This window comes from Sarcophilus harrisii, chromosome 3, assembly GCF_902635505.1.
Source record: "Sarcophilus harrisii chromosome 3, mSarHar1.11, whole genome shotgun sequence".
NCBI lineage: Eukaryota > Metazoa > Chordata > Mammalia > Dasyuromorphia > Dasyuridae > Sarcophilus > Sarcophilus harrisii.
This window is the reverse complement of record NC_045428.1, coordinates 53201638-53450537: the sequence shown is the minus strand read 5'-3', so window position 1 is coordinate 53450537 and position 248900 is coordinate 53201638. Positions and strand designations below refer to the sequence as shown.

General features: G+C 34.7%; 2 protein-coding genes and 1 pseudogene across 5 annotated transcripts; 1 reads left to right on the top strand and 2 right to left on the bottom strand.

Moving 5' to 3' along the window:
• Window positions 1-25634: 25634 nt before the first annotated feature.
• On the bottom strand, window positions 25635-26548 carry MBLAC1 (metallo-beta-lactamase domain containing 1). The gene has a single exon (XM_031957892.1). The coding sequence runs from the start codon at window positions 26466-26468 to the stop codon at window positions 25716-25718; it is 753 nt and encodes a 250-aa protein (XP_031813752.1). The 5' UTR covers window positions 26469-26548; the 3' UTR covers window positions 25635-25715.
• Window positions 26549-30803: 4255 nt separating this feature from the next.
• On the bottom strand, window positions 30804-188508 carry SPHKAP (SPHK1 interactor, AKAP domain containing). 4 transcript variants are annotated; one of them, XM_031957887.1, is made up of 12 exons: window positions 188243-188507; window positions 139176-139278; window positions 109687-109794; window positions 65141-65200; window positions 61596-61730; window positions 55608-55863; window positions 50970-54768; window positions 43952-44137; window positions 41555-41641; window positions 39136-39188; window positions 38862-39046; window positions 30804-32889 (listed from the first exon to the last, which is right to left on the bottom strand). In XM_031957887.1, exons 1-12 carry the CDS (start codon window positions 188272-188274, stop codon window positions 32746-32748), a joined length of 5148 nt encoding a protein of 1715 aa, XP_031813747.1. In that variant the 5' UTR covers window positions 188275-188507; the 3' UTR covers window positions 30804-32745. The 4 variants fall into 4 exon arrangements, with proteins under 4 accessions (XP_031813747.1, XP_031813749.1, XP_031813750.1 ...); XM_031957889.1 differs by lacking the exon at window positions 41555-41641; XM_031957890.1 differs by lacking the exons at window positions 41555-41641; window positions 43952-44137 and having other exon boundaries at window positions 188243-188508.
• A 56771-nt stretch (window positions 188509-245279) lies between these two features.
• On the top strand, window positions 245280-246280 carry LOC100914983 (annotated as a pseudogene).
• The last annotated feature ends 2620 nt before the right edge of the window (window positions 246281-248900 follow it).

Below are 248900 nucleotides of genomic sequence, written 5' to 3'. Positions count from 1 at the left end.
CACTAGGTGGCACTGTTTATCTACTGGCATATGTTCTTAAGAACTGTGTCTGCACATTACTTGGGATTAACATGATAAAAACTTTTAGTTCTTTTCTTTATGAGGAAATGTATAAAATGTTAGTGTTATAATTGACTAATGAATTCTTGACTTGCAGAAATTAATGTGATAACTTATTAATGTAGAGAACCTATAGAAAAATTTTTATCTATTGGTATGGACAGAATTCATCAGGCAAGTAGGTGCAGAAAGGGGAAAAGATTGATCTGCTTGTGCTTTTAGAACTTACTTTTACAACTCACAGTGATTGATAACCATGATATCATTTATTTCATGTCACTAGCCTATCCAATGCATCTAATATTAGATGCAAATATGTATATAATTATTCATATAATATATATACATACATACTTATATATGTATATATTAATATATCTATAATACATCTGATATAGATGTAAAATGATTTCAAGGTTTTAATTTGTATTTTTCTAATTAATAATTTAGAACATTTTTCATATGGCTATATATGAAACTACTTACCAGATTTATGGATAAGTGAACAATTTATGAATAAAAAGAGGTAAGGAACACAGAGTGTAAATATTAATGATTAATAATATATTAATATATATTATATATGTATGTATGTATATATGTGTATGAATAAAATCATTCTATACATTCTTCTCTTTATCAGATTATCTTTATTATGTCTTCTCTTTTTCTGGTTGCAGATACTGTCTTCTTTCATATGTCCTTGGTAGTTAATTTGGGTATTTATAATAGAATGATTTATGCTCAAAGTTCTTCTTAAAGCATTATTGTTACTGTAATACAACATTACTTTGGTTCTGTTGATTATATTCAGTATTTCTAGGAAGTCTTATGCTTTTCTAAGATCATTAAGCTCATCATTTCCTAGAGTACAGTACTATTCCATCACAATTATTTGCCGTAACTTGTTCAGCCATTCCCTGATAGGCTTTTCTGCAATTTTCAGTTCTTTGCCACCACAGAGAACACATAAAGATATTCTTTTCCTTTTTCTCTAATCTTCTTTGGAAATAGGCCTAACAGTAGTATTGCTGTGTCAAAGAGTATAGGCACTCATTGGGCATAATTCCAAATGACTCTCCAAAATGGTTGGATCAGTCCAAGAATAAACTAGTGTTCCAATTTTTCCATATTCCCTCCAACATTTGTAGTTTTCCTTTTCAACCATTTTAGTCAATTTGATAGATGTAAAATGATCTCAAGGTTGTTTTAATTTGCATTTTTCTAATTAATAATTTAGAACATTTTTCATATGACTATAAATGAAACTACTTACCAGATTTATGGATAAGTGAACAATTTATGAATAAAAAGAGGTAAGGAACAGAGTAGAGTGTAAAAAAATGGATAATTTTGATTACATTAAATTTTTAAAAATTTGTACAAATAAATGTTATCCAATATCATAAAGAAAGCAGGAAATGGGGGAAAATTATAGAAAGTTTCTCAGATAAGGGTCTCATATCTTAAATGTATAAAGAACCTTATAAAATCTATAAGAATTTGCGTCATTCCACAATTGATAAGTAGCCAAAGAGCAGGAACAGGCAGTTTTCAGATGAAGAAATCAAAACAATTCATAGTCAATTATAGTCACTTAGAGTCTAATACACAACTATTGATACACTTTTTGTAGTTATAACTTTTCTTTTTATATAACTAACATTTCCCAACGTATTCCTTTCCCTTTTACCAGGGATCCGTTCCTTATAAAAAGGAATATAAGGGAGGAAAACAGTAAAGCAAAACAACTATCGTGCAAGTTTGATATTCTATGCAGTGTTCCATATCAGGGTTGGTAGATAGTGCCAAAAGAGAACCTTAAAAGACAGACTTGAGGCAAATTATTTAACCTTTCAGTGTTCTAAGAAACTAAGACTATGAATTGCAGAGAAAGTGCCAGACTAGTCTGGCATTGATGGAGGAAGTTTCTTTGCCTGTGATTTTTCTTTTTTAACTCAGTCAATTTCTCTGTTTCCTGTGGGGATTGTTTCTTCAATTAGTGTTATTCTTTTAAATGGTGGGTTTCTAGTTTTTTTTTTTATGATAATGTTTTTTATTTCTGTTATTTTGTCAGAAGTCTCCCTACTTAATCTTCATAAATCAATTCAAAGGGTTATCTTTTAAATTATATGTGCCCGATCCCATCATCAGCACTCATTAAATACTTTGTCACGTATTTGTGTTACTGTATCTTCTAATTATCCTTTTTTACATTTTCTCTGTCAAAGTTGAGCTCAACAAGAACAAGGAGAATTATATCATATTTAACTTTCCTCTATGCCCTGGGCTCATTGGGGGTATTTAGTATTTTTGTTAAATTAAAGTAAACTGAATTTAATAGAATTTCCTGATCAGAGGACTGGGGGGTGGGGAGGATTACTCTGATTTCTATAGTTTTTTTCCCTTGAACTAGACAGAATAAATAAGACAGACAACTTTTTGGGAAAGTGACTAAGGGGTATCCCTCTTTCCTTCCTGCACTCTGTTCTGTGCTTTTCTGGATTTGGTAATATAGTGTAATTCACACATCATGGTTAAAGTCAGAGTGGGAGTGACCCAAAATCTTGATGGTCATTAGTAGAATCTGGTGATTTTTCAGTAACTACTGTTAGCCTCAACCATTGTGTTGGGCAATTGTGTGTGTGTGTGTGTATGTGTGTGTGTGTGTGTGTGTGTGTGTGTGTGTGAGAGAGAGAGAGAGAATTAAGTCACCTGCCCACGGTCATACAGCTAATAAGTATTTGAAGTGGTATTTGAATTCAGTGGGGAGGCAACTGTAGTTCACATACAAAGTTTGCTGATAATTAGAACTATCCCACAGGGGATGAATTGCCTTGGGAAGGTAATGAGTTCCTTATTCCCATCACTATAATTGTTCAAGCAGGAGTTGAATGATGACAAATGAGACATCTTGGAGAAAGAGTTGATTCTTTCATTAGAGGTTGGATTAGATGGTATGTAATATCCATTCTCAGATCCTGCTTTCAGAAGATATTATTCGGAAAAGAACTATTAGAGGCTTTGAAGAAACCTCTTAATCTATAAAAATTAGTAAGGAAAATCCCAGAAAATGAGTTATTTGATGAGTTTATTCAGGTTTGAAAGACTCAAAAAATTTGAATTGATACCTATCAAATTATTTCTCAGCATATACCATGTATAATGTATTAATGAATTAACTGCATATGATTGGTTTAATGAATCAACATTTACTAAACACCTTCTATGTGCAAGTCCTAACTTACTGATTATCCCAAGATATAGGTATATATCAAACATATACATTTGCATATACACATGTTCATATGTGCACACATATATTTAAGTGTATATACATATAAGTGTATATATATATATATACACATATACTTTTTATTTTTATTTTTTTTTCACACACACACACACACACACACACACATATATATATATATATATATATATATATATATATATGCTGAGGGATACTGAGTCCTGGAACCTCTTTATCTAACTATATGTTCCAATTTAGAGAATACATCATTGCTTTTGGATGGCTAGGCCAAATGCTTTTTAAGCCTCTTTTATGTCTTAATTGATATGAAGGCTATTGATGTTATTACATCTTTAAAGGAATCTTAAATAATTTTGACATATAGATGGGAAATGCTGCATTGGAAGAGAATTTTTTTGGAGGTATTTTGTACTACCAAACTAAATGTTTAAAAATATAACAGTAAACAATTTTTTTTTTTTAAAAAGCTTGTATTCAAGTTTTATAGACATTATGCTAGGTGCTTTTTAGAAATATTATTTCATCTGATCTTCATAAGAACCCTGGAAGAAGGTAGATACTATTATTATTACCATTTTACAGTTGAGGAAATTGAAGCAAATGGAAAACTAAGTGACATATCTAGAGTCAACACAGATAGTGTCTGAGTCAGATTTTCATTTGGGAATTCCTCACTCTAGGCCCCGTTTATGATATCCATCTGGACAACAGGATTTTAAAAGTTTTTATGTCTTTTTATAAATTGTATAATGTTTTCTACTATGAGAATAGGCTGGATTTCCCGTGATCCCTGATTTTTCCAGACAGCCAAGTCTAATTCAAACCAAGAAGCAGGCTAGACTTCTAACATCTCAACTCCTTCCTTCAACCCCTCCCCTCTTTCAATTTTATTTTATTTGTTGACTTCCCCCATTAGAATATAGGTTCCTTCAAATCAGGGACTTAAAAAAAATGTATTGGTAATATATATGTGTATACACACATCTATGCACAATAAGTACTTATTGACTACTTGAATAATAAGTTTGAACTATGTTAAAGGTATTAGATTAGCTATGTTTTAAAATTGTATATACAATAATCATAATTACATTTTAAAAGCAAATATTTAGCTTGTATCAAGAGAATTAAGAAAATAATATATGTTCAAGCTGATTCAGTCAATTTACTTAAAGAGTTTAATTTTCCCCTCCTATGCATGGCAGGAATATATGAAGACAAAATTCACATAGATGATTAATTCTTTATTATATTGACAATATTCATACTTTATTACTTAGAACATTTGCAAATCTCTTTGGGGAATATAATTTAATTACCTAAGATGTAAAATAGACTTAATAGCAAGGTACAGTGTCTCTTTTTTTTTTTCCTCTCATGAAGGAGAAGGGAACTTTTCTTTACAAATATGTCATTCTTTTACTTGATTGTTGTCAAATAAAACAGGAGAATCATTTCCCAGACTGGACTTTTTTTTTAAATTAAAGCTTTTTATTTACAAAGCATATGCATGGGTAATTTTTCCAACATTGACCCTTGCATAACTTTTTGTTGCAAATTTTCCCCTTCTTCCCCTTACCCTCTCCCCTATCTGGCAGGTAATCCAATACATGTTAAATATGTTGAAATACATCTTAGATCCAATATGTGTGTACATATTTATACAGTTATCTTGTTGCTCAAGAAAAATCAGATCAAGAAGGAAGAAAAAGAAAAACTGAGAAAAAATGCAAGCAAATAACAAAGTGATAATGCTATGTTGTGTTCCACGCTCTGTTCCCACAGTTCTCTCTCTGGGTATAGATGGTTCTCTTCATCACTTCACAAGTGGAACTGGTCTGAATCATCTCAATGTTGAAAATAGCCACATCCATCAGAATTGATCATCATATAGTTTTGTTGTTACCATGTATAATGATCTCTTGGTTCTGCTCATTTCACTTAGCATCAGTTCTTGTAAGTCTCTCCAGGCCTCTTTGAAATCATCCTGTTTGTTGTTCTGCTAATAGTTTCTTATAGAACAATAATATTCAATAACATTCATATACTATAATTTATTCAGCCATTCTCCAATTGAGGGGCATCCACTCAGTTTCTAGTTTCTTGCTACTATAAAAAGGGCTGCCACAAACATTTTTACACTTTTATGATTTCTTTGGGATATAATAGCAGTAGAAACACTGCTGGACCAAAGGGTATGCATAGTTTGATAACTTTTAAAGCATAGTTCCAAACTGCTTTCCAGAATGGTTGGATCCATTTACAACTCCACCAACAATGTATCAGTGTCCCAGTTTTCCTACATTCTCCCCAACATTGGTCATTATGGTTTCCTGTCATCTTAGCCAACCTGACAGGTGTGTAGTGGTATCTCAGAGATGTCTTAATTTGCATTTCTCCAATAGTAATTTGGAGCATCTTTTCATGTGGCTACAAATAATTTCAATTTCTTCATCTGAAAATTGTCTGTTCATATCTTTTGACCATTTATCAGTTGGAGAATGGCTTGAACTATTACAAATTTGAGTAAATTCTCTCTATATATTAGAAATGAGGGCTTTATCAGATCCTTTGGATGTAAAAATATTTTCCCAGGTGTTTTCCTTATAATCTTGTCTACATTAGTTTTGTTTGTACCAAAACTTTTTAACTTGATATAATCAAAATTATTTTATGATCAATAATGTAGTTGTTCTTTGGTTACAAATTCATTCCTCCTCCACAAACTAGATTGGACTTTTAGTAAGTAAAATGTTGGTGTCAAGTTCAGATAAAATCTCAAATGAGACTCATTTATGAGTCTAGTTGTTTCATGTGTGTGGTGGTCAAGACATTTTCTTTTCTACTCCACCCTGGATAAACCTGTGCTATACATGTCCCTCCTCCTTTATAGGGTATGAAATGTCCCTCCCTCCCCGCCATTACCATTTCATTTTAGGCTGGTAGGTACTCCTTTGCCTCAAGGATAAAATTTAAAATTTATATCTATCTATCTATATCTGTCTCTGTTTTCTATCTGTCTATCTTTCTATCCCTCTTTCTGCTCTGTCTTTATTTCTGTTTCTCAGAAAACCCTGTCTGTCTCTATCTGAAAATGTCAACCTCTTAGGAGGATTTATATGATGTCATGAACAGAATTAAAGGCTCAAGATAGATCACAATCTATACTAATGAAAGAAGTAACACAATAAGATCACAGACTCATCCAAACACTGAAGTATACCTAGGAAATGTGCAGGTAAATAACTGGCTCTCAGGAAAAAAAAAAAAAACATTCTCTTGCACTTTTAAGTTTAATATGTATTATGAATATATTGCATATTATCCACTTTCTGAAGCTTAGATAATTAAAAAATGAAGCCCTGATTTGCAGTTTTTGCTGATGTCTAAGGTACAAATGCAAACACAGAAAATTTAACAATAGGAGCCTGTGGAGTTGCTGTCAGCACACCACTGTGGTATACATACTCAGCTCTGGTTATATTGCTTATCTCACTGTGTTACCTTGGCAAATCGCTTCATTTTTTTTTAAGTCCTACATTTTCTCCTCTATAAAATGTGTGTGTGAATACTCTCCTAAAATCTCTTCCAATATGTTTTTCTCATCTGCAATTGAGCTCAGTTCTCTAAGGATGGAAAATGGAGAATAAGCTCAGTAAAAGTCAGAGGCAGCTGCAGATTGGATTTGACCATAGATTTCACTATTGCTTACTTGCTTAATTCTGGTACATGGTGAATGTGAATTCTGGAGCTTTAGTATAAACATTCATGAACATCCCCGATGAACTTCTCCCACCTACCCATTACTGGGAGAATAAAAGGGGAAAAAATAGAGAAAAATACCAAGGGCAACAAATCTTGTTAATGTTGCAGTGACTAAATCAGGCTCTCCCATTCACCAAGGCCATGTTTTCCCTATAATTCTTTCTATCACTACCTGTAATATCTGGGCTAGTTTTCTCAAGGATCTCTCTGGAGTCTGAGATTGAGCTTGAGCACACACTTACTTGAGTCTCTCTCGAGTCTGCTTATTTCAAGTCCTCGCAGCCCTTATATACCTTAGTATAATTATATCACTACAGCATACTGAGCATGTGCCAACTGTAGAACCATTACATCACTATACTCTGTACTAAGTATATGTGAACTAGAGAACCATCTCACCAATCACACTGAGTTATCACCCTGCTGTAAGTATCTTGCTTCAAGTATACTGTTCTCAGAGTTCCCCAATATGGTCCTCTACAACCACCCTAGGTCAGTTTGATTAGACATCAGATTGCTTCCCATTATTTAATATCTATAAGTCTTCAGAAATAGTGATGTGATTGTAGTGTCCCAGGAGAATCTTTGATTCTTAGAGTAAAATGCCAGTCAAACTCTTCCAGTTTTGTGGTCTAAAGTACCCCAAACTCATATCAGATTGGCACTCAAACTGATTCTATTTCCTCTCTGAGTTGTGAAACAAGTCAAAGGGTTGAATAGCTGTATATATAAATACTACAGACATTTTTTCAAGAATTCTACTTTGGGGACAAGTGGTTTTCCCAATGGAGGGATATACTTAAAAACATTGTTGCTTGATTCTAATGTGCTAGTGTCACAGAATCTCAGAAATGGGTCTTCTGAGTAGAGTCATAGGTAGGATTGAGTGACTAATGCTTTGATTGGGGAGGGCATAAAATTTAGAAGTTGCCAACAGAGACTTAAAAATAGTCATAAGTAACTACAGGGCATGGTTCCTTCCTCTGTGAAGCTGTACCCAAGGTAAACATACTCTAGTATTTTCTTCCCTTTATTCCTTTTATCCCTTACTCCAGAAACAAAATTTCTAGTTATAGCTCTGTCTGAGAGAGAATCTAGTCCTACTCCATATCTGAAGAAGAATCTCCTTAAGTGGTTATCCAGTTTTTGCTTAATTATTAGATCTCAAAGGACTAAGCCAAATGTTTTCCTTATCAAATGACACCCCTGGCCCTTCCAGTATTTAAAATTCTCTTTTGATAGTGATTTCACTATTTACTTTGGGTCTGGAGTCAAGAAAACCTGAGTTCAAATCTACCCTCAGGAACATAGGTACTAACTCTGTAATTCTGAGACAAATAGAATGATCAATTTGCTAAATGACAGCCCTGCTGATAATTAAAGATATCACATTACATATCACATTACCCGCAAATTTTCTTGAGAATAAATTTCATTTCCTTAAATTTATCCTTACATAGCTTGAACCCCAAAAGCTTTTTTAACAATCTTGGCAATTGCATTCTTTGAATGATCCAAACATCTCCATCGACTTACTAAAATAAGTTCCCAGAGTTAAGCCTGATAATTCACATATGATCCGATTAAGGCAGAGAACAGAAGCACCATTGCTCCCTTTGTACTGGACATTATACATTTTTAAAAAGATGGCCTCTTTTGATAATGTATTTTGTCTCTTGGACTGCCATATCGAATTGCTAACTTATATTGAGTTTGCAGTCCACTAAAAAATAACAGGTCTGTTTGAGGCAGACTGCTGCTATTCATCCCCAATCTCAGATTTATCAAATTGAGTTTTTAATCTAAGTATAAGGTTAAATTTACATTTATTTCTATTAAAGAAAAACAATTTTGTCTAAATTTGGATCATGAGTCCTTTGCAGATCTTGACTATCAATATGTTAGCTCTACCTTTTAGTTTTATGTCATCAGCAAATTTGATAAACATATTCTACCATCTCTCTGTGGTTTATTGGTCAATGCAGGTTATCTCAAAAGTTTTAATGCAAATTTAAGCTTTAATCAATTAATATAATAGCTTTAAATAATAAACTTTAATAATCTAAAATTTCCCTAAAATTTTTGGAACACTATATGTGTAGAATTTTCTTCTTTTCTATTTAAATATCCTTTGATTATACTTGCGGATCCAGGTAAATTTCTTTTTACCTTACTTTACTAGTAAGGTTTTATTAACCTTATTAGTTACACTCCATTCCTGACACTAGGGCATGTCTACTCAACCAGAGAGATCCAACCAAATCCTACGCTTGGTCATATTCAGAGGATAGAGAACATAGAGCCCAGAATCATTCTGTAGCTTCTTAAGCCTTTGGTTCTGCTGTGTATCAGACAGAGGGACCTTAGAATGAATGTGAACTGTGAACTCTGACCTAGAAGGTCCCTGAATGCCAGACAGTGCTTTAAATAAATCATTCTAGAACGAGAGATCATTTTGAGTCTGAAGTCAGGCTAGACCCAAGTCTAGGTGATGAACGGTGTTATTTTTAAAATTTCCATTTTTTCCTGAATTGAGGAGCTATTCTCTAGGAAATTAAGATACTCATTTCATTTTTTCTTATGATTTATTCATTTTTGTCATGATGAGCTTGAGACTGCACTTTATCCCTATTAGGCATTGGATCATTTTGACCAAATGAATAGCACAGCAGTTTTGGACTGAAATGCTTTTTTAAAGTAAGGGATAAAAAACAAAAACTTCAAGTGGAAAACTCAACAAAAAACTAGTCAATAGTCAAAAGTTTGCTCCAAATCCCTCAAACTTAGAATGAAATTGATAACTTGGCCTTTTCCCAAGCTGAGGACATCACAAATTCTATAGACTTTTGGAAATATTTTCCTTGTGCGAACAGATATTAATGTTACCTGAAGATGACTTGTCTCCTCTCTGCACTGGATGATCTCTTTAATAATTTAAAATAGCCTCATCAATCTGGGGAACCTCACCATATAAATCAGAAGGTCTTGTGTTATGGTCTACTTTGGCAGTCTGGTGAAGTTCCTGGACTATGCAGAGAATAGTGGTTTTCATTGCAAAAAAATAATATTCATAGAAATACAAAGGAAACTAATTATACTGAAATACAATTATCCAAATATATTTAAAAAAATATCCTTTTACTAACTGATAATTCTATCACCAATCAATCCTCATGTTGTTCTAGTGGTTTTCTAAAGGCTATGAGGTCATCTAGATATATGAGTACTTGTATGTCTCCCAGTTATGTCTACTTTCAGCTAATGAAAGGTGGCAGGCGCCTACAACATCCTCAAGTTGATAAAATCCAAGTGAGTGTATGAACGGTTTATCTCTTTCCCTTCCTCAGCCAGAGGAATATGATTCTGTCATATATCTATGGATTCTTCCATATTATAAATCCAAGACTAAGATGCACTAATGGCTTAGAAAGTTGGTCCAAGGAATCAGGAACCTGTAGCATATTACTGACTCACATTAGTTTTCTCAGTCTTGTAGTCTACATACATTCGCCTCTTGATATTCCTCTGGTATCACTAGCATAGATAATGCAAAGGGGCTTTTTTACTCTACAAAGATACTGTGACCAACAGTTGTAGATAGTTTCTGAGCTCTTCTATCAAAGAATAAGGAGTCTTCTTACATTGTACGTGGAATAAATTGGTGGATTCTATGGATTGCCGCTTGGACACTTCTGAGCTCTTCTATCACAGAATAAGGAGTCTTCTTACATTGTATGTGGAATAAATTGGTGGATTCTATGGATTGCCGCTTGGACACTTCTAACATCCCAACTACACCATAGAAAAACAGTTTTCCTCTTGCTGAATTTCTGCTACAATCTCCATTCTTTTCTTATAAGGGGATCACCAGATTTAAATACTTAATCTATTTCCAAGTTTGCAAAGCCAGTTTTCTCATGATGTATATCACCACCATTTAAAATTATTCTCATGAAGGTCCATGCACAGGATATATAATCAAAGTGTGCTGGTATTGGGGTCCCAGCTTGTTGTTTGCAGTATATTGATAATATTTTAAATAGAATAGAACAGGCTTTAATCAATGTTTATGTTACATTGAGAGACAATAGAACAGTATATGTCTGAGCCAGGGTGTAGACCTTTCTGTGAACAGCTTCCTTGATAATGAATGGTCTTTGTTAGCTCTGCTAAGGTTAAACCTCTTTATAGAAGATTAAAGTACTTTCCTCAAATATCTCTCATAGAATGATTGAAGCATGATAGTAGTTTGACAACGAGAACAGCATTGTAGCCCACTTTTTGATGTTTTTATCAACCTTGAATGTTGTGTGAATCCAGGTGTAATAAACCCTTATAGAATCAGTGTTCAGGTCATTGTTGTTATCCTCTGAAATGGTAGTAGCTCACACTCATCATTCCATGGGAAATACCCTAGCCAAAACACATGTCATTGGAACAGATCAGGGCCCAGGCCTACCAGGGAAATATTCACTTGTCATACTTAAATTTGTGGAGAGATTTTGTGTGTACATTATAGTTGTTTCCAAATATATTCCTTTCTTCTCTCCTACTCAATGAGTCATCCTTTATGATAAAGAGTAAAAATGAAAAAGAAAAAAAAAAAACAGATCAGCAGACCTAACAAGCACATGGATCATGTTTGAGAATATATGTATATTTCATATTTGCAGGTCCCTATCTCTTCAAAGAGAGATGAATTTTCTATACTGTTTGTCTTTTTACCTGTAAAATAATCCAATTCACATACATATATCCCTTAATATATTGTTGGTTTTAGGTCTGGGGTTGTATCTTATACTGCTTCATTTCCCTTTGCAAAATATTGAGCATATAGTAGGCACTCTATAAATTTTTGATCAGCAGTGTGTGGGTATAGAAAAATCTCAACTTTGTGTCTGTGTCCAATGCTTAGTAGCCATGTGAGCAAATCACTTCAGTTTCCCATTTTGTAAAATGTGAATTATAGTACTTGTATTAGTTATTTAACAAAAGTTGTTGTTAGGAAAATCTTAGTAAGCCTTAATGTGCCATAGAAATGTGAACAGTTGTTAAATAATTGTGTGTGTGCGTGTGTATATGTGTGTAAGTTTATGTATTCACAAACAGAATTTTAAAAAACAGTAACAGTTTTTTATTTTTCAAAACACATGTAAAGATATTTTCAACATTCACCTTTGCAAAATCTTGCATTCCAAATTTTTTCCCTCTCTCCTCCTTTCCCCCCCTTAGACAGCAAGTCTAAGGTTTATATTATATATATATATATATTATATATATATATGCAAACAAACAACAAGGGTGAAAATACTATGCTGTGATCCATATTTAGTCTCCATAATCCTCTCTCTGGATGCAGATGGCTCCATCACAAGTCTAATGGAATTGCCTTGGCTCATCTTTGTTGAAAAAAGCCAAGGTCCATCAGTTTATCATCACATAATCTTCTTGTTGCTGTGTACAATGTTCTCTTGGTTTTGCTCAATTCACTCAGCATCAGTCCACATAAGTCTTTCCAGGCTTTTCTGACATCATACTGTTGATCGTTTCTTACAGAACAATAATATTCTATAACATTCATACACCATAATTTATTCAGCCATTCTCCAACTGATGGGCATCCACTCATTTTCCAGTTCCTTGCCACTACAAAAAGAGCGGCTACAAACATTTTTGCACAAGTGGATCTCTTCCCCTTTTTTAATGTTTTTTTTTTTTGGGATACAGACCCAATAGAGATACTACTGGATCAAAGATATGCACAGTTTGATAGCCCTTTGGGCATAGTTCCAAATTGGTCTCCAGAATGGTTGGATAAGTTCACAACTCCACCAACAATGACTTTCAATTAATGACTTTTCTATGGCCATAGAGATAATAAGTATCAGAGATGGGATTTGAACCCAGAAGTCTGTACAACTCTAGAACTCTATCCATTCACTATTCCATGCTCCCAGATGAATATAAATTAATATTATTCTGACTGTGAATAGACTTGTGGTTTAGGGGACTCACTGCCTAGGCTAACTAACCTTAGATAATAACTTCAAGGTGTCCATACTCAAATCTTGTACATGAGACCTTTTCTCTCCAAAGTGATCTTGTTCATTGTTCATGCACATTGTATATACAGACAAGTCCCAATTAATGCCAATAATTAATCTCATTGAAGTGGCTGTAATATTCAAATTCATTCTGCATATTTCCAGTGGGCTAGAACCCATTGGCCATTTTAAAAAAAAAAACAAAATTATAATTTTGAATAATGCAAATGCAAATACTTGGCAACCAGTTCAGGGGATTGGTTACTCACACTAATTGAAATGTAACTGTACTTCCAGGTGTAGATGTTATCTCCTGATAGCATATAATCTCTTGAGGATAGGGAATGTTTCATTTTTTTTGGTAACCTCTGGTTTCAGTAACTGTTAAACCTCCCCTCCCTTGATATATCTTTATTTATGTCAGACAAGTAGTCTATAAACATTTCTAAAAACCCTCTGTACTTTCAAGAAACTTGCAATCTAATGGGTGAAGACAATACATCAAAAGGGTGACAATTGCAGGTTTTATATTCTATCCCTTTTCTCCTATTAGAATGTAAACTCCATGAAACCAGGGATTATTTAATTTTTGTCTTCATGTTCTGAGAGTTTAGAGTAGCATATAGTAGTAAAAGTTGGCTTAATAAATGCTTATTGATTGTCAGAATTTTTCTGCATAGTATTGAGAGAAAGAGACAAAGAGAGAGAAGAGAGAGAAACAGAGACAAGGGGAGAGAGAGAAATAGAGAGGGAGAAAGACAGAGAGGGAGGAGAAGAGGGAAAGGGAGAGGTATTTTAATTTTTATAGTTTTTGTATTAATTCAGCATGAGTTTCTGATTGTTACAGCATTTTTCTTGACATTCTGAAAGAAGAAATTCCATGAGTCAGGATAATAGTCTGCCTGGGTAGTCACAGAGTCCTGAGCTGGCAGATTTTGGAAAACAAATTGAGCTGGAATTGCTTGGACTTAATGACCTTAAAAAACTTCTCCAAGGAGTAAAATGGGAACTGAAGTTCAAAAAGCTGGAGGGGGGAATGGGTGGCTGCAAGAATTAGGTGCTCAGTTGAAGTTGAGGTAGAAGCTTTCCTTAAAATTCAGTTTCTGAGAGCTGGGTTAATAAGGTATAACAAATGCATGCAGCCTTTTTTGTTCTTCTGTTTTCCCAACCAGACTTAGCCTTGATCTCTTCTTGACTCTAAAAGTAGGGAGTATGCCAGAGAATCATATATCTAGAACATCAAGGGACCTTATGGAATAGAAAGTCTTAACTCCCTCAACTGACATATAGAGAAACAGACCCAGGGAGGATCAATGACTTGTCTATATTGTTCTGTGTGTATCCAAGGTCTAATTTGATAGTTAATACAAAAACCAATTAGAGAATAGATCAAGATATAAGAAATAATTACATTGCCTAGGATTATAATCTTCAAAACAAGGTAGAGGAATTTGGGCAGAATTGATGAATGTAGAAGCGGAAAGGACCTTAGGAGTTATTTAGTTGAAATCAGTCTCAAGAGTTGTCAGGGACTTGGAACATCATCCAGTAAAATGCGTACTATCCGCTCTACAACATTCAATACATGGTTGTTCAACCTTCAGGTGAAGATTTTCAGTAATGGGGAACTCAATACCTCTTAAGGGAGCTCATGAAATAGTATTTGCAGAGCATTTAGCATAGCTAAGGCACACAGTAGGCACTTAATAAATGTGTCTCCCTTTCCACTTTCTTTTCTCTTCTACAAGTGTTAACCACCCTTCTACTTGGAGCCTTTCAAAACACTTGAAGATTAGTACATATCATGTCAGCTCATGGAATTTCCACTTCATGTTAAAAATCCATCTTTCCCATCCTCATTATTAGTACTCTTGAAGTCACTTTTTATATTTTATTATGTTAGGTATGCTTTGTATTTACTACTCAGTGTATTTGTATTCCCTCCCACTGTTATGTAAATGTTAGGTTGAAATGAATCTATATGGAGACAATTCTTGAAATAAAAATGATTATTAAAAAGAAAACTTGAAGTCTACACCTGGGATCAAATCTTGCTTTTGACCTTGTTTTATCTGTATAAACATGACAAGATATTTCTTGAGTTTTTGAAATAATCAGATACAAAGAGACCACTGGGGGAAATTAAGTTTGATGTTGCTTTAAATGAGGGGACAAGTCTTAATCTAACCTTTCTGGGGTCTGCATATGGAATTTTAATGGATTTCTGGATCCAGACATTTAAAATTTTATATCCCTGCTTTGTTTTGATAAAATCTTTGTCACATCTACAGACACCAGACACAAAATACAATTGTAATCAGTAGAGATCTTAGAGGACATCTGTTCAAACATGTCACTATATAAGTGTATCAACTGAAGTTCTGAGATTAAGCAAATCTTATGAGGTCACACAGTTGTAAAAAAAAAAAAAAAATAGAACCTGGGCTTCTTGTTTGCCATCTGATTCTCCTTTCACGAAATTACAAGTTTTTCATATTTTTTTCTTTTTTAAAAGACAGGCAGAGATAAGAAAGAAATGAAGAAATATACCATGTTTTAATCAGGAATTCCATTGGTTTCATAAAGGTCACAATGTGGAGGGCTGATTTTTTCTCTCCCTCAAATGTGGCCCGGGTCCTTAGAAACGGCTGAGATATTTGACAGTGCATCAATGTCACTCATGTCTGGGAAGATGAATTCTATTCATTTTATATAAAACTTCACCTGGGATTCCTTAGAACCATACTATTTCAGAAATACTAATATTGGTCGTCTTTTCAAGGAGCATGAAAGGTTGAAACCCCTCAGTCTTTAATTTGGGCATGAGATGGAAGGACACTAAGATTAATGAGGTATACAAAAGATTTTATTCTAGGTTTTTAGAAAATGAAACCTGAAAATTGCTTAACAAGTCTTCCTCCTGGATTAGTGATTTCCTTGCATAATTCATTCAGATCTTTGAGTCTAAGTGGAGTTCAGAGTTGTAAGAAAGAAGCTGGAAGAGGAGTGGGCTGAGCCTGAGGCGCTGACATAATTTTGTGAGGGGAGGCACATAATTATGGAAGGGCTGAACTCTCACTTTGCATCAACCACCATCCCTGAGCTTTACTAGACAGTGCTAAACCCTGAGCACAGCAACTTCCCTCTTAATCCTTATAACACCTGACTCTCAGGGATATTGAGGAGAGCAAAGAGATGATAACTTTTGTTTAGCACTGGGTGTGGTACACAGCAGATGCTTAATAAATGTTGTTTTCTCCCTTTCCTCTTTCTATAGGACAAAGACCAAAGTATTTTTCTCTCTTGGCTCAACTGCATAGTGTCGGATCTTTGGAATTGTTCTCTCCACACCCAGTCCTTGCCACTGGGTATCCCACTTTTGTCATGGTCTGAAACAAATGGGGAGAGAAGAAAAAACAAAATAAGATCAAATACACTCACTAGGCAGGGACAGGGTTGAAGTGGGGGGGGGGGGTGTGGGAGAGGCAAGCTTTAGAATAGTTAATGAGAAATATTCCCAAAGAAAAGATCAGTGAAAGTGAAAGAGATTCAGTTCATTTCAATGGCTTGGAAGACCTCACCAAGAACTGCCAGGAGTAGAAAACTGGGAAAATGTGCATTTGACTATTTCAAAGGGGGTCTATGATATTTTATTTTCATAAAGGAAAGTAATTTTTCTTATTCATTAGCAGTAACATCTGTTGGAATAAGAGAGCCTCAGGTTTGTGACTGACAGTTTTCTCTCAAAATAATATAAAAAATCAGAAAGATTAATAGCTGTGCCTTACTCTGTGCCAGAGATGTGTTAGGCACTGGAGATACAAAGATAAAAACAAAAACTATCATTGTGAAAAGATCCCGTATTTTAAAATCAGTCGGAGTCAGGAATTCAGGTTAGGGGAAAATTGTCAGTCTTTATTCTTAGAGAAGAAGGATCGGAGGTGGAAGAGAATTGGCGATAGCAATGTGTGCAGCTGAGTCAAGAAGCTAGCTCGACCAGCAGCCACACAACCAGCAGCTCGGAGTTTCGAACCCAGGCCCAATCTCTCCCAGCTTCTCTTCCTGTCTCTCTCTCTGCCTCCACCCACCAAAATCGTCATTTCCTATACAACACATCAGACTTGCACAGAGAGTGGGGACCATTCTTTATCCAATCATGTATATTAATAGAGTATAGCCCAATTACTATTTAGCCTCACATACTTGGGACCTCAGTGCATCAACTCAAACCTCAGCCCATTACATCTCCCCCTTTCTTTTATTTTAGAACACAGGTGGTCATGCGTCCCTGACTCCTCAGGGAGGTCAGAGCCTCAAGGGAGGTGATCACAGCCTTCCTAACTTCTCAGAGAAGGAGGTGAAAGCAACCGGAAAGGAGGTGATCACAGCCTCCTGACTTCTCTAGAAAGGCGTGAAAGCGCTTAAAAGGAGATGATCACGCCTACCTGACATCTCAGGAAGGGAGATGAAAAGCACCAAAGGAAATGGAGTTGCTAGTGGGTTTCTGGGCTGAAGGGTCTTATTATGCACAAACCCATCAGCATGGAGGTATTAAGCTACATAGCAATAACGCAGAGGCTATTAGGGATGACCTCCCTCAGTCAGTGCAGGCTCGATGTGGTGTAACAAACATGAATTTTACACACAAGTAGCGAATAGCAAACAATATAAATCAACATGGTGTTGGAAAAGATCACCAGAAGTCCTAGAAAGAGGTATAAACAACAGTCACATATACACTTCTTCAGCAGCCAAGAGATAGTCCAAAACCAATCTATTGTCCATTGTTTCACATGTCAGGGAACCTAATGATCCCTAAGTTTTTGAAGTCCTGCAAAAGTCTTTTAATGTGTTAGGGAATCCAATGATTCCAGAGATTTTGAAGTGTTGTAACAGTCTTATCATTTCAGAGAATCCAATGATTCCTGAGAGTTTTCGAAGTCCTATGGCTCTAGAGAATCCAATGATTCCTGGAGGGTTTTGAAGTCCTACAATTTTGATGTCCATGAGTCAAACGCAGAATGCCACGCTTTTTCAATGGTGAGTACAATCAGCAACAGAACTACCCGATATTTCTTGGTTCTTCCTTTGTTTCAAGGGTCTGTCTGCTCTCTGCAATGGACAAGGCAATATGGCTTGGCACCATCTGATTCTTTCTCCACCTGTAGAGATAGAAGCAAACCTTTCCCAAAGCAGTTAGCCTATCTGGTCCTTTCTCATTCACCACTTTCTGGGTCTTCCATCACCTGGCGTATTATCTAAAGATAGTGGAGTTGTCGATTGGACACTGACCTTCCGTGGGTTATAAACCTGTCTGCGGAGCTAGTGTATCTTTTGTCAAAATCAAGAAGTATAGTAGAAAGAGCTAGATTTAGAAGTTTCTAGGTTGCCTGTGGTTCTCTTTCTTTTGTTTTTGGAGGAGGTTTAATATTCTGATTCTCCTCTCACTATTGTCTGTCCTTGAGGATTAAAAGGTATGCCTGTGGTATGTAAAATCTTATACTGTGTACAAAAGTGTGCAAATGGAAGTATAAGTAGGACCATTGTTCTGTTTTATTGCTTGTGGTACACCTATAATGGCAAATGCTTGTATGAGGAATTAGTGACTACTGGCTTGTCTTTTGCTGCTGGTATTGCAAAAGGAATCCTTAAAAGGTGTCTACTACAAATGGATGAAAGACAGACGTACTCAAATGATTTATAATGGGTCACATCCATTTGCCAGGTTTCATTGGGTCTCAAACCACGTAGGGTTCTTCCCTGAGGCAGTGTAGGAGCGTGGAAAGGAAGGCAAGTGACAGGCTTTACTATGCTCTAGCTTCCTCTCTTGTTATTCCAAATTGTAAACGAAGCCTGAGCAGCCTGATGATATTTAGAATGAGATGCCTGAGCTTTGGAACAAAGGGGTATTGACTAATATAGTTAGAAGGCTATCTGCCTTTGAATTGCTATCAAATATGGGACCTGGAAGTCTCACTATGAGAATGGACATGTAATATATAGATCTTACCTGGATGCTTTTCACTTGTTTTGAAGTTTCTCAAAGAGCTGATATATATTAGAGGTTGCAAATTTTATTTGCTGTGGCAATTTTTGTACCACACCTACTGAATAGGCCGAATCAGATATTATATTTATGTCTCCTGGATAATAAGTAAGAGCTAGAATGATCAAGTAGTAATTCATTCTGCTGAGTGGATTGAAAAGGAGTTCTGACTACTTCTTTATAGTTAGATCATGAGAGTACAGCATAAATATTATGTTTGGATGCATCTGTGAAGATAGTTGGTCCTTGAAGAGGAACATTAGAAACTTTTCTTCAAGAGTCCATTGCCAATTATGTAATAGTCTAGTTATCTTTAATGGAGACCATGTAAAAATTTGGAGCCACGGCTAATAAAATTTGCACTTGATGGTCTTCACAACACAATTAATTTGTGTATTGGTATAAAAGGTGTGTATCTTGTCAGGTCTTGTCCTAGATAATTGTATTGCTCGCTTAGTGGCCTTTTATTAAAATTCTAGCACAAGCTAATTGGATAGGTAGTAAGGCTTTGTTCTGCTGACGGAGGTTCACCACTTATCACACTGTGTCCTGATGAAGGACTGCTGTGGGTGCCTCTTGTGTGGCAAAACTGATATCTAAGGGTTTTTGAGTGACTTTCAACCACATTGATAAAGCCAGTTCAACTTCTCTCAAAGCCTCTTGAGCTTTTTTGTGTTGGCGGTGAATTTAAAGCACTGTCTCCCTTAAAATGTCATATAATGGTTGTAACTGATAGGTAGTCAAACTCTAACACTGGTCGATCCATTGATATCTCCTATCAATTTCTGAAAATCATTCAATTTGTTTAGCTTTTCTGTTCTTATGAGAGTTTTTGAACTGTAAGCACTTTTAGGTATACTTCATATCCTAAATATTGAAAAGGAGCATGTCTTTGAATTTTTTCTGGTGCTATGTATAATTTGTAATCTTAGTGTTTCTATGGTCTTTGTAGACATGCTTCTAAATTTGTTCTTAGGTGCATATCCTAAAATGTCATCCATGTAATGTAATAGCATAACTTTTGGGAATGCTTTTCTTACTGGAGTAAGAGCAGCAGCAATATTCATTTGACACATATAGTAGGGCTGTTTTCATTCCCTGTGGCAAAACTGTCCATTCATATCTTTTATAAGGCTCATATGTTAACTTGGCAATTGAAAAGGCAAATCTTTTCATTGATAGAATAGAAACAATCTATATCTATGACCCAAAGAGGCTATTTCTAGGCAACTGAATAGAGATGGAAGTCCAGGCTGAAGAGTTCTATAGTTTCCATCTGTTCATTCACTTTTCTTAAATCCATAATATCCTCCATTTTCCAGATTTCTTTCACAACAAATACTGGAGAATTCCAAGGACTTAAGAGAAGGTTTTAAGTGTCCTTGTCAGCTGCTCCTGTACTTATATTTAATAAGGCCTGAATTTATCTTTACTTAAGGGCTACTGCTCTATCCACACTGGTGTATCAGTTTCATTGATAGGAACAGGTGAAAGTGTTGGAGGCTTCAACAGCAGCCCTGCTTAAAAACCAAGTACTCATTTTTAACCCTAATTGCTGAAAACGCTCCTTCCCTACAGATTGATGGGGATTTTTTCAACTATAAAAGGAGTAAAACTCCTGTTTTGCCTTCAAAAGTCCATCTCATAGGGGCAGTACTAACTTCAGCTGCTATTGATTCCTACACCAGACATGTAGGTGTCTGCTTTAATTTTTGCACAGTGATCAGCTATGGCATTTAATGACCTGACTGCACTAGTGTTCACTAATCTTCCAATGGAAGGCCATTATATAGATTGTGAGTATAGGTCGGTTGGTTGTTACAGCTGCTGTCCAGTAAATTGCTGATTTTGTGATCTGAATCAGAATTAGTGGACTATCACCAGGCTGCTTATTAGGGATTCTGTATGAGTAAACCTGATGCTACTTATTCTGGTGATAAGTCACATTGTTGCCTGTATTGGTGACTGGATGTTATCACATTTTCAGTTTCAGATGTATGTGGATGGACACTGTTTTGCATGTATTTGGAGGTAAATGGTAAGTTTACTGTGCTTGGAGGCAAGGGATCTATAGGCTGAGAGGAACAGATTTCATTCTCCAGGGGTATTTAGTTGTTCTAGCTGTATACAAATTTCTATTTCCTACTTGTAATCTTTTCTCTATCAGGTTGTTCCTGCTGATTGATTGTGTAATCCCTTTTCTGCATCATATGGCTTCTGGCATTGGTCATGTCGGGGTATTGACTTCAGGCACTTCTGGTGTACCATTGTGCTCATGCCTCAGTGTTTTGTTTGCCGGTCTGGGGTTGGGCCTCTGCCCTGCTTCCTGAACTTGTCTACATTCTGAGGCCCAATGGAAGCTCTGTTGCATTTTGGACATGGGTATGGGTCTTGTTCTCCATCCTGTTTTCACTCTGCTCTATATCAACATTGAGCTAGATGCCTACTTTTACCACACTGAAAGCATTGACATGTCTCTCTAGAAGTCCATTGCTGAAGGGACCTTATCTACTCATGTTGGGATCTTTGGGAAGTCTGTATATAGTCTGCTTAAAGGCATTTGTGCCTACTGTGGATAAGGCCTTATGAATCCTCTAAAGGAGCATCCTTGGGCAGTCCTAGTATAATCCTTCTGCACACTTCATTAGTATTTTCCTTAGCGTTGCCTTATTAAAACATCTGTTGTTGATTTTCCTATTAGTTCTTGTGATAGTAGTCTGCAAACGCCCTATAAAGTCAGTAAAGGGCTATCTGCCTTGTATTATTTTTTGTGAAGGCTTCTCACTTTGTGCTTTTTATTGTGAATCAAGCCTACACTTTGATAGTATTAGTAGCAATTTGCTGCTATTGAATAATTAACTATGCTGTGACGTTTGCATATGGACCTATACTCTTGTAGTAGGTCAAGGTGATCGTAGTATGAATAGCATTTTGACTATTTTGTTGCTTGTATCTACAGAACTACTTATATTCAGAAAGCCAATGTAATTTTTGTTCCAGGTTCTAGGTATACTTTGCTATAGATTTCAGTCATCAGAGTCAAGATTTAAAAGCTAAATTTGTAATAGCATCTAATATAAGTTGATGTAGCCCATAAATAGTGCAAGCCTTTTTAAGATCTTTAATGATTTTATGCTAAAGGCGATTTTGTTGACTGGAGGTATTAGACTGGGAAATTATAGGAAATATAAGTGGCTGAAGCTCTGGATGTCCACACTTTTCTTTGGCTTCATTAAGTCCTCTTGCAGCCTACTCAAGATTGGTCCTGTCACTGCCCCTACTGCTCCTCCTCCTCCATCTCCGGAGGGTGGAGTTGGTGGAGGAGAGTCAATCACTTGCCTGGGGTGGGGCTGAAGCTGCCTCTGAGGGGAAGGTCATCACACCCTTGCTCACTTAAGTTCCCATGCCCTGTGGGATATGGTCATTAATCTCTTCATTGTCTTCTCCTTAATATCATGGCTAATTTGAGAAGTAGAAGAAGGAGCTATGGTTTTTCTTCTTCTAGGGATAGGGATTCTTTATGCTAACTGAAATATATTGTATAAATAAATGCCTGGATGGAAATTGAATGAGGACTACATTCTCTGAAATGCATGGACATTCTTGTCCAACCGACCAGTTATCTCGAGATCTGCTCCTCCTCTACGATCCGAGGAGATGCAGTTTAATATACCCACAATCTCACTATCTGTTCCCAAGTTATAAGTAACCCATGTATTTCTATCAGCTTATGCATGCTTTCTATAGCACCACTCTTGGGTGGGGCTGGGGGCGGGGATGGAAAGTCTTTAGCTAGCATTTGTCCCATTTTAGCCAAAAAAAGATTACTGGTTTAGTTTTTAAGAAAATAAGTTCCTTATTTGTTTATTAACAATACTCACCCAAGTTCCTGGTCACCCGAGACTTCTTCAGTCTTTGGTTGCCCCACATTGGGCGCCAAATGTGAAGATCGCGTATTTTAAAATCAGTTGGAGTCAGGAATTCAGGTTAGGGGAAAACCGTCAGTCTTTATTCTCAGTGAAGAAGGATCGGAGGTGGATGAGAATTGGATAAACAATGTGTGCAGCTGAGTCAAGAAGCTTGCCTCACTAGCAGCCACACAACCAGCAGCTCGGAGTCTCGAACCCAGGCCCAATCTCTCCCAGCTTCTCTTCTCTCTCTGCCTCCACCCACCAAAATCGCATATTTCCTATACAACACATCAGGATTGCACGGAGAGTGGGCAGGGACCATTCTTTATCCAATCATGTATATTAATAGAGTATAGCCCAATTACTATTTAGCCTCATGTACTTGGGACCTCAGTGCATCAACTCAAGCCTCAGCCCATTACATATCATGAACTGAATTTGAAAGGCAGATATTTGGAAAGAACAGAGAGAATATTCTGGGCTGGAGAAAACAGCCTAAAGGAAAAAGTAGAACAAGAATGTGCTGTTTGCATGTCCTCACTGTTTTTCCTTTTTACTCCCTATTCCTGAAGATCATCTGTCAGCATGCAATCTCCTAGGCAGTCCCAGTGATGGAACTGGAGGTGCCAAAGATGTCAGTGGTTGGCCTGGTCCATACTTGCATGGCTTAATTGGACTTTGAAGCTCTGAGTACAGTGGAATTGGCAAGGATACAAGCTCCATGGGGTTACTTGGCCTGGATCCCTATTTCATCATCTCTTCTCTTAACACCTTTTCACATTCTGCTTGGAAGGAAACTGTGAAGTTATGGTGAGGTTAGCCCATACTCTCCCCACACTCATGGTGGTGATTAAGATGGTTCACATTGATTATAGGTAAATGTATGGCAGCCCACTTTTTAACTCCATATTGCATTTGTCTGCTGCCCTACCTTGGATTACTAAGCCAGCCATAGTTGACATCCATCCAGATGTTTGCACTAAGGCAAGTCTGTTTCTTTTGTTTGCCCCCATTAAGCACATTAAGGACCAGAACAGTTAAATTTGGAATCCATACATTCCATTTGTTAAAAAGTTGATTAAAGTAACATATATTCTTTAGTTGTGACTGAAGTTGGAACAGGGAGAAGCACCATCAACTATCCTTGAGCTCATTAATATATTTTCAAAACTAGTTTATCCTTGCTCTCATGTATTTATTTTGCTCTTGGGGCAGATGCTGGGATATTATTCAGATTGGATGTATGATTAAACAGGAACTAATATACTAAAAGCAGATGAAATATTTAGGATCCAGGAACTGCTATTTCCTCAGATGAACCTCTTTACAGAAAAATACAAGGAACTTAGATCTGAGATGTTTGAGCTTTTTTTTTTTTTTTAGAAAGACAATTGAAGTTGAAGCCTAGGAGAGTGGGCAACAATAGTATCTGGAAGGAAAGTGGCTAAAATATTCACAATGTTGAGGGATTCCACTCATAAGCATATAATCTAAGAATGTCATGTACCAAAACAGGGAAGCAAAGAATTGTAAATAAAGTATTTAAATAGATATCAAGTGGGGAAAGGATAAGTTAATTATGGTAAACTTTATAATGAAATATTACTTTTAGATTGTTAAAAAACACAATACAGAGAAGCATTGAAAAATTTACATGAATGGATGCAGTGATGTAGAGAACTAAGAATATATACAACAATACGAATAAAAAAAAATTAAGAGGCACAATTACAAAGCAGAATTTCGGTTTCATTAAAGAAATGACACTTTTCCTCAAAATCCTTTAGAGAGGGTTTTTTTTTGGGGGGGGGAGGGGAGAACTCCACTGATATCTTGTATCATGATATCAGTGATACATATTTACTGTATCACTGTAAATATTGTTTACAAATTTAAATTTGTAAATTTACATTTTTTAAATTTACAATTTTAAAATTTAAAATTAAATTTAATTAAATTTAAATTTAAAATTTAATTAAATTTAAAATTTTTAAAAAAAGTTAAATTTAAAATTAAATTTAATTCAAAATTTTTAAAAAAATTAAATTTAAGTTTAAAATCTAAAAATTTTAATTAAAAAAATTTAACTTTAATTTAAAAAAAATTTAATGTTGAATTTAAAATTCAAATTAAAAAAAGAGTCAGTTTTACTTTTTTCGTAAAAAAAACATCTTTGTTCCGCGAGGGGCTCTTTTTAAGAGGTTTGGTAAGAAATACAGGAAGGCATTTAATATTAAACAAAAAAAAAAAACACGAATACATATTTATTAGAAAAAGTAGTAGCCAGATGTTGAGGATGACGTAGGCACCCTGAATCTGGGTAGGTGCAAAAAAAAAAAAAAAAAAAAGGCTGGGATTTCCCCGTCACTTACGAATGCCACATCTGCATCCTGTTTGTATTTTCAGCTCGCATCTCTCTGGTTTTTTATCTGATCCGCGTGGGGGTGGCGGCAGCTCGGATAAGCATTCCTGATCTCTCCGAAGGGAGGAAGAGGAGACTCGGGGACCCAAGCCGGGACTTTCGCCGGGCCCCGAGGGCCCCGAGTTGCAGCGCGCCCCCTAGGGGCGCTTCTTGGGCCAGGCAGGGCCTGTGCTTGCAGCGGCCCGCCCCCGGGTTAGGACGCCGAGGGGTCTCCGGGCCCTCGGAAGACCCGGAAAGGTCCGCCGTGACCCGGCACGATCACGTCGGCGGCCGCCAGCACCCGCTGCCGGCTGCGCTCCTGCGCCTCGGGGTCCTCGCTGAGCTGCCGCCAGGTGTCGCCGTCGTGCTCGCGCTCGAACACATCTCCGGCCACCACGACTGTGCCCACGGAGGTGCCCGCCAGCACCACGCTGACGTCCCCGAGGCCCGCGTGCCCCGGCGTGGCCCAGATCTCGAGGCCCGGGCCCAGGCGCAAAGGGCGCGCCTCGCTCAGCCCGTGCGGCAGGTAGAGGCCCCCTGGGAGGCAGAAGTCGTGGGAGACGAGGAGCGCGGCGCGCGGGAACGCGCCCAGGCTGCCCACGTGGTCCGAGTGGCCGTGGGTGCCCACCACGAGGGTCACGGCGTCCGGGGTCACGCCGTGCGCAGCCAGCGCGGCCAGCAGGGCGTCCCTGGCCCAGGGACCCCCTGTGTCCACTAGCACGGGGCCCGAGGCCGCCTGCTCCAGGGCGCGCTGTGTGTCCGGGCCAGCGGGCGCCTCCCCGCGTGCTCCCTGAGACTTCCACGTAGTGGGCAGCAACAGGGTCACGGAGCCGTCCGCCCTTTGCGCGCCCTCCGTGCCCTGCGGCTCCGAGTAGCCCTGCAGTAGCACGACCACGGAGTAAGAGTCCCCCGGGATCGACAGTGGAAAGTCCCCGAGCAGGGGTTCGGTCCGCACCCGTGAGTTCATGACTAGGAGCCGGCTGGGAGGCGTGCACGCTGGAAAAGCTTCAGAGATTTTTGACCTCTCTCGGGACCTGTACCGCGGGAGTGAGGTACCAAAATGGCGCCGCCCGTGTTGACTACTTCCGGCTCTGCCAGCCGTACGGAATCGGTAGTGGAACATCATTTCCGGCTGCCCCCAAAAGAAAAACCACACATAGCCCTTCCTCCTCCAAAAAAAACGGGCGCAAGGCGCAGGCGCAGACGGGCCGGTGACATAGCGGCGGAAGTCCTTCCGATAGAACGGAAAAGACTTTGATTGAAAAGGGTCCTGAGCGGGTTTGCCTTCTTACTCGCCCGCGTTCCGCTCAGGCTGTCCGTGCTTATCTTTGGGGTTTTCCCCAAACTCTTTCTCTCGCTTGCCCCTTTCACCCTCCACCTTCTTTTCTAACGTCACAGCATCCCCCGCCCCTCCCCCCCTTTTCTCCGGAACCCGCGTCTGTCCCCCACACAGGCCCCCCTCTCGCCGCTTGAAGCTCTTGCCACGGAAGCCAACTCAGCGGGGCCTGGAGAGAAGTGGATTTGTGCCCGCATTCAGCAAACGTTCATTAAGCTCCTACTATGTGTCAAGCCTTGCGCCACTTACGAGAATGCCTTTCTTTAAATCTTTGGGCTTATTAAGCTCGCAGACACTATCACCGCTCCTTTATATGTACCGGGCCCCGTGTATACGATAGGCCCGAGTTCTTCGCCCATCAGACCCTTAGTTAGATGACGTAATCTCTGTGCTTTATTATCCTTGTCCATCAAACGGGGAAGAGGGATGATGAGTTCCTCGACCTCTAAATGTTCCTTCCCGGGCCGGGATGCTTTTGGGAGAACAAAGTAAAAATTAAAGCATTCCTAAGGAGGAGCTTACCTTCTAAAGGAGTTAGAATAAAGTTACACTGTGTCTATCGAGTCATTGAGGGGTGGGGATACCCTAACAGCAATGGGGGTCCCCAGGCCGGTGTCGCAGGTTTTGCGAAAGAATTCACAGTCCCATTCTCCAAGCCAGGTTTTGGCAGAAATGGGTTTATTTTCATTGAACAGCTCTCCCTCAGGGGGACAGTTCCAGATTAGAAATTAGCAAAGGTGGGGATACAGAGCGTTGGTTATATTTAGGTTTCCAAGGCCCGATCTCCAGGTCAATAATGGGTGATAATTATGCCCCAGGCCAAGATCTCCAAATGTATCCGAGGATTATTATGGGAGCTTCCCCTGGGAATCAAATAGGATGGTGGGGATGCTCCCAAAGGTGGGGAGGGGTTGAGATTCAGGGTTTTTCCAACCCAGATCCATTCCCCCAAAGATCGGGGGACACAGTCCTATTACGTCATAGTTACATTGTACTTGGATAGTTTCCCCCTTAGAATATGAACTCCTCTAGTCAAGCAATGTGTCTTTGACTATTGTTGTTGTGCCACAGTTCTCTTATCATCCTGACTCAGTTTCCCTAAATTGTTCTGCCTTGGTTTCCCTGAATTGTGACCTAATTGTTCTGGTCAATCCTGCAATATCACCCCTCCCTCCTAATCATGATGATCCAGATAAGGAGAAAGACTTTCTATCTTAGGCATCATCAGAATGTTGGGTGCCTCTCCCCATTCTATAATTTATTAGATGTCCCCCATGTCTCCCCCCATCCTGTCAGAACCAGATCCATAGTCCTGTTCCCACTCTCAGCACCCTGACTCTGCCCCTCCCTCAGCTACCCCTCTATCTGGGCCACATATCTATCTATCTATCTATCTATCTATCTATCTATCTATCTAGATATCTATATCATCTATCTATCTATCTAGATATCTATCTATATCTATCTAGATATCTATATCATCTATCTATCTATATCATCTATCTATCTATCTAGATATCTATCTATATCTATCTAGATATCTATATCATCTATCTATCTATCTATATCATCTATCTATCTATATCATCTATCTATCTATCTATCTAGATATCTATCTATATCTATCTAGATATCTATATCATCTATCTAGATATCTATATCATCTATCTATCTATCTAGATATCTATCTATATCTATCTAGATATCTATATCATCTATATCTAGATATCTATCTATATCTATCTAGATATCTATATCATCTATCTATCTAGATATCTATCTATATCTATCTAGATATCTATATCATCTATCTATCTATCTAGATATCTATCTATATCTATCTAGATATCTATATCATCTATCTATATCTATCTAGATATCTATCTATATCTATCTAGATATCTATATCATCTATCTATATCTAGATATCTATATCATCTATCTATCTATCTATCTATATGTCATGGAGAACTCGCATTGTTTGCTGGATTCTTGGAGACGATAGTGTCATTCAGCCCTGGGACCAAACCATGGATCCATTTGGTCCCAGTAAATCTCTCCCTTTCAAATAAAATATTAAACACTCCCTAATCTCTATCTTGCCTCAGTTTCTCTGACATTACATTTTAAGTGCTTAGCACATACATACCTGATTAATAAAAGCTGTTGACTGACAGAAATCAGAGTTTTATGACATTAATGATATTCTTTAAGATGAACCCAGACTAGGTGGAAGTTTGAAGAAGTCATTTTGTTAGATTTACATGTTTGTGTCAGAGTAGCATTTTCCCCAATGTCTATGAGCTTGCAAATGCTTTTGCAACACTGCCTCTTACTCCAAGAAAAGTAAAATCTGTTTTATAGAAGTAGGATTTAGTATGCTTACAAAATTGACTGGTTTCTTGTTGAGAGATCTGAGAGTTGGCTGGGAAAAAGTGAGTCCTGAAAACCCTTTCCAGGACTGTGCTTAGACCAGATGGTGGGAAATGTTGGCATAAAAATGTAAAAAGATTTGTTTACTGGTAACAATAGTGTGACCCGTAGAGAGAATATTGAAAGTCGGGGAATTTGTACCATTTATTCAACAGATAAATTGGAAGCATCCTGAAGAAAGGCTTTATTCTTGGTTTTGTATCTTCATATGTTGTTGCTCAGTTTCAGATTTGTATTGTACCTATATTGGAGTGATTTGCCAATCACTAGCTCTTTTTTTATAAATGAAAAAACTGAGACAAATAGGGTAAAGTGTCTTGTCCAGGGTCACAGTAAGTGTCCGAGTTTGGATTTGAACTCTGATCTTTCTGAGTTCAGGTCCAATGTTCTGTGCATTATGGTGCCACCTAGCTGTCCCTTCCTCCCAACATAATGACTTAATAAGTGTCTGTTAATTGATTGATTTTTAATGCGGGTTAAAGAAATGCTTTGTTGTCCTTAGGGAAGATAACCACAAGATGTTAGATTTTGGGTTATTGTAATCTGAGTAGTATTGTTATAGTTGATTGGAAAAAAAACAAATTGCAAATATTTATTAAGCACTTACTGTATGTCATGGGTACCATGACTGGGAGATAACAAAATTTAGTTTTTACATTAGTTTCTAGAATCGATAGAGAGGAGTAGTTTGAGTTAATCAGAAAAGCTCTATTGACTGTCAGTGGGAAAATGTTGGGCCATATATTCTTTCTTCTCTACTTAATCAAATTTTAATGAACTGTTTCTTTTAAATATAACCAAAATATAACCAAGAAGAAAGGGGTTATATTTTACTTGACTATTTCTTTCAGGGGAGATGCAATAAATCTTCCAAAGTCACAGTGGGCTTATCTTGTCAGATCCAGGAAAGATCCTGGGTATCCAGAATTCCAGCCCACAAAATCCTGGCTGACAACCACCTAGCAGCAGCATTGGGATTTGATCTGATCTGACTCCATCTCTCTTGTTTTTTTCTTCTCTCCCAAATACCTTGAACTCTTAGAAATGTCCATGAGAGAAGAAAGCCCCAAAAATGGGTATAGGAGAACATCAGAAGGCACTGAAGGACAATTAAGAGCCCTTCAGTACCCAACAAAACATGAAACAAAAAGCCCACCTGAATGCTCTTAACAACGGATCAAATCTAAAGGTCCTACTGAAGAATGTTAGTACAGAAACATTTATGTATTATCAACAAATTGTTTTCCCTAGAGCAGTAGGGAAAGATGCTAAAGCTTTTCAGTATGAGCTATTCATCAACCCATGAATTTTTAGAAATAGGATCCTTAGCACTCATTTGGTCCATGAGCAAACTGAACCTCAGAAAAATAGTCATTTGCCCAAGAATTTAGAGTAAGTGATAAAGAAATGTAGGGGTGGGGGATAAGAGGAGTCAAACCTATAATTAACTCTTGAGTCTTCTGGCTAGTGTTCTCCCCTCCCCACACCACATATGTGTTATTTTTTGGGAGAAAAATACCCGTCAAAGATGCCAAATTCTGTAACTTAAATTTATTTCTGATTAATTTGCAACATTAAGTACAACATATTTAACAGCATCACACTTTTACAGTCCAGTCATGTAATTTGTGCTTTGTAAGATAAGTAAACATTTATTCTATCACAATAAAGGCTACATACAATTATTAAGAATTAGTCTGAAAAATAAAAAACTCCCGTTTGTGTTTCACATGACAAAATACTTTTGATTTGGACAAAATATGTTTGGTTTAATTTTGAGTTGAACTTTGGACATAATGTGAATTCCATGATCTAAATCATTGGGGACCATTGGATGGGCCTTCAATGCTTGTTTAGCCAAGGAGAAGATGCTTTGGAGAAAGAATGGCAGGCAGGGAATCTTTTTTGACCATTTCAAAATGGGCTTGGATAGAAATAGATCTTGGGGTGATAATTTTGATTATATGGCCCTTTTTTCATCCTTTATTTTAAATTTTGATATCAGCAAATTCAGAAATTTCAGACTCTGCAAAGCATATTTAGTATAAAGGAGAATATTTTAAGAATTTTTTGAGAAACTTTGAGCATGAAAATAAAATATAGGGAATATTTTGCTTTATATTGATGGAGCAGAGGCAGTTGTCTTGTTGTGTAATAACATTACTGAGGGAAGATCATCACTGTTGCTTTCCATGATAGCAAATCTGTTTTCTAAATTTTGTAAAGATGACAAGAACTTTTTTTTTTAAATCTCAAATTCATTGCTAGTCTTTTTGGCAAAGTCAGATGAATGAATGAGTGTGTGCTATGATTTGGTCATGTCATTGTTAACATATGATGTTACTCCAGTCACATAAATATCTTGGAAGCAATATAATATAGCATAGTTTCCCAAATCATTCATATTCAAAATGAGTCACTAAGTTCAGAGGTCAAAATAAAATGAAGCTCTGAGGTGATTTCCTTAAAACATTTTTTCTAGTAAGTTCTTCAGATTATTCAATTAGAATGTCAAATTATTTAGAAGAGTCAATATTTTACCCTGAAAGATTAGTATTTTTATAATTAGAGAAGTAATAATTTCATAATTATATTGCTTTAGAGGAAGGGCATCAATCGTTGGTAGATTACACTAAAGAAACAGAAGTATTTCAGTGTAAGTATTGGAAATATTTTGGGTCAGGTCCACTGAGATAGGTCTGAAAGACAATATTTTGGGCCTAATTTTCTTATTCATTGTTTCAGGCATATTTGACTTTGTATAACTCCATTTGGGGCTTTCTTGGCAAAGATTCTTGTCATTTCATTTTCCAGATGAAGAAACTGAAGTAAACATCTGAAGTGATTTGCCCAGATTTGAATTCAGGAAGATGAGTCTTCCTGATTCTACGCCTAATGCTCTACCCACCATGGTACCTAGCTGCCTTTTGAATCTAATTGGAACCTAGAATTTTTGCCATCATTCCTTAAGCATTCATTCCTGTGATTTGGTTATTTTTTGAATAGCTACCATCTAAAGGTTACATGAAATTGATAACATTGTTTACAGAATTTTTTTGACCAATATTAATTTTCAGTTGATTCATGTAAATATATTCCACATGATATTTTATTATAAAAATATGTAGCCACAGCAATCTTCATTTGGTTCAAGCCTATTCACAAGCTTACATATAGATATATGCATAAAGATATATGCATATATATACATATATCAGAGCAAAGAAGAGATTCCCTTTTGATACAGTATGTTCTAAAGCACAATATATCAAAACTCACCCACAGGTTCTAATGATGAATAAAAACTTTTAAATTTTATTTCTTTATTCTTTTGAGCATATCTGTGTGTAACAAACTTTAGGAACATATTTTTTAAATAATTCTGCTAATATTATGGAAAAACTTATAGCATTGCACAAACCACTGTAACTTAAGCTAGAATAAAAGATGAAAAGACTTTATAGGGACAGCTGCTTTATCCCAACTCCAGGAGCCAATCAAAGAGGCTTGGTTTCAGCTCCTTTCTCTCCTCATGCAGCTTGCAATATTGGACCACTGCATGAAATATGTCACCCACCTTCCAGGCTTTCTGATGAACTAGCTGCACAACATCCAGGAACTGCAATGAAACAGAACATTAGGTTCAACTACTTATTGGATCTTCTTCGATCTATGAAAGCATTCCATGAGAACAGATATAGCTATCAGTTTGGTCTTCTCTATTTTTTGAGTTATTTCTCTTTTCCATATGTAAAAATCAGTTTCAAAAGATTGTTCCGGATGGCTATAGTTACAAAGAGAAAGTTGTGGAAATCACCTAAATTCTTTATTTGATTTGGTTTCTAAATGTCCCTGTAATTCACGTTTGCTGTTGCAAAGACAGACAGACAGATGGGGGGAGCAGAGAGAAAGAGAAAGAGAGGGAGGGGAGGGGGAAGGAAAGAATATTCTGGAATTTAATGCAACCTAAAGAGAATAATTTGTCCCAATCTGCCTTGGTGACATGTGACATGTGACATGTCTTAGTATGCCAGTAGGATTATAGCATGAGTATTTGTGTATATGTATATGGGTGTATATATATATATATATATATATATATATATATATATATATACACATACATACATACAAATAGATGATATATATATATATATATATATATATATATATGTATATCTGTATTTGTCTCTTTTTTTTCCTTAGGGAAGGGGGAAATTAAATGAAGATTAATTCACTGATTTATGACACATATGTGTTTATAAAAACTAAAGCTTTCCCCCCCATAATAGTCTAATCCATTGTCTGTAGTTTTAGCTGTGCCTTAAGCACGTCCCTTAATAAAAGCATAAATATCAGTTATTTAATCAACAAATATCTATTATATAACCAGCATTATATCTATTTGTTTATCCATCCATTTATTTATTCATTCATCTATTTAAATATTCATTTATCTATTCATTAATTTATCTACCTTTACCTATCTATCTATGTCAACCATTTAGTATCTCAAAGAAATCAACTCTTTCCTATGGATCATTACTTGTAAGCAGTGGGAAGTGTAGAGGAAGAGTTTAGAAAGGGAAAAACATCAGCGCTGGAGAACTTTCCCCAACTTGTGTTGTGTTGCATTCTGATGGCTTGCTATGAAAACAGGATGGTACTGGTAGCCTAGAACCATGGAAATGTCATTGCACCATTTGCTATTAGATTTCATTTCTCCAAATGACTTCAGTGTAATAGAACACTGAATCTGGGGTCAGAAAGCTTGTATTAAAGTCTTTGTCTTGCCATTTGTTGAGTAAATACGTGTAAATTATTTACATTTCTCAGCTTCATTCAGTTTCCTCATCTGTAACATGGGGATGATAATATATCACAAATTCTTATATAGAAAACATATCTAAGGGTAAAAGAGATACTAAAGTGACCTAAGACTGAGGTTAAGAGTGAAACACAGAGGAAATCAGCAGTTATCTGCTTCACCTGTCACAACTCCAAAGCCAGCCCCCAAACCCAAGGAAGTGAGAGAGTTTATCTGAAGAGGAAAAAAAAAGTAGGGCAGACACCAGTGTGGATTGGAAAAACATTGCAGAAAATGGAGATACCAATTTAGATGAAGCATAGAAAGTTGAGCATGACTGAGATGCCAAGTAAATGGTGCAACTTTTTGATAACTACGTAATTTTGATGACTAAATGGTTTGAAATACTATTTTTTATCGAAATTTATAAAATCTAAGTATTTAAAAGAAAGTCTTTGCTTGTGTCGGGGTTATGTGGAATGCCTTTTGTAAACTTTTGAATACTTTGTGAACTTGAAATATGTTGCTCTCATTCTGCTATATTACAGAGGCTTTTAGAGTGATAGGCTTGGCCTTTGATTTCCTCCCAAGGTCCCTGAATCCAAGCTGATTTCCTGACATGGCAGATTTCAAGACTGTGCCAGCACACAACTCAAAATAATGCGCTTAGTAGACTATAGTGATTAATCTTGCACAGCTCTCACCTTGAAACACCTGAAAACTGATAAACAGGAAGGTTTCCTGATTTCTTTTGTAAAAATGAAGATAACATAAGTGATTGTGAAGAGTCAGGATATGAAGGTCAAGGACACTTTGTGCTTATTCTTATAGCCAATGATCTTGTTGCTCTATTGTGCTCTTATCTTCAAATCTTTCATGATATCTGCCCATTACCATGCTCTGGCATTTCTAATAATTTGCTTGGCAGGCACCTGCCCTTATCTTTTCTCTATCAAAAAAATGAAAATCATGGTTTTTCCTGCCCTCCAGTGTCACAATCAATAACTAACTAATCAGGTATCTGCATGTGTAGCAGCATCTGAATACTTAAGAGCAAATATTTTGTCAAATAACCATGGAGAACTACATGCTATTTGCATGCCCAATTCTAACCCTTAATAAATATTTTATTGGCATATAATTTATACTTGCAATTGAAGTATGGTATTGTATATAGGATAAGCTCTATTTTTTTGAAAGCTTTTTTATTAATGGGATGCACTGTTTGCAGAATCCAAAACTGATAGCTGCTCTTTTAGTATATTGCCATTTGAAAACATGACTGAATATAATCTAAATTATGTTTGTGATTTTCAGATAATATACATGGAAAGAGTAGGGAAGTATATCTTTTTTTTTAGAAGCGCATACAAAATAATCTTCCCATAAACATCTCAAATAAATCATGTTTAGTAAAATGTTGATTGAAGCAAATCTTTTCTTATTAATTAAAATCCCACTATTCACCATTTGTTAATTTGATTTACTTATATTCAAAATAGTCATAATCAGTCACATTTTGCATTCTCCGTTCCACTGACCTCTTTCTATTTCCTATCCAGTATTAGAGAGATAGGACTCTTTGCCCTGTGAGGAAAGTCAGCCTGGAAGCTGAAGGTGCAAAAAGAAACAATTTATAAAGAGAAAGAAAAAGGGGCTTTCTTTCTCTAGTGATTAAGGAAGATTTAAAGGGGAACTCATTGACAATCTTAAATGGTTAGATGGGAGATATAAAAGACAGAAGCAAGAGAAGACACTAGAGAATTAATAGAAAAAATAACATTCTTCTATTAAAAGAATATTCAAGGCTAATAAGGCATGATAAAAAACCCCAACAATAAAGGAGAGAGTTTTTTCTTTATAATTTTAAAGCAATTTGGAGCAGAAAGAACTAAGACTAATACTCATTCTGGATGCCATGATGGTAATAGACAGTGATGGAAAGAGTGAACTATATTTGTAGTAAGAGGACCTTGATCCATCACTTACATATATCACCTTTGGGATCAGAGTTCAGATCCAACTTCTAAAAATTCCTACCCAGGTAATCTAAGGCAAGTCATTTAACCCCTTTGGACTAGATGGTCTCTGAGACCTTTTCTAACTCTAAATCAAAAGGACTCTATTCTTTACTCAACTATTATTTTACTTCTGTTTTTCTTGCCAAGTAGAACAGTGCTTAGATTGGAAAAGACAGTTTGACAGGGAGTTAAAAGCCAAGATGAAAAAGACAGTGAGAAGAATACCCAAAGGGAATTAGTTACATGAAAATGACCTTTCTGACTTTGGCTTAGAAATTTCTGCCACCTTATCAGAGCTGATGAGGAACTAATGAGGAGCTGTTGCCCTTCTGTAACACATCTGTGGTAGCAAGTGATAATGTTCTCCTTTCCCTCCCTTGGTACCTGACAATGGCCATTTAATAACTCACATAATTAAAAAACAATCAGAATTAATGAGGTCCTAAAATGCACTGCTGAATAATGAAGGATGCCAAGAATTCTCTTATTTGGGCATTTTGATTAACTTAGTTATTACAACACTTGCAACACAAGCAATAGCTGATGATTTTTTGAGCTACTATATGCAGTTCATTGTGCAATGGAAAGAATGATGAGTTTGGGTCACAATCCTAGCTAAGACACTTACTACCTGTATTACCTTAGGCAAATGACTTCATCTTTCTGATCCCAAAGATTCTTTCTTAGGAATTTTGCCATGATAGGCTTTGGGGAACTCTTTAAAAATGACAGTCTCAACCCCTAACATGTTTGAGAATAAAATACTTTGGAGAGATAGTCCTAAGTGAATAAATGATGTTGTTTATCTGCTTGCTAAAGGGAAAGTTGCTTTTGTGGGGTTGATGCAGAAGTTTATGAGACATAGCCTCAATTAGAATTTTCCATTTCATCATTAAAAAATTGTCATGATTAAAACTGTGCTTTCTTAAAAAAAGGTGATGAATTTTATATTTCTTTTTTGCTATTGCAGGTTTGCTCATGGGCTAATTGGGAACTTAGGGCTTTAAAGAAACAACAATCCAGCTTGTTCATATTTATTCTTCAGACAAATGATCCTGGGGGAGGAATGAGCACACATTCTTACTGTACATGTCTTCAGTTCCCTCAACTTGGTTCTTAGACTAGGCATAGATGGCATAATTGGATTGCTCTTCTACACTGGACTATACTTCTCCAGGAAGATAGACAGATGCTTGAATAGTGGAGTTTTGAAGAAAATTCACTAACCAATGTATCTATCATTGTAAAATCAGGTTACAGCCCAAGGAGATTGGAAACCAGAAGATATAAGTTGATAGGAGAAAGAGAACATAAAAAGTATAGAGCATGCAGGACAAGAAAAAGGGGATTAAGGAAATCATGAGAGCATTGTGGGAACACAGGGTACTGGAGGAGATCAATGAATCATGGGATTGAGGAGATACTACACATCAATAAGAAAACTCTTAATTTGTCTAGTGTTAGTCTTAAAATCCTCTGTTATTTTTCCCATCTGGAGCTAGTAAGTAGTATGGAAAAGGTTAAACCATTAAGAGTTAAGACAGATGGTGGGGAAGAATAGGGAATAGAGGTGGGAGAAAAATAATGTTAATTTTTTGTATTGTGTATTTTAACGTTAGCAATTAACTACTAAAGTATTTTTTTTCTTTTTGAGCTATCTTGGAAGTTAAGCCAAATTAATTGCAAGTTATTTTTCTGTAAAATAATATCAACAATCTCTTAATGTGTTTTCAAAAACTAGGATCTTGTGATGCACATTATTGGCTCTATATTATAATATTGCCTTAACAATGAAAATCCTGTAGAACCTGATATTAGATTACAACATGAGGAATTACACAGTTTTAGATTCCTCTGGCTAAAGATGTATTTCTCAGCTTTGTGGCCCTCTGTCTACCAAGACAGAAACAACTCATCTGAGATCCTGCAAAAGTCTTCTCATATATAACAATTTTCTGCTTGTGAATTTAAAAATTCTTTTTATCTTTCAGAAGTAGGCACATTTGAGTGTTCTGAATGTTGTTCTTGATAAGCACATTTATAACAAGAGATTCTCAAACTTCTCATTTAGTGGAAAATTGAATCATGTCCTTTAAAAATATCATGAGAAGTTGTGATCTCTTGTAAGTTTTATATGTCCCATGATGAAAGAGATTAAGATATTTTTCATGATGTAATGGGGAATGTAACACTTTGGAGTAGGAGAATTCAATTCAATTCAACAACTATTTATTAATTACTGCACTATGTCAGACACTAAACTGACAGAGACAAAAAAGATTTTTCAGAATTGGCCAATTTTGGGGTGAAGGGATAAAATGAACTGTAGTCCTATCTAAACATATAAAGTTTCTCACATGAATGAATTAGGATGGCATGTTGGAAATCACATTGGCCTGGGTTTAGATGACCTGGGTTTAGATATGGTTTTGCTGCTAATTACTGTGTGATCTCATAAAGACCTATTCAATTTATTAAATCTAGCTATATATGGGCCTCTATATGAGATCCTGGGGAGTGAAAAAAATAAAGATGATATGGTCTTTGTCATCCTTCACCTCTTGGAAACCTCATATTCCTCCTTCATAAAGTAAGTAGATTAGCTAAAAAAAATCTGTAAGTACTATTTTGGTTCCACATTCTGATGGATGATTAAAATATCCAAGACTAAGATAATATATTTACTTAGCTTTCCCTATATTTTTGGTATTATTGAGACACATTTTTGGGGGAACCTTATACAAAAACATGGGGGGAAAATACCTTTTCAATTCTGTTTTCCTGAGATTTCTTAAAGTAGATGGTAGAAATTCCAAGTTCTGAGGCTGCTATCCATTGCAGTGTGGCACGGAGTTCTGTATCAGGACACTCAGGTTCCAGATCAAAGTTTATCACCAAGAGATTCCTTTGGCAGCTGGCTGTTCCCATAGACAGTTTAGAAGTACACTCTGAGTAAAGACACAAGCACAGATTTATCAGGTTTTCAGTTACAAAAATACAGCTAATTTTTTTGTCAAATTTTGACCCATTGTCTTACCCTCTATGTTTTCTGATGGTTCTTTAAGGCATTCCTTTTCTTCTACTAGTTCACTTTAGGGAAAAAAACAATAACATGTTGTTGGTAATATATAGGAATAATAAGATAGCCAATGGAAGACAAAATGATGAATTTCCTTTCTCCTATTTTTGGTGTTGTTGTTGTTGTTGTGTTGTTGTTGAGGCCCTTCCAACTCTAAATTCTGTCATTTTGTGAGAGGCAGAATGGTTTAATGAAAAGAGACTAAGTCTTAGAAACTGACTTTGACACTTCCTAGCTTTGTGATCACAGCTTTCTCACTTCTCCCTTCTTTGTCTCAGCTGTAAAGTGGTGATGATGAAATTCACCCTGTTTCCTAGGGTTGCATTGAAGAAAGTGTTTTGAAAAACTTAAGCAACTATAGAAATATGAATTGATATTATTATTATTACATAACAGTTATCACTGGGAAGAATGAGAAGGAGCCTCTGAATCTCATTTGGTCAAGGAAAGCTGACCTAGAAAGCAAAGGATAAAATACTGTATTATTAGCAAACATTTTACCACATGGGGAAGATGAAATGGGAAAAAACTATGACTTTAGGATATGATATTGTAAGAAATGCTTTCCCCTCTTTTCTATCTGCTTTCTACAAATGTTCTTTGGAAAAGGGAATTTTTAATTTGTATTTTTATAGTTATTTTTCCCTTTTCCTGTGACGGGCTTTTTATTTGTGTAACTCATTTTTGCTGACCAAATACCCAAAGGTACATATGTTCCCTTGGCATAATCGGCTTCTTCCATTGCATGGAAGAAAGAAGGAAGAATTACGTTGCAATTTGGAAAACATTTCTTTCTTCATTCTACACTGCTTTTATCTAAAAACGGAAAAAGAACATCAAAGGACTGCAGAGTCTAAATTGCAAAAATCAGTGGCATTTATCAGGCTAAAATTCCATTACAATGGTTGACATATAATAAGGGCTTTTAAAATGCTTATTGATTGACTAATGCCAATAAGGCTCAGCTCAAGATTTGAGTGAGTGTGTAGGGCTTGTTTATCCTTTGTCTTTCTTGGCTAGAACCCGTGAAGGCCAAAGGCTCATGGGAAAATGTAATTCTTATTGATTACAGAACATTTCCCTGTCTTTTCTATAACTAATAGACTTCAGCTGATAACCTGAAACTGAACAGATACTTTGTCCTTTGATTAATGCTTAATTGTTTAAAGAAGAATGATGTTCCCTAACATCAATACCTCTTTGCAAATGATATTTAGGAAAAGAATATAATGCAGTTTTTGTTGTGGAGCCAGGAGATTCCAAGTCCCTTGGTGATCTCTAAATTCCCAGAATCCAAGGATTTAGGTTTCCGGGCCCACTGAGCTAAGCTACAAGAGGAAAGGTAGGTAAAGAAATGTTTGCTCAGAAAAGAATTAAATTGAGGTCAAGGGAATTTTCCTAACTTCTCCTTTCTGATAAAAGATGAAACATGATTAGGTGTCTGCCCATATTCCAACTTAATGTCTGGGAGGAAGCAGGAAGAAGTTTAAATGACAAGTTTGAGTTGCTAACAACTTAAGATTGATCCTCCAAGTAAAACTATAGTCCAAAGATCTGATCACCTGATTCTTCAAAAATGTTTTAGGAGAAATAGGTCATAAAGCAATGATATTTTTAGTCTACTCTTTATTATTTCTGGAGCTCTAGCTGTCCATGAATAGTAAGTGGACACATGGCCATATCACAATAGATGACATTTATTTCAGTTGATGGGAGGACCAGCTGCAGGTTTGGGAAATCATTCTGACCCATGTTGCTCTGGTATTACTTGGATTTTTCCCCCCAAATTTCTTGCATCATGTTTCTAAATGTTCTTTTATTCTACTGTATCATGCTGCATATAGGTTTAGGTATTCTCATGTTTTAAGGTAGCAGAATCATTGGGCAGGTACTCATACATCTCCTTTGGTGGCAACAGACTGATATCTGAAGGCAAACTAGGGAGGGATATGCCAGAACCAAGTAAAGGGAAAACCAGATTCTAGTGGAGAACACTGTGATTTGGCTTGTCCCAACTTAAATGGACTTATGCTTCTCTGTGTGTGATATTAGAGAGAATAAAGAGGAACTTCTGATTGTATGGATTACATTCATCCAAAACATTTATATTATAAGCTGGAGATATGAAACCTCTTTTAAGTTATGTTGCCAGAAAGCAGGTGGTGATGAAGGAGGACCCAATTCTAACCTTATACTCTTGCTCCCCAAATGGAAGTTTAAATGCATTTTCCCATTAGAAAGAGTGGGGTTAGAATAAGTGTGGACATGGCTAAATCCGTGATTGGGTGCATCTTGGATGACACAAATGGGTTTTCAGAAGAAATTACAATAGTTTTTTTTTTTTTTTTAACATCAGTTCAGTTTTGAAGCTACTTACTTAATCATGGGAGAAGAGGGCATGTTTTCCTGATAAATTTCCAGATCCATAATGCCAAGACTGCTAGTGGTACTACTGTTGCCATTGCTGACAAAGCAAAAATTTAAATATTAATGCCAATCTCCACCATTTGGCCACATTGCCAACATTTTAATTCGGTACCTTCTGAGTATGTTTCCCTGGGGATAAGAGAGGGATTACTGCTCTGACCTTGGTTTCTCTCAATTAGGTATGTCCACAATGAAAAAAACCAAAAACCAAGCTAGTAAGCTTTCATCTCTAAGCACAGGAAAATAGATAAATACAGGTATTAAGGTGTGTGTGTGTATGTGTGTGTGTTTTAGAAGCTGTCATCAACAAACAGACATGTTCTAGGTACACTTGCAGAGATTTAGATACCTCTGAACATGATGCAGGAAGGAAATATTGGACACTTGCAGTGGCAGTGACCTTCTGGGGATATAGGGAATTTATCTAAATTTTCACAAAAGAAAGTGTATCAAATATTCACCCTCAGCAATTTGCTGGGGATTTTCCCATGGGGAGTTACAAAGGATGACTCTAGTCCACTGTTTTCATGAGAAATAACACTGAAGGAGAAACTGGTAAGATCAATGTTGTATAGCTTTATCATAGGTGTCTTAGAATATACCTGTGCCCTTTTTATGCCTTGGAAAAGGAGGTAGCAGATATTGCATAATCCACAGAGGTTACACAATCACCATATGGTGTATCTATGAGCCCAGCATATACTTATTGAAAAACAGTATATTTGAGCCAAACTTTTAACGCTCTGTCTGTACTTGTGAAATGGAACCAATCCAGTTTCATTAAACCCACTTAGCTTTCTCATACCTTCTGTATTTTCTAAAGGTTTTCTAAGGTCGCAAATAAGGTTTTCAAAGGGTAATTGCCAAGTGGGATAAAATATTCCCTGATGGGCACTAAGATACCAACTATGGAAATTGTGCCTCTCCAGTATTATGGTGCTACTTAGATATGAACTTCATGGATTGGGATCAGGTTGGAAACACAGCTGTCATCTTTGTATCTGGCCCATTACCTCAACTGCTTAGCCATTCTTGCCAACTTCACACATAATAATTTTATTTCAAGATTTTGAAGTTTAGGCACAATGTACATAATATTTGGGTAGTTTGTATTATCTGCGTGATCCAGATTAGATATCTTTGAGTTACAATCTAGTTAATCTTCTATGAAAGCCTGTGTTTTGTCTGTAGGGTAGCCAAGAAATCTGGAGGCAGATTGTGAAGTTGTGGGTGACTGCTTCAATTAGAAAACTTGCTCATTTTCTTTTTTTCTACCTTGCAGAGTAATGTACTGTAAAGCTTTGGATAATCCAAGAATCTATTCCCTTTAAAGCTTTATCTTTAACACCTTCTCTAGTTTTTCTGTCCCAATGATACTCAAAGGAAGAGGGGAGGGAAACTAGGTCAAACAATATACAGTATAGTTAAGAAGCACTTGCCTCGTGTAAACCCAGTCTGTGTTCCCTCTGAAATGTAAAGGATTAAAAGAGAAAGTATTAAAACTAGAAGTGTCCTCTGTGTCTCTATCTTTTTTCTGTGTCTATATCTCTGTCTGTTTCTCTCTCTTTCTCTCTCCCCTGCTTTGTGTCTCTCTCTTTCTTCCCCTCCCTCCCTCTCTCTCTCTTTCTGTTTCTAGATGTGCCATATTCATATATATATATAAATAATATATACATATATACAAAGAGAATTATGGCTAGTTATCTGGTTACCTAGTTACTTGTGAATTGTGTCTTGATGGATATTCTTGTTATTCATTTATTTCAGAAATATCTGACTCTTTGTGATCTCATTTCTTTTTTTTTGGGGGGGCAAAATACTAAAGTGGCTTGCCATTTCCTTTTCCAGCTCAGCTTACAGATGAGGAAACTGAGGCAGAGTGAAGTGACTTATCCAGGCTTACACAACTAGTAAGTGTCTGAGACTGGATTTGAACTCAAAAAGATGAGCCTTCCTGATTCCTGGCCCAGTGCTCTATTTATTTGTTCTACCTAGCCTAATGAATGATTGGGACATAATTCAGTGTTTGGCATCCAGCAAACTAGTTATAACCCTTCACAGAAAACAAAGGCAGCCCTTGTACTTGGAATAGTCTCTGAGGTCATGGCAAGATATATGGTACTTTAGAAGATATAACAAAAGCTAAACTCTTCTTCATTGTATAGATACTGGAGGAAACTTATTCTTGGTGTTTGTTTTAGATTTTCATCAAAATTAGTCTTATATGTACACACATACACACACACACACACACACACACACACACACACACACAGAGGCTACATCTTGATTGTGGATCTTGCCATAAGTCCATGTTTCCCAAGGAACTGAAACCAAAAGCAGATACCTCATGGATCTCTCACTGAGCTGCAAATAGCTACTTGTGTCATCAGGATTATCCTCGTCATTGACCAGCTGTGACCAGCTGCCTGTGCTCTCATCACTGCTGCTGTGAGGGTTCAGGGATTCCTCTGGGGCTCGGACTTCCACTGGCATTTCAAGGTCAGGAGCATTTTCAGTATTAAGGTCAGCACTGTGAAACACAAGATGTTACTGAGACAACCGCCACCAAGTTGAAATTTCCATGAAGCCCAAGGGGACTGTTGGGGTTGACACATTACAAATTGGCACTACTTTATGTAATTGGAAGAAACATACTCTGAGCCTTTCATATTAATTATAAAATTCAAACTCAACATTTAAAGTTGATAACTCTGACCAAAAAGATGATCTATCAGTCTGGGCGTACTTCAGAATTTTTTTTTCTAAATAATTAAAAAGAGTAATAACTTTCAAAGCATTGGACATCTCAAAACAAATGAGTAATTTTGTTAATTTCTTTGTGAAAAATGATATTTTAGTGGGCTTATTAGCACATAAAGGTGAATTTTTTCCACCAGTTAGGTGCCACAGTAGACTGAATGCCCTCATGTAAAACCAGTCGGTATTCCCTCTAAACTTGGACTCAGAAAGATTTGAGTTCAAATCTAGCCCCAATCTATGTGAGCTTGGGCAAGTCACTTGAACTCTGTCTGCCTCAGTTCTTTATTTGTAAAATAGGGGTAATAATAGCATTCATCTCTTGAGGATGTTGTAAGAATAAAATGAAATAGTATTTATAAAATACTTTGAAACCTTCAACTGTAATGTAAATGCTAGTAATTATTATTATTCTCTCCATTAATGCAGATTACAAATTATCAGTGTTTTTCCTATGGATCCTTGTGGTGAGGATCTGTCTGTAATCCATACTTTACCATCTCAGTGCTTTATAATGCTTTCCTCTGTATTAGTCTTGCTTTTCTAAGTAGTGACCTCCATGAGGGCAGGGAGCCTATTTTATAAATTGTATCTGTAGTATCCCCGTGTTGGGCACAAAGATGTTCCATGAATATTTACTGATGGATTCATAGCTCCTGGTATTTCTAAAGAGTTCATAAGTTATGGTAAGAAAAGAATTGGCACTAGGTTTTATCAGCCCATTTACTTCATCTGAACTTCTCTATAAGAATTCATGGGCTAAATAAAGAATAAACAAGTCCTCCATCTTATTAAAGATGAGGTGTGTTTCACAGAATCTGGTGGGTCTTTTAAACAAACAACTATAACTGAAATTTTGGTGCCTGGGGCAAGGAGCAAAAAAAGATCTTCAAGACTTTGTGTATCCCTCTGGGGAAGAGGAAAGGCTCTCAGATCATTGCTGGGTGGGCAGAAGAAAGGGAACAGAATGGAGCTAGACTAAGGAGGAGCTCTTCTGGGTTACACCATCTGTAATTTCTTATTTTAACTCATTATTCTTGAGCTAATTTAGGTGCTAAATTAAATTCTGTCAAATACCTTCTAAATTTTGATGCTTGGGGCAAAGCCCTCAGCCCTCTATTCTGTCTAGAGATTTGTTCTAAGCCTGGGGTGAATGATAAATCTCAGCAACCTGCTCTTATTCTAGAAAGTGAACTATATTGCTATATGTTCTGATTTCATTCTGCAGTTTTCATTACGAATAAGGTAAATTTCAAATACATTTATCCACAGAAAAGTAAAGAGATCTCTCCATTTTATGAAAAACTCTGCAATGCAGATTTAGCTAAGTGCCAACTTACTTATTTTCCTGTCTGACTCAAGTGAAATTGATTTTATATTGAATTGTATTTTGTAGTTAACTTCGAATTTGACATTCAAATTTCTGTCCTGACAACCTTGTCTCCCAGTCTCTCTCCTGAGTTCCAGTCTGGCATTCCATGTTGCAATTTGGTAATGTCCAAAAGAATGTTCTGTAGGGATTTCAAACTCAATGTCGAAACCAGAACTTACTGTCTCCTTAAATCTGTTCTTCCTCATTTCTCTATTATTATTGTGGGGATCATCCTTCCAATCACCCAGGCTCACAACCTCAGCATCATTTTCAACACTCTCATTCTGCATATTGAGGCTATTACCAAAATTTATCATTTCTCCCTTCTTTACAACATTTCCTGTATAGGTCTCCCCCCTCCCCCCCTACATAGCCATCAAATTGGTTCAGGTTCTCATCATCTCTTGCCTAGACTATTTAAAAAAATAATAGTTTTTTTTTAATTTTCAAAATGCAAAGATAGTTTTCAACATTCATCCTTCCAAATCCTTGTGTTCCAAATTTTTTCTCCCTCCCCTCTATCCAATATAGGCTAAGTAATTCAATTCTTTAAAAAATATTTTTACATTTATCATGTTGCAGAAGAAAAATCAGATAAAAAATGAGAAAGAAAACAAAAACAAGCAAACAACAAAAAAAATGAAATACTGTGTTGTGATCCACACTCAGTCCCTCCGCCCCATCCCACTCCAGTCCTTTTTCTGGATGTAGAATTGCCTAGGTTATTGCAAGAGTCTTTTAATCCATCCTCCTGTCTCAAGTAACTTCCATTTAAATCTATTTTTAATCAGTTGTCAAAGTTAGTTGCCTAAAACATAGGACCTGCCATCCTCCCCCCCAAACAAAACAAAACAAAATAAAATGACAAACTTTAATGACTTTCTATAAACTTCAGGATAAAAATAAAGTTCTGTGTTTAGCATTTAAGGATATTTACATTCTGACTTCATACTCCCTTCTTCATACTCTGCAATCCAACTGCACTGGATTAATTGAATATGATACCCTGTCTACCATTTCTGTACCTTTTCAATGTATGACCTGCATTCCTGGAATACTTTGCCCCTTCCTCTGTACCTCTTAGATTCCCTGGCATCATTCAAGCCTCATCTCAAGTTCTGCCTTCTTCAGGAGGCCTGTCCTGGTTACTTTACTAGTTCCTTCCTCTCTAAGATAATTTTCCATTTAACTCTGTACATGTCTTGTTTGTACCTAGTTATTTACATATTGTATCCCCTAGGACAGTAGTTCTCATACTTTTGTTTTCAGTATCTTTATCCTATTAAAAATTATTGAGGATCTCTCCAAAGCGTTTTTGTTTATCTGGATTATATTTATAGACATTTGCATATTGGAAATAAAAAATATTTTTGAATTTGTAGACCCTCTAAAAGGGTTTCAGAGATCCCCAAGATTCTCTAGACCATACTTTGAGAACCACTGCCCTAGGAGTTGGTGATTTTTCTTGTAGGCATAGGTTGTTTTTGCCTCTCAGTACTTATTACAGACTTTGTGGTCTGACACTTAGTAAGCTCTTACTAAATGCTTATTGACTGACTATTATGTACATCTAAAACTTCATTTCATTCTATTCTAATTTAATATGATCTAATTCAACTGAGTTCAATATATATTGTGGCTGCAATTTCCATGTTCCTTCTATTTCTGATTTTGCCATATGTACCTATCGATTTTTAATCAGTGTGAATGCTTTTTATACAATTATATAATATACCTAGAATAGCATTTAAAATAATTTTTATAAAGGCAAATTCTCCCATAGTTAGAATTATGCAGCTGAAAGCATTATAGAAAAGTTCTCTAGTCTCTTCTCCATCTCAGCATTTTATTTTAACATAACCTACATTTCTCAAGAAATTAGTATCCCTCTTCCTTTCCAGAATAAATACTTTATAGTAGATATTCCAAGCTGCTCCTTGAATCATAAAACCTCTTTTTAATACCAGTATTATTCTTGTGGTACTATAAAATAAAAAAAAAAACATGAGGGGTCCAGAAAAAGTGGACAGCTCCAAGATGGACATACATAGGCTAGTAGTGCATGATGGTGTCTTGCATGAAGAGGAAATGTATATTCAAAAATATATGATCAAAAAAGAAGATGGGATGGTCATGTGACAAGAATGAAGGAAAACAGAAGCCTGAGTATTATACTGGTACATAGAAAATGTTAAATGCTCTAGAGGAAACCCTCTAGCATCGTTGGTAGATATTCTTAGATATATTTATGTAATAGGAACTATGGAACAGTCACACCAAATAAAAAGGCATTGGTAAGTTGTCATGTGCACTGAGTACCAATATTGATAAGATTCATGGAAATATTGGAGCACTTATCCCGAACCCTACTTTTTTCTGACTTTTCTGGAACCTTACTATCCCTGTTAGATTTCATAGGCTTTAGAACTTGTTTAATGTAGCGAATAGGACCCTGGACTTGGAATCTTGAATATCTTACTTCAGCTAAGTTCTAGTGATATGATCATAGGCAAATGACTTCTTTTCTATGTACCTTAGTTTTCATAATGAAAGGGATCTGACATGAAAATTTCTAAGCTTCAAACCAATGATCCTATGGTCTAATTCAACTCTTCAGTTTAAGTATAATGAAAATTAAACCCATAGTTGAAGATCATAGAGCTAGTATTTAGTAAAGCCAACATTTGAACTCTGGTCCTTTGAAACCTGAGAAAATTCACTTTCCAAAACACTACACTCCACCACACTGTTACTTTTCCATCTTAATTTTCCAATTGATTACATGGTTTCTGGTCCCATTAGCCTACTGAAAATGATCTGTAGAAGGCCACTACTGATCTCCATTTTACCAAATCCAGCATCTTTCTTTCTGTCTTCATCCTTTTCTATCTCTGAAGGGTTTTGAGAAAGTTTACCAGTCTTTTACAATTAAACAAACTCAAAACACCCCATCTTTACCTTACTTGCCATTTTATTTTTTAGATTTTTATGATTCTATCAGTTGTTTTTCTTATTTCCTAGCTTCTCTCTCTCTTCCCCACCTTTAACCTTCATCTTTCCTTTGTGGCTCCCTCCCCATTCCAGTACTATGTAAACTTCTAGAGTCTAGTATACTGTCTCTCACAGTCATCGAATATTTATTTAATAATTGTAATTGACTGAAATATTTACAGATTATTCCAGAATCAGAGAATGTAAGAGCTGGAAGGAAAAAGATATTTATTCCAAAACAATGATTTTTACTGATAAATAAATTGGACGACATCAGAGTGGTTTGCCCAGAGCTGCACATTTATTAATGACTGGGGGTTTCTCACTGGGAATTCAATATTCTTTCTGCTGCCTTCAGCAGCTGCAGTCTCTCAAGGTCCATTGTCATGACCTCATTTATTACCTTCAGTGAATAACTCTCAAAATGGTCTTAATTTTTCACTTGGGCTCTGGCCTTATATCTCTGGTTGATATTTTCACTTGGATATCATACTATCATTTTAATATTCAAAAGTCTAAATTTAAGTTCCCATCTCCCCTCATATCTCCAGCCTCATCTTGAATTTAGTCATCTTTCCAAATGTTGTCTCTATGTTGGGTTCTGTTAATCTTTCTTTCCCTCAGGCTAGTAACTTTAAAGTTTTCTTTGACTTTTCCATTCATTTTTTCCTTCAAAAATATCTCCTGAATTTCCCCCTTCTTTTTTTTAATCTTGTTGATACCACACTAGACATATCTACCCTACTTTGCTGTAAGTTCTTCCCTCTTTTGATAAGAGAATATTTATTCTCTATCTTGTTAAAGAAATCTTTTTATAAGTCCAAAACCATGTCCATCACTCAAAATATTCTAAGTTTTTTAAAGAATTCCAAACCCTTAAGTCACAGATTTAGAAACACGTAGTTCTGTTTCAGAAGAACCCTTTAGTTATGCCTTTCCCAAATTGAGAAGTAACATGAGATAACAGTTAATATTGATGGACTTGAAACTAGGAAGTCTTGGGTTCAGAGTCTACCTTTCCATACTAGCTTTATATCCTTGGGCACTCCAGTTTACTTATATGTAAAAGAAGAATAAAATTTTTCTTATATGAAACAAAAAGAAACCAAATCTAGAAGAAATCTGGTTTTAAGGACACAAGAAGAATTAAAAAAATAGAAAGTCTTCCATTTCCTCCTTTTCTCCCCCACTTACAAAGGAATATTTTCAAGAATGGTAATATTTGATTCAGGATGTTTTTCAACCTGTCTATTGTGATGTATGATTTGAAAGTCATTTCTGCAATACGCAAGAGAGTACAAAAGTATTCTCTTATTTTTTAGAAGTGAACTATCCATAACCATAAAAAGACTAAATTAGATTGCTAATTTTCTCTTAGCCTATATTAATAGAATAAGTGAGTCCTAGTATTCTTTTTTTGGTCAAACCTCACCTGCATTATTATGTTTAATTCTGGGCATGAGATTTTAGAGGGACCTTGACTGACTGGTACATTGAAAAGAGGGATGAGAAGAGTACTTGAAACCAAGTTCCATGAAGAACAAGAATAATTGTGGATTTTTATTCTGAGAGATTTAAGGAGCTAGTCCCAGTATTGGAGGATCTGAAGGATAGCCATGTTAGTCTTAGTTTGATATAGAAGGCAGGAAGTAGGAGCAGTTTATGGAAATTACAAAGAGTCCAATTTTAGTGCAATGAAAAGAAAATGTTTATGTTCAGAGCTGCCACATGACATAGGGAGTTTACTGTCCTTGAAAATATTCAGGAAATGATGTTAGAAGGATAACCTTTTTTCTTAAGTAAGATTTTGGACTAGATGACTTTTGAATTATTGCATTCTAAAGTCTTTCTATTAGAAGAACTCTATGATTATTTAACTTGAAGTTGTCTTTCCAATTCTTATATGCTTTTAAAAGGACATTTTTGTCATTTCTTACTTTCAAAGACTTCAGTCATGGGGAAAAAAGGAATATTGAAATGGACTAATATTTAATACTTTTCTGGATGTGTGATAAATCTCTAAAGAAAGCTATGGTAGGAATTGACAAGCAATCCTCCAGGGTTTCAGTTGTTTGATTTATGGGATGGGGAAAAGAAGGCATTCCCTGTCTTAAGGCAAGGACTCTAGACCAGATAATTCTTTGAATCCTCTCTTATCTCTAACATCTACTATGATGAAATGATCTTTACTATAAAGGCTAGTCTATGTACATGATATGTACACAGAGCATTCTTCACTCACCTGTTGTTTGTGATGGAGCTTGCAGCTGTGTTTCTGCCACTGTCCATTTCAGGGTCTTTTTCTTTGTTCACGTTGTCGTCTTTTGCTTCCCCGGTGTCGATATTTTGGGAAAGAATGGCTTCTGATTCTTCAATGAGATCATCCCTTTGATCACTTTCAATCTGAATCAAAGGTACTTCCCTCAAACAAGGGGATGTATCTGTGTGACTCCCTAGTCCCGAATCATGGCTGGAGATATGCTCTTTTTTAAAGTCTATGTGTGTTTGTTCCGAGGGAGGAGCTGCTTGGTCTGGAGCTAGAGTGGGAAGGTGTCTGTTTTCTGTTACTGAGTCTTTATTTGTGCAAGCAGAAGGATCCTGACGAACCACAAGCAGAATGTTTCCATTCTCCTCAGTGCTTGCACCTAATCTGCTACCATACCCTTTTATGTGATAGGAAGAACCCCTAGAAACAGGATCAGCATCTGTCCCTTCTGTCTCATCTGCTATGATTTTATTTTTTTGCATAAGGGCTTGAATTGAGTTCGTCCACGTCTCATGAATTAACATGCTTGTGATCTGGTCTGTCCGCCCTCTCTGATATAAACAAGAGTCAGACTTGCAAAGGCCTGATGAAGACACGTTGCTGACTGGTTGAACGCTTAAGAAGTCTTGCTGGCCATTCTGAGCAAAGCCATCCAGAGAGTTTGCCTTGACTGGAGCACTCACTGTTAGCTTGGCACAAGAGGACTTATTCTCTGGCACAGAGAACTGTCTGTAACAAAATGGGGACCGTGGAGAAGGTGGGAGCAAACTGGTGCCCCAGTCTTGGCTGCTTCTATTGGAGGATATACTATCTTTGCTCTCTCTGTCGAGGTCCCTTAGCATGTACCTATAGAACTCTTCAGTTATGCTCTCTGTGCTGGATTGCTTTGAGGGACAGCTGGGCTTCACGCTAAGGTGGCCATTCTTTCGAGACACCTGCTGAAGTGCTGAGGTCAGGATGGTACTCGCATTCCTGCCAGCATAGTAATCCAGCAGTAAATCGAATCCCCTCCCTTCATTTTCCATTTGATTCACCATGAACCTGGAGAACTCATCTGTAATGCTCTCACAGCTGGACTGTTTGGAGACAGAGCTGGCTCTGCTAACTGGCTGACTCAAGGTATTCATTAAACCCAGGCTGTTTACAAATCCTCGGGAATCCGAATCCTCTTCTGGGATGCTTTCGCAGCTAGATGCTTTCACACGATTCAACCTTTCCCCTAGTAACCTGTTTCGAGGATGATTCTGAGCTTGCCAGATTCCATCTACCATGGAAAACTCTGTCAGGTTCATAATTTTGGCAGCTACTTCATTCGCAAAGATGTTGACGGAGTCTGGGACGTCGTCGAGATTTACAGACTCATCCACGACCCTGTTCATTAGCCTCTCTTTGAGTTCAGGGTGCTCATCAGTTTTCCTTTTTATCTCACTCAGTCGAGGGGGTTTATGCTTCCTGACAATGGATCCGCTGGCCTGGGTTTCCTTCTTTCTTTTCAGGGTTCGGCAGGACAAGCTTGGTGCCATCAGACATTCATTTCCCCTTTTCCAGGCACAAAACCAGGGTTGCTTTCCACTGGAATTATCCAGGCAGATTGCAGCTATTTCTGTTGCCATGGAGACAACAGTTTCTGCTAATTCTTCAGCAAAGTCTATCACACAGTAGTTATCTGTTGAATGTTTAACTTGTAGCATAGGCTGGGATGGGAGCAAATTGTTGCTCGCCAATGGAATCAGATTAGCTTGAACTTCACTACTGAGAAAACTGTCATGCTTGCATCTTTCTCGGGTGTCTGCGTTGATGGTGGATTCAGCACACATCAATTCTTGCATCCCACTGCCTGGTAACGGATCTGAAAGGGATCTGAGTCCATTCCTATTGTGACTGAGCCTCTGATTAGAATAATCTCCAGTGATTTGTTTTGGATATCTTTTCTTAGGAGATGTTTTTGTAGCCAATGAATTATGGACATTGTTATTAAAAGGCAATTCTGATTGACGCATGGGGCTTTCAAAAATGTTTGGCATTCTTCTGCTATTATTATCCATCTTTGGATATGTGACATCTACAAGCTCTTTGACAGCACCAGCATTGTACAGATTATTAATTGTGCTGCTGTTAGAGTAGTCAGGAGCTCTTGGGGCTGTTTGACTAGCTGCTGTCTCTGTTAGCTGATGGTCTATTTCTGTTCCTCTCCATCTGTTGTTCTCCTTAGAAAAGATGGGGGGATGCTCACTGAACTGTGTGATGTTGCTCATCTTCTTAAAAGTGAAGTACATTGCATTGAAAAGCAGCTCATTTACAGTCTCCACAAGGATGTCCTGGGTATCCTTGTCCAGATCCCCAGGGGCCTCAGGGTCGATCATGTTCTTTTTTCGGTTAGCTTCTTCAAGTGAGTGTTTCAGGATAACATTGGATAAATCCTCTGCTAGTTTATCTTCAAGGATTTTGTCTGAGCAAGAGATTTGAGGCCTGGCCACAGTTTCAATAATCCTTCTGTTCATGGACTCCATGAAATTTCCAGTGCTGCTGTAGGCATTAGGCTTAGTCAGAACCATGGACACTTCCTTGAGAAGGGCCTCTGCAATGCTTTTATTCAAGGTCTCCATGTTACTGCCCATGGCTATGCTACCATGGAGGGTGACAGCTGCTGAGGCTTCTGCTGCAGACAAGAGGCCACTTGATGCCACAGGATACTTATCTTCTTGTGTTTCTCCAAGGCCACAGACAGCAACGGCACTGGCCACCTGTGTCATCCCACACAATGCTGATGGAAATGAATATTCCATGCTTGTGGTGTCCTGAAATACTTGGGAGGCTTGTCTTTGAAGCTCCTCATTCCCTAGCATCTGACCATTAGACATTGTGGTTTCTTGCTCTAATCTGAATCTTTCAGTGGCCTGAGGACTGGAAATAGTTCCAATGACAGTAGCAGCACAAGCTAGAGCTACTTCTAGAGCACTCTGGGGAGGTTTGGTGAACTTCTCTTCCTGAAGGTCACCTGAAATTTCAGCTGAGGGATCAGATTGTGTCCAGTGGTTGAGATTTGGAGAATTGGTCCCAGACCATTCAGATACAGCTTCACCACTGTCTGGACTCTGAACAATGACTATTTTTGGAAGTTCCTGCCATGACCTGGGAAGCTCTAGGTCTTCTGCAGTGCAGCCTTCTGAAACCAAAGCCTTTTCAGTAGGGATATTTGCCACAGCTTTCATAGGACATGTTGGTTGAGACTGGGACAGCCTAATAAATGCATCTTGCAGGACAGATTCTGCCAGGTTTGTTGCATATTCGCCAGTTGTTTTGCCTTCATCTTGTACATGAGGATGAGATTGTTCTTTTTTCTTCAGATTCTCTTCAGGATCTGGGTTTCCATTTTGTTTTAAGATGGTATCACATACAGATATTAGTTCTTCCTTAACCATTCTATCCAAATGTCTCTTATCCAGAGCCTGCAAGGCATGAAAACTTTCCACCGAACCTTTAGAGTTTTCTGCAAAATTGCTAGTGACTGGTCCCTCTTCCCCAGAAATGTCACCTTTCTGTTTCAGTTGCTGAGTCAATTGGTCTGTACTTGGAAAAATAATTTCTGCTGCTTTCCTCAATGTTCCTTCCAGATACCTTGGAGATTTATGTGAAATGGCATTATCTTTGCAAATATAATTTTCTTCAAAAGCATAACGTAATTTGCCCTTTTTACAATTCAGATCTCCTTGTATTGCAACTTTGGACTTTTTACTTTCTGAAACATTGACTGAGATATTTGCATTTTCGTAACCTAAAGAAAAGAAAATAGTCATCCTTTAAAAAAAGTCATCCTTATTTTGAATATCAAGTTGTCATTTTTTCATGGATATGAACAAAAATAATGCCTATGAGGCAGTAGACTTTAACGATATCAGTGCCCCAACGGCCTCTGGGGCTTCCTTCAATGAATAGCAGGAAATAGTAGGATTTATTATTTGTAGTTACAGAAACTACTGAGAAATCAATAGTCAAGAATGTGCCTCCTTTCTTATCAGGCCCTCAGGAACCTTCCCTTATTTTAGTATTTCCTTCTACACATAGAAGGGAGGCCCAGAAGCTGTTGCTAATATTCTTAAATTTCATTCCATGAAAGATTCAGGGCTAATCTCTGTCATGAGTTAGAAATTGAGGGGACTCCCAAACTTCTTGACACTAACATTTATAGCCATTGTGGGTAGTCACGGGTGGGAAGATTGAGAAAAGGGGAATACAGGACCATAATGATTTCTCTGGTGACTTTTTAAAAAATGAAGCTTGTGGTTCCAGACAACATACCATTTTATAGTTGCTGCCATAAACAATACTAACTCATACTTAACCGATTTCCCTTAACTCCAATAAAAGAGAATTATGGGGGTATAACTCATTCTATTATGTTAATTTCAATACTTCCTCTCATCAGCAACATCCTTTCTATGAAGAGAAAATCAAAGTAATATGCTCAGAATTTCTAAGATTTAAGGGAGATTCTTTTCCTGCTCAGTTTATAACTCCATCCTTATAGGAGTCCCTTGGAATCAAGATCTTCATCGTTTATGTAAAATATGTTAGTTCAGTTGGGTGAATATGGTACTGTTGGGTGACTTTTACCATTTTTGTATTCATCCACCTCACTTTCATCCTCTAAGTGCTCTGATGCTGTGAGGAAGTCCTCTTCTATTGATGATACAGAGCAGTTGGTGTCATCTTCCAGCTTGAAAACATTGGTTTCCAGATGTAGTTGCCTCTCCTGTACCAGCTCAAGACCGATTAGAAATTTGTTGATTTCAAAGATGATACAATTGGTACTGTTTTGTCTGTTCCCCCTTGCACACTGAACCAAACATATGTCTGGCAGCCAAGGATACTAGGGAGAAAAAAAGAGAATATATTAAAGAAAAAACAAAACCTTACTTGATTTTTTACATATCTATTCACGGATCTCCATGACAAATCCTGGAAGGGAGAATAGAACTTTAGTTTGGATATTTACAGTATCCATTATGATGATGCTAGTGAGCTAATTGATCCAGAGGGAACCTAGGGAAGTCAAAGTACTAAGGAGATAATTTAGTATAAGGAAAATAGACATTTGTATGTCAATTTGTTTTCTTATTTAATTCCTTCTTTCACTTTAACATTTTATATATCTACTTTGGTGACACTAAAGAAAGCTATTGATTTATTTTAAGTCAAACATTGTTTTTCTGCCAACAATAATATCCTTTCATTTTATAAAGAGGAGATTCTTGTAAGAGTACCCTTGTATAAGTCATCCATCTTTGAAAGACCATCACTATTTATCTGAAGTAGGTTAGTTCAGTTGGGTAGAATGGTACTCATGAAGCTGAAGTCATGAGTTTGATAGGTGGGTATTCAATTCCATGGGCAAAGATTGTGGTTGATGACCTTTATTAATATTCCTTTAAAACAAGGACAAGTGGTATCTAATGATAGTCAGATAATGAACACTTTTCATCTTCAAAACACTTGGTAGACAGAGATCCATCCCTTTACCACCCATGTGCAGAAACATAGAAACAAAAAGAAAGTGAAATGGCTACAAAAATGTGGGTCCAGAATCACAGCAATGTGCTTGAGGTCAAAGGTGAAATAATTCCATAATAATCTTCCTCCAACTTCTATTCTTATGTTTTAATGATTTTATGAGAATACTAATTTCTGCATTTATATTCTGTTGCCATCTGTGGTAAGAACAAACCTTACAATGGCTGGGTATTGAACCCTGAGATTAGTAAGAGGCCATACAAATGGTAACAACTTCATCATCTTTAGTAGGGAGCACAAAGACTTTGTTGAGGAAAACTCCTTGTGTTTGGGACTAATAAGTATCACTTTTTCTTTCTTCCTTTTCTCTCCTCTCCAATTTGTCTCTTATTTGTGCCACTGTATAATTAATGAGGGTTCATAAAAACAAATTTAGCCTACTCTCTAATAAGGAACATATTCATCTCTTTTAACTCCAAATGAAGTGTTCTTTCTTCTGGAGAGTTTTAAGAAAGACATCAATAAACTGCACTATCTATAAAAGTCATATTCGTAAATGTATATAAGGTGAGATGTAGAGGGCTGAAACTCTTGAGTCGAAGCACTGAGGTTGGTTTGAGCACTTAAATTAAGGCTAATTACCAATTGGACAATACTGTATGGGCATGTGCTTGGGGAATGGCCCTTCCCACTATCCTGTGCAGGCTTGATAATTGGTATATACAGAGGATTGTAGGAGGGACTAGATGAGCCAGAGTCACTTTGGCAGTAGATGAGGAAGAAGGAGGTCACGGAGATTCTGCTTCCATCTAATTCAATCTTACCTTTAAAGACCAAGAATAAAGACTAAGGACTTTTGCTTATCCTGACTTGGGTTGATTCTAAGGTATCCAGGGTGCTAACTTGGTCTTCACAGTGAACAATGAGCTTTAAAGGGAATGTTGGCTTGGTTAAAGCATGATGTGAAATGTAGAAGATAATGAGAATCTTTTAGGAGTAGGAGAATGGAACAAGGTGTATTAGCAGCTAATTAATGGTTCTTTATCAGGATCCTATGCCAAACATGGTGTTGTGCCCAGAATTTTGAATGAGTTATTGGAAAGTACTTAACTTTAAAAAGTTCTTAACTTTTTACTAACTTTTTATTTTTCAATCAAACTCTCCTTGCCCAAGTGTGATTAATTAATGATAGGCACAAACATTTGTGGAGTCGGGCCTTTTCAATGTTAAATCTTAGAGGTCATCTAGTGCAATCCTCTCTTTTTGCCAGCAAGGAAACAGCTCAACAAAGTACAGTGACATGCTCAGTTGTTGCAGCCGGCTTTTAAGAGCTCATGGCATATGAGCCCTTTGCTCTCATAGGTGAGAGATGAATGAGGTGGGAGACTCATAGGATGTGAAAAGAGCTCCAGTTTATTATGCCATGCAGCTTTGTTGATATACATTTTTTCAAGTGTGATCAACGTGTGAACAGTAGACAATCCCCAACCACCCCATTCAGAGAAGCAGCTCATGGGCTTTGTGCATGCATGGCATCTACCAAGGGAGGAGAGCAGACCCAGCAATTCAGCAGCTCGCTCATAGGCAAGAGGCCTTATTCAGGCATCTCTGTTCACAAGCCACTGGCTGTGACCCTCACCTTACACTCATTCCCATGATCACAAATCACTGCTCCTCACTCAACAAGGGCGTTTCTGCAATATGGCAGAAAACTTATTGTGCATCAAGGTCAAGGTGGCCTCGGTACTCCCTCTTAGCAGAATCCCATAACCTTGCACTAGTCTCACAGTTAGCTAAAACCAGAGCTGGGATTTGAACACATTTTTTCTATGTGCAGGAAGATAGCTATTTTGGATTAAGGAACTAGAGCTACTTTTGCAGGTATGACACATATTCTATGCGTGGAACAAATCTTTCCTTGCACAATCTCTGCCATATACAGAAGAAGGTAAGTGGCACAGTATGTAGCATGTTGCACTTGAGGTCAGAAAAGACCTAAATTCAAATCCTGCCTCAGACATTGATTGCACAAGTTAGTTAAGCTCTCTGTCTCAGTTTCCTTATTTGTAAATCTCACAGGATTGTTGTGAGGATCAAACAGGAAAGCATCTATAATGTGATTTGTAGCAAAGTGTTTCATAAATGCTATTATCATTATTATTATTATCGTTTTCATTATTCTTCCCAGTAAGTGGAAATCCAGGATTTGTTCGAAGAGTTTATGTGAAGAGGCATCCATTACCCACCTAGATAGTCCATCCTACTTTTCCACTTGTGGATAGCTATAATTATTAGAAAGCTCTCCTTATCTCAAGTCTGTTTTTATATCTCTGAACCATGTACCCATTATTCCTTGTTCTGTGACATGATGTCAAGCAGAAAAACAAAAATAAAACACCCCACTACAAACACTACAAACAATGTGTCTTTCACGGGATAGTTCTTCAAATGCTCCAAAATACTTTTCATGTCTCTTCTCTAGGCAAAAACTTTTCCCTATTCCTTCAAATGATATGGAATTATTTCAAGTCCCTTAACATTTGTAGTTGTACTTTTATAGATAGTGCAGTTTATTGATGTCTTTCTTAAAACATGATAGGCAGAATAGAATGTAGTACTCCTAATTGTGTCTGGGATTCCCCAAACAATATCACTTTTTACTAAATTTGTAACTATATTGTAATCAGACCTGATTGTCCCAAGAATGTAAGTTCTTAGATTTAGAGGTGAAATTTTAGATATTATCTATTCTTCTCTGCTCTGACCCCCTCCTGCTTCCCATTTTACAGATGAGGAATGGAGATACAAAGAGTTTGTTACCTGCCTGTGCTTGTAAATAGACTGATATGAATGAGGATTTGAAATGAGATTTTCTAAACGTTCTGGTTTCAACCCTAGCTCATTGTCTATCACACTGTATTGCTTCTTTATTTTTTCTTAACTGTATCATTATTTTCCCTAACATGATGTTTTCTTGGTGCCCATTCATGATATCAAAAATGCTATTCTTATTAATATGGAAAGGAGTAAAAGAAGTGTAGAATTTAAACATTCAACTTCAATATAGTGCAGCTACAGGGAGCCCTAAGCCTTAAGAGGATTGAAACATGCAAAAATTGAGAATATGGTAGAAGAAATGGAGTTTAGAAAGAAGAGGGAATAATGCTCCAAAAAAGAGACAAAAACCAAACCAAACCACAACAACAACAAAGAGTAGGAAGTTATCAAAGTAGACAATTTTTGCCTAGTGCATAATTTTGCTTGGGGTTGGCCCTACCAATCTACTTATTTTTTCCCACTTAAGTGAGTGGGAAATTAAAAATATAGAAGAAAACAATTCAAAACCTTACTGGAGGTACAGATGTGCTATGTGTCTTTTGGGGGGACATTTTTTCAATTTTGGTTTGTTCAAATGGCAGTAGAGGGGTTTTGAAACACCTATTAATGTAAGCTTGGCTTTGTCAGTTCTATACTAAGCTCCATCATTACCACTCTGGGTTGCATGACATCTTAAAATTTTGGAGAATTTCCAAAATTTTAAAGATTTTAAAGAAGTCTGTTCATTTCATCTGACACTGGAAGTAATAGCATAGCACCAGAAATCTTATTGTTAAATTGAATAACATTCTCTGGTTAATACAATGTGCTGGAGAGTTAGATGTTTATAATTATTTTTTGAATTACTTCATTGTGGGGATGAGGCAGGGATGGTGATGGTGGTAAGGGGAGTGAAAGTACAAGTGAGAATTCAATTCTGGGCCTGAGGCTCAAAGATCTTGAGCAAATAAAGTGACTGAGAGATCAAAGATGCCATTTCAGTATCACTTTCCTTTACATTCCACTAGTGCTACTTTCTATTCTGACCTGAGATTACTCTTTATCTGATGATAAATACTCCAATTGTTCCTATCAGACTTGGAATCACTATATTTTATAACAACTTTATTAAATGAACAGACTTCATTAAATACCTACAATGTGGTACACATTTTATTAGAGTCCAGGGATACAAAGATTTTTGTTGTTGCAGTTGTTTTTCAGTTGTGTTTGACTTTTAGTGATCCCATTTGGGCTTTTCTTGCAAAAGATACTGGAGTAATTTGACATTTTCTTCTCCAGCCCATTTTATAGCTGAGGAAATTGAGGTGAATACAACTAGGAAGTATCTGAGGCTAGATTTGAACTTAGGAAGAGGAATCTTTCTGACTCCAGACTTGGCACTCTATTTATTTTACCACCTATCTGTCCAATACCTGTAAAAACAGAAGACAAAAAATGGCAATTGTTGCCCTAAAGAAGTTAACATTCTGCTGGAAGTAGGGGAAGAAACAACATATATGCTAAAAAGAAATATAAAATATTTTGTTGTTGCAGTTGTTTTTCAGTTGTGTTTGACTCTTAGTGATCCTATTTGGGCTTTTCTTACAAAAGCTACTGGAGTAGTTTGACATTTTCTTCTCCTAGTAACTAATTAATTTTTCTTTAATGTCTTAGAGTACCAAGACTCAGAAAACATTTCTATTATTGCAAATTACCTAGAATTATGACCTAATTCTCATTCTTTCTTTCTGTTTCTTTTTATGCTCTTCATCCTTTTCTTCCTCCCTCCTCTTTTCCTCCTCTTCATCCTCTTCGGAGTAATTAACTTCAGAAAACTAGAGATTACTGGAGTGTAATCAAAAATTCTGCACGAACTCAAGTAAATTATGTTACATTTAGGTTTTGTTTAAAGATCTTCCTCTAAAAAATGAAGGACATTCATAGTGTTTGATAGCACAATCAGACCCTGGCAGAGATATGCAGTGTGAATACAAATGAACATTATTCTGTAAGGCAGATAAAACTTCTTTGATCTGAACACCTGAAGAGAGTTCACTTGTGATCTGCTTATGTGTTTAAGCCTGTTAAATCTTCAAAAGTTAACTACAGTATTTTTGGCACTTCTCACAAATGTCATTTCCAGCTCATGTTGGAAGAATTGGGATAAGGTAAAATCTGATTTAAAATTTAATCTGCAAAAAGCATCATTGTCTCTGAAGAAGACTCTATCTCCCTCATTTCTCTCCACCAAGATGATTTTATCAGTCTTACCTTAGAAACTTCTAAGTCAGTATGGAGGTTTCCTGAAGATAATCCACTAAGAAGAACAATTTCATTTTCCTTTGGTTGTTGGACATTCATAGAATTGATAAGCTTTGGGAGATCTGGTGACACGTTGACCAACTTCTGTAGAGAAAGAATCTTAATTTAGTTCAGATTTATTTCAGTTATTGAAATGAGGTAATTCATGAAATGATTTATCCAGCCAAAATACTTTCAGTAAAGTTGTCTCCCTTCCTCCCACCCCAATATTCAAAAGCTGCTTTATTTCTAAAAGTCACTTATCTACTAACAAGCATAAGAACATTTTTTTTAATCTATTGAGATTAGAAGAAGTAGATATATTATTGAATTGAAGCCTAAGCATTCCAGTTAGACTTAAGGAAAAACTTCTAACTGTGAAACTGGAGAAATTAGAACATATTGCTGTAATAATTTCCTTTAAAACCATTTCCCAGTTCAAATATTATTTGATGTCCAGGTTATATGGAGCTTATTTTTTTAGTTTTATTTTTTCATATAGTTTTTTTGATTTTTTATTATTATTATAGCAGGGGTAATTTTACAGCATTGACAATTGCCAAACCTTTTGTTCCAATTTTTCCCCTCCTTCCCCCCATCCCTTCCCCCAGAAGGCAGTTTGACCAATACATGTTAAATATGTTAAAGTATAAAATTAAATACAATATGAGTATACATGTCCAAGCAGTTATTTTGCTGCGCAAAAAGAATTGGACTTTGAAATAGTGTACTATTAGCCTGTGAAGGAAATTAAAAATGCAGACAGACAAAAAAAGAGGGATTGGGAATTCTATGTAGTGGTTCATAGTCATCTCCCAGAGTTCTTTTTCTGGGTGTAGCTGGTTCTGTTCATTACTGCTGATTTGGTTCATCTCATTGCTGGAGATGGCCATATCCATCAGAACTGATCATCATATAGTATGGTTGTTGAAGTATATAATGATCTCCTAGTCCTGCTCATTTCACTCAGCATCAGTTCATGTAAGTCTCTTATGGAGCTTATTTTTACATAATGATAATAGTTTGAAATAGATAGCATTTATACAAGATTTTTAAGACTTGCAAACATATATATGTGATCTCATTTTATCCCACAATAAGTCTGTTGGATATGTGCTATTATTATCCCCATTTAATAGATGAGAAAACTGAGATGAGAGATTAAATGACTTGCTGAGAGTCACATAGGTAGAAAGTATCTGAGATTTGATTTGAATTCAGGTCTTTCTGATTCCATGTGTAGTGTTCTTATAGTACTTAGCTGGCTAACTGTTAGTTTGTATCTGATTTCTAAAGCAATTTGTGTCTCATTCTTTATATAAAACTAATATCTAGAAATGGATAATGGATATTTTTCTCTAAGAGAATAATCAATATCATACTCATGTTGGGAGAAATGGCAAGTTTTGTTTCTCATCATGATGCCATTGAGATCAAAGTCTTTGGGTTTTTTCAATCAACTACGAAATCAACAAAATCCTTATTTATTAAATGACTGTTATGTTCAAAGAGTCATGCTAGCTGCTGGGGATCCAAAGACAAAACTGGAATCTTCTACTCTTCAAAGGTCTTACATTATAAAAGATAGGAATACACACACACACACACACACACACACACACACACACACACCAATCAGAGAAGGTGAAAGCATGAGTATTTCAGAGGAATGAGGAACGTAGTCATGCAGAAATTAGCCCTTGAGATGAATTCCAAAATAAATGAGGAATTTCAAGAGCTGAAAATGAGAAGGAGAATGAATGTATTATGAGAATGATGGATAGATGTGAAGGCATGAGAATAAGAGACAAGATGTCATATGTAAAAAGACAGCAATGAGACCAATGGGATGAAACTACAGCTTGGGTGAAGGAGCATAATAAGAATGGAAAGATGGATTAGCATAAGATTATGAAACGCTTCAAATGAGAAATTGAGAACTTCAGATTTGAACTTAGGAGTCAGAAGAGTTTATTGAAAATCACTAACTGCTCCGCAATGGATGGATTGGCAAAACTAGAGGCAGAAAGACCAACTGAAAAGCAGCTGCAGGAGTACAAGTGAGAAGTGATAAAGGCTTAAAACATGGTGGTAGTTCTGAAAAAAGAAGATGGAGGCAAAAGATATTGTAGCTAGAAAGGACAAGATAACTAATATGTAAGGTGAGTTAAAGGGAAGAATCAGTGATGCTCACAGAATTGTGAACTTGGTTGACTGGGAGAATCGTGATGCCCTGGACAGATATAGGGCCTTTCTCTATTGAAAAATATATAAACCCTGGAAATCAGAAAAATCAAATTAACGGTGTATATTTGATGTATATTTAATATTTAATGATTTCTAATAGCGTAAGGCAAGTGGTAAATAGATCAACTTAAACAGGAGAGAAAAGTTCCTGCTAGTCAAAAACAGTCGGAGAAAGTTTTTGATGACAAGTTGACTTGAGGTTCCAGAGGTTGAGATATAAAATAATAATTCAAAATAACATCCTTTTCTTTTAGTATCTGCATAAAATTTCTCCCTATCCATTGCATGTGTTTCCATTGATTGTCCCTGAGCTCTTAGTGGATTGGAATCTTGTGTGTTGCATTATCCTTTGTTAATTTGTACGATGCTACATGAAAATGGGCTTTATTATTGCCATGTAAATGATTAACATTGTGCTAGAAGAAAGAGATTATAAGGCAATAAGCTATCCCCATTCAGTGGAAATTCTCTAGGGGCTGATCATCTAGTCCTCTTGCTGCCTTCATTTTGCTCATGATAGTAGGCATTTTAACTAATATTTTGACTAGGCGGCACATAGAAGAAAACAAAGTGAAATGAGTTTGCTAATTCGAATTGTGTTTTGCCAAAGCCTTAGTGAGAGAGCATTGATGTGATTAGTTAAAATATCACCATATTTTCTCTGTGGCAACTTTGGAGAACTGATTATTTCTTGGTTACTTTTTTGATCTACATATAGATCATATTAAAAAATTCCAGCTCTGAATATAAGTTAGTGCGAGTAAGTGAGAGTTCTCTCTCTCTCTCTCTCTCTCTCTCTCTCTCTCTCTCTCTCTTGCTTTCTCTCTCTCTCTCTCTCTCTCTCTCTCTCTCTCTCTCTCTGTGTGTGTGTGTGTATGTATATTCTTTCTCCTTTAAAGAAGTCTCACTTTTGGGGTATATCATGATCAACAAATAAGTTTATCCCCAGTAAATATATCAAAAGGCAGGTGAAAGATCAGTTTTTCTGGAGTGCCAAATTTAGTCTGTCAGGGACTGCAAGAAATAGAAGGACAGATTTGGGAACTGGAGAAACCTTATAGCTCTACTTGCTCAAAGTGAAATGAACATATCTCAGCCTGATAGGAAAAGAGGAATTTTGAGAGTGCTTGGAAAGGAAGAAAGTCAGGAAAATGAATTGTGATGTGGTCATCATTTCACTCAAGAGTCTTCTGGAATCTGCAAATAATGGTAGAATGCTTCTGTGCCAGGAGAGTTTATGAAACGAAGTGGTAGTTCCGGCTTATTACCTGTCGTAGGTGCTCATTACTGCAGTCTTCTTTGGTGACATCTAAGTTCACAAAGCAAACCTACAATGAAAGAGAAAAGAAATTTAGAAGATGTGCATGTAGATAGAAATAGATTGTCAGACTCTTTAAAAATCTGATGACACACATTTCTCTAGAATACTGAGGTTTTCAAATCACACTCATTTTATTTTGATCCCAATTGCATCTTTGTGAGGTTAGACGTCCAGTTATTGTTGTTCCCATTTTGGAGATGAAAAAAAACCATAGTCTCAGAGGCTGGTGCTGTTTCTACAGAAATTTCTTGGGCATTCTTAATAAGTGAATGAACTAAATAGAGTTTCTTTATTAGGGAAGATGTGGGATCATTGGCCAAACATATAATTTTGGGAAGGTTTTACATGGAGAAGAGCCATTACCAGTTTAATGGCCTTATATTCAGAGGCAGAAAGAAAAGCTTCCTAGTTGCATGCTCTTGAGTCCAGTGCTCACAGGAAAACACTCTTTCATAGACTCTCAATATCAAAAAGGCTAATGGGAGAATAAACTTCAATACTATAGGAAAGAGACCCTGAAAGGCCATGTAGCCTCCTTACTCCTTTCTGCTGAGCTCCAGAGATTCCATATCTGCCATTCAAATTTGCAAAGAGATTTTAGAAGCCCACAACATGTCAGGAAAAAAAGAAGTCTTATTAGTGATTTCTGGCAGACTATACTCCCTTTGCCTCTAACATTTCTTTTATTGCATTTTATATGTTAATGTGAGTTTAATATACAGGTTTGACTTCTCAGAACTGAGATTTGGTCAGTTGTGTATCAGATTAGGGATGCATGTGAGTCAGTCTATATAGAACTACATATAGATATAAATATCAATCTCTCTCTCTATATATATCTATATGATTATATATGCATATTAGAAAAAGAAAAGAGAAAAGAGAGAAAGAACAGACAAGCATGGATGATTGATGAAGTTGACTGAAGGTCTGTCAATTCTTGAGACTAGGTGATTGAAGGCTTGTTGGTCCTTATTTCTTGCCCAGAAGCTCATGTCAACTCAGTAAGTCAGTAGTCACCCTCATACTATTTAAAGTAATTGATAAGATGTCAGCCAAAGAGAAACTTCAGATTAAGTGTGAAAAGTCCTTTGATGAATTTAAATGGTTTTATAGGTAGAATTTTCAGATTGGTTGAAGAAACTTAATCCCATGATACGATGTCAGAGCAGTGAAAAATTGTAAAATAGAGATTTGGAGTAGAGAAATTATAAGGATCTGGCAGTGGAGAGGGAGTACGGGAATTCAGAAATGAACTATAGGGAACACAGTCGAGTCATCTGCACAGTTCATTCAGAAATGAACTATGTGGGGAGATGGAGCAGCTCCAGAGTCACCCAGTAAATGGAGAGAAAGTAAAGGTGATCTGAGGAAAGTAAGGGAAACATTGAGGTGGCCATGGCCCTGTGGGTCCCTGAGATCAGAAAACTTGGGTTGAAATCACTATTTGAACTTACCTCCTCAAGAATGGAGAAAAGTTCCAAAGAAAAGTCTGGTTCTTTACCCAGTTTCCCCTCCCAGTGTGTGTTTTTATCAACAGACATGCTAACAATATACGATACTGCATTGTTATGCAGTTCTTTTCAGTAATTACTTTTGCCACCAGGAGGTGTGGGGTTAACCAGAGTTGGATATAAAAGCAAGGACAGAGAGCAAAACCTGCCTAAATGGTCGAATTTCTTTAACTGAACATTCAGAATGGTCCTGCTTATCTAAATTCTCAAAAGCAGCAGAGAAGAGAATCATGGGACCTAGACCCAATGTCTTGCTCCTTGCCATAAAAAGATCTGGTTGTCATAACCAGGGGTTAAAACAGGATCAGAGAAGTAGCGTTTGATAGACTTTAGAATTCATCATTATTATAATTCATCATCATTAGTATGACCCTCCTCATTTTTATAGTAAATGAAGCCTAAATAGGAAAAGAAACTTTCCTAAGATCTTGTGGTAGTAAGAAAGAGAACTGGGAATTTGAACCTAGACCTACTGATACTAAATCTGGTACTGTTCTCACTGCTCCCTGAGGTTGTAATCCTGTTTTCATGACCATATGTTACAGTGATTCAGGAATTCATGACATAGGAAGACTTAAAGCTGTGCGGATGACTCGACTGTGTGATTACTGAGAATCAGGCTTGTGACTGAGGAATGTCTTGGGCTCATTTATGTTAATCTGACCCCATGGTTATCTCATTAGAAATGATTATTCTGTATTTATTTCATATATCCTTTAAGGCAAATTAATTAGCACCCCATGTCCCCACTCTCTATCCACTTACTCCCTTTGTGTCTCCCTTTCAGTCTCTCTGTAGTCTAAATGAAAGTGGGAAATAGGAGGTGGAGAAGGGGTAGGGTACCCTTATTTCTCATAGTAAGTTACTCATCCTTTTAATATGGTATTGGATGTTTTGAACAGAATGCATTTTAATCCCTTGAGTATTGTGATGGGGAGGGGAAAGGTTCTTTTTGGGCCTTGAGGAAACTGGATGCATTTTCTGCAACAGAGTAGAAATTGTGGGGAGATGGAGCAAGTCTCACACTTTTTGATCTCAGTATCCCCTGGATAGGCTTAAAAATCAGTGAGAACTTTAAAGAGCTTATATTTATGTGAATTTGATCTATTGATTTCTACTATGTCAAAACTGATAATTAAAAAATTCATACATTTATTTAACAATAAAGCCAATAACAATAAACACAATCATATGACCACATAAATAAAATTTATATGAAAAATAAAGTATATTTTCAGAAATGAAAATTTAGTGAGGATAGTGGCATTGTTTTACATTTTTGCAAATTTCTTTAATATCTGGCTTAACAGAAGACAGTTGGATTTTCATATCTACTTCTTTTTTTAAAAATTTTAATAGCTTTTTATTTACAAGTTATACATATTGGTAATTTTACAGCATTGACAATTGCCAAACCTTTTGTTCCAATTTTTCCCCTCCTTCCCCTCACCCCCTTCCCTAGATAGCAGGATGACCAATACATGTTAAATATGTTAGAATATAAATTAAATAAAAAATCATATCTACTTCTACACTCCACCTATCATGGTATGTCGTTTTGATTGAAATATATAAAAAAATTAGCCTCACATAGATATATAGTTGGAAAGGGGAAGGGTATTTTGATAGAAAAGTAATGTCTTAGTATTGCTATGAAAATAATAATGATGATGATAACTAACATTTACAAAGTGCTTATTCTGTGCCAAGTACTGTATCAAGTACTTTGTAGTTTTCATCTCATTTGATCTTCATGACAATATCTGAGAGTAGGTGCTATTATTTCTATTTTACAGATGAGGAAACTGAGACAAATGGTGATTGAGTGACTTTCTCAGGATCACACAGCTAGAAGTGTCTGAGGTTGGATTTGAGTTGGTCCTTCTGGTTCCAGGCCCTGCATTATATCCACAGCATTAACTGCTCCAGAGAGTTTTGACTCTAAGGACTCTGTGTGAAGGTTTTCTGGAGGCAGCCTTAGTTTCAGTTACAATCAATAATTACTCCAAAATGCAGCCAGCTGGTAAAAAATGCAAACGTTTATTTCTCCTTCCAAAATAGCCGGTTAGTTGAGGCCTAACTCTCTGCTTGGTTTCCAGAGATCTTGCAGCTTTGTCCTTGGCTGCTGCCTCTGCTTTCTTCAGCCTCCTGCCAGCACCAAGTTGGAAGATGCAATGAATCTCTTGTCTCGAAGATAGGGCTTGTGGGTTCCAAGAGCTCTCTCCAACTCCAAGTAAAACTCTCTCTAGCTCCCAAGAAAAACTCTTTCAAGTAACTCCTCAAATAACTAACTCAAGTAAGTCTCCAAACTCCAAGAGCTCCCTCTATATATGTGATCTCCCAAAGGTTAACTCCGCCTTCTGGAGGGAGAGGGATTCTGGGTTATCTCCCAGAGTGCTCTCTGGCCCTAAGGGAGGTGTGAATTCGTTGTTTTTTTCTAAACCCTGAACTCTCCCAAACGTGTGAACTCCATTGAGTACTTAGATACTTATGAGCTCTCTAAAGGTATGAACACAAGTATTGTTTCCATCAGTATTAGCAACTTATCACCTTGTAAGGATTCGCTCTAAGGTGTGAACCAATAAGCACTGTATCAATTCTATTGAGTTAACACCAGGATTCTGACATCGCCCTTGAGTTTTCACCTTGTTTCAAGTTGAGTTGACCCTAGGATTCCAACAACTCTGGACCCCCAGACTTCTTGGACATTGAGGACTACTGGACCAAATTCTTAAACTTGCCTTGGACTTCAACCTATTACCCATCTGTGACTGATATGTTTTCATGATGGCTGAGATTGCATAATTGGCATTTTCCCACTTTCTTTGCCCTTAGAATGTTGTCTAAGACTAATGCACTGACCAAAAATTGGCCTCCTTATGCAAGTCTCTTGGATAGCAGAGCTAATCCAGCAAGGCACCAGGAAAAAAAAGAATGGGTCCAGAGTCAGGAGACCTCAGATTAAGTCAGCCCTACCTGTGGAGCAGAGCAATTGCCTTAACTCTTTTTACTTCAAAGTCCTTATTTGTAAAATGGAGACAATAACAATAGAAATTTTTCAGTGTTTTTATGGGGAAAATTTTGTTTAGCTTTAAGGTGATATATAAAAGCACAAATAATTTGATTTAATTCTGAACTCACAAAGTGGTTGATTGTTAGTAGTGAGTTTTTGGACCATTTGAAGTCCATGGACTTTGTTTTCTCCCTTTCCTCTTAGCTACTTTATATTCCTTTTGCTAAGTCCCATCAGTGATTCATTGTGCATGTGAAAATGCCTTCTTGTAATCTCTTGTAATCACTACTAGTTGTATTTCAAGCTCTAAAAGGTCCTATGAAGATGGAAGGGCTTTGGAAATTAGCCTACTCTGTGGCTTATGATGTGAGAAGGACCAGTCTATCCCAGGGCAGAGAAGATTATCAACTCATTGTTAACAGGTAACACATTTTATATTATTCTTTTAGCTAGAGTAGCTAACGAAGGCTTTTAATTGGGACTTGAAGGGTTTTGATACCCTTTGATGGAGGTTCTGATAAAATAATGGAACCTTGAGGTTCCATAGAGAGGTCTAATTTTATTCAAAGAAATGTAAGTGCTCTGTTGGAGGCGATCATTGTGTCATCAGAGATAATGCTAGACAGAGAGAATGTTGGATAATTGCTTCCTTTTGCTAGCTAGTGAATCACATCAGTGTCTCGGCCCTATTACTATTCCATTAAGGACTTAAGAGAATATATAGGAATTAAAGATAATCATGTGAGAAAATCTTTTCAGTTACTAAGTACTTAGCGACTGGTTAGAGCTAAAATGGTACTGGTCACATGGATCATAGATTCATTGGGAAGTATCAAAAAGAAATGAAATTTAATCAAATTAGAATGGAAGTGTCAGCATTCAGTTGAGGCCTTATTCATCCACACATGTTGAATTGCATTTTGTATTCACATATGTGTATTCATTTCTGTCATCTTCAGAAACAGCCAGCCCAAGCAGTTGAAAACATTCGTGTGTGTGTGTGTGTACTCAACATAACTTATTTTTGTTGAGGAATAGGATGTATTGTGGATAGAGAAATATCCTCAGAGTCAGGAATACATGGATTCAAATTTTATCTCTGAGTCATACTTGTGTGATCCTGAAAAAGTTATTGGGATTTCATTATAGCATTGAAAGATTAAGTCTGGATCTTTCCTCCACTCATAAGGAAAAATAAAAGAAAAACTATTCTAAACTTCATCTACCCAAACTTAGATTCAGAGATTTTTGCTATTATTACCTATTTAAGAAAGAAATTCAATAGAATTAATATCACAAAAGAAAAATAGACATTATGATTTGTGTGGATATATACTACAATAATAATATGCTCTTTAATAAGTTAATCCCATGCAAATAGATCCACACTCTGATAAGCCCCATAAGCAATCCTATATTTACATAATATCTTAAGTCTGGCATTTATGATTTGAGATCATATTCTTTGAATTGTTTTTCTTTCATTGGATAAATGGCTTAAATTGGCAAAAATATATTTTTGCTTCCCATAAAATATTACTGACCAGCGTAAAGCAAATGTTTGCTGTTTGGTTTGAAAAGACAAATAGCGAAATTGATTAAGTAAAGAAAGGCTATTTTATATTTACAAACACAAATATCAAGAAAATTCTCCTCCAGAACTTATTTAATCATAACAATATTTCAGCTAAATATTGTGCTTTACACTTTTTATAAAGTATTTTTCCCAACAACACTGTCTTCATGACTCTACATCTCAAAAACTTTTATTGAATTGAATTGGATTGAAGTTATAGTAGGAATTCTTTTTCTGTTTGTGCTTGTTGGGCTTATTTGTTTTATTTTCTTCTAATATCCCCTTCTACTTCTCCAAAGGATGAATCATGAATGGGCAGAACTCAGGCCTCAGGAGGGAGCTCTAGAATTTCTGGTAGAATAGAGGAAGTCATGATACTGGTTTTGTAGGGTTCAGAGAAAGGAAAGGTAGACATATTCTCTAAGAGACATTAGCTCAGTAAAGATAAGAAACTCAAGAATGTTCTAAAAGCATAAAGAAAAACAATTTGGGTGAAGAAAAGGAGGAGTTGTAAAATTTGTCTAAGGAAACTGATAAGGAATAAAAGCAAAAATCAAGGTCTCAATTAAATGAAAAAATATGGGGAAAAGGACAGATAAAAAATGATAAAGAGTAGAATTTACAAATTCTGGAGTAGTGACCTCGACTTTGATTCCTGGCAAAATTATAAACTATATTATTAAAGGGATGGTAGAGGAGTATCTAGAAAAGGAAACAGTAACCATAAAAAGCCAGTATGATGGGAACAATGTAGATATACAGTAACATAATGATAGTTTAGAACTTAGAAGGGAACTAGAGATCATTCAGTACAATCCTTTTATTTTACAGTTAAAACAACAACAAGCAACTGGAGGTCCAAGGATGAAGTAACTTATTTCTTCAGGGTCACATGACTAGAAAGTATCAAAACTAGACGTTAAACTTAGATCTTTTAATTCCAAAACCAAGGTTCTTTCCCACTGTACAAGTTTATTTAGATTTTTTAAACAAAACATAAGAAAAAAATAGTCTTGGAGAGTTGAAGAGATATGTATTAGAATTTTAAAAAGTACAGTAAGATTGATTGAGAGCTGATTAACTTAAACTAGGGCAGCTAGGTCATGAAGTAGATAGCATGCTGGACCTGGAGTCAGGAAGATGCCTCTTGTTAAATTCAAGTCTGGCCTCAGATACTTACTAGCTGCACGACTCTGGGCAAATCACTTAACCCTGTTTGCCTCAGTTTCCTTATCTGTAAAATGAGTTGGAGAAGGAAATGGCAAGAAAACTTCAAATGAGATCCCAAAGAGTTAGATGTGACTGAAACAGACAACCATAACAAATGACTAAGCCCTCAAAGTATTCTTTGACATCAAGTTGAAGGGAGGAAAGTTACCCAGAGATCTTTGATAGGATATATCCTGTTGAACATTCTGAATAAATGATTTTAATGTCATTCTTATGAAATTTGCAATTAACAAGTAGTGCTAATGTGTTAGATGGACTCAGTATAGGGGGGTAAAGACTATTATTATTAGGGTGGATTTAATAAGATACAATTTAATAAGCATTACCATTAATCTAAAAAATTAACTTCCTAAGGTGAAAATTGAGGAAATATGGATAAATAACAGTTCATATGAAAACGATCTGAGGGATTTAGTACACTGCCCAGTATGAATTAATGTTACATGATGTAGCCAAAAGTAAATGAATTTAACTAGTGTTAGATATTATATAGATGATACTGATGTCACAGATATTTCATATATAACATGCTTTATAAATCTTAAAATACCATTTGAATGTCAGCTATTATCATTTTCGTTATCATCATCATCATCATCAAATTCATTAAGAAAGGACTAATATCTAAGACTAAGGAGGTAATAATATACATTTCCCTAGTGAGAGTATATTTAAAGTATGATATTCAGTTTGAGTGATGTATTTTAGAGAAAAAAGAAACCAAAGCAAAACAAAATATTGAACAGCTAGAAAATTCCAGAGCAAGGCAGCAGTGAAGGTGAAAAGACTTGATATAATGCTCTTTGAGGACTGAAAGAGCTAGAGAGAGATGCTTTACTTGGCGAAGTAAAGGCTTTGAGGGAATATGAGAGCATCCTCTAAGTGTTTGTTGGGCTGTCATAAAGATGGAAAATCATACTAACTCTGACTGACTTGACAGGGTAGAGCAAGAAGCAATGGAAATTGCACAGAGGTAGGTTTTTTGTATTTATATAAGGAAAAATTTACTGATTTTTAGGAAATAGTTAGCAATATTTTAGCAATTGTTAGAGTTATCCAAATAGAGAATGGGTTGCATTGGGAAGTAGTGAATTTCCCTTCAATGAACTTCAAGCAGAGACTAGGTGACCACTTATCCAATTTGCTGTGGAGAGAACATTCTTCTTCAGGAGTGGGTTAGATTAAATGATCTATGAGGTGTCTTTCAACTCTGTGAGCCTGTGAGTGTCTGCTTCTCAATCTGCTGATTAAACTATTGTTTAAAAGAATATTGTTATTAACACATTTTAATGAAATGCTATCACAGGGAAGTGAAACCTTACTCTTTATATTTTTCACAATTACCCAAATTACATTGGATTTTTGGTGATAATCCAAATTAATCTCAATCCTTCCTGATAAATATCAGCTTGGTATTCCCAGTTTTCCACTTTACTTCATCCTTATTTGAAGAAATGGAGTAGATATTTTCTGGCTGAAATTATCCTGACCAAAAACAATCAAAAGTAAGATTTGTCCCAATTATCCCCTTAAAATGAGTAGTTAGTATAATTTAGTTGTTCTGTTATATGTGGGGAAATGGGAAAATCCTCGCTTCCTCTTTCTATTTTTTTGCTTTTCAATATTATCTTTTATTCTTTTCTCCTTTTCTTCCCTTGCCTTTCTCCTTTCTCTCTTCCTTCCTCATTTATTTTCCCTTCTTTTCCTTTTCTCATCTGTAAAATGATGATTATTGGGCTAAAATTACCTCTAACTTTAACTCTGTGATCTCATATATCTAAGAAATTGGTTTTTAAAGATTGCTCTAATTATAATCTACTTAGATGGTTAAAGTTTTGCTTTAGTTCAGTTATTTCAATAAAGAAATTTGTCTTTGATAAGACATTGGAAATGTATCCATATAAATCTTGGAAGTGATCTTGAGTACAAAGCCAACATTTTGAATTGCAAAGGATGGATTTGCTGTTTAGATGCCATCCCTTTGTCTCATTACCAATTAGTTGGTACCAGTCTGTACAGAGTGGTCAGGAATAAGGGGAAAAAATCCAACCCTCAGAATGCAAAAATCAGTCAATGAGGTACTATTCTTGGAATGCAGTGGATACTTTATAAATATTTGTTGATTGATTAGAGCTCATCCTAGAAAAAATGACTTATTTAAATTTGATGAATGCTGACCTGTTTGGCATATGTATATCATTAGCATTGGTATAAAAGAATAAGAATTGACTCCTTATTCACAGTGAAACTGTACTATTCATCTTTTTTTTCCTGAAATCTATTAAAATCTACTATGAAAATGTATTCTTTTGAACATTGTGCATTGGCAAGAAATCAAACTAACCCTAGGGAGATTTTTTTTTTAAAGAAAAAAAAGCAAAATGCTAAGTTGCTTTAAGAAATGTTAGGCTTTTGGGTTTTCAAAATGACTGAAGTGCAGAATTGTGCTTTATTATAGAAGAAAAGCAAGCAAATGCCTTTTTCAGCAGCTTCTAGTAATGTAGATATCTGGTTATATAAGCATAAAGGCAGGATTATTTGTTTTGATGGATATCAAGCTGTTGATCCTTGAAGGCTTAAAAGAAAGAGCTTATTTTTTCCAACCAAATCTAGATTCTATGCAGTCAATTGGTCAATCACCTTTAAAAATATATTAGATGTGCTTATAATGATACCAATTGGGAATATCAATTGAGAATTTATGTAAATATATACATGCATTAACTTTGTCATGTCACAAGGTTGTCCTATGTTCTTGAGCAGAATTGCTTCTCAGTGAATTAGTTCTCTTCATTTTCTTCCTCTTCCTTACTCTTCTCCCAATTTTACTACTTTGTAATTAGTATCCTAAAATTGAAAACAAAGCATGGCTACAGAAACATACAAAAGAAAGCTGAAAGCTTCAAATGCATTTTTTTTTTTTTGCATCCTAAGCATTGATATCACTATTTCCAAAGATTTCTTTGGAGATAGGAGACAAAAAATGGTAATATAACTCATATTTATATAATGCTTAAATATTTGAAAAACACTTTTCTCCCAACAACCTTATGGAATAGTTTGTACAAAGTACACATTTGTATATGTTTAAAGGAACTGTGTTGGAAGACTAAATACACCTTTATACACTTAATAGCCACACAGCTGGGCAAGATGCATAACCTCTTCCTGCATCAATTTCCTCATTTGTAAAATGGGGCAAAAAATATCACCCATTTTCTAGGGTGATTGTCAGGATTAAATGAGAGAATAATTAGAAAGCTCTTCATAAACATTAAAATATTGTATAAGTGCTAGCTATCATCATCTTCGTCATCATCATCATTATCATTCAATCAATAGGAAACTCCTGATTAAGAAACTTTCTTTATTAATACATATCAAAACTTGCTCCCTCACTTACTATATTTTCCAAGTTGCCTGATGTATTGGGAGATTTAACAATTTGCCCAGGGTCATATAGACAGTTTATTAGAGACATGATTTATATCATATTCCCTGATTCCATTTCCAATACTCTTTCTGCTACATTATAAATACTAGAGAAAAAAATGCATTCTTTCTTATCTCACTCTTATTTTCACAAGTGCTTAGCTAACTGCATATTATGACAATACCAAAACTTGATTTGGGGAAAATGTTGTGGTTTTTCAGTCATGACTAATATATCCACTGTGCCATTTAGTTGTGGTTGATTTTAATAACCAGTGTTGTTTAACAAAGTTCTCTGTTTTTAGATCTTTCAAGGAAATTTGTTAATATTGATATATTTGTAGGAGAGGGAAACAAATTTAGTTGTTAATACCCTAATTAATGGGATCTTGTCTGGTGAAAAATGAATTAATGTATTGCAGAAAGAACAGAACCATATCCTGACTTTCTCTCTAAAAATGAAAATAGAACACAAAAATAAGGTATCTCTATATAGCAGGATACTATTCTCTGGATTGTTTGGAAAGTCAAATAAAAAATTGGCAAAATTGGCCTTATCATATATCTGATAACAATAAGAAACATTGTTCCATCTGGTTTGTTTCTGAGATAGTTTGCATTCTGTATTCCTGATAAGCATGTATTAAGGTAATTGTAGTTTTTTCATTACCATCTGTTGCAAAAGATGGACAAAAATTCTGTGAAGAGTTTGATAAACTCCTCTAAATTAAGTTAATGTATTCTTTAGCACTTACTATATAAGTATGTATGCAAAACAGTAATGTAGTAATTATGTTTAAAATATAATGATGTAACCTATTTATTTTTAATGATTTCTAATTATTCAATATCTAGAAAGTGGCTCAGCATTAAGTTGCTGGCATTTTGCCAGTGCAGCTCAGATTGATCTTTATTTGTTGAAAAGCACCAAATATTTATTGAAATATTTTATATTAGATATGGCTCCCATTTAGCTAAAATATTATCTTTTCAAATTAATTGCCGGCCATATATTCAAATTTTCATATTAAATTCAATAAGACTCAAATCTCACATTTCACATCGAAAACTAGTCACTGTTTTGACTAGTAAAGACTTAAAGTCAGGTACTGTCTTCAAATATTTGAAAAAGTGTCATATGTAAAAAGGATTGAATTTTTTTTCTGCTCACAGAAGAGATAGAGAACTAGTATTATGACAAATAATGAGGAATTTGTGAGGTAGAAATAATGGGCATCTTAGGAGGAAATTTTCATGTTGAGGATAAAAAATCTGGGCATATTCTGACACATACTCTAGAGTTGAGAAAGTTTATTTTAAAAACTCAGACAAAGGACAAGAAAGAATCCATGACATCAAGTAGAGCATGTTGGTTTCCCTTCCTCTCTCCTTTCTCTCTCCCTCTTTTCCTGCCTCTCTTCCTCCTTTCCTCATTCTCTCTCCCACCCTCCTCTCCCCTTTCTTTCTCTCTCTCCTCTGTCTCTACCCGTCTGTCACTCTCTCAGATAAGTGAGGAGACAATAAGAGTATATGATAAATCATTTTTCAATAAATTCAAGTCATTGGGCTCATTTTAATTGTACCTCAGTGTACTCAACACAAATTCTTATGATTTGCTGGACTGTTTGCTATTGGTGATTTTTGAAAATTTGCACAGTGAATAAATGACATATAGCTAGAAATAGTCAAATGGTCTGTTTTTTTTTTAAATAGAAGAGAGCAGATTTTTTAAACTATTGGTTACTGAACTTGATTTATGATTTCTGCAAAAATTTCAGAACTTATTTTTACATGGATAGTTTGTTAATATTTAGAAATGAAAGTGGTATCCAGCATGTGTCCACCAAAAGCAAGTTATGCCAGTCTAAGCTCATTTATTTATTTAATAGGATTCATTCACTGATAGATCAAGGGGATATCATAGATAGAGCTCACTTGAATTTCTCTTCAGAAAGGAATTTGAAAAGTCTTTCAAGATATCACAGTGGGCAAGATAAAGTGTAAGTTACATAATATAGCCATATGGCTTCATTACTGCTTCAGTGATCAGACACAAAGAATAGTTTTTCATGTATTAATGTTAGCTTAAAGAGAAGTGTTCAGTAGGAATACTCCAGCTATTTTTAAATTTATTCTAATCAATATTTTTTAATCATCATTTTGTGTTTTGTGTAGCCAACATGATGATTTCCAGATGAAACAAACTGAAAGGGGATAGTTAATATTTTTGGTGATAGAATCTGGATCTCAAATGATTTCAATATAAAACCATGGCCAGAATAGCTAAGATCCATCAATTGAATTCAATTGACTTGACAGCTGAATCCAATTATTTGACAAATCTTGAACTTACCCTCTTATATATTTATCTTGTCCACATCTTTGCCTCTTGTCCATGAGGGTACCATGAAAGATTTTTGACAAATGCTAGGCATGCTATGATTGTAAAATCCCTTCATCAACCAGTCTAATGGTGTCATCAAAAAAGAAGGGAAGAAAGAAAGGAGAAAGAAAGAAAGGAAAAAAGAAAAAAGGAAGGAAAAAAGAAGGAAAGAAGGAAGAAAGATGGAAATGAGGTCATTCTAGTTTGACCTGTTTGTGGTGAATCCATTCTGGATCTTAGTGATCAACAATTTCTTGAGTACATAAACACCATCTACATAAGTAATATGATAGAAAATCTTTCTAGTAATGTTATTGGAACAATTAGGAATTATCTGTTGAAATCAGCCACACCTGGAGAATAATGAAATAGGTGGGACTGAATTCTGCTTTACTAATAATGTATTATTTTACCAAGATTATGCTGTATTTTTAATACTCAAATAGCTGATTCATAAATCTTCTTTCCTGACTTGTCAAGTCATTTCAGGTATGGTCTATGAAGACAAAGTAAATTGGAAAGTTAAGCAATTTTCCAGACAATTGAAGCAATACATCTGGTCAATTTAGAGTATCTAAACTACCACCATAACAAAAATCTCCTTTTTCTTCAAATAACAAGGTTTGGGGCTTCATTAGGTTTCCCTGTCACTTTTCATTATTAGGTATAGCTTCAGAAGACTAAACAATTTACCATCAATGTCTAATAGAGCTATATTCAAGGTGAACAAAATTGGAATAATTGTCCTTCATATCATATTTTGTGAGATCTTTGAGTTGCTAAAACAGGGCAGTGAATCAATGAAGTATCCCAATAAATGTGAGGCTGTAGTTTTTGCCAAAGCTGCAATAAAATACCATAGGCCATTATAAATTCACTTAAAGTTTCATCCTGCCCCTAAATAATTTTTCTTTGACTTTAGAATATGGTTTTTTATTTTAATAAGGGATTTTGGATACATGTACAGGCTGTGATTTACCTTGAACCATATAAATGAAGTGATTTTTATATTCAATTATGTCAAAGCTTTTTAAACTTTTTCTACTCACCATCTGAGTGGTGGTACCCGAAAAATTTTTAGGTAACCCCAGATATCTAGATTTATAAAATATGTCTACAAATTAAACATTTATTGATAATGAATCTTAATTTTATGATTCTCCCACATTTACTTATGTAATCCCATGTGGGGTCGTGAACCACATTTAAGAAGCCTTGAATTATATTATATAGGAAATTGAACTTTGAGGAATAGTAACAAAGCCTCCTTTCCAAATAAGTAAAAATAACTCTTCTGTTCTCCATATATGGTGCTTAGAAAGCAATAATATGTCTGATGATGGATGCTATGGATTGAAATTTATACTAGGGGAAAATACTATTGCAGAAATATTAATTTAGTCAAGGTCATTGGCTGCAATGACATAAGGGATAACAAGGACGGGTTGCTTGATCATTAGTTCTATATTGTACCAATAAATAGCCATCTTCATAAAAAGTGCTGTGAGGACAAGGTTTCCAGGTTAGGAATGGCTGAGTTCAAATTTTGTTCTGGTTCTTTTTGGCTGTACAAACTTTGGCAAGTTACCACTTGTCCTCAGCACTTCATATAACTCTAAGACTCCTAATTTGCAGAGCTTTTCTCATTTGTGCTGGTAGAAGTAATTCTCTCACCCTGAGTTCCCCATTCCAATTAAATCAGAGGTTCAGACAAAATAAAAAATATTTTCCTAAGTAAGTCATATCTATCTGAATTTAATTGATCTCTGAGTCAATTACATATTATATTTAATTATTTCATTGAATCTTTGGTGTTCCTTTAAAGAGTATAAATGATACCCTTTTATCCTTTCTTAGGGACCATGGTAGTCCATAGAACCATAAAATCTTGAAGGTGAAAGGAACCTCAGAGGTCATCTGTTTGAACTAGAGCTAATGTGCTACTTTGGTATTATCCTGCTTATCAGTTTAAAAAACACTGGACTTCCTTCATGCTAGTTTTACATGGATTATGTAACTATAAGAAATCTAATGGAATAGAATTTGGCATAATGAGTTCTGTAGCTATCAAATGGTATTAGATGTTCCCTAAGTAATGATCACCAGATATAATATTAGTACATATATATTCTATATATCTCCCCTGCAAATCATAACATTAGGTAAATATACTTGTTAAAAATTCCTCGGTCACTTTGGTTCATTATTATCTTCATAAAAATAATTTATTAAATAGATCACTGCATAAATTGTTCTAAAGGGAGCTACTTAAAATAGCACAGTTACCTGATTGGTTTAAAAATTGTATTAGAAGGTAGGGAAAAAATCTAATTCATACTTTACATGGTTTTAGCACAATTCATGAAAGTGATTTGTGTTTATTTAGGAGTTGTTATTTTATCTTCTGTGAAGAAGAGATTATACAATATGATTTATAAAATCATAGAATCAAAAATTAAAAACTGGAAGGTCCCATAGAGGTCATCTAGGCCAATTCTTTCATTTTATAGATCAAGAATTTGATCTCCAGGGAGGTCAAAGGTCATTATTATTATTAGAGCCAAGTCATTAAATGTAGTATCCTCATTGAGGCTCAGAAATCTTATATAGTTTGCCTATAGTTATACAGATAGAAAGTGATAAAACAAATATTTGAATCATGGTCCTTTGAATTCTAAATTAATTCCTCCATTCAATATACTATACTGCCTAGAAGATGCTTGCTATCACTATTACTGATGAGCTTAAACCAAGGCTGGATGAAGTCTTCTAAAAGATATTTGCGTGTTTTGTAGGAGGTTCGATGAAATTTACTGACTTTACCCAAGAATTACACAGGTAGTAAGAAGGAGATCTGGGATTTGAACCCAAGGTATTTGTTTCCAAAATGTACTGCCATGCCTTAGCATTTTTCGTCATCTATGACAATAAATTCATTCTAATAATGTGGAATGAACTCTAATTAGGAAATTGTGGGGCATCAAACACTGGGGACAAATAATTAAAAACTGACAACATCCAGGTTTTTAAACTGAACATTGAAGTTTTTTGATATTTATATTATTCATAAATTTCTGGCAAAAATTTAAGCTAAAGTGGGCAGCTGTTATTGTAAACACTTGTGAAAAAGGAATAACTAAGAAAAATTGAGGTTTATTTCCCCAGTCTAGGAGATATAATCATTTCACAATACATGAGGAACAATTTGAGCATATGGCGTGCAAGTCATTTAACTAAGCTATGTTTTATAAATGTATCTCCTGCTTTTGTCAGGACATAATGGTAAGTTCAACTGTGACTCTCATTGGTATCTCAAGGGAACATGAGCAAAGAGCTTCCCAGGAACTTTGTGCTTTGAGGTCCTTTTAATATTCTAACAGTATGTAAACATTATTAGGAGAAGCATCATTTCCTTTAAGTCTTTGTATTCCCAGGATCTTTCCTGGTACCTTTTGTGCAATAAAAGTTCACTGACTCATTGAATTCAGGCAAAATTCTACCCTCAGAGCTAGAACAGACCCAGGGAGACATTTAGTCCAATCCACATCTGAACATATGTCTCTTCTATGAGATCCCTAACAAATGTTCATTAAACCTCTTCTTGAAGACTTCCACTAATGGGGAATTTACCACTTCATTAGGTCATTCATTTCACTCTGGGCAATTCTTTACATCAAATTAAATTTTGCCTCTTTATTTTCCACCTATTCTTCGATTTCTCTCACCTTGGCTTTTATCTCTCTCCCCCAATACTGACTGGTGCACTTAAAAGATTTTGTGTAAGCATACTGAATTCACAATAACTCCAGCTATACATACTGTTAAATCCCACCCAAGGACTACAGGTAGATTAGCTTGGTGGATAGCGTGCTGGCCATGAAGTAAGGAAGACAGATCTTCCTGAGTTTAAATCTGGCCTCAGATACTTATTAGCTGTGTATCCCTGGGTAAGTTACTTAATTCTGTTTTTCTCAGTTTCCTCATCTGTCAAATGAGCTGGAGGACCCTCTAGTGTCTTTACCAAGAAAATTTCATCATGACCGAACAACAACTGAACAAAAATTCCATTCAGTGTTTCATCTTTGTGATAGAACTTGTTGATTACATGGTAGGGAGGCAGGTGAGAAAATGTGCATTATTCTGTGCCACCTGTTCCCATTGCTGGAAACACAACTGACAGTATAGGATTTGCTGCTGGGAAACAAAGATATTTAACCCCATGGTTGGATTGCTGGGATATAGCATTAAATTAAGCATGTATTTCATTAATTCCCTAAACTCCATCATTTGTTTTTAAATAGTTTTGAGGCTTGTCATTTTCTTTCTCTTTAAAAGAACAAAACTTTTAAAAAGTAGAATGAAAATTTGGGGAATCGGTGTTTGTAGTAAAAGTAGGAGTTTTCAGGTTTCACTTTCATTATGCATTTTTCCCTACCTGCACCTGTTCTTCCCCTGCCCAAACACACTAAAATTTAAGCTACATCCTAAGGCTTGCATGAGGGCTTTGTGATGTATGACAAGTCTGAGAGATATAATTTTTGGGAAATTGATAATCATCTTATTAATTATGGTTAGTGAATAATTAATAAAATGGCAGTCTTTTGGTTTTCTCTCATAAACCAAAGATCAATCACAGAGGCTGATCAATGTGAGTGGAAGAGTGAGGGTTCCTGACTGATAGAAATCAACTCTTATTGGTTAACAATCAATGAGAGAATGAATATTATGAAATGTGGGCTTATTTTAATGGGGGACTTTAATTATGTCAATCCTGGACAAAGAGAGGTTCATTTCATGTCAGACCATTCCCACCTTGGACAATCTATACAAAAGAATCACCCAATTAATGAATAGTAAACAATAGTGGGGTCAGAATCCCACCTACATAAAATGGCCTGGGGGGGCTAATTTTTTTCTTGTTTCATTTTTATTTATTTAATATTTTCCCCCAGTTACATTCAAAATAAAAATTATTTTTAACATTTTTTTCCTAAAATTTTTGAGTTCTAGATTCTCTTCCTTATCCCCACCCACAATTATGTTGAAAGACATTTCCACAAAAGTCAAGTTGTGGGAAAAAACCAACAGATTTCCCACCCTAATGAAAACAAAAACCCTCAAGAAAAATTAAGTTAAAGAGAGAGAGAGAGAAACAGAGACAGAGACAGATAGAGAGAGAGAGAGAGAGACACAGAGAGAGAGAGAGAGAGAGAGAGAGAAAGAGAGAGAGAGAGAGAGAGAGAGAGGGAGGGAGGGAGGGAGGGAGAGAGAGAGGGAGAGAACGCTTCAGTCTGTATTCAGACACAATCAGTAACTTCTTTGGGTATGGATAGAATTTTTCGGCCTTCAGGGTAGTCATGTAGTCATGGATGATTGTACTATTGAGAATAGTAAAGTCATTCACAGCTGGTCATCCTGGAACATTGGTATTGCTTTGTATACAGTGCATTTCACTTTGCTTAAGTTTATGGAGGATTTTCTAGGTTGTTTTTCTTACTGAGAGAGCATCCTGCTCATCTTTTCCCCCAGAATAGCAATATGCCATAATAAACACACACTATAGTTTCTTGAGCCATTCTCCAATTGATGGGCATCCCCTCAATTTCCAATTCTTCTGCCTTGAGAAGAGAAACTGCTGTGAATATTTTTTGTATATATAGATCATTTTTTCTTTTTTTTTTTTAATTCTATTTTGGTGTTCATGCCAAGTAGTGGTGTTATTAGGTCAAAGGACATGCATGAATTTAGAGTCCTTTGGGCACAGATCATATCTTTTACTCAGTCATCATTTGAGACATGGCTCTTATTTCTTATAAATTTGACTCAGTTCCCTCTATGTTGGGAAATGAGGCCCTACCAGAGAAATTTGCTTTGAAACTCTTCCATTGCTAACTGTATTTCCCTTCATTTGTTGTCTCCTTTTATCCTGTCCTCTCCAAAAGTATTTTGGTACTGACCACTCCCTCCTTTAATATGCCTTCTTCTCTATTACTCCATACCCCATATCCCATTTCCCTCCCATTTTCCTGTAGAATAGGATAAACCTCCATATCCTCATTAAGTATGTATGTATGTTACCTCCTCTTTGAGGTGGGCTGTTTTTGGGCAAGGTCAGAAATGTCCTTAAGAAGCTTGGCTTTGAATAAGGAAATACAAAAGGAAAACCTTAATCCTCATTTAATAATTGGTTATTAATATAAGCAAAATAATCATTTCTCTTAATTTCCAGTCATCAAAATGAAACCCTATCTAAACTTTATTTCTGGTTTGACAGGGTATTTTGTGATATCCTCTGGCATAAGGGCATCCTTCTTGAGAGACTGTAAGGTCCTTGCTTTCTACAACTAGGCTGATAAAGCCATGCTCCCCCAGTGTAGAAGCAGCTATCAAGAGATTAAGTCCTTGTCCCACTTTATATCTAAGGAGTGGCCCAGGGGCCAGCCAGAGACATCAGGGAAAACAACTCTTTAATGAGTTCAGATGCTGACACTAACATGTGAAAAAATGAAAATTTGTTCAATGGAAAAAATTACTGCAAGCAATTGGGAAGGGAGGAGGAGTAGGAGAGAGGAAAAGGAGGACTTGATATACAACTTAGATACACACACAAGCAGAGTATAACTCACATAAGAACATGTAAATCTATGCTGCATTAGGGAGCACAGAATCATGAGTCCAGTCAGGAGTAGGAGTGCTTCAGCAGGAAAGTGCTGAAACCCTCCCTTTGGAGGAGATGCTAAATTCCAAGGGGCCCTTCTGAGAGTGAGGGTCTTACACATTATATTTACATATCAAGGGTCAGGATGAAATACTATTTAGGGAACTCTTTTCAGGGAGAAAATCAAGGTGGTGGTAGACTCAATATCAACACTGTGTTTACAAGCACATGTTGCCTTTTTTGTGTTTATAATTTCTTTAGGTTAGATGAATGAATATTCCGAATTGGATCGTAAAAATGACCAGGAGACCCATCTGATCCATCAAGGGTCCCAATGGCATCTCACAATTGGTATCAGTGGCAGCAGAGACCGTCATTTTATGTACACAGGGAAAGTGTGCCTTGGCTTGACGTCAGGGAGAGTATTATTCCTGACTGGACTCATGAATCTGTGCTCCCTAATGCAGCATAGAGTTACATGTTCTTATGTGAATTATACTCTGCGAATGTGTGTATCTAAGTGGTATATCAAAACCTCCTTTTCCTCTTTCCTACTCCTCCTCCCTTCCCATTGCTTGCAATAATTTTTTCCATTGAACAAATTTTCATTTTTTCACATGTTACTGTCAGCATCTGAACTCATTAAAGAGTTGTTTTCCCTGATGTCTCTGGCTGGCCCCTGGGCCACTCCTTAGATAGAAAGTAACTTTATATTTGTAACTTGTTATTGTTATACTTTTTTGTTTATTTTCATTTCTAAAAACTAAGTGAATTCCATTGGTTGATTGCTAATGGGAAATATGGGATGGGAGCTTTTAAGTGTAAGGATTAGAAATTCCGACTCCTCAGGGTTACTAGAAGGAAGCTATAGTCATCCCTCTGGGGATTCAGCCTGTCAGTGCTGTCAGTTTTCATCACAGTTTTCCAGTATGTGAAAAAAAATAAAACAAATTAAGGAAGAATTGTAATATATCTCAAAGGCAATGCTATGATATTAAAAATAACTATTTAAGATAGCAATGTTTATCATTTTGGTCTTAAAACTTTGCTATTTATGGGGGGAAGGGGAGAGTTTTTAATTTCCCTTTGGATGAAACTATTAATTGAATATCTCTACTTGTTGAACTATTCTTGAACTTGGATGTGTTTAATCCTTTACCAGGTCTGTGGTGGCACAGTCTGGCCTGTATTAAGTCATATGCAGATTTTTCTTTTAAATAACACCTAATTCTGCAATACTTCAGTTTTGGTCTGAGAGGGCTTGAGAATATGAATTAAACTACACAAACCTATCACCTACTACAAAGTTTATAAAACAATGTTGAATCATTGCTGATACTGATGATTCACTGTAGGCACTTAGAAAATAAACTTTCCCCAATATTTGTTTCTATTCACTTGAAAGTTCTTTGAATTCATTTGCTTGCATAATCAATCCCTATACGAATGTAATTGGGAACCTACTGGTAACCAAAGTAAAACTGAAGTTCAAGTCAAAAGCTTTGGTTTATAAAATGACTTTGCAGATTGTTAAGGGAAAAAGTCACTTCTCTTAGGTCTCAGTTTCTTAACCAGTAAAATAAAGGATTTAGGGAGTATATAGTGTCTAAAGTCTGTTTTAGATAAAAATTCTGTGATCCTATGGGACCTCCATGCCTCAAGAGATTGTATAATGAGTTCCCCAGTCTAAGATAATTCGCCACCTCTTAAGCTAACTCTCTAATGTTGAAGCTATCTAAACATGCCTGGATTGGTTCCCCAAAGGATAGATGTGCTATCCATCATGGTCCTATTCTTGGAATATTTCCATATGGAAAACCTGCCACAACTTATGCTCCCTTGGTATAGCAAGACATCAGAAGAAGACTTTATTGGAAGTATTTTCTGGACACAAAACTCCAAGAGAAAAGAAAAAAATTAGCATGAAGATTATGAATGATTATACTCTAATTTTTTATGCTCTACAGTGGTACCTGAATTCAATTATCATTGGTTCAAAGTACTTCTTGTTTTTTGTTCACTTTCTATCCACTTGAGGAAGGGGCTCCATAGCTAGAGCCTCCCTGAGTTTTGATAGGCCAATTTGGTCTATCTTGCTTAGTTCCAGGTCTCTACTGTACTTTGTGAATACTTTCAATCATATACCCCAATTTCCTTTGATCAGTGTTTTATCTATATTTATTCTGTTATATTTTATTCAAATTTTTTGTCATTGCTAATAAAAACCGATTTATTTCCTGATTTCTGTGATCCCACCACGAAGTGAAGCAATTATCTTTGTGACAAAAGATGAAATTCAATTTACTTGCACAATTTTAAGTAACCTTGGCAGACATTTCACTCTACTTTTGTTCCAGTTGTAGCCAAATATTAAAAGCATGTTTTTTAATCTAAGTGACCCAAAGTCCTTGAAATATTTTATATCCCTCAACCTTCTTAGGAAGTCACTAAAAATAATCAGACTGGTTTTATTTTTAAGCAAGCTCTGTTCTACACTCTCCAAGCATTAAATATGGCTTCTCATCCTCATTACTTTTGGTAGTGCTTACTAAAGAAGGGTAGGGGGAAGGATCACATCATCTTTTCTTGCCTGGGATTCTTAATTCCCTCTTCCACAGTATGATGTGAAATGTTCATTTTCTATCTTTAGAAAAAGCTCCAATTCACTAGTGTGCAGTTGGGGCTCAGAAAGAATGATTATTATATATGCAGAGTCAAATGAGCCAGGCTTTGCATGCTCTTATAGAGCCTAGAGCTCTTTATGTTTAATTTTATTTCTCTTTCCAACTATCATATTCCAAATTTAAAAGCTAACAAAGTAAAATGTGCAGTTGTGTGCCAAGTAGTTTTGGTAAAATAATTTTTAAAAAATGTATCTGGTTAAAATGGTTTTTAAAAAAATCAAAAGCCACAAAAAAGGAATTATATGTTCCTATAACATAATCAGGGACACATTTTTCCAATATGTTTGAATATTTCTGAGTTAAGAGTGTCTGATACAATTAAAATGAAAGTTTAGACATTTTTGATAATAGGAAGAACCTCATGATTATGTGGGAAGGTGAAATATTTTATTCTTTGCTTAAAATGTTTCTTAATAGGATAATAGTCTATAAACATTTTTGATCATGTATTATATCAATGGAGTCCAGCAATGGGAAAATTGGGATGAGGAAATATTGAGTGATAATGGATGAAAGGGGTAGGTAATATAGTTGCACTGGAGTTGAGCTCTTGATTGGCTGTCATAGGAAGATATGTGATCTGTTTTCCTACTTTTCTCCCCCATTGATGGATCTTTTTGGAGTGAAGCTATGGTTGCTCTGGGGGGGACATGGCCCTTACTTTGAAGATCACTGCTTTAAGAAATTTTAGCTAAGCTCATTTACCAGTTGATCAGAGTTTAGAATTTCTTTTGAATCTTAGAATACTGACTGCCATCAGAGAACCTGGAATCAAATTACATCTCTGATACTTATTCCTTATACAGATCATGTAGCCTCCCTTGGCCTAATTTTCCTGCTCTGTAAAATGAGGGGTTTGGACTAGATGGTCTCTGAGATTCATTTTAGTTTTAGATTTATAAATCTATGACAAACAGACCCTTGTGGAAGGATAACCCAATTTAAAGTAACAAATAGAAAGCTAGACAACCAAAAAATTACCATCCCAAACTGAAAGTAGAAAACAGATTCTTTTCTTTGTAATCCATAGAACACTAAGTGACTAATAGAGAGACCACAGCCACATCTACCTCTCTTCATTTGTAGTCTTCATTTTTCCCCCAAAAGAAGGAACTGAGGTGGGTTCTTTAATGATCCCATTCAAGACTATAGTAAGCATGGATACAAAACTGAATCAACTCTACCTGCTTGGGGAACCTGACCCTCCCGGGAACCTCTACTTAATGCCTTGATTTAAGGAAGATTGAGTGGAAGTGAATTAAATTAGAAGCAGGGTACATGCTTTTGCCCTCTGATGGTATGTAGATGTATAGGAGAATGTACTCTAGTTTTACACATAAAATGTTCTTTTGAAAAAATATTCCTCTCTTATTTCATTAAAATGTCTTTAATACATATGCAAGATCCAGGAAAAAAAACTGTCTTTCTGATATGGCAGTATTCTACATTGGCCAGCACATTTATATCCAATTATCAGATATCTCTAAGCAATGATGAGATAGTATAACACTAGCATTCCCTATTCCTTTTACTGGAGTTATGGCTCTTTTATATAGTCTATATTTATGTTGTGATACACTTTAATCCTGGACATTTAAGCAGAATCTGAGAACAGTCTGAATATCTATTTCTTTAGTTAGTAAAGAACTCATGATGTTCATTTGTCTCATTTATTGGCACAGGAAGGATGAATCAAATAGGTTCATTTGACAACTTAAAGATGTGCTTTCAAAGATCTAAATGCCACTGCACGATTAGGAAGGGAGGCATGGCTGAACTTTGAAATTAATGTTTATCTTCCATCTTGTCTTAGGGTTACTCTTATACTATACTGCAAGAAGTTTAGAAATGTCATTTAGACTTCTTTAAAAAAAAAGTATACTATTAAGTTACCAAAACCTTTGACTAGTAATCCTTTGCAGGTAAAGTTATGAAATTATTATGAGAAGTTCCTACATTATAAAGTTACTTTTATACTATAGTGAAAGAAGTTTAGAAATGTCACATAGAATTTTTTTAAAAGTAAAAGGATTCTATATACCAAAACCTATGATTAGTAATCCATTGCAGGTAAAGTTATGAAGTTATTATGAGAAGTTCCTAAATAATAAAGTTAACTAAAAGTTCAGGAAGAACTCATGGCTAATAGAAATGATGAGCACCCTAGGAGAAAATGACCATCCTATTTTAGAATTTGAGATGGAGTAAAAGAGAAAAGCTGGAAACAGTCTAATATGACTTGATTTTAGGAGACCAGATACCTAGATCTACCTTACTTAAATACTACATGTCTTCCCAGTCAAGGAGAATTGGGAATTTCTTAAGAATGAAATTCTGAAGACCCCTAGAAGATCCATTCTGATGAGGAAGAAGAGAGGGAATTGACTTGAGTCCTATGTATCTACACAGGAAACTTAACCAATTTAGCTGGAAGTAAGGGCAGATAATAGAAGATGAATATACAAGAATGGAATTGTTCTACAGGAGTAAGATCAAGCTAAAACTTGGAATAAGCTGAAATCAGCAAGAAATACTAAGGATAACAAAAAAAGGATTTAAAAAAATAATTCTGGAAGAAATGAGAGCCACATGGCATAGTGGATAGAAAGTTGATTTTGTTTTCAGAAAGACCTGGATTCAAGTTCCATTTCTGATATAAATGGTGTCATCCTGGGCAAATCACTTAACCTTTTATTTATCCCAGACAAAATCCTAAGACTTAAAGGTTGTAGGGCAAGTGTTGAACTACATTGGCAGGGGAAGTTCCCCACTGAGAGCTCCCTTCATAAATGTAATCATCAATTTAGCACAAAAAAAATCATGTTGATTGATGAAAGTAAAAAAAGTGAGGGTTCCTGAATTTGGTTCAGCTAAACAAACATTTATTAGATGCCTTCTATATGCAAAGCATTTTGCTAGGTGCTAGGATTTTCTCTGACAAGAAGAAAGATCTTTAGACTGTACAGATATATCTAATAGGATCTTCAAATAGAAGATAAGGAGAAATAAAAAGAAATAGATGTCCTTGTATGTCACCAGTCCCATATTACATCCTAGAATACTGAAAAGTCTGGAAGATATGATTGTATTATGTCAGCGATCTTTGGAAGTTTCAGAAACTGATGGAATGTTGAAGGAATTCAAGAAGGGCAAATTAATTTTGTTTTTATAAGAGAAAAGAATAGAGTCTGCCAATTTTTTTGTTTCCTGGCAAAAATTTGCTTCAAAAGAGATAATGGCTTCTGAACATATAGGAAAAAAAGTGAACAAAGAAAACCAACATAGTAGTTTCAGAAAGAATAGGACCTCCTAGGCTAATCTTATTTTCTTTTCTGAGAGAGTTTAGAGGCATTCTATAGATATAGTTTAGATTTAAATAAAACTTTGATAAGCAAAGAATTGAAGTTAGCTTTGTGGACAAGATGGGGAGATGTTAGTGAGATAATATTTCTTTTCAATGGATTTAAAATGGGCTGAATTATTGGACTGAAAGAGAATTCATAAATGGAACTCTGTCAAAGTGGAAGGAGATCCCTAGTGAAATGAATAGACATCTGTCCTTAGCTTTGTGTTGCTTAATTTTTTTTAAATCAGTGGCTTGAATGAAATCATCGACAGAAAAATTATCAAATTTGCAGTTCACACAAGCTTGGGCGAAATAAACTCTTTAGATGACAGTGTTAGCAGAGTATATAAAAAACAATAGGTGAGATTGCTAAGGCAAATCTAATAAAAAATATTTATATAGGGATAAATTTACAACTTGTGTTCGACTTCAAAACAATATCCCAAATGCCTAGATTGGAAAATCATGGTTAGATATAGTAGTTATTCTGAGAAAAGGTCTGGGAATTTTAGTAGACCTCTAGAATCCACTATCAATCAATGTAATCTGTTCTACCTTTTAATATTTCTAATTGTTTATATTTGTTTTTCTTTAAATGAAACTTAAATCTACTGCTCTGGTTCTGCCCTCTAAGACCAAGTAGAACAATTATAATCATTCTTATACATAACTGTTCTTCAAATACTTGAAATCTGAGATCATACCCTTCCTCCTATGCCCAAAACTTCCCTTCTCCAGGCTCAGCATCAACAGTTTCCCCTCATATGGCAAGACCTTAAAGTCCTTTACCATACTCCTTTGGACCTTCTGGTGTGATTTGCCTAGGGATGAGTACAACAGCACTCTTACTTCCCCTGTCTTAGGCCCTATACCACTTTCTCAAAATGGCATTTGTTTTTTATCTCCTAGTAAGCTTGTTCTTCTTCTGATGAAGTAAGCTCATTTCAGGGCTCTGAAAGACATTTTCTAAAATCTCAAAGACATTACAGCTTGTCCAATAAGACTTTTCTCAGTCAAAAATATAAGGGCATGCAAACCAAAAGGTAGATATGCAGAGAAAACTTCTGAGGGGAAGAGACTGCCTAGAACCTCTTCTCTTTTTCTTTTCAACAAAATCTTCTTTTTATCCACATTATAAAGGCCACTTTTGAACACTAGTCTTAGAGGCCCAATGCTCTCTGCTTTGATATCTGTTTTTTTTCAGGCAACTGCAGGGTGGGAAAGAAGCTGGCATCAATGGCGGCAGCTACTCAGCCTATTTGATTATGGTAACAGAAGGATGTACACAATTTTTTTTTCCCTATTTTTTAAGCAGTTGTGGTTCAAGGATTAGGAATACCCAAGTTCAAATCTATCTAACCTTTATTTACTCACCATAAATGGGACAGTAGTACCACTTAACTCACAAGGTTGCTGTGAGGATTAAATGAGTTTTTATAAAAGTTTTTGTCATAGAGAAGATATCATATAAATGCTTATTTCTCTTTCTCTACCTTCATGACTGAAGGAGTTATTGGTTAGTTGGAAAAATTCCCTAAGGCCCAAATTAATACTTACCAATCATGACAAAGAGTTGTGAAAATCACTTAATCTCTTTCTGTCTACCATCAATTTTCCCCTGTAATTCCTGTTACAAAAAGTGATAAATTTGTGTTGGTGACAGAACAGATTTCTAGTAGCTACAAATGATTAGAATGAAGGAAATTATACTTTAAGTGCAGTTTAATAAAAACAATTTGCTTTCTGTTGGCATGTGAATCAATTTTTTTTTCAAGAGATTTGAGTTTGATGCCTGCAAATGTTTGTCAAATCAGAAATAAAGGAACCTCTCTTATAATTGGATGGTTCTCCCCTGCCTCCTTTTTATCTTTTTCCAAGGAAAAAGTAATAAGAGAAAACTCAGATGGAAAGGTCATTTTCTTCTTGTGTGGGAGATCAATAACTAGGTGACAGTGGAAAGAGAATTGGACCCCAGGTCAAGGAGAGGAATTCAAAGGTGATGTCAGACATTTACTAGATGTGTGACCCGTCCCTGGACTAATCTCCATCTGCCTCAATTCCTTATCTATAATGTGGGAATACTAATGGTATTTACTTTCTGTGATTAAATTCTGTGATTTCACAGATTACATCTGTGAAAATAAAATAAAACAATGTTTGTGAAGTTTTCTGTGCACTTTAAAGGCTGGCTATTATGATAAATGTGAATTTAAAAAAAAATCATAACACTTTTTTGTTAATAGTACATTACTGCAATTGGATATTATATGTGCCTTTAAAAAGAAAAATACCAGTTTATCTGAAAACATATCTTCCAGATTAAAATAAATTAAAATTTATTTCCAATTTAGCTATTGATATGGAACATATTTTTTGCTAGTTAGGTGATGCATAATTGTTCCTGAAGCTGTAATATATGTGTCTGTCTTAATATAAATTATAAATGTGTCAAACCATATTAACATTTATACTAAGTTTAACTTTTCTGGTAACCAATATTGATTTAAAAACCATATAAACATGCATATAAATTTGTTCATATATGTGTATATGTGCTATTATACACATTATATATTTATATACATTATATATATGTATGCACACATTTCCATATTTCCATACATATCATATTTTATCCTCAGTTGGTAAATGTGGCAGTGTAGGCACTAAGGAAAATAATGAATTACAAATGGAATAAGTGATTTGCCTAAGGTAAAACAAGTTTGATCTTAGGATCTCTGATACCAGCACTATTATTTTTTCCACTACCATAATGTCTTCCAAACCAAGGATGTCATTTCTCTGATCTCTCTGTTTCACCTTTGGGCCCCAGTAATGAAAGAGAAATTTCACATGAAATGTTTTGATGTTGTTGTTTGAAGTATAAAAGAGTTGAATAGGACACTGCTTTGAAATGATTCATATTGGCTGATTTGTATATATTAAACATTTCATCAAGAGGCCTATGATGGAACATTTTTGATTTTTAACCTGATAAATTGTCATTGTGCCTTAGTATGTTCTGATAAAGCTCATAAAATGCTGATAAAGCATGACTCAATGATACTTTAATTTTTTTTTTTTTTTTAAAGAAGTAGATAGTAGCCCTGTGTAGGACTTTGGAATTTCAAATCCTTTCCAAGATAGTTGTTAACTGTGTTTTCCTGGGCAAGTCACTTAACTTCTCTCAGTCTACTCATCTGTAAAATATAGCACAATAATAATACCCATATACTGTAATTATTTTGATAAAACAGTAAGATAATATTTATAAGTCACTTTGCAGGCTATATATTGTCTAACTATTATTTGTAACCTAAATAAATTTAAGTAGTTAGAAAATGAAAAAAAAATTTTTTTTTGTGGCGTATTTCTCCCTATCCCTGATTTTCATCTTTCTTTAGTGTGATATCTTCCTTCATTAGATTGAAAGTTTCTTGAGGACAGAGAATGACTTTTGCCTTTCTTTGAATCCCCAGCTCTTAGTGCTTTTTCTGGCATGTAGCAAATGCCTGATAAATGTTTTTGGACTGACTTTTTAATTTGAAAATTGTGGTGTGTACTATGTTTGAAGACTTTGGGTTCCGTGGCCATTAAAGGGATTCTTTGAGCCACTCTTCCCTTCCAGTTGATGAAGGGTTTAAAAGGGAGAAAGGCCTTGTTTGTAGTCAGTCTACTACTTGCATCTTCTGTTGTCAGAAAATTTTATGTGTTTGCAAAGAACACCAATAATACTCCCATTAAACTCTGTCTCAGAGTCCTGATTCAAGTAATGGTAAAAAACAGATAACTTACAACATATGTGTAACTGAGCTCTTATTTGTAGCATTTGCCAATTGCCAAAGTGTAAAATGCTCACACTAAAGATTTAACAGTTGTTTCTCAAATCAGTAGGAGCTAGCTTCAGCACATCCCTGGATCAAGGCAGTTACTGGAAATAGATAATTCTGAATACATTATCGATATGGGAATGGATAAACAAATTCTGGTACATGAATGTATTGTAATAGTACTGTGCTTTAAAAAATGGTGAAGAAGCATGAAAATACTTACATGAACTTATGCAAAGTGAAACAAGCAGAGCCAAGAAAAAACAATATATACTACAGCTATGTATATGGAAAGAACAAGAACCACTAAGCAATAAAAAAAAATATTGGAAAATTATAAAGAATGACCTATTTTAAAGAAGAAAAATGAGAATATGCCTTCCTCTTTGCTGGAAAGGATATATTGATATTTGATCATTGATTCATTGATATATGAATAGATTTTACTCATTAAAATTTTTCTTCCTCTTTGTCTGAAAAAGAAAAAAAAAACTTCTTTTATCCAAAGGAGAAGCTCTCTGGAAGGGAGCAGAGGGAAAGAGAATAAATGGGAAAGTCAGTTCATGGAAAAACAACTATATCAATAAAAAGCTGAATTTATACAAATCTTGAGAATGACTCAATAGGTGAGTGCTAAGAAATTTTATGCACTTTGTAGTTATCTTAATGGAATTTCTTTTGTTTCCTCTTTTTTTTGGGGGAGGGGGCGGGGTTAGGATTGTTTAGAAATGATAATGATTTTGTGGATTTATTTTGTATCCTCATACTTAAAATATTCATCATCTTAGTTTCTTTACTGATTATCTGAGGTTTTCTAAATATATCATTATATCATCTGTGATTAAATCAAGAACAATTTTGACCCCTCCTGATGTTTATGCCTTTAATTTCACTCTCTTATTTCTCTGCTATGATTTTTGAAAAAATATATTAAATAATAGCGATAGTCTTGCTCTATTCCTATTTATACTGAGAAAGTTTCTAAAGTTTTTCTGTTGCAGATTATTCTATATTTTGTTGTTAGGCATAGATATCCATTTATGTATATTAAAGAAGGGTCTTCCATGCTTATTCTCTTAAAGTTTTTGATATAAATGAATACTGTTTTTGATAGAGCCTTTTTCCATTTCTATTGAAATAACCACTTTTTTGCTGTTGTTTATATGATTAATTATTCTTATTGATTTTAACTTACCTTTCTTGAAGTATCCATTTTTCAGCTCTCCCTCCCTATATCCTTTGAAGATGAATATCTTTTGCTTTAGGTTTATGTGTATATCTTGTTAATGCAATGCAAATATTTCTATTATCACAATACTGAAACTTTCTTGAGTGATAGTAAATTAAATTGATAAATGTTTATAAGCATTGTTAATGAATAATTGGTCACTGAATGAGGGATTCCAACGGAACTCACAAGTTTCTTCTTTGAATTAAGTATGTCATGTTATTTTATTCTCCCATTTAACCCTTTTGGAAAACACATCACTGGCTTTTTCTTTCTGAGGAGTCAATAAATACAAAGACATAGTTGAACAAGTGGGGTTAGAAACCATTTGCCAAAACTGTGATTACCATTATAGCTTTACTGTCTTCTGCCAGGTTGTAATTAAGAGGATACAGTAAAAACTGGATGGCAAATTAGGGTTTACTGGACTAAAAATACCTTTACTAATTACAATGTGGAAGAAAAACAAAGAATGGATTTTATGCAGGAAACAATATTGTTCTTGAGAGATGCTTGATAATGCTTCAGTAAAAAAAAGAAAGGAAATTCAGTTGACTAATTTTTAGATGCAAATTAATGAAAAAGCAAGTTCAAAGTATAGTTATTTAAGATATGTTGGATAGCCAGTTTAGACGAAAGTAAAAGGTAATAGGAATTTGGCTTAAGTGAAATTGAACAGCTCTTTCTATGGAAGGTGATTATGACAAAACAGTTTGGTGAGAAATACTAAAATCTAAAATATGTTGAGTATATTGAATGAAAGCAAAGATATTAACTACCATGATGCTAAAATAAATTGCATGTGTAATACAAAGATGCCATACTTTCTGCTGGGGCCCCATGTTGGGAAATAATCTGATACAATTATAATTGTTTTAGTTTCATCCATGTTGAATTAATTTATGTGGAAACAGTGAATACTTATCCTTTAGGGCATTAAATAATTAACTGCTTTATTAAAATGTAGTTATCAAAACATAGTAAAGCTATTTGTCCAATTAAAATCTTTAGAAGGTCATGGAAACTTTCAGGAAAAGCACCTGGGAAGGTAATGATAAAAATTGCTCAAGTTTGTAAAATCATTGACCAGCCGGTTAAATTTTAAAAATAGGCTTACACACACACACAAAAAAAAATTTCCTGTAGCTACCATAATAGGAAAGAAATACGCAGGGTATTCAGATTTTCCATAAGTACTTAGAACCATAAATAATTATAATATAATATAATATGTAATCTTTCATAAAATCATAAGAATTGGAAGGTACTTTTGAGGTCATCCATTTCAAGTAACAATTATTAAACATTTTTTTATATACTATGTTAGGCCCAGGGAAATATAGTATAAGAAGACAGATAGTTCTTGATTTTACAAAGTTTATTAAGTGGTAGTGATATCTCTTATAGTTAGGGAAAAGTCAAGTGCAGGGAGCCCCCAGAAAAATGTAAACTTCTTGTAAGAAAGGACTATATTATTACTTTTAAACACTTTGTAGGACTAATCCACTATGCCTTGCAACTGAGATAATTAATAAATGTTTTTTAAATAGGTCATGTCCCATAGCTTAACAAGAGTTATTGGAAGCAGAAACTAGAAATCCTGAAGGACAAGAATCCACTAAGCTGACTGAAATGATAATAAAAGAAATTTGAGTATGCTAAGAAAAACAGGGACAGGAAAGTCTAGGATGATCCACTGTTGAAAAAGTCAAAGAAGTTATCTGGAAAGGAGATCTCAGGGATAAGAGGGAAACAAAATTTTCTGTACTGAGTGAGTGAGTATTCTCAGAAGCTGGGTGAGTTAAATTGGGTAAGCCTCTTTCTTCAAGGGTTAGCCCTGACAAAAGCCAATGTCAGTGTGATATAGTCCATTCTCCTATCCATTGCAGGGTTCTCTTTTACAGCATCCCTGGAAGGTGATCAACAGACCTGAGCTTGATCTAGGGACATGGGAGCCCATTAACTCACAAAGATGCTCATTTCATTTTAATAATACTTTAATTGTTAAAATAATTTTTCTTAGAATGATAGAAAATTCATCTTTTTAACTTTAACCCAATGGTCCTTTGGATATATAAGAATAAAACTAATTAGTTTTCTACATAAAACACTTTAAATATTTAAAAATTGTTATTGTATAACAGCTAACTAATTTCTCTTTCAGGGTAGATATCCTAGTTTCTTCCATTAATTTTATCTGGCATATTTCCCAGAATCTTCTTCTCCCCATTATCCTTCGCTGAGTGTGTTCTAGTCACTTTTCCTCTTAAAATATAATGCTCAAAACTAAACATAAGACTTTATATGTGGTTTGAGCAGTACAAAAGGAGGTCCTCTCCCCGTTCAAATTGTAATTCTTTTTTTGGAGCTGTATTTTTTAATCAATTGATTCTTCCACACTTCCTCCAAAGAGGGTCTAGTCACCACACTTGAAACCTCTCTTTCTTTCCTTTAAATATATTGAGAATACCAATTTATAAACTAAAGTTGTCTGCTGTCTTTCACTTTTACCTAATCAGTTAAAATTCCTTTATTAAGTATTCATTATGTGCCAGCCTTATGCTAAGACATAATTGCTCTCCTCAAGAAGCTTCTCTTCTAATGGGAGTGACAACATGAAAACAATCATATATATATATATATATATATATATATATATATATATATCTGATAAATGCACTGAGAATAGGAAGCAACGACCAACCAATCCCTCTTCACATCATACACATTCTCAGTTATGCCTTCTATGACAGAATCGAATGCAAACAATTCCAATTAGAATATAATCTCTTTTTTGAGAGGTATCTCTGTAGTTGGGCGCTAGACTTCTCTTATTCTCCCTCCCCCTTCCTTCCACACTACCAGATCCTCCTACTTCTTCCTCTCCCACTTTCACTCTTCTTTTTAGAAAAGAGGTGGTCTTGTTTGGACTTTGGGCATTTGCATCCTCTCCCTGCTCAGCTTCCTCTGCTTCTCTGCCCAGATCTACTGTCTCTTTTTACACATAAAAAAGTGAACAAGAATACATTAGCAACTTCCAAACCATATATATGCTTTTAAATTTCTGTAAAAGCTTTATGAGAATGAGCTATGCATATTCTGAAGATACTCCTGATTAAAATGAGTAGTGAACAGACAGGATCTTTATAGACAAATGTTTATACCAAACCATATCTCAACAGTGTACATAATATAAGAACCCATTGTGTGCATAATTTATTGATTTTTAAAAATCATTTGACTTCCAGGTGGAAATAATAGGTCTTTCCTACTGGTTTTATATGGTAGGTGAGAAAGGATAATACTTAGGTTATAGACCCAAGTAACTGAGAAGATAATGGTAAGAATAATAGAAAAGTTCAGCAGTGTAGAGATTTGGTATTCTGGGTCATCTAGTTTGAAAATCTGTGTAGAAACATTTTTTCAAAACAATTCTGTTAGATCACTTTGAGATATTATGAAAAGTGATCCCTGAATGCTTGTAAAATTATGTTTCAAACAGAATGTTTTTTCAATGAAATACTTATATGTAAGTTGCCTCCCTACTTTATTATTGAGAGTACCATTATCACTTCCACAATACCCATAATACACTGGGCATTGAGATGATATAGTCCAAATATCTTCATTATAAAAATACTGGCACATCTGTTGAATTTCTCATCTATATATCTTTTTTTTTTTTTTTTTTTTTTTTTTTTTTTTTTTTTTTTTTTTTTTTTTTTTTTGCTTAAAGAGGGAACAATAGAGGAAAGAAAGAAAATGAATATTTATCAAGTGCTTATAATGTTCAAGGGACTGTGATAAGAGCCAGAGTTATAAAGAACAATAGTTCTTGCCTGCATGGAGCATATATTTTAATAGAAGATAGCACAACAAAGGGAACTAAAAGTAGGGCATGACTTTGAAGTTCAGAAGGACAGAAATAAAATAAAAAAAGAAATATTTCCTTCTCTAGCTCATTTTACAGATGAAGAAACTAAGACAAAAAGGGCTAAATGACTTAGATATCATACAATGTCTGAGCTAGATTTCAATTTAAGAAGTCTGCCTTTCTCTAGGACTAGCTCTCCATTTGCTATATCATCTGGTATCCCCCATATATATCATCATTTTTCAAATGTATGGATATGTTATAATAATATATGAAGATGTTTGTCAATAATTGTCAAACTCATTTGAAAGTTTAACAAAATTTAAACTTCATTTTTACATTATGGAAGTTTTGGATCAGTGGATATGAGTGAGATAACTACCAGAAGAGGAGTCTGAGAAATCTTTTGCCATATTAAGTAGTTCTCATATAATTTCATTTCTACCCTCTTTTGGACTTCTCTCACATGCCCCTATGTAGGTACCTTCTTGCCCTTCTCTCTGCTTTTCTACATTGTGATGGTTCAAAAAGCATTGAAATGGTAATCAAGAGATCTGGATTCTGTTTCTAGACTCTCCTACTGATTAGCTGAGCGATCTTAGACAAAGTCCTTCACCTTTCTCTGAGCTCCCATTATTTCCTCATTTATAAAACAAAGTACATCCCTAGAACTTTTTGTTTCCGGGACCATTCATCAACTTTGACTTTTTCCTCTGCAAATAGTGTCATTAGTTCCATGGTTTTCTTACAAATACAGGAAATTGAGCTTAAAAAGACCACAAATTTTCATAATTACTGACAGTTTCCCTGCAAGGCTAGTGAAAAGTCTATTCCTGCAATCACTCTACAGTTCAGAGGTAGTGTGCCATGAAGTTCATGAAGCACTCCTCTACTTCAGCTAGTCAACAATGACTTAGCCAGTACACTATCCATTTCAAGCTTAAGACTTTTATTTTGAGAGCACTTAATTGAACAGAATCTTGAGTTTATTGATATCCTTCTGCCTATTCCTTAGTATTACATGCTAATAATAGCACATACTAACATTGGAATAGATACCCAGAGTGCCAGAGGTCATTTTCCAAAGCTTGCAGGGCCTTCAAGCTCCCGTGCAAATCAATAAGTAGTCTCATATCAAATGGTATGCAAACATGATAGGCCCTGGTGTTTCTATTATAACAAAGCAGAGTGTGTAAGTTTTCCTTTTCATTGGTAAGATTTTCCCATTGGTTTATGATCACAACAGTAACAAACATATCATTACTATAAACAATAGTATTGTGTCTAAGACACATTTGCTTAATTATATGGTTATATTCATTTGAGAAATATGATATTCACTATATTCAGCAAACCATTTACAAATGCCCTTACTATTTAGCTTTGCAATTACTGCAAATAGAATCTGGATTCCTGAAAGATAAGTGAATTGTTCTCATTTCACCTGTTAGCAAGCCAGGTATACAAATATCATTAATTCAAGTAAAATGGAGGTAAAAGAAGTCTAGTCCAAATTTTTAGGAGTGATGTGGTCTACTTGCTGATTTTCTTTTCAAATGGCAATGAAAGATGAGCACTTGCCCAATTGTGGAGGATTTCTATTTCCTTCCTTTGACAGACCTTTGTAATGAGAAGACTATTCTGAGAGTCTGAATCAACTTTTCAAGAAATGGAAATCTGTTTTCTAGTCTTCAATGGAAAGAAATTTCAAAATAATTACTTACTTTTAAATATTTCCAACTAGGAAATATATTTTATCAAGGGAAATATAACTATGTTATAAAACCAAACAGGGCACACCCAATCATCAACCAGTTGACTGAAGTAACCAAAATCATTGAGGTGGAATGGAATAGCCAACTTCCAATAGAGAGGTGAGTTCTGTACATACTAGCCATAGCCATAATCTACTGACTTCACTTTCCATAGATAACTTATAGAAGTATCAGGAGCTGAAGTAGAGATAGCTTACAAAAATAGAGACAATACTTATGATTTCTCTCTAATTTATCCTTCTATCAGATGAAGACAATTTTTTTCACTAAGATTTCCCCAAACAGGCTTCCATACTATTCTTCAAAGCTCTTGCTCACAGATTTCTTACCACAACAGACACAATTCTCTCCACATGTGTACAGTAAGTGATAAGATAACTAGAGTATATTTTACAGTCAGACATCTGACTTCTAAATCCCAGCTTCTTTTTATCTCTTGACAGTATTCTAAGTCCTCTTGCTGTCTTCCTTTTCAGACCTCTTTTTTCTCTGTTGCATAGCAGTTATAACTGAATCAGTGTGCCCTAGAATGGGATAAAGATATTTTCTGGAATGTTGGAATATTCTCTGTGAAGCAAAGATGCAAGAAAGCTTCTTAATGGCTTCATTTAATCTGCTAGGTGGGCTATAAAAACACTTTGTCCTTGGACCTAGTCAAGTTCTGTCTAGGCTTTCTTGCCAATATAATGGCTTGGTTACCATGATTAAAACAGATTTCAAAGGATGATGATTTTTACCAAAAAAACTTTGATGTAATCTGAGTCCCAGGTAGTATTAATTATGAATATCTTGGAGTGGCTCCATTATTTGAATTCACACTGCATATGTCCATTAGACTGGAACCAAATATCTTATTTTGCATAATTAGAACCCCTAACAGTGTGAATTTAAGTCCATGAGTCATATCAGGGAATTAGTTATTTGTACTAATCAGGACTTGAAGTAAATACAGATAAAATAATTTCTAATCAAATTCAAGCTCACAGGAGGTTAAATTGTCCATTACAAATTTCTGGAAGGTTGGCCAGTAAGACCCCTTCCCATTCTGATACCTTATGATTCCAACTGTTTAAACTATTTTTTACTGAAGTTTTTTATTTTCATAACATATACAAGGATATTTTTTTCAATATTGACTCTCCTTTTTTCCTCCGTTTCCCCTACCGCCTCTCCTAGATGGCATGTAATCCAATATATGTTAATCATGGTAAAAATATATGTTAAATCCAAAATAGGCATACATATTTATACAATTATTTTGCTGCACAAGAAAAATCTGATCAAAAAGTAAAAAAAAAAAAAATGAGAAAGAAAATAAAATTCAAGCAACCCACAACAAAAAGAGTGAAATGCTATGTTGTAATCCACCCTCAGTTCCCAGAAGTGTTCAAGATCAATGATCCCAAGATCATTGGAACAAGACTTTATCATCTCATCATGTTTCAATTATTTTTTAAAGGATGAAATAAGAACATATTTTAAGGATTTGGAAATTTAATTGAGAAAAGTATTATTTGATTGATTTCTGTATAATGACAAACAACCTCTTTTGTAATGCTGATCAGTAACATCCTTATGCTTGATCTGTTAAAGTAAAATTCAGGTTCAGATTTGGGCAAAAAGAAAGTTGAAATGGAGAGTGTGAATTTATATTCATAACAATTAAAAAGGATTCATCTATCATTGCCATATCTCTCCTATTCTTCCTGTAAACACCAAAATGCATTAAGACCATTAGTCTTCTTTCAGTGAATTGAAATAAGATATCTTTCTCCCATCCATTGTAATTCTCAAGACACCATAGTTCTTTATTAATGTAGCGATTCCAGTACTTCACTGAGGTGTTTGAAAGAGGAGATGCAGGGAATGAGAACTAAGTTGAGCACATACAAATGATGATGAAGGAGTAATTACTTTTTATCAAAAGTGCATTTTTGTTTTCAGTTCCTAAAGGCACTCTCCTCAATTACCATTGGATTTTTCTGAGCCTTCTAAAACAAAATTTTCCTGGATTATTAAAGTATGATATGAAAGAGTAAATTCCTGTGGTGTATGAGGATAAACACCACTTGCAATTATGTTTATTGAGAATTAGCTAGAAAGCAACTCAGAATAGTTTATAGCAATGAATGTCAGCTACTGAAAATATTACTGAAAACTACAAGTGGTTGGAAAGGGCATTTTCATGATTTCTGGCTATTAGCATGGAAAAAATGACCCATATGTCCAAATTGCTACATTTCATCTAAATCTATGGCTTTAAAAATATACTGCTACTTGTACTTAAGCCTTACTTAACCTTTCAGCTTTCACTACAATTTTAGTTCTTTTCGTCACTTTTTTGGAGGGGTAATTAACAATAGGCCTCAGTAACAATTTGTGATTGTTGATGTTTTCTGCCATTATTGATAATAGTTAAATTTGTACAAAGCATGATCTCTAAAAGAAAATGAATTCTTCCTAATAGCTACCATAAAGTTTTACCTCTTTTAGAATAACACAAGTTCAAGAGTTTGCTATTCACATGAGTTTTCTTTTGACAGATCAGATGAGAAACTGATTTTCTATGCAACTATATTTTAATAAAAGTAAATGTTGAATACAAACTCATTAGTTATTTCAAAATTTTAATGTTAAGGAAATGCTATTTAATGGAAGATTTTAAAAAAACAACACATGCTCATATTGCTACCTGTCATCTAATTCAATGTCCAGCTGATAAATATCAGCTTTTTATTCCAATCCTACCTTTATTTCTCTAACCAGTATGACATAGATAACTTCTGTATCCACACATTAAAATTTTGAAATAATTTTATATGCATTATATTCTTCAATCCTGACTATAGCAGTTTGAGTTAGATCAGAAGAATTACTGTTTCTAATTCATAGATGATGAAATGGAAGATCAGAGAGGTTAAGTGACTTAGATTTAATCATAAAGCTAGTATGTGACAAGGATGTTGTTTAGTCTTTTCTGACTCTTTGTGATGCTTGGTAAAAATACTGGCGTCATTTGACCTTTCCTTTTTCAGCTCATTATTCAGCTAAGGAATTGAGGTAGTCTTGCCCAGGGTCACACAAAGTGTCTGAGGCTATATTTGAACTCATAAGGATGAGTCTTTTTGACATAAGGCCTGGCACTCAATCCACTGTGTCACCTAACTGCCCCATATAAATGTTGGCTCTTATTATAATTAGGTCATGGAGTTATTTGAAACAGGTCACAGGGATTGACATTTCAAGCCCCTACCAATCAACAAGTATCTATTAAGTCTCTTTTATATGCCAGAAACTGTAATAAATACAGGACATACAAAAAAGGGGAAACATTGTCTAATTAGTAATCAAGCTACAGTCAATATATGGAAAGGATATTCTGAGCTGCCTTTCTCCACCTCTGGACTTTTTTTTTTTTTAGATCATTACTTTCTTTTTTTTCTTGGTTTTTATGATTTCTCAGACAATCATCAATCAAAAAAAACATTCATTAATCATGCTCTAAATGCTAGGTCCTAGTCATTTGAGAATTCAGACAGAAATGAAACATCTGATGAAAAGAGAAAATAAGACTGCAGAATCACCAATGATCTTTTAACCGTGGACCAACCAAAAAGATATATTGCTAATGTTTGTTTCTTTGTGCATGGAGACATAAAGTGAGTTAAGTGGTCATGGAATACTTATAACTTTGGGTTATCTAGTAAACCTATGGAATTGAACCTATGTTGATTAGTCCTGAATGCTTTTTCCTTTTACCTCTAAACTGTCTTATTTGATAGTCATTAGATCATATACATTCAATTATTATGTTTTTGCTGAAGATTATCAGATCTTTTTATCTAACACTTACGTATCAGATGACCTCTAACTTCTCATCTCCAACTGTCTATTGGACATCTCAAACTGGATGTCCTACAACCTCAAACTCAAAACTGAGCTTAGTGGCACTCATTGCTAGTTGTTTCCTCTGATATTACTTTTCATTTATACTGTTCATATCATATGTGTGTGTGTACGTGAATGCATGCACTTAGTAAATGCTTATTGACTGATATTGTTGGTTCAGACTGATTGAATATTATCTATGTAGGTAACTTGAGATGGCAGGAATGAGTTTGCAAGAGGTAAAATCATACATGAAGTAGCAATTAAATAACAAAATGCTTTTCCCCCCTTCTTTCATTAATTAGTTAATTAATTAATTAATTAATCAAGAATGGTCATTGCAGATAAGGCAGCTAATCTGCTTATGACATCTTTTCATTTCTTAATAAGTGTCCACTAGTTTGTATAAGAATGTGACTGGGGAAGTGTATCTCATTATTATTCAAGAGCAATAAAATTCCAGGGACATAAGAATGTAAAGCAGTGTCCACAGTAAGTTCTCAGAAAGTCTGAAACCTGGTTTTATCTCCAGGTTTCAGAATTGTAAAACAGAAGTTACCAATCTTTTAATTCCTTAGGAATGCTACAAAGGAGAAATAATTAAAGATGCAAAATACCCTAACATATTAAATAAAAAAGAATAATTCTGCTGATAGGAAAAAAGAAATTATGAATTCAATCCCTCTGAAGTCTAATGATATCTTAATGAGAAACACTGTTTTTATTTGATTGATAAGCTTTTCATTTAGCAGAGAATGAGGCCATGTATAATAGTAGGCATTTATGAAATATGTATCTCAAAGTTGTTCCATGATATTTTAATACCATATGTCATTTTGTCAAAATAGCTAAAGAATTTCCCTAAATTATAACTGAGGAATTGCATAAATGCTGCAGGTTTTTCCCCCTCCAACGCACACAAAAATATTATTCAGGCTGACTTTTCATTGCTAAAAGAGGCTTATCCAGGGTTATACACTAATAAGTGATTAAGGCTGACTTTAAGCTTAAGCTAAGTCTTCCTGACTGCAAGATCAGTGCTCTATCTACTGTGCCATCGTGCTGTCTCTTGCACTAATTTTTTGTAGTAGCAAAAATTGGAAACACAGTAGGTTCCCATAGAGTGGGATATGGCTACATTAGCTGGGAATGGAATGAATATAATTGGATCATATGAAAGATGACTATAAAGAATACAGAGAAATATGAAAACACATACATGGATGCAGTGAAGCAAGCAAAAGCAGGAAGACAATATCCATAATGACGTCAACAATTTCATTGTGTGGAACAAAAGCAAAACAACAATACCTTAATGCTGGTAAGAGTGATTTAGAGGTCCCAGTGTTGTTTTTTCATTTTATAAAGTAGTGTGTTATAAAGCAAAGATATCAAACTGGCATCCATGAGTACTGAGTTCCAATCCCTAATATGCTATTAAGCAGTTGGGTGACTATAGGGTCATTTCTTCTCTCTAACCCACAGTTCCTTCACTTGGATGAGCTCAAAGTACCTTTTCTGGCTTAATAGTCCATCATCCCATGATTACAAAATGTAGGGAAAACACACAAATAAGTGTGTGAGATTATAGGGAAAAAAAGAAATGTGATAGAAGAAGAAAAGGGAGACAGTCAGTAGGGGAGGACATAGTTGAAATATTGATTTTTTTTAAAGGCCAAAAGATATTATCTATGGTTTTAAGTCTCTTTTGTTTATTGTAGTTTTTACTTTTCTCTAGGATACTTTTGAGAAATCTTGTCTGGCTTCTTTCATGTACTGTGAGATTTCTTTGAGCTTTTGGGGGTCAAAGAACAACAGATATTTCTTTTCTTAGTCACTCAGTCGTAGTTACAGTAGGTAGAAAATAGTGAAGAGAAATAAATTTCCCATATACCAGGACTTTTCCTTTGAGTGAATTTCTCCAGTTTTCTGTGAAGAACTGGAAGGATCAACTGGCAAGTGTGAAACATCTATATACCTTACTTGGAAATACCTCACTTGGCAAATCTCTCTAAAAATATGAAAGATTCTTGGAGTTGTGTACTTTGAATCCCAATTTGAGATTCTTTAAAAAAATGAACATGAATGGAAAAGTTCAACTATTTTGTCATCTTGTCTCACCTGGTATGACCAGCTATTTATATTATCTGACTTTCAAATCATAACTACCCAAGTTCCCTGGGAGAGTTATTTATTCATTCTTCAAACTCTGCCCTCAAGATGAGCTGTCCTGAATGGTGAATGCTAGCTCACTCATCCCTCTATCTCACTGGCCTAGCTCATATATCTTACCCATTCCAGCAAAAATCTTCTAGGAAATCTGGGGTCTACCTAGGAATTTTCCCATCAGCTCTGCCCCTCTGATGTGAGATGAGGGTCAGTGTGTAGATATATTAGAAACAAGTTTAACAATTGGTAACTGAAGGGAGAATGACATGTATAATCTATATTTTCAACTTCTTGTTGATGGATTATATACCACTTGAGACCAGACTATAATTTTGGAGACTTTTATACTCATTCTCAGGAGATATGTGAGTTCAAATCTTACTTATGAAGCTCACTTGATGTGTAACCATGGACAAATAATTTTTGCTCTTTTAGTTTTCTGGGAATATGTAGCAGTTATTAGGAGGCTCAAATGACTGCATGTAAACTTCCGGTAGTTCTTAAACCATTATGTAAATATTGGCTATTCTTAATTTATTTCAAAATGCTTAAGGGAGAGGGATCTTCTTATTTCAGCTCCCTTATAATGCAATGGCTTTTTGGGTGATACTTAGTGCCACCATGTATCTACCTCCAGATATTATTAACTTCACATTACTTATTAGATAAAACTAAAAACTATATCAAAAGTGATCCATCAGAAGAATTTAAGTTATACAATTTCTTTCCCTGTTGCATTTTTAAAACACTGTGTGGCCTGTACCTAAAAAGATAAAATAAAATAAGATAAATTCTCCATTCCTTCTTAGCTAGACATTACTTTTCCAAACAAAACACCAAAGTTATAAAGCTATCTAGTCCTAACCTTGACCATATTCCTAAGGAAAGACTGAAGTATGTCAAATGGGTTGTGTATTTATCATCAGTTTGCTCTGAAATTCTCCAGTGTTGGAATGAGAAACTGATAAAGTGTCTGTCTCTTGTCTTCTCAACCTCTTTACAGATAAAAACCCCAACTCATTCCATTTTCAGCTTTCACTGTGTTTCTCACTCTTGACAGAAATTCTGGTGAGCAACTTATAAACGGAAATAGCACAAAGCCGATTTTCTCAATTCAAGCAAGAAAATTTAATTTCTCTTTGCTCTGGAAAGAAGCCCTGGCCCCTCCTTACCAGGTGCAATGATGATCCCACCAGACCTGGGAACTGACAGCTCAATTAAAATAACCATATGGAACACAGAGCCTATTTCATTTAAATAATTTCTTATTTCCATATTTGAAAACTTTGTAATATAATTTATGCAGAGTAGTTCCTTTGTTAAGTGAAAACAGCTTCATAGATAAAACTCTTAAGACATGAGAGGTTTCATTTAACTTAAGCTTAGTTTTTTTAAGCTTAGTAATAATTCTATCACATTATCACAGCCATAATCTGAAAGAAATGTAGCATTTTGTATTGACTCAAAGTCCATTCATACTCACTTCACATAAGAATTATATCCACCCACACAGTGACTTTTCTACATTTTCAAATTCATATTATAGCCTTTTAAATAGTCAACTATTCTTGATTGTTACCATGCAGATTATTTTCTGTTTTCTTCTGGGGACCTGAAAAAAGTCTTCCTTTTTAAAATTCCAGAACAGAATTCCTATGCTGAAATAAACACAATTATACTTGAAAAACTGTAAGCAGAAATATTTTCTTTTTCATCTCTACCGTATCAATAAATGTTCCAGAACCACCCTAAGCCCTGTTAGAGAGTTAAAAATAAAATCTCCCAAAGGCAAATGGTTAGCAAATTAAAAACAATGTTTCCTAAAAGGTAGCTCTGGTTATTCATTGTCTTTTGTTTACAGGGATACATAACCCACATGTTTTGTGTACTCACGGATGCACAATTTTCAGACTTGTCTTCCACAAATCCGATTTGGCACGGGGTCCTCTGGTTCTGAAGCCAGTAGTCTGTTGATTCCAATAGACTATTACTGCAAAGGACCTGTTAGAATAGAGAAAGCTTTCTTTAATGCTTTTATCCCAAGCTTTGCCTTTTAACAAGCATCCAGAACTGACAGTAGCTCTCTTCTCAAGGACCTATAAGTGTTTTTCTTCTCCTAGAGCATCAGCAGGTTTCCTGGATATTAGCAAAAATCTGCAGCAGCTTATCGTTACTCGTTACCAGCATGAGCAAAATAATCAGGCGTACTCTTTTATTTGGGGGCATACTACTGGGGATGTTCTTTCTCATAAACTCCAATACTTCTACTGATGATCTGAGATGGAGGGGATGTACCATGTGGAGGGTAGCTTGACTGACAACTCAGAGAAACCTTTATTTCATGATCTCCTCTTTCATGTTTTTCATCACAAATGAAGTTTCATTATTGCAAACTATATCACAGTAAAGACCAATTGACAGTCATTCATTCAACAAGTATTTATTAAATGCCTTCTCTGTGTCAGGCACTGTGCAAAGTGTTGGCAATACAAAGACAAAAAACCTTTAAAGAGGCGAATTTCTATCAAGGAACACATGAAATACAAATATAAACATATGCAACATAAATACATACATAAAATATAATTTTAGGGAAAGTCACTAACAATAAGTGGGAGTTCTTAACCTGGAGTCAGTAAACTTATAAAAAATATTTTATAGCTGTATGTCAATATAATTGATTTGTAATACCATGCATTTTATTTTATAAATTTAAAATTGTTATTCTGAGAAGCAATTCATAGGCTTTACTAGTTGACTGCCAAAGGGATCCACATCATATAGAAGGCTAAGAATCTCTATGGAAGGTGGAATCAGAAAAGGCCTCTTGGAGACAGTGACACAAGCAGAGTTTTGGAGACAACTAAATGGATTTTCTAAGAGGGTAAAGTGAGAAGGCAGAACATGCTGCATGAAGGGGACTTCTGTGCAAAGACATATAGAAAGGAAAGGAACTGTGGGAGAGGAACAGCAAGAAGACCAATGTGCATCCAAGTCAAACGATATTTAATAAAAATGAAAAGGCCGTGTGAACTTAAAACTGGGAAAGGTTTTTAAGTGCCAAACAGAGGTGTCTGGCTTTGACCCTGGAGGTAATAAGGAAACAGTGGAGTTTACTGAGTACAAAGGCTGAGGGGAAATAGTTTTTTAGGTATAGTTTTGCTGAAGTGCCCTAGATACTATATCCAGTAAAGGTCAAATTTGTCAAAAAATGAATAAAAACAAAAAATAACTACTATTCCCATGTAAAAACTAGGTATAAATTTTTCAGGGGTATGTCTTTTCTAGCCAGTTACTTTCCAATGAATGTATATAGTTGGTGTAGTATATCCACAATGCCAGGCCTAAAGTCAGGAAGTCTTGATTTTCCTGAATTCAAATCTGGCCTCAAATACAAGCTGTGTGATCCTGGACAAGTCACTTGCCTCAGTTTCCTCATCTATAAAAAGATCTGAAGAAGGAAATGACAAACACTTTAGTATCTTTGCCAAGAAAACCTCAAATGGGGTGAGAAAGAGTTAGACATGATTGAAAAATGACTGAATAAAAGAATTAGTAAATTTAAATTAACATAGTTTTCAAATTTTTTGTTATAAGAGGCCTTAATTACTAAATCTTACAACTGGAAGGATGCAAGAGATCACCTAGTGCAGTGTTCTCATTTTTTTTTTAAATAAAGAAACAGAGGAAAACAGAAGATTTTATTTCTGGGCTAAAAATATGCTTTGATTATGCTGCTGCCTTGTAGGCAACATGAAGATGCTTCTATTGTCTTATCTAGCACATTATTAGCCAAATATTATACCAGATTTGTATTGCTGCTAAAATGGCTTAATGTTTGGCTTCAATTTATAAGCATGACTAATTCAGTCAATTTCTCTAATGTACCTGAAAAAATGTCTGTGCAGCTAGAGAGATTTCTACTTTTTTTTTTTAAAGCCAAAACAAATTCATTTTCACTTTAGTCCTATTAGTTACATGTATACATTGTATACTGGCTGAACACTTGCTAGGGTCTAAGTTAAAATAAACACTCTCTGATTTTACTGAGTAATAGTTTTATTTTTAAACCCTCTCCCACAGAGTTTATGTTTATCATTACCAGAGACGACAAATCTTTCTGATTTTTCATTGGACAGCAGAAACAGATATTTTATTTGCTACAAAGCACAGGAAATGAGGTACTAAATCATTTGTTTTCTTTGATCTAGGCCCATGAGTATAAAACAGTGGGATAAAGGACTGGACTTGAAGTCTGGAAAGCATGCAAAATTCTTTACAAACTTTAAAGCATTATATGAATTCAGTTATTGTTAATAGTAATTGTACAGGGATATCCTGGTATAGAAATTTCTCACAGGTGCAGATCAGCAATTCATTTTAATTTATAGTTTTTTTCCAATCTAAGGTTAGCATGGGTCACCCCAAATTCCAGAATACAGAGGGAACCATATTAAAGTGTAATTGGAAAATTTTAATAAAACAAATAAAAATAAAAAATATAGATAATGTTTATATGTGATTTTCTAAATAAAAATATGGCCCATAGGCATCCATTTTTATTTGAGTTTGATACAGTGGGTTAAAAGGTGACCTGGGATTCTGGAAGATTAACTAAATTTTCCTTGGTAACACAGTTAAGTGAGTGTCTTAGCTAGGACTTCGATAGCAGGCAGGTCTTCCCAATTCCAAGAATAACTTATTGTCCATTGACTATATTATCTCTTTTATAAAGTCATTACCAGAAATTCCTATAGGGTACAGGCAAGGTGTACTAGCATCATCAAAAGTAGTCATTGTCACTGGTCCTCTTGCTTTTGGGCCCCAACATTCTCTGTATACTTATAAAACAGCATGACATTTGTCCTGAAATAATTTTTTTTAAAACATGTACCACATTTTTTAAATGAGGAAGGCTTTAAAATTTTCCTCTTCCAATTTAATTATATTTCAGTTTGAACATGAAGGTAGTTAGAAGCAAAGATGAAGACAGCCACAGGTTCATAGATTTAGGGCTGGAAGGGGCCTGAAAGGTCTTTTATTTTAAACCCCTCATTTTATAAATGAGGAAAATGACTCTTTCCCCACTTTGCAAGGTTACCATTTGCCCAAAGATACAGAAATTTATTGAGCATCCCAGACAAGATAGGAAGTCAGATTCTCTGACTTCAGAATCAACATTCTTTTTTTATTTTTAAAGTTATAGCTTTTTATTGATAAAATATATGCATGGGTAATTTTTAAAACATTGTCCCTTGCACTCACTTCTGTTCCAACTTTTCCCTTCTCTCCTCCCACCCCCTTCCCTAGATGGCAGGCAGTCTTATACATGTTAAACATGTTAAAGTATATCTTAGATACAGTATACGTGTTCAGATCCGTACAGTTCTCTTGTTGCACAAGAAAAAAAAATTGGATTCAGAAAATAAAAATAACCTGGGAAGAAAAACAAAAATGCAAGTAGTCCATATTCATTTCCCAGTGTTCCTTCTCTGGGTGTAGCTGAGAATCATTATTCTCTATACTGTACCACTCTGTCTATTAATTAGTTAAAGCAAAAATGATCTTTTTTTTTAACAGAAAGGTTTTTGCTTCCTATTAATATGATAGCTATCTATACAAAATTGAAAATCCCTGTTGTTTTTAGATTGCGTCAATTCTATGAATGAAATTACTATAGTGACGCTTTTAAATTAACAGTCACATAAAGGCATCGTATAACATGTGACTGTTCAGTTATTTTCAGTTATGTCCAACTCTTAGTGATCACATTTGGGGTTTTCTTGATGAAGATACTAGAGTGGTTTGCCATTTTCTTCTTCAGCTCTTTTTACAGATAAAGAAACTGAGGGAAACATGGTTAAGTGATTTGCCCAGATTCATACAGGTGGTAAATGCTAAGGCTAGAATTGAACTCAGGAAGATGTGTTTTCCTGATTGGCTCATCATTCTCTCCATTGTGCCATCTAGCTGCCCTTGTACAAAATGCTGGAATACATAAAGCTTCAGCTATGGAAAAATTTGCATCACAATTTTGTAACATGTTTCATAAACAGAATGATGGAGAGCCACTGGGGTGTGTTTAAAAAGGCAATGAATTGAGAGTTAGGAGGCTATGTCTCTTCACTTCCTTTGAACTTTCTGTTTTTATAGTTTTGGAAAATGACTTAAACTCACTAAACCAGTTTTCTCATTTGAAAAATGGGAATAGTAACCTGACAAGGTTATTGTGAAGAAGTATTTGGTAAACTATTTGTGCTATTACTTTTAAAAATAAAAAAAATAAATTTAAGTTAAAATAAATTTTAATTTAAAAAAATTATCAAGAATTTATTTTTTTCTACTTCATACCTCCCACTGCCCACTCAGTGAAAAAAGAAAGAAATAAAAAGAAGCAAAGAAGCATAGAACTTGTGTACTCAATAAGCATAGTAAAACAACAACAACAAAATTGCCGTGTTGGCCTGTCCGTTTCTTTTTTGCATATTATTCCATTAGCACTCTCTAATGAAGTAAATAGGGTTCCTCATTTTTCTTTGAAATCCTAGTTGATTGTGCATTGATCAAACTTTTAAAGTCTTTCATAATTTTATTCATTCATATATCATACTTATTAACCATTCCTCAATTGATGAGTACCATAGTTTTCAGTTCTTTGTCACTACAAAAAGAACTGTTATAACAATTTTGAACATATAGGAGCTTTTCCTCTTTCTTAGTTCTAATTTGGGCTATCGACTTAGTAGTGATATCACTGGGCTAAAGAGCATAATTCCAAATTGCTTTTCATAATCATTGGATCAATTCCAACAGTGAACCAGTGTCCCCATTTTCCTGTAGGCATTTATAATTTATCATCTCATTTATTTAATGATTTTGCCAAGTAGAACTTCAGAATTGTTTTAATTTTCATTTCTATAATTATTAATGATCTGAAGCATTTTTTATGTGACAATAAATAGTTTGGGTTTCTTTCCTTGAGAACTGCCTGTTCTATACTTAGAATAGCAATTAATGAATGGCAATTATTCTGTAGATTTGAATCAGTTCCATGTATATCTTAGAAATGAGACATTTAGCAAAGAAACTTGCTGCAAAGATAGCTCCTCTTTCCCCCCTTGACTATTTTCCTCATAATATTCACTATTTTTTATTATATTCATCAGGGGTACCATTAATACTTCATTTCAAGATTACCTTAGTATGTGGTATTTCATACACATATATGTATATATACAATTATATTACTACTAACAATAATCTTAATGACAAAATGCTATTTTAGAAAGATGTAAAATTATTCAAATAACATAATGGTTCTTCCAAAAAAATTGCACCAAGAAAAACATCAATAACTACATGCCTCCTTTTCCAAGTCTATGAAATATTTGGGAAAATAACCTATACAGGTACTGAGGGTATCCTTGATGAATATAATAAAACAGGTTGAGTTTTAGAAATTATTTTCTATAACATATCACATCTTTACTGTCAGGCACTTTACATGGAGATTCAGAGAATGCATCGTTCTAATGTACTTAGAATTTGGCAACTATAAAAATAGCTTTCATTTTAGTAGAACAAAATTTCTATGAGGTGTCTCTCTTGAGTATATCAAAATCATACAAAATCCCTGGAAGTAGGTAGAAACATAAGTAATTTTGTGCAATAACTTTCTGATCATTCATGTCAAATGAGGCATAAAATAGCTTGAAAATGGGTTTGTCACTGTTCAAATAAGAAAGATATTCCCCACTGATAGTGAGTTCCTTCTTTAAGATGCTTCTGTTTGTGGATAATATTATGGTGATTGAATCAAGCCATTAAATGTTGCAATGGCTTCTCATAAAATCTATAGTATTTTGTTGTTCAGTTATTTCAGTTATGCCTGACTTTTTTGTGACTCCATTTGGGGTTTTCTTGGAAAAGATACTGGAGTGGCTAATATTTCTTTTTCAATTTCATTTTTTTCATTTAAGGAAAGTGAGGCAAGCAGAATGATGTGACCTACTCAGGGTAAGTGTAAGTATTTGAGGCTGGATTTGAACTCAGTTAGATGAATCTTCCAGACTCCAGGCCCTATTCATTCCAAAGAGCTTGGTCTATTTGTAGAGAAAAAAACAACAAAGAAATGGCTGAAGAATGTCTACTGTGTGATGGAATGAGAGTTGTGTAGTAAGCACATGTATCTTAGACAGACACTACCTATGGAGAATGACCCGAGGCCCAGAAATGCAAAGGCAGAAGGCAGTGGCCTGGACTTTGAGAAATTCTGCAGTGCTTTTAATTGAGCCAAACTCCTCCTGGAAATAAAAAAGTCTGTCTTTTAGTGTCAGTAGTCTTCTGGTAGTGATGCACAAACTAATATGTCTCTGAGGTGTGCTAGGTGGATTGTTGATTAGAGCACTAGATTTCAAAGCAGGAAAACTTGAGTTGGAGTTTTGCCTCACATACTATCTCTTTGTCACTGGGAAAGTCACTTAATCTCTTGTGACCGCCCTCAATTTTCTCATCTGTATAATGGGGGTGAGTTGGACTAAGCACCTTTTGAGCTCTAAATCTGTGATCTGATGAACTTCAGACTTGTACCTTCCTAAAGCAACCTTCTCCTAAACTTGTAGTGCACCACAGATATAGATGTATCTTGCTTTGGATACTAGGTTTGCCAGTAATCTAGCAAAAATCTAGAAAAAATTTTTTCTAATTATTTTTTTCATAAATAAGATTGCCTTTTCTCATTACTTTTCCCTATGATTTCAGATAGGTTCATTTCACATTTTTATTGATTTTTAATTTGATTTATATTTATTATTACATGTTGTATTCAGCTATATTTTATTTATTGATTTTTAATTGATTTTTTCAATGGGTTGTGGCCCCCTGTACTTTGGCTGTATCCCTACCAGGACAAAAAATTTCTAAATAAATTCCAGAAGTGCAATAAAGTATCCTTATTGAGACAAAGACTTTGGAAAATATTTGTTTAATAATTTTTCAGTCATATTTGAATCTTTGTGATCCCATTTGGGTTTTTTTTTTAGCAAAGAAACTGGAATACTTTGGTGTTTCCTTCTCCAGCTCATAATATAGATGAAGAAATTGAGGCAAGTGGTTGGAAGTGCCCAACATCACACAGCTGGTAAGTGTCAGAGGCCATAATTGAACTCAGAAAGACAATCAGGCTTATTTCTTTTTTTTCCTAAATGGTGTCACAAAGAGTCAAACATGACTAAACATTGGTTTTCTCAAAGCCAGGCACACCAGCACATCCCTTACAGCAATCATTCAGACAACACAGACATAGTTGTCACATCTTATCCCATTTTCTCTATTATATTTTCAACATCCAGAAAACAGTGATTCACTAACATTTCCTTATGCAGATAACTAATTATGTGCAGTGCAATCATTAAACCACTACAAACTTGAACAATGAGGCTATGATTTTACATAATTTTTAACAGCCAGATCTTCCTTTGCTCCCCTTCCTCACATCTCCATTCCTCTAAATAAGGTTCTTGAATTCATTTATATTTTAATAAAAGCAGTCTGATAACTGTCTTTAAAATAAAAAATACATCAAGCAATGGTGATACTGTGTTATAATTAATATCAGTAGGAATAGCAATTGTCTCTCTTGAAAGCAGATTGATTATTCATGATTTAACTTTGGCTTTCAGAGGATGATAGAGGGGCTGTCAGTCAGAACTTCACTTGCCCCTGACTGAAAAAAAATCAAGGTTGATTGGTAGAATTTCTGGGAATGAAGAGAGACCCAAGAGTATATTCAAAGAAAAGCAGGTGTCAGTAGGTGTTATTAGCTTGATAGCTCCAGCAGAGAAATTCCTATCCCTTCAGAAAAAGACTCAAAAAAGTAGATGGATTCAAAGGAAAAGTTTGTTTTCTTGTCAAGATCTCTCTCTGTTCTTTCTTGCATTTGGCTTCCCTTGTGAAATGAACAAAATCAAGTTTGTGTGGCAGGGGCCACACAATGATTTTCCAAATGAATGATTTTCTTTTGACCCTTCCCTTTAAGAATAGTGGTTCAAAATAAGGCAAAGGATTGATGGCATGTTAGAATTCTTCACTCAAATGAATTTTGGTATTGGCTCTTCCCTTTGAATATTTGAAGTGTTAGAAAAGATCCTTGTAAGAAATATATACTTTATATTTAGCATATCAAACTATTTCATCTCAAGTGTGATGCTAAATAAGAGAAGGAAATAAAACTTGGCAAAGGTAACACTTCTAGATTTAAGCAAATCGAATACTTCTTTCAGACTGGTAAGCTGTTTTTGCACTTAGAGATTTTATGAAAAGGATAGATTTTCAAAGAATGTCCTTATTGCAATTCTGTTTAAAGTAAAAAACCTATTAAACATAGCAATTTTGGGGTGATAAATTTAAGCATGGGAGATTGCATCATGTACTGGAAAGAGTAATTGACTGTGTGCTTTCTACAGTATCTTACCTATAATAGGCATTTAATAAATGCTTGTGTAATTTAATTGATCTAGAGTTGAGTCATTAGTTTTGGTTCCAACCCTGTCACTAACTGGGGCATTAGAGTCCAAATAGCTTAATCTCTTTGCTTTTCAGTTTCTTCATCATCCAAATGAGGATGGAGAGAAACATTTATTAAGTCTCTACTATGTGCCATATAATATGCTAAGTACTTTACAAATAATACCTAATTTTATCTTTACAATAATCCTGAATGTAGATATAATTATCATCATTTTTTATTTGAGGAAACTGAGGCAAACAGATCAAGTGATTTGTTAAAGGTCACACATTTGTTGTCTTCCTGATTCTAGACCCTGTTCTCATTCCATAGCACCCTCAGCTGCCAAGATAACTTCCAGTTCTGCTATTCCATGATTTCTCCATTAGGCTCTTGTAACCATTCCTTCTCAGTGAAATTATACCCCAGGGAAAAAAATAACAAAAAAAAAGAAAAAGAAAAAGAAAAAAAAAAGCTGTGTTCTTACCAGATTCTACTAAATTTAAATTCTGAACTTGGCTTTCGATGAATGAAATGATTTTTCAGACTAGTAGTCAAATTATAAACAATACGATTTTCCTCCTAATGAGGAGTGGAAGACTGTGTGGCAGAGTGTAGAGGGGCCTCTGTTGGAAGCAGGAAGATCTGGCTCAAGTTTTAGCTTTGACTTATATTAGCTCTGTGACTGTGGATAATTAGCATCCCTGTGTCTCAGGTAACTCTAACACTTAAAATTATAGGTGGAGCGGAGAAGTTTTAAAATCAGACGTTCTAAGCCAGTCAACATTTATGAAGCATCTACTATGTGGCAGGTACTATACAGCCATTATCTCATTTGATCCTCATGACAACTCTATGAGGTGGATGCTTTAATTTTCTCTATTTTATATTTGAGAAAATTGAAGCAAACAGTTTAAGTGGCTTGCCCAGGATCACATAAGTAGTAAATGACTTAAGCTGCTTTGAACTCAGGTATTCCTGATTTCAAACCCAGAACTGCATCTATTGTTTGTCTTTCATTCTCAAATAGGACTGTGATGCTATGAAATGCAAGCTCATTGGATTGAAGTGAGGGAGGGTTGTGCAAGGTCCCCTGCCTCATTTTTTCTTCCAGAGCCATCTGGGTCCAATGGCAAGATACAGGTCAGGATGACTAGAGATGGCCCTGGATACAATGAGAGACCTTGACCTTTTTAAGATAAGGTCTTAAACAGGTCTCAGTTGGATTGAAATCACATTCATTTAATGATTAAAACTAGCATATGAGGATACTTCATACTTCAGGAGAATTGTTCCTGCCTAAACTCTACCTATATTATTTACCTATCTTTCCACATCATCCGCCTTTCTCTATATAAATATACATATTTCTGTCTGCCCAGAAAAATGATTAAAGTGCAGACTTCAAAATAAAGGTACCATTGATCATGGTGCCAATTAAATGTTATGTAGATAGAGCTCTTTGTTGAACAAATCATTATGATGAGTTGTTCTTGCAATAAGACCATGCTATGCTTTCAAATCCCTTCATTTCCATTCAATCCACTTTACAAATTTATCTACTATATTAGGTACTTAGTATTTGCAAAATACTTGCACTGGGAATTCCTTTGTTTCATGAAACTTATAGTCTATTTTCTGTGTGATATAAGATAAAGTATGATAAAGGAAAAAGGAAATGAAAAAATTTCAGCAAGAAGTCACTTTAGTTTGGTGGGATTATGGAAAGTTCCATGAAAAAGTACCATTTGTGCTAGATCTTGAAGGGTAGATAATATGAGAAGGCTGTGTGTTCCAGATATGGGAGCTGGTTTATGAAAATACATGATAAGTATTGTCAAAACTGAAAAGTCCAATTTGATGAGAAGATAAAGGAGAGTGAAATAAAGATGCAAAAGTTAAGTAGGAGCCACGCTGTGGAGGACATGGAGTTTCTGTTTGTTTTTAAAGAACATGTTAAACTGATAATTTTTTTTATTGCTTTACTTAGGCTCCTTTTGATTAAGAAAACTGAAATAAAAGTTAGCAACTACTATTAACTGGCAGTCGGCAGTGGAATCTTTCGTTTGTCAAGAGCCAAGGTATTAGAGATAGACCTTTTTGTACATCAATCATGTTTGATGGAATTAATCATGGAACATTTCCATTGGTTGTGTCCTCCTCTCACCATTTTCTTTGTAAATTCTTCAGCATCCTCACAGAAAATTTCATGTTTTGTAGAGTATTTCTTCTTTAGGTGGGTCAGCTGGCAGGAGATGTTCAGTTTGGTAATCATGCATTAATATTTTTAAAGAGTGGATTTCTGGTTGAGAGACTGGAAGACAGTTTTCATAGATAACTTCTAATTTTCATCTCTGATTACTGGTGGAAATATTTGCCCTTTTCCCTTGATTTTTAAGATGGTAGAGTTTCATTTTCAATGTAAAGTTAGATAATTTGAATGGATGCTCTTCTGGGAAACTGATTTTGCTTCTGAAGGATCCCATGTCAAAGTAGCTTGCTTATCTTGGATATTATGGAAATTCTCATCCTACATTGATAGATTTCTTCCAGTCTCTGTGGGTCATTACTTGGGTCTGATGCTGCTTCTGCTCATATGAGTATATGTTTTATTCTGTGGGCAACATGGAACCAGTGAAGATCTTTGATCAGGGGAGTGATACATTTGTACCTTGGGATATGTATCTTGGAAAGATCTTTTTGTTTTGGCAAATGAAATCCCAGCTAACATTGTTCACTCCCTCCTAAAATATTCCTTGGACACTTTGTCTGATCTCATCTTTGCTCCCATAATTCTCTGTGTTGTATTATACTCATAAATTCAACAGGATTTATCCAGCACCTTCAATGTATAACATCTAAGGCTAGCTTAGCCAGCCTGTGGATACAAAATAAAAAGCAATCCATACCATAAAGTTTCTTATATTCTACTGAATAGCACACACATATATTTGTAAATAAACACATACTGTATGTAAACACTAATTGTTGGAAGGCTCAGGAAATGTCTTCTAAAAAGTACTCAATGCTTAGCGCAATGCCTGGCACATAGTAGACACTTCATTAGTTTTTATTGATTGATAAGCTGGAAGATAAGGATTTTGTAAGCAGGAGGTTAGGAACATATGTATTTCAGATATAGAAGACACCCTGCACAAAAGCACAGGGGCTGGAGAGGAGGGAAACAACCATTTATTACATATTACATATACATTTGTTAGATACTGTGATAAGCACTTTATAAATCCTATCTTATTTGATCCTCACAACAACCATGGGAAATAGGTATTATTATCTTATTAATTTTATGCTTAAGAAAACTGAGGCTGGCAGAGCAAGGTCACACAGCTAATCAGTGTCTAAGGTTGGATTTGAATTTAGATCTTTTTTTGCAAAAAGATCTAGGGCTTTAACCACTGTTCCACCTAATTGCCTGGAGGGTACCACTAACACCCAGCAGAACAGTCGGAATATAAAATTCATGGAGGGGAGTGATATGAAGTGAGTAGAAGAATGCCATAGTATTGAAGAAAACATTTGGAATCCTTGAAGGAGTCTAAATGTGTTCTTACTATTTCCTTAATTGTCTTGGGTTTCAACTCATTTTTGTTCTCTCCTTCCCAATCAAAACAGTATTCGCCTAGGAAGACAAAACAGAAACATAAGCAGAGTTCAGTAATTCATCTTCAACTTCATCCATTATGAATATCGCTTCTTTCCCAATCAGTGGGCTTTCATCCTCCTCTTGTCCTCAGCATAGCTTTTTATTTTCACTCTCAATCATACATGGAAATCGAGTCTGTGTGGGTCAGACTTATGATTTCATGTATAAAGAACACTTTTCTATTAATTGAAATTTGTTATTCAGCTTAGATGCTTAGCATTACCTGGATCTGCTGAAAAGACTGAAATGGCCAGTATATATCAAAGGCAGAACCTTGAACCTAAGAATAACTAACTCTTTAGCTTGGTTTTCTATTTATGACAAATCTTTAAAGAATATGACTTAGGAAAAAACTCTGGAAATAGAAGAAATGTCTATCAATTGGGGAATAAGTTGTGGTATATGAACATAATGGAATTGTATTGTGCAAAAAGAGATGAGTAGTAGGTCAGATTGCAAAAAAGCCCTAAAAGACTTACATGATCTGATCCTAAGTGTAATGAGCAAAATTAGAGAACATTGTATAAATAGTAACAACAACATTGTATGCTGATCAACTATGAAGGACTCAGCTCTTCTCAGCACATTAACCACATTTAATTATAAAAACAAAAGCCAAATCATTTGGAAACTTGATTTCATCAAAAATATAGTTTAGTAAACGGGGGGAATGATTAATATGATAAAAAAGGAAAATGATAAATGTTGGACAGGATATGGATAAATTGGGACATGTTGGTGAAGTTGTGAACTGACCCAGTCATTCTAGAGAGCAATTTGAAACTATGCTCAGGGGTAATCAAATTGTGCATATTCTTTGATCTAGCAATACTAGCTCTTATCCTAAATTTAGAAACCATTTTAAAAAAGAAAAGGGCATATATGTACAAAAATATTTATAGCAGTTCTTTTTGTGGTGGCTAAGTGTTGGAAACTGAGTGGATCTTTATCAAATGGGGAATTACTGAACAAATTTTGGAATATAATTTTAATGAAATACTATTGTGCTATAATAAATGATGAGTTGGTAGATTTAAGAAAACCTATGAAGGCTTACATGAACTAATCCAAAGTGAAGTGAGAAGAACCAGGAGAACATTGTACATAGTAACAATATTATTGTATGATGATCAACTATGAATAACTCAGCTCCTCATCAACATAATAATCCAATAAAATTTCTAAGGATTCATGATGGAAAATGCTATTCACATCCAGAGAAAGAACTGATGGAGTCTAAATGCAGACTGAAACATACTATTTTTACTTTATTATTTTTTCATGTTTTTTTCTTTTGGTCTGTTTCTTCTCTCACAACACAATTAATATGGAATTATGTTTACATGAATGCACATATATAACCTATATTAAATTGCTTGCCATTTTAGGGAGGAGGGAAGAGAGAGAGGAGGGGACAGAGGGAGAAAGTTTGGAACTCTTAATTTTGTAAAAATGCATATTAAAATTGTCTTCACATATAATTTGAAAAAATAAAATACTCTTAAAAACTTAGTCTCAGCTGTAATCTTTTTCATTGTTCAGATTTGCTTTATACAGGTGGTACCCTAAAAATAGAACCTAAAATTCTTGAGTTTGTATCCCAGTTCTATAGGAATTGAGGGGAAAATGGCCACACAAACATACATAAAGAGACAGAGACAGAGATCTAGAAAGATACCCAAACCTAGGAAAGAGTTGCATCATGAAATTACAGGGTTCAAAGAGTTTTTAGCCAGGGAATGGTGGTAAGGTAGAGGGAAGCATTAGTAGGAATAAATGCTGTGATATATTAGGTGGGATGTGGATTGAGGAGAGGATATTGGATTTCACATTAAAAAGATAATTGAAAACTTTGGAGAGAGCTCTAGCTATTGAGTAGGGAGGTTTGAACCCAGATTGAAAAAGGCTGAAGGAGGAGAATGTAGACAAAGTATATATGACTTTTCTTGGAATTTTGACTAGAAAATGGAGGAAAAATATAGGATGATAACTTTAGGGTCAAGTGGAAATGGTTTATATCTAAACATATAGATATGTTTATAGGCCAATTATACATCACTAAAATATACAAATGCAAATAAATGTTTGTAGAAGGTAAGAAGATGGAAGCAGGGAAAGTTTAATAAGAGATCTTTGATTCAGTCATTTGAAGCAGGTAATTAGTTTTAAGAATCTGGGGATAAAAGGGAAAGTCAAGAAATACTTGAGTTAAATAGTGTTTTTAAAGGTTAGTAGATTGGGCATGTTTGTAGGCATCAGGAAAAGAACCAATAGTATGGAAAGATTGAAATTGAGAAAGAAAGGGAGGAATAATTGATGGGTCTCCTTGAGGAAATAAAGGAATGAGATGAAGGGTATGATTAAAGAGTTGGCCATGGCAAGAAGGAAGACTCCCTTTCTTTGGAGAAAAGGAGAAAAAGAGGGAAAAGAGACAAGTGTTCCATGAGTAGGGCAACTGATAGCACACCTCCCCATCCCTTTTTCCTCAGCAAAGTAGATGATAAAAATATCTGCATAGGTGGATGAAGTAAGGAAGAATTGAAACTCTGTAGCTTGTTGTGAATTTTAACAGCATTGTAGACATTTGGTAGGTGTTAGGAAGTGACATGAACTCATTTATGATAGTTGTAATCCTTATTTGTGAAATAGTAATTTACCACTAAATGAGTCACTGGCTCAAAGTTTGAATACATAAGGAATTACTTACCTTTAAGACAAGGATTTTTTCTGTCAGATTGGCTAAGATGACAGGAAAAAATAATGATGATTGTTGGAGGGGATGCGGGAAAACTGGGACATTGATGCATTGTTGGTGGAGTTGTGAACGAATCCAACTATTCTGGAGTAGTTTGGAACTATGCTCAAAAAGTTATCAAACTGTGCATACCCTTTGATCCAGCAGTGTTACTACTGGGATTATATCCCAAAGAGATTATAAAGAAGGGAAAGGGACCTGTATGTGCACGAATGTTTGTGGCAGCCCTCTTTGTAGTGGCTAGAAACTGGAAACTGAATGGATGTCCATCAGTTGGAGAATGTCTGAATAAAATGTGGTATATGAATATTATGGAACATTACTGTTCTGTAAGAAATGACCAACAGGATGATTTCAGAAAGGCCTGGAGAGACTTACACGAACTGATGCTGAGTGAAATGAGCAGGACCAGGAGATCATTATATACTTCAACAACAATATTATATGATGACCAGTTCTGATGGACCTGGCCATCCTCAGCAACGAGACCAACCAAATCATTTCCAATGGAGCAGTAATGAACTGAACCAGCTACACCCAGAGAAAGAACTCTGGGAGATGACTAAAAACCATTACATTGAATTCCCAATCCCTATATTTATGCCCACATGCATTTTTGATTTCCTTCACAAGCTAATTGTACAATATTTCAAAGTCTGATTCTTTTTGTACAGCAAAATAACGTTTTGGTCATGTATACTTATTGTGTATCTAATTTATATTTTAATGTATTTAACATCTACTGGTCATCCTGCCATCTAGGGGAGGGGGTGGGGAGGTAAGAGGTGAAAAATTGGAACAAGAGGTTTGGAAATTGTTAATGCTGTAAAGTTACCCATGCATATAACCTGTAAATAAAAGGCTATTAAATAAATAAAAAAAAGACAAGGATTTTTTTTCCTTAGCTACTATATTTTCTCATACTAATTTATCTTTATAAAACAATTGCTAACTTCAAAAAAATTATTCAGTGATTTATATTTGTGACAAGAATTATCATCAGGTGGTTTTGATGACTGTGACAACAAGATTAATGAGTGGTTTTCCAAAATATTTTTTCCTGAATTAATTTTGACATAATATTTGATTTCCCTGACATCACATGTATATTTTCATATCAAAAAGCAGTGTTTTTAGGAAGATTGAACCTAGATTTTGGCTAATCTTCAAGCAGCACAGCATTTCTCCAACCTGTAGAAAAACTATTATGTGTGCAGGCAAGACCAGTAGATACTTCCTGGTTAGCAAATCTGAACATAACACCTAAGTTGACTACTTTGGCAAAGGTAGTTATAAGTTTTTAGCTTTCAGATAAAGGATTTTCCTTTCAGTGTTTCAAGAGAATAAGGAGGTTCTGTTACCATGATTCCTCATACTGAACTTTATTTTAAATGTGTAAATAGCATTACCATGGGCACCTTTGACTATAACCTTCAAAGTGGCTAATCTAAAGTGAGATTGCTTAATTTTGCACAAATGTAACAAGTCAAAAAAGAAGACTCTCCATCGGCATCATAAGTAACAGCTGCTTCCATACTATGACACGTCTTGAGAAAAACACCTGGGAGATAGCATTATTGTGGTTAATGAACAGTCAGGTAAAAACTTTGTCCAAAGATACATTATTCACAGTCATTCAGCCTGCTATATATACATAATACATATATATATACATGCATACAAATATATATACATATATATATATATATATATATATGATAAGCAGAAATTTGTTCTGTCTAAATAGTACATAATAAGTTAAATATCTTACTGGATTTTCTCAATAAGGCAAAGTTTTATCCTCTTAAAACAAAATTGTTTTCAAAAAACAATAAAAAAGGAAAATCGGAATTAAAAATAATCACAGTTTCTTTGATATAAACATGATATGAATATTCATGTTCTTTGCGGATTTTCCTTGTTTTCTCAGTACTTTGCACTAAAAATATCTTTAAAAATTATTTAAAAATAACAACTTCTTTCTTTCTTTCTTTCTTTCTTTTTCTTTTTCTTTTTGTGCATTGTATAGTGGATAGAGAATTTTTGGATTGGGGTTTAAGACCAGTCTTTGCTACTTAAGTTCTGTGTGGTGCTGGTTAAATCCCCTAGTTCCTCAGTGGCAGAATATTTTTGTAGCTTCTTGAGAGTAAGGATTTCCCTACTTTCTTTTTGTTTCCTCAGCATTTAACATTATGCCTAGCAATAAAATGTACTTAATAAATACTAGTAACCTGACTGACTAAAAGAGGAAACTCCTCACCTCCAAATCCCTATAGTGATGAAATCATAGGTTTGAGAATTAGTACTCTAAAATATTTCCTTCTTTAGACTTTTCAGAGTTTATACTTAGTTGGAACAGCTTTCAAGCAAGTTATTTTCTTTATGTCAGGATGAAGTAACAGAGTAAGACTTGGGTGGCAAAATTGAGTAGCACAGACTTATCTCACTAATGCTTATTGCTTCTTTTTGTGATATACTTACTCTGATCTACAACATGATCACTGTCAGACTTCAGAAATGTGGTAACTAACTTTTTTTCTATGTCTTACCTAATGCTTTAAATTTGGATGTGCTGTGAACTGTATCTTGTTCTGATATGGTATGTTATTCACTCTGTTAGATCTCATTACTTAAATCATGCTCTCTTTTCCCAGAGAAGTTCTCCTTGAACCTTCTCATTTCCCTTATTTATGGAAATGCATTAATTCCATTCAAAATAGGAGCAGGGATCCTACAGTTTTGATGTCACAAATGAATCTTCAGACACAAGAAAACGACATGGAGGTAATAGGTAAAAATTCCAAATATAAGATTAAATTATAACATAAGAAACATGAGAATTATATATAATTATGTATGTATATATAAATATTTCCTAACCATTAGAACTGTAAAAAAAACCCTTTAATGAGTTGCTTCAGAAAGTAGTTTGTTCCCTCTAATTGGAGGTCTTTAAACAAATACTAGATGGCCACTGGCTGGATATTTTGTAAAGGGAATTTTTCAAATACTGGTTATATTAAATGACCTCTAGGCTCTCTTCTAGTTCTAAGACTCTATCTGATTCTATGATTGATTGGTACTCAGGGCTTTGTTGCTTCCTGGAGTCCCTTTCTAAAATGATATGAGAAAGAAAAGAATGATTTTGATGCTGGAAAATTAATTTCAAGAAGTTAAGAAGTCTTGAATTCAGGCAGTATGAGGAAACCAGTAAGCCATCTTGGATAGCATTACCCAATTAGCATCATACTCTTAGCATGGGCACAGATCCATGGCAAAGTCTAGTGTTAATATAATCCAGAAATGGAGAGGATTTACCAGTTTGGCAGCTCCAAGGTCCTTGGCTGAAGAACATTTTTTAATAGGATTGGGAAAACATAGAAATTATGCCTTATCTATGGCCACCAAATATCCTGGGAAACTGTGTGTAGTTTTACATGGGTCCAAATAACTTCTGCCAGGCTATTGTGGCAAAGGTCAAAATAGCCTTAGTAAGGCTGTATAGAAATGAACAATGAAGCTATTCTCCTCAAAGACAGTTTCTTCATTTTTTATGGGAGACCAATCATTGGAGAACAACTAGATCAGTTTATGAACTATTGGATAATAGCAGTTGAGTAGCTACAAAATTTATGTTTGTTCCCCAAAGACTTATTGAAATGGTCCCCAAAGCAGAGGTCCAAAATGTTTTTCTGACTGCTTATCGAACCACTTTTTATTTGCCATGCCTTAAAATAAAGTGATGGCAAAAGGGAACCTGATAAAACTAATGTTCAACAGAACTAATATTGGTTAAATTCCATATAAATCTAGTGTTTTTCCAGGCCTTTGTGGTTATGTTTTAGTCATGGGACAGTAGATTTAAAGTTGAAAAATACTTTAGAGATAATCTACTCCAATGTTCTTATTTGGGAGGATAAGAAGTATAAAGGAAACACAAATAACAAGTGGCAAGGGCAGGACCCAAGTCCTTGGACTTCATCAGCAGTAAATGTTCTACAAATCAGTCTATCTTTCCTAATATGTTATTACTTTCTGCCATGATCAAGTCATTATTAAAATATATTTAGGTTTGGGATACACAGAAAAATAATTTGGCCCTTGAAGGGATAGACCCTATGGCAACATATTGATGGGTGATGGACTATAATAAACTGTCTCTAGACTGCTTTTCCAGGACTGTTTCATATTATTCACCTTTATGCATTCAGTGTCCTAGCTGACCAGACCCACTTACTCTTTTTTGAATTTGGATCCCATCTCCCATTTCTATGTCTCTGTTTAATTGCTGTCTATTACTTAGAATGCTTCTCTTCATCTTTGATCCTTAAAATCCTCAGCTTTCTTTGAGGTGCAGTTCACTGGAGTCTTACTTGATTCCCTTAGGTACTTGTGTTTTCTCCCTTTCCTCTAAATTATCATAAACTTATTCATCTGTTTACATGTTATATTCCTATAATAGAATGTAAACTCTTTGGGGTCAAGATCTATTGGTTTTTCTCTCTGTACCCGCAGTGCATAACATAGTGCCGTGTTCACACTAGGTCCTTAAAAATGCTCCTTAGCTTATTTTATTTGGAAAATACTAGCCATGTATCTTCTTCTTTCTATGATGATCACTTAATAGCAAAATCTCCACTCTAAAATCTTGCCCCCCCCCTTTTTTTGATAAACCCGATCCATGACATCTTAATTTTAGTCTATGCTGACATTCCCAAATTACCATTTGGTATAAGACATGAAACTCATTCCTTCTCTCTCTTTTCAAAAATATTACTCTCTGCATGAGCTGTGAATCAGTTTTTTGGTTAGTATAACAGCCTTATCACAGCCAATGAGGCTTATGTGAGCTGTGATTACTGCTAAATGAAAAGGTTATTATACTGTCCCTAGTTAGCTTAATGCTTGTTGACAGCTCAGCCAGCCATTGAAAGGGGTCCCTAAAAACTCTCTAGATACTAGCTAAGTCTTCACATACCTTCTCACATTTCAATTGATTCAAGAGAAGAAGGTGTTTTAGACTGGAATGTATCATCCACTGCTGTGGAAATGCCTGTTTAACAGCACACATAATTGCATGAATCCTTGGATATTGTTTTGTATCACACCACCATATTGCAGTGGAACTGGGACCCAGGAGTACAGAGGATCTCTATTATAGAGAATCCTCAAATGCTCTACTGTAAATATGATCCTGGTTGGAGAGCTTCCATATATCTGTTGTTTTTGATAGAGTACACAAGTTTGAGTTCCTTGAGAGTTCAAGCAATATTTACCATTTATTGCTGTCAGCTGTTTCAGTTGTGACCAACTCTTTGTGCATCCATTTGGGATTTTCTTGGCAAAGATACCAGAGTGGTTTGTCATTGCCTCCTCCAGCATTATTTAGTTGAAGAATTGAGGCAAACAGGGTTAAAGTCTCTTGTTCAGGGTCACACAGCTGGTAAGTATCTGAGGGCAGATTTGAACCAGGGAGATGTCTTCCTGACTTCAGGAATGATAGCTCTTAACTAATGCTCATTTTCTAGTCTGTTATTCTTTTAATTTATCATCATTAATATAAATATATAATGATTAATATGATCCTGAATCACCATTTCATTAATTATATTTATTAATCATTAATGAGATAATCACTATAATGATTGTCTCATTAATGATTAATAAATATAATTAATATGAAGATATGTTTGCCTTTTTGCAAGTTCCATTCCCTTGTTTCTTATTCTACCCCTTAAAGAAAAGCAAAACAAGTTTAATACCTCTTCTAAGCAACACTTGGGGACAGTTATGCCCTATGGACCCATATTTTCCTTTAGTTGGTGCTCTTTTTTTAATTCTTTTCTTCCTTATTCTTCTTGATATGCTTTTCTGAGGTCATTGAATGATTATAACTTCCAGCAAATAATTTGCCACTTTTGTGGTTAACTTCCCTATCTGCATGGCTTATTTTGTATCATTCTTTCTTTCTATCATCTCATCATCAACTCATAGAAGGATAACAATTTCAGTATTCCTTTTCAGAGTGGACAATTTACTTATTTCACAGGAAAAGTATGTAGGGGACCATAAAGCATATAGATGGCATAGTTATCAATCATGCAGGTAACACAACTGCCCATAGGGAAATAAATAAGTGTTATGACAGAACTAGAATCCAAAAGATCCTGTGAGTCTAGAATCCTATGAAATAAGTTGAATCTAATAAAATAAACAATAAATAATAAAATAAAATAAAACAATTAGAGATAAATGGGAAGTTCTGTACTTGAGTTCATGTCAACTGTACAAGAATATTAGAGGAAGATGATTTTATCTGATTACAAGTTCATTAAAAGTCCACAGAGTGATGCCAGTCTCAACACCCCTTCCCCAAATGCTATTTTGATCTTTGATTTCTTTGAAAGATGTGGTATCCAGAATGAGAGAGGTAATAGTCCTATAGTATTTTGCTCTGATTAGAAGACATCTTGAGTGTTATCCATTCTGACAACATTTTAGAAAATACAATGATAAGTTGGAATGTCCAAAGGAGGACAGGTTGGTGAGGAGCCTAAGAGACCATGCCGTATAAGGGCCAGTGGAAAGAACTTGGTTGAGGAAAAAATTCAGTGGCTATATTTAGTATTTAAAAGGCTGCACATTGAAGCAGGATGGAATTTGTTCTACTACACCTCAGCATTGCTAGGCAAAATCTGCAGAAGGCTGTAGGTCTTTGTAAGGAAGAAAATACTTCCCAACAGCTACTGCTGTCTAAAAGCTGTGTGAGTGTACTGATTTGCATGAGTGTTATACAGACCTTGAAGCAAAGGCCAGATGACCATTTGTTTGAGATTCTTGTCCAGATATGGGTATAATTGGACAGTCTCTGAGGTCTCAGAGATTATTTGATTCTCTGAAAACTGATAATTTTGGGAAAATGTAGTAGCATGGAAGAAAAAAATCAACATAAAATTTATGATATTCTTTTGTTACTTTGAACAATATAATTTAATGTTAATGTTTTCTTTTCAAAAATTCTTACATGCACTGACAGACTTCTGAAACTTTTCATTTATTTATTCCCTCCCACCAATGGCTAGAAGCTGCTTCATGAAATAACTTTGGATTAAATTTTAGGCATAAATTGTAACATTCTAAAACAATTTCATTTGACTCTTCATATAATATTAGGTAGATAAGGTACAAAATATAAAAAAACAGTCTTTTTACTATTAAAAGTTATAGGTCATCATTTTAAAGAGATTTATTTTGAAGTTGGGTCTTCAGTTTTATCTTTGGAATGTAATATGGTAGCATGTAAATTTTTTCTTTGCTGTTTTTTATTCTGGAAGATAACTGGTTCCATTAAGGGCAGGGCACATTAAGATTATTGATGTTTGACTTTCTGCCTGGCTTATATTATGTACAGAGAGAAATGGTGAGGATAATAGGAGGAGAATTGGGGTTAGCATCTTTGTCAATGCCTCTCTTTAGAAAGAAATAATTGTGATAACCATGTTAGCACCCTGGATATCTTAGAATCAGCCGGAGTCAGGATAAGCAAAAGTCCTTAGTCTTTATTCTTGGTCTTTAGAGGTAGGATTGAATTGGATGGAAGCAGAATCTCTCCTACCTTCCTTCTTCCTTGTCTACCGACAAAGTCACCCTGGCTAGTCTTACTCAACCCCCTAGTCCCTCCTACAACTAACTCTCTGTATACACCAATCATCGAGCCAGCACAGGATAGTGGGAAGGGCCATTCCGCAAGCACATGCCCATAGAGTATTGTCCAATTGATAATTAGCCTTAAGTTCTTAAACTGAGCTCAGTGCATCGACTCAAGAGCTTCAGCCCTTTTTCAAATAATGATACAAAATAAGGCATAGAGATAGGGAACTTAACCACAAAAAGCAAAATGATAACTTAGTGGAAATTGAAGGCATTCAGTGACCTCAGAAAAGCATATCAAGAAAAATGAGGAAGAAAAGAATGGAAAAATAAAAGAGGGCCAACCAAAGGAAAATGTAAGTTTTTAGGACATAACTGTCTCCAAGTGTTGCTTAGAAGAGGGATTAAACTTGCTTTTCTTTTCTTTAGGGGGTAGAATAATAAACAAGGGAATGGAAGTTGTAAAAAGGCAACCTATCTTTATGTTAAGAAAATCTTCCTAAAGAATATTCAAAAGTAGAAGGAATACTTCAGGAGAAAGTGACTTTTAGAACTCCCTTGGATGGTCTGAACTTCAACTAATCTATCTCTTCTCATCTGCAGAAATTGTCTACTTCCTTCCATAAATCTTCTGTAGAAGGAGCACATCCCATGTGAGAGGTATCTTCATCTACATCTTTTGACATAGAATAGATACAAGGGGATCAAGCTGGCTGCCTATTATCTCTTACTCTCACTACATTGTTGATTCACTTCTTTATCTAGGCAATTTACAAATCAAGAAATATTTCTTAATAGTGCAAGGCACTCTGCTAGGCTCTGGGTACACATAAATGAAGGAAACAATTGCTACTTACAATAAGTTTGCAAGCTAATGAAGGTAATAACAAGGACATACACACGTATATGTATGTATACATATGTACAGAATGAGCATAAAAGACCACTATTTCTCTTTGATGACAATGAAGAAACTCTCCTATTCCCTGTAGTCTCTCTTTTATGACCTTATGTCTGGAGAACTATAACTTCCTGCTTAGTTTCTCTGAATCCAAGGATTCCTCACTGTCTGGTTAATTTTTCTCATCTTTCTTGAATGCTATTTTCTTCAAGGGGACAATCTGGTTCAAAAATCTTAAGCCTCTCTTATGACATCATAACTAGAATTGAAAGGGGCTGATAGGAAACTTAGGACTGGGGAGGTTAAATATTAGCCTAAGATCATGCAGATAATGAACACTAGAGGTCAAGAACCAGTGATCTTTCCATTTTACCTTATTCAAAGTATTCTTGTGTGTTCTCATTTGGAGAAAAGAGATACCATGATAGCATCATTCTCTTGCTATAATCTTGCAATGTGATAGCAGGATAGAGTCACCTATCTGGTGGAGAGGAGAATTTGCTGGGCCTGTACTCTCCTTCAACCGCTATTCCCAAAAGGGCAAAACATATGTTTTACTATCAGAAAGAAAAGCCCATCTCTGCCACAGGGAACTACTACTTAAAATTCCAAAGTGGTAAAACTTTTCAAAAACACTAATCATAATGCAACATCTTTTTCCCTTAAAAATAATCCATAGGTTCTTAAATCTTGCAATGGCTTTTAATCAAAAGCAATAAAATTCTGACTCATAATATCTTTATAAATCCAATTTTTTATATAAGAGGTAACCTTTCAATATTTCCTTTGTATAATGATTCCTGAAAAGATAAAGTGAATTGCTTTAATTAATTACAGCTCATCAGAAAAATATGAGACTGGATGAAAGTGGGTGTTGCAGAATAAGGTGAAATGTCAAGGGACATCCGAGAGGGCCCTCTTTCAAATGGATCTGTGCTGCCTAAGGCAATATCTTTAATACAGCTTGAAGAGAACCACTCACTTCTGCCTAGAAAATCTCCAGCAACTTGAAAGACCTAATCAGATGGCTTGTTAAGATCAAACCTTGCCTCTAGAAACCCAGAAGTGTTTTCAGTCCAGTGATTCTGCTAAGTTCAAGTTTAAAATAGATTTAATTAACACGATTTAAAAAAAAGGTGGTGAGATGGTAGGTTGATTTTCCTTCAACTTTTTTTCACATAAAAGTCTCATTAGGAGAGTTGGTTATAATATCTCCTGTCCATCAGAATTGCAGTTTGAGGAGCAAAACACACACTATAAATATCTGGCTGTTGTTGGAGATATGAAATTGAATATAATCCTTTTGATTGTGGAAATTGAGCAAGTCAGTACTGTATACTATGCATAATGGCTTTCTTTTATTACTGATTATTAAGAGTACTCCTCTTCCAGAATGAAGGATAAACAACAACCTGTGAGTAGTAGTAGTTACTCATTGAGAACCCAACTGTCCATTCTATTTAGAAAACATAGTTCCTTCCTTCTTTTTCTTTTCTTTTTCCTTTCTTCCCTCCTCTTTCTATTTCTCCCCTGCTTTCCTTTCTCTGTCCTTTCCTTCTTTTCTCCTTTGTCCTCTTCCTCCCCTCTCTCCCTCTGTTCACATAGAGAATTCTGGTATTTTGCCCCCAAAATATAAAATTTGATTGCTGAAACCTAGCAAAATATCTTGGGTTTACAGGTTATATTTCTTTTTTTATGAATTATGCCTTAAACCCAAACTACTTTGGCTCTCACTGATTGCTGAACAATAGGTCTTAGCCCAAGTGTCACTGGGTGGTTGTTTAGGTTCTGATGGTTCAGAGTGAATATAAATAGCCAGAAACCATAAGAGTCTTCTACCTGACCCAATTGATTTTTTATTAAATAAAAAAAAAAAACTATTTTTGTCCTTATTTCTTACCTAACCTTAATCATTGGATGGCTCTTGCTTAAGACAAACAGCCTCTTAAAGACCTTTTCTTAAAAAGGTCACTGCATGAAATTGGTGGGGGCATCTTTAATTGTTCTGATCTTTATCTTTCCACTGGGCTCAGATGGCTCCAGAGGAGAGAGGGAGGCTGGTGATTTTGCACAGACCTGTCTCACTTAAATTCAATTCACCTGAAAGTCATGACATCACCTTCCTGATGCCATGATGCCTTTTCTAGAAAGAAGGACAAACAAGCAGCAACTCCAACATTTAGAATAAATAGAGTAGGGAGTAAGGATCTGGACTTGTAGTCAAGAGATGTTTCTGATCCTCATTAACTATGTTACTGTGGCCAAGATACCTCACTTCTCTGATCCTCAGTTTCCCTGCATGCAAACTAGAATCATGATATTAACTCCATAGGGCTGTTGTGATGAAAGTGCTTTTTATGTTTTAAGACTATGAAGTACTATAAAAATATGAGCTATTACTTGGTCTGTACTTTAAAGCATTTTCTTTCCTTTCTTAAATGGTAGTTTGCATTGGTACCAAGAATCAAAGACATGATACAAGTTTTCGGGTTATATCTGATGACCATACCTAAAGTCTCAGTTCTAACTTCTTCCTAAGCTTTAGGAATTCCAAATTCAACATGTTGCACTTTAAACTCATTTTTTTTTTTAAATTCTTAAAGCTTATCCTTTTTTTCTTTATTCTTGTTAAAGGGATATTCATCCTCTAATGACCCAGGTTTATAGACATCATAAATTTGGAGCACTGGGAAATGGGATGCACCTTATTTTGGTTGGCCCCAGAGAGCAGCATGAGAAGTTTGAGTGGAAGGTTCAAAGAGGCACATTTAGCTTTGCTGTACGGGAAAAATGTTCCAAATAACAAAGGACACCCAAGAATGGAATGGGATGCCTTAAAGGGTAATGGCTTATACCTCCTTGAAGACTTTTAAACAAAGACCAGATGATCAATTGTAGGGTATGTTATAGCCCTTCCTCCTATTTAATTCACCCCCAGTGGTTAAAATATGTTTTAGACTAAATAATAACCTTTGAGTTTTTTTCCTTCTCCAATAGTCTTTGATTCCATGATTCAGTCATCTTTAACTCTTCCCTTTTTGACAAATTACTTTACAAATCAAATCAGATAGTAACTCCTTTTGTTTCTATTTCTACAATATCTGTTGCACCAGCACCTTTTTTAAAATTCCCATTATAATTCAACATTTAGTTACTTCTCATCTATATTATTTTATTCATCTTTTCTTTTCTATTGTCTGTCTCCAATCCCATTCATCATATACATTGAATAATATTCTAAAAGTACTTTTATGAAGGAGAAGATCTTTAAAATAAAGTATGACTTCTTGATCTTGGCATAAATAAATCTCAAAAAAGATCTGGCCCATATTTTTCACATGCTCTTGGTTAAATGAATTTGGACTCTCTTTGATCATCCATTCTTGCATTATTTTTCCCTGTCTCTGTAAGTTTTTCACATCAATCCTGTGCCTGGATGGCTTTAGATCATTCTATCTCATTCCAATCTTCAACTTCCTTCTGTTGAAATCCCACTCTTCTTTCATGGACTGAATCAGATGCAACTGCCTTATGATCTTTACCCCCTTTGCTTTATCTTACCACCTTGCCTCATTTGTATTTATGTGATTCTACGTTGGATCATATCTTTTTTATTAGGAGGGCCCATTCACATTTATCTGTACTAGCACCCAATATATTGTAACCACATTATTCAATTAAATTGTTTTATCTTTAAAAAGTAAAATCTAAATAGTTACTTCTTAAAGCTTCTTTCACTTTCACATTAAGTTCCAGCGCCCTGTGATCTCTGCACACATACACATACACAAATCATATTTATAATTTAAATTTAAACTTTGGATATTTGATCTAAACCGAATGGCAGGAGATGTTAAAAATGTAGTTGGAATATAAAGCAAAACACTTTTGCTGCCATTTGGAGGGCATCAGTCCCACTACACTCACCATTTCTCTCTCATATTTTGATTACTATGCTGACTAAAATTCCACAATGTAAATTCATTCCTTTCTGAAGGCATATTGTAGGACTTTAAAAACACAGACTCTGGGAAGGATACACATTCTTATTAGATATTTTACAACATTGATATACCCTTAATTAATTTCATATTTATCTTATAATAGTTAATATATTTAAGCTTTTAATTTTTTAAACTTTTGTAAAGTAGTTATCATACAAGAAAGATTCCTACCCACTCTGATATTTGTTGGTCATGTGACCTCTCCTACTTCTACGCTAAGAGTACTTCTTGTCCATGTGTTATTTGGGATTTATCTGATAATTTCCTATGGCATCTCTTGCCTAGTTTTCCTCTAAGTGTTATTTAACTTTTCATGTATTACCACATGTGGTTGTCTGATCTTTTTTTAATTGATTGTAATCTCAGAGTCCTTATTTAAATGCTTAATAAATATTGGTTATGTAGATAATAATGGACACTTTTAAACAACAATTTAAAGTTTACACAATGCTTACATACTTTGTTTTATTTGAGTTTCACAAAAGCTTTATGTTGTAGCTTCTCCAGATATTATGATGCCCGCTTTAGAAATGAGGAAATTAAAACTCGGAGAGAATCTAAGTGACTTGTTCACTGCCAGCCTGCTTCATATAAGGAGAAACCAAGGAATTGTGCTAATGGTAAATGTGGTGAAATTAGCTTACTCATGCATAACAGATGGGAGATTAAAACTATGTTAGAATATGTTGACACTGTTATATGTCCCCTGCTTTTACATTTGTAATTATAGTAAAACTACCCTATAGGTTCTACTCCAGGAAAGAAGACCCAAATCTGAGCTATGACTTGGGACTTTGAGTTAGGGAAACAATATAGTACATTGTATATAACAGGCACTTAATGCACAATAGAAATACAAGAATCCACTGTAACCACAGGTTTGAGACTAGAAAGACAATCAAGGAGCCTGGCTCCTAGTCTTAGGCAACATGACCTCAAGCAAGTCACTTTATCTGAACTTTGCTTTATATATTTATAAAATTGTGAGGTTGGACTAAAGAGTCTCTGACTTCCTTTGCAATTTTAACATTCAGTGATCTACACATTCAGTTGGTATCTGATTGGAGTTTTGAAGTAGGATAAAGATTCTGAAAGGCAGAAATGAGGAGGAAGTACATTTCAGGCATGGAAATGCACAAGCCATTTCCATGTGCAATACTTGGAAGTTAGAGTGATGACACATTTATAAAGAATCCATCTATGCTGGGTAGAGCCTTTATGAAAGATTTATAAGAAAAACATGTATTAAGATCATAGAGGAGGAGAAAGCATAGAGAGATTGTGATCCATCATAGATCCATTAAAGTCACCTCAACTCCATAAATATCTCTGAATGCACTGGATTGAAATCAGGAAGACTCAACTTTATGAGTTCAAATCTGATCTCAGACATTAACTAGTATGACCCTGAGCAAATAACTTGACCTGTTTCCCTCAGTTCCATATCTGTAAAAATAAGTTGGAGAAGGAAACGGCAAACCATTCTAGTATGTTTGCTAAAGAGCTTCCAAAATGAAGTTACAGACAGTTGGATATGACTGAAATGACTCAACAACAAATGTCATGAGAACACAATTCCAGCAATGTCTCTTTCTCTGTAGACTTATTCAAGGTTAAAGAAAATATTATAAAATTATTATAGCTTTTGAATATATTGTGAATGGGTTAGTGGCTCTATGCATTGAATATTAAGAAAAACAATGACCAAAAGATAAACAATTATCACCAGAAGATTCATATTTTAGAAACTCACTGAAGGATAATAAAATGTCTAGGTGATTATCATTGTTTTCTTCCTTCCTTCCTTGTACATACTTTTAAATAAAAGCCATAGGAGATAATAAATACAGGTTGATTGCCAAGCCCTCCCTTTGAGGTGAAAGTAAAGATTAAAGAGAGGTTACCTTTTTACAGGCTGTGACTGAGCTCCCCAAACTGCTTCCTGAACTTTCAGTGCCACTGCACTGTTGCTCGGAAACTTCATACATCAATGAGGATTCAAAGTTGCTGATGGACACACAAAAAGAAAACATGTTCCAGTAAGTTACAGACATTAACAAGAATGGTCACAAAAATGACTAAAAGATCAATCAACCAAAAAAAAAAACTCCACTGCCCCCAAAACCCCAGTAAAACCCATCATATAATTTGTTAGAAATGCTCTTCTTTTTTAGATTGCATCAAACCCAGTTCATTGGTGGACTTTTCCTTGTTTGCCTCAGCTTTCTTCATTTGTAGACTCATCATAAATTTTCCTATTATATGCAGGAAATTGCAGTGTTATCTATGCCTGCAGCCAACTATAATGCTTAGATGGACAGAATCACATCTGCTTGCCTCTACTAACACCCTAGTGATTATCATGACCATGTTTTCTTAAGTTAACAGTTGTACAAGGATTCTTTTAACCTTTTTTCCATGGCATTGACTTTTCCCTTTCCATCATAACATTATGGTGAAGTGTACGGACCCCTTTTTAGAAATAATATTTTAAAATAAATAAAAAACTAAAATACACAGTATTAAAAAACCAATTATATAAAATATCATCACAATATTAAAATACAAGTTGATGGGCTAGAGTTAGCAACTCTTTTCTGAGACTCAGAGAATATCACAACTTCTAGATCAACTAATTAAATCCCTTCATTTTTTGGAGTAGGGCATTGATGTCTAGAAAGATGGCATGATATGTCCAAAAAGGCAATGATTGAATTCTTTATTGTGTCTTACATCAAACTATCACAAGAAAGAAAACACCTGAGGTTTTTTTTTTTCCCATTTCACAACCGTCTAGAGATATGAATTATGTTGTAAAGTGGGGACTTCTTCCTACATAAGTTGGACTATATGACATCTAAGATTCCTGTCAAGTCCAAGATTCTTCACTTCTGTGGTTCTGATTTTCAGAATGAGGCAGCATGAAATCTGATAAATCTAATGTTTTAAAATCATTATTTGTAAATAACATTTTAAAATAAAAAAATAAAAAAATAAAAAACCAGGGCCAGCTAGATAGTACAGTGGATAGATCATTGACACTGAAGTAAGGAGGACCTTCCTGCCTCAGACACTTAATACTTCCTAGCTGTATGACCCTGGGCAAGCCACTTAACCCCAATTGCCTCAGCAAAAAAAGCCAAAAAAACAAAAAACAAACAAAAAAAACAAAGACCACAACTTTAGATGGTTAAACTAAAATATAATACAATATATAATAATATATAATAGAATAAATTTAATATCTTTAAAAGATTTTTTTATATCTTTTCCTATAGTTCCTTCAACATATATTGTTTTCCCCTATTTTTATCAACTTTGCTGATAAATCTGAGGTAGAAATCCAGAGTCGCTTTATGTGCATTTCTCTAATTATTAGTGATTTGGAGGAGTTCTAAAATATATGGAAGTAGTTCCTCTTGATGGTCTTTTCTTGGGAACTTCCTGTTCATACCTTTGACCATTTATCAATTAGGCAATGACTCCTAAACTTATAAATATGAATAAGTCTTTATATATACTAGAAATGACACTTTATTTAGAGAAATTTGCTACAAATTTCTTGACCTGGTACTTATTTCCCTTATAATTTTAGCCACATTAGTTTTGTTTCTACAAAACCTTTTGAATTTTATGTAATCAAAATTGTAGATTTTCAATCCCTTGTTTGGTTCCGAACTATTCCTCTATTTATAGATCTGTAAGCTAATGCTGCCTTGGTCTTCTAATTCACTTATGATGTTACCTATTATGTCTAGATCATGTAGCAATCTGGAGTTCAGCTTGATTTGTGGTATGAGGTGTTGACATAAACACCTTTTCTGCCAGACTGATTTCCAGTTTTTCCAACTTCTTTTTGTATAGTTATTCTGGAAAGTAATTTATCACCTGGTCTCACTTTACCCAGCAGTACTATTCATTACTAGGCCCATACCCCAAAAAAATTAAAGAAAGAAGAAAAAGTCTTGAATGTCAATATCCCCTTTCCCAACACAGACACATTTTGTGGTAGAAAAGAACTGAAAACAAAGATGTCAATAAACAAATGATGGCATATTAATTCAATAGTTCATATCTCTATATGAAATGATGAAGAAGATTTCAGAGAAATATGGGAAGTCATTTGATGTTAAGTAACAATTTACATAAGTCAACAATCATAAAAATGAACAATGTTGAAGGACTAAAGAAATATGATCAATGTAATGATTGACCATGACACTGTACCATAATACTAAGGAAGAAATGATAATGAATGCTAGCTCTCAGTTCCAATAGACCTGTGATGGAGAGAAACATCTGCATCCAGAAAAGGACTATGGGGACCGAATGTGGATTACAACATAGTTTATTTGTTTTTTTTTTTTTAACCTTTTTTGTTGTTGTTTGATTGCTTTTTTCTCATCTTTTTCCTTTTTGATCTGATTTTTCTTATGTAGCATAATAAATGTGGAAATATGTTTTAGAAGAACTACACATGTTTAATCTATATTATATTACTTGCTGTCTAGGGAACGGAGGTGAGGGTAAGAGGGGGAAAATTTGGAATAAAAGGTTTTGCAAGGATGAATGTTGAAAACTATCTTTGCATTTAATTTAAAAACAGAAAACTGTTAATAAAATTTTTTTAAAATGCTAGCCATTTTTTGGCAAAGAATACATATGCAAAATAAAACACATTTTTTGACATGGAAAATATAGAATATAGTATATTTATTACAAAGGTTTGCCTTTTTGTGGGATTAAGATGAGAGGGAGAGCATATACATGCCTGCCAATTGAAAAAATGAATTTAATTTAAAAAGGACAGTTTAAAGGATATTAAAGTTTCCAGTTTTGAAAATATGGTGATTTGCAATTTAAAATATTGCATTAGATCTTTAATTCTACTTGAATGCCAGCCATTTATTTTTTTCAATACAAGATATATGGAAATTTATCTATTGATATTCAAACACTCTTGTAATTTTTCATCAATTCTGAACATAATGTCACAACTTTTCCCCTAAAAAGTATCAACAAAAAGTATTTCATAAGAATCATGCTTTCTTGATTGATTTATTTCAAGAGTTGCATTTCTATGCTCAGATTTTTAAGCTTTACACTTATAATTTTTTTTCAGTTCAGCTCATGAGTCAAATAATTAATGAAGTGAACATGAACTTTTTTCTGTTAATATACAGTTAAACCATTAAAAATCTATGAATAGTGTCCATTCATATTTTTAAAATATAGATATACATATAAAGAAATTACACAATTATACAAATGGATATACAATTTGTATACAAAATATATGTGTGTATGTGCACATATACATATATTTGAAAATATGTTATGTAAACATATACACATGTATATGTATATATATATATATATATATATATATGTGTGTGTGTGTGTGTGTGTGTGTGTGTGTATGTGTGTATAGGATTCAAAGAAAGATCAGGATTCAAGTAGTCTCTGAAGCATTGGGGTTGAGTGATCCTGGAGAAGTCACTTAACTTCTCAGTGCTCAAGGAAACTTTCGGACTAAAATTTGCAGAAGAAATGTTGACCTAAATTGATGCGGGGAATTTATTAATCTGGAAGTTCCCTATATCAGTGAAATTAAAGTTTCAGATAAAAACAAAATAAAAATTGATCCAATCTGTAACAATTAAAGGCTATTAGGCAATTTAGACAAAAATTCTGTTCTAAATAATTTAGTAAGAATACATTTTAAAAATTAAATCTGAATAACAATTGATATAAGCTTCCTATATTCCTGACACATAATAGATGCTTGATGAATGCTTGTTGAATCGATTCAGACTAATACTAGTTATATTCCAATAATGTCACAAATTTTATCTATGAATATTAAAAATATAGCAACATTATTTGGTTATACTGGAGAGGGTTTGTATAGCCAACCACGAAATAGAATAGGACATATATGGAGCTATTCCATTCTTCTGTTGACCCAACATATTTTTTTTTTTAGTGATAACAATAACCTCCCCTTGAGGTATTTTAGCATTTGATATGAGCCATATGTAAAAGGATGGTACCCTCAAAGTTTCTTCCATATGCCATTATCAAAGGGGAATGTAAACCAAGCTATCATTCTGATTTTTTCTTAAATCCAAATAGCATTCCAGGCTCTGCTTCCTATGAGCTATGTTATTTGGGTTAAGTCACTTCCTCTCTGAACTTTTATTTCTTCAACAAAATAGAAGAGCATAACAATTGATTGTAGGATCCCAGATTTAGAGATAGAAAGAATTTATAGATCATCTGATGGAGTGTCCTCAACTTCACAGATGAGAAAAATCAAGATTCAAGGAAGACAAGTGATCCAAAATCATACAGGAAAGCCGTAGGTCCAGAATTTTAAATAACATCTTCTTAATACCTCAGAACTTCTATAGAGGTTCTTTAAGATATTAGATCTTCTAAATTTAGCTCATTTAAGACAGAACCTAAGGGCATTTCAGTGGTGTAGTGCATAGAACACCAGGCCTGGATTAAGCAAATCTCACACACTTACCAGAGTTAAAATCTGGCCTCACACACTTACCACCTGTGTGACCCTGAATCTGGTTTGCCTCACTTTTCTTATCTTTAATATAGACTGGAAAAGAGAGAGCAGACCACTCTAAGTATCTTTGTCAAGAAAACCCCAAATGAGGTCATGAGAGCCGGACATGACTGAAACTATTGAATGACAACAAAAACAGAAGATACCACGCAACAACATATCTTCCCAGATGGGGAAAAACTGAGGGGAAAAAAGAACACTATGCATGCAAATCTTGAAGGTCTCTTTCTGTTCTAAGGCTATAATTCTGTGATTCTTTTTGACACGGCTTTGTGTCAGAGTCCTTGACTTCTTTCCAGAAACAGAAAAGCTATCCATCACCCCTTGCAGACAGATTTGAATTCTCTGAAACTGACCAAAATTAAAGATTGTTTCAGTATGAATAATATGGGCTACAAGCCAAGAAATGGAGGAATTAGTCTCTGTAGGAGACAGGGTCCTGTTGTGTGTAGGAGGGGCAGGGTAATTGACCATATGTTAAAATAGCCCTTGTGTTCTATCACTAGTGAATCCTTATGGGACCCCAGGTGGGCTGATGGATCCCTTTCATCACATCAAATCCCAGGACATATGCCGATTTTGTTATGTTTCCTCTTTATCTTTTACTGAGCCAAAGCATCAAATAGAGGGAACAATCTGGCTCAGGGAAGTGACCGGGTGGAGAGCTTAGCTGGAGGTATCCGGCTCCTAGTGACCTCACAAAGCATAGGGACAGAATACCTCACTTTACCATTCCTGGCCATACCTGGACATGCTGCTACTCACTCATTTCCCTCTGTGCCTACCATCTTCCATGCTAGGAGGAAGCCTATAAGATAACAAAAAGAACAGGCTCAATTATAAATCAAAATATAGATGCCATTTAAAGTGACAAGAAACGGATTGGAATTAACTTTGAATAATGCCCAGTCTCCAAAATCTTATGTAGAGAAGATGTGTTTCTCTGGCTGAACATCATACATGAGTATAGATGGATGATACTGGGTTATTTTATCTAATTTTTTTTCGTACAGAAGGCAATCTGTTTCTGTACCTTTGAACTGACAATACAATTTATGGAGATGATTTTAGTTTCTAGGGAAGCTCCTACATGATGTGTCAAAAAGTGCCAGAGACAAGAAACTAATACATTTATTAAAATCTTTTCTTTTTGGTATGGAGGAGTTTGCTACAGGATTCAAGTGTACCCCTCCCCCCCACTAGTGATTAATGCTAATCATTAAATTGACAAGCTCTTTATTGAGAATTCTGTGATGAGTATTACTATTAAGCAAATCCCTACAGAAGGATAAAGTGTTAAAATACTATAAAAGAGAACTATTTTATATGATAAGATAAAACAAGAGTGAAAGAACATAAAGTGAAGTCAAGAAAACAAATTTTGAACTGGGTTTTAAAAAATCAACCTTCAAGTATGTTAGGAGAGGGAGGCAACCCAAACCTCTTTGAGTATAATAGTACTTGATAACTCACTACTTGTGTGATCTTGGGAGTCATTCAACCTACTTCTCTGTAACTCAGTATCCTCACCCATAAATTGAAGACACTGGACAAAATGGCTTCTGAGGTTTCTCCTATTTCTATGATTCCATGAGACTTCTAGGATTCAGTGTTTCCTCAACAGAAGTATACCCTCTATGATATCTATCAAAAGACTCCTATCCCTTGAGAAAATTTGGTGTGAATTTCTGTGGCTGATAATATTCATCAGTTGATAGGCAAACTTCTGTTAATGAGACTTTTGATTTATTTGATTAAGCATTTGATTAAGCTGATTTGAGACAACAGTTACAGGCTTCCTTGGTAATAGTTAAGCCTTTCTAGTTTGATAGGAATTGCCAGTTTGGGTCTTGTTAGACATATGAGAATCTAGAGAAGCCTCCACATCATGTTGAGAAATTGGAAGTAGAAGGAAATATTCTGATATTACAAGTATATGTATATATATATCCTGAATTAAAACTCTATTGGAATCATCAAATATTCCATTTGAATAAATAGGTTCACTATCATACATATAAGTGATGCAGAAAGTAAGAGGAGAAGAATCTTTTTAAGGAGACAAGAATCTAAAGATTTGAGAGAAAATCAGTGGTTGATGTGTAAGGATTGGAATATAGGAGGTCATCTTAGAACATCTCCTGCTAGAGTTGACACACAGATCTTTTTGGTTCCAAGAATAAATACTGCAACCATCTTCCAAATTAGTTATTACCTTTCATAGCATGAGAAACTAAGTGGTGCAATGGATAGAGTGTCATGCTGGAAGTCAGGAAGAGCTGAGTTCAAAGCCAGCTTCACACCTTTACTAGCTGTATAATCATAGGCAAGTCACTAAGATCTATTTATGTTAGTTCCCTCATCTGTGAAATGACTTGGAGAAGAAAATAGCAAACCATTACAATAACTTTGCCAAGAAAACACTGAGTGGAATCATGAAGAGCCATTCAGGACTTAAATCACTGGACAAAAAAAATTCATAACATGGATTGTTATTAATTGTTGAAGTGGAACAATTAGAACAGTCCAAGAGGATGCTTCTATTGGGAGGAAAATTATATGGTGCCTGAAGAATGTTAGGATTGCTGCAGCTATTCAACATAGCCACTAGCATGGTGACTGTAGATAGATGGAACAGTGAATGGAACACTAGACTTTGAGTCAGGAAGATCTCAGTTCAATGGTAGCCTCAGATACTTTTTGGATTGGTGCTACCCAAAGCAAGTCACTTAGTCTGCCTTATTTTTCTCTTGTATAAAAGAAATAACAATACTTACTTCCCAAAGTTGTTGGGAGGATATGAGATATTTGTAATATGCATATAAATGTAAGCTATTATTTTTAGTGGTAATGGACTCCATAGCAACTTGATATTATGACATAAAACTACCCAAATAAAATTATGTATTAGATAGATACATAAATAGATAAATCTCTTGTCAAATGGTTACTTTATGCCAGACTCTGTGTTGTGCTGGTGATGCAAATAGAAAAAAAACAACAAAAATTAATAATCTTTACTTACAAGGAAAACAGCACAAAACATAAAGAGGATCTAGAAAGTAAAGGAATATGTATTTGTGTGCATGTGTGTGTTCACACATTTGTGTGTTGAGGGGAGAGAATGGATTGCCAATTCTGAGAGTTGATACAGTCATTTCTAGGCATTTGGTAGGGAGGTAGAGCACAGGAGAATGAGCATGGATAGGACTCCCTCACTAAATTATAATACTAGTCTCGGCTTTATGAGTCTCTGAAATAGTAAAATAGCAGATAATCTTAAATTAAAAAAAAATCTAAGCTTTAGGTATATGTGTATGAATTGCAAGGTATTTCCCTAAATACCTTTAAATAGGTCCTAGAATCACAGAATAGTTGAATCTCAGATTTGGAAGAAACCTCATAGTCCATTTAGTTCAGCCTATACATGAATGGACTCCTAGTGGCATTCAGTTTTTGTTTGAGGAACTTTGATAAGAGAATGAGGGAGAAGGTGATGATAGAAGGAAATCTCTTACTACAAAAGCAGCTCATCTCTATAGCAGTAATGGTTAGGAAGAGTATTCTGAGATCTAGCCTAAAATTTTCTTCATTAACCCTATGAGGATGGGCTACTAAGTCGCATAGTGGATAAAGTGCTAGTCAGGGAGTCAGGAAGATTAATTTTTCTGAGTTCAAATTTGGTCTCAGACACTTAACTAACTGTTTGACCCTGAGTAAATCACTTAACCCTGTTTGCCTCAGTTTCTCATCTGAGCTGGAGAAGGACATGGTAAACCATTCCAGTATCTATATCCAAGAAAACCCCAAATGGGTTTATGAAGAGTTGGATACACTTGAAAAATGACTGAACAAACCCTTATAAAAATGATAAAATAACATTACCAAAATTATTTTGATAAGTATAACAAAAAGATCTAAAAGTTTGTTTCAGCAAAACAAACAGTTCATAGCTACCACCTGGTAGCTCTTCATAATCCATTATCATCATCATTATCATCACCATCATCATCTGATATCATCATTTTCATCCTCTTCATCATTATCAATCATTTATTGAAGACAAAGCATTATAATAAGATACTGATGATCCAAAGAAGCATTAGGCACAAACTTTGACCTTGAGGATCAATGACCCAGACAAAAGGATCTGCTTCAGGACAAACAGACTAAAAAAGGAAAAGAACTTCCTTTTAGCCAAAGATACTCATCAGGCTGAAGTTTTTGAACAGTGGTTTATTCCACAAGTACCCTGAAAAGTGGAACAATGATTACTAAAACTAACACAGGAACATAGGATTGTAGATTTTGACTTACTTAGAATATATGGAGCACATTTCCTCCATTTTACAGATGATAATGTTGAGATTCAGAGAAGTGTGACTTGCCCAATATCACAAAGGAAGCAATTGGCAATGCCCAGATTCAAATCAGAGCCACTAATTCCAGATTCAATACTCTAGTTGTCTTTCTTCTCCAAAGTGAATTTTTCCAAAAGAATCTAAAAAATGGGAGATGATCTCTAAGATCTATCATGTTATGAATCTTTCTGTTATGTTTCCTTTATCATTTTTCATTTCCTTGACACTTCAATTTGATTTTTGTCCATTCTGTGCTAGGACCCAGGGAAGGACATAGATAGAAGAATGTAGTCATTATCCTTCATGAGTTTGATGTGTTTTAAAAACATTTATAGTTCTGGTTAGATTCTATTTAGAGACTAATTTGTTTAAAGTTACAAGTCATCAAGTTTGGTTTTTTTCCCAATAAAAGTAATTTCCCCTGTGAATGTTTTTTTTTTTTTTTTTTTTTTTTGTCCAGAATGTTCTTCAGACCTTGGGTATTCTGAAGAACAAAGATATTATTTAAGCAATAAACACAGAAGACATTTATCAAAGACACTCAGAAGAACAATTTCCTATTATGGTAAAATTACATCGATTGCTGGTAAACCACAAAAGCAGACAAACTGTCCTTATATACAATTAAAGGTGGGGTGAAACTTTTTCATTCTGGGACGATGATGAAGGCAAGGGGAGTATTCCAACAGGGATAGTCTCTGTGGCTAGAAAAATGAAAGCAAAGAGCACAGAGTCCATTTAGCACCCTGGAAAAGACTGCTATACAATATATATTTTTTAACATATTACCCCAAAGAAGCAAAGAAAGAAACAAGCATTTACTAAGTTACTATATCCCACACATTGTGTTAAATGATTGCAAATATCATCTCATTTGATCCTCACAATTACTTTGGGACAGGGGTTGGAAAGAGATGCTGTTATTATCTCTATTAATAGTTAAGGACACTTAGGCAATTAGATTAAGGGACTTGTTCAAAGAAACAGTAATAACTGGCTGGGGGCAGTGTTGGAATTCAGATCTTTCTGACTCCAGACCTAGCATCCTGTCCATTGTGCTATTTAACTGACTTAAGTTGTAATGTTATAAAACCGTCTGGTTTTCCATTACTTGAATTCATTATAGTTTATTTAACTGTGAGCTGGTTCACTCAAAATTATTAAGCACCAACAAATCTCTAAATTTAGTGATAATTTTCCTGCAGGAGACCATATGGTATTATATTAATGTATTATATTAAAGAAGGTAAATTCAAGAATACCCCAGGATAATATTAATGAAAATAGATCCTGTTGATATTATTTCAGAAATGTCAAGATCCAACACTGCAAAAAGTCAAGTAATATTATCAGATTTTAAAAGATTTGATGGATTTGCTCCTTATTAAAGAAGGTTTCTAGTACACATTTCTATAAATGCCTATAGTCATTCCTTTTATTGAATCTATCCAATTAAAATTGGCTGCTCTTTATTTTTTTATCAAAGACTTAATCAAACTTTTAATGACTAATTAGTACCAATGCTATACAAATTATTCTAAAAATATTCAGAGATTCCTTTTATTAAAAAAAATGGGCCTAATATCTAAATCAGAGAAGGATAAAGTATTAAAGAATAATAGACTAATTTTATTAGTGAAGTCATTCAAAATTTCAGATAAAGTCATATAAAACACTATAGCAATTCATACAAGAATACCAGGGATTCTTATTAAAGCAAAGATGCTTTAACATCAGATAGTAAAAAAAATAAGCAAATTTAAAAAATCCAGAACCCCATGATTATCTCAAGATGCAGAATAAAGATTTTGAGAAAGCAAAATATCATTTATGCTAGAACTCCTACCAAAATATAGGCATAGAGGGACCTGTTTTAATATTGTAAATATTATTCTTTATTAAGACTTGAGTATCAGCATTGAACAAAAAACAACTCTTGGAATTATTATGGAGGGATCATTTGAGAGGAAACTGTTTTTATGAATAATATTCATTTTTTAAAATGCTCTTGAATTTGCATAGCAAGATTAGTGAAAGTGCCTGGAAGTGTTCTTATTCTAAACATGTGCAGTAATGAACTTGACAAGTGAATGCATAGAAAATTCAAATGAGAACTTTAGAAACAGATTGGTTATTGATGTTATTTAGGATCATATGAGGATTTTGAAATTCTATAATTTTTTTTTCTTACCACCTAAGTCACTCTTTTTATTCAGTCTTCAGTTTATCTTGGTAGGGGGCTAGATTCCTAGTCTTAGAGTTTTGAATTCAAATTCTTCATTTGATACTTACCAATTCTGTGACTCTAGGCAAGTTATTCAATATCTCTCAGATTCATTTTTCTCATCTGTAAAATGAGAATCCTACCACTACTTTCACAAGGTTGTGAGAAACTAATGAGATAGCATATACAATAGAGATTTCAAACATGGGCCAATTTTCTTGTAGTTGAACAAAATTGAGATAAAGCTGGAAATATTTAACAAAATAAATAACATAGATAATGTTAATATGTGGCTTTCCAAGCCAATATATGCACAAAGATCTTTATACAGTTTAGTGGTTCTATTTCTATTTGCATTTGATACCAGTAGCAAGTAGCAAATGTTAAAGTACCCTATAAAATGCTAGCTAATAGATAAATGTATGATAAAGCATGCAGGTGACAATGTAAATAGAAGATTGAGGATAATAGGATCATAGATCTAGACCTGGAAGATCTAGGCCTCAGAAGCAACCTCATCTAATCTCTTCATTTTATAGAAGAATAATTTGATTTTTATTCATTGTTTAAAATTTGTTCAGTCATTCCAGTCATGTCTGACTCTTTGTGACCCTGTTGGGGTTTTCTTGGCAGAGATATTTTAGTACCTTATCATTTCTTTCTCCAACTCATTTTACAGATGAGAAACAGAGGTAAATAGAATTAAGTGACTTATTCAGTATAACATGACTAGTAAGTATCTGAAAACGTTGAGCCTTCCTGACTCTAAGCCCAGTATTCTATTCACTATGCCCACCCAGCTGCTGCCTAACTCTGGTAAAGTAACGCTAAAAAACAGTAATAATTAAAATGGGTCACTTACATTTGCATAAATGATAGCTTCTTCTTAGTAAAAAGCAATTATATCAAATTAACTATCTTCAATTTAAACCCTAAATTATGCAAAAAAACTTGATTTTTACACTATTAAGGTGTTACTTAGTTTAGAATATGACAGTCATGGATAAATTCCATGTCATGCAAAATCCTCTTATATTTGTGGTAACCTTAAAATATCTGCTGGCTAGAGCTAGGGAAATATGAAAATCTCATCATAAGCAGATGCCAGTTACAAGACTTGGATTATAATATAAAAAGCAAAACAGGCACAAGCTTATGAATACAGCATAAGAAGTTGTACAGTTAGGTAGAACATGGTAGCAATGAGGCAAAAACAGAACATGATTCTTGCATGAGATTCATATTAGTTTAGATAATTCATGGCCTATGTAACCATCACAAATCTAAGTAATAAGATTATATACCAGAAAATATATCTCAGGAGGAAGTATGGATGGTCTGGCACAACTTACAAGGAATACTGGGAAAACAACTTTAATCTCATTAGCAGGTCAATGGCTTGCTCCATCTTCTAGCTTGAAGGGTAGTAGAGCATTACTTTTAGTATTTTAATGGTACAAGGATTTATGCGTGTTCTTGAACAGGACAGCATTGCTAACATAGGAAGCAATTGTTACTTCCAGAGAACTTGATAATTCTTTTCTTTTTTCCTTTAGACTCTTATTTTATTTGTTTATTTGGTTGTTTTATTTTCAGAACATATGTATAGATAATTTTCAACATTCACCCTTGCAAAACCTTGTGCTCCAAAATTTTTCCCTCCCTCCCACCCCCTCTCCTAGGTGTAAAGTAATCCAGTATATTTTGAACACGGGCAATTCTTCTATACATATTTCCACAATTATATGCTACACACGAAAAATCAAATCAAAAAGGAAAATATATGAGAAAGAAAACAAAATGCAGAACTTGATAAGTTCTAAAAAGTCTACAGACTTGTTAGGAATTAGGAGAGTTACAAGTCATCCAGAGTACTTCACCAACATGATTGAATTTTGCTGCTGACTCATTTCACTAGAGTCAGTGCAGCTTCCCATTATGTCTGATCTGTAATAGGGGCCCTAGAACTTTTCCTGATCTTGGCTAGTGTCCAAAGTACACTTCTAATATTCATCTCATCATGACGGCTGTCTCCTGTTGCTGGGCTCCTATTCCCTATTATACACAGCTCATTAGAGCTTCCTTTCATACCTGTCTCACTTCCACTGGATTTCCAAATTGGGAATAGCACGTAGGGCAATTATGTATAAATTCACAATGTTTAACTTGGTCCCCACCACCAGAGGGCACAAAGCTTCATGTATATTGGGCATAGTGTGCCCAAATTAACTTCTGATAGCAAATCAATGTCTCTCTGTTTCTTACAACAGCTATTGCTGGACTTATTTTCAATTTTATCATTATTAAGACCAGGTAACCGAATGAAAGGCTCAGGGCCCTAGAGTAGCATTATGGAAGGCTACATGAGGCCATTTACATCACCTTGCCTATGTCCGTATACAGATGTCAACAGAAATAACACTGAAGAAGCTTATTATTGGGCAAAATAAAGTACATGTAATGCAAGCAACCTTCTTCCTATCTTTCTCCAAGGCACTGGAAAGCCTCACAAATTTAGATTAATTGGAAGTCAAACTAAGGAAACCAAGTTTTCTTTTCTTGAAGTCTGAGTTATGGAATTGTGAAAAACAAACATATTTCTATAATTCAAATTTAATTAAAGTATTGCCTGATGGTAGTAATTACCATGCCAATTATTTATAAGTGAATAGATGTTTCTAAAACTTGATACTTGAAAACAGTTTGCTCTCAAGTATTATAGAAAATCCCACTCTAATCATGGTTATTTAGCAAACCTTTTCTGCACAGATATTACAATGCTAAACTTAAGTCAGGCCTTTGCCCTAATTAACATACATTTCAAATCAACGAAGCAGAATTAATGAGATTTTACTGCAGTGAGGAAAAAATGGGGAAAGTATTAGCTTGAAATATGCATAAGGGTTGTCTTACAATCTTAGAACTGATGCTTCATGTTGCCTGAGGAGAATTAACTGAAGGATAACTAAAGAGTATGCAATGGGTTATATACAAATGTACTTATTTCCACATAGAATAGACAAACAGCATTTGGGGCCTCTACCTAAAGCCTTATCTTTTTAATATTTGTGCATCATATAACTGTACTTTAGTGAATTCTTTGCATAAATGAGATATCTTCAATCAGAAAAAAACACTTTTGCTCCACTGATCAGGCTAATCTGTGAATTGTGTTTTGCTTGTTTTTGGAAACTTTAGTTTGCTGGGGATAGAAGTACAGTGGTAATTTGTGAACCTGATTCCAGTGGTGATCAGTTTTGATATACTTTATTTCCAATGTGGGCCAGTTCATCCATCCTTTGGAGGTTTCCCTCAATTTTAAGGGTTCATTATATTAGTACTAGACTTAATGTGGACATCCAATTGGCTTTAACCAACTCGGAATTCCTATGCTCAAGTGACCCATCAGATTCAGTCTTCCCAGGTGCAGGAAATTACAGATATATTCTGCTTAAAATATTATGGTCTTTATAATGGTATTTCTATTGAGAGGATGTCCATCAGTTGGAGAATGGCTGAATAAGTTATGGTATATGAATGTTATGGAATATTATTGTTCTATAAGAAACTATTAGCAGAATGATTTCAGAGAGGCCTGGAGAGACTTACATGAATTGATGCTCATTGAAGTGAGCAGGACCAGCAAATCATTGTACATGGCAACAAGATTATACAATGATCAATTCTGGTTGACATGGCTCTTCTCAACAATGAGATGATTCAGGCCAGTTCCAATGATCTTGTGATGAAGACAGCCATCTGCTCTCAGAGAGAATATGGAACTGAGTGTAAACCACAACATAGTATTTTCACTTTTTTGTTGTTGTTTGCTTGCATTTTGTTTTCTTTCTCAATTTTTTTTTGCTTTTCAATCTGATATTTCTTGTGCAACACAATATTTGTGGAAATATTTATAGAAGAATTATACATGCTTAACATATATTCAATTACTTGCCATCTAGGGAAGAGGGTAGGGAGAAGGGAGGGGAAAAATTTGGAATACAAAGTTTTACAAGGGTGAAGGTTGAAAATTATCCATGCAGATGTTTTGAAAATAAAAAGCTTTAGTGAAAAATAATATATGTATATATATATATATATATATGCATGGTGAGTATATCTTTCAAAATTCCAACTTCAAAATTATGTTCAAAAGTATTTTATTAGAAATTGTACTAGATTTCAAGTTTTTTTCTCTTCTCTCTCTAAAAAGAATGATGATTTACCATTTCAAGATATATAATTTCAATTAGGTTTTTGTTAGCCTTTTCACCAAAATCAAAGAATCAATATACTGCATCTGCATCTCTTAGTCTGTACCAATCAATCGACAAGCATTTATTCAACACTTACATTCTGTGTTCATCTGAGAATCATGGAACTCCACAACCTTAGAATAATAAAGATTGTAGGTGATTCAAGGACAACAAAAGGGTATAGGAAGTCCACTTGTGTTTGAGGAAGATAAAATACATCCACAAGTAGAGGTAAACTGGAAGAGTAAGTGGGATAAAAGAATGATAACAACAGATGACCCACAAATTAGAAAACATTTATTTTGGACCTTCCATGTGCCAAGCACTATGCTAGGCATCAGGGATACAAATAAAAAAGTAAGACAATTTCTTTCCTCAGAAAACTTGAATCCTAGTGGGAGAAAGATTTATTATATCCATATATAGAAAAATACAAAATTTAAACTATAAAATAAAAAGATTTACGAGTGTGAGGGAAGGTGGCACTAATAACTGAGAAAGTCAGGAAGGATTTCTTCAAGGAGGAGACACTTAAGCTAAGCCTTGAACGTGTTCCAAGAGAAGATGTAGCATGTGCTATGAATGGCAAATAGACTTAGTTTAGATGAAATGTGTGTGGGTCACAGTAATTACTCAATAAATGCTTTATTATTCTGTCAAAAGCACTGATATTACTAAGAATGATGTTTATATGTCTTCTCTATCTTTACATCTCTTTCCTAGGAACCTCATTTTTCTTAGGAAATAACTTGGTTGGCAACTAAATGGGGCTTACTTAGACAACAGCCACAGAGAAAGCACTTCAGTGAAATGGAGATTACCACAAAATGGATGTCAACTCAGCAGGCTTGAAAATCCTCTAGAATAATTCTGCTTTGCTCTGGCTTTTGGGAGATTTACTTAAATTACTGAAAAAGGCTCCAGATGGAGTTTTTGGTTTAGAGAAATACTTCATAAACAGTGGAGAAGTCAGCTGAAAAGGGGCAACTATCTACTGATGGGGAAAATGTGAACCAGGGGTCCAAGCTAATCACCTTTGGTTTTTGTAGCTGTTTCAATGGACTGAGCACTGCTTCACTGGTGATTTAAAACCTCTAAAGACTGAGGATGCCTTTTAAAGGAGCTGATCTTCCACTCTGAAAGAAGGGGATTAGAAATAACTAAAACCACTTGACTGAACTTTGCCAAGGTGATACCTGATAGCATAGTATTGTCAAGCAAGAAGCCATTCCTTCAGTGTCACAGTTAAATGGATATTTGCCTTGACATAACTTTTGAGAAGCTCTCAAAGGATTCTTACCATAGAGTCACAGATTTGGAACAACCAGAAAATCAGGGTCATCTTGTCCATACACCTTCTCAGCCTCCATTTTACAAATTAGGAAACCAAACTCCAAAGTGAATTGTCTTGCTCAAGATCACATAGTAATAAGTAGCAATTAGAATTTGAACCCCGTTTCTCTGACTCCAAATGTAGCACCTTTGACATGCTGTCTTCCCTTATTAGAATGTAAGTTCCTTGAGAGCAGGTGCTTTCTTATCTTCTGTATTTCCCCTCCTCAGCATTTAGCAGTGTTTGTCACATAAAAACATTTATGAATATTGTTTTCAACTCATTTCTTAGAAACATACCAAAGAATGTACTTTCATGATGTTCTTATTATTAGTATGCTTAATCTATATGGAAGAACAGATCCTCAGGATGCATCTTCTCAGAAGTTCCTTGAGGAACTTTTCAGGTATAAAATATATTACAACAGCTCACTATGGTTTGCCTAGGCTCTTGGCTCTTGGCTCCTACCCTTCCTCCTGTATCTGCTTTCATAGAAAGTAACACTCTATTGAAATATTTCCCTTTGGTGTGAGTTTTCAACTCCTGAAAACCAGCCCCACAGACTGATATCAAGTGTGGTCCAATGTGCTATTCATTTTCTTTGAATTATAATTTCATATCTGGATTTCTTTTCATGCTTGTAGTTCAAAAGTATCCAGCCTTCTTTAGCTGGAGCTTCTATTTTGGCACCTGCCTCCTTAGCTCCTCCATGAAGATCAGGGAGTGTATTTTGGGGGAGGAGAAGAGCAACCAATTAAACCACTACAGCCACTGAACATGTTCCTACCCAGGGAATCGCAGGGATAGGACAAGCACCTCAATGATGTAGGCCAGAATGTAGAGTGGATAGAGGACAAGCTTGAGAGCAAAGAAGATCTGGATTCATGTCCTGCTTGCATTATATCCTATTTGCTTTAAATTTCTTTCCTTGAACTCGCATCTACCTCTGTAAAGCACTAACTCGGTGACCATGGACAAACATCTTCACCTCAGATGAGAGATCTATTGATAGATTTCAGGAGGTCAGGGAACTTAGATAGGAAAAAGAAGTAGTTTCCTCTTTATTTTCATTGAACTCTTGGATTTCTTTAAATTATAATTTATTTTTAAAAACCACAACATGATTCTGAGAAGGGGGTTCCTAGGCTTTACCAGATTGCCAAAGAAATCTATGATATAAAACAATGGCTAAGAACTATGTGGTCATATGGATTTTCATTTTAAGAATACTTTTGTAATTTTTCCTGAAATTATTGTAGTCTTCTATTTTGGGGCTGAATTGAGAGACATAGATTGACATTGATTAAAAATTGGAAGGGACCTCATTTAGTTTCAAACTTCATTTTGCAGAAGGGGAAATTGTGACCAAGTGAATGGAAGTACTCTGACTAAAGTGGTAAGTGGTAGACATGGGATTCAAACCTAGGATTTTTGACTCCTCATCCAGCATTCCCTCCTCTCCCCACACTACCAGTCAAAAGTATCAAATAATCACAGTACTTTCCCCACAGCCCAATTAATTAATAAACTGAAGACAGCTATGGGGATTTGAAACTCTAGAGAAATCAATGTCAGAGATAACAAAAGCCAGTGACGATGGGTGTTAAATTTTAGGAAGCAAATTTGCTCAAACTAATTTGTTCTGGGTTGCTGTCAAGACACAGTTGATGTCAATTATAATTATATTCTGCAAAGAGGTATAGATCTAGTGGAGCAATGTCAAAAGCAGGGAATTCAGCAAGCATGGCCAACTCAGAATGATGCACATTAAGTTCACGTTCATCTGAAAAATATGCATATGCATAAGATAGCTATTCCATGAATAATACTATAATTTCAAGATCATATTATTTTATACTGGAATCTCATATACAGAGAATAGTAGCAAATTCTTCTTTGTCAGAGGACTCTGACTATTTTTGCTTTCCTAGGTAGCCATTTGAACTGGGTTCAAATCTTGATTGCTATTTTCTACTTATGTGATCTTGAGCAAGACAGTTTGCTTTGGCTCAGGTTCCTAATCTGTAAAATGAAGGGTGAGCAGGTGTGTGGAGAAGATGAACAGAATTTCCTTCTTCTTCCAAATCCTAGTGCTATCTCAGAGGCCAAGAAACAATAACACATGTTTATGTAGGTCTTAAAGGTTTACAAAGTACTTTCTTGAAAAAAGCCCTGTAAGATAGGTAGTAAAACTGTTATTATGCAGAGACCAAGAGAGGGAAATTGATTTTCCTGTGACCACACAGTTAATGAAAGTGAGAGACACGATTTGACTCTTTCTCTTAAATCCAAAGTACAATGTCTTTTACTCTGAACCATCTTTTTTTTTTTTCTGCAAAATAAAAAAAAATCCCCAAACAAAAAAATAACATCATCACTTGGCCAAAAATCACTTTTTCATCCAGTTTGAGTCTAAATTCAAAATCCTTCAGGAGAAGCAAGAAATCCTTTATTACTAACAATCTTATTAATTAATCATCACCTATTATCACTTTCTGGGAGATCAGGTCCTAGAGGCATGGGGCATGGGAAAAAATGGGACATGTTTTAACAGGAAGAAGAAAATGGAAGAGGGACAGTAATCTAGGTCCAGTCATTGTGGTATTGAGTGAGGAGTAAACATTGAGAGTTCTAGCTAAATGAAAGCAAGAATGATGGGAGTTCTGCAGAATGTACTTGATACCTACACTTAGGGCTGACTTATATAACCACTAGATTTGCCCTTGTCAACTCTTACCTCTCACATCCCACAAACAATTTAAACCTCTTGGACATGGCTCCTGAAATATATGTCAGAAGAGGACAGGATATTAAGTTTGTTCAGCTACTCAGATGGTTGATATGAAGAACTAATATTTACTTCAAAAGATTTAAAACTATCAGTAGATTTGGAGAATAAGTAGTGGTAGAAAATTTTATGGGATGTTTAAAATAAAATATTAGCTATTGTCTAAACTTATAGATTCAAAATAGATCATTGAGCAGCTGTTTACTTGCTGTGATGAAAAATATATTTTAAGAAGGGGTGAAAAAATCCTATTCAGAGCCACCACTAGATATATTTTCACTTGAGACAAAATAATTTAGTAGATTTTGGGGTAGAGAACAAAGGTGAAGGTGACAGAAAGAATGCTTTAACCATGGATGCAGCTGTACTTTGATATAGAGAAAATGTACTGTTTTAGGCATGTTGAATTTGAAATAATATTCAATTCAAAATCTCCAAAAGGCAGTAGGTGATATTGTATTAATTCAGGGGAATGTCTAGGACTAGATAAGTTATCTGAGAGTCATCTGCCTGGGGATGAACTTAAATCATCACATAGTAATAAGTAGCAATTAGAATTTGAACCCCGTTCCTCTGACTCCAAATGTAGCACCTTTGACATGCTGTCTTCCCTTATTAGAATGTAAGTTCCTTGAGAACTGAAATGGGAATTAATTGGGAAATAATGGGATCACTAAATAAGAGAATATAAAGAGAAAAGAGAAGAGGGTTTGGTATATAGAACATTGGGAGAGACCCACATGACATTCATGGTTGAAGAACTAGTAAAGGACTTGAAATGTTCAGACAAGTAGGGGTAGAACTAGGAGAGATAAATGTTATTAAATCCTAGAGAGGAGAATGATCTATCTACTTGCAAGGAACTTGGAGGAGGGATATATTATATATACATAAATACATATTCTAAAAGATAATATTTGTTAAGTACAAAGGAGAGCTGTAAGCAAACTGCTATGTGGAGTCCAAAGATGGGGAGATCCTAAATCCTAGAGAGTATCTAGAGGGAGGAGGTTATTAACAGTGTCAAATGCTGCAGAGAGGTCAGGAAAAAGGTACTGAGGGAAAAAACAGATTTCACTGTGAAGATATCATTTACAAATTTGGAGAGAACAATTTTAGTTGGAAGCCAGTTCAGTTGGAAGCCAGATTGTGGAAGTTTTACAAGGAAGTGAGGAGTGAGGGGAGATAAAAGGGAGTCATCATCTAGTAAATGTGGCTTTCTCCATGAGTTTGGCTGGAAGGAGAGATAAGAGGAAACAGTGAGTTGGGAGAAATGATTGGATCACTTGGAGATTTTCAAGGAGACAAGGTTGGCAGCAGGGAATTACCCATTAAATAGGGAAATATAAGAAAATGAGGAAGATAGCAGACATCATCTGCCAGAGAAGATGGGAGGGAATGAGATCCAGGATACCTGTAGAGGGGTTGGTATTATCTTTTTACCTTATAATGGAAGGGAGCATGTATGTCAGAGGGATTAAGGAGCAGAGGAGAAGAGAGAGGAGAGAGAGAAAGAGAGAGAGAGACAGAAAGAGAGACAGAGACAGAGAGAGACAGACAGACAGACAGAGAGAGAGAAAAAGAGAGAGAGAGAGAATGTGTGTGTGTGAATTATAAGACATAGTCCTCAACAGAGAGGATAAGGGGACAGGGTACTATGGAAATCTTGAAGGAAAAGGAGATATAAAATAGAGTCTATAGAAAATGATATGGGGGGAAGGGGGATCAACTAGAGATGAATAGAATGATTACTTTGCTGTAGTGAGGACTAAATTAAGGTTATATAACTTAAATTTGTTGTGATTCCAGTAAGTATTGTTTCATAATTTTCTCTAGCTTTACTCAGTAGTAACTGAATAGAAGTGAAAGAGGCAAGTGATAGTAATAATTCAGAGATCATGTTCCAGTTAGTAATAAGCAAAGAGGGAAAGGGATTATAGAGAAGAAAAGGATGTAGAGCTCAATAGGTTGATTAAGTGGTCAAGATAGGGAAGGGAGGAAAATACAGCTTAGGAAAGAACTGAAAGGGAAACAAAATGGAAGTCAATGAAAATGAAAGGTCTGGGGTTGTAACGCATAGAAAAAGGTTAAATGGTAAAAACACTTAGTACTGTGCTTGGTATGTAGCTGGTGCTTAATAAAATGCTTATCAACTGATTGAGTAAAAAAATATGAAGGAATTTTAGAGTAATGCTCCCCCTGACATTGGACTTTACATAGCAGTTTGTTCACACCTCTCTCCTTTGAACTTATCAATTGTTATCATCTATTTTATATGTATACATACATATATGTAAATATATATATATATACATACATATATATATATGTGTGTGTGTGTGTGTGTGTGTGTGTGTGTGTGTATGTGTAATATCCTTCTCCTCCAAGGTCCTTGAAGATAAGTAGGGACCACCATTCTTTTACTGAAATTTTATATCTCTCCCAGATTCGATTAAGAGTTTGGTCAGCTAGGTGGTACAGTAGATATAGAATTTCCTATCTATAGTGAGGAAGATGAATTAAAATATCCCTTTATATGCTTACTAGCTGTACAACCCTGGGAAAGATGCTTAATCTTGGTTGCCTCATTTTTCTCATCTGTAAAATGAGCTAGATAAGGAAATGGTAAACTGTTTTAGTATCTTTGCCAAGAAACCCCCAAATGGGGCCATGAAAAGTTGAACATAACTGAACACAACTGAGAGTTTAAGTGACTTGCTCATACACACACAGCTTTGTATATAAGAAGCTGGGTTTGAAATCACGTCTTTCTGAATCAATAATCAAGCCCTCCTTTAACCACAGTGATCACCATGTTACTACTCTACATAGAGTACTTAATATATCTCCTGGATTAGCATAGTAGTATTAGATACTTAAATGTACATGGGACAAAGTTATAAGAAAATGAAATAGAGAATGGAAGGATATGGCTAGAGATAAGAAAATCACCAAAACACACATGGTGATAAGACCAATTTTACCTTGATGTCAAAAGTGGGAAATCATATGGAACTTAATGTGTGGTGTAGACCCAAAATCTTCATTAAAGCAACTCTAGATAAAATGTACAGAAATGAATAATATATTTGTTGATTCCTTCTTGTTTTGAAGGTTAAAGATATGTATTACAAAAGAAATGCAAAGAGAACTTTATATGTTGGTGGGTTTTGTTTGTTTTTCAGGAGAAAAAAAAACAATACCTTTATGTTTAGCTATGAGTTGAAATCAATATGGAAAGCAGATAGGAAGAAAATTACCTCTTTGTAGGAACTGAGTTGCTTACCCACCACAATTCACATTTTCTCAATGCTCAGATACTCTTGGGGAGTTAATGGGCAAAACACAATATGTTGGAGAGAGATAAGCAGAATGAACAGTTTTCTGTGGCTCTCTTTGCTTTATTATAGTTAAAAACAACTTTAAAATGATCAGGTTTTAGGATTCAAAGCGCCCTCCCCATTGGCAGCTGTGTTCCTAAATAAGATGCTAGACACATATTTAGAGAAAGAAAATATAAACAAGTCATTTTCCTTTATCCCAAGTTCCATGACTCATCTACCAACAAGAAGCCAAAAGAAAAGAGTTCATTGCCACAGTCCAGCTTACAGCTAATGCCTAAGCCCCAGAGAGAGGAACTGGGTCAGGCTTTGGGACATGCCCTTTATATTTTTCATTTCAAAGCACAGAATACTTGAGCTGTATCACCATTCAAAGCACAACTTAACCAGGGATGCTAGAAAGATTATCCTCTCATTCTCTGCAGAAATTAAGTTGAATGAAAATTTATTTCAGTAAGCAATATAGAGAAATCTCATTTATTTGGACATGAATTAAGAATGTGTGATTATTCCACCTGTGTTAGACTAAGCTAAAATTTAGTTTTTCTCTGTCTGTGAATACAGGACCTGTTACCTAAATAAGGTTCTTAGAGATCAGAGAATTTGAGAGCTAGAAGGGACCTTCTAGATCATTGGGTCCAGTTCTATCATTTTACAAATAAGGAAACTGAACTTGAGACAGTAGATGATTTATAATAACTAATGGTTATATAGTGTCCATAAGGCTCTTTGAAGATAAGAATCTCATCATTTATTATAGAATATCAAGAAGATATAAATAGATCTTTGTCTGTAATAAATGATATCTTTTTTAAAAAGTATGTACTATAAATAAATTAGTATGAGGCAGAACAGTGTTATGGTATGTTAGAACAAATACTAGACAATAGGGCTGAAAAATTGATCTCTAGCTCTGTTGCTTTCTAGTTGTGTGATATTAAATTAATAGCTTTGTCTCTCTGGGTCTCAGTTTCCAAAGGGTTATTGTGTGAAAGACAGTTTCTAATGTCAAAATGGTAAATGAGAGCTTCTACCATTCTCTCCAATTCAAAATTTAAAAATTGTAAAGTATCTAATGAGACCTCCTTATCTCCCATTTAACATTTACTTTTCACAAAGGTTATATTGTCATTAGAACAAGATGATTAACTGATGAAGTAACATAATTAAGATAAGAACTATTCTTTCTCCACAAACCTTTTACATTTGCAAACTGACCAGGATAAAAGAGTGCAGTCAGAACAGAGATTGTGAGTCAGTCCAATGGCCTCAATCCATAAATACCCACACAAATCAGGTTCCAATTTTAAATGGAAAGGTGATCAATAATCAATAATTTTCTTCTTCTTTTCTCTTCCTTTCCTTCCTTTTCTTCTTTCTTCCCATTCCTCCTCCTTTTTCTCCTTTTCTCTTCCTCTTCCTTCTCACCCTCTTCTTCCTCCCTCTCTTCCTCCTCTCCTTGAATGAAAATTTATTTCAGTAAACAATACAGAGAAACCTCATTTATTTGGATATGAATTAAAAATGTGTGATTATTCCTTGTCCTCCTCCTCTTCCTCCTCCTCCTCCTTCTTCTTTTCCTTTCTCCCCTTCTCTTCTCAGCCTCCTACACTCCTTATCTCCTTCACTCCACTCCGTAATTACAATTTCCACTTATCTCAACTTGATCCCAATGCTGATTGGTACCCAATTTTGGGGGGACTGTTTTTCCTCCTAGATATTTTGGTGGTCCTTCCTTTCTCAGAGATAACTATATTTATGCACAATTGGCTTTGATACTACTGTACCTCAGAACTCCTAAGCTCAAATGATAGATTAGCCTTAGCTTCCCCAGGTATCAGGGGTTAGATATGTGCTCCACTCCTGGCCTTCAATCATTTTTATGTATTTCCAGAAAGTTTGAAAGGTACTGAAAGAAAAAAAAATACACAAACCAAATGCAATTAAAATAGTCATTTCTGGCTTTGTGAGTCAATGCATTCTTTAGCAGTCAGTTTCCCAGAGGCACCTGCTTCACTCTTGGAAATCATATCTCATCATTTTCCATAGCTGCATTGCCCAAAATTTCACTGAGCAGATGAGCATGTTTCATCATGATTAGAATAATGCAGCTAAAGCCATGTCAGGCTTAGGCCAGATGTCTCATTATATGCCACAGAGATGACTGAACAAAGAACAGCAGCCAGCTAGCAAATAGAAGTGGAGGCATCCAGGAACAAAACTTCCTGGACCTAATTTAGTCAGAATAACTGAAATCCAGTTACTAAATTTCAACTTTAAAAGGTTCCAGAGACTTTTAAACTTATTTTGCATGCAAATCTAATAAGTTAGCACCTAACTAAAATAGAAGTTTATGTTTATTTATTTTTGACCTAATCAGATAAGGTTTCTATGTCTTAGAATGACTGTTATTAGACCATCATTATGTTGAGGGTGGAGTTCCCTAAAGGTCATTCTTTATCTGCCAATTCTTTTAAAATGGTTCTACTAGTGAGAAATATTGCCTTGATGGATATTAAGATAACCCAGGGAAGAAGGGATTCTTTAAGATCCTTCTTTGAGGTGAGAATGTATTTCTTAATGGTATAATTTTCCAGTTGGCTAGGTAATAGTTATGTAGTGCAATGGACAGACCTTCTTTGAGGTAAGATTGTATTTTTTAATGGTCTGGAGGCAGGAAGGGATGTGCCTTAGAGTTTACTACATCTGGGCTAATCATTTAACTACTGTCTGCCTGAGCTTTTTTAAAAATGGAGATAATGATGACATCTATCTCATGTTTAACAGAATTATTGGTAGCATTTTCAAGTCTAAGTTGGAGAGAAGCAATGTGACTAATAGTAGCAGAAGATTTTAACCATATGTAGATCATACACTCTGCTGAAATCCAAAGACTTTTCTCTGAAAAATATGCTTTTAAAAATTGAAGGAAATAAGTTTTAATTAAAGGTTAGTGAAAATAAACTGTAATTTTAAGATAGAACTACCTAGCTGAAAATACACCTTATGTAAAAAGTTGCCAAAATAAATGTATTTTGAAGCAAACTAATAAACAAAACAAAACACCAGAATTATTGGGAAGATCAAATGAAGTAATACATATAAAGTATTTAGCAAAAATTCTCAGCAATACATTCTTATTCCCTTCCCTTCTCCCTCAGACATTCGGGGTGCTAGGGTAAACATACCTTGTGGGGCAAAAGGAAGAAAGAGAGAATTGCTGACTCCAGAGAAAGATATCTTTAAGGAATAGCACTAACAGTATGTGCTGATTAGCCACAAGGTATTTTTTTTTTTAATTTAAACTGTTTTTCTCAAAAAACCAGAAGTGATTTGGAAGTTAGCTCACGATTATTTTTCAGTAATGGAACAGAGTAGAACAATTCCTCTCCTAGAGAAGCTTGGTAGCAAACCTTTGTTACTGTGGGAAAATGCTTCTGCGGCTTTCTGAAGAGTTGACTAAGTTGAATTTCTTTCTTGGAAGGTATATCTTGTGTTTGTATTCCCTAGGGAAGTGGTCTCATCACTGGTCACATTTGTGAGTGATCAGAGAAAGAAATCCAACAGTTTAGAGAAAAGTCGCAGTTGAAATGAGTGCCAGAGGTCTCAGCTACATGCTACATGTCTAACATATCCAGCTGAGGTCTCCCCTTATGTCCATTTATCCACAACTGTGAAATATGTATTCCTCAGCCATGTGCAAAAGCATTTTACTTGGGAGATTCACAGATATAATTATGGGGCTATAGAAATGTAACTAACTGACAAAATAGAACTTCCACTGGAGAGCTTTGACTCTTTAAATGAAATAATACCTTACAACCTCACTTTTATCCATGATCTATAACCTCAAAAAGTCTCAGGCATGAATCTATCCAGAATGGAAAAGGGAATGAAGCTAGAATTAGAAGCTAAGTGGGGAAGTCACTCTACTGTTGTCAATTATTCTTTTGAACTAATTATAGATTTGGCTTTGTCCAACTGATAATTTGGAGCCAGCCATTTCATATTTATAAGGTTCCTATTTCTTTGAAAAAAAAAATACAGGGATTGGACCGTATGAAGGGATTGGATGAAGACTTATGCAGCTCTTTTGACCTCTAAAATTCTCTTTCTTAAACATTTCTGCTATACCAACAACAGCAGCAGGGCATTGTAATCTAACTGCTGGATTTTTCAAGTCTCTGCTGATTCAGTTCCCATGGAGATGGAATGTGTTGATAGCTTCAGTGGAATATTATATTTGCCATAGTTTTGCTATTGAACATATAGAAACAGCTTTTGCTATATATTGTGAAACTGTTATCAATTCAGATTTACCAATAAATTTATAATTTCCTAATCTAGTATCTCTATAAGTAATTAATTCTAACTTAAAAGTCTGATTGTTATGGAATTTTTGTTTACAAAAATTCATGGGATATACCTCCTAAATGGCTGCTAAATAGAAGAAAAGTGAAATCAACAGAAAATACACTGCCAAATAATGAAGGACAATACTGGCCTCTGTTCTTCGAGCTAAGGTTGTGCCTACACAATGCCAAAGAATAAATGGATGTTTCCAAATATCTAGATACTTGGCATGATGCTCAGAAAACATCCAGATGATTGCCTGAATAGTCCAAACATTTTTACTGTTCTCTAGACACAGCCACAAAGAAATCAGACCCTAGCATTAATGAGTATGAAGCAGCTGTCCTGAAGAGCAATTGAATATACTTTCCCTTTCTTTTTTCATTTCTGGTGGTTTATGTATTATGGGAATTGCTGTTTGTAGGGAAATGGGTATTTTTGCCTAAGGCAGATACTAGTATTATTTTAGCCCATTGCTATGGAAATCAGTTGAAAGATGAAAAAAGATAGAGATGATAGAACTAGAGACAGAGGAAGGAGAAAGAGTGGATGTGACACGTCTGGCAATATTTTAAGGACCTGTAATATTATCCATTTGGACTCTCACTTTAAAAGTGCATATCATAATGTTAATAACTTGGTAGATAGTCATTAAAATGTTTTATGACCAAAAAGTGAAATGCTTCATATGCACCCTAATCATGTTTTCTGAACTTAAGAGCTGCATGTCGTGGTTTTATGTACCATTTTCATTTTTGTAGCCTTATTTATGGATAGCAATGTCTATGTTGGTCAATAATTATTTAGTCTATGATGAAAATAAATTTTTAAAAACTTAGGCAAGTTCTCAAATAAAACACATATAAACCCTCCTTGTGAAGTCTTTTCCTCTCAATATGATCAGCCAGAGCTGGTATGCCATTTTCATATCTTCTATGATAAGAAGTAGGACTCGCATTAGAGATGGGACCCAAGAGAATGAATATTTAGTAGAACTAATAGTGGTGGAAAATCATTTGAAAATATTCACTGAGGAGCAACTATATAAGACTTCATTTTATGAAACCCTATAAAATAGAAAGCAAGGTTAGACCTACATGCAGAATGACCTAGAAGGGATGATATGGGCATGGCAAATAAAGAAATAAAAATTCTTCCAGCACATAATATACCAAACCAGACAATTCCTTCATCCTCCTCTTTGCTTTGTGTTAGGATCCTGTCTAAATTAACGAGGAGTGACATCCTGACAAGTATTCCTTGACCTTTCACAAGCTTATCAGTCATGAATAAAGCTTGGAAAACTTGACATACAATGATGTTTCTGGCATTTTTATACATGTCTCCTGCAGTTCTTCAGGAGGTTAATGATTATATGGTTTAAATTTAAACCTTTAAAAATTCAACACCATTTATCCTCTTTAAAACAACTTCATTTTTAAAAATTTAAATTTAATTAAGTAAAAATTATTTATCTAGTCTAGGAAAAAATAGGATCTTTGAAACTTAGTAAAAAGTATTTGACAAAGGTATAATCTTTATTCTTTACCAATAAGATTCATATACAGTGGGGTCTTGTGATGGCTCTTTAGGGACAGCTGTCAAATTATTTGTAACTGAAGGGAGAGGGGAACTGTTCCATTTAAGATTATCACTCTGAGATTGTGTCTCCTTTGATCAGGATATCCCAGGCTCCAAGGAGTCCAGACAGAGCCAAACCTTTCAGGATAAGAGAATCAACTCCCATAGAAATTCTAAATTCTCATTCAATTGAGGAATCCAGATCTGATCTCTCTCAGCCCCCACTTGGTCTGACCCTTGTCAGCTTGATCTGCTCGGGCTGTCCCAGCCCCCACAAAAGATACCCAATATAACAGCTTTCCTCCACTAAGGTCTTTGCAGATGGACCTAGGTAGCTCACTCAGCTGCCAGGATCTTCTGTCCACCGAGAAAGCATTCTCAGTGCAAAACTCCATTTTCCAATAGATGTTCCACTATAGAAGTCAGTTTCTTGGTAAACTGATTTCTATCCAACAATAAACTTTCATTTTGCAATTAATAATTTGGGAATGAGTGAATTCTTTCACTCCTAAAACCTGTGGCCGATTTAAAGGGCATTCTTAACAACTCTCTTATTGCCATTAACCTCTTGACCAGCAGGAATTGAGCCCACTCAAACTGCATCACAACCACCAAAATTGCATTAACATCACTACATTTCATTGTTTATTTTGTAATCCAGATAGGATCATAGAATCTTAGAGTGAGAAGGGACTTCAGTGGTAATCTAGTTTAACCCATTCCTAAATAAGAGTCTTTTTTTTTTTTTTTTAATAATATCCCTGCCAATTGCTCATTCTAGTTTTGCCTGAAAACCTCAAATAAAGGGACCCTAACATCTTCCAATGTAATCTATTTCATTTATGGATAGCTTCACTTGTTAGAGAAAGTTTTTTTTTTCTTCTAACATCAAGCCTAATGTGACTTCTCAATGGTCCTGTTTTATTTTTCCCAGGGTCCAAATAGATCTGGCCTAATGATAGTTCTTGAAGATATCTGAAGACAATTGCTGTATCTCTATTTAATCTCTTTTCAAAGATAAACATTCCCTTGAACTGATTCTCATGGCATGGACTCAATGCCCTTTCTCTTCTCTGAAGCCTTTCTAGTGTATCTATGTTCTTAAACTGTAGCACTCTAATTATTAATTATACACAGTACTGGTCAAATCATAAACTCAATTCAATTCAGAAAATATTTGTTAAGTGTGAAACGTGTAACACAATGAAGACATAATAATTTGAAAAGCCAGAGAGGAGAGACAATTGTGGAAGAGAGATCTTTTTTCCTCATCTCTAACACAATCAACAACTACTAAACAATTGCCACCAACATGGAGATAAACACAAGAACCTGAAGAGTGATAACATCCTTTTTATTAACAGTTCTGCTTTTGGCCCCATGACCATAACCCATTATCCAGGGAACTAACTCTTAGGGAGAAGACTTCCTCATTGACTTCCCACAAATTGCCAGATAGAGGGCAGGGAAGCTAGCTAAGTAAAAGCAAAAAGGCACCATCAGGGAGGCAGCAAGTTACAGGAAAGTCAAACCATCATCAACACTTTGACTAACTTCTCCCTGATACCTTGATGGAGAAAATCCAGTACCCTGAACCCAAGAACTTCTGGAAACAACAGTATTTCTAAGACAGAGCTTGTAGCCATGATTCTGGCAGGAAACTTGTGGAGAGGAAGCCTGCAAATGTATCAGTAGGTGCTACATCCACAGGACTAAAGACACAGAAAATAAAGTTCTTGGCACTCTCAAATGGGTCAACATTATATACTGGTATGATTTTATCAATACAAATCATAAGGCATTAACATCAGCTTTGCTATATTACCCTGAGAACCAAAGGATCTATCTGACTTACAGTTGAAACCTTCCAGTATATGTTCTCTTCATCATAAATTGTTGTGCTTTTCTATTTGTATCACCAGCATTTAGCACAGTACTTTGCACATATGAACACTTTAATATATCACTCATTCATTTATTCATCCATCCATTTACCCATTTGTTCATTGTCAGATTGAATTTATAGAATAAGTATTTGAGAATTTGAACTTCAGTAGCTATCTAGTCTAATCCATACCCAGAAGGAATTTCCACCATAACAAATCATCTAACCTCTACTTGAACATTTCTGGGAAGAGGGAAACTATCACCTCTCTATGCAGCCCATTTCACTTTTGGACAGTTTTAGTAGTTAGAAAGTCTTTCTGAAAGGTAAACCTAAATCTGCCTCTTTGCAATTTCTACTCACAGTTCACTGTTCTTTCCTTTGAGATTGAACAAAACAAGTCTGACACTTCTTTCACATGATAGCCTTTCAAATCCTTAAAGATGGCTAACACAAATCTCTTCATTTCCAGGATGAAGCATCCCAAGTTCGATCAATCAATTCTCAAATATAGGGGGTGTGCTCATAAAAGTTAACAACCAAATAGTTCCCTCTCCAAATAAAAAAGTACACAGAACACACTTTTAAGTTTAATCTGAATTGTTAACATTTTCTTCATTATGTTTTTTAGGTCTATAAATCAACATTGCAATAAACAAAACCCTGATTTGTATTTTTTGCTGATTTTTAAGATAAAACTGCTCACACTCAAAATAGAGCAATTGGCTTCTGTAAGAGCTTTGAGCATTTTCCATTTCCAGAGTATCCTGTTGTTATGCATACAATATTCTTCTTATGAGTCATGACCTTTACAAGGAGCCTGAAATAAAACCGAAAGCTTATGAAGTCTGGATTTTAGACTTTCTACTATCCTTGATCTCCCTTTTGGGATATTATCTAGTTTATCAATGTCCTTCTTAATCAATGGTGCCCTAAAGGGAACATAACACTCCAAATATAATTGGAACACCATAGTGTTTATCTCCTTATTCCTTGAATCTGAATTCTTACTTCTCTTAATGTAACCCAAGACTCCATAAACTTAATATCTACTTATAATTTTCCCATCAAGAGTCTTAGACACAACTCCTTGCTTTAAAGGCACCATTCACTTGATTAACTCAAAAGCTTTGCAGAAAATATTTCAAGAAGCATGTTTATTAAGCCTCAATGTCCTAAGGATGATATGACCATTGTAGACACAGTCTGAAGTAATGTAAAATGTCAAATTGGTCTTTCAATTGTACTGGTGGTTTCTTGTAAAGGTCATATCCAATATAGGAAATATTGAATATGTGACTAAGAGATACTTTGGAGATGTAAAGGACTAATATATGTATACATTTTAGAGCTTTTTGAAAGGGTCCATGCACTTACTGAACTGTTCTTTTATGTTGAAGGAACTTATTCATATTATTTTTTTTTTTTTTACAGTTACATAGCTTGTAGCTAAATTAAAAGAAAAAAATAGGGTTTTCTTCAAGGATTGACCATGGAGATTGTTTCTGGAAATTTTGAGGTCCATGAAGATTAGACCCAAACAGAGAACTGAAAGAAACTTTAGAGGTCATCTCATTTAAATCCCTTGTTTTACAGATGAATAAACTGAAACTCAGCCTGGCCCAGAAGGTTGCCAAAGGTCACACATGAATGAAGTGTCAAATGTGAGATTTGAATCCTGATCCTCTGATTTCAAACTTACCACTCTTTCCCTTGAATTTCCTACATCACTGATCCATTAAGATTGTTTATTTCTTTTTCTTTTCTCTTCTAGAATCACTATATTTACCATAGTCATGAACCCATTATCTTAGATTTGTAAGAATCCTTAGAGGCCCCATGGATTGAGGAGTGAAGGTGGATGAGAATGTTTTATGTTCATACGGTCGTTGTAGCACATTAGGAATCTCCCATCTCAGAGGAGAGATGCCCAAGTGGCATATCAATGACTTGTTATTCCGAGATGAGGAGGTGATTGGATTTTTATCTAAGATTTAGGGGAGAGTGTCCATTCTTTGATAGTAGTGGAAAGAGCACTTCACTAAAAGTCAGGAGATCTGGATTGCTAGTTTCAGCTTTGCCATTTTATTTGTGGTGTAGTTTTGGCCAAGTGATCTTACCCCTCTGGTTTATTTCCTTAGTTGTACAATATAAGAAATCTTTCTTTTGTACTAGCACCAGAACACCTCGCTGAGTGCTTGACAGAAACAAAATTTACCCAACAAAATCCTTGGCCCCAGAGATTCTTAATATATAGTGAAAAATATAATGCATATTCTGGGACATCAATTAAGAACTGAGAAGGGTGATTCTTTAGTAAATGAAAGATACTTGTAATAAAATAGTAATAATTAATAATAACAATACTAAAAAACAACAGCAGCTAACATTTACATGACATTTGCTATGTGCCAGCTACTGGGCTAAGTGCTTTAATTTCTAAAATCCTTTGCAGCTCAATATTCTCTGAATCCATTAGATTCCATAATGGAATTATAAGAGATGGAATGTGTATATCAAAGACTGTATACCAAAAGAAAGATTGAGAAAAGGCTCTAACTTTCAGCTCTAATGATAAGTGTTGTCTGAACATGGCCAGCAGAAGTATCAATACTTGCTCACAAGATCATAGTTTGCATCTGGTTAACCCTCAGAACTTTCTGAGAAACTTGTCTTCTTTTACCCAGTCAAAAAAATTAATCTGGTAGTGGAGGGCCCTCATAGTTTCTGGTCAAAACAGAAATAAGTGCTATTTACATTCACTCTGAGATATCAGAATCCAAACAATGACCACACAATTAATGAAAGTGAGAGACACAATTTGACTCTTTCTCTTAAATCCAAAGTACAATGTCTTTTACTCTGAACCATCTTTTTTTTTCTCTGCAAAATAAAAAAAATAAAAGTCCCAAACAAAGCCGGATCCCTGAGAGGCAACCTGAGAGATAAAACTGGAAAACATTAGGAAAGGACTCTCTTCTGAGGCTACTTTAACAGTGAATTTAGGGGGAGCAGAAGCCAGGGAAGTGGGGACTATTTTTATTTTTATTTTCGTATTTCAATTTCTTAACTTGATACTTAAGTATTTAATAAATGCTTATCGATTTGAATTGACTCCTGAAAAAATTAATAATCAGCCAATACCTGGATAAATTAGTGAAAAAAATCAGATTATGGAACGTAACCCATAATGCTACATTTCTTCGCTAAGTCTCAAGGCTTTTTTTTGGCTTATGAATGAAATTGTATGTCTCTTTTTTGTATTTTTCAATCACACCCAAGTTTTGAAAATCTCATGAAAAATAAATGCTTTCTTCCAAACCATTTTAGTGAGAATATTGACAGTAGCAGTAGCACCAAGGAGGCTTTTATCATTGATATTTCACCCTCATTCCTTCAAGTCTTTATAGAATAGACATGGCTTTTAAGTGCTAAATGTTATGTCCATTAGTAAAAAGCTTCCTCCCTTGGAAGAGCTGTCCTGACTGCTCAATGACTTCTCGTAGAATGTGATTTACATTTAATGATCTCAGCTTCTGGTGAAGTCTATATTTCTTTTCACATCTTAAAAACCAAAGCTATGGGAATAGCCTATTGACAAGTCAGGTCACTGATCTGTGAATAATTTCATAATTGAGGAATATGTATTCTTTTAGTTATACTTTTTAAATACTGTTGATTCATTCAGAAAATTATTTAAAATAAAAAATATTCTGATCATTTTGAGTTGAATGAATTAACAATAAACACAATATATAAGATTTAAATATTCATTTGAGAAATATTACTTTTAAACAAATTTATTTTTACCCCCAAGTTATCTAGATAATTTAACTCGTTTCCTTATATAAACAAAGTTGAGGATTAATTTAATTATACATTACTGAACAAAATTATTCTCAATGTTAATCTACTATCAAGTATTTATTGAGTTCTAAAAAGTTCTATAGAGCTGATAAGGGGCAGTCCAGCCTTATAAAAAGGACTGGATTTTGAAAAAGATGTACTCAGTTCAAATTGTGGTTTTGATATTTTTAGTTTTGTGACCACAATTAAGTCACTTAATTTCCCTGATTCTAATTTTCCTCATTTGTCAAATGAGAATAATAATTTCTTCCCTCTCTACAGTATTATGAGAAAAGTACTCTTTAGAGTGCTATGCAAATGAGGTATTTTTATTATTATTGTTAATATAATTGATTTGTCAGCAGGAATTTGTTTCTCATTAGTTTCTATTCTTAGTTAAAGTTTCTTCATTTAAAAGAAGTATTTAACAATAGGACAAAAGACATCATAGGTACTCATATTAAAGCAAGGACATAAATAATAAATATGACAATCCACACATAAACCCAAATTATATTTCCATCAATATACTTAATACCTGTAGAAGAAACTGGGAAGAAACTTTTGAGAACCTGATAAGGAAGTAAATGTGGTAGAAAAATTATGTTCTTCGGATAACTCACAAGTCTGCATGGAGGCAGGCTTAAATGTTATTAATCCATTCAGAATACTTGTCTCTTTGTTGATGCTCAGCATTTATTTATTGGCCACGGTTTCTTTTTTTAATATATACTCTATTCCAAGGTTGGCAAACTATGGCCTAAGAGTCACCTGTTTCAGTATGTTCTATGAGCTAAGAAAATTTTTTACATTTTAAAAACAATTGTATTTTAAAATATGAAACCAGTTTTTCCCTCACCAGAGAGAAGCCAGATTTGGCTGGTACCTTTATATTATTTTTCCATTTTTTCCTTATTTTTATTACAGTTTTTTATTTTTTAAACATATGCATGGGATAATTTTTCAGCACTGATCTTTGCAAAACCTTGCATTCCAAATTTTTTTTCCTCCCTTCTTCCCACCTCCTCCCCAAGATTGCAAGTAATCCAATATGTGTTATACATTTAAAATATAATTACATCTAATATATGTATACAATTATCATGCTGCACAAGGAAAATCAGATCAAAAAAGGAAAAAAATGAAAAAGAAAACATAATGCAAACAAACAGCAACAAAAAGAGTGAAAATGTTATGTTGTGTTCCACACTCAGTTCCCACAGTCTCTCTCGGGGTGTAGTTGGCTCTTTTCATCACAAGTTCATTGGAACTGGCCTCAATCATCTCATTGTTGAAGAGAGCCGCATCCATCAGAATTGATCATCGTATAATCTTATTGTTGCCATGTAAAATGATCTCCTAGTTCTGCTCTTTTCACTCAGTATCAGTTCATCTAAGTCTCTCCAGGCCTTTCTGAAATCATCCTGCTGATCGTTTCTTAAAGAACAATAATATTCCATAACATTCCTGTACCATAACTTATTCAGCCATTCTCTAATTGATGGGCATCCATTCAGTTTCCAGTTTGTTGCCACTACAAAAAGGGCTGCCACAAAAATTGTGCACATGTGGGTCCCTTTCCCTCCTTTAATATCTCTTTGGGATATAAGCCCAGTAGAAACACTGCTGGATCAAAGGGTATGCACATTTTGATAGCCCTTTGAGCATAGTTCTAAATTGCTCTCTAGAATGGTTGAATCAGTTCACAGCTTTACCAACAATGTATCAGTGTCCCAGTTCTCCCACATCCCCTCCAACATTTGTTATCTTTTCTTGTCGTTTTAGTCAATCTGAGAGGTGTATAATGGCACCTCTATATTCTAAGGTAACATTTGCAAGCTTTTTTTAAATTTACAATTATTTTCAAAAAGACACTAAGAAAATTATATCTCTTAAAGAAGGGAAAGGGACCTGTATATGCCAAAATGTTTGTGGCAGTCCTCTTTATAGTGGCCAGAAACTGGAAACTGAGTGGATGCCCATCAATTGGAGAATGGCTGAATAAATTGTGATATATGAATATTATGAAATATATTGTTCTGTAAGAAATGACCAGCAGGATGAATACAGAGAGGCCTGGAGAGACTTACAGGAACTGATGCTGAGTGAAATGAGCCGGACCAGGAGCTCATTATACACTTCCACAACAGTACTATATGAGGATCAATTCTGATGGACGTGACTATCCTTGGCAATGAGAGGATCCAAATCAGTTCCAATTGTTCAGTGATGAACAGAACCAGATACACCCAGCGAAAGAACACTGGGAAAAAAGTGTGGACCATAACATAACATTTGCACTCTTTCTGTTACTGTTTGCTTGCATTTTTGTTTTTCTCCCCAGGTTATTTTTATCTTCTTTCTAAATCCAATTTTTCTTGTGCAACAAGATAACTATATAAATAGGTATTCATATATTATATTTAACATATACTTTAACATGTTTAACATGTATGAGACTGCCTGCCATCTGCGGGGGGGGGGGGGGGGGGGGGGGAAGGAGGGGAAAGTTGGAACAGAAGTTTTTGCAAGGGTCAATGTTGAAAAATCACCCGTGCATATGTTTTGTCAATAAAGAGCTATGATAAAAAATAATAAAGTTATATCTCTTAATTTAAATAATAGTACCTTTTAAGTCACAGAATTGCAAAACAGATCATTTTTGCAATCCATGGACTAATCTTAAAAAAACTAGCTAGATATTCACCCACTAGAATGAACAATCTAATCAGAACAATAGTCATAGCAGATAGCCTGGCTTGACTTTTGGGGCAAATCAAACTAGCTATTTATCATGCTTCAAAGCAACTGCCTTTTTTCCTTTTCCTTCTTAAATTAAAGCGGGCAGACTAAAGAAGTCTTCTGAGAGACTTCACCTCCTTTAAAATATAGGTGCTGCTGACAGGCAATAGTTATAAACAGTCTTTATTCAGTAAGTCAGGAACAAGGAACTGACTTTTCCCCCTGACTATTCTTGTTTCTTGTCCCTTCAAACAACTCCCAACAAAGTTTCTTTGGGCACATTGCCATTTCTTTCACTCTTACCATTCTTGACTCTTTAATCCACTACTCTTTAGCCACTCCTATCTCTAATCTCTTCCACTTCCTATAATTACTTCAGTGACAGAAATTTTAAAAACATAACCCCTCTCTCCACACACACAAACTCTGGCTTTCAGTTTTCACTTAAAAAATAACAACTCACCAAATTCTCTAAGACATCATCAATTCTTTTAAAATTTTAGCTCTCTAAAAGTATAAAAATTACATGCAGATGAACGCAAATTCCATAATGCTTTGTAGAGTTAAGGTCCCTAATTTTATCCAGCAACTCATTTTGTGCACTTGAAACTATTTATTTGTACTTTCCCCCAATTTGTAATACATAAAAAAATCTTCATTTGTCCCTTTAAACCATTAAACCATTCAAATACAAATGTGAAATCATTCTATATTTTTCACGAGGTGATTTGTCTTTATATTTATGCTATAGTTCATTTTTCTGTCTCCATATTCCTGAAATCACATTTAGATAAGTAAAGTTTTTGGATATAATTTGCATATAGCCATCAAAATTTCCATCTACAAGAGTAGCAATATCTTATGTTTTATCAATTGATTTACTTTTTTCACTTTAAACAAACTTTTTTCCCTACCCTTTTTAGTACTACACGGCTCCAAGGAAAAAGATTCTAAAGAAATAACAGCTTATAGAAGTAACTTTAGATAATGATTCTAAGTTATAAGATAGAATGGAAAGAGTCCTAATTTTGGAGTCAGAACACCTGGATTTAAATTCTAGCACTATCACTTACTAACTTTTAACCACAGATATCACTTTGCATCTCAGTTCTCTCATCTGGGTCCTAATATATAAGATCTACTTATCCCATTGGGTATTACATAAAAATCAAAAGAGATACTGGACTTTGACTCTCAGTCACTGTCAGTTTTTATTAATATTATTTTCACATAAGTCATCATCCCTTAAATCACATTGAAAAAGCACTTTATCTGTGGATAGATTTACAGAATCTAAAACAATTAAAGTCAATAAGAACCTTAGTAAATAAAAGTAAATAAAAATAATCATCTGTTTAAAAATGGGGCAAAACATTAAATATAGATATTCATACCTGGACCAACCATTATTCACTGAGGGCTCAGTTTCATACCATGGAAATAATCTTTTAAAAAACATATCCTCTTAAAAACATCTATATGAGCAAAATAATTTTTAATAGTCACACATCTAGAATATAAGAGTTCTTAGTTTTGTACTCATTTTCTCATAGAGCCATACATTAGAACTGGAAGGAACTTCAGAGTTTGTCTAAATCAAACATCTCATTAAAGAAACTGATGGCCAGAAGACATCTAAATAGGAAACCTGCACTAGGGGCCACATCAAAGTCTGTGGTCTTAATCAAATAATCTTCCTTCCTACTCGCTTCTGTAATTTTCAACAAAAATATTCTAAGCATTTACCCAGATAATTTCTGGAAACATAATGGTCTAGAGTGTAACATGATGTCTGGCATAAAGTAAGTGCTTAATAAATATTTATTGATTAGCTGTCATTAAAGAAAGTCCCAAAAGTACAAGTACATCTTTTTGACTATTTTGCAGGTTCAGGTCATACCCTTGACAACCTAACTACGTGCAGAAGAACCCAACACTAACTTTATAAATACATTCTCCTGGATTTATTTGATGAATCTTTTTTGGCCAACTTGAGCTTTCTTCAGTTACCTTAGTTAGGTGGTGCAATGTATAAAGTACTACAATTATATTTAAATGTCAAATATGGCCACAGAAGCTTACTCCCTATATAAAGTGAGGAAAATCACTCAAGCACTGTCTACCTCAATTTCTTCATCTGTAAAGTGGAGATAATTATAACATCTGTCTCCCAGCATTATGAGGATAAAATGAAATAATATTTGTAAAGCTCCTTCCAAATCTAAATATCTACATAAATGTTGGATATTATTATTATTAGAGAAAATTCAATCAGCTTTGTGATTTCTTAAAAGCAATTTAACTAGGACTAAGATTTTTTATTAGTATCTATTAATAGGACAAAAAATAATTTTTATGAAATATCCATGGGCATTTTAGTAAAATATCATTAATGTTTTTTTTTTCAATCTACTTAGTTTGAAAAGAGCAGTAAAATGAAAGGTTATATTGTTAGTCTACAAGAAACTACATATGTTTGAATGCCAATTTTCAACTCTTATTTAAACAAGATCTCATAAGTAAACAACATGAATCATTTGGTTTGGTAAATATTTAATGATGTTGACAATAATAGACGCCTAGGAGTTCCTAGAAAAAATTGATCTCTAAATATTTATTGAATGTGCAACTTTCTGCAGTATCTTTTGATAACAATAAACTACAGATTTGAGGAGTGGTGGTGGATTTCAATATTTTTTAAAATGCTATTCCACAAAATGTAAGGTATGTCTCAATATTCTTCTTAGCCTGTCAGTTTCTCAGGTTCTTTCAAACTCAAGCAATTTTTCATCCAGCTAATTGAATGAACCCCTAACCAAACAGCAGAACAACTCCAATACACTAGGCATATCTGAAAAATAAAAGCTCATTTTTAGAATTGAGCTGATTATGTATTAGTAATTAGAATTAGTGACCTTTGTTAGACTGAAATTATTTCATAATATGAGGTGAAGCCAGAGTTGAAATATTCTCCATATTCCCATTCCCATAAAGGAATTATAATAAGCTGATTATATTGTCATTAAATAAGATTCCTACTCAACTGAAACCCCTGTAAAAATGTTCAGAATACAATCTAACACTTGAAGTGTCTGAGTCTAACTTCCCTTTTCCAATGTAGGCTTATTATTATTTGGGAAATTCTGAACGTGAAGTGGGGGTCAGTGCTTGAGATGTACTCATTATCTCTTTCATTCTCCATCCCCCCTTAGATCCCTGAAGGAAATTAGGAGTCATCCTAAGCATTTTGACTATTCACATTTATACCAAGTAATATGGCATATCAAATTTCCCTACCATTATTCACTGTAGTATCTATATACCATAAGCAAAATTTTAAATGTCACTTGACAGACAGCATATCAAGGTACTTAGGAATTTCAATTAATTCTTTTTCTGTACTAACTTGCAAATCTAAAAATCTATGGCATCTGGCTTTTAACAAAATACTTTGGCAGCTATCTATGGAATTTCATTATGTCCTTAGTACCACTGTTTGAAATCGGAGGACAAGCAAGTTTTAAATTATTAATTTGGTTATCTTATGCTTCATTTCTACTAGAGAAATTTAGGAGAGTGATTATTCCTACTCTCTGAGAAAGATGAAGGATGACATCTGATCTCATCCCACTCATTCCACCTTGAATTAAACATCAAGTGTCATATTTATTTTGCATATGGTCACTTTGACCATCCTTTAATATCAGTTGTCAAGGTAGTTTGTGTCCAGTGGGGACAAGCAAAGAGACTAGCATTCAGACACATCTACTTCCATTCACTTTGTTTTTAGACTTTTATTCTTTGTTATTGGTCAAATCTTAAGCTGTTTTAGTATCTCCTGATTCTCACTGAGGTGTTTGTCACAGAAAGTAGACATTTTGGGACAGTGGAGGTACTCCAAAGAGATTTACACCTTTTTGTGATTTAACCAATAAACATTTATTAAGCACCTACTACATACCAGACACTATGGTAAATGCTGAATTCTAAGAAAAAAAGATCTCAACTCAATAGGAGAGTCTTGGGCATACTAGGTGAAATAAATATTTGTTGGCATGTCACATGTTATGAAGCAGTACCTTCAACAACACTGCTACAAATGGACATATATTGCATATCTTAAAGTGCTACATAAATTCTAGTTATCATTTTTTATTTATAAAACAAGTTTGAAAATTAGGAAGATAGCTCATTCACTTTAAAAAAATTCCTAACATTAAACTCATTGAGAGATCTTTCTTTATTACAAACACATGATTTCTAGTGCCTAGCACAGTGCCCTGGATCTGTGCTGTACTCCATAAACGCTAATGATGAGCTTTCCCAACTAGATGCTGGCATATTTCAAGCAAGTATTTCAAAAAACAAAAGTATGAGATACTTTCTTAGAATACTAATTCTATTTTAGATTCATGGACTAATATTACTCATGAGGCCAAATCAAGATCCCCAAATGCTATCAAAGCTTAGATATATGTTTACTGGCAAAATGAACAGGTCCTGATTTATTTCTTATGTGTTTTCAAAGGATATTGTTTTACATTTCCTGTGAATGTGACAAAATTTTGTTTTCTTTGTAATACTTCACCCATTTGAGGTAGTCTTTGACAGTGGTGTCCAAAGATAATTAATAACATCACTGTACTTTTTTTTTCATATTTGTCTTGAGAGCTTTCTCTCTTTTCTTCTTCCCTTTCCTCCTCTTCTTTCAGCATAGTAGTAACAACAATCCTAGTCATGTGTAGATTTCTTTAAAGTTCACAGAATGCTCTATTACATCATGAAAGAGTATGAAAATACTTTTTACAATAAGAAAACCTTAACCACTATTTCATTAATTTATAACACATGATAACTTATACAGACACAAAGCTCTAACTACAGGGCAAAAATCATTATTTTGCATATCAAAATAATAGTAAATGTGAGATAGATTGTTATTCTACTTAAAACACTTGAAAATCATCCAATTAAAAAATTATTAAAAATAAAGCAATTATCAACATAAACAATTCTGATTTTATTATTTGAAGCAAGTCTCATTAAAAGGCTACTAAATACTTTTTTTGTTATTCAGACTGAACTATTTCATGTACATGAAAACAGTAGCGTTTTTATTTAAAAGTATTTTGTATTTAAGACTATGGGAACTTAGATAAGTAGTAGCAGTAGATAAGAGCTTTGAGTCAGGGAGACGCATCTTCCTGAGTTTAAATCTGGATTCAGACACTAGCTATGTGTTCCTGGACAAATCACTTAAATCATTTGTCTCAGTTTCCTCATCTTTAAAATGAACTAGAAAAGGAAATAGCAAACCACTCCAATATTTTTGCCAAGAAAACATTAAATGTGATCATGTAGAAGTGACATCTCTGAAATTAATGAATAACAAGATATTTAAGATGGCTAATCCAGATAGGTATTCATTTATACCCCCCAACATTTGACTAAATTACAAGAATTTTGCTGTATATTCCACAAAAAATGGCATTTTCTTTCCAAACTTGAGCTATGCCTTATATAACACACAAATCTCAATACCTCGTTGGAAAGAACATACTTTAAAATATAAAAAATTGATTGTCTATTTAAGGTGAAATCTTGATCTCTCCTTTCCCCAAGTAACCAGAGACTGGGTTCATACAATAAAGTTCTTATTGAATATCTGTCAATGCCAATTTTTTAAGAGATGACTTTCAATATATATATTGGATACTCGATGCAATTCCACTCATTTAATAAGAGGATTACTGACATCAGAATATTGATATTAATTCCATTTCCTCATTGATCTTGATGACATAAAAATTGCTCATATCTATTAAAATGAACATTTTAATTGATTTAAATTATAGATTTTGATTTGTTTTAATGAAATGCTGGTAAGATAATCAGGACTATGCCAAATAAACTGGAAAAAATGAACCAAAATCCATGCATCCTATTTCCTAAAGAATGCTTAATTTTTCTTTTAATTCAAAATCTAAAAGAAACTGTATTTAAGAATCAAATATATCAAACCAAAAGGAGTTCTTTGTACTCTAGATAGAACGTTGTTAGATATTTAGGAAATATTTTAGAAAACATTCTGGGATACACTCTTAGTCACCTAGAAAACTAGGAAGAGATATACAAACCACTCAATATATTTTAGCTTGTTGTGAAAAAACAATAACAGAGATTGAAAAACTTTGTGATGCAGGATTCCTTGCAAAGGTTGTTCCCAGGTGATTTAAGGTTAAGATATCAAATAGGACAATCTATTCCTTGTCAGCCACAAAATCGAACAGTCTATTTTTTCATGTAGTCATTGTTTTTTAACCTTGGTTCTCTCATATGTGTGTGTGTGTGTGTGTGTGTGTGACACCAGAAGAGGGTGTCTAGGATGTTGGTTGGACATTCAATGGAAGAATTATTTGAGGATATTGATAAACATTCCAGAAGCCTGGATGGATTTAAATCTTAGTTCTGGTCTTAGTCTATTACTAACTGCCTGAGTGAATTTTGGAAACCACTCCATTCCTCTGTTTCAATTCTTTATGTATAAAACAAGAGTCAATAATTTAACTCTTAATTAAAATTAAATTAATTAATTAAAAACTCAAGTTTTTTTTTTCAGATCTAGAACATTCTGGGTCTGTTTCCCCATTTGTATGTAAATAACATAATCTTTATTGAAAAAAAAAACTCAACATAACTGAATTTGTAGTTTTACAGAGGCAGTATTATATAATGCAAAAGTGGGGGGAGGGGGGAAATCACCCAAAGGACTTAAAAAAAGTCAACCTTTTTTAGTAGATATAAAAGTCTGTAGAGTATACCTATGTAAATGTGCCTGTATATAAAACCTTCAACAATCTGGAGGATTTGAAAGTACAATAAAATGCTCCTTAGCTAGAACTCAAATAATTGTAGCCATTCAATCAATCTGAGGTTTGTTTTTGTTTTCCTTTTATTCTACACTGTGGAGAAAAAAAATTATGGAAGGGTGGGCAACTTTTTTTTTAAAAAGAACTTTGTTTTCCTATCTCTCTCAGGTTAGAACAAAGGAGCTGCTCATGGGCTATATCCAGCATGGGGACTTTAGCTTATTCCCTTTCTAACACCAATATCTGCATCCTGTTCCTTTCCCCTTCTTCCCACACCATATTGATATGAAAATTAGTAAGGAGATCCATTTGAAGGCCTACTGCAGCTCAGAACTTTTAAGTTCTGAGACGTCAGCCTCAGCCTCCTTGCTATCTGCCTCCACCCATCTTATCTCAATGTGCTGGGTTTTTTTGTTTTTTTTTTAAAGTACATTCTAAGGTAGCTCTTGTGGTTAATGCAGTACATTCTAATCTCTTATACTTAGACCACATGCATAATAATAATAAAAATGTTCAAAGAAAAGACCCTGAAGTGTAGCATTGCAAGATCCTTAGTCATTAAGAAAATGCTCAGATTCCCACAATGTTTAGTTACTAAGTTAGTTACCAAGGCTGGAGGTCAAAACTAAGGTGGTTTAGAGATTTCTCAATACCTAAATGCACATAGTTAGTAATATCTGCTTTGCTCTAAACTAACCAAAACACAGAATCACCATAGAATATTGCATTCTCTTAATGGTCTAGTTAAATAAGCTTTTATTTTAATTCATTTTATTTTTTTCCAGGAAAAAAAAAATTGGTTTAGAATCTCATGGCTAAGACTAAAGATTCCATTTTAAAATTCACATCTTAAGATTTCTTTTTGTTTGAACAATTCATCCTAATAGGAAACATAAATTTTACAGCTTAAAAAAAGAATTATTTTTTGAAGTAAAAGCATATCCAAGGTCTTATATATTGATATATTTTCTAAGGAATGGAGGGGGATAGTGAAGTACACTATTGGAAAGAACATTAGTTCTATTGTCAGAGGGATCAGGTTCAAATCCTGCCTCTGAAACCTGTGATTAGTGTGACACTGAGTTAGTCATTTTCTTTCATGGACCTTAGTTTCTTATATATGAGGGAGTGGGACTAATTGGTTTCTTAATGCCCTTCTAGGTCTATACTCCAAATCTAGATACATATTCAACCAGATTTTTCCCACCAAAATAATTATTTGTGGGTTTTTTGGTTGTTAAAAAGCTACTAAATAAATGATTATGTATAATAGCATATTAAATATTATATAATTAATGATTATATGTAGCAATACATAGTTTCCTTGAATATATTTATTCATTTATTTTTTATGTATAAGACATTTTAAAGGTTAAAGAAAAAAGGAGAATTGATTTAATAATCATGTATTATACTCAGATTTTTATTTAGAATACCATATTGTTTCTTTTCCTATTATTTAAAATGTATAAACTGCAAAATTTTTGCATTATTTCTTAATTTTTAACATAAAAATTCACTTATGGGATTTTAAAATTGCTAATTTAATTTGGACTTAATTTGATATTGAATTAATTAATTCTCTTTGTATTTATACAGACACTCAATAATTCCAGATGTTTTTATTATAATAAATCTTAAAAAACCAGATACCTAGTTTTTAAAATTGATTTTCACAACAAAATGCACAAATATATTGAAGAAATAAGAATTTTGCTTTTAAAATCCTTATGTTCTCACTTTGCTTTTGATGATAAAGTTTCTTGGCAAATCTTGTCCTTTTCATCTAGAATCTGGAGAAAATCCTATTACAGAGTTATTGTGTTAAGAAAAAGATGAATTTATTAGTCCAACTGCTCCATTTTACAGATGAGGAAACTGAGGGTCCTTGAAGTAAAATAACTTGCCCAGGATCACCCAGATCATAAGTCACAGAGGTAGGATTTGAATTAAAAGATGATTGTAAAATCAGAACTCATCCTAGTACATATCTGGTTTCTTAGATTAAAAAATATAGAATAATCACAATCAACTAATTTATTGCAGTCAACTGAATTTGTTTTTTAAAAAATAGAAACAAAGTCTTTCCACAGTGACAGGTAGAAATCGGTTGTATCTTGTGAATATTCATTCCTTGATGCAATAGGTGTGATTTACTGCAGTTGTCAGTAAAGTCTTTGAGAAGTCTCACTGCTTTGTACATGATACACTCACTGTGTCTGCTGCCATTGCAGTCTGGTGGCTTTTGTCAAAACAATTTCTAGCCCAGCTACAGAAAACTCAAACACAGCTTGTGTTTTGGCATGAAAGGGCATTTCCATTATTTTCAGAAAGCACCTCATTTGCCTGAGCAAACCTGTTTCAATCCAGATTAGTTTGGTTCTCATACAAATGGGTTAAAAACACGTGACCAGTGAATTATTGAAAGTGCTTTTAAGCACCTTGATACTACTATTTGGTCCTTCCCTCCTTTTCCCCCCCATCTTTGCTTGCTTTTGAAAGAGAAATGAATATGTCCTTCACTGCATTTCACCTTCAAAATACTCTTTGCCTAGAGATTTAGGAATGTTACCCTAAAAAAATCAATTACTTTATTGTTTTCACAAAGAACTAAAAATAAAATGGACCCATTTAGAAGTTCTTAGTGGTAGAAAACAATAGAAGATGGTTTTATTGCTGGATTTCTGTTGTTATTTAAAAAAAAAAAATCCATTGATTGGTTCTTCTTGCCTCCCATGGCAACACATTTTTAAAAAAAGTGTTATAATGAGATGTAAAAACAAAATAAAACAAAAAGCAATAAAAATAAGACGACTTTTAAAAGGATCTTTATGGGATGCCAAGAATTCATTGTGAGTGACAAGAAGTCCTAACTTGCAAAACTGAACACCTAAAATCTGCTCAAACCTCTGCTTTTAGGGGTGTAGTGTTATCTCAGTCCCATACGAGTCTATCAATTTGCAAATCTTCTTCCACTATCCCTTATATAAAATAAAGCAATTATATGCTGAAAAATGATTTGTTCAGAAAAGTCTAAGCTACCCCAACAGAAACTGAGTTCGGCTTCTGATGGGGAAAAAGGCGGGGCTGGGAGGTAAGGAAGGGGTGGGGGGGGGGGGACCGTGAGATTTACGACGACCTCCAACTACACAGAACCCCAGACTTCTTAAGGGAGGTGGGGCTGAAGGGGTGGAGATCAGTTGTAGTAGGGTTCTCGCCTCAGGCTTCTCAGTACGATTCTGCCGGCCTCCCCCTGCACACCGGGGCATCCATCACTAAGCCCCATGTGCTTTCGGTACCCAGGCTGCTTGCCGAAGGTTCAGAGGTACCCAGACTGGAGAGTGGAGCCACAAATCCTTCAGGGTTCTAGCGCTGATCAAGGGCTGATTAGGAGAGAACCAGAGGGTAGGGCATGCGATTCAACCGAGGGATGAGTCTGAACTAGCAGGGGGTTTCGCAGAGATAGAGACGGGCGGTGTGTGTGTGCGTGCGCGCGCGTGTGCGTGTGTGTGAGTAATATTGGGGAGGAGGTTGGTGGGTAAGGGGAGTAGAAGGAAGGATACTATGGCTTTTGCTGAATATTTACACATAGCGCCCTCCCTTCCCAATTCTATATGACCCAAGAGCCCATTGAACTGCAGGAGAAATTTGGATTTCACTTACAAGAGGGTGGTGATGGCGAGAGTTATATCTGTGGTTTTATTTATTGGTGATAAGGTGGGAGATCCTAGGAGCAGATAGATCATCATCATCTCATTGGTAGAGGTCTAAGATTTACAGAGCTTTTCATATATGTTATCTCAGTTTATCCATATAACAAACCTGAGAAGAAAGTGCTATTATTAGTAATCCCGTTTTATAGATGAGAAAACTGGGCTTGAGAGAGATTAAATTACTTGTTCCAGATTCTTAGGGCTGGTAAGTGTCCGAGGCAGCATTCGAATCCAAGTCTCCCAGACTCCAAATCCTACACTCTTCTTTATCTAGACTCAATATTTTGCAATTGAGAGAAATGAAGCCCGGAGGGATTAGTTCAAATGCCGCAGGTTAAACAATTTAGTGTCCAAGGTGGGATTCGAACCCATCTAGAAAATCAACAGTTTATTTTTTTTGTAAACTATAGTACGCCGCGGGTAGCACAAATTGAAATAGAACAAGGGGAAGTTTCTGCTCTAGTGCTTGGAGGGGTGCTAGTTAAACCAGTCGTGGGAGACACAGGACCCCATTGCCTTTGGTCCACTGACACTCTTTCCACTCTGTGGCCGAAGCCTACTCTTCTGGCCCAAATGGGTGCCCATATAATAGAGGAGGAAGGAGAAGAATATCACAAGTTTCCCTCTCCCATCCCAATGCCATTTTTCTCCCTTAGCCCGTTTTCCCCAGCACCCCTAAATATTTCATGATCAGTCTAGTCTCTACGCTGCCCCAATTTAAGAACTTCCCAAGGTTCTTCCCTTCATTCTTTGGAGGAGTAAATTTCAGACCTTGAAACTCCAAAGGCCGGCCCAGTGTTCGCCACCTGGAGGATGTTCAGATACCTCGCCCCTCCCAGCAAAAGCACCTACCTGTATTAGGAAGTTGAAGGCATATTATGTTAGCAAACCCTCCCGATGGCCGAATCGCCAGAGTTGAACTTAGTCTTTAGTTTCCAACCCCACCTGGTGCACCCCACTCCGAAAGAACCGCAGGGAGGGAGGGAGCGACCGGAGGTACCCCGACAAGTTTACAGTGGAGGCAGAAGATGCAAAAAGAAAAAAAAAAAAAAGAGTTGGGGAACTCGTACCGTACCGCAAGGGATAAGGATCCTACCTCGGAACTGTCAGCAGGGAATTACCAGCCATCGTGGGGAGAAAAGGGAAGCGGGGAAGACAGACACGGTGCAAGCGGAGGAGCAGGAATCCTTTACCGGGGTGGCGGTGTCATGAGAGAAGGGGAGAGAAGAAGCAGGGAAGCCAGGGGCTGTGCTCTAGCCATAGCCCTGCAGAAGCTCTGCGCTGCTCTCCACCCAGCTGCTCAAGCTCTTACGGATCGCAAACTCGTCTCGAAATCCCTCCCTCTCATTATCCTCTCCTCCCACAAGCTCTCTTGCTGACTCGTAGTGTGTATGTGTGTGTGTGTGTGTGTGTGTGTTTCTCCCTTGTCCAGTCCTCTCTCCCTAATCTCAAGAGTTCGTTATTTTATTTTATTTCATTTTATTTTTCAGCAATTTCTCATTCTCCTATCACAAATCTCTATGACTGTCCGTCTTCTTCCTCCAATCTTTTTTTTTCCTGGCTTGCTCTCCATCCTTCTTCCCCATTCCTGCATGTAATCCTTAACTAAACTCGAATACTTTATTCCTTTCTCTTTCTTTCACTGTCTTATCAATATTTGCTTTTACTGACTCTTCGTACATTTTTTTCCTCTTCCTCATTCCCCCCCCCCCCCCCCCCCCCCAGTCTCATTTTCTTGGCCTTCCATCTAATGGAATGTTTTTGGTTTGATTTACTATGTTGGGGTTTAAAACCACCCAACTTTTTTCTCTTTGCTTTCTCCAACATATACAGACTGATTATCTGCTTCTTCATTTATCTATCTGAAACTTGTCTATTTCTGCTAGAATGTTCGTTTTTGCAAATAATTATTTGGAAATTGATAATAAACTATAAGATAAAAATGAATACTTGAGGGAGGGACTAAAATGCAATTCTGGGGACCTGTTTGAAAGCATGAACTCCATGCTACCTAATCTTTGTGCTTCAATACCTCCTTATAGAAAAATGATAAGCCTCTAATAAAAAAGACTTTTAGAGTGACTAATGGCCAGAATCATCTCAAGAGACTTATGCCTTGATATTTTTTTCACTAACAACACAACACAAAACAAAACAGTACATTAGCATATCCAATCCCTAGCTTCTTCAAGTTTCAGTTTAAATGGGATGAAATATGTTTTTTGCCTATTTACATGTGTGTGTATATTCCTCTCCTTTCACAGAATGTAAATCTTTGAAGTCAGTGACTGTCAGTGACATATTCCCAATGAATAACGCTTGGCATATAGTTGGTGTTAAATAAATACTTGTTGATTCATTAATTGATAAATGTTAGTCATAGCACCTATTATTTCAATCCCTAGGAACTCAGGAACTACAAACTGTTTATCATTAGTTATCATTAGTTTTCATCTTTGAATTAGGGGTCTCAAAACCCCCCAATAATAACAAAACCTTAAACCAAATCAAATGCATTTTGAGAATGAATTAGAAAAGAACATTATTAATTCTATGCAATTTGACACTTTCTCAATAATGTTAAAAGACTATTGAAAAAACATACTTCTAAATAAATATCTCCAAACATGCCAGCCAAAACAGGCTGGAACAAGGAAGCCAATAGAACCTAAAAGAGATTGATGGAGTTCTGGAAACAATATTAATTAGATCTGAACCCCCTCATACTCAGATTTTTCTCCCTCTATATCTCTTTCTTTTTTCCCTTAATAAAAGATGATGTAATTTTGATTAGTATGTTCAATCTTTAGCAAACTTCTTCTTCTTCTTCTTCTTCTTCTTCTTCTTCTTCTTCTTCTTCTTCTTCTTCTTCTCCTTCTTCTTCTTCTTCTTCTTCTTCTTCTTTTCCTCCTCCTCCTCCTCCTCCTCCTCCTCCTCCTCCTCCTCCTCCTCCTCCTCCTCCTCCTCCTCCTCCTCCTCCTCCTCCTCCTCCTCCTCCTCCTCCTCCTCCTCCTCCTTGTTTTCTTGGTAAAAGTCTACTTGTAAAAATTAGGAGTATCTCAGGCTTTCCATCCATTCTGAGTATGCAGGGAAAACTACTGAATTTGGAATTAAAGAATCTGGATTTAAATTTTCTCTTTGCCACTTATTATATGTGTGGCTTTGAGTTAATCACTTAAAGTCTTTGAACCTCAGTTTTCTCATCTAAGAAAAGGAGGGGATTGGATTAGAAGAAGACTTTTAAGACATCTTCCAGCTCTAAAATTTACTTGTTGAATTCACACCCATTCTTCTTCTATCTCTTCTAGCTTTTGTTTTTCCTTTCTTGTGTTATCCTCATTTGGATATGTTTGGCTGTCAAAGTTCCCAAATCCTACCCTAACTTAAGCTTGTCCTCACTCAGCCAAAAGTGAAAGAAAGTTCATTATTCCTCCTTTCTTCTACTCTGACCTGGAATCCTTTGGTTCATGAATGAAAATTGCCCTTAGTTCCATGTTCCCTTGGGACAATACTAATCATGATAAACCCTTAAGATTTTAATCCCAAGATATATCTAACCCAGCATATTTCCTTTTATATTTCTAAAGAATTAAAATTCAAAATAGCTGAAAAGATAAGGCATTGTTCTATGTTAGTGAAATCAATTAGAAATATGCATATTATGTATTAGAATGTTATTCTTCCAGTAGGCAATAAAAATCTATGAAGATCCCAAACATGGTGGGGTTTATATGACATTCCCAATTGCAGAATTCAAATAGTTATTTAAAATAATGTGGAATTTGGGCCCTTCTATTCATCTTCTGATTTCCTTTGTTAATCCAATTTAAGCTCCTGATACCTACACCAAGAATTCTTAATTTGGAGATCTTGAAATTAAAAATAATCGAGAAATGTCTTCTAATCTAATTAGTTTCCTTTATAATCTTCAGTATTTTATTTTGTGCATTTAAAACATTCTGAGAAAGGATCTATAGGCTTCAAATAGACTTCTAAGAGGATTCACAAAGCAAAAAAAATTAAGAATCCCTTACCTAATCAGTGGAGCTAAACTTCATATGAGGACTATTAATGATACATAAAAGATAAGACCAGTTCATTTTGTAAAGATAGCATAATATAATAGAAAGAGCAATATATTTGGAGTCAAGATAACTTGGATTTGAGTTCCTGATTTATCAACACTTGCTAATCATATAATTTTAGAAATTATGTAAACTTAGAAAATAAATTGGGACTTATTTTCCTCTTTTGTAAAATGAGTTTAAGACTTTTGCTACTTACCTTACAAAGGATATTGTGAGCATCAAATGATGTATTTTGTGAGCCTAAAGCACTAATTAAATAAAAGAGATTATTATTTTTGGAGGGTGAAGTCATTGGGGTTAAATGACTTGCCCCAGTGTCACATAGCTAGGAAGTGTTAAATGTTTGAGATTGGATATAATAAGGACAGAAGAGAGTTTGTAAGTGCTATTTTAGGTCTAAGGAAAGAAAGACTATCTTAGCTACTGATTGTGGAGATCACAAGTCTTCAGATAGATGGAGTACTTGAGTTGGACCTTGTAGATAATAAGGAATTCAATGGGCAGAGATTGGAGAGCTTGGGGAAAGAAATAATATTCTAAGCATGAGCAATGGTAGTAAAACACAAGATAAATGTCAATAGTTGGATTAACAGAATATTAGCACACAAAGTAATATGTTTATGAAGTGTGTAAGATAGATTAATTCCCAGAGTGTAGAGAATTTTGAGACTAAGAAAATTTTACTTTATTCAATAAGTAATGGGGAGCCTTTGAAGTCTTTTGAGCAGAGGAATGTCCTTATCAGAGTTATGAATAAATAGTAGTGTCTGGAAACAATGCTAAAGCTGAAGTGTTGTATGTATTTGTGTCTGTGAATTCCATGCATGCTTGTGTATGTGAGTATGTGGTTGTGTATATATGTATAGTTGCTAACAATTGAAAGGTTGGTTACGAAATGACTGCACTCTTGGCAAGATGTCTGAGAGCACTTTCATTTTTAACCCTGGCACTTCTTCCTCACTTGAAAATAAGAAGTGTGCCAAATAAAGGGAAAAATATCAACAAAAGAAGAAGGACAAGTAAAGACACCTTCTCAAAAAAGTAGTCATGGGACTGAAGGACTGAAGAAATAAGCAAACTTAAAAAAAGATACTAAAATACTGAAAAAGATAAATAAAAAATACAGTGAAGAAATGATAGACTAAAAGAAGAATGGAAATCTTCAGAAGTGAAAAATACCACAAAAACTATAACTATACTTCTAAAGATGAAAATTAACAAATACTGCAAAAATGAACCACTATAAAAATAGCCCTGATTTTGTGAAGCTTAATAAAATTGCTTTTAAAATTGTACTGATTCATCATTTCACCAACAATGTACTGGCATGTCCATTTTTCCATCACCCTTCTAACACTGACTATTCTCGTTCCCTCATTTATATTTTATGCATGTTTTTACTTTTTATATTTGTTTATTGTAAGCAACAGATTATCCAGTCTATCACTTTTTCATTTTATAGGATTGCTTACTCCATTCACATTTAAAGTTATATGAGTTAGGTTTATACATTCCCCTCTCAGTCTCTAGTATTGGCTTTTTTTCCCCCCTAAATCATGGTTTGTCCCTCTTCTCCTATAAACACAGTATTTTATTCCTTCAATTACTTAATTTTTTTTAAAAAAAGTGACCTTTTCCTTACTAGCTTTCTTCTCTCACCCTTAAAGCCTTCATCTCATTAATGGTTATCAAATGAATGTTAATGCAACTAATTAAAAATAGAAGGAAAAAACCTTCTTTACCATTTCAGGTTCTTTATTTGGAAGCACATAATGAGTCAAGTGGTTTTTTCTATATTGTTCTTCTTAAAGACCTATGACCCTTAGGTTATCTTGTGAATCTTCTCTTCAAAAATCAGTATCCTTTTTTTGCATGGTAAGCATACTTAGCTCGAACAGTTTTGTACTTTGCTTCTCTTCTTTTAGATTTTCCTTCACTCCTATGTATTTGTATTCCCAATCTATTGCTTTATCTTTATTTTTATTGTTATTATTATTTTTGGTGAAGCTTACCATTGCAGGTTTTTTTTTTTTTTTCCTATTCTACCCATTATTTTTCCTGTGCAGGACATAAATTCTGTTTTCATAATTTTTCTTTTTCTTTTAAATTATTCAAGAATAGTGTGTTGTGGTTTTTTGTTCCCAAATTCCACAGGATTCTCTCTCTTATCAAGTGTTGGATCATTCCCCTTTATTTTGAAGTATTTATTCATAGATGCTTAAATAAATCTACCAGAATCTACCAGAAGACTTATTCCTTCTGTTGTTACTGTCTTTGCCCTTGATTAATCTGTTTATGTTCAAAGTCTTTGAGTTTTCTTCTTTCTGAAATCTTTGGTAATTTCAGTCATTTTTTTTTTTTTTTTTGGTATTTTTCCAAACAATCACTTTATGATTCTCTTTCCTTTGATTATGGTTTTGTTGAGGGGTTGGATCTCAAAACATTTCAACCTCCTTTCATGCTGAGCAATTCATAGTTTGCCAGCCTGGATTTCTGCCCCAACTGACGTTTGGGTGGTATTGGTCCAAAGTGGATTCTGTGTGTCTTCTTTCCTTTTGACTTGGTAGAAAGATGTGTAGCCTCTGAACACCCTCAGGGCCCCCATCCTAGTATTCTGTCTTGTTCCCTTAATTCCTTAATTCTTTGCCAAACTTTGTAATAATTTTGTTATGGGGGTTTGGGCTTAGATCTAGTCTCTGTTCGGATGATAGTATTGTCTAATCCATCACTAACTCTGATGGTATTAAGGACTTGCTAACCCATCTCTAGCTTTGCTGTTACTACAAAGTTTGTAGCCTTGACAGCTCCAAGGGGCTGGGATTTGATAACTGTCAGAGCCAGGGAAATATTTTAGAGCCAGGGTCTCTGGCACTAAAAATAGGGAAGATGAACCAGAGTGCAGGGGTGGGTTTTGTTTTAACTCTGTGTTGTGGTCTTAGATCTGCTCATACAGGTCTGCTGCTGGTAGAATGGGAGGTGGGAGAGTAGTACTGAATGATCTCATGATTAGTAAGTGTCAGTTCATGGATTCTTTTTTAACTTTCTTTTGACTGTTTGGTATCTTAGACCATGCAGACAGCTAAAGCTGCTTTATTTTTAGTGCATACTTTTTGTTTTGGAAAAGTTTGAGAGGTGTGGAGATCAGAGAAAATATCTAGTCCTCTATCTTGTTGTTCAGATGACCCAGAACTCCAAAATTTATTATTACTATATTTTGTCATCTTAGTCAGCCAATAAGCATTTATTAGATACTTTGTTCCAGGAACTTGTCTTATCCCTGGGAATACAAATACAAACAAAAGGATTAATGATTTATGTGTGTTTGTTTTATGTCTTGGAATTTTGCTAAAGTTAGTGATTATTTTAAATAATTTTTAATTGATTCTGTAGGAATCTCTAATCATATCATCTGCAAAGAGTATTATTTTTATCTTGTTGTTTATTCTAATTCATTCAATTAATTTTATTCTCTTATTATAAAAGTTAACATTTCTCGTAAAATATTGAATAATAGTTGTGATAACAGGCATCCTTGCTTTACCCTCATCTTACTGGAAAGGCTTCTAGCTTATCTTCATTATATACTATGCTTACTGATGGTTTTAGGTAGACACAGCTTGTTATTTTAAGGAAAATTCCATTTATTCCTATGCTCTGTAGTGTTTTTAAATAAAAATGGATACTGTTTTATGTCAAAAGCTTTTTTCTGCATTTATTGAGATAATGACATGATTTCTATTAGTTTTATTATTGATGTGATTAATTATGCTTATGGTTTTCCTAATATTGAACCAGTTCTGCATTCCTGGCATTAATCCCACCCAGTTATAGTGTATTATCCTGGTGATAAATTGCTGTAATCTCTTTGTTAATATTTTATTTAATTTTTTGCATTAATATTCATTAGGGAAATCAGTATAGTTTTCCTTCTAACTCTTACTGATTTAGATATCAGCACCATATTTGTTTCATAAAAGAATTTGATAGGATTCCTTCTTTGCCATTTTCCCAAATAATTTATACAGTAATAGAATTAATTGTTTTTTTAATATTTGTTAGAATTCACTTTTTTAAAAATTTTTATAAGTTATATGCATGGGTAATTTTACAACATTGACAATTGCCAAACCTTTTGTTCCAATTTTCCCCCTCTTTCCCTCTCCCTCCTCCCCTAGATGGCAGGATGACCAGTAGATGTTAAATATATTAAAGTATAAGTTAAATATAAAATAAGTATACATGACCAAACTGTTATTTTGCTGTATAAAAAGAATTGGACTTTGAAATATTGTACAATTAGCCTGTGTAGGAAATCCAAAATGCTGGCAGGCAAAAATAAAGGGATTGGGAATTCACTGCTCACCTGTGCTGTGGTATTTATCCAAAAATATTTTATTTCCCTGCAACTACAATTGTTAGCTTTCCTTTTGTCTGTGAAGGTATGACTAGGGCTCTTACCCACCCCATAGCTGCAAGTTTTATTTTTCCTTTTGATATTATGATTCCACCAAGAACTCCTTGGTGTCCACAAGTACTATTGCTTCTTTTTGACTGGGAAGCAATCCAACAAGGTCTTGTACCTTGTGCCAGCAAAAGGTTCCATGTTATATATATATATATATATATATATATATATTTTAACCAGTTATCTGACCCCTCTCATCAGCTCTGCTCTGAGAACTCCCCAAAATGCTGCTGCTGCTGGTGTGCCATAATATGTGGGAGCTGACCCCCACCTAGTTTCACAGACTTCCCCTATGAACTCTGAGTTGTCTTGGATTGCAAAAATGTCTCATCTTGATCTTTTGTTGGCTCTGCCACTCCATAAGCCTATTTGAGTCAATGTTTTAAAGTTGTTTGGAAGAGAATGTTGGGAAAGTTCATTTAAGTTGCTGCCTGTACTTTGCCATTTTGGCTCCAAATTTAGGGTTTTGTTTCCTCATCCAATCTGCCACTCTTTTTCATTTTGCTGGATTGTTTCATCCATTCATATTTAAAGTTAAGAGGTTTATATTTTCCTCCATTTGTCTGAATTTAGTTTTTTGTTATCTGAATTAACATTTTTTCCTTCTTCCTCTGTAAACGCAGTATTTTTTCTTTCAATTTTTTTAAAAGTTTTTTATTTTCAAAACATATGCATGGATAATTTTTCAACACTAATCCTTGCAAAACCTTGTGTTCCTATTTTTCTTTCCTTTTCCCTATCCCCTTCCCTAGATTGCAAGTAATCCATTATATGTAAACATGGTAAAAATAAATGTTAAATCCAATATATGTAAACATATTTATACAATTATCTTGCTGCACAAGAAAAATCAATCAAAAAGGAAAAAATAAGAAAGAAAATAAAATGCAAGCATAAAACAACAAAAAGAGTGAAAATGCTATGTTGTGATCCATACTCAGTTCCCACAGTTCTCTCTCTGGGTATAAATGGTTCTCTTTGTCCCAAAATATTTGGAACTGGCCTGAATCATCTCATTGTTGAAAAAAAGCCATGTCAATCAGAATTGATCATCATATACTCTTGTTGTTGCCTTCTATAAGGATCTCCAAGTTCTGCTCATTTCACTTAGTATCAGTTTATCTAAGCCTCTCCAGGCCTCTCTGAAATCATCTTGTTGATTGTTTCTTATAGAACAATAATATTCCATAATATTAATATACTATAACTTAATCAGCCATTCTCCAACTAATAAGCATTCCCTCAGTTTCCAGTGTCTTGCCACTACAAAAAGACCTGCTAAAAAACATGCTAGCACATGTGTGTCCTTTCCCCTTTTTTATGATCTCTTTGGGATACAGGCCCAGTAAGGACGCTGCTGGATCGAAGGGTGTGCACATTTTCATAGCCCTACATAGTTCCAAATTGCTCTCCAGAGTGATTGGATCTGTTCACAACTCCACCAACAATGTATTAGTGTCCCAGTTTTCCCACATCCCCTCCAACATTTGCCATTCTTGTTTCCTGTCATTTTAGCCAATCTGAGAGGTATGTAGTGGTACTTCAGAGTTGTCTTAATTTGCATTTCTCTGATATATAGTGATTTAGACTATCTTTTCATATAACTAGAAATGGATTTAATTTCTTCATCTGAAAAGTGTCTGTTCATATCCTTTGACAAATTATCAATTGTAGAATGGCTTGAATTCTTATAAATTTGAGTCAATTCTCTATATATTTTAGAAATGAGGGTTTTATCAGAAGTTTAGAATATAAAAATGTTTTCCCAATTTATTGTTTCCTTCTAATCTTGTCTGCATTAGTTTTGTTTGTATAGAACCTTTTTAACTTAATATGATTATCTTCAATTGTTTTAACCTAATCTATTTTAAGTTAATCCTATTCTCTTTGGTTAGTTAGACCTCATTTTTATATTCTCTGGTTTTATCATTTTGATTCTTTTTTCTTTCTATCTATTTAATGCTTTCCTTCTTTCTTCTCACTTAGCCTAATAAACCTCATCTATTCCTCTCCATCAGTTTATTTTTAAATACTTTTTATATTTTCATTTTCCATGTGTTTTCTTAAATAGGGTTTCTTTTTCTTCTGCCTTTTGCAATGTTTATTCATAGATGTTTAGACTGCTTTTGCTAATTTGAAGGCAATATTCTCTTCTGTTATTAATAGTTTTCTTGTTGAATTATCTGTTAATACTTAAGGTCTTATATTTCCCCATTATTTAAATTCTGATTTCCCCTTTCCTCTTTCTTTACAGTTTCTCTGGGACAGGGCAGAACCTTAAAGCCATCTCAATCTTTTCTTATGCTGGGCAATTTTATATTTTATTGGCCTTAGTTTCTGCCCCAAGTGATTACTAGGAAGAGGGAAGTGTCAAGGCTGACCTTTTCCCTCAGATGAGGAAAAAAGATAGTCTATGAATCTGGGTTGGACAAGAAAGTAGAAAAAAATAATATCAATAAAAGAAGAATTAAGGAATCTAGACCAGGGTTGGACAAAGGAGGGGCAGGGTTCATATTTGTATTTAGCTACAATATATTATGTATCTGAGGGATAGAGATATGGTTGCTTTAAGAAAAAATAAGCTTCAGATTTTTAGATGTCTAGAGTTAATTCATTCTCTTTCCCATCCACAAATATATACATATTTCCCATCTTTCTGGATATAGACTGGAAGGTGCAGAGACAATAACTAAATTACAACAATCAACTAGTTTTTTTTTTTTATAAATATCTTTTTGTTTTTTCAAGTTTATTTAAATAACAATGTAGCAAAAATTGATAAAAAGAAAAACTTTTAATAATTGTAAACTTAAATGTTAAGGGATTCTGAAATCTATATGAATAGGATTAGCAAGTATTCTTTAATTCTCTCTCCCCTCCCCCTTTGTCTCCTGGCTTCTTTGGAATCATTCAATTCTTAGCCAAAAATCTCACCTTTCAAAGTAATTTTTTCCAGATCCCTCTTCATGCTAGTACTTCTTTCTACTGACTATCTAAAATACATTCTGTATATAACTTGTTTGTATATAACTGTTCTCATGTTATCCTGTGAGCTCCTTGAAAGCTATTATCTTTTTTTTGTATCTCCAGCATTTAACAGTGTGCTTGGAACACAGTAGGTGCTTGATAAATGATTTTTTTGGATCGACAATAAATAAGGAGTTAAAGGACATGAATAAATAATTTTCAAAAAATGCCAACTATCAAGCCATTGTTCAAATCATTAGTAATCACAAAAAATTAAAATTAAAATGATTTAAGAATTACCTCAGTGGCAAGAGTAATAAAAAATGATCTCAGGCTAAATATGACTTTTGTTATTAACACTGGGACTGGGAAAGTTACTTTTGTGATTTCAGGTTCCTCATCTATAAAATAAAAGTACTGGACTAGATGGCCTCTAAGGTCTTTTCCCACCTCTAAATTTATGATTTTGTAATTAAATTGACAATGATGATAAAAGATTGGGGAAAAATTAGGAATTATGGGAAGAGAAATATAGCAAATTACCACAGATCACACTATGAATTGATGTTATTACTTTGTAAAACAATTTGGGATTATGGAAGAAAAGTTCCTACATTGTCTGTATTCTTTTACAATGGAAATCCTACTAACGAATTTAACCTCCAAGTAAGTTACTTGATCAAAAGAAATGTACAAAAAAGGAACAAAAATAGGTACATAAAGATATAAAAATATTCCTAAAGGCATTATTGGTGATAACCAAAATTAGAAAATAAACTATTTGATGATTTGGGAATGACTAACCCAACTATGGCATATGTTATTATGTTATGATGAACAATGATTAAGAAGAATTCAGGAAATTTTATCCCTCACTTAAATGTCCTAAAGCACAGTTCTGACCATGTCACCACTCAGGACCTCCATTCAAGAAATCTTAGTGATTCACTTTCACCTTCTGGATCAAATATAGAATCCTTCTTTGGCTATTCAAAACCCTTCATGTACTTACCCAACCCTCCATTTTTCTGATCTCCTTATACCTTACTCCCTTCCACATACGTTCTGATCTAGTGACCTTGACCTCCTTGCTATTCCTTACACAAGACATTCCAAAATCTCACTGTCATTTTGATTGGCTGTCCCCCATGTTGGGCATGTTCTCTGTTCTCATGTCTGCCTCCCAGCTTCTCTCACTTCTTTCAAATCACATCTAAAATCTCTTAATCTATAAGACTTTTTCTGATCGCTCTTAATATTGTCACCTTGTTATTGATTATCTGCAATTTATTCTATAACTATCTTGTTTTTACATAGCTGCTTTCACATTGTTTCCCTATTGGACTGTAAGCTTCTTGAGAACAAGGGCAATTTTTTTTTTTTTTTACCTCCTTTGTATCTTCAGTACTAAGTATAGTATATGGCCCATATTATATTTCTTAATAACACGTTCCACATTATTAATTTCCAAGGGTTAGGAGTGTATACAAGTTTCAATATTGTTTGGGAAATATCTATTGTCTCAAAACACAATGCATCAATAAAATAAAATTTTAAAAAAATCTAATGATGATAGCAATAGGAATAGGAAAAAATGGACTTTGATGAGATACTATAGTCTGTAAGAACTATACCAAATAAAAGAAGGAAGAGGAGGAAAAGGAAGAGAAAGAGGAAGAAGAGGAGAACAAAAGAATCAAGAAATCAAGGTTATTTCCATACTGTGCTGAATAATCTTTACACAAATGTCATATTCATGTTGTCGTTAAGTAGTGCCTAGAATTTATGTGAGTTTTATACAGTGATTTATTTGTGAATCTCCTTATGAAACTCATTTAAACAACAAAAGACCATTCCAGCTCTTTTCTTCTCCTGCTCAATAAATTGCTGCTCAATGAATTGGCACTCAGCTTTGCTTCAGACAATAGCCTTCTCATAAATTCAGTTTCTTACCAGAAGAGTTGTTCTTTATCACTTCTTAATTGTATTGGAAGGGAAATGGAAATTTTATCCGGAGCATTTGTCTTTTCCCAACAGCTTTTTGATGTTTTCTAAATATACTCTAATGCCTTATTATAGTACAGAATTCAGTGTAGGTTCTTAAAGGCAGAGCTAAGACACATTCAGTCTGAAATGGCTTCAAGTCTTGGCTCTGAAATGACTTTAAGTCTTAGCTTTATGATGGATATATCTGTTATTTGAGGATCAGTTATTATGGCCAAGACCACAGAAGTTTATTATCAGGTTGACTATGGGATGATCAATATTTTGACCATAACAACTCTCAAAAACTCTCTATAAAGCTATGGTGAGAGGGAGGTCATGATCTATGTAGGTGGAGAAATCTGTTATCACACCCATAAAATTGTGGATTTTTGAAGTATTGTAGCAAAAAGTCTAAAAGTGCCTCACATACTTTTTATCACGTTGGCAATTGACCAAAGCTAACCCAATTATTTTTGATCAGTTCGTTGTATTTAATAGGAATATCTTTAATCTGGCATATAGATAGATTTGATTAGAGTTAAATCCACTTTGAACATTTAATTCTTTTCAATTTTTAAAAAAATTAGGAAGGCATGCATGTGGAAAAATGAAGGAGATTTTTGGCACGGAAATGTAGGGCCCTAATATATGTGACCCGAATACTGTGAGATATTATAGTTTAACACCAAAAAATCAGAAGATATTAACCAAAAATGATGACTAAATGTGTGGGTTCTTTTGATATATGCTATCCAAATCTACACACTTGATTGTGCTTCTTAAAAATTAGTGGAGGCAGAGAACCAATATGTCTAAAGTATTGAAATCAATGTTATCAATAGTTTATTCCTCATCAGTTATAATTCTAATACTCCTTCCCCAGTGTCTCAGGTATTGTTCTGATATAAATAGAAGCTTTTTATACTTATTTTTGAAGTCATCTTCTTAAATAGACTTAATATTACCAAGCAAATAAAGTGCTTAAAGCACAGATGGATCTAACTGACTAGTCATCTTGACCATTGGGATTTTTAACAAGTTGTTTATTGAATACTACCTGTTTGTGAGGCATTAGGCATATAAAAACAAAAAGTATATGATCTTTTCCTTGAGTTTACATTCTTTTGGAATAAATAATAAATTGTCATTGAGCTGAATTTGTGATTCATTCAGTCTTGAACAAATCTTTGAATAAATAGATTTTAAAATGGAAGGGACCTTGGAGAACATCTAGTATAATTTCCTTACTGTATTGTATAGACAAGGAATTAAAATTCAAGGAAATTAAGTGACTTGCTCTAGATCACATGACTCATCAGTTCCAGAGACAGTATGGGAACCAAGGACCTTGGACTTTCCACTTAACACTTTGCTGGTTCTTTCCCCTTTTTTTCTAAACAGTGATTGTCTCTTTTCATTTGAAATTTGGTCTCAATTTTCCCCTCAATTCCCAGATCAATTATGACAAGAAAGCTAGCTGAATTCAGAAAGCACACAAAAGATGAAAGGAGAGCTCTAAAATTTTTTAAGTGTATCATGTATTTTGTGTGTGTGTGTGTGTATGTGTGTGTGAATGCATGTTATGTTGAAAGGTATAAAAATGGAGTAAGCCACGATTTATAATTGGAATCCTTGTGCCACATATCAAATTCTGCAAAATTAATATTCTCTACTGCATACATTTATTTTTCAAAGTTTGTAGAAAATATTTTGAGAGTCCTAACTGAACAAAACCATTTGGAAAAATGGATTTATACAAGGCTTTGGAAATTTGCCCAATGTTCAGTTAATAGCTGAAGTTGTAAAACTGCATATTTAGTGATTCATCTCTAGACCCTGCTCCTCTCAAACACAACCTAATGTATTTACAACACAATTTTAAGAACCACAAGGTTTTAAAGGAAAGGGGAGATATAACTACTTACACTATTTCCCCTTTCCTCCTCCTGCTCTTAATCTCAAAATAAGTGGAGCAGTTTTGCCTGGGAAGTTATAGAAATTTGACTATAAAATGTTTTTTGAAGAAATTTTAAATCCTCAAATAAGAAAAAGACTCAGAGTTACCAAGAAGGCCAAGCCTCTTATAACGAGGTGGCAGATCAGTCTGTGAATTGGGATGATGTTTTTCTTTCTTGTGGCTCAAACTTAAATATAGAAAAAAATGTCACCTCAGGTAATGCTGATGGTTTCTAAAACACATACTAGTAAACAAATTGGAAAATACAGGAGGATGAAGAAAGATGATTATTAAAGCTTCCATGAGGCCCATACTCACAAATAGAAAAACAGTCAGGAAGATAGATGAGAAGAATTTTACTGCTTCCAGTATTATGTATCTATCTTTTTTGATTGTTTTTGAAATTACTGTCATTTTCATCCTATGAAATGGTTATATGGAATATTGTAAAAAAGAATAAATATATCTATGTATGCATATGCATGTTATGTGTGCATGTATATTTTTATATATAGCATTTGTATATATGTGTGTATATATTTTTATATATAGTGTATTATACACATGTTATAATACATGTTATATATAGGTATTATACATATATAATACATTCATACATACATACATATGGTTGGCTCCTTCCAGTGAATAATTCATCATGGCTCCCAACTAGGGAGTCAACTAAGGCTAATTAAAAATAGCAGATAGAGATTTAATGAGGGGCAGGCCATTGTATTAGGAATTATCTATCTATCTATCTGTCTATCTATCTATATGAAAGAGAGCTAAGATAAGGTTTCTGCCCTTGAGTAGTTTACAGTCTAATGGAGGGAGAGGGATAAGAATGAATATCGTCAACACATAAGACAAGAATATAAGAAAACAATAATTGCCAGAATATTTTAAGGGGGGAGAGTGTATTAGAAAGCACTCATTATTGAAAAATCATTCATTTCCTAATAAAGTAATGATAGGACTTGAGCTTTTAGCTTGATTAACATTTGAAACAGCCTGGTCAATAGTGGAAAAGGAAATACTTTGTGCAGCAGAGTGACAATGATAATGGAACCAAACAATTTCAATGAGAAGTAGAATAAAGTATGAGGATAGACAGAATAGGCAAGTAGTTTGGAATTCCCAAAGGTCAAAATCATAAAATGCATTAGATCCAGAATGTTGATTAATGATATTTTACATTATTGATGAGTTAGGAAGACGGGAGAATAGCTAATATACTGCTAGATTTAATGAAAACACTTGAAGATTTTGCCAAAGTGCTTTGCCATGTTATTTTCTCTATACACACATCAAGATTGTGAAATAGGTACTATTATTATCCTCCTTTTATAAATGAAGAAACTGAATCCCAGATAGAACAAATGACTCGTTCACATAGTTATTAAGTATCTGAGACAGAACTTAAACTTAGATCTTTCAGATTTTAGTCCAGTTCTCAAGCAACTCTGTCACTGTGTTATTTCTTGAGACTTAATACATGTTTGTACTTCTTTCCAATAAAAGAAGGCAAAAATTGAAGCTTATTCCAGTGTTCTGACTCATGATGTTCACAAACCGGATTTCTTATAGTATTTGTGAATTTATCCATCCTGATATCATTCTACTGAGATAGAGTACAGGGATATGAATTAAAGGTAAGATAGTCTATCTGTTTCTCTCAAGTGTAGGCCATGGATCTTTCTTGTAAGCATTAAGACTCTTACAAGAGGCTAGCACAGACAGACATTAGCTACCTGCTAATTCATGGAAGGCAGAATGAACTTTGAAACTCTGCTCTTATTTTCAACTTAAGTATAGGTTATAAACTATTAGAAACTGTTGCTGAGAAACTGGCTAAAAACTCTCTGGATGGATTTCATCAAATCCATTTGTTTTTGTGCATGACTGAAATAGTAAAAGAATATTGCAGTGAAGCACATATTATAGGAGCTTAACAAATTAATCAGCTAACCTGTTTGCATTTAATCATCAATGACTTTTATTTTAACACTCTCTTCAGAAAATTTTCATGACACAGAGCAAATATTTATAATATTATATTTCCTTTGGGGGGGCAATATTATACCAGGGAAAAAAGAAGAAAGGCAAAGAATAATATGACATAATTGAAGGGGGCAGTATTTTCCTGTGCCTAAGAATGCAATGAGGAATGTGCAAGCATATTATATTAATTTTTCTCCCAAGGAAATTTCCAAGAGTAAAAATAAGCAGAGAATAATAACTTTTGTTGCACCCCCCAGGAAAAGAATGTCTTTATAAATTCTTAACAGCTAAGCCAGTGAATGTAACAAATTCGGCCTTTAAAGATGTTATGATTACTGTTTAATGGCTTGTGGTAGGTACACAATATGACAATTATGTACAATTTATAAATACTCTTTCTCCCCTAGTATAGTATTAATTTGTGGGTTATTCAGTTATAGTTGATACAAAGAGGCTACATATCCTGAATGATCACTATAATTACAGATTGCATTTCCTTTTGTACTTTAGACAGATCTTAAAGTACTTTAAGGTAATAGTTGCCTAGGTAAAATGATAAAGAATTGTATGAAGTACATTGTTAAAATGGACATTTTAAATGGTCATTATACTGCCACATAGGTTCTATGGGCTCAAGGATAAAATGGAAACTTCTATGACTTGGATCTATGAAAATCAAAGACATTCATGTGCTATAACATTTGGAACCTAATAGATTTGATGCATGTGAAAAAAGGTCCGGGATCAACTCCTTGAAGGAGCAATGCAGAATTTTCTTGTGTCATGATGGGTCAGTTTTACAAATGTCAATATTGAAAGGTCAGTGTCACACTCATTGACATTTCCCACATCTCTAGAAAATAGTTACTAGTACCTTTAGGGTGGAAGAGTATCCTTCTTAGGGATATACACAAACTCTCATTTCTATACTCTTCCAATGGCTATTCCCAAGAAATAGGTGCACTTTATCCCTTTCAAATGGACAAAGTAGGAAAAAGAATCATTCCAAAATTTTTGCCCAGAAAGGAAATTTTAAAAAATAATGCTAATTGCAACTATGTGTAGACATATATTTGGCTCACACAGCTAAAGACTCAATTGATAATTAGCAGTTATACAGGAGATCAGAGGAAAATTAGAAAGTGAGTAACTCATGGTGGGTAAAAGACAGATTCTCTCTTCCTAAAGTATATCCCACTTGATCAATTTATGTTCCTGTTCCTTAATTTGCATAGCAGGAGCTGATAAGAAATAGGGTCGTTATTTATTATTTCTACTCTTGGCATCTTAACAAGGATGAGAAAAAATATCATAGCTAGATGTATTCTATAGTACAGAGAATTTGGACATAATTTGGTAATCGGAGTGTATCACAGTGTATCTTCACTTTATATATTAGTAAACTGAAGTTCAGCACTTTCAAAGAGATCAAAGAGGAAAAGGACAGACAATATACATAAAATACATAGAGTGGCTTGTTTTATTATTGCAAGAACTGGTAATTAAGAGTAATGCTCATCAGTTGGGGAATTGTGAAGACTGAGTTCACATCCTGGATGCCTTAGAATCAGCTGGAGTCAGGAGAAGCAAAAGTCCTTGGTCTTTATTCTTGGTCTTTAGGGGTAGAAGTAAACAGGATGGACACAGGATCTCCATGGCCTTCCTTCTCTTTGTCTACTGCCAAAGTGACTCTGGCTTGTCTTACTCCACCCCCTAATCCTTCCCACAATTCTCTGTATACACCAAAAGATTGAACCAGCACAGAATAGTGGGAAGGGCCATTTTCCAAGCATATGCTAATAGAGTATTGTCCAATTGTCTAATTGGTAATTAGCCTCTGTGCATCAACTCAGAGTTTCAGCCCTTTATAGGGAATGGTTGAATAAATTATGGAATATGAAGGTAGTAGAATATTATTATGTCTAAGAATGATAAAAGCAATCTCACTGAGAATACAGGCAAGACTTGTGTGGAATGATAAAGAACAAAGTGAAATTAACTAGTAGAATAATTTAAACAATGACAATAATTTGTAAAGACAAACAGCTTTGAAAGAAAAGACATCTGATCACTGCAATGACCACCCTTGATTATGTTAGGAACCTGTCTCTTCTTGAATGAGATAGGAAGGATTCAAGATACAGAAAACAATATAGGTCATCAGTCACAGCCAGTTTGGGAATGTGTTTTGTTTGACAATGCATACTTATTTTTAAAGGGTTTTCTTTTTCTTTTTTCTTTCTTCCTTTTTGTTGTTAATTGAGGGAAAGGAGTCTGGAACAGTAGTAACCTCAAAGATAAAATGTATACACAGATAAATAGAAAATAGTTTAATATAAGAGTATAAAGTATTATGAATCAAGAATTTACTGGCCATCTCCTCATCATGACTCTATTCTCCAACCATCTATTCTATTCCTTGGGTTTAACCCCTGGGTCTCTTGGCTCTGATAATTAAGCTTTCATTTGCTCAGGCCAGAATCTAGGCCTCTCCACTACTTATAATCATGCAGACATCCTCCCCAACGTTATTCCTGAACTTCTTCATGTGCTTACATTAAAATACAAGGTTCTTGAAGGCTAGGGCAATCTTATTTGCTTGTATTTATATTACAAAGCCTTAATATAGTCCTTATTACATAATAAGCACTTTGTTGTTTTTGTTATCCAGTTTTTTCGATTCTCTCATCCTTCATGACCCCTTTTGGGATTTTCTTGGCATAGATATGAAATGATTTGTCAGTTCCTTCTTTAGTTCATTTTACAGATGAAGAAACTGAGGCAAACAGAGGTAAGTGATTTGCCCTGGGTCACACAGGTGTCCAATGATGGATTTGAAGTCAAATCTTTCTGATTCCTGGCTTAGCACGCTATTAACTATATCACTTAACTGACTAATAAACACTTAATAAATGCTTGTTCTATCTATAATCTATCTAATGCATTCTACTCATGTGATCTAGGACAAGATGCTTAATTTCCATTTTTTTTTCTCAATTGCTAGACTACATGGCCTCTGAAGCCCCTTTCTTTCGATTTGTGATCCTATAATTCAATTAACTTATTCATTCATGTGTTTATTTATAAAATACATTTTAAACTTGGTTTAAAACTTGATTTAATCAGTATAAAAATAGAAAATGAAAATTCATTGATTATTTCTTGAAAGATATTGTCCAGACCCATTTTATAAGTTATGACTTTCATGTGCTCCACTTCTTATGTTCTTTCTCCTGGATTTATTTTCCAGGTCAGTTGTTTTTCCAAGGAGGTATTTTACATTTTCTTCTATTGAAAAAAAATTTTTTTAACATTTTGTTTGGCTGATTTTGATTTCTCATTGAGTCATTCATTTCTCTATTACCTCCTTTTGCATAAGGTCAATTGAATTTTTAAAGAAGTTGCTTTGTTTGGTGGATTTTTTCCCCCCCATTTCACCAATTCTGTTTTTCAAGGAGTTGAAATTTATTTTTTTAAGGAGTTGTTTTCTTCAGTCATTTTCTGAGCTTCCTTTTCTAAAGTGTTGACTTTTTTCCTCAGACTTTCATAACTCTCCTGTATAGCTCTCATTTCTTTTCCCCATTTTTCTTCTATTTCTCTTTTAAGATTCTTTTTGAACTCGTCCAAGAGCCTTTTGAGCTAGAGAACAGTTTATATCTCCCTTTGAAGTTTCACCTGAAGGCATTTGCTGTCCTCCTCTGAGTTTGTGTTCTAATCTTCCCTGGCTCCGTAGGAGCCCTCGATGGTCAGAACTCTTTTTTGCTTTATTTTGCTCATTTTAAAAGGTTGAGGTCTGCTCCTAGGACACAGGGGAAATTGTCTGGAGCTTCTTCTGAAGGGCAATAGGAGCTTGTTACTGAATGTGCAGGGACCAGTGGTGCTTCAGGCTTCCCCATTGTGCTCAGTGGACCTGTGGAAGTCTCCCTTGTTATTCTGGGGTTCAGAGGCTCACAATTTGCCTTCTGTAGTTGCATTGGAAGATTCACAGCTGGTATTCTGATTAATAGCCTTCTGAACCAGGACAGAGTGGCCAACACTGCCATACTTGGGCTGAGTCTCCCAATAGATTCCTTGCATCAGGCCTTCCCATGTCAGGCCTGCATTCCCCTGCCTAATTGAGGCAGACCTTTCCTGAAAGCCTTTCAAGATATCTCAAACTAGAAAATTATTACTCTTCAAACATTTGTGGATTCTGTCACTCCAAAATCTGTTCAAAGGCTTGATCTAGTCTTGATTCTAAGGGAAACTCAGGCCATTTTCCATCTACTCTCTGCCATCTTGGCTCCTTTTTCACCCTCAAGGTTAAACATTCATTAAGGATAGCCCTAAAATATAGATTGATATATTTATACTTAGGTCCTACATTATATTTTGAGCAAAAGGGAGAACTAGGAACAGTTGCAAAAGAAATGAACATGAGAATTTCACAATAAAAGCTACTGTGTGTGTTTTGATCCTGTCTTTTTTTTTTTTTTTTTTTTAAATACTAGTCTCAGTGAGACAAGTGCATCCTGAGGGAATGGAAGGAGTAATTTGCTACTTATTTAACAATGATTCTCCAAAAGAAGAGGTATCAATGACATGCACTAGCATATATAATAGCAACACTCTCAAATGCAACCTGAACCCCAGAGTACAGTAGAATTGGTAAATATTTCACAAAATAAATGGAAATACAGTGCAATATAGATAATGTTAATTTGTGGTTATCTAAGTTAGTATGCAGCCCATAAAGAACTATTTCTATTTGAGATTAATACTACTGCCTCAAAGCATGTATTGTTTTAAATGAATTTCTAAATTTAGCTTATTTCTCTGGTTCACTTGTATGTGACTGTGGGGATTATTGGTTTTAGTTAATCATGACCCTCACATTTTTCGTTTCCTCGAGTTTCATCTTTGTTTGATTTTTAAAAATTCCATAATGATCTCTTTTTGTCCATTTTCCCTCTTGTCCCCCACCATAGAGCTGTTTAATATTCTGTTGTTTTTTTCCTTTCCAGAAATGCCTCTCTTCAGAAGCTCATCCATATTTTGTTATTACTAATTAGGCTCATGTTTTCAAAGTACACCATGTTTGATTACAACTTTAACTCACTTTCTTTTTGAACTATACCCTTCCATTTTCTCATGAATTTCTTATTGCATGTGGAATGGCTTTTTGTTATGATTTCTTTTCCTTTACAATAGAAAACTTTCCCTAACTGCCTAAAAAAAATTGGTTGATTATCATTGAAATTATTAAACTTAACCATTTGTTAGAAATTGGGAAATTGGATTGCTTTTCTTTGTTTTATAATATTTGCTAAGAGATGTTTGAAATTTCCTTGATGATTTTAGTATTCTTATCTTCTGGTTTTAGTATGTTCTTTTTTCTGCTTGTGTTTTTGAGGGTTATTTTCACTTGAAATATTTGTCATTTCAATTGCTTTCCCTTATGTTCCTTTATCACTTACTTCTGATGATTTATCTTGAAGCTAGGATACCAAATTTTTTCAATTTCTCCATACATGGACACTTAAGATTCACTGACTTGGGTTTTTATCTTGAATAGCCTCTTAAGAAATGGGGCTGGGCTCCCATGTGTATTCCTATTTCCTTCAGACCTAGAATAACTATGGTAGTCCCTCTTTTCCCAACCCACTCCAATATTTTTCTCTTCTTCTTTCCTTCTTATAGTTGGAATAAATCAGCATCTATCACTTTTTTTTCAGTATGAGGGATGGGCAGGAAAGGTATTCTGGGAAGAGTCAAAGGACTCTTGGTAGTCTTGGGTTGCAAATTTAGATATAATCATTCATTATAGAGTGAGATGGCCATGGGGATCCCAGAATGGACCCTCATTACAGCCCATGGGTTAACTTTTGTGCCCTTTGACATATGGAAGCTGGTAGAATAAGGATATTTATAACTTTAAGGATGAGCATTCTCATGTTATGTGTTAATTCATAAGAACATTACTTTATTAGTCTTCTTCTTTGCCTTATGGATTCTTCTATAATTACTCTATATATGATATAATTTCTCTTTTTATGAGGTTTTGGAGTATTAAAGAATTCTGGACAAAATACCTAATCTTTCTTCTTTCTCCAATCTTGTTTACTGAAACTTCTAGCCCCTACTTTGAGTGATTGCTTTCACTGAAGATGGGTAAGATTGCAGGCTTATGCATCATTTATTTCCCTTAAATTTAACATTATAAGATTTCCCCAATTTCTAATCTGTTTTGCTTTACTAAAAGGTCCTGGGAGGCAGATATTATGTGTCATTTTCTTTTGTATCCTTTTTTCCCTTTTCCTTTTATGCCCCAAAATTAATACCTACCATAGTGCTCTGCAAAATTGGTAATTTTAAAATATGGGATTGCTTTGAATTGAATTTTTTTGATGAGAATTTTACATTTCTGTACATATTTCATTGCTTCATTTTGTTGGCAAAACTGCCTTGATGCATTCTGCCATCTTGGAGACATTATAAATTGTTATGGATATTTCAGGATATTAAAAATTCATCCCTTAGTGAATATTCATCTCATCTAGGAAGTATAAAATTAAATCTTATAATTGATCATCTCTAGTGCTTGTCTTTTAACTTATAGGTCCAGTTTCTAATTTAGCATATTTCATTAAACATGCACACACATACGCTGGAACTAACATTTTAATTGTTTTTTTTTTTAGCTAAAATGCTTTGAAAATTCCATTTATTTTTTTTTAAGAATTAAATTTTTATTAGACTAAAAACACCAACATTTCCCATGCCTTTGCAGAATTTGTAATAAGTAAAAGAAGAGAGCAACAAGTGTGACTGGTGTTACCCTGGAGTTTAGGGGAACAATTTTCAAAGTATTCAGAGGCAAGCTTTCAAGGAATGAAATCTTTACAAGGGCAAATCTCTCCTGAACCATTGATGACTATGCTGAGGAAGGAACTGAAGAAGTCTCTAAAGATTATAATACATTTCAATGAAGTTTTTCACTAAACTCAGATTTGAAAGACAGCATTGGCTTAGTGGGTAGAAAACTGACCTTTGGGTCAGAAAGCCCAGCATCCATCCACTTCTGATATAAATCAGCTATGTGTGATATGGATCAAGTCACTTAATCTCTGTGTTCTAAGAAGCTGTTTAAGATTATAAATAGCAGAGAAAGCAAAGATCTGTAATCAGTAGGATAATACTTTATCTGAGTGTCCTTTATAGTAAAGAAATAAAAGATTCATTTCCTGGCCATTTGCACTTGTCCACACTTTCCTTTGTTTTATATAGGGGCAGGATTGGACCTATTATTTCACTGGTATAAAGAACAATTAGGAACTCCCGGTACTAATTGTTTTCAATTTATAGTCTTAAAACATTGTCTAAAGCACTGAGAAAGGGAGTGACTTATCTAAGATCACACCCTCCATGTGAGATTTCTTCCTGACTCCAGATCCTGGTCCTTTATATATTATGTTCTAATCCTGGGATTGAAGAAAAAAAATAAAAAAAAATTATAATAAAAGAACTTTTGGAATGACTACAGTGAGCTGAAACATAAATAATCTGGAAAACAAAATAGCTTTTGAAAAGCTAACTTAGGGAAAAGAAGAACATAGAGAATAGAATTAGATCACTCCCAGAGCAGATGGTATGATGATACACTGGAATACACTTTTATAATAAAAATTTCATGGATTTGTTATTCATGTTTGTACCTTTTTCACTGGTATAAATTGCAATCATTTATAATTTTACCTTGTACATTTATACTATTATTCTGAACAGCTCTTGTTTGTGTCCCTTTTGGAAAAAAAAAAAAAACAAAAAACTTCTTACTTTCAAAACATATACATAATTAGTAGGCAATATTCAGTCTTGCAAAACCTTGTGTTCCAAAATTTTTTCTCCCTCCCTTCCCCTCATACCCTACCCTAGTATTACAATATATGTTAAACATGTGCAGTTCTTCTATATATTTTTCCATTTGTATCCTTTTTAAAATCCTTCATAGAAGATTTATTAAACGCATTGGGGGCCTCCTAGAGTTTTTAAAAAATATATTTTTGATAACAGTGTGACAGTTTAACAGTCCACCAACCATCCTTCATTCTTCATGCTGTACATGAGTGACTCATATTTTTTTCCCCAATTCCCAGATGATATCCTGATACTGTTTCTTTTAGAGAGTGATCATCAGCAATAGCCTTCATCCTTTTGATGTTCACCATGTATCACTCTATTGCTCTTTGTAGGATATAACCAAGGCTAGAGTGCTGAAATCAAGACCACACAATCAAAGCCAAAACTTGAATTAAGGTCCTCTGATGATCATCTTGGGTTTTTCTTCACAAATGTTAATATAAAAGGAGTTCTGATTTTATTGATGTAGGGTACATCAAACACCATTGATGCAAATTCAAATTACAAGTCATCTATATCTTAGAAGATAGTTTTAATTGAGATTTTTTTAAACAGTCTATTTTATTTTATTTTTGTCTTCTTTCAAAAATGCATTTCTGAAACTTTCTGTTGAGTATTTTTAAGCTTTTAGAAAGACTGAAACAATAGACATCATTTCAAAAATGCAATGACTATCTTATAGTATTTTCAGCATGTGGACCTTCATTTTTTTTTTTTTTTGGATGATTACTGGTAATCTATTAGAATGTATTGATGTGGCTTAAAAGATATTAACGGATTTGGTCTAGAGTGATTACATACATTCATTCATTTTAAAAGATTGTTTTAGAAGGAAATTCTTGAGTTTAAAAAGAAATTAAAAAATTCTTATTTCTAATCATTGACAAATTCAGAAAATAAAAATTTGTAGAAAAGTTACCCAAAATTCATTGTAATAAAGTACCAAAATTGATAATCTAAAATATCAACTAAAATTTCTGAACATTTAAAAAAAGTTATTTCCTAATAATTTGCAATGCGCAGTACCTTAGATTCCTCATTTTATTGGTGAAGAAATGGAACCCAAAGATGTTAAACTCAATCCAGATCTTCTAACTCCAAATAGGATGTTGCTTTCTCCACTGCACTATTATTCATTCTTTTATTCATTCACTTTTTTCTAATTCACATGCAACTGAATTCACAATCATTCATTCATATAGGCAGAGCACTGTGATAGGCAATAGGAAAGGTGCTTATTCCTACTGAACTTACAATGAAGTACTAAAGAGAGAGAAGAAACATAGCTATAAAATAACTGTATAATTATATGATAAATTACAATATGTTAATTTAATTTTTTTCCTGCAGTTTTCTGCTCTACTCCACCCTCCATTCTCATTGTCCAGGAACTTTTTTCCTTTTACAAAAAAAAATGGAGACAATTCATTATGAGCTCCCTCTTTTTTCCCCTAGCTTCTTCTCAAAACCTTTGGATTTCATACTCTATTTTCTCCCCCTTTATTTCAGTCTCCATTGAAGAAGTGGTCCTTCTTAACAAGATCAACACCTTAATATTTATTATTTATCCAACTCTCTTTTATCTACTTCCCTAGATTAATTTCACAATCATCCCCTCTCTCTAATTTTCCATCTCTACCTACTCACTGAGTCTTCTCCTGCTTCCTATAAACATATCCAGATCTTTCTTAATCTTAAAATAAGCACAAAAACCTGACTTCATTAGACTGTACCATCTTTTTAAGCTATTATACCATATCTCTGCCAAGTGCCTAGGAAAAAAACCTTTCATTTACTTTCTCTCATTTCACTTTTCATTGCTTTACAATTATGCCCCCAACTTTTAACATTAAACTAAAATTGATCTCTTCAAAGACCTCAGTGATATTTGAATGCCAAATCCTTTGGTCATTTCTCAATCTTAGACTTTCTGGGTCTAATAGCAGCACTTAATACTGCTGAACAACCTCAGGTGCCAGGGAAATGAGTTCAAATTCAATATCAGATACTAATTAGCTGTATGATCCTGAGCAAGCCACTTAATCTATACTTTTTCAGTTTTCTTTAGCCAAAAAAAATGGTTTAATGATAGTATTTATTTCCAAGGGTTGATAAGAAGATAGAATGATATATTTGTAAAGTACTATATAAATTCTAAAAATTATTGTATAGCTGCCATATTCCTCTCTTCTATAAAGATATAATGAAAAATGTTGCCAATTTCCTTGCTGGAATCAAAAATCATTATGTTCACAGCCCATAATACTGATCTAGTATTCTAGCAAGCCAACCATAGGTTTATGGATGAAATTCATTCAGTTTGGCATATTTTTTCTTAGTGAATCTATATCTCAATATTGATTCTTATTATTGTAGTCTTTATTTCTTTTTAAGGCAAGGAATAGGATGGTTCTTTTAATCTGAGATCAGTCTGATTAATTTGAGACTTAATCTGCCAACTACAAAAAAAGATAACTGTTTTTCAATTGAATTGATTTTCTTTGCAATTCTACATAATTCTAATTTTGCATTCAGCAATATTATTTTCAGAAGGAGTGACTAGACTTCACTACAAAACAGATTAAGAACTCCTGTTCTAAGGACTCACAAGCACAATCAATTAATTAACACCATCAACATAAACAATAATTTATTTTGGATTTTTTCCCTCAGGAGAAATGTCATACACAGTTTTTAGGATGTGAACTTTCCCCTGTTCTATAAATTAGATATTTGTAAGTTCCTAGTTTTTGGAGCTTCTCATTTTTTCTGACTCCTAGGTTATCAGTTATCAGTATGGAATTCCACCAGAAGATTTTTTTTTCAGTATCCCCAAATGTTATCTATCTGTGTCATAACACCCAAATCCTTGGGCCACGTATATCTAAATCTCTCATTTCCTCCTGTCTCTTTTGCTTTGTCTTTTTGTTTCTGGGCTCCTGGTCATAAAATAGCTGCTGGCAGCAACTGGGAGCAATTCGGGTTTATTCAGACACAAATCATTTTTTGACAGTCAAAGTAGAAGAGAAGATTAGAAGTGAATTTTATTCATGGACAGCTATAGCTCTTCTCAGGTTAAGGCATTTGAGTTGATGAGTTTGACTATTTCATGAAGCTCCATAACATAAATCACATTATTAGGTTTCTGTCAGAACTGGCCTCAGGCAAAATTGTGAAAGAAGTAAAACTTGTTTTTGTTACCCTAGTTACCTTTCCTATTAGGCTCTAGTCCCTTTATCCCACGTTCCAATCCCAGAGGACTTTACTCGACAAATTACTGTCATTTTCCCTCAATTATGAGTTGATTATAGTATTAATGATTCCAGGTTCATTCTGACAAAGCATTTTTAAAGATTAAAAAAGGCCATCAAGATCCAAAGTAATGAATTTTGAAGGGTGAAATTTCATGTGATGGGGTATGCCTTGGGGACCAGGGCAACTTGTCTAAATCCAGTCACTCTATGTATGAAGCGACCCATTTCAGTCCTGGACTTTTCCAGGATTAAAAACAAACAAACAAACAAAAAACTTGGTCAAAAGGCTCTTCCAATCTTAAGAATTTCCTATTCTAGTAGGGGGTTGGATATGGACACATCAAAGGGTGTGCTGGAGCCAGCTCTAACCCATTTGCTTATGAGAGCCCATTGTTAAATTTCCAGTATAATCACTAAAAATTAAACCCTTTTTTTGGTTGATTGTCCATGATTTAAGAAAGTGCTAATGCTTCAAATTAAATTGGTATGCATGCATAAACTTTTAAAAATATTTCCACAGAATCCGAGAATTAAGCATTTACCACCACACCCCTGTCATACTTAATAAACATTTCTATAAGTCAGCAGGGGATAATAGAAGGCTCAGGAAATGAAGTCATCATAAAATTGGAGGCCTGGCGAATGTAGACTAATAAAAGATATCTATAAACAAAGCAACAACAATAACAACTGGTGTTTATATTGTGCTTGATGGTTTGCAAAGGACGTTACACCAATTCTCTCATTTGAGCCTCATCACATTTCTTGGACATCTAATGGGAAGGCAAAAGGTGAACAGTACTAATAGTAGGGGATTGCAGAGGACAGAAAACTCACTCCCTGTTAATGAATTAGAGAAAGTGGTAGTATTGAATTTTGGGAAATGGATAGGATTTCAACCAGAAAGCCATTTGATCAGAGGGGAAATTGTTCAAACTTCCCTGAAATAGAAGTAGAGGGAAAGAGTCAGAAATTTTTAGGAGAGATTTATAGTCACAGCAAAATAATATTGCCATTGTATATGCATTATTATTGTCATAATTTCATATGATGTAGTTACAAGTGATTTGAGAATTTATTGACATTATAATTTATGGTATAAAGAGGGGAGGATGCTAATGGAGTGTTTGATTTCTCTTTCTAGAAAGCCCAAATATGGGAATTTTCGTTTTAATTTTTGGGAGCAACTTGAGAGATTTTTAGTCCATGAATTTTTTGAAGCTATTGAAATGGTGCATTTTTTCTGTAAAAGTAGATATAATCACAAAGAAGTAAATATAAAGGATTGCTTCTAAAGGCATATTCTTTATTTTTAAAGGTTGTTGAGAGTAAAAAGAGAAATACACATGCAAAAGCTTTTATCTATTGATTGTGCAGAACTGCATTGATTATACAGGGGTTGGAATAAAAGGAGTGGTGCAAATTCCTGCCTAATACAAGTACTCTAAATAGGATGGGACAGTCATGGCATTGTGACAGGGTAGAAAATTTAGAGCACACTGACAGTATCTTCCACAGTGTCTAGCTTCTTCTGCTGGTACCTTTCCCCTTTGCCCTATTCTGTTTCTAGAAGCATATGAGTATTTCTTCACACCAGCAGCCTTGTTTTCAGTAGTGAAAAAACCTGAGGGAGTCCTAGCAGGAGGACTCTCAAGGGATTGTACTCCTATATCCCTTCACTCCCAATATCACCCAATAGTATTCAAGGCTTACTTCATCCTCTAAAGAACACATGCCAGTAAATATCTCCTTTATTTCTATTTTTTCAGATGAAGCTATTGTTACTTAAGGTTTTTCTCAGTGCATATATTTAAAATATATAGAAAACTATTACAAGGTAATGCATAGACATATTTAATAGTAATGATAATATTAATATTCATCATAGTAATAATAACTAGTATTTATATACTGATTTAAGGTATTTGAAGTATTTTGCATATATGTTAATTTGATCTTCATGAAACTGTGATGAGGTAGGTATTATTTTCCCCATTTTTTAAATGAATAAACAGAAGCTGTTGAAGACACTGCTAAAAAAATGGCTTTTTAGCCCCTATATAAACTAAACCTGCATGTGGAAAAGCTAAAGGGTAGCAGGAACATAGGAACAAGCAATCAATCCATTAATAACTATTTATTATCTACTATGTTCCAGGCATTATGCTAAATGCTAGGATTACAAAAAGAAACAAAAGACAGCCTTGCCTTCAAAAATCTGACAGGCTAATGGAGCTTGCAATCTAATCAGAGTAATGGCAGAATTAGAGAAGATTTCTTAGAGGGCATTGCAACAAATTTTAAAGGACGTCATAGCTACAAATTGATGGAAAACAATATGGTTGAGCAGATCTAAGTTGGTAGAAATGACATAAGCAAGACCCTCCAAGGGAGAGGAAGCTAGGGATATTGGGGAGCTCGTATTTTAACTCAATATTAAGCACTAAGGCTAGACATTGTACTCTGAGGCTTGCATGAACTTGTGATCCCATTGATGAGAATGATTCCTCTGTAAGTGACCATCATAACCCTATACCTTCTTCCATGTAATTCTTGTCTTTATAGAAGACAAAAAGTCTTCAAAAAAGATCCAGAATTCAAGGTCTTCCTTTTTATCTGGATACTAGGGATTTGCCTGGATTAAAAAAGTTAGATTGGTCCATTAGGAAATAAATTTCTTGTAAGTAGATATAATTTTCTTCTTTGAATTTGTGTTTCCATTGGTTATCTGAGCACAGTGCTGGGCCCAAAGTAACTGCTCAATAAATGCTTGTTGATTGAATGATTGATTGGTAATCCACTATTATGATTCTCTATACCTACATGACCAGCCCACCTGCTTTTCTAGTCTATATCTTTTTGTCATTGTCTTTAATCCTTCTTCTTGTGCGCAAGTGACAACTGGCAATACATACCAACCTATTGTCAATGACCCTGTGCCCTATTGGTTTTGCTGATTCTTGTGGGGTCATGGTGCTCCGTTATTCTTAGAAGGAATACAGGATATAAAAATGGTGCTGTCTCCACTTTTGAAAGGTTAAAAAAAGTAGAATCAATAAATCAGACCAAATTGAAAGTATTATATTCTATATATACCTGCCAGAGAAGAGGGACAGACACCATGGGAGCTGGGAATGCATCTATCCCTGTCTCTCTCCTAAATTTGTCTCATGTAGGACTAGACAGGACATGAACTGAATTTTAAAGAAAAGGGTTTAGAATCATATAACAAGAGTACAAGATTTTTTTTTTTTAAGGGGAGGGCAAGACTTGGATCAAATCCAGAGCTCTTCTATCTCTTATCTAGAACTTTTTCTATTGTCAAAAAGCATATTATTCAGAAAAAGGAGACAAGGACCGTTTCAAAGGTTCTGACTGTTCTCTCTAGGATAATAATAGCTAGTGTTTATATAGCACTTTAAATTTTGCAAAATACTTTATAAATATCATTTCATTTGAGCCTCATAACAACCTGGGAGATAGATCCTTTTATTGTATTCACTTTATAGATGAGGAAACCAAGTCAGACAGAGTTTAAGTGAGATTTAGGTCACACAGTTTGTAAATTTCTGAAGCTGGATTATGAACTCGGGACTGATTCCTGCTCAGCCCTGTCTATTGTGCCAACAGATAATCAGTTCAAAAATATAACATTCAGCCTACATATATTATAAATTCTTATTCTGGTGTCTTTGAATCTCTCTTAATTATTATTATAACAATAAGTTATTTCACCTTTGGTTTCACCAATATAATATAAGAATCTTCCTTCATCAAGAAAATCTGATATTTTTTCTTTCCATTTAGATTCTTCACAGTGTTCCCTAGATCATGGAGTGTTTGTCCAGAATTACATAGCTGGAATATGACTACAGTGGGACTTAAACCCATATATTTTTTAGTTTTAATTCCAAGAAAATTAGATAAATTCTGACCAAACAGGAAAGTCCAATGTCGTATTAACAGAAGCCTCTTACTCTTCCCTTAATGGAAATAAATACTCAGCAGAGATAAAAAAATAATATAAGCATCATCATCAAAAAATTTAATTGTACTCAAAAAAGAAAAAATGGGAGGTATTTATTGTGATTCTTCATTTTACAGTTAGGAGCACATTTTAACTGCATTCAAAGATTTCTTTTTAGGTTCTTTTCAGGGCATGGGGTAAGAGAGTGAGTGGATAAATGGACAACTGTTTGTCTCCAAAAAAGCACAGGAATAAATCCGGGTATTGATTCAATCCAAAAGACTGATTTCAGTGGCTCAGCCTGGGCTATGTAAAGAAAATGAAAGATTCGAGTCCAATATGACCTGGCATTCACTTAGAGAGCATAGCTGAAAGCAAAGCATGTGTCTATAAAGATGACAAAGAGGATTTCAAACCCTGGAGTGCAAAGGACAAGTGGGACTTTGCAAATCAATGAATGTGATTCTAGAGAAATCTTTATAACCAGTTTTGCAGGGCATTTTAGAAACAGTGGAATCTATCATTCAAAGGAATAAAAGGCCTTTATTGAATTTTACATCTAAATTAAATTAAATCTAAAAAACAGGAAAAAAAATTGCACTTCCTGTGTCCTAATCCTGGTATTTGACAGATCCTTTTCAAATGTATAACCACATGCACATTTTAGTAACAGTTGTCCCACCTGCTTTCTTAGCCACCTTAACTATTATAATAATTTCCCATAATGTCTTTTAGTCTTAATACTTTGTATCTTCCAAATGATCCTTCAGATCACTGCCAGAAAAATCTTTCACATAAACATATCTTGCCTTGTCACTTCTATACTCAAGAATCTTGAGTTTCTTTATTGCCCTCAAAGTTGAGCTCATATTCCTTAATTTGGTAATTGAGATTCTCTATGACTTTATACCACACAACCATTATTTTATTTCATATTTCTCATCCTCGAACATTCTCCACTCCAGTCAGACTGGTCTTCCTTGTATTTTCTGAGTATTGCCTGAATTTATGCATTCCCTTTAAGAGAATGTCCTGACTTCCCTTTATCACTTGTTAAAATCCTTCCCATCTTAAAATGACAAATTAAAATTCCACTCCTCCATGAAGCCTTATCTGAATCCCCTCCCTTTGTTTTAAGCACACCTCTTGTTATATATATTTTTTGTACAGTCTAATTTCCCTTCTTTCTGTTTCTACTAGATTTTATTTCACCACCCATCTCATCTCTGACACGACTCATTCCTACTTTGTATTCCTTGTTTAAATAATTCCTTGCTTCCTATAAGATATAGTTCCAAAGATTGTCTTCTATACAATGTATTTTCTGATATTTTTTCCAATGATAATGACCTCCATCATTAAGTATTTTAATATTTAATTGCCTTATTTTTAATTTGTATTTTTATGGCACATATTTATAAATATATATGTGTATGCACACACATACTTATATGTGTATATGTTGTCTGCCCTGATTATGTCTGAGCTTGTTGAAAATCTGGGTCATTTTTCTTTCTGTCTTTATATCCCCACTACCTAGCACAATGTCCAGAATAAAGCAAGTTCTTAAAAAATACTTGTTGATTGATTGATAATATTCTTTTTTGGAATGCCATATAGTATTTCACAAGGCTTTGAATCATTTGTATGTGATTGTTCACTAGTTATTTGTGTTCATGTAATACACTGCTTCTTAAACCTTTTCAATTTATGGCTCCTTTTCACCGGAGAAACTTTTACCTGACCCTGTGGGTATAGGTATATAAAATATACAAATCAAATAAGTCATAATTTTGTGGCCCGCACATTCAGTTATAATTCCATATGAGGTTGCAATTTAAGAAGCTTTGGTATAATACATCTATTATATTGTAAGCTCTATGAACATAGGGACTATGTTTCATTTATAACTTATATCTCCTCCAGTACTTAGATTCATATTTGGTTCATATTAGGAACTTACTTATTATATGTTGAATAAATTCTTGAAAGATTTAAAGCTATTCTTGATTTCACATAGTGAATATTTTAGAGATTCTTAGGGAAGGAAGAGAAAGGTGATAGAACAAGCAGAAAGGTTCTTATCTTTCATGATCATCACATAGGTCCCTCTCTTTGGTGTGCTTGTAGTAGCATGAATGTCAGAGATACCATTAAGCTGCTTATACATTTCATTTTTTGAGACCAAGAACAACAAAGGAGATGGCATCCTTCAAGTTGTATCATATTCTCAACACGTTTGCTCACCAGGGACCTGAGAAAATTTGCTTCCTGGCTTTTCTCAGAAATACCAAAATAGATATAAAATCAATTATCATTTATTTTAAGGCATAGATGCACAAGAAAGATTGGCTTCTGTCAATTACATCGAGAATAGCTTCAAGATGGAATTTTGGAAAGTAGGCCCTCTTGGAATTCCCTAAGATGAATCCAAGACTGCTTTAAGATTTGAAAAATGCTGCTAAGCATATGCTTAATGATTCTTGTTGGTATCAGGAGGTACATTATATATTGCTTTATTCAGAAAGTTTTAATTTTCGGATTATTGGGAAAATGTGTTATAATGGTTCTATTGAGTCATTCTCCTTCTGCACCTGTAAACAAAATATTAAATCTTATTATTTTCCCTTTCTTCTTTCTGCATATCCCTAGTCACAGTTTGGGCCAATCTGGGCTTCATTAAGTAGAATGTCCAGAGTGTTATCCTTGTGATTTCAATATACAAAAAATAATTACTTTATGCATATGAAACATGCCATTTTAAATGGAAAATTATTATTTGGTAATAGGAATAGGGAAATATTATCTGAGAATTAGAAACAAATATGAAGTAGCAATTTATTTTTGCCTACCAATGATTGCAAATTAGTTTTCAGTCAGCTGCAGTTGGCTAAAAAAAACAAAAACAAAAAGCAAATCTTCATGAGGTTCATTTGCTTTCAGTTTAAGTATTTATAGATGACTGAAAATGGATTAGCATGTTCCACACTTCATTGAAACAAAAAGATAATTTCCTATTGAAAATTAAATTGTACCCTATTTTTAATATAAAAGGAATAGGATATTTTTATACTATCAGTTATGGCATAAAGTAACATATACATACTTCCTTTTATACACGTATCAAATATATTTTGTATTTAAAATATCAAATATATGTTTATAGGTATCATATATAATCCATATTTTAAAATAATTTATTTCTGAATAAATGCACAAACCGACTTAAGATATATATATATATATATATATATATATATATATATATATATATATCACAAGTAAAATGGGGAACAGGAGAAAGTGTAGAGCTGTAATTAATGGGACTTTAATGATTTTTAAAAGAGACTTAACTCTTCTTTCCAGGCTTACTAGCCTATGTTAGCACATGTGTCAGAGCTGTAGCATCCAGGAATTAAAATTTCCTTCAGAGTGTATATGTAGAGTAGATAAATACTCTTTAAACACTGGTGGTTCTCTGACAGGATTTCTTTTTCCCCAAACTGTGCAAGGCAAGAATTAGACTATCTCTTGCATAGTATTATCAGTGCAACTCCAACCTTAATTATTTTTGTCACATATAGAAACATTCCTATTTAAGCCTCTTTTTAGATACACTTAGACACATCCATGTATACAAACAACCCTCTATTTTCTGATCCATGAAGTCATAATTCTCAACATCTTATCCTGAACCCAGTAAATAACACAGCTCTGAGGTATCAAGAAACAAAGTTCCACTAAAGAACAAACCAAATTGAACTCTGATATTCTAGATTAAAAAAAGAAGGCTTTTATAAAACCAAATTGAATTCTGATATTCTAGATAAAAAAAGACTTATGATCTAGGTTACAAATAATACATCAGCAATTCATTTATAGTGTCTGGTGCTACCCACAAAACATCTTACCTTTGGATTGGTTCTAGCTCTTAAAAATGGAATGAATTATTATTTTCATTTCCTTGAGTTGAATCTTGACATTTATATGATTATCAGTACAGTGGCAGAAATTTCTTTGACTAATAATTATAAATTATATGGCAATATAAATTATTTACCTAGCACTTATATATGGCCCCCTGCTAAGCCCAATGCTGGTGTTTATGATGGATATTTTCCAGATCCCTCAAATTAGGTGATTGACTTCAATGACAGGGAATTAAGTAATTAAACAGGTAAAAGAGTTTAATTAGCTAAAAGGCAAAACTGTCACACACAAAGGGTTCATGCAGCCTACCACATAGGAAATATATAATAAAATAAATAATAGAACATAGATGTTAATGATAATATAATTTTTTAAGTCAACATGACAGCAGGAATCCCTATGCATGGTTTAGGGGTCCCAGTTTAACTACAGTGGCTCCCTGTTACTTCTAGGACCAAACATTAAATGTTCTGTTTGGCATTCTCTTTATAAGCTCACCTTTTCCTTTCTTCCTATTCTTCTTACACCTTACTCTTCTCCACACACTCTTTGATCCCATGATGCTCACTTCCTGGATATTCCATGAATAACAACTCAATTTCTCTCCTCAGGGTATTTTCTTTAGCTATCCTCTATACCCTGAACACTCTCCCTCTTCCAGTCACATTACTGACGTCCCTAGCTTCCTTTAAATCCCAATTGCTACAGGAAGCCTTTCCCAATTCCTCTACATCCAAAGACTTCCCTCTGTTAATTATTTCCTATTTTTCCTGTACATAGCTCATTTATTTATATTTCCTTGTTATCCCTCCATTAGAATGTAAGCTCCTTGAGGTAAGGGACTATTTTTTTCTTCACCCCCTTTTTTTTGTACCCCCAGTGCTTAGTACAGTGCCTGACATACAATGGGCATTTAATAAATACTCAGCTCAGCTCAGAAGTGAAGGGGTAGAATGATGCAGAGAAGAGAAAAATGGAAGTGGAAGGTGCAATGATAATGATTTTAAGTTCTCAAAGGTTTGTCATCAGAAAAAATGTTTAGTTTTGTTTTGTTTGACCCTGAAGTACAGAATTGAAAGACAGTGGGTAGAAGTTGCAAAGAACTGGGTTTCAGTTTGATATAATTTATAAGGGAAACAAAAAAAAAACACAAAACAATTCTAGTAGTTAAAACCACAAGAAAGAAAATAGGATGATTCTAGGAGGCTTAAATAGATGTCTCAGGACTATAAAGACAGCAAGTATCTAAAACTGCTTTCTCTAGGATTTTCATTCTACAAAGAGGAGAAATTTCTGTGGTACCACTGGATGAACAGTTGATGAGATTGGATTCTTATTGGGCCAATTTTCTACATAGGTTCAGGAAAAATATAAGGAGAGTTCAACAACTGGCTCTACTCAAATGAGTTTTGACCAAGATAAACAAATGTGAAGTGCCTACTGTTTCCTAACTTTCTGGACAAGACAGACTACTACCATGTCCTGGCTAAGTTTCTAGACAGAACACACCATCTCCCAGCAACTTGTTAGGTTTTTGACTTTAAGGATCACAAAACTCCAAGGCAATTCCTCTACTTCTGTATTTGATACAACCCCTCCTGTCTTCTACAGCTTATTTCCCTCACAGTCATCCTCAGTTTCTTAATCTAACTTTCCATCTTGTTACCTCCTTATTCTTTTTAGTCTATAAGCACATCCAAGTTTCACTTATTTTTGTAAAACTTCTTTTTAGATTCTGCCAAGCCCTACAGTTATTATCTTATATTTCTCCTCTTCTCTGAACTAAACTTTTTGGAAAAGATATCTATAATCAGTGCTTCTACTTCCTCTCCTCTCACTTTCTTCTAAACTCCTTTTAATCTTGCTTCCAACTTTATCATTCAACCAAAAAAGGTACTCCATAGTTAAGAGTGATTTCTTCATTGACAAATGTAATGGTCTCTTTTCTATCGTCATTGTTTTTGACCTTCCTGGACTTTTTGTCATTGTTGATTACTCATGCTTCCTGAATTCCTTCTCCCTTCTGAGTTTTAATAATTATTAGTCTTTAGATTTTCTTCTTTCCTGTCTAACTTTTCTTCCATAGTCTTTATTTTTCTTTTCTGAATTCTCATCCATGTCACACATACTAAAATGTATGCTATCTCTGATGTTCTATCTTGAATCCTTTTCTCTTCTTTATCTATACTCTTTTGCTTAGTGACCTCAGCTCCTATGGGTTCAATTATCATTTCTATGCTTATGATTTCCAGATCTATTTTTATATCCCTAATCTCTTTGTTGAGCTCCAACCTTACATTATCAACTGCCTATTAGACATGTTAAACTGAATGCCCCAGAGGCATTTCAAACTCAACATATGCCAAACAATTCATTATCTCCACCCCCCCAAATCCTTCTCTCTTTCCCAACTTTTCTATTACTGACAAAGACAGAACCATACTTCCTATTACTCAGGTCCATGACCTAATTTTTATCTTTGATTCCGCTCTTTCTTTTCCTGTATATCCAATCAGTAGCCAAATCTTGTAATTTCTTTCTTTATAAGATCTCTTGTACATATTGTCTTCTTCCCATTTACATAGCCATCATCTTAATTTTCTCCCACTCCAATCATATCTTTTCTGGAAGTGTCAAAGTGATTTTCCTAAAGTCCAGATCTCACCATATCACCTACTTGTACAACAAACTCTAGTGACTCCCTATCACCTTTAAGGTCAAATATAAATCCCTACATTTGACATTTAAGCTTCTTCATAACCTAATCTCTTTTTATCTTCCTAATCTGAGAACATTCCTCTCCATGAACTATATATAAATCCAGTCATGCTGGCCTACTTTGTGATCCTTTCATATGATAGTCCATCTTCTGTCTTTATGCTTTTGCATTGGTGGTCCCCCCCATTCCTTGAAGAAGGTTTCATGAGGATATTTCTTAAAATCCATGTTTCTCTACATTTCGTAGACTTGTATATATGGATCTCTCTCTCTCTCTCTCTCTCTCTCTCCTCTTCTTTTTTCTCCTCTTCTTTCTTCTCTTCTCTCTTTCTCTTCTCTTCAGAGTCCTGCCTCCTCCTCCTCCTTCTTCTCTCCCTCCTCATTATTCTTCTTTTCTGTCTGCCTACCCCTCTCCTTGTTTCTCTCTTTCCCCTCCCTCCCTCCTTCCTTCCTCTCCCTCTTTTTTCCTTCTCTGTCGTATGTCTCTCCGTGTGTGTGTGTCTGTCTGTCTCTCTTCTTTTTTCTTCTCCTCCTCCTCCTTCTCCTCTCTTCTATCTTCTCCTCCTCCTTATTATTATTCTTTTCTATCTCCCTATCTCTCTTTTTGTATCTCTCTCCCCTCCCTCCTTCCTTTCTTCCCTCCTTCCTTCCCTCACTCCTTCCTTCCTTCTTGTCTTTTTTCTCTTTCTCTCTCTTATATGTCTGTCTGTCTGTCTATCTCTCTTTCTCTCTCTCACTCTCCCCGTCCCCAATTTCCCTCAATATAATGTATGTTCCTTGACTACAGGGAATATTTTTTTTTTGTTGTTGTATCCCTAGAACTGGCCATAGTGTCAGTCATATCAATATCACTTAATAAATGCTTATTGATTGATTGAAGTGGGGACAAGATTGAATTGAAATATCAGGGAATGATTGGATATGAGAGTTTTTGGTAGAAGGAGCTCCAGAAGTAAGAGGGCTGAGTAACAAGATCGTATAACTGTAGATTTAAAGATGAAGGGGCATTGGGAAGAAATCTAATCTCACTCCCTTTTTTGACAGATGAGCCAAGTGAGGTCTGGAGAGATTAAATGCTTTACCCAAAGTCATATAGGTAATATGATTCCAAATGCAGTCTTCTTTATGCTGGGTCACATTGTCTCCCTAATTATCTGAAAATAACTGGTAAAATCCCAACTAACCTCTTCTCATAAGTAAAGCCATTTAAAGGAGCTTTCAGGGAGAGTCCTGCCTTACTGATGACAAATTAGGCTTCCTTTGCTACTGACTCAGGAAGTAGTTGCATAGGCTTTGGAAGGGGTCTCTGTGGTCTGTTTCCTGCTAGCCTGATAAGTCTGTGGGACCTGGGCAAGATTAAAGGGAAGTTCTTGGTCCAGGAAGGTGTGCTGCATTCTGTAGAATTAAGAAATTCATTCATATAGAATTCTGGTTTCTCCATTGTGGGGATATCAGCAATAAGCATTTTTGTTCTGCATCTTAATATTTCACAAGTTTAGTTCTTTGTATGTTCTGACAGAATGTAACCCCTTTGAGAGCAAAACTGTTTTTGTGCATGTCTTTGTATCTCCAGCTCCTACCTTGGTTCTTGATGCTCAAGAAATACTAGTTGATTGATTGCTAACAGGGGAAGTAGGGAATCAGCTATACAGTGTAATAGAAATGATAATGTCACAATAAATAATAACAATTGCACAAAACAATATATTAAGTTGACATATATTGAACTTTAAGATTTAGAAAGTATTTTATGTTATCTTTTATCTGACCCTTACTTTTTGGCAGGTACTATTATTCTCCCCTTATTATATATAAGGAAATGGAAACTTAAATGACTTAAGGTTGGACAAATACTGAGTGAGATATAATTCAAAATTGGGTATTTCTGACATAAATCTAATGGTCTGTATACAATCATTTAACTGAAAGGAAAATTTAAGGTCATCTCTGGTTTCAGAGATAAGAAAGTGAAGCCTTATAGCATAAGTGAACTGTTTTAAGATCTCTCCATATTAAATTTCATGGAAGAGTCTTAAAAACGGGTTTCACAACTATAAATTTAGTACTCTTACTATTAACATTTCCAAAATGTGTAAATGGGGGAGTACTGTGAGTAGACAATATGACAAAAATTTCCTGCCTCAAAAGTAATACCCATGCCACAAGTTTCCACTATTAAAATATTATTCAATTAAGTAAGGACTTTTTTCTCTCTGAAATTGTATATTTCCCATCACAGTCATTAATCTTTGGCTTATTGTTTTGGTTTTGATTGCTCAGAATGAGTGGAAATAGCAATTGTTTCTTTTCTGACCAGAAACTCTAAAAGTCTTTCTTTTTTTTCACCGATTCATTTGTGAAGATAAAGTAGGCAATCTTTTATCTCAATTCTTACCTAACCTATAACCCCTGAATGGATATTGCCTCAGACGAAATGAGATTTGGTAAAGATCTTAACTTAAAAAAGCTGACGTCTCCCACTGCATCCAGGCTCATCCTCGGTCATCCTGACCTATATCTCACCCTTGTACTCTGATAACTCTGGAGGAGAGTTTGGGGCTAATGATTTTGCATAGCTCTGCCTCACTTAAATCCAATTTACTTACCAGTCAAGATATCACTCCTCTGAAGTCATTGGTCCTTTTTGAGAGTGAAAGAGAAATACCAACATTACACTTTAAACTTGTAGTAGTTATGCAGTGCAGTTGATAGAGCACTGGACTTGGCTTTAGGAAGATGTGATTTTATATCTAGCTTCAGATACTTTTTAGTTGTGTTATTTTTGGAAAGTCACTTAACTTTTTTTTATCATGTTTCCTGTTCTGTAAGATGAGTGTACTTATATCAACTACTTCCTGAGGTTATTATGAGGCTCAAGTATGATAACACATGAAAAGAAATTTGTTCTACATAAATACTAGCTATTATTATTATAGCTATTGATAAAGTTATTTCAGTCATTTATACATTAATAAAATACGTTTTATTCCTTTATTGAGAGCATAGCTTTAGCAAGAGTATAAAAGAGGTTGGATATGAAGGCACAGGTACCATATGATAACATATCACAGAGTCAGACAATATATGCAATACAACACATCTTTAAAATATGTTGTTATCTTAAACCTCCTTAGGGTTCTAAAAGAGGACAGTTGCTCTAACAGTTGGTCTCTGATTCAGATTTTTTGACACTTGTCACCGAGTTTTGAAAGTGACAAGCCAATGACTATTAGAGCAAATGGAAAACAAATTTGGAGATTTCTAGGTTAATAACTAAAATATTATTGAAATCAAACTTATAATATGGTCAAATATAAGCTATTTGAGTAGAATATGAAATCAGAAAGAGAAGAGAAATGGGCAGGAGGTATCATTGTTCCTAGTCAAGTTTTAAGTCTAGTTTGGTTCAACTCAGGTTATTAATAGAAAAATTTCTTCAACACAGGAGTTATGTTCATGAAAGATATTTTTATGGATGGTTCTTGAAATAGAAAAAGGAGAGTGAACTTCATGGAACTCATTATGAGACTGTGACAAATTTACTATTTATGAGTAGTTTTGGTCTATTAGTACTTCTGATATTATTATTTCTTTTGCTTCATTATTAAATAAATGGTCATGTTTAACATCCCAAAATGTAGTTATTGTAAGTGATTGAAATTGAAAAACATTCATAGGGGTTTCAGAGCTAGAATAATGGGATATCTCTAGTATCTCAAGAGTGTGGTGGGTAAGTCTTTGTTTGGAAATTTAGACTTATCAATATGAGAGAAGGTTGTAGTAAAGAAGCCATCCTGGAGAATAAATATCCATATGATGAGGTAAGATTTGTGAAGCATTACAATATGGGTGACCATCCTATATATAGTATATATATATATATATATATATATATATATATGTATATATATATATCTCCTACCTATTGTGCCTACTTCTGGAGCAAAATAGAAGAAGTTGAATCAATCTATGAAATTAGTGGATTGGATGAGATAATCTGTAATTCTGGTTGTGATTCTAATGAGATTGTGATTCTAATTCCATTAAATGAAATAAACATTTGTTAAATACCTACCATCTTCAGAGCACCTTGAAAGTTTCAGGCGAGCTACAAAGTTTATGCATTAATTCTCCCAGAAAACAAAATTTTAAAAATGTGTAAAATTGAGAGGAGACTTGGATTATTTCTATGTTCTGAACAGAGATATGCTTGAAGGGCTTACCTATAACAACAAGTTACAAATGATGTGCTTGAGGCAAAGACCTTTTTAATGAGACTTATTTTCCTTTATAAAAATAATGTTAACAATGAAGTAAAAATAACTTAATTTTTAAAAAGCAGCTTGAATAGTTGAGATGTGGTGGAAGAAGCAGTGGACTTAGAAGCAGAAGTCCTAAGATCAAGCCTCAGGTCTACCACAGCTTTAAAAAAAAAATCAATGTGCTTAGAATAAAGAAACACAATCTTTACTGGTTACTTCTTTAAATAGTTGATGGATCTGGTGTTATCATGCTGATATGAGTATCTGGGCCATTGGTACAAATCATAACCCATCCACACCTTCCTTTTCATTCTGCATGACTCATGTCTGTGTCCTTCCATAAATCCTATTTAGATGCACTCAAATTGCCTTTTAACTGTCAACTTGCTTTTTTGACTGAATTCATAAAGAATAGGTGACCACTTATTTAACTTTGTGTCGCTAAGGTATACAAAGTTAAGTTTAAACAGAGTTGCTGATCTTTATTTGTTAATAACCCTTAATGGACAATATAAAAATTAGCACCTATCCAGAATTAAAAAAAAAAAAAAAAAAACTTAGAGGAGATCTAAGTTAAATTACTACTCTTGAAACTACACTCAAAGTTTTACTCCCTGACCCGAGGCAATTGGGGTTAAATGACTTGCCCAGGGTCACACAGCTAGGAAGTGTTAAGTGTCTGAGATTAGATTTGAATTTAGAGCCTCCTGACTTCAGGGCTGGTGCTCTGGAGGCAGGGCTGGTGGAGATAACACTTGTACTAATTTCATAGAGTTTTTGTGAAGGTTAAATGAGGTAGTATATCTAAAGTGCTTTGTAAACTTTAGAGCTTTCTATAAATGTCAACTATCTTGTGATATTTCTAGATGGATTCTATGAGTCCCTATAGCAGAAATGCGAATTGAGTTTTAAGGGAATGGAATAATGTGGCCAATTTTTAAAATGTCAGCAAACCTGTACCCCATTATAGAATATGTGCTATAGTTTTATCCATCTTTGTTTGGTTCCTTAAATAATTCTAATGGGACTTTAAACTGCTCCTTCCTACTCTTCACCACAAAGAACTACTATTAGGAATATATTTTTAGAGCAGAACAGTCATTCAGTCCAACTCCTTCATTAGAGACCCTCAAGCCTGATTTCATTCTGAAAGTGAAGCAAATATCTCCCTACTCACGTAGTTTTGGATTGAGCCAGATTACCAATAGTGTATGGTAGTCTAGACCCACATTCTCAACATACATAGCTGCATTGACCCATACTGTAGTCTGGGCATTCTGCCATTGGAATGGCAATATAACATGGTGGAAAGTGTCCTGCTCTTGGAGTTAAGAAATCTGGGTTTGAGTCTTTGCTTTGTAATCCTTGAAAAATCCCTTAGTCCCATTGAAACTCAGTTTCTCCAATAATTAAAAGAGGGATAAAAAATGCATATTATCTATTTCACAAGATTGTTGTGAGGAAAGTGCTTTATAGATTTTAGAGTGTTCTTATCATAAGCACTGGCTCTCTATTCCCATACATGGTAATTACTAGCCTTTTCAAATGTGGGGTCCTTAGGAAGTAATCACTCCTTATTCTTTTTCCAGTCCACTGATCTATTTAGAAATTCATCTAGTTTACAGATTTGTTAAGTAATCCATGTAGCTCATTGATCCATGACATTTTATTGTTGTTGAGACACTGACCTATTCAGAGTTTTAAATTGGAGGATTTTTAAAAACCTTTGGTTGATCACCTGTTTAAATATCATTATTTTTTTATAGTATTTTGTCTTTCAACCCCATAGAATACAGTTTCATTTTTTTTGATCATAAATGTTATTTTTTTTATTATAAAATGTTTGCCAAGACATGAGCTTCAAGACTGTACTGTAAATTCATGTTGTTTCAAAGACATTAGCACTCTTGCACTATAGATAGAGGCCAGAAAATAAATTTTTTATGAATATTTTGTGGAAATCTACTTTGTTAGATGTGTAATCTCCAAAAATGACAAATAGTGTGCCACAAAGTATCACACATGATGCTTTTCTTTTGATAAAAGAATCTTCTCAAATTTTCAGATCACAAGCCCTGCAAAACTTCCTTCTAGAAAAGGAAGAAACCAAAATGTCATATGGTCTTGAGATCATATCATATGATGAACAGTTGAAGAAAGTGGAGACATTTGTCACGAAGAAGAATCTTAGAATCATTAAATTACAAAGTTAGAAAGGACCAAACTCTTTTTTTTTTTTGCCAGTCTAAGAATCTCTTATGCAACATCTTTAATAAAGGATTATTTTGTTTTTGTTAAAAGAATCCAGTGAGGTGGAACCCACAGCCTCCTGAGGCAGCCCACTCCACTTGGGTATAATTCTACTTGTTGGGACATTTTTCTTGACATCAAACATAAAATTTCCCCTCTGCATCTTTCACCTACTGCTTGTTATGCACCTGGGGCCAATTACCCTAATCCTTCTTCCACATGAGGACCCTTTCAATACCCGAACACAATTATTATCACTTTCCCTTTGAGTCTTCTCATCTTGTTTTCTCTAAATATTTCCAATTCATATTACTAATTATGGGATCTTAGATTTAGTGCTGGAAGGGAGAGGCAATTTATATTAAACCCTAATTTTACAAATGATGAAACTAAGAAACAAAGAGATTAGGCTATTTGGTCAAGGTTACATAGATAGGAGGTGATGAATAGGAAATTTGAACCCAGGTCCTTGGACTGCAAATGCAGTGCTCTTCCACTATAGCATTCTGTCTTTTTTTTTTTTTTTTTTTTAAACCTTATTGTGATGATCTTCACATGGCATAAGCTCAAAGTCCGGTCTCTGAATGCCTTTTAGCTCATTCATCAATGTGCTTTTCAAATATGGCACCCAAAATTGAACACAATATTACAGATTCCACAAACAATACAAAATGAAACAAACCCAGAAATATTTAAAAATGGAAACTTTGTATATAGAAAGAGAAAAAATTCAGTGGCATCACCTTCTCATACATAGAAGCTATTCTTCTCAATGCATGCTAAGATTAAGTTTGATTTTGGGGGGCTGTCATACTATCTTCTTGATTCATAGTAAACAAGTGATCTCCTCAGATCTACTAAGATACTTCTTAGATGAATTGATCTCTAATTGGGACTTCTCTTTTTTTTTCCCTGTTTGATCCTTACTCCAAACTTCTGTACATTTTTTTAAAAATCTGTGCAACTATATCTTTCTCTATACAATTACCATTTTTCCTTTTATTAAAAATTCCCTTTCTTTGAACCATCTATCTTCAATGATAGGAGATATTCATTACTTTTAGTTTTACTTCCTTTGTAGATTTTTAGTTGATAGGTTCTTATCTAATCTGTTAGAAAATCATCTGAAACTGGCTGTCTCCAAATATAAGGTACATTTAATATATAAAAAATATTTAGTCTATATCCTGCTTTCCTCTCCTCTATCACAAACTCCAGTTTTTAGCAGCCACTTTTATGTCACCTCCATTTCCTTTCCATTTCTATCTCAGCAACTAAATTCTCATCATTGGTGAAAAGTATTTCTAGAACACAAATTTTCCTTGTTGGTTACTCCACTTTTTAAAAGATGAAATTATCATTAAGGCAAATCAAAGAATCATTGATTGATTTACTTTAGAGCAATTCAAGCAAATGTCTGGATAAATGAAATACTAAATCATTATCATGGTATTTACCATATAACAGCTTTGGGTCAATCTCATGATTTATTTACCAAATTTCTCTTGTATTTTTTCATCCTATTTACTTGTTTTGCACTTTACTTCAGACAACAATCCTTTTATTTTTTTTCTCTGTTTATCTTCACCCAAATGCTCTACACTATGAGTTTTACCCTCTGATATCTAGATTTTCTTTTATGAATGTATCCCTTTTACTTCGAAGTTTAAATTTCACAATATTATCTCTATTTTGTTTCTTTTGAATAACAGCTTCGTTTTCCAGTCCTATATCTCATTCTAAGCAGGTTTGAGGATACCTCTGAGGTCAAATTTGCATTCTTGCCTTAGAATCTCTAATCCATCCTAATTGTTCCTATATGTTGTATATTTGTGTAGTGACAGTTGAGGCTATGGATTTCATTATTTGCTCTTTTCTTGCAATTTATCGCCTGAAAACTTCTGGAGGTCTTAGCTGATATTCTTTGTTGCAGCTTATCTCTTTGGTTTATAGACTAGTAAATATACAATGACAGCTTTTTTCCTGACTCTTTATTAATCATTTAAAATCATTTAGTTCAGATTTTCAAGAAATTAGGCAAATACAATCCTTATTGGGCACTTGATCAGAAATCTGTTATTCTTCTATTTTGTGTTACACTCTGAAAATACAAGTTCCATTCTCAGAAACTATGTCCTTATTTATTTTTACTTCCTAACTCTGCTTTTCTACCTTCCTTGTCTTGATTGGGCAGCAGTCAGTGATACAAATTACACTTATTTTCTAAGGTCTTCAGTTTATTGTCCCCAAATTTTAAATGCTTAGCAAAACAATTACTTAGCAGACTTTCCTTCTGGAAGCATCATAGATACTCACAGGAATGAATGGAAGTCAGTAGTGGTGAACCATATTATCATATTTTGGGAAGGTCTTCCATGGCTTAGCTACAGACCCCCAAAAGAGAGCAGATATCAGTATCAAAAGCGTCAAACACATGATCTGAGATACAATGCTACAATGAAGTCTATAACTCTCTCAAGTTGGTCTTAAAAAGCAATTCAGAAAAATTTAACAAAATAAATAAAACAAAATAAACATAGATAATGTTAATATGTGGTTTTCTAAGTCAATATGTAGCTGGCATATATGATTCAGTGACCCTCATTTCTATTTGAGTTTAACACCACTTCTCTATATAGTTGATATATATTACAGATGTTGTGTGTATATGAATATATGCATACACATAAATATGTGTACATATGTATGTATGTATGTTTATATATGTTAAATCTTTAACATATGAAACATGCCTAACTAATCACTTGTGACAAATTTACTTTGTAAGAACTGCTGAATGATCACAAAAATAAATTCTGTTTTCTGAATATAGTTTCCTCCATTAATGAATATGGTTCTGACATGCATTTTTTTTGGTCAAGTATGCATGGATAAGATGGTTTTGCACAATAAACTGTATTCATAAATTAAACTGTAAATCATTCAAAATTTGGAATATTTAATTATCCTATCAGGCTGATGAAATGATTAAACTAATTTAAATTAAAAGCTCTTTTAGCTCCGTGAAAGACCAAGATGATCTGAATGTGACACAAGCTTGCTACCTCTGTCTTATCCAATTCATTTGTTAATTCCCACAATGCTTTTCTTTTGAAGTCCCTGGGAAATTCCATTTCATTCAATTCAATGGACTTTATTTTTCAATGCTTACTATATGAAGGGCACAGTCTTGGGATATAAAGGGAAAATAAGGATATATTTTACTGGAGATAAACAACACATAAACCAATAAGTGAATATAAGAAAAATGGAAAGCTCTGAAAGATATAGGGGGAATCAAGGGAAAGTTTTTATATAATGTGATTTTTTAATAATTTGGGCTGCAAACCTTTCAAAGGTGAAAATTTGAGTTGAGCCTTTCAAAAAATTAAAGATTCTAAGAGGATGATAAGGAAGAGTGGATTTGAAGAATGGGGCAGACTATGTAAATACAAGGAAGGAGAGTGAGTGACTGAGTTGGGGAAACAAAAAGTAGCCTAGGTTGACTAGAATATCATATTCATGAAAGAAAATGATATGAAATGTTTGATCAGGTGGGCTTAAACTAGACTCTGAATGGTCAAGGGCTTGAAATGCAATGCCAAACTGAGGAGAATGTATTTTATTGCAGAGATAAAAGTGCCTTAACATGGCTCTTTGACATGCTCTATGTTATTTTGCCCATTGATTTCATTTACAGTTTTATTTGCCCAAATAGGCTAAGCTATAATTTGAACTGAAATTTTTTACCTCTGAATCAGTGCTCTTTTGATTACACTAAGGTAATATATAGCCTGGAAAGATTTTAAGAAGAGTTGTGGTCAGATCAGGGCTTTCTAAAGATTATTTTGACAGCTTAATGGAGAATAGATTGGAGAGGAAAGAGACTGTAATAAAGGAGAACAAATATAAGGCTCTTGGAAAAGTTCAGAGAAGAATGTGATTAGTAGGACCTGAACTACAGTGGTGGTATTTAAGTGGAGGGAAAGGGATGAGTAGGAGATATTATGGAGGTAGAATTAAAAAGATTTGGCAACTGATTTGTGGTTTAACTTAAAATTTCTTTTTATTTCCTTTCATCTTTTATAACACAATTAATAAAAAAGAAAAAATCAACAACAACCTTGTAAAGGAAAACAAGTTCCCATATCAGTCAAATCAACAAAGTATTTTGAAACCTGACAAGTTAAAACTGTTAGAAAGAGGATTCTTTCTCAAGTGTAGGTTAGACGAGGACAGTGGATAGAGTGCCAAGCCTAAAGTCGAGAAGACTAAACCTCCTGAGTTCAAATTTGGCCTCAGATACTTGCTGTGAACCTGAGTAAGTCATACCATCCTTTTTGCCTCAGTTTCTCATCTGTATGATAGACTGGAGAAAGAAATGGCAAACATCCCCAATATTTTTGCCAAGAAAATCCCAAATGGGGTCACAGAGAGTCAGAATGACTGAACAACAAAAGAAAAGTTTGACTAGGATGCTCACAAAGTTTTATTTCAATTCAAAGGTTCTGGGATCCTCTTATTCTCATCCTAACCAGATAAAGTAAGAGCATGGAATTTTATTAGGGGTTTCCCTTTTGTGTTTTTTAGATCTTTCCAGGCTTAATGGCAGCCACCCAATGATTCATCAAGCTGCCTTTGATTCTCCTTAACTGAACCCTATCTCTTCTTTCTTTGAGTCATCTCAGCACTTTATATCTTTATTGTCTCAATCATTGTATTTGGCTTTCCACTCTGGAATTCACAGTCATTATTCACTTGAATAAACTTGGATTCCATAAATGGGGAGAATGTGGTTAAAGTCCTTCTCATAGGTACCATAAAAACACAAGAGCCATTTTTGCAGAACTTCCAACTCAGTCAAAGAATGCATTGGAAATCTTTCAAGAAAACCTGTCCTTGAAAGATTTCCATTCTTATTTCTGGAAGCATTATATTTTGTGAAGTCTTCAGATTCAGGGACACTCAGCCAAATTAAATATGTTTCCTGATTTTATGAGACTTTTAATATAGATAAGTACTCATAATTATTTCTAATGTTTGGAAACAACCTGTTAAGCAAATTTTAAATGCTTTATATAGTGATCACCTCATATCCCTCAGGAATTTAGAACCATAACATTTTTTTAGTGCCAAATTGCTGCAACATTCTTGACAGGAAGGCCATGACCAGTGCCAACTAACAAAGAAATAACTAAGGCACAATTCCTTGGCTCTAGTTAATATCCTCCCCAATAAAGTTTTATGACTTTTTTATTTAGTGCATGCATTCAGACCCAGATCTTGACAGAGCAAGAAGCACAATGCCATGAGGCCACAGAGACTAATATTAGATAACTGCATGTTTATGAACTTCCATTGGTTCCTAAGTCAAAAATGAAATTTCATCTTAGAGCATCTTGTGCTATCTGTTTAAGCCTCACTTATGTCAAAAAAAAAGTTTGCTGGCCCAGCAGAGTTTCTAATGTTCTAGAAAGCAAGAAATAGGGGACTCACATGGAAGCAGAATATTCCTTTATCTTAGACTCTCTTTTGATCTTTTCTGACAGATCTTGAGAGTCATTTAAAAGTGATTTTTGTTGCTGTTGTTGCTGCTGCTTCTCAATGAATGGATTAAGCTGAGGACCATACAAGTGCTCAATTGGAAATACTTATTATCATTTTTTTTTTGCACAGACAATTAGCTGTGTGACTTTTGTGTCATAATATGTGACTTTTTGCTTTTCCCACAATTGTTTAGAAACCAGCAGGTATTTGTTTATTGTTCATACTCCAATTTAGAACTTGTGTTTCTGTTTAATGTTAGTATCTCAGACCAAGATTATCTTAGGCAAATTTCTTATTGTTTGCTATAATTGTTGTCATTTTTCAATCATGTCCGATTCTTTATGACCCAATTTAGGTGTTTTTGTTTTTTTTCTGTTTTGTTTTGCTTGTGGTAAAGATACTTTGCCTTTTCATTTTCTAGTTCATTTTACAGATAAGAAAACTGAGGAAAACAAGTTTAATTGATTTACCTAGTGTCACATAGCTAGTAAGTGTTTGAGGGCAGATCTGAACTCATGAAGAAGATGAGTTTTCCTGGTACTAACTACCAGTGGTACCATCGCTAATGATAATATTCCATACAGAAATTGCCTTGTGCAAATTTCTTAGTTAATGTGCTAGAGTAGAAATGGAAATAAATAAAAATACTACAAATGATACCTAATTTTTTTTGTCTTTTTTTGTCTCTGCCTCTGTTTTATTTTTGTATCTGCCTAAGGGTGCTATTTTCCCACTAGTATTTAAGTTTTTGAACTTAAGGCCTACTTGTGCTTGTGGGGCATCTAGAGTGACTACTTAGCATAGTACAACATAGCAGGTGCTCAATCAGCTTACTGAATTGAATTAAAAAATAACTAAGTAGGTAGATCTTGAGAGAAAATCAGAGAGTGACATGTTTGTGGAGGAGAGAGATAGAGACACTGGAAATAGAGATAAAGAGTGATAGAGAAGGAATAGGATTATGCTGAGTATATGGATTATATAATGCACATATACATAAGATAGTTACACAGTATATTAAAGGATTAACTCTCCACTTTAGAATAATAAAAAAAAAACCTTGGAAATAGTACTTTCACTCAGTATTTCAAATTAAGGTAAAAAAATTAAGTTAAAAATTATGAAATATTTTAGGGTTAGAAATATTGCTATTCCAATAGATCTCAGGTTCAGGGTTGTCTCCATCAAAGTGTGAGGTAAAATGGTATGAATTGCCTGACACATGCCCACTCCTAGGGCACCTCCATTACATAGTCTAGCCTGGCTTACTGCCCTGTGGGTAGCAGTTGGTTGGTAATTGGTGAGAATATTTGGTACAAATCAGAAAAAAAGAAATAATATCACAAAGAATTAATTATGTAAATTCAGATCTCATATGAGGAAAACATTCCAGGAATCCTCCCTCTGAGTAAATGGGGATTATAACCTTTTTCCCTGGCTGAAACCCAGGCCACATTGGATAAATCACTTTGCAAATGTTCCCTTTATTCCTCCAGAGAGTCAACAAATAAGAAATAACAATTTAACAATCCTTATTTTAGTCATCTAAAAAATACACTCTCCCTATGACTGGAAACAAGAGATTACAACAATTTATAACATTATGCTAGGTGTTGATCAAAAGCCAACCAGGCAAATTCCCAAATCATTTTCTGTCTCTCTGTCTCTGTCTCTGTCTGTCTGTCTCTCTCTCAGTCTCTCTCTGTCTTTGTCTATCCCTTAGACAAAAACACACACACACACACACACACACACACACGTACACATGCACATACACATTCAAGAAAAGGAATATTTACTTTGAAGTCTTTGAAGTCCAATAGGGACAATTTATACTTGAAAGCCCAAATGGTCATTTTTTTGTTTCAGTGTTTAGGATGGCAGAATAATTGGAGATTTCCAAAGATCTGTCAGGCAGTAGACTAAAGCAATTTGAAAGAAGATTAGGTGGCTAAAAATAGCCAAAGTGATGTGCTGCTTTTAAGGGGGAGAGGGAACATAGACTTCTCTGCAACTATCACTGAAGCAACTAGAGGCAAAAAGTTATTGGGTAATGTATTACTGAAAGTTGAGCCAATTATATCCAAGACATTATTTCACCATATTTTGCCCAAGTGATTTGCTAGGTATTTAAAAACCTAAGCAGAAACTTTAATTTTTAGATCTTGTGGGGGAAAAATAACCTCAGACATTTGGAGAATGTTACAAGTGATGTTGAAAGTGAAACATCTATCTTGCCTTACTCATCTTGGAACTATCTTTAGGATTTCAGTGCTCTCCTCAAAAAAAGTGGCTGGTGCACCATTAGTGAAATAATTGAAAATTTTCAGTGTTTTAAAACCATGTGCAGAAAGCTAACCTGAAATAAGATCTGGTTTGGATACCTTCCCACTACTTTCAGTTCCTCTTCCTCTATGTGCTACTTCAGGTGTCCTGGATTTGGAGTAAAAAAGTCTGTTGGAATCTGGGCTTTGCCACTTTCTAGTTATATGAATGTGGGCAGGTCACTTAATCTCTATAGGTCTCTGTTTGGTTTCTTCATTTGTAAAATGAAAGGATTGGAAGAGATGATATATATCTAAAGTCTTCTTCAAAGACTTTGATCCCATTGTTCCCAGCCCTGCTTATCAACCAGTGCTGAGGGAGGCTCTAGTGAGTAAAGAGATGCCAAGTTTGAAGCTTTTTGTATCATCTGGTCTTTGTCACATACCCCTCCCTACAAATTATTTGGGGAGGAACTGAGATGCAAGGGTCCCAGTCTCTTTGGCTAAAGTAGACCTGAATTATCTAAAAGTTACCTATAAGAGCTGTCCTGGGCAATGTCTTACTATCTTGATGTACTTAACAATAAATACAATCTTTTACATTTACTTTGTTCTGAGTTTTACCTTGTTAATCAGGGTGAGAGATCAAATGAAGAAATTTACTTTCAATAGTCCTTTCAAAGCTTTAAATCATTTGTCCTATGATCTTTCTGATACCTTTTCTGGACTAATTCCTTCAGAATTTGGATCCTTCTTGATTTCTGTCATATCAGAAAAACATCACTGTTCTGTTTCTATTCACGTAGGGCCATACTCTCTGCTGGCACTGATCGGATAAACTAATTTTGCTAAGATATTAATAATTGATAACAAGCTCCTTAATTCTCCCCCCACCCCACACTTACACAATAGGGGGCATAAATGCTATATCACATAGGAAAAAAATTAATTGGGGATGTCAGATATTAGGAGAGGAAGAGTTTTTTTTGTGTGTGTGATAGTAATCAATTTAGTGATTGATAGGTTGGACTTAGAGTATTCAAAAACATGCTGTGTACTTGATGCTACATTTCCACTTTTAGTGTATTATAAATGCTACAAAAATTGAGTCATAGTAAAATTCTTATTAATAACAATTCCCTTCAGAATAATCTATGTTTTGCTAAGACATATTTGGGACAGCCAACATGTAATTTACAGTAGATACATTTTTCTATGAAATCTTTAAATGTTTTAAAATTATAAACTTAATACCTATCAACACCAACAATCTATTATAATTATAAAGTGCTAAAGTCTGTTCTAAAACAGCTATCCAGAATATGAGAGAATAAAGTAAAATGATAAATTATAAAAAAGCCAAGAAGAGGTTTTGATGTACTGTTTTAAATTCTGCCCCATCTCTTACCTCATTTCTCTTCCCTTCTTTCACAGAATTTATCATTTTGATTATCTCAGTACTGCAAATTCATTACCTTTCTGATGTAAGAATAGTTGTTTATTGAATCATTCAAGGGGTATTACAGGTCTTTTTCTCTTTTTTTTTAAATGACATCTTGGAGATCAGAGGAACATAGAATTGGAACTGGAAAGGACATCAAAATGATCCTGTCTAATTTCCTAATTAGAGGTAAGTAAACTGAGGTCCAGGGAGGTTGACATATTCAAATCTGCAGAGTTCACAAATATTTGAGAAGGTTCTAAAGATTTCCCTAACTGCAAGTCTTGTGTTCCATCTGCTAAAACATGCTTTCTCCAAAGAATGGAATCCTAGAAATTGCATCATTGGTTTGCAAAGTAAGGTTAGTATTGTGACTTTTTTTGCTTGTGACTCTATTGTTTTCTAAAATCTCTGAATTAGCCTTCATTTCCAATGATTAGGCTATTTTCCCATAGTCTAACCATCATGGAGGATATGGTCTTTTCATTTCTGCCATTCTAGTGTATGTAAGGTAATATTTTATAGCTTTACTTGCATTTTTCTGATTATTAAGCACTTTGAACATTAAAAATGAATCTATGTAGATATTTCTAGACTAATTATGTTTTTAGAAGTGGAATGTTGTGATGTCCTGTTTTTTAATCTCTTTTGTGAAATTTTATTGAGGATTTTTAGCCCATTTCATTTAGCATTGTCTTTTTTTCAGCCGATTCATTTGAATGAATATATTTTTGTATTTTTTTCTGTTTTTTTATTTTTTTCTGTTACTAATCTTGTTTTAATAACCACAATCAATTATTTTCTTCCCTTACATTATTGATTGAGGTAATATCTGTATTTTGGGATTACCCTGCTTTCTGTCCTGCCTTCCCCATTGTCTTTTAAAAATTTTTTGGCTCTGAGTTTTCTATTTGTTTCTTTATAGTTTAGGAACATTGCTTTGTAAATTTTAGCAATAAATAATAATAATGTTATAGTGCTAAAATATGCTAAAATAATAATAATATCTAGCATTTCTATCATATCTACCGTGTGCTAAGTAGGGGGAGATGGGTGTTATTGTTATTCTGATTTTAACATTTAGAAACTTAGGCAAACAGGATACATGGCTAGTAAATGAGGTTGGATTCAAACTTAGATTTTCTTAACTTCAAGTCCAATGCTCTATCCAGTGCATCACCTAGCTGCCAAATTTATTGTACAAGTACTATACAATGATCTGATTGTTCTACATTTTGTAGAATGGAAGTCAATATGATTTAAAAAGTTCTATCATTCTAGGATTAAATAAGCTACTGAGTCAAAAAATGTGAAATGGATAAAATGAAAAGCCATTGAAGCTCTTGACATTTCTTAGAGAAGTTTAATCAATGTGTGATAGATGACATAACAAGATGGCCAAAAGTGTGGCCCCTTCCTAAATGCCTCAGACAACAAACACAGAAGCTTTTCACTAAGTGAAAAGGCATGGTATATAAAGGAAACATTGGTTTTCAGAATAAGCTCATTTGTGAAATATTGCAGAGAAAGACAATGGAAAGTTGGTAGCAATATTGTCTCAAAAAAATAAGTAGCTGAGTTTGAGAAAATCACCTGAAAAGAGAATCAAGAATACATCAATCTGTACTTATGTACCTACAGATATAGGTACATCTACATTTATACTTTTAGGTGATCTATGTCTATGCCTCTTATCTATATATGTATCCAGTATATGATACCAAATTTCTCAATGATTTTATGTGATTCATTTCTATTGACGAACTCATTATCTATTAAATCCTCACATCTGGAATCTATTTCAGTACCTTTTATATTATGTCAATTCATTGACATAAAATTTAAAAACTATGGAAATAACAATAATACTTAATATGAAATCAGATTGTATACAAAGCAATTTCTACATGTTATTGTTTGATCAATTCAGTCATATTTGACTCTTCATGACCACTTTTGGGGCTTTCTGGGCAAAGATATTGGAGCGGTTTGCCATTTCTTTTTCCAGTTTATTTTCACAGATGAAGAAACTGAGAAAAACAGTATAAAGTGATTCATGCCAGGATCTCAAAGCCAGGAAATGTCTGAGGCCAGATTTGAACTCAGGAAGATGAGTTTGGTTTATTGAACATTTGGTCATTGAGTTCCATTCTTTCTTAATCTCTCTTGTCAAGACTATTCCATTGATTGACTTATATTTTTAAACTACTAACAAATAACAATGGTATCTCAGCAATCATCTGCTTTGAAACTTGATGAATTTGGTGTTTGATGCATTTTGGCAAGAAAAAAAAGTTTCACCACTTGACGCTTGCTTGGTACTTGTTGCATTTGGTTGTTGTCTTGGTTGAGAGTAGGGAAATGAGGTTGGCCAGTCATATTGCCTGCCCTTTATGCTACTGTTGTTATTCTTGACTGTGGACAGCTCCTCCCCAGCAAAGGCATTGTAGACTGTCAGGTTGGAGCCCAAGAAGCTGAGTTGTATGCCTTGGAGCAGGTTGTGGGGAAGTTCTTGTAGGACAATGTGGCTTCAGCATATAGTCTCCTGGCTCCTAAAATGGTAGTACAGGAGGGAGCAGTGAAGGGCTGCCCAGTAGGAGGAGATGCAGTTGGAGTAGGGGTAATGGTGGTGGCAGGAGCAGAAGTTGAGGAAGCCCAGTTGGAGGAAGAGTGGAGGAAAACCCAGGACTCCTGGAAGTCCCCAGGCAGCATCCAGAGCTCTTAGCAACAGAAGGCATGGGACCATAGCTTCCACCTTTACATCCAGTTCCCATCCCCTTGCTCCCAAGAAAGTCAGTATGAAGTTAGGGGAGAAAGTGAATTTGGTCAAGAAGAGAGGAGCCCAAATGTGTTGTGCTGTGCTGCCTTGTTTCTCCACAGCTGGAAGTCTCACTTGCCCCTTTGGGGAATTGGGTGGGGAGGGATGATTAGGCTGTGAACTGGAGATGTATTCCTTATGGGAAAAATTTGTTAGGTATTTGCTTTTCAGGACGCATGGTGCCTTCTAGAATTAATTAATCATGAGTACTGAAAGTACTGTATTTTGATGACTGCTGTTTCATAATATAGTTTGAGATCTGGAATTGCTTTTCCTCCTTCATCATGACCTCTTTTCAGAATTTTTTTCTTTCACTAAGATGGCTTCCAGTAAAGAAAATAGCTCTACTAGTTTGACTTCTTCAATCAGAGTAACCTCTAGCAAAGGAAAAGGCAAAAGCAGCTCAGGAGATTTGGCAGTGAAGCAAATGAAGACTGACAAGCCAATTGTTTTAAACATAATTAAACATTACGAAGAAGGACAAGAGAATGAAGTTGTCTAGAGAGTATTTTGGAGTCTGGTGGTGAAAGAAAGACTAACTCACCAAATTTTTTCCCTTTCCTCAACATATATAGGATGAGCATGATTTTGATGAAGTCCAATATCAGATGGAAATGATGTAGTCTTCATCACATAAATATTGATTATTTTCATTTTAATTGGTACCAGTCTATTTTATCACTTGTGCTCTCCTGGATTCACAATATGCAATTGAAGTTCTCATTTACAATCCCATTAAAAGCTGTTCAAGAGTCTCTATCATTGAAAACATAAACAGATTCCCAAGTTGATAGAATTTTATAAAAAGAAAGATTTTTCTCCTGAAACATTGAAAAAAGCAAATAGCACCTTTGAACATGTTTGAAGAAGTAATGATTATAATTAAAAATTCACATCTTATCAATGTACTAATGTGGAAACTAGAAAAGAAATCAGCTGTGGCAGATAAACACAAATTGCTCAGTCTAGCAAACAGTAATCATCTGGGGAAGAATCTGCAATTGTTGACAGATAGAATGGAAGAAATGAGCCAGGATATTGTTAAATTTTCTAAATGAGAAAGGACAGTTAATAGCAACAACAGAAACATCAGTATCAGCAATACTGTCAACATCAGAATCTATAGTCCCAGAGCTGAGGAGAACCTCCTGAAGAAGACAAATCCTAAGTTTTCAAACCTCTTCAGCCACCTTCCAGGATGGAATTGCTTCTTATTGCAGGCCAAAAATTAACACTTACTGCCAGAACATCGAAAAGTTCACCACATAGAACTTGGTCAAACTCTTCATGGCTCTGGTTCTTGACGAATGCAATAACTAGAAATAGGAAACCCCTGACTTCTGGCTTGATAAGTCATTTCCAAATAAGGTGCTAATACATACTCTGCAATCATCTGCAGACAGCTCTTTCAAAAACAGAATTTTCTTGATGAAAATGAGAGTAATAATTTGATATCAGTGACTTATTTTAGCAGCAAAATTATGAAAAAATTAAACTCATTTTTAATATTAAATTTTTTTCTTAGTATATTAGATATTTTATTTTGCTAAATATATTTTATCATTTTAGTGAAATCCAAAAAGTATCCCTTTTATGTAATTGGGCATAGGATTAAAAGTATGTTATATTGCTAATATAATCAATTACATAAAAATAAAATATGTTATTTCCACACAAATATGAATGCTACATATTCCTCCCAATTATTTAACTTATTCTTTATTTTTGATGAAAAATTATAATTTAATTTAAATAAATGTTTTGTTTGCTTTGTTAGATTAATGCCCAGATATCTTGTGCACCTTAATTATTTAGAATTGTGATTTCTCTTTTTATTATTATCTCTTGGATTTTGTCATTATTATATTAAGAAAAAAACTCAATCATTTATTAAGTACTTATTATGTGCCAGATACTGTGCTAAATATTGGAAATATAAATACAAGCAAAAAGTAATGCAAACTTTCTCCTCAAAGATCTTATATTTTAATAGGGAAAAACAATACTTAGAAGGAGATTGAAAAGGATGGGTGCAGTGGAGGAAGAAAATATCCTGTGTCGGGACATAATGGAGAAATCCATTATGGACTGCTGAGAAATGAAAAGATAGTTACCCTAAACTCCTTGTTTAAATGGATATTTTGGAAGGAGCAATGTGATTAGAGAAGTGGATTGTAAGGGGAAGGGTATTTCTGAGTTGTGAATTCTAGGATTTAAATGATCTTCCAGGATGAAGAGATTTCTGAGGGTGAGAAATCACCTTGGAACTACACTGGTGAGAAATGAAGTCTGTCCTGGGATCCCACTTTAAATGTCTCCTATATCCAGATTATTCTCCTCCCTTAATTATATTAATTTTTGAAGGGGTGTGGTTCCAAGGTGATTATTGTTGGAGAACAAAGATTTAATGGTTTCTTTTGCTTCTAGGTCTAGTTTTGGTATCTTTGAGCACTATAATTATTTGAGTGGTAGGAGAATCATAGAGTAGAATATTTCTCCATCTATTCAAATTCTGTTAACAAAAGGACTGTGGAGGATCTAGAATGAATGCAATATGTGCATGCTTGAATGAATGAATTATTGAATGTGTGAATAGAAAAGCATTTATTAAGTGATAATTATATGCAAAATGCTGTGAACTCTTTGAAGGTAGCTTACTGTCTTAATATCAACCATGAAGAGTCCTCTCTATAGACTTCTTGGACATTTCTTTGAATTTCATTTTTAATGTTCTCCTGGTTGTCCACTGACACAAACAATTCAGAGTTGCCTGCCTGCAAGTTAATTCAAACCCTTTTGTATAGACGTTATGATTTTTGCTTCAGTATTGTCATTTAGCAACAGGATCCTTAAAATATTAAGCATTATAACATATTTTTCTTCCTCACATCTCAATCATTACCTGAATATTGGTAAAATTTCTCTACTGGTAAGAAATTTACTTATTCCAGGTAACCTTGTAAATAATGGGAGAAACAATTCATAGGAGGTTTTGGTTGCTAGTAGGATAGAAGAGTCTTTTGATCCCCTTGGGATGTAGTGAAGCAGATTACACTATATCTTTGTGAAGGGTGTTTTCATTAGTAAATCCATATCAGAAATAGATATATCACATCCCATCTACAAAGCAACTGCTTTGTACAACAGTTGAAAGTCTACTTATAAAGTTTTTTTTTAATTAGGCATATATCCCTGTTAAATGGTATCTTATAAGATCCAATTCACTTGTTATTGTATTTTTGATTTTTGACTCACTCAACTATTGCAATAACTATTCTTTCCAGTGCTTTTTTCCCTAGATGAATGGAGGATAAGTCACTTGATCTGGATTTTGGAACCTCTGACTTCAAATGTGGCCTCAGATATTAATTATGTGATCTCGAAAAGTCACCTAATCTCCACTTTAGTTTCCTCAATTGTAATATGAGGATAATAATAGAATTTACCAAGGTTGTTGTGAAAATCATATAGATAACAATTGTAAAGTTTTTAGCATTGTGGCTAGCACACATTTTCATTGTTTATTTCATTTTCTAAATGCTAGATAAAATGAATTTCTTCAGGGATAGGTGACCCAGTGGTATTGCAACTCACTGATACTTCCCCATAGCTATAACTACCAAAGATGCTTTCTGAAATATGGCAGAGGAAAAGAAAATTGCTTTTCATTGTCAAGTGAAAGTAATTAAAATCTGAGGTTGGTATTTAAATAAGCTTATTGCAGGAAACTTATTCCACTTCAATTCACTAGAGATTTTATACATCAGATATTGTCTAGGATGACAATAGGATCTTGAACTTCTCCTCTGCTGAAATATATAGGGAAGGACTTGTGGCTGAATAGTATTTCATATTTCATGTGTTTCAGAGTCATATTTTTGTGTTTCCAAGATTTCCAGTCCCATTGAAACTATACATAATTGATTTACACATATTCCAG

Excerpts from the sequence above, each read along its gene's own strand:
- SPHKAP (XM_031957887.1), bottom strand. The coding sequence starts at position 188,274 with ATGGCTGGTAATTCCCTGCTGACAGTTCCGAG. Across the intron at positions 54,769-55,607 it reads GGTGGATGAATACAAAAATG|GTTACGAAAATGCAAATATC; the intron begins GTAAAAGTCACC and ends TCTTTTCTTTAG. Across the intron at positions 41,642-43,951 it reads CTCAGTGAGAGATCCATGAG|CAATGGCAACAGTAGTACCA; the intron begins GTATCTGCTTTT and ends TTGCTTTGTCAG.
- MBLAC1 (XM_031957892.1), bottom strand. The coding sequence starts at position 26,468 with ATGAACTCACGGGTGCGGACCGAACCCCTGCTCGGGGACTTTCCACTG.